General features: G+C 43.8%; 1 protein-coding gene across 6 annotated transcripts; it reads left to right on the top strand.

Annotated features, from left to right (window-relative positions):
• Nucleotides 1-46,106: 46,106 nt before the first annotated feature.
• Nucleotides 46,107-284,678, top strand: ETV6 (ETS variant transcription factor 6). 6 transcript variants are annotated; one of them, XM_057701538.1, is made up of 10 exons: nucleotides 46,107-46,345; nucleotides 105,946-106,067; nucleotides 107,633-107,795; nucleotides 145,380-145,509; nucleotides 236,258-236,422; nucleotides 248,572-248,706; nucleotides 265,024-265,569; nucleotides 277,967-278,109; nucleotides 280,007-280,107; nucleotides 284,029-284,678. In XM_057701538.1, the coding sequence occupies exons 3-10, from the start codon at nucleotides 107,709-107,711 to the stop codon at nucleotides 284,132-284,134; spliced, it is 1,413 nt and encodes a 470-aa protein (XP_057557521.1). In that variant the 5' UTR covers nucleotides 46,107-46,345; nucleotides 105,946-106,067; nucleotides 107,633-107,708; the 3' UTR covers nucleotides 284,135-284,678. The 6 variants fall into 6 exon arrangements, with proteins under 6 accessions (XP_057557521.1, XP_057557524.1, XP_057557523.1 ...); XM_057701541.1 differs by lacking the exons at nucleotides 105,946-106,067; nucleotides 107,633-107,795 and adding an exon at nucleotides 123,264-123,389; XM_057701542.1 differs by lacking the exons at nucleotides 46,107-46,345; nucleotides 105,946-106,067 and adding an exon at nucleotides 123,264-123,389 and having other exon boundaries at nucleotides 107,700-107,795.
• The last annotated feature ends 3,680 nt before the right edge of the window (nucleotides 284,679-288,358 follow it).

The following is a 288,358-nucleotide window of genomic DNA, read 5'->3' as shown; positions in this document are numbered from 1 at the left end:
TTTTCAAAAGCCTCTACAAAGAAAATGTACTATTACTGAATGAAGAAAAATCCCCTCCCTGCCTTCCAAAAAATTCTGAGTGGATAACATCTAAAAATTTGGTTTATTTGATCTGTTGTGGTAGAAATATGAAAGTTTTGATCCCCTCAACTCAAATCATTATCAAGATGATCTCAAGGAAATTAGACTATTCAGAAGAGCACAAATCTAGACTCTTAGAAGTAGAACTTGGAGGACACAGTTCCAGTAGTAGCAGTGGCTTTTATAACCCTCCCTTGGGCAGAGGTGAACTTTTATTGTTGTTACTTGACAATAAGTAATCAAGTATGGTTAGGAGATTTTAAATTGATTTAGTTATTGATTATTTTATTACCAATTTCCTTGACCAAAAGAACAGAAACCAACTCAGCTCAGATTTTTTTTTTTTAAGTTGGTTTACTTTTAAGGACAGAGAGAACTCATGTAAACACCACCCAATCCAGCTCATGGGAGCTGAGGATAACTGGTAAGCTGTCAGCCTGGGAGTCATGCTCTGTAAATCCTGGAGCCCCATGGCTGCTCTTCTTCCCTTTTTCCTGAATATCTGCCCCCATTCTTATCTTTGCAGACAGATCCCTTCACTTATTCAATATTTCTGCTTTTCTATGACATTCACCTGCACATGGTTTTTTGTAGCTCATAAAACTGACCCCAAACGTGATGCTATATAACAGATAGGCTCCCCTCAGCTAACACAATCTCTCAGAGAGCCAGTTCTACATTGGTGCCAAGAGAAGCGGCTGATTGTCTCAGCTTGGGTGAGGTGTACATACATCCCTGTTCTAATCTGCCATGAAAGAGGAATCAGGACACACTGTATCAACATGGCCCCCTAGGCTCACCTCTTCCACAGAGGATTTTCTGGCGGGTCATTTCCAAAGAAAAAGACTTTGTGCTAAAATGTACCCAAATATATTTATTATGTTTTGCTAAACAACTTTGGATGAATCATTATATTTAATAATGGGATGAAAATGTTACTGTGTAGTTCTTTCTTGCCTCTCCCAACCTAATCACCAAGTAGCCCATTATTCTTTTCTTTGGCTGCAAAGAGCCTCAATCCCAGGCTTTTCCTCACAAGTAATAACCCAACTCCAAAAGCATCTGCATTCTTTCTCCCTATCCACAGTCTTATTCTGATTTCAGCCTGCTCTTTCTTGGCTGGAACACAACTAATTCATACTAAAGTATTTATGACTGATAAAGTAACTTTAGAGCAAGCCATTCATCTTCTCAGTGACTTCATTTACTTAATGATCTCTAAAGTGACAGAGCTTGGATTAATTGACTCAAGTAGTTTTCTAGTACAAGTTTCTAACTTCCAAAGATAAAAGTTGATCACACCTCCAAGGCTATTTGCATTTTAAAAGAGCATTATAAATAACAAAAATAGTTAACATCCATTTAGTGTTTATTATATGCCAGACACTCTTCTAAGAGCTTTACATAAAATAATAATTTCTTTAATCCTTACAACCCAAGTAAAAGAGTGTGTTAATTAGGAGTATATTAATGGTGGTAACAAACAAAAGCTGAAAATACATACCTTAAACAAAATTGAAGCTTATTTCTCTCTCACAGCACAAGCCATTATGGGTGTTACTGATCTGTGAATGGCTTTCTCCCATTTGATTCAGGAAACCAGGCTCCCCCCCACCCCCACCCCTTTTGGCTTTGACATCTCCTAGATCCCACTGTCATCTGCTTTCAGCTATGAAAGGAAAAAGATTATGGACAAGGCACCCACATCTTAAAGAGTCTGGCCCAGAGGTAACATGCCTCATTTCCACTCATACTTTATTGGTGAGAACTAGTCTCAAGGCAACAGCAAGATGCAAAGAAGATTAGGAAATATTGTCTCAAATGGGACAGTCAGTTCTCAAAAATATTTTTCATCACTCCTAATCTGCACATGTTTTTCACACTTTAACATCTCTTTGATAGGAATGCATTGTTCAATCAAGGACAAGTATTCAATGTAAATTCATATTTAGTTGGAAGCATTTTTTTCTATCTTAGTAGTATATAAAATTGTGTATTTGACAACCAATGAAATCTTAGGTTAGATGAAATTCAGTGTATAATATGGAATAAGAAGCTGCTATTTTGGTCTTTCCTCAGTCTGCCATTCTTTTCACCAAATATTCTTGCATACCCATCTTTTCTTACTCTAAGAACACATACAGTCCAATCCAGTTCAAGCATACAGCTCAAACTCCAGTATCTTTGGGTGATGTGAAGTCTTCCCATCTAAAGCTCTTCTCAGTATAATAATAAACAAACATATAGAGAAGTTATCTGTACTTCTCATTATATGATGATAAAACAGAGACAAGATAATCATAATAAATACTATTAAGAAAGAGAAGAATTGGGAATGTATAGTAGTCACAGGTCCCTTGTAGTAAAGGATTCTGCTTTGTAAATTATCATAGACATAGTTTTAAAATGCTTGGCCAATGTACAACATGGATCTCCATCTTTCCAGCACTGAACATCTGTTTCTCCACTATCTGCTGCCCAGTGTTCAGCCAAATACACTTACTTTAGGTTTTTCTTGCAACAGCATCTCCTTTAAAGTACCAGTTCCTATATTAATTAGGGTAATGTTAGTGGCAGTAAATTACAGACCCCAAAATATGTGGCATATACATAATCGAGGTTTATTTCTCATTCATTTAACCACCTACAGTAAGTGTTCCCAGTTGGTTGGCACCTTTCCTCCATGCTGTAATTCAGGGATCCAGTCTCCTTTAATCTTGTGGTTCAGTCTTCTCCTAGGGCTTCATCTTTAAATGCATCCATCTGGTGGAAGGAAAAAGATGATAAAGTACACCTCCTTCTTAAATCATGACCTTAAAATGCCACATATCACTTCTGCTCACATTCCACCAGTTAACATTAGAAGGGAAGCTATGCCAGGTACAGGAGAAAAAGGGAAATATAATCTTTGTCTGGGTAGCTACTTCCAGTGACAACTCAAATTCTCTGAAGGGCAAGCACAAATTTTGACAGTTTTTTTTTGATACAAGAAGATGATAATTCAATCTCAAATAACAGAAGTTTATTAGCAGGGGAGAAATTTAAATTTATTAAAGAATTGCTCAAAGGGTGCCTCAGATCATAACATTATCACTAACCACCAATTCTGTCTCCTAAGTGTGCTTGTGTGTTATTTTGAAATAGTAGATGAAATATCTATGGACACACACAGACTGAAAATGAAGAGATGGAAAAATATATTCCATACAAAAGGAAACCAAAGAAAGCTAGAGTAGCTGTACTTATATCAGACAAAATAGACTTTAAAACAAAGACTGTTGCCAATGAAGCAATTGACAAAAGATTAATCTCCAAGATATACAAACAGCTCATGCAGCTTAATACCAAAAAAGCAAATAACCCAATCCACAAATGGGCGGAAGACCTAAATAGACATTTCTCCAAAGAAGACATGCAGATGGCTAACAAACACATGAAAAGATGCTCAATATCACTAATCATTAGAGAAATGAAAGTCAAAGCCACAATGAGGTATCAGCTCACACTGGTCAGAATGGCCATCATCAAAAAATCTAGAAACAATAAATGCTGGAGAGGGTGCAGAGAAAAGGGAACCCTCCTGCACTGTTGGTGGGAATGTAAATTGGTACAGCCACTATGGAAAACAGTATGGAGGTTCCTTTAAAAACTAAAAATAGAACTACCATATGACCCAGCAATCCCACTACTGGGCAAATACCCTGAGAAAACCATAATCCAAAAAGACACATGTACCCCAATGTTCATTGCAGCACTATTCACAATAGCCAGGACATGGAAGCAACCTAAATGCCCATCAACAGATGAATGGATAAAGAAGATGTGGCACATGTATACAATGGAATATTACTCAGCCATAAAAAGGAATGAAATTATTTGTAATGAGGTGAATGGACCTGGAGTCTGTCATACAGAGCGAAGTAAGCCAGGAAGAGAAAACCAAATACCGTATGCTAACTCATAAATATGGAATCTAAAAAAATGGTACAGATGAACCCAGTGACAGGGCAAGAATAAAGATGCAGATGTAAAGAACAGACTTGAAGACACGAGGTGGGGGGAGAGGGTAAGCTGGGATGAAGTGGAGAGTAGCATTGACATACACACACTAGCTAATGTAAAATAGCTAGTGAGAAGCTTCTGCATAACACAAGGAGATCAACTCGATGATGGATGATGACTTAGAGGAGTGGGATAGGGAGGGTGGGAAGGAGTTGCAGGAGGGAGGGGATATGGGGATATATATATAAATACAGCTGATTCACTTTGTTGTACAGCAAAAACTGGCACAACACTGTAAAGCAATTATACTCCAATAAAGAGCTTAAAAAAATAAAAAATAAAACAAAGGCTGTAATAAGAGACAAGTGCATTACATATTGGTAAAGGGGTTAATGCAACAAGAGGATATAACATTTGTAAATATTTATGCACCCAACATGGGATCAGCTAAATATATAAAGCAAATATTAACAACCTAAAGGGAGAAATAGACAGTAACACAATGATAATAGGGGATGTTAATACCCTACTTGACATCAATGGACAGATCATCCAGGCAGAAAATCAACAAGGAAACATTGGCCTTAAAGAACACATTAGACCAGATGGACTTAACAGATGTTTACAGAACATTCCATCCAAAAGTAAGAGAATACACATTCTTCTCAAACGTACATGAAACATTTTGCAAGATAGACCATATGTTAGGCCATGTAGCAAGCCTTAATAAATTTAAGAGGATCGAAACCACATCAAGCATCTTTCCAAACCACAATTGTATGAAACTAGAAATGAATTACATAATAAAAACTGGAAACTTCACAAATATGTGAAGACTTAACAACATGCTGTTGAACAATCAGTGAGTCAAAGGAAAAAATCAAAAGAAAAATCAAAATATACCTTGAGACATATGAAAATTGAAATGTAACATACCAAGATGTATGGGCTGCAGCAAAGGCAGTTCTAAGAGAAAATTTCATAGTGATAAATGTCTACCTCAAGAAACAAAAAAAGTCTCAAATAAATACTTGTACATCTCAGGGAACTAGAAAAAGAACAAATGAAGCCCAAAGTTAATAAAGGAAGGAAATAACAAAGATTAGAGCTGAAATAAAGGAAATAGAGACTAAAAAGAAAATAGAAAGATCAGTGAAACTAAGAACTGCTTCTTTTTAAAGATAAACAAAATTAACAAACCTTTAGCTAGACCCACCTAAGAAAAAAGAGAGGACTCAAATAAAATCAGAAATTAAAAGAGGAGATATTCTAACTGCTACCACAGAAATACAACAGATGACAAGAGACTACTATAGACAGTTATATGCCAACAAATTGGACAACCTAGAAGAAATGGCTAAATTCCTAGTAGCATACAACCTACAAAGACTGAATCATGGTGAAAATAAAAAATCTGAACAGACTGATTACTAGTAAGGAGATTGAATCAATAATCAAAAACCTTCCAAGAAACAAAAGTCCAGGACCAGATGGCTTCACTGTGAATTCTACCAAACATTCAAAGAAGAATTAATATCAGTCTTTCTCAAATTCTCCCCCAAAATAAAACTCCTCAAAACTCATTTTACAAGGCTATCATTACCCCGATACCAAAATCAGACAAGGATGCCACCAAAAAAAAAAAAAGAAAGAAAAGAAAAGAAATTACAGTGAATGAACATAAAGCAAAATCCCCATGAATATAAATGCAAAAATCCTCAACAAAATACTAGTACACCAAATTCTGAATTCAACAATACATTAAAAGGTCAACAGATGGGTTCACGGGCAAATTCTATCAAACATTTCGAGAAGAGCTAACACCTATCCTTCTCAAACTCTTCCAAAACTTTGCAGAAGGTGGAACACTCCCAAACTCATTCTACCAGGCTACCATCACCCTGATACCAAAACCAGGCTAAGATGTCACAAAAAAAGAAAACTACAGACCAATATCACTGATGAATATAGATGCAAAAATCCTCAACAAAATACTAGCTAACAGACTCCAACAGCACATTAAAAAAATCATACACCATGATCAAGTGGGGTTTATCCCTGGGATGCAAGGATTCTTCAATATACGCAAATCAATCAACGTGATACATCATATCAACAATTTGAAGGATAAAAACCATATGATCATTTCAATAGATGCAGAAAAAGCTTTTGACAAAGTTCAACATCCATTTATGATAAAAGCTCTCCAGAAAATGGGCACAGAAGGAAATGACCTCAACATAATAAAAGCCATATATGAAAAACCAAAAGCCAACATCGTTCTCAATGGGGAAAAACTGGAAGAATTTCCTCTAAGAACAGGAACAAGACAAGGGTGTCCACTCACACCACTATTATTCAACATAGTTTTGGAAGTTTTAGCCAGAGCAATCAGAGAAGAAAAAGAAATCAAAGGAATCCAAATTGGAAAAGAAGAAGTAAAATTATCACTCTTTGCAGATGACATGATATTATATATAGAAAACCCTAAAGACTCTACCAGAAAACTGCTAGCACTCATTGATGAGTTTAGTAAAGTAGCAGGATACAAAATGAATGCACAGAAATCTCTTGCATTCCTATACACTAACAATGGAAGAACAGAAAGAGAAATTAAGGAAACTCTCCCATTCACCATTGCAACCAAAAGAATAAAATACCTAGGAATAAACCTGCCTAAAGAGGCAAAAGATCTGTATGCAGAAAACTTTAAGACATTGATGAAAGAAATCAAAGACGACACAAACAGATGGAGGGACATCCCATGTTCCTGGATTGGAAGAATCAACATCGTGAAAATGACTGTACTACCCAAAGCAATTTACAGATTCAATGCAATCCCGATCAAATTACCAATGGCATTTTTCACAGAACTAGAGCAAGAAATCTTACGATTTGTATGGAAACGCAAAAGACCCCGAATAGCCAAAGCAATCTTGAGAAGGAAAAATGGAGTTGGTGGAATCAGGCTTCCTGACTTCAAACTATCCTATAAGGCCATAGTGATCAAGACAGTATGGTACTGGCACAAAAATAGAAAGGAAGATCAATGGAATAGAATCGAGAACTCAGAAGTAAGCCCAAACACATATGGGCACCTTATCTTTGACAAAGGAGGCACGAGTATACAATGGAAAAAAGACAGCCTCTTCAATAAGTGGTGCTGGGAAAATTGGACAGCAACATGTAAAGAATGAAATTAGAACACTTCCTAACACCATACACAAAAATAAACTCCAAATGGATTAAAGACCTACATGTAAGGCCAGACACTATCAAACTCCTAGAGGAAAACATAGGCAGAACACTCTATGACATCCATCAAAGCAAGATCCTTTTTGACCCACCTCCTAGAATCATGGAAATAAAATCAAGAATAAACAAATGGGACCTCATGAAACTTAAAAGCTTTTGCATAGTGAAAGAAACCATAAACAAGACTAAAAGGCAACCCTCAGAATGGGAAAAAATAATTGCCTATGAAACAATGGACAAAGGATTAACCTCCAAAATATACAAGCAGCTCATGCAGCTTAATACCAAAAAAGCAAATAACCCAATCCACAAATGGGCAGAAGACCTAAATAGACATTTCTCCAAAGAAGACATACAGATGGCCAACAAACACATGAAAAGATGCTCAACATCATGAATCATCAGAGAAATGCAAGTCAAAGCCACAATGAGGTATCACCTCACACCAGTCAGAATGGCCATCATCACAAAATCTGGAAACCACAAATGTTGGAGAGGGTGTGGAGAAAAGGGAACTCTCCTGCACTGTTGGTGGGAATGTAAGTTGTACAGCCACTATGGAAAACAATTTGGAGGTTCCTTAAAAAACTACAAATAGAACTTCCATATGATCCAGTAATCCCACTCCTGGGCATATACCCAAAGAAAACCATAATCCCAAAAGAAACTTGTACCATACTGTTTATTGCAGCACTATTTACAATAGCCAGGACATGGAAGCAACCGAAATGCCCATCAACAAATGAATGGATACAGAAGATGTGGCATATATATACAATGGAATATTACTCAGCTATAAAAAGGGATGAGATGGAGCTATATGTAATGAGGTGTATAGAACTACAATCTGTCATACAGAGTGAAGTAAGTCAGAAGGAGAAGGACAAATATTGTATGCTAACTCACATATACGGAATCTAAAAATGGTACTGATGAACTCAGTGACAAGAACAAGGACGCAGATACAGAGAATGGACTGGAGAACTCGGGGTATGGAAGGGGGCGGGGGGTGAAGGGGAAACTGAGACAAAGCGAGAGAGTAGCACAGACATATATATACTACCAACTGTAAAATAGTGGGAAGTTGTTGTGTAACAAAGGGAGTCCAACTCGAGGATGGAAGATGCCTTAGAGGACTGGGGCGGGGAGGGTGGGGGGGATTTGAGAGGGGGGGAGTCAAGGAAGGGAGGGAATACGGGGATATGTGTATAAAAACAGATGATTGAACCTGGTGTACCCCCCCAAAAAAAAAAAAAAAAAACCAATACATTAAAAGGTCAACAATACATTAAAAGCATCATACACTATAATCAAGTGGGATTTATTCCAGGGATGAAAGGATGGTTCAACACCCAAAATCTGTCAGTGTGATACACCACATTAACAAAAGGAGGAATAAAAATCAATCATCTCAATAGATGCAATAAATGCATATGACAAAATTCAACAACCACTTACAAAACCTCAGCAAAGTGCATAGAGAGGGAATACACCTCAGCATAATAAGGCCATGTATAACAAACACACAGCTAACATCATACTCAGTGGTGAAAAGCTTTTCCTCTAAGATCAGGAACAAGACAAGGATGCCCACTCACCCCTTTTATCCAAGATAGTATTGGAATTCCTAGCCACAGCAATTAGGCAAGAAAAAGAAATAAAAGACATTTAACTAGAAAGGGAGAAATAAAACTGTCATTATCTGCAGGTGACATATTGTATATAGAAAATCCTAAAGAAGCCATTAAAAAAACTGTTAGAAATGATAAATTCAGTAAAGTTGCAGGATATAAAAATCAATACACAAAAATCTGTTGCATTTTTTTACACTAATAACAAACTATCAGAGAAATTAAGAAAACAATCCCATTTACAATTGCATCTAAAAGAATAAAATAGGAATAAAGTTACCACAGAGGCGAAAGACCTTATATTGAAAACTGTAAGGCATTAATAAAAGAATTTGAAGGAGACAAAAATAAGTGAAAAGATAGTCTGTGTTCATGGATTGGAAGAATTAATATTCTTAAAATGTCCATACTACCCAAAGCAATATACAGACTCACTGCAACCCCTATTAAAATTCCAGTAGTATTTTTCACAGAAATAGAATACACAATCCTAGAATTTGTATGGGACCACAAAAGACCCCAAATAACCAAAGCAATCTTGAGAAAGAAGAACAAAGCTGGAGGCATCACATGCCCTGATTTCAAACTATATTACAAAGCAATAGTAATTTAAACAGTATAGTATTGGTATAACAACAGACATATAGATCAATGGGCCAGAATACAGAGCCTGTACATATACCCACACATCTATGGTTAATTAATTTGCAATGAAGTAAATAAGAATATACAGTGGGGAAAGGACAGTGTCTTCAATAAATAGTAATTTGGAAAACTGGACAGTCACATGTGAAAGAATGAAACTGGACTACTATCTTAAACTGTACACAAATATTAGCTCAAAAATGGATTAAGGTCTGAATGTAAGACCTGAAACCATAAAACTCTGAGAAGAAAACATAGGTGGTAATCCTCTTAGCATAGGTGTTGGTGATAACTTTTTGAATCTTACACCAAAAAGAAAGGCAAAAAAAGTAAAAATGAACAATTTGGGCTACATCAAACTAAAAAGCTTCTGCACAGCAAAAGAAACCATCAACAAAATGAAAAGGCAACCTACTGAATGGGAGAATATATTTGTAAATCATATATTTAATAAGGGGTTACTATCCAAAATATATAAAGAATTCATACAACTCAATAGCAAACAAACAAACAATTTGATTAAAAAATGGGCAGAGGATCTGAGTAGACATTTTTCCAAAGAAGACATAGAGACAGCCAACAGATACATGAAAAGATGCCCAACATCATTAATCTTCAGGGAAATACAAATCAAAACCACAATGAGATATCACCCCACACCTGTTAGAATGGCAACTATAAAAAAGACAAGAAATAACAAGTGTTGGTGAGGAGCTGGACAAAAGGAACCCCTTGTGCAGTGTTGGTGGGAATGTAAATTGGTGCAGCCACTATGGAAAACAATATGGAGGTTCCTCAAAAAATTAAAAATAGAACTGCTGTATGATTCAGCTATTAAACTTCTGGGTATTTATTTGAATAAAACAAAATACTAACTCAAAAAGATATATGCACCCCCATGTTCTTTGCAGCATTATTTGTAATACCCATGGTATGGAAATGACCTAAGTGTCCACTGATGGATGAATGGATAAAGAAAGTATGGTATATATACATTATGTTTAGTGAAATAAGTCAGAGAAAGACAAATACCATATGATCTCTCTCATATGTGGAATATAAAAACAAAAACAGGGACTTCCCTGGTGGTCCAGTGGTTAAGACTCTGCACTTCCACTGCAAGGGGTACGGGTTCGATCCCTGCATGCCATGCAGCATGGCCAAAAATAAATAAATAAATAAAAACAAAAACGAACAAACCACACCAAGCACATAGATACAGATTGGTGGTTGCCAGAGGCAGGGGTGAGGGAGGCTTGGGAGAAATGAATGAACTGTTTGGTTTGGTTTTTTGTTGTTGTTGTTTTAGTATAGTTTAAAAAATTGAATTTTAAATTTAAAAATTTTTAAAAGCTAGGCTTTGTGGGAGGAAAGAATTGGTGGAAGATTTTTTTTTCACCCAGAATGAGATAGATAGATGATAGATAGATAGATAGATAGATAGATAGATAGATAGATAGATAGAGATAGATGATAGACAGATAATATAATTGAGTTCATCAGATGGTGACTCAGATCATAATATATCACTAACCACTGACCCCGTCTTCTAAGTCTGTGCCTGTGTATTAATTTTGAAATCTTAGGTGAAACATCTATGATAAAAATAAAATCAAGAGCAAGAATAGATGGTATAATTTTTTTTAAGTAGTCAGCAATAGTAATAATAACCACATAGTAGTAATCAGCTTTTTTTTTTTAGTGGTTCTATATGCCAGACACAGTGTTGAGTACTTTTCAAGCATATTTTAAATCAACAGGTGTTTAACCTCCCTAAGCTTCTACACCCAACATAGTTAAACACCTGCTGAGTTATATAAAACACCTAGACATGCCTCATTCCAAGGCCTAGTTCCTATCCATTCACCAATTATTTTTCCATCTTATAATTCACAAAGTCTTAAGATTTCTTGAAGAAATACCTGAGAAATACTGAATTAGAAGTTAACAATGGGACTTCCCTGGTGGTTAAGGTGGTTAAGAATCCACCTGCCAATGCAGGGGACATGGGTACAATCCCTGGTCCAGGAAGATCCCACATGCCGCGGAGCAACTAAGCCCATGCACCACAACTACAGAGCCTGTGCAATAGAGCCCGTGAGCCACAACTATTGAGTCCATGTGCCACAACTACTGAAGCCCACGTACCTGAGCCCGTGCTCTGCAACAAGAGAAGCCACCACAGTGAGAAGCCCAAGCACCACAACGAAGAGTAGCCCCTGCTCACTGCAACTAGGGAAAGCCCACGCAGCAGTGAAGACCCAATGCAGCCGATAAATAAAAATAAATAAATAAATTTATTTTTTAAAAAAAGAAGTTAGTGATGATAGTTGGTAAAATACAATCATAAACTTAAATATAAATGAATTACCTGAATCTACATGCCAATTCTTGGTTAAAAGGGTATCAGATGATTCAGCACATACTTTTTAAACCATATTACATATGTTTTATGTAATCAAAAATTTAGAAATTAAAGATACTTATAGAGAACTTGCAGTTTGAGAAATATTTCCCAATTGTATAATGTGTGGATTCCTAACTTTAGCAGCAATACTTTCTGCTGCTGTTTCACAGAAACTCTAACTTGCTAAGAGGAGTTTTCTTCTTGTTAATATCATTGGCCCTTGAGCCTTGTTTTCTTTCTAATCTTGTGGGTCATTTAAAGCATCATAGTTGCTTCCACTGAAGCATCAAAAGTGAAGATTCTCAAGGGCCAGCTACAGGGAGGATATAGTGGGTCCTACTCTTGAGTGACCAAGGGGGAGAAGAGAAAGAATGCCAGCCAGCCTGGATTTTACTAGAAAAAAACGTGACAGTTCTTGGATGTAAGACAGAGAAGAACTCTGACGGAGAGTCCCAGTCCAGGGAAGGCTGGCCTGCAGGGACCGGCCTTTGCAGAAAATCTTCAAGGAATATATGAAGTAGGGTAAGGCAGGATCTCGTGAATATTGTTCAGCTCTGACATCTTGAGGCAATGTCTCCACTTTTTACTGTTAGCTTCCATTCCTTTCCTGGGCTTCTGAACCTCAAGTCTTTCATGATTGTCTGGCTTCCTCCTAGTTAGACTGGTCTGTAATATTACACTACATAGGATATATGGAAGGACTAAAATGTTGCCTCAAGACAAAGGTACGGAGGCTGCCTACCCCAGGATCAATCTGCACACCACAGTCAGCTGTCGTAGGACAGCACACGGGCTCAGCTGATTCTGATGTGAAACGTTTGGGAGCAAAACATGTGGTTACGTTACACTAGAGGCAGAGGAAGAAGTTGTACCTTCTTACAACAAACCCCAGAGTGTTCACTTCGGAGACTAATAGTCGTATAACCAAACACAAATGGCAAGGAAACAATTTAGGAATCTCCCAGAGAGATATAGTTTGTTTTTAAAACATATTGCTGAAGAGTCATTAAATTTTAGACTTGCAAGGAACTTAAAGATTCCATCTCACCTGAAGGTCAAAAACTGACAGTCTAGGGCCAAATCTAGCCCACAAATGGAATGTATTTTATTTGGTTCATAATTTGAATTAGTTGTCAACATTTAAAATAAGGAGAGTTTACATTAAAAAAAACAACCTAGGTTTGAAAATTCTGGCATCATGATTGGCCAGCATTTCCCCATGGCTGTGAATAGAGCTCGCAGCAGTTACGCCCTTGAGACACTATGTGTACTCCCCAGCTTCCCACAGCCCTGCTTCCATTTGTCTACACATCTTACCTGGACTCTACTAGCAGTTTTGAGTTTGCAACACTTGCTAGACTAACCTGTTCGTTTCCTATAGCTGGGGAAGTGAGGCCAGGAGAAGCCAAGCAACTCATCCATCCACCCCACTTTTTCTAATATAACACATGGTTGGTGATGTTTCCAGGCACTCCTTTCTCCATCCACATGGTTTTTCCCAAAGAGATTTGGGAAAGCACACAGTCTGAGGAAGTGACAAAGATGCTATCAGCCAGAGGGTAAGTTAGAGGCTCACTAAATGGAACTCAAGAGACATCAAAAAGAAATGATTAATGGGGGGAAGAGAAGGAACAGAGAGATGATATGTTGAATAAGAGCAAACAAGAGAAGTGTACCTGAAGAGGTAAGGTAATGTGAGGAGAAAGAGCAAAGGAGGCAACGAATTGACCTGCTCCCCTAGAGATGTTGACATTCCCAGAAAGCAGCAGCTGACAGAATGGAGGAGGCTGCCGAAAGCACACTCCGAAGTCCAAACTGATCAGAAAAAAATAATTAGCAATTGTAAGAGATTTCTTCTTCAGATTTATTTTGTGAAGAAAAACAGAGGAGGCTTCTCATGGTTGCCTGAGAAATTATTAACAGAAGGAGGGCAAAATAATTATCTGAAAGAATAAAACTCTGCCAGAAAAAAAAAAGTTGATGTTTAAGGGTTCAGCAAAAGTTTTTCTTGAAAGAAAAATGAACCAAGATTTAACAAGAAATAATAGGATATGTGTGTAATTAGCACACGGACGTGGTGCTGGTCTTGGTTCTGCCACTAATGGACTGGGTCACTTTGGGCCAAACCCTTCAATCGTCTAGGGCTCAGTTTCGCCTGCTGTGAAGTGAGGGCCTTGGGCTGATTCTCAAAGTGCTATCCCTAGATCAGCAGCAGCAGCAGCATGGGAGAACTTGTTAGAAATACAAATTCTTAGGTCTCATCCCAGAGTAACCGAGGCTCTGCCACCTGTTGTAACAAGCCCACTGGCTGAGGAACCTGTAAAGTTTGAGAACCACTGAGAAAGCCACCAGCCAAGTGATCTCTATGTTCCTTATAGCTGTAAACACTCTAATTCTAAGCAAAAGAGGAAAGAGAGCTGTGTTACCCTAGTAGCTGGCATGAAAGATCTTTGAAAAGATATTCAGTGGGACAGGACATGATTATTTGTTTCGAATGATGTAAGTGTTTGCTTAACCATTCAATTTTATGAGATGTGACAACACCATGCACAGGTAAGGAGCTTTGCAACAATGAAATGAAGTGAGCTGAAGCAAAGTTAGGGACCACAGGTGGCAAGACAAGGACCATCACACGTGCATCAGCAGTACTCTCCATACGAGAATACATACACGTACACACAGGCTCAGTGTTCGGACAACAAAGTGAGGAAGGGCCCCTCCCTTTCAGTGTTGAAATTCTACATAAATAAAACAAAACAAAACAATACACTTGAACTACCTTATAATGAGCTTCTTTACATTAACGGTGCTTACGTTTACAAAAATAAAATCTTCAAGGCTCATTGGAAGTTTTAGTGGTGTCATAGGGCTCAAAGGTTTTGAGCGATAATACCAAAAAGCAAAGCAAAACAAAACACACACTCAAAGAAGCAAAAATAAACAAGAAAAACCACCCCGCTAATCAACTTCTCTCTGTCCAGCACAGTTGAAGGTGAACAAGACTGCAGAACTGAGAGTTCAGCTCACTTTGCATAGCATCCCCTTTAGGTTGTCCCTCTTTGCTTTCAGGGACCTGCTCTTTAATTTCTTTTCCTTATCAATCATTCATGTTAGTTAATTCATTGACTCTTAACACTTAAGTATGAATAAACTTCATCATGTGCTATGTCAACCAGGCATTTTCATTGTGTTTTTGATAATGAATTCTAGAATAAAAGATTCTGTCATCTGTGAAAGAAGCTACAGGTGTCACCTAATAGGTAGGGAAATTTCTGAATGGAGCAGAAAAGCCTCCAAGGTCAGTAAGGAGAGTTCTGAAAGTCGATCTGATTTAGTGATCATCTTAGTGTAATTGGGAGCAGTGTTAGTAGGGGAGGTAGAGTAACAGGGGAGGTGGAGTAGGAGGGGAGGTGTAGTAGCAGGGGAAGTAAGCAGGAGGGGGGCGTGGAGTAGCAGGGCAGTGGAGTAGGAGGGGGAGTGGAGTAACAGGGGAGGTGGAGTAGCAGGGGAGATGGAGTAGCAGGGGAGGTGGAGTAGCAGGGGAGGTGGAGTAGCAGAGAAGGTGGAGTAGGAGGGTTACTGTAACTTTGTAGTACAGCCTGAAGACTGGGAGGGTGATACCTCCTGCTTCGGTCTTTTTTTCTCAAGATTGCTTTGGCAATTCAGGATCTTTCGTGGTTCCATGTAAATTTTAGGATTATTTGTTCTAGTCATGGGTATTTTGATAGGGATTGCATTAGATATGTAGATTGTTTTGGGTAGTATGGCCATTTTAACAATATTAATTCTTCCAATCCAAGAACACAGGATATCTTTCCATTTTTTGGCAGTCTTCAATTTCCTTCCTCAATGTTTTATAGTTTTCAGAATATAGGTCTTTTACCTTCTTGGTTAAGTTTATTCCTAGGTATTTTATTCTTTTCTATGCAATTTTAAATGAGATTGTATTTTTACTTCTCTTTCTAATTGTTCATTATTAGTGTATAGAAAAGCAACAGATTAGTGTATATTAATCTTGTATCCTGCAACTTTGCTGAATTAATGTGTTAGTGCTAATAGTTTTGGGGTTATTTTAAGGTTTTCTATATAAGGTATCATGTCATCTACAAATAGTGACAGTATTACTTCTTCCCTTCCAATTTGGAATCCTTTTATTTCTTTTTTTTGTCTGTTGCAGCTTGGACTTCCAGTACTATGTTAAATAGAAGTAGGGTGAGTGGGCATCCTTGTCTTGTTCCTGAATTTTAAAAAAAGGTTTTCAGCTTTTCACCATTGAATATAATGTTAGCTGTGAATTTGTGATAAATAGCTTTATTTTGTTGAGGTATGTTTCCTCTGTACCCACTTTGATGAAAGTTTTTTTCATGAATGGATGTTGAATTTTATCTAATGCTTTTTGTTTTCTGTTGAGAGGATTATGTGATTTTTACCTTTTGTTTTGTTAATGTGGTGTATTATATTTATTGATTTACAAATATTAAACCAACCTTGGGTCCCTGGAATAAATCCAACTTGATCATCGTATATGATCATTTTTATATATTGTTAAATTTGGGTTGTTAATATTTTGTTGAGGATTTTTGCATCTATAGTCATCAAAGATATTGGCCTGTAATTCTCTTTTTTAATAGTTTCTATGCCTGGTTTTGATATTGGGGTAATGGTGGCCTCATAGAATGAATTTGGAAGTGTTACATGCTATTCAATTTTTTGGATTAGCTTGAGAAGGATAGGTGTTAGTTCTTCCTTATATGTTTGGTAGAATTCCCCTGTGAAGCTGTCTGGTCCTGGTCTTTTGTTTGCTGGGAATTTCTTTAATTAAAATTCAGTTTCACTATTAGTGGTCACTCTGTTCAAATTGTCTGTTTCTTCTTGATTCAGTGTTGGTAGATTGCATGTTTCTAGAAATTTGTCCATTTCATTTTTTTGTATCTCTGTGGTCTTGGTTGTTGTTTATCCTGTTTTCATTTCTTATTTTGTTTGGCTCGTCTCTCTTCTTGGTCAGCCTGGCTAAAAGTTTATCAATTTTGTTTATCCTTTCAAAAAACTAGCTCTTGATTTCACTGATCTTTTCTATTTTCTTGATTTCTATTTTATGTATTTCCTCTCTGATCTTTTTTTTTTGCCTTCCTTCTGCTAACTTTAGACTTTGTTCTTTTTCTAATTCCTTTAGGTGGTAGGTTGGGTTGTTTATCTCAGATTTTTCTAGTTTCTTGAGGAAGGCTTGATTGCTATAAACTTCTTCTTAGAACTGCTTTTGTTGCATACCAAGATTTTGGAGTGTTGTGTTTCCATTTTCATTTGTCTCAAAGTATTTTCTGATTTCCTCATTCACCCATTGGTTTTTCAGTAGCATGCTGTTTAGTCTCCACGTGTTTGTATTTTTCCTATTTTTATTTCTGTAATTGATTTCCAGTTTCATATCATGGTCAGAAAAAATATTTTATGTAATTCCTATCCTCTTAAATTTGTTGAGACTTCCTTGTGGCCTACCATGTGACCTACACTAGAGAAATTTCCCTGTGAACTTGAAAAGAATGTGTATACTGCTGTTTGGGGGTATAATGTCCTGTAGACAGCTATTAAGTCCAGCTAGTCTGTTGTGTCACTGAAGACCACTGTTGCCATATTAATTTTCTGTCTGTATGATTTGTCCATTGATATAAGTGGAGTGTTAAACTATTATTGTATTGTTGTCAATTTCTCCTTTTATGTCTGTTAGTATTTGCGTTATATATTTAGATACTCCTATATTGGGTGCTTATCTGTTAACGAGTATAATATCCTCTTCTTGTATTGATCCCTTTATCACTACATAATACCCGTTTTTGTATTTTGTTATAGTCTTTGTTTTAGGGTCTATTTTGTCTACTATGAGTATTGCTGTGCCAGCTTTCTCGTCATTTGCATTTGCATGAAATATCTTTTCCATCCCCTCACTTTCAGTTTGTATGTGTCTTTAGTTCTGAAGTGAGTCTCTTGCAGTAGCATATAGAAGGGTCTTATTTGTTTATCTAATCAGCTACCTTATGTCTTTTATCAGAGCATTTAGTCCATTGACATTTAAAGTAGTTATTGATAGGTATGTACTTATTGCTGTTTTATTACTTGTTTTCCAGTTGTCTTTGTTGTTCTTCTCTACTTATTTCTTCTTTTTGTTTCTTCCTTTGTGGTTTGATGATTATCTTTAGTAGTATGTTTATGTTTTCTTTCTTTTCAGTTTTTGTGTATCAGTTGTAGGTTTCTGATTTGTGGTTACTGTGGGGTTCATATATGTTGACCTATAACTGTATCTACTTATTTTAAACTGGTAGCCATTTAAGTTCAAACACATTCTGCACTTTTTACCCACCTCCACCCCATGTTGTGTTTTTGATGTCATATTTTACATCTGTGTGCTTATCCCTTAACTCTTTATTGTAGTTACAGTTGCTTTTACAACTTTTTGTCTTTTAATCTTTGTACTGGCTTATTTAAATGGTTGATCTTCAGTCCTTATTATGTATTTGCCTTTCCTAGTGGGATTTTCCCTTTCCTATAGATTCTTACTTCTTTTCCACTTCAAAAAGATCTTTTAACATTTCTTTCAGTATGATATATCAATGAACTCCTTTAGTTTTTGCTTATTTACGATGTTCCTTATCTCTCCTATTCTAAATGTTAATCTTGCTTGGTGGAGTATCACATAGGTTGCAGATTTTACCCTTTCAGCACTTTGAATATATCATGCCCCTCCCTTCTGGCCTGCAATGTTTCTGCAGAGAAATTAACTGATAGCTTTATGAGGATTCTCTTATACATGACTTTTTGTTTTTCTCTTGCTGCCTTTAGAATTCTCTCTTTATTTTAAAATTTTACCATTTTAATTATGATATGTCTTGGTATGGGTCTGTTTGAGTTCATCTATTTTGGTAGCCTCTGTGCTTCCTGTACCTGGATATCTGTTTCCTTCCTCAGGTTTGGGAATTTTTTAGGCACAACTTCCTCAAATATATTTTTGACCTCCTTCTCTCTATCTTCTCCTACCGAGACTCCTATAATGCAAATGTTGGTACACAACATTTTTCAGAGACCTCTTAAATTGTTTCCATTTTTTTAAATTTGTATATCTTTTTTCTGATTGGGTGATTTCCATTATTCTATCTTCCAGATCACTTATGCATTCTTCTATGTCACCTAGTCTGATATTTATTCTTTCTTAGTGTGCTTTTTATTTCAACTATTGTATTCTACATTTTTGATTGGGTCTTTTTTATGTTTTCTAGTACCTTGTTAAAGTGTTCACTGTGTGTATCAATTCTTTTCCGTAGTTCATTTAACATTTTTATTATGAATGCTTTGAATTCTTATATGGTAAATTATTTATTTCTGCTTTATAATTTTTTTCAGGTGTTGCTCTTGCTCTTTCAATCAAAAGTAGTTCCTCTGTCTTTTAATTTTGCTTAACTTTCTCTGCCTCTATGAATTTAGGTGAAACAGTTACCTGTTGTGGTCTTGACAGTTGATTTTATGTGGGAACATCCCTATTCAGACTGTGTGTGCCCAGTGCCTTTAGTGGGAGAGCTAGATTTGATGTGAAGACAAGTCATGTTTTTCCTCAACGTGTGCTTGCAGCTCTCACCTTGGTAGGGAGTGGGGCTGGAGATGGAAGGGCTTGAGCTGGTGCTGGGTGCGAGGCAGGACTTTCCCTCTTCTCACTGGCCATCACTGCCCTCTTGGGAGTGGGGTCTAATCCCAAGTTGCTGGAGCAAAAACCCTGAAGTTTGTTATTTTTTGTATCTTTTTAAAATTTTATTGCAATATAGTTGATTATCAGTCTTGTGTTAATTTCTGCTGTACAGCGAAGTGATTCAGTTACACATACTTATTTTCTTTTTCAAATTCTTTTCCATTATGGTTTATCACAGGATATTGAATGTAGTTCCCTGTACCATACAATAAGACCTTGTTTATCCATCCTATACTTAATAGTATGCATCTGCTAATCCTAAACCCCCATTCCTTCCCTCTCCCACCCACGTCCCTCTTGGCAACCACAAGTCTGTTCTCTATATCTGTGTGTTTGTTTCTGTTTCATAGATATGTTCATTTGTGTTGTATTTTAGATTCCACATGTAAGTGATATCACATGGTATTTGTCTTTCTCTGTCTGACTTACTTCACTTAGTATGATAATCTCTAGGTCCATCCATGTTGCTGCAAATGGCATTATTTTATTCTTTTTAATGGCTGAGTAATATTCTGTTATGTGTGTGTGTGTGTGTGTGTGTGTGTGTGTGTGTATGCCACATATATGTATATATATGCCACATCTTCTTTATCCATTCATCTGTCAATGGACATTTAGGTTGTTTCCATGTCTTGGCTATTGTAAGTTGTGCTGCTATGAACATGGGGTGCATGTTTCTTTTCAAATTATAGTTTGTGTGGGTATATGCCTAGGAGTGGGATTTCTAGATCTTATGGCAACTCTATTTTTAGTTATTTGAGGAAACTCCATACTCTTTTCCATAATGGCTGCACCAACTTACATTCCCACCAACAGTTATTATAAGAGGGTTCCTTTTCTCCACATCCTCTCCAGTGTTTATTATTTTGATGATGGCCATTCTGATAAGTGTGAGGTGTTACCTCATTGTAGTTTTGATTTGCATTTCTCTAATAATTAGAGATGATGAGCATCTTTTCATGTGCCTTTTGGCCATTTGTTTGTCTTCTTTAAAGAAATGTCTGTTTAGGTCTTCTGCCCATTTTTTGATTGGGTTTTTTGCTTTTTTGTTACTGAATTGTATGAGCTGTTTGTATATTTTGGAAATTAAGCCCTTGTTGGTGGCATCACTTGCAGATATTCTCTCCAAGTCCATAGGTTGTATTTTCATTTTGTTTATGGTTTCCTTTGCTGTGCAAAAGCTTATAAGTTTGATTAGTTTCCATTTGTTTATTTTTTCTTTGATTTCTATTGCCTTGGGAAACTGACCTAAGAAAACATTGGTACAATTTATTTCAAGAATATTTTGCCTATGTTCTCTTCTAGGAGTTGTATAGTGTCATGTCTTTTTTGTTTTGTTTTGTCTTTTTTTTTTCTTTCTTTTTTTAAAAATAAATAAATAAATAATAAAATAAATCTTTATTTAAGAACTTTTATTGAGATAGAGTTAACATACAATAAACTGCATATATTTAGAGTGTACAATTTGGTATCCCAATCTCCCTATTCATTCCTCCCCAACTGTTTTGTCTTAAATATTTATTTATTTATATTTATTTATTTATCTATTTATCTGTTTGTTTATTTATTTTGGCCACGCCAGATCTTCATTGCAGCATGCAAACTCTTAGTTGTGGCACGCGAGCACTTAGTTGTGACATGCATGTGGGATCTAGTTCCCTGACAAGGAATTGAACCCAGGCCCCCTGCATTGGGAGCACAGAGTCTTACCCACTGGACCACCAGGGAAGTGCCTGTGGTGTCATGTCTTATATTTAAGTCTTTAAGTCACTTTGAGTTTATTTTTGTGTATGTTGTGAGGGTATGTTCTAGCTTCATTGATTTGCACGTGGCTGTCCAACTTTCCCAGCATCACTTTCTGAAGAGACTGTCTTTTCTTTGTTGTATATTCTTGCCTCTGTTGTTGAAGATTAATTGACCATAGGCGTGTAGGTTTATTTTTGGGCTCTCAATTCTGTTCCATTGATCCACATGTCTGTTTTTGTACCAGTACCATGCTGTTTTGATTACTGTAGCTTTGTAGTATTGTGTGAAGTCTGGGTGGGTTATGCTTCCTGCCCTGTTCTTTTTCCTCAGGATTGCTTTGGCAATTATGGGTCTTTTATGGTTCCATATAAATTTTATGATTATTTGTTCTAGTTCTGTGAAAAATGTCATGTGTAATTTGATAGGGATCACATTAAATATGTAGATTGCTTTGGGTAGTATGGTCATTTTAACAATATTAATTTTTCTAACCCAAAAGCATGGATATCTTCCCATTTCTTTGAATTATCTTCAATTTCCTTTATTAATGTTTTGTAATTCTCAGCATGTCTTTCACCTTCTTAGTGTGGTTTATTCATAAGTATTTTATTTTATTTTTTGATATGATTTTAAAGGGGACTGTTTGTTTACATTCCCTTCCTGATATTTCATTTTTAGTGTGAAGAAATGCAACCAGTTTCTGTACATTAATCATGTATCCTGCTACCTTGTTGAATTCATTTATCAGTTCTTGTAGTTTTTGTGTGGAGTCTTTAGAGCAGAAACCCTGAAGTTTGGACTGAGCTGGCTCTGATCCCTGTAAGTGTATTTTTTCCCTCTCCCCATACCTGGATCTTTGCCCCAGAGGGAAAGCGTGCAAGTGAGGCCCGTGTGGGCTCTCAGCTCCTGTTGGTCACAGACAGAGGTCTGGTGCACTGCCTGTGCAGGTGCCCGTGGCTCTGCTCAAATGTAGCCTCAGGTGCAAGTCTCCTTTGTCTCTCACAGCTGATCACTGCCCCTAGCCTCCACCCCCTGCGCAGTGGTGGAATCACTTCACAGAGCTGGCGCAGCCCACATGGACTCTCAGCATGTATTGGGAGGTGAGCTGTGGCAGAGGGGCCATTGTCAGAGATCTGGGCTGCTTCTCAGGCTCTGCTTGAGTAAGAGCCAACAGTGGGTGCTGCCACCCCACCCCAGGTCCTCCCCAAGACCAGGTTACCTCTGCGTCCCACAGTTGAATCTTCTCCCCAGTACCCTAGATCAAGTGCTGCGCTGTGACATAGAATGAGTGGGGACAGAGCTTTCGCTCAGCTGGGGCTCAGGTCTGCTGATAGGGGTCACGGGAAGCCCAGCAGCCACTAGAGCAGACCTGTCTCCACCCTGCTTTGGGTGTAGGCACTCCTTGCAAGTGGAGTCCAGGCTTCTTACAGCCTTTTGTTAACCTCAGTTGTCCTCCAATCAGACAAGGGGGCTTGTCTTCCCTCCCTGGGACCCCATGACTGTGCTGTCCAATCTGGCTCAGACCACTCGCTCCCTGGAGTGGGTGTCCTCGCATGCAATCTCCCTTTTCCTCTCAGTTCCCTCCCAGGGGCACGGGTCCTGGCCTGATTTCTTCTCTTCCCTTCCTACGTGATTATGTATGCATCTTTCTTACAGCCTTGGTTGTACAGGAGTCCTTCTGCCAGCTTCCAGTTAGTTTCGTTCCACATATAGATGTATTTTTGATGTGTTCATGGGGGATGGTAAGTCCCACATCCTCTTACTCTGCCATCTTGATCTGAACCCCCTATTTATATGTTTTAAGGTAAAACACATGTTTAAGAAATATGTGTGCTATTTTAATCAATTTTCCCAATTAATCAAACATCAACCAATACCCCATCCAGATCATGTCATATAAGAAGGCTCCTGTAGAATTTTATTTAGTGCCTAATGTGATTTGTGTGTGGTAGCTCTTCACCCTTTGAGATGGCCTTCTGTGAAACTTTAAGTATATTGTACTATATCTGTTTTTGCTTACAGTATTTTAATCTTTTTAACATTTTTTAAATTTGTTAAGTATTTTTGACAACACAACAATTATGTATCACATGAGAAAAGAGTCATCCTTGGGACTTCCCTGGCAGTCCAGTGCTTAAGACTCTGCGCTTCCATTGCAAGAGGCCGTGGATTCCATCCCTGGTCAGGGAACTAAGATCCTGTATGCCACGTGGCACAAAAAAAAATAGAGTCACCCTCAATAACAGCCATACAGTCACATCTATACCAATTTGAAATATAAAAAGTGTTCTTTTGAATCTGATTTGGGTTTATGAAATATACTTTACTACAGATTAGAACATGACACACATTCTATCTATCTGGCAACCACAAATCAATATTTGGCACCTCTGCTGGGAATTTTGTAAAAATTGCCCTTTAGGTTCAAACTGACTAAAAGGCAGCTGGGTATTACAAACTCAGAACTTTCTTAGAAAGGATTATTTAATGTGAGGTTAATTCTTCACTAAGGGAGGAAGGAAGAAGGCTGGAAAATAAGTTTTGTTTCATCATTTCCCAACCATTTGGAATAAAAGAATTGTGCAGTTTGGAACTGAGGAAAAACTTAGAGGCCAGTAGGTTATGCTTTTATCTAGTGGCAGAAATTTCTTCTTCAGATCAGATGGTCCCCATTCTGTTTTATTACCATCAAAAATGAGGTGTTCCCCATACTGGAAAGGAATATGCTTCATTATTGAAAAACTCGATTTAGAAAATTCTTTCTTATTGTGAGTTTTACTCTGTCATTTTACCACGTCATCTTTTGGATATTAGTTCTGCAATTTGATCCTTGCATATTTTGAGAGAACTGGGTGTATTTATCCTGAGAAAACAAAATGTGTGTGTGTGTGTCTGTGTGTGTGTGTGTGTGTGTACCCGAGATACAGGTAAGAGGAGTGATAAGCCTCTCAGTACAGAGAAAAATTACCTATGTGTTAGTTTAGACAATTAAGCAATGTGGAGGCATGCCTTAAAAAGTAGTAAACTCATTTGTTCCAAAAGAGAGCAGTGATTATCTACTGGGAAGTCTTCAGGATGGGATTCTTATATTGGATTGAAGGGCAAGATAAGAGGCCTCTAAAATTCCTTCTAAAATTCTGAAAGTCCTTAATATACTTGACATCGTCCATGACTTTCTACTCCATAACATACTTGGTTCCTTCAAATATCCTTCATATGCTATAGCTTCCAAATCCTTACACTGTTTTAAGTTGATCTACTATGAAAGCATGTTGAGGTAATACATATCCTTGAAATTTTGTGTCCAAAATTAAAATTTGTATTTGGCAAATATGATGCTGAAATTGGGTCATCAGGAGATGGCCTCCATTTTGTGACCTTGATATTGCTACTAAAAACCAATATGAGCGAACTCCCTGGCAGTCCAGTTAGGACTGCTTAGGACTCCACGCTTTCACTGCCATGGCCCAGGTTCGATCCCTGGTCAGGGAACTAACATCACACATGCCACGTGGCACAGCCAAAAAAACAAACAAAATTCATTGTTGCTAAAGAGCCTTGGAAAACAGTATTTCTACCTAAAATGGCCAGAATTTACTCTTAGAACTAGAATGCCACTAACAAAACAATAAGTTAATTGATTACTTTGTAGCCTATTTAAAGAAATATGAATTGAGAATCTCTTATTTGTAATTCCAGAAAACCATGAAAAACAAATTTTTAGTAACTAATTTGGTGGCAGAATCTGATGTGAACTACTGGACACTACTTGATTATTTGTATTTATCCTACTTATTCTGAATATTCACATGTTTGGCTGCTGAATTAAGTGTTTGATTCAGAGGTATACCATATTACCTTTCTAAATCCAAAAGATCTGAATTCAGAAACACATCTGACCAAAGAATTTTGGCTTAGGGGATATGAGCCTGTCATGTGTGACAGGAGATTGATGGTGGGCATCTGTGTAAATGCAAGAAAAAGGAGGTGATTCTACTTGCAGTGTGATGCTCCAGACACTCTGAAGTATCCTGCAATATAAATAAAAACAATTAGATCCTGAATAAAACATACTTTTAATGCCATGCTGGGCTACCAAGCAGTAATGGAAAATCTCCAACACCACCACACCCCCATATACACACATAAATACAAAATAAATAGAAAGAGACCAAATATATTTCAAAACAAGGGAGAAATTGGAAAGAGGAAAAAATAAACACAATCATTGCAAAGATTTTTAAATGCCATATTAGTCACAATAGCTACTTTATGCTATGATGATAAATCAACTTCAGTCTCACTGACATAACACAAATGAAATTGACTTCTCTCTCTTACTACACAGCAATGCAGGTTGGAAGGAGACCCTGCTCTATAGTTACGGAAGGGCCTGATGGATGAAGGCTTTGCCATCCGGCATGTTGTAGGTTGTTGCAACAGGATAAAAGAACACATGGAAAAGTGACCCTTTCCAGCTTTGGATGGCAGGTGATACATCACTTTCATTCCTGTTGCTCAGGATGACTCACGTTGCCTCACCTAAAAGTAAGCGTTCATATAGGGCAGTGCAAGGAATGTTTGCTGATCGCGACCATCTCTGCCATGAAAGGAGAAAACAGAAACAGAGAAAAAGTGGGACAAATAGAAACTTAAAATAACATGCTATAGACAACTCCAAAGAAATCTGTAATTACAATACACGAATGGACTATACTCGTAAGTAAAAAAGCAGGTAATGTCAGAAGAGATTTTTCAAATCTACTTTTTTTTATTTTTTATTTTTTGGGGGGTACACCAAGTTCAATCCTCTGTTTTTATACACATATCCCCGTATTCCCTCCCTTCCTTGACTCCTCACCCTCGAGTCCCCCCCACCCTCCCCGCCCCAGTCCTCTAAGGCATCTTCCATCCTCGAGTTGGACTCCCTTTGTTATACAACAACTTCCCACTGACTATCTGTTTTACAGTTGGTAGTATATATATGTCTGTGCTACTCTCTCGCTACGTCTCAGTTTCCCCTTCACCCCCCCGCCCCCTCCCATACCTCGAGTTCTCCAGTCCATTCTCTGTATCTGCGTCCTTGTTCTTGTCACTGAGTTCATCAGTACCATTTTTAGATTCCGTATATGTGAGTTAGCATACAATATTTGTCCTTCTCCTTCTGACTTACTTCACTCTGTATGACAGATTGTAGTTCTATACACCTCATTACATATAGCTCCATCTCATCCCTTTTTATAGCTGAGTAATATTCCATTGTGTATATATGCCACATCTTCTTTATCCATTCATTTGTTGATGGGCATTTCGGTTGCTTCCATGTCCTGGCTATTGTAAATAGTGCTGCAATAAACATTATGCTACACATTTCTTTTGGGATTATGGTTTTCTTTGGGTATATGCCCAGGAGTGGGATTACTGGATCATATGGAAGTTCTATTTGTAGTTTTTTAAGGAACCTCCAAATTGTTTTCCATTGTGGCTGTACCAACTTACATTCCCACCAACAGTGCAGGAGAGTTCCCTTTTCTCCACACTCTCTCCAACATTTGTGGTTTCCAGATTTTGTGATGATGGCCATTCTGATCGGTGTGAGGTGATACCTCATTGTGGCTTTGACTTGCATTTCTCTGATGATTCATGATGTTGAGCATCTTTTCATGTGTGTGTTGGCCATCTGTATGTCTTCTTTGGAGAAATGTGTATTTAGGTCCTCTGCCCATTTGTGGATTGGGTTATTTGCTTTTTTGGTATTAAGCTGCATGAGCTGCTTGTATATTTTGGAGGTTAATCCTTTGTCCGTTGTTTCATAGGCAATTATTTTTTCCCATTCTGAGGGTTGCCTTTTAGTCTTGTTTATGGTTTCTTTCACTATGCAAAAGCTTTTAAGTTTCATGAGGTCCCATTTGTTTATTCTTGATTTTATTTCCATGATTCTAGGAGGTGGGTCAAAAAGGATCTTGCTTTGATGGATGTCATAGAGTGTTCTGCCTATGTTTTCCTCTAGGAGTTTGATAGTGTCTGGCCTTACATGTAGGTCTTTAATCCATTTGGAGTTTATTTTTGTGTATGGTGTTAGGAAGTGTTCTAATTTCATTCTTTTACATGTTGCTGTCCAGTTTTCCCAGCACCACTTATTGAAGAGGCTGTCTTTTTTCCATTGTATACTCATGCCTCCTTTGTCAAAGATAAGGTGCCCATATGTGTTTGGGCTTACTTCTGAGTTCTCGATTCTATTCCATTGATCTTCCTTTCTATTTTTGTGCCAGTACCATACTGTCTTGATCACTATGGCCTTATAGGATAGTTTGAAGTCAGGAAGCCTGATTCCACCAACTCCATTTTTCCTTCTCAAGATTGCTTTGGCTATTCGGGGTCTTTTGCGTTTCCATACAAATCGTAAGATTTCTTGCTCTAGTTCTGTGAAAAATGCCATTGGTAATTTGATCGGGATTGCATTGAATCTGTAAATTGCTTTGGGTAGTACAGTCATTTTCACGATGTTGATTCTTCCAATCCAGGAACATGGGATGTCCCTCCATCTGTTTGTGTCGTCTTTGATTTCTTTCATCAATGTCTTAAAGTTTTCTGCATACAGATCTTTTGCCTCCTTAGGCAGGTTTATTCCTAGGTATTTTATTCTTTTGGTTGCAATGGTGAATGGGAGAGTTTCCTTAATTTCTCTTTCTGTTCTTCCGTTGTTAGTGTATAGGAATGCAAGAGATTTCTGTGCATTCATTTTGTATCCTGCTACTTTACTAAACTCATCAATTAGTGCTAGCAGTTTTCTGATAGAGTTTTTAGGGTTTTCTATATATCATATCATGTCATCTGCAAAGAGTGACAGCTTTACTTCTTCTTTTCCAATTTGTATTCCTTTGATTTCTTTTTCTTCTCGGATTGCTGTGGCTAACACTTCCAAAACTGTGTTGAATAATAGTGGTGAGAGTGGACACCCTTGTCTTTTTCCTGTTCTTAGAGGGAATTCTTCCAGTTTTTCCCCATTGAGAACAATGTTGGCTTTTGGTTTTTCATATATGGCTTTTATTATGTTGACGTCATTTCCTTCTGTGCCCATTTTCTGGAGAGCTTTTATCATAAATGGATGTTGAACTTTGTCAAAAGCTTTTTCTGCATCTATTGAAATGATCATATGGTTTTTATCTTTCAAGTTGTTGATATGATGTATCACGTTGATTGATTTGCGTATATTGAAGAATCCTTGCATCCCAGGGATAAACCCCACTTGATCATGGTGTATGATTTTTTTAATGTGCTGTTGGAGTCTGTTAGCTAGTATTTTGTTGAGGATTTTTGCATCTATATTCATCAGTGATATTGTTCTGTAATTTTCTTTTTTTGTGACATCTTTGCCTGGTTTTGGTATCAGGGTGATGGTAGCCTCGTAGAATGAGTTTGGGAGTGTTCCACCTTCTGCAAAGTTTTGGAAGAGTTTGAGAAGGATAGGTGTTAGCTCTTCTCTAAATGTTTGATAGAATTCGCCCGTGAACCCATCTGGTCTTGGGCTTTTGTGTGTTGGGAGATTTTTAATCACTGCCTCAATTTCCATACTTGTGATTGGTCTGTTCATGGTTTCTATTTCTTCCTGGTTCAGTCTTGGAAGATTGTATTTTTCTAAGAATGTATCCATTTCTTCCAGGTTATCCAATTGATTGGCATATAGTTGCTTGTAGTAGTCTCTCATGATCTTTTGTATTTCTGAGGTGTCTGTTGTTACTTCTCCTTTTTCATTTCTAATTCTGTTGATGTGCATCTTCTCCCTTTTTTTCTTGATGAGTCTGGCTAATGGTTTATCAATTTTGTTAATCTTCTCAAAGAACCAGCTTTTAGTTTTATTTATCTTTGCTATGGTTTCCTTCCTTTCTTTTTCATTTATTTCTGCTCTGATCTTTATGATTTCGTTCCTTCTGCTCACTTTGGGATTTCTTTGTTCTTCTTTCTCTAGTTGTTTTAGGTGTAAGGTTAGGTTGTTTATTCGATCATTTTCTTGTTTCTTAAGGTAGGACTGTATTGCTATAAACTTCCCTCTTAGAACTGCTTTTGATGTGTCCCATAGGTTTTGGGTTGTTGTGTTTTCATTGTCGTTTGTTTCTAGATATTTTTTGATTTCCTCTTTGATTTCTGTAGTGATTCCTTGGTTGTTTAAGAGTGAATTGTTTAGCCTCCATGTGTTTGTATTTTTTGCAGTTTTTTTTCCTGTAATTGATATCTAGTCTCATGGCATTGTGGTCTGAGAAGATGCTTGATATGATTTCAATTTTCTTGAATTTGTTGAGGTTTGATTTGTGACCCAAGATGTGATCTATCCTGGAAAATGTTCCGTGTGCACTTGAGAAGAAAGTGTAGTCTGTCGTTTTTGGATGGAGTGTCCTATAAATATCAATTAAGTCGAGATGGTCTAATGTGTCATTTAAAGCTTGTGTGTCTTTATTTATTTTCTGTGTGGATGATCTGTCCATTGATGTAAGTGGGGTGTTCAAGTCTCCCACTATAATTGTGTTACTGTCGATGTCCCCTTTTATAGCTGTTAACATTTGCCTTATGTATTGAGGTGCTCCTATATTGGGGGCATAGATATTTACCATTGTGATATGTTCTTCTTGGATGGATCCCTTGATCATTATGTAGTGCCCTTCCTTGTCTCTTTTAATAGTCTTTACTTTCAAGTCTAATTTGTCTGATATGAGTATTGCTACGGCAGCTTTCTTTTGACTTCCATTTGCATGGAATATCTTTTTCCATCCCTTCACTTTCAGTCTATATGTATCCCTTGGTCTGAAGTGGGTTTCTTGTAGGCAGCATATAGAAGGGTCTTGTTTTTGTATCCATTCAGCCAGTCTGTGTCTTTTGGTTGGAGCATTTAATCCATTTACATTTAAGTTGATTATTGACATGTGTGTTCCAATTACCATTTTCTTAATTGTTTTGGGTTTGTATTTGTAGGTGTTTTCCTTTTCTTGTGTTTCCTACTTAGAGAAGTTCCTTTAGCACTTGTTGTAAGGCTGGTTTGGTGGTGCTGAATTCTCTTAACTTTTGCTTGTCTGGAAAGCTTTTGATTTCTCCCTCAAATCTGAATGAGATTCTTGCTGGGTGGAGTATTCTTGGCTGTAGGTTTCTCTCTTTCAGGACTTTCAGTATATCCTGCCATTCCCTTCTGGCCTGCAGAGTTTCTGTAGAAAGGTCAGCTGTTATCCTTATGGGTTTTCCCTTATATGTTATTTGTTGCTTTTCTCTTGCTGCTTTTAATATTTTTTCTTTGTGTTTAATTGTCGTTAGTTTGATTAATATGTGTCTTGGTGTATTTCTCCTTGGGTTTATTCTGTATGGGACTCTCTGTTCTTTTTGGACTTGGTGAATTATTTCCTTTCCCATGTTGGGGAAGTTTTCCACTAGAACCTCTTCAGATATTTTCTCAGACCCTTTCTTTTTTTCTTCTTCTTCTGGGATGCCTATGATTCGAATGTTGGTACGCTTAATGTTATCACTGAGGTCTCTGAGACTGTCTTCTATTCTTTTTATTCTTTTTTCTTTTTCCTGCTCTGTGGCATTTATTTCCCCCATTCTATCTTCCAGCTCACTTATTCGTTCTTCTGCCTCAGTCATTCTGCTGGTTATAGCATCTAGAGTATTTTTAATTTCAGTTATTTTGTTATCCATTGCTGTTTGTTTTTCTGAGTTCTTATGAACTGTTTCTTGTACTTTCTCTATTTTGTTATCGAGATTTTGTATCATTTTTACTATCATTACTCTAAATTCTTTTTCAGGCCTTTTTCCTATTTCCTCCTCATTTATTTGGTCTTGTGGGTTTTTTTCCTGCTTCTTTGCCTGCATGGTGTTTCTTTGTTTCCTCATGGTTGTCCAAATTTTTGGGGTTGCTTGTCCTGGTGATAGAGGTGTTTATAGAAGACTGTCCAAGCCTCAGACTAATGTCCAAGTATTGGATTAAACAAATATTAAGTCTAGGAAACACATACATTTATAAGACACACAATTACTGAATCCATTAGGACATAAGGCTCTAGAAAGACCTGTCAGAACCCCAGTGTGCTATCAGATATTCAAAGAGAAACCCAACAGAAATTGACAACTGAAACAGAAGAAATCAGAGACAAAAGCAAAAACAAACAAACAAACAAATAACACCTTACACATACAGACATTAATCCAAGGAGATTTTGTAAGCTAGGATCAAATATAGAAAAGAGCCAGAGTACCACCAGAGAGAATGGAGATTCTCAGAATGTAATTAGACAACTGTACTAAGAACTAAGATAAAGACAAAAGCCTAATATTAAATACCAAGGCAGTGCATCATCTGGAGAATAGAGCAAGGAGTCTGAGCAGACCTATAGTGTTGCTTATAAGTATGATAAGATAAAATAAACTTAAAAAGGCTGGAAGAAGGGGGAACAGAAGAGCGTAATGTGGTTGGAAATATGCAAATAAAAAGAAAGGAATAGAAATGTATAAAAGATAGGGATGAAAGGAAAGTATGAGAGATATATTGTCCGTACTACCAAAAACTTAGCTAGATATAGAAGTATATAAAAAGGCAAAAAAAAAAAAAAAGAATAAAAAATATCATTAAAAAATTATGTTATAAAACTTGTAGATCCCTTAGGGCTAAGATCGTATTTAATAAAGAAAAAAATAAAAAAGAGAGAGAGAAAAAGAAAAAAAAAAAATCCAGAACTGATCCCAGAATGGACCAGTTCAATAGGTATGATACTACTATTTCTGTTTCCTTAGCGTCTCAGATGTAAGTGTCCTTCTCCTTGCCTTGGGTTTTGTTTTGCGTTATTCTGTGACCGGCAGAGGTTCCTTTATTGTTCATCTGTAAGCGTGGGTGTGTGGGGAGGGAGAGGGTACAATAGTGGCTCCTTCTCCTGGGAGTGAGTGAGCAGTGGCGCACTGTTGTTTCAGTCGGGCTTGGAGGTGCCTGTTGCAGAGGGACGCTGGTGGCTCAGGCATAAACAGAAAGTCTTAGAGTTGGGCCTCTCTCGGGGGTTTTTTTTTTGTTGTTGCTGTTGTTTTTTTTTTTTCTCTCTCGGCAGCCTCCCTGCTGCTGGCGTTGCAAGGGGTTTTAATCTAGCCCCGCCCTAGTGCCTGAGAGTGCTTGTTATCCCTGAGTGCCTTAGGTGGCCCACGGGCGTCTCTCCACTGCCTGTTGCAGAGGCGCCGAAAGAGAGAGAGAGGCTATGTGTGCGGCTCTCAGGGACTGGCACTCCTCGCCGCGGACCTCCTCCCTCCTGTCCTCTCGGTCCGTCACCCTACCGGCAACAATGTGTCTCACCCTGAACCAGCTCTCCGGTTCCCACGCTCCTGCTCCCGGACCCTCCGTTCAGCTGTGAATCGACATCTCGGTCCGGGAACGCTGAGCTGCGCTGCAGACCCTCCGTATGTTTCTCACTCCCTCCCGTCTGCCACAGCTCCGCTGCTTCACCCTCTTTGAGCTGTCGTAGATGCCTCCCTACCGGCTATGTCGGGCTCCCCGTGGTCCTTTCTGGTGTCCGAGGCCGTCTGCTGGTGTTCAGCTGGTTCTCTGTGGGAATTACTGCGTCCTTCCATGCATTCCCAATGCATCTGTGGAGAGGGATGCACTCCACATCCGTCTACTTCGCCGCCATCTTTTTTCCCTCAAATCTACTTATATGATGTTCAGAAGAGATCCATCAAAAATGTTGGAACAAATAAAGCTTAAAAATAAAAAGGCAGGGACTTCTCTGGTGGTGCAGTGGTTAAGAATCCGCCCGGCAATACAGGGGACACGGGTTCAATCCCTGGTCTGGGAAGATCCCACATGCCGCGGAGCAACTAAGCCCATGCGCTACAATTACTGAGCCTGCGCTCTAGAGCCCGCTAGCCACAACTGCTGAGCCCAAGTGCCACAACTACTGAAGCCCGAGTGCCTAGAGCCCATGCTCTGCAACAAGAGAAGCCACTGCACTGAGAAGCCCATGCACTGCAACAGAGTAGCCCTCTCTCACCACAACTAGAGAAAAAGCCCGTGTGCAGCAATGAAGACTCAAAGCAGCAAATAAATAAAATTATAAGAAAATAAAAAATAAATAAAAAAATAAAAAGGCAAAAAAGGATAAAATAGGCAAATGTTAAACAAAAGAAAGCTGATATTTTATTAGAAATAATAATTGTTATGATTAAAAAATTATTAAGTATAAAGGGGGACTCTCATAATAGTTTTTTAAAAGCCCAGTTCACTAGGAAGACATAAAAATTCTAAACTTATGTGCATCTAATAAAATAGCATCAGATTACATAAAGTAAAACTTGACAAGGTGAAGAGAGAATATGGCTCACAAAGCTTAAAGTATTTACTATCTAGGTTTTTATAGAAAACGTTTGCGCCACAGTACATGGACATAAAGCATCTCAACAAATTTCAAAATATCGGTATCAAGGCACAACCACCTTTGAACTGAAATTCAATTAAGATATTAATGAAAAATAAAATAAGTGAAAAAATTCCACGCTCTTGAAAATTCAAAAGGAAGCCATACTTTTCAATAATGCCTGTGTGAAAGGAAAAATAATAATGGAAATTTTAGAATACTATGTAGTAAATGGTAATGAAACTGTTATATATTAGAACTTGGTAGATGGCCAAGGATGAACAATTAGGACCTCACTAAGGGCACTAATTTCAGCTCATTACAACAGGCCAAATATGTTTAAATCCATAATTTTAGACACTTGGGGAAAAAGCTAGTAGGTCACCCTGGGAAGATGATAGAGAACCACTCCTTATGTTGAGAACAGGTCAATAAAGAGGAAAAAAATCAAGCATTTATCACACCTTTCCTGCGTGGACTATACCAGTAAGCAGTCAATAACCAGTCAGCTGGAAACACCGGCACAGCTGGACAAGTTGAAGCTTGCAGGGAAACCCAAGAAGCCAATCGTATCCAGATGCCCAAACGAGCCTCTAAAAGGGAGCTTGTGGAGATGTCTGAGGTAAGCTGTTGCCTCTGTGCGTGGATCATGGAACCTAAGAGCGAGGACAAGCTGGGATCCAGTGGTGACCTCCGAATCCAATCATCACCATGTCTGAACACACTTCTGAGAGCAGTGGCCACTACTTCAATTCTACTGTCCAGATCTCATGCAGGCTTTCCTACAGCCGACCCTAACTCAGAGCTGTAAGGGAAAGGGAATTCTCGAAAACAGCAGCATAATTTAGAGCAGTCCACCGCCTCTCAGTTTGGCAAATATACCTCTTCTTTTAACCACTTCTAAATACGGATAACAAAAAAAACCATGTTTCCACTTAAGAGGTAATGACCCCTTATACAACCAAGAAGCCACTGATCGTCTCCCCAGAACGACCCACATATGAGATCCATTTTTCAATGATGCCATTTGTCCTGCAGCTGGATCTCACTCGTCCCTTAATATCCTGTAACTTAAATGCTAATGTATAAAGTTAATGTTTTATGTTAGATGGTAGAGGAGTGGGAGAGGAAAAAAAAAATGTGTGTGTGTGTATGTGTGTTGCAGACAGAGGCAACAGCTGCCCCACCCCCCCCCCCCCCCCGCGCCCGCACACATTCATGTCAAAGAGAAAATGCACTCAATACTACTACCATTCTCAGTTCTGCAATTGCTTACCTGATCATGGTTAGTATTTATTAACCTCCTTTTCCCATAATCCAGTTAGTATTCTCTGCTCTTAGGAAGAACCTTGGCTTTCCTGGGGGGTTTCTCAAACCTTCATTCCCAAAGAATCTGTGGCATTTGCAATCCTGCTGTATTGGGTTGTTGTAGTTCTCTGCCTACTTTTTTCATAGTACATAGAAATATGAAGAGGTGTCCCCAGAGGATCTGTTGAATTCCAGAGTTACTCCACCCTGCTCTCCTCCTGTGTAGTAGCAACCCTATTTCCCCTTGAGGATCAGAATCAGTCACAGTAGCTAATAAATTAAGCTGCCCCCCCCCCTTTTTTTTTTTTTTGCTGGTTGGTTTAGTTGGATGAGAAGCTCAAAATGTCCAGGTTACAGTCTTAGCTTCCACTTTGGTAGAAACATTGTTGTGTCCCTGGTAAAAACACTCTTCCTTTGGGAACTAAGACCTCTAAGCCAACAGAGCACACAGTTCAGAGGACAGGGAGCATAATTTTTTTAATAATTAAAAAAAAACTTTTGGCTGCGTTGGGTCTTTGTTGCTGCATGTGGGCTTTTCTCTAGTTGTGGTGAGCAGGGGCTTCTCTTCATTGCGGTGGGCAGGCTTCTCAGTGCAGTGGCTTCTCTTGTTGCGGAGCACCTGCTGTAGGCGTGCAGGCTTCAGTAGTTGTGGCACATGGGCCCAGTAGTTGTGGTGCACGGGCTTAGTTGCTCAGTACCATGTGGGATCTTCCTGGACCAGGGATCAAACCCGTGTCCCCTGCATTGGCTGGTGGGTTCTTAACCATTGAGCCACCAGGGAAGTCCCAGGAAGCATCATTTTTATTAGCGAACCATTGGAGTTTGGAATGAGAGCAGCCAATACCATTTCCACCCCTTGATAATTGGAAATGAGAGAAGCAGCACCATATGGCAGCTGCTTGCTCAGTGCATTTATTGCATCCTGGAAGAATGTACTCCAGCCTTGCAAAGAGTTGCCACCCAGCTGGCACCACAACTGAGACTTCAAAGGGCCATCCGCCTACCCTATCAAGCCAACTGCTTCAAAATGATGGGGAACATAATAAGCTCAGTGAATTCCATAAGTGTGAGCCCACTGCTGTCATTTACTTGGTATAAAATCAATTTCCTCTTCAGAAGTGATGCTGTATGGAATACCCTGAGGATAAATAGGGCATTTTGTAAGTCCCCAAATGGTGGTTTTTCCAGAGGCACTGCAGACAAAAAAGACAAATCCATATCCAGTTCTGACCACTGGAGGGATTTTTCATAACCACTGTCTTTTAGAGCCACTCCTGAGTGGGGCAGTATTGCCACAGTTGTCCACTTTCACGTGGTGCCAGTGTGGTGCCCGAAAAAACATCTGCAATCAGGCCTGAATTTTTTCTTCCTTAGCATAGTGGACATAGAGAACTTCTCATGAGGCCATGGGTGTGGGCTGAGAGAGAGGAGGCAATTTAACAGGAGTAAGAGCCATAGGAGCCTGAGCCAGTGGTTCAGGCAACTTCCTTGTGCCTTCAGAACCTGCTTGTGGCCAAACTTGTATATATTACTTCCACTCATGTTGGAGCACTGCTGTGCGTGCCCAGCATAGCGGCTTCCTGGGTCAAACTACACCTCATTCAAAACAGGCAGTTCAGGTTCTGTGAAAACGTGGCAGTCCAAAGTCAAGCATTCCGTCCCTTCTAGGGTCTAGTAGCAAACCAAAAGCTATTTCTTAAAAGGAGAATGTTTATCTTTAGAAGATGGCATAGCTTTGCTCCAAAATCCTAAAGGTCTGCAATGTAATTCACATAATCCTGCCAAGGGCCCCATATAATATTCCCATCTGTCATGGGCATTTCAGATCTCAGGGGGTCACCTGGATTGAAGGGCTCAAGGGGCAGAGGAGCAGTCACATGCCTTGGACCTGTTGCAGAGTCTTCTCTTACGTGGGGTCCTATTGAAAACTGGAGGCCCTCTAGAAGTCGTGCTTCTTTCTCTGGAGTGGGAAGGGCTAGATCCAGCAACTTATTCTTCACCCAAATAGAGATATCTTAACCATGCCCCAGATCAGAGGAGGCAGTGACTAAGGTGGAAAGTCCCTAAGCTTTTGTGAAATTTATCCTCACCCTCTGGATAGTTGCTACTTTCTGCTCATCAGGTCCAGTCAACATGCTATCATTACTGTAAGGGACCAAAACAATATTTTGTGGAATGGAGGGGCAATCAAGGTCTTTTCAGACTAGATGATGATAGAAGGCTGTAGAGGTGATAAAGGCTTGAGATAGGACAGTGAAGTGTATTGCCATCCCTACCAGTTGATAACTGCTTTTTATAGTCTTTACTATGAGAATTAAGAGAAAACGTGTTTGCCAGATCAAGAGCTGCATACTAGGTACTAAGGTTTGTGTTGATGTGCTCCAGCAAAGTAACCTCATTTGGAATACCAGATGCATTTAGAATCATGACCTAATCAAATTCACCATAACTCACCATCATTCTCCAAGACCTATCTCTTATTCGTAGGCCAATAGGTGAAATGAATGGGAATGTAGTAGAAATCACCACTTCTCCATTCTTTAAGATGTTTATGGTGGCACTAATCTCTGTAATTCCGCCAAGAATGCTATATCCTTTGGTTTACTATTTTGGCAAGTAAAAGCCATTCTAGGAACTCCTTTCTGGCCTTTCTATCAAAAATCCCTCACTTCATAATTTGGGGAAGAATTAGGGGATTTTGCCATTTGATGATTATATAAATTCCAACTCTGCATTTCAGAACTGGGAAAATAATCATGGGGTAGGTTTGGGTATCCACCAAGCCCACTATGAATTGAGCTCAAGCCCAAACTCCACCTATTGGGTTTCTAGGAATCAGTGTTAATTCGGAGCCAGCGTGTAGTAAAACTGCCCTCAATTCTGGTTGTTTCCCGTTCCCTGATGCACAACCATACTGGTAAGTGGCCCATAGGTGCCTTTGGGGGAGGGTAGGTAGAAGATTTACAGCCCATTTTTGGCAGTGTAGCAGGTTTCTTCCTCAAGGAGACCAGCCTCCTATTAATTTAATGGGCTCTGCATCTACATCTGGACTGAATCAAGTCTGGGAATCAGTTGAGGATCCAGCACCGCCTGTTACTGGGGCTCAAATCAGAATTTTTGACTTTAGACTTGGAGCTTTTCTTGTGTGTATACTTTAATCCAGTAAAACTTTAACAGGATGTCTATTTCAGTCCTGGAGAGATCACAATAAGGTAACCAACGCCAAAAATCAACCTATTCTGATGATCACTTTAACACTGCTATCCATTATGACAACCACGCTCTCTTATCTCTGGTAGTTAAGATAGTTAAGTGATGTGACTTGACTTAACTCCAGTGTCCCACCATCCCCGATGAATTCAGGGAGCCCCGTCTAATGGCAGCATTAATGACTTACAGAGAACGACTCCTAAAGGACTCTACAAGGACGCTGATGTTTGCTTCAACAATGCACTACTTTAAGCCTTGTTGAAGGGAGTGTCTTCTGAACCCTCCCAGGTCATAATTAGGGGGCAGCTGCACAGTTCTTACATAATAAATCCACTCCAGCATTCCAGTTCCTTATCTTTTGGATACTTTCCATTTATATAGTGTGAGATGGATTTATGAAAGAGGTGATTTTCAGGTACTACTTGACAGAAAACAGTTCCATAGTTGGTGTGTGTGGGTGGAGTTCTGAGTAATATGGAACAAGCCCTGAAGATAGAAATGGGAGTAATGAACTAAGAGATCTGAGCAGAGATACAAGATGCAGTAGTGATTATAGATGAACTATAGAAGTTTGGTGGGAAAAGGGACGTGGCAATAACCCAAACTGACGAGTTGCTACTTCTGGAAAGATAAAGGAGAATCTGTAAATGAAACAGAAAGATTTGGGAAGAGGCAATATTTATGGCATAAAAGAGAGCAGCATGTCAGAAATTATTTTGAGGTTCATTAACTTGGAGGTTGATGATATGGTGGCATTAGTAAGAGAGATGAGGACGCCATAGGGAGAAGGCATATGGAGTACAATAGTTTGAAGGTTAGATGGGGAAAGATGCGACAGAGAACTGAAAAGTTCTAAAAAATATAATGGCTGGAGGGCGCTATGGGAAGCTGATTATTTTGTGTAGTGACTTTGTAATGCAACAACTTGACTAGGTTGAACTACATCCCCAGAATTCCCTTCTCTGTATGTTTGCAGTTAGGCTGGGCCACAGGAGAGAGTCTGGCATGATTTGAAAGGTAGAAATGAAGCAGCAGACCTTTTGTAGCTCACAAATGTTGTCATCATCTGTTGCCTCGCCTCACTGGTGTGTGGCATGCCTGAGGCAGTGACTGCTCCACCTTCACCGTGATCCTCCTTCAGCTTCTGCAACTCCTGAGCCAGGTGTGTGGGTGTGTGTGTTTAGTTCCATGACAAAGGGCCCCAGCTTGTGCAGGACACTCAGGACATCAAGGTCAGAGGCAAAGAGAATTGACATGAGTTTCAGTCCATCTCCATGGGCTCTACTCATGCTTTTGAGTTCTAGGCTTTTTCTTGATTTCACCCACTTCTTATCCATCTGCTCTTCCCAACTGCCTGCTCTATATATGTATATTTCCTTTACTATATCAGTCAGCATGCAATCAGAGATACAGAATCACTATATATATACACACACACATATATACACCCCCCCCCCCAAAAAAAAACACATGCAGAGGTGATTCTGCCTATCTGATTGCACCCTGACTGATATAATAAAGAAAATATATAGTTTAAGGCAGTGACTCTTAAGATTTAAAAACCCATGTCTTATTTGGATAAGCATAAACATTTCTCTTCTTTTTTCCCACCCCACCAGTTATGACAGATCCCCTTTATAGAAGCATGCCCATTAGGTTAAGGAATTCTGGTGTAGCAGAGATATGTGGATTGTGTTTCTTTTTGTAGTTTATATATTTTAAATGTTACTATTTTCATTGTAAAATCACATTATACTACAATAATGGCTATGTTTTTTTAAATAAGCACATCCTCTTCCACATGTTCTCAACTGTTGATTCTTTGCCTCTTATTGCCCCTCCTCATCACTCCTTTGGAGAATAAAGACTAGACATTCAGGCTCTTCTTTCAGTTTGTATGTAGAAAGTCACGAGAGACCATAATTCATTCCCTAACACCCAAAACAAACCAGATAATCTACACAATTATAATTTTAAAAAACTGTCAGAGGGATGAGAGCACAAAGAAACCTAAGTGAATTAAATTTCAGGAAATGACAATCCTTCAAATGAAAGAAAAGATCCATAGTGGTTCTCACCTCTGACTGAAGTATAGAGAAGAGGACTCCACATAGATGATGGCAAGGAGACATCAGCCTAACCTAACAAAATTTAATGGTAGTGTGTGGGCTGATATGACAGATTAGCATCCAGAGGAATCACAGGCACAGAGTGAAACTATACTACCTACAATTCTTTCCCCCTGATATTCACTAACTACTGCGACAGGACCACAAACAGAAGGTCAGTGAAGAAGAGCTGAGAGACACTCTCAGAGACACACTGGGCTTTTCAGTTAAGAAAGACTTGAATAGGGTGGGAGAGCTGAGAGAAAAACCATGGCACTCCAGGCCTTCAGCTAAGAAAAATTGAGGGTCAGAGCAGGAGAGAAAGAGAGCCTACCTGAAGGCTTAATAGCTAATGAAGACATTAAGAAAGGCAGAACAGCTGAGATAACAGCTCTAAGACAGTATTTGCTTACAGGAAAAGCTCTGATCTTGCCTTCAAAATATTTGAAGCCCATGGTGAATTGAATCAAACTGAAAAATTACAACAAAGCCCATATCTAGCTCAACTATAGATCATATCAACTCAGCCCCAATTCTAGTGGCCTTATAGGAGAATGTGTGTGGCCCTTTTTGGAGGGAAGTATCATTTATTTCATTGACTACTGTATTTTTACATAAAATCTATGTATTTTAACATAAAATGTCCAGCACACAGTAAAAAATATCAAGACACACACACAAAAGAGTAAGAAAATATAACCCATGGTCAAGAAAGGAAACCAATCAAAGTTAACCAAGAAAACCGCATATTTGAGAATTATCACAGTATAACAAAAATGCTAAAGGACTTGTAAAAAAAAAAGGTAGAACCCACATATAAAAATATGGGCGGGCTTCCTAGGTGGCGCAGTGGTTAATAATCCACCTGCCAATGCAGAGATCACGGGTTCGATCCCAGCTCCAGGAAGATCCCACATGCCGCGGAGCAACTAAGCCCGTGTGCCAAAAAAAAAAAAAAAAAAAAAAAGGGCAACCTCAGAAAAGTGATGGATAATATTAAAAAAGGAAATGCTAATAATAAAAAATACAGTATCAGAAGTAAAGAACTAGATAGGCTTATCAGTAAGTTGGACAGTAAGTTCCAAGGAAAAAAACTTGAAAAAGAGATAAATAGAAAGCATCCAGATTGAAAGTCAAAGAGAAAAAAAAGATAAATAGAACAGTGTTGGGGTCTATGGAACAATGTCACATGGTCTAATGCTTGTATCATTGGAGTAAAAAAAAAAAAACGGAGAGGAGAGGAGAAAGAATGGGCAGAAAGAATGTTCAAAAAGACAATAGATGAGAATTTTCCAAAACTGATGAAGGATACCAACCTATAGGTCCAAGAACTGTAGCCAACATTAAGAAGACAGACAAAACAAACAAAAAGCCCCCACATGTAGACATATCCTAGTCACAATTTTGAAAACCAAATTTAGAGAGCAGATCTTAAAGGCAGCCAGAGAAAAAAAGACATTACACACAGGGAGCTAAAATATGAACTACAAATGGCTCAATCAAAAATAATGGAGACAGAGATGGAATGACATGTTTAAAGTGCCAAAAGGGGGAAAAAAATCTTTCAACCTAAAATTTTATATATAGTTGAAAATTATCCTTCAAAAACGAATGTGAAATAAAGACATTCTGATGTAGACAAAGCTGACAGATTTTATCTCCAACAAGAAATGCCAAAGAAGTTCTTGAGGCCAAAGAGAAATGATACTAGATCTGTAAGGAGGAATAAAAAAGTACCAGAAAGGATAAATAGCTAGGCAGATTAAAAGGAAACAAATATTTTCGTACCTTCATTATACACATATATTTACAGTTAAAATATATATATATATCAAAACCCCCCACAATGTATGGTGAGTTTCATAACATACAAAGAAATAAAATATAGAATATGATAAAGAATGGGGGAGGGATAAATGAAATTATACTGTTATAAGTTTCTTATGTATTCATAAGATAGAACAATGTTATTTGAAGATAAGACTGTGGTAGTTAAAGGTGCAAGTTGTAATTTCTAGAGCAACCACTATATTTAACATAAAAAAGAAACAGTAGAGGACTTCCCTGGTGGCATACTGGTTAAGAATTCTCCTGGTCCGAGAAGATTCCACATGCCACAGAGCAACTAAGCCCATGCGTCACGACTACTGAGCCTGTGCTCTAGAGCCCGAGAGCCCCATCTACTGAGCTCATGTGCTACAACTACTGAAGCCCTAGCGCCTAAAGCCCATGCTCTGCAACAAGAGAAGCCACCGCACTGAGAAGCCTGCACACTGCAACAGAGTAGCCCCCACTTGCTGCAACTTTAGAAGGCTCCTCGGGCAGCAACGAAGACCCAACACAGCCATAAAACAAACAAACAAACAAACAAAAACACTAGAAAGACCATCTAGGAATTAAAATGGAATATGAAAAAAAACCCAGTTACCCCAAAGAAGTCAGGAAACAAGGAATAGAGAAACACTTGACAAATGGGAATGAACGGATGAAAAGAACTTCCCTCAACCACTATTACTGAGTGGTTTTGGAAATTAGTTTTGCTACAGACTTCATAATGTTTTTCATGAATTTAACCTAAAACTACAAGGCAAAATATAGCTGTATGTGAAGCTTATACTGTGTCATTTTGAATCACAAATAATATCAAGCTGCTTTATACACTTCCTAGGCTGTCAAAAGTTAAAACAAGAGGCAAGGTCTCCATTCTAACACAAATTTGCAGCAGTTCTGTTTTTCTGAAATCAAACTACAGTTCCAACAGTGGCTTTTGGATTTTGATGCAAAATCCTTTTTGAAAAGGAGATTTTCAGATGTAAAATCCACTTCACTGTGCAATTGAGGCAATGCCACCTAACTTTCAATTGGAAGTGATTAATCTGCAATGTACGCAAGGGGAAATATCAAGAGAATTTATAGAATTCCAATAAAATTGTATAAATGCCTTATAAGCAATAAATATACTCAAGTAAAACCATATGCTCATAAATTGATATATTTGGCAGTATCCTATCTGGGTGAAAAGATATTTCCAAATGAAATATGTAAAAATCTCATGACAGATCAGCATTAACAGGTAAACATTTGCAATCAATAGTGATGACAGAGGACATTTAGTTGAAACTGGGGTTTAACTAAGTGAAATGTTATTCCCCTAAAAGAGAGTTCATTCCTCTCGTTAGACCTATATTACAACTTTTATCATTACACATATTTTGTCAATTAAAAATTGTGGATGTTTGTTTTCTCTATTGTTACGTAAGTATCTACATATTGTTCCCAATTTTGCTTCTTGGGGCACAAAGTCTAAAATATTTACTATCCGGCCCTTTACATAAAGAGATCACCAACCCCTGGCTAAAGGCAACGTTTGCCACAGCTGCTACTGTGTATTCTGCTTTGGAACCACTGCACTCCAATTTAAACGACCACTTTTGTGAGTCACCTGAAGAAGGTAAAGAGGAGACAGAACGAAGTCGAGAGTTTATTGGGTCCTGAGGTGAAATAATTGTAGCTAGAGTTAATAGAGCACATAAAGCATGTAGCAAGCACTCAGATTTAATCACTTTGTATATATTTGCTCATTTAATACTCACAGGAATCTTATGAGATAGGTACTATTCCCCACTGCCGCCCACTCTATTTTACCAAAGCTGAGAGAGGAGTTGCCAAAGATCAAACTAAGTAAGGGATGTAGAGGTTTATAGGACTTAACCCAACAATGGGACATCAGAACCAATGCCTGCAACAAGCAGTCGAGGGATCAAAGGCAGATACGTGTGTGGGTTGGGATGGGAGGGCAGCAGGTGGTTGAAGGCAGAGGAGCTGGTGTGGACATGAGCTGTCTCGGGAAGGATAGGACTACCAGGTGACTGCTGAGGTCCTGGGAGACTCACCAAATCCCATTATTCCCACCAGCCCAGCAACAGGACCCTTACCATTCCAACCCCTTTAATACATTCTGGTTCAGACTGTTCTTCCAACAAGCGTGTGAAAAAATCTGAACACAATTTATTATGTGGGGAGATGAAGGGAAGTGGGTAGGAAATATCCGCAGGATGGGGAAGATCTGGGAAATCTGTCCTGGTTTATCTGCATATACTATATACACACATTATACATACGTATTTATATATTTCTAATTTAATACACATCCATACATTAAAGCCGTACGTATTAGCAGGGTTGACTTTAAGCCTAACTATAATGCTCTCAGCCTGCTGCAGTGGACACTTCAGAGCATTTTCAGAGACTATAAATAACAATAAAAATAACAGAGGGACCAGACTACACGTACTCAAGGCTCGCCCCTTCAGCCTGACCGGCTTTAACCTCCGCTCAATTGTTCTTCCAACCAAATATCCCTCCCCCGGCAGGAATCCCGGGGTCGTCCCACCCGCCAATGACGGTCTCAGAGAAGCGGTCCCGGGGAGGGGTATTATCTCCAGGAACACGTCCTGTCAACTTTGTAGTCGAGTCACCTATTTCGGTTGGTAGCGGCCGCTATTGCTTTAAAAGGACAGCGGATTTCGAAACTGGGCGGGGGGGGGATGGTAGTGTCAGGAAAAGGAACTCAACCGCCTCTGATAACTGCCCAGCAGCCTTCCCTCCTCCAGCACGCGTGCTCGGCGGGGGCAGCGCCCGCATCCCCGGCCGGCCGGCCGCGCGCGCCGCCTCTCCTCAGCGCGCCCCCCGGCGCGGGGAATCCCCCGCGGCCGGGCCGGGCAGGCGCGGGCGGCCGCCCCGCTTTGTCTCCGGCGTCGCGCTCCGCCGCTCGCTCGCCCCTTTTCCCCGGTGCGGGCTGTAACCCGATCTCCCATTTCCTGGTGGATTCTCTTAAAGAGGCCGCGGGCGAGAAGCAGAACAAAGGCTATTGTTTTATTTCCTCCTTCGGAGGCCGCGTCCTTACCGGAATGTCCCTTCCTATATAATTATTTTCATTGCGTCGGCGCTCGGCAGGGGGGAGGAAGAAAAAAACCCCACAAAACAAAACCCTGCGCCTTTCGATGTATCCAAGAGACGCAACCGGGGAAGGGGAAGCGTTTGATAAAACCTGTGCTGAGGTGTCTGGGGCCCCGATGGAACGTTTCTCGGCGCGTCCTCCGCGAGCCAGGCGGCGGCCCAGCGGAGCCTAGGAAGCCCCGCGCCGCCCGCCTCGTCAGCAGCCGCGGCCTCGCGTGGCCCCGCTCCCCGGGATCCTCCGCCCGCGCCCCCGCCGCCGCCGCCCCTCCCCCGCGCGGCTTTTATTTCCCCGATGCCGGGCTGTAACCCGAGCTTTTATTTCCTGGTGGCTCCTTTAAGAGGCAGAGCTCAGTGCTGGGAATTCACGTCAGTTTCTGCCCTGAAACTCTCAAGATCAATGAGCAAAGCGCCTTCTCAGTTCTGCCTTTCAGTTTCTCTCTTCCAGGAAGGAAAACATTCGAGAGGGGGAGAGAGAGAGCGCGAGCGCGCGCGAGGGAGAGCGGCGGGGGGCGGGGGCGCCGGCCCGGGTGGGAGGAGAGAGCCGGAGGCCGGCCGGGCTGCGCCCCGGGTCGCCGCGCCGCGCCGCGCCCCGCAGACCCCGCCGCCGCCGCCGCCGCCGCCGCCGCCGCCGCGCCGCCCGGCTCCCACGCCCCCGCCGCCCCGCGCGGCGACTCCGCCGGCGCCCGCCCCGCCCCGCCCCGCGCGCTCGCGGCCCCCCGGGGCGGCCGCCGGGAGAGATGCTGCAAGAAACTTCTTAAATGACCGCGTCCGGCTGGCCGTGGAGCGTTTCTGGGTTGGGGAGAGGAAAGGAAAGTGGAAAAAAACTGAGAACTTCCTGATCTCTCTCGCTGTGAGACATGTCTGAGACTCCTGCTCAGTGTAGCATTAAGGTAAAGATCTTCTCCCCCTCCCTCTCCGGGGTGGAAACCCTTGAGCTGCACCGGCCCGGCCAGTCGCACTGGGCTCTTCAGCTCCGAGGGGGCTGCTGCCGTCGTTCTGCGCGCAGGAAATTCTTTGCGGCGCCGGGGAAGGAGATGCAGCTGGCGGCGGCTGCGTACCCTTTCGCGTAACCTTGCTGCGCCCCCCGCTCCCCCCGAGCCCCCTGCCGGCTCCTGCGCCCCCACCCCACCCCCCTGCTTTTTGACAATGAAATGCCCGTCACTGTCGACCGGGGGGAACCCGAGTGTTCTCCAGGACTGTAAAACACCCCCGTGATTAGTGCACTTTAAAAAAAAACAAACCCTGCTCCCTACCCCTACTCCCAACATGTGACCGAAATGTAACTTTTGTTCCCGAGGGGTGGTCTCCATAGAAAAAAAGTTCTCCGGCTCCATTGGGATTGGGAATCATTTCTTTTTTTTTAAGGGCTCCCTGAGTCTGAGCAGACAGATTCCACCCCCCCACCTCCCCCCCCCCCCCCAGTGTAATTGCAAGGGCTTGTCGGAGAGACAGTCGTGGTGTCAGCTTTTCCTGGGCATTGCACAATGAATTTTTTCCTCTTCTTTCTTTTTTCTTTTTCTTTTTTTTTTCAGACCAAGGTGACTAAAGTTGCTGAATGGTTATTTTACTCTGATGCATATGAACGTTGAGCAGTCCCAAAGTAGAAACCTCCTGTGTTGCAGGGAGAGAGAATTATCTAAGTGACCAGGCAAAATGACCTTCCCAGTTTGACAGTACAGAGAGGGTAGTTAAGAGTAGAAATCTCCCAGCTTTCTGGCCGTGGTTTTCAGTATTGTAAATGCAGGATGGTGGAGGATGTTTGCAAACGCAGTATTTACCTTCCACGTAGTTTTGTGTGTGTGCATTTATACGTACGTGTGTGTGTCTGTAAAGGCTAGTGGTGCTGCGGTTTGTTGCTTCTAAAAGTTGTCGTGAAGTTTGCCACCGTGAGGAGGCAGACTGATTTGTCCATCTCCCCCAATTATTTTGCCCATCCCTGCATTTGGTGTGCACTTTCATTTCACTGTTCCATCAGTACCCAGATGGAAAAGCCTTCTGCTTCTGTGAGAGGCTGAAGCTGCTGAAGTTTGTTTGTTTGTGGCTTGGCCCATTTAATATGTTCATTGAAGGGACCCTGCAGAGACAATGAACCAGTTTTCTTCATCTGTGGGGAATTCGAGAAACCTTTCCTGTTTTAACACGGCTTCTTCTCCCTAGGATCTGTGTAGAGGAAACAGTATTTTATCATATTTGCTTCTTAGGTTTTCATAATTATCCTCAGGTGTTAGTGTTTCTTATCAGGAAAGATTCTCATGGGGTTTGAATTAGGGCTAATGTGAACTGAAAAGGTGGGTTTGGTTTCTTTGGTTTTGCCCCGCAAAAAAGGACGCCTGATGGAACTGTCAAGTTTCTGTGTTTGTACCTACTTCGGGATAGCAGGTATCTGTGATGGAGGGGATGTCGGAGTAAAGAACTTAGGTAGGTTGATACTTTAAATCCAATTTCTTTTGTTGTATAAATTCGATTCTACGAATTCAGGAAAATCCTACGGTATGCCTAATCTAATTTATATACTTCATAACACAAACAGAGGTAACTGAATAATAGGGTATTAAATCAGTAAATTGCATTTAGCTCGATGGCAATAAATCTGACCTCAGGAGAACCTGGACCAACTATGAGACCGTGATTTTAGGGTGAAAACAACAAAAAGCAGGCCTTTCTGTGACTTTTCCTGATAGCTCTTCTAAAGAGACTACATACGCCCGCTGTTCTGAGGGGCTTATGCTTGGGTGCTGCAGGCCAGTGGCTTATCTTGTTGTACCCCAGTGGGAGGCTACAGCAGCCCTTTCCTTACACACTTGGATGGAACCAATCGCAGACCTAGACAGCATGTTCTATTAAATGTGACATAAAAATTCCAGCCATAATTTGTGTATCATTTTTTTTTTTTCTTACCGTTTACCCTCTCAGTTCTTTTCCGAAGCCTCTTTCCCTCACTTTGTATTTATCTGTAATTAGAATCGATTTAATGGTCTTCACCAGTAATGAAAGTAACACTTTTATTTTGGATTGTTCTTTATGGAACCAGCATATGACTGTTTGCTTGGACTGTGCCTTTGTTTAAATGCACATATGTGAAGTGCGTTTTTCCCCGGAGTTTGTTTAGTTTGCAGTGTTCCAGTAAGAAGCGCTGGAGATCAAGGACTAGGATTCTTCTAGCTCATCTGAAAATGCTCTGGTGATGTGTGCGGTGTTTCCCTTAGTCCTTGGGATGTGGTACAGTGACTGCATAATGAAAAATGTTTGCTGGGAACCCACAAGTACTGGGATTTTTTTCTAGAGTCCAGTAAACAATAAAGTTTTTGGTGGAGCAGAGAATGAATGTCAGGAGCTTTCAAGGATGAGCCGATGGCTCTGATGTCCTGAGGACATGTGACACGGAAGGCTCTCTGTGTGGGGAGATTTCCCTGACTTCTCCTGTCCACTCCTGAAACCTTCCTCCCTGGCTCTCATTCCTTACAGGCAGCTGGTCAGCAGGCAGTAAATTCCTCAGTAGCTGGTGTGATGGAGCACAGAGGAGCCTCACCAGAGGCAGCCACAGAGGGAAGTACTCTGTTTACTTCTGAGCAGTGTCAGTTCTGCTAGAGATTACGATTTCGGTGGAATTTCCAGGGTGAAAGTTTCTGAATCAGTCAGTCAGTGACACCTTTGTGTGTATCGCTTTTGTGGTGATGGTTGCCCACGAATGCCTGATATTGGCTTTTATATTTCTTTTGCACTTTATAAGCATGTTCCCGGCACCGCAGGGCAGTTAATATCAGACGTGTTTACAGCAGAAGACAGGTTGACCAGCCCAAGGTCACCCAAACTGTGGCTGTGCCCCATTGTTTGTCTGCACTGGTCACTCTCATCATGAGAGATTAAATGCTTCCATTCCTGACCATTTGGGGTTGTTTAAATGTAAGGACAGGGTCACCTAACTCTGTAAAAAGTCAAATTATTTTTTTCAGAGGATCGTGTGGCTGACTGCTGGGTATGGGAGGAAGGAAGAGGCTGTCTTTTCCATCATCAGCCTTCACCTTCAAGTCACCTGTTCAGTTTTAAGTTCAGCCAGGTTGCAGCGGAAAGTAATTATGGCCCAGCAGACACAGCCCTTCGGAAGGCTAGGACTACCTAGGATGCTCCAGAAAATAGTCGCCTAACTTCCCTGCCCCCCCACGCCCCACCCCTTTCTCTGTCCTCTGTACTGGTTGGCTTTTTTAGCGGGATGAAATCTCTCTTTATTTTGATGGTTTCTGGGAGACTCTGGGTTTCCCCTCCTGGGCTCTGAGTTCCTTGAGTTTAGTGGTGATTATCTTTGTGACCTGGTGCCCACCTTGGCACCTGGCTCAGAAATGTGTGTCAGTAATGTTTGCTGATTTGCAGTGAGGCATGAAAGGAGGTCAGTACCCTTTCTTCTCTGTCCTGTGTGCTCGGAGTGACTTAACACTTCACCCACAGGCTTGCATAGAGTGGTTACTAGGGCCACTCTGCTGTCACAGGGAGGCCTGACACCTAGACACCTCCCTTGGGTGTCTTCTCAGAAGTTATTACTGGTAGAATTTTGGCCTAGTAATAATGTTTTCTTATTTTGATAACATTTTTCAAAAACTGCTTTTGTGTCTCAACAGACAACAAGATGGAACTGTGTAAAATATAAGGAAGGGGCTTGAGGAATCACTGGAGAAGGTTCAGATTAGTAGGGTTCTAAGTTGTCTCCAGGTTCTTTAGCAATTGCATCCCCTGATGCAACTCTGAGACTCTCAGAGCTGACAGACTATAAAGATCACCTGGGCCAATGTCTGATTTTTATGGAGAGGAGGTCCACAAGGCTAAATGGTTTGCTTCAGCTGGTGGGTATCCGAGCCAGGTTTAGAGCCACGCAGGCCTCCTGATTCTCAGCCCCTGTCCCGCGCTGGCTGGGTGCACGGTGCATCCCTATAAAAGGCCAAGGAAATTCGATACAATGGGCTGCACTCTCTGGCACTTCCTAGCTTGGTCCATTTTAATCGCAAGCCAGCTGGTATGAGGGCTCAGAGGTACGTGCCAAGGAAGACGGTGTGTGGGGGAGCCCTGGGTGGAGAGGGTACATTGTTAGATGTTAGAAGAAGGAGTAGGAGTGGGGGATGAGGGAAGAAGGGCTTCCTGGACTTGTATTTGTACCACCAACTACAGCAATAATTTTTTTGTATTCTGGTAAAAAGCATGTAACATTAGATGTAGCATCTTAACCATTTTTAAGGGTTTCGTCATGTTAAGTCTGTTCATATTGTTGTGCAACTGATCTCTAGAACTTTTTCATCTTGCGGCACTGAAACTCTATACCCACTAAACACAAATTTATCCTCTCCCCTCCTCCCAGCCCTCAGTAACCACCTTCCTATTTTCTGTTTCTATAATTTTAACTGCTTTAAATAGTTCACATGAGTGGAATCATACTATCTTTATTTCACTTAGCATAATGGCCTGGAGGCTCATCCATGTTATAGTATGTGACAGGATTTCCTCCCTATTTTTCAAGGCTGTGTAATATTCCATTTTATGTATATGCTGTATTTTCTTTATTTGTTCATCTGTTGATAGACGTCTGGGTTACTTTCATCTCACAGCTGTTGTGAACAATGCCACAGTGAACATAGGTGTGCAAATGCCTCTTTGAGATCCTGCTTTGAGTTCTTTGGATTTATCCCCAAAGATGGGATGGTGGGGTGCAGCAGTACTTTGTTATAGCATGTGAGGGACTGGTACTTCTGCTTTGGGCTGAAGGCTCTGGACCTGTTGGCAGGGCCTGTTCTGAGGAATCCTTGAGGGGGCCCTAGGCTCAAACATACACCTTAACTTATATGTAGAAGGCTCCATGTTCCAAACCACATCAGCTAAAAACATGGCAGCTGGTCCTAGAGAAGTAGCTTACCTCTTTAGCATAGGTAAGTGAAGGGAAAAAAACACCCCAAATGTGGGCACCAAAGGAAGGCAGAACTAAAATCCCGTGTAGCTGAGTTGAGCTGCCTTTACTCACACTGAGGCAGGCTGGGGGCAGGTGGAGAAGGGGGTGTTTGGAACCAACTTGAAGGGCAGGTGCATTCTGTTACGGATGTTGAAAAGTTGCCCTTTGGTGTGCATCTCCCGGCCGAGAGAATCAGTGTCAGACGAAGCCCCCTAGGGTGTGAGATTATACAAATGCCCTGTTTGTCTCTGTGAATGCTACTTTAGGGAAAGCCCTGGCGTTTTTTCTGGCAGAGTCCTTCACTGCCGTATTTGTCGTGAGACGTGTGTAAGAAACCAATCTCTGTGTGGATTTGTTGAATAGAATGAGTGTAAGTCGATACAAGGTTCCCACGCCAGAAGGCACCCAGCTTAGACTGTTTGCTGCCAAACCTAGTATTTGGGGAGAGACAGAGAAGTTAGAATGATAAGCCTATTAAAAAACACATTTTCACTGATTTCTGAACATACGGGAACCAGCCTAATAGAGTGTGACTTTCTGGGATGTCTCAGGCTGAGCCTCCGTGAACAGGCAGGTGTCCACACCATCATTGGTTAGAAATGAGGGCTGCTGTGTGCTCGAGACTGTGCCTTCTGCATCAGAATAATACCGTCACTATATTATTAGTTCTGTTAATTTGTTTGAACACCTTTTTTTTCTTAGATAGTAAAAGTATACAGTTCAGCTTTGTCTTTGTCTAAATGACCTGGAATTTAGGGAGTGTCGGGGGGTGGCAAGGAAGGTATTAGCCCGTGTTTGTTAGCTGTGGACCCACAGGTGAGCTAACTGCTCACTCAGGCCTGTGGATAAGCTTGTGGGAAACTGTGGAACACCTGCGTTTGGGGAGCTTTGTAAAATCTAGGTAATGAGAGGGGTTTGTGTGCTGCATTGGTGGCATCCTCCTGCATTTCTTCCTCCTCCTCCTCCATCCTCACTGCCATCGATTATTGGATGCTGCCATGTGCTGGTCCTTGAGCTAAGCGTTTTATCTACATTATCTCGTTAGCTTTTTACAACTCTCTTCTGGATGCAGGTTTTCTCCCTATTTTACAAAGGAGGAGCCTGAAGCCTGGACCTGTTAAGTGGTGTCTTGGCCTAAGATCTCCCATGCTGTACTCTGGCCCGAGCTTCACTAAGTCTACATCTTGGGACTACAGTTCCAAAGCACTTTCCCTCCTGACCCTAGTCTCCAGGACAGGCACCTTTATGAAGAAAGTTAGGAAATCAAAAGTATTGGGGCAATGGTGGAGCTTCCCACAGGCCAAGACAAGAGGCAGGCGTAGAGCCAGCAGCGATGCTCCTTCCGTCTCTGGGTGGGTGGTTCCTAACCGGCCCTCTCGGGGTGGGGTAGCTAGATGGTCATGTCGGAGCACCTACCTTGGAATGGATGTCCATATCTCCCACTTGTCCACCAATCCCTGATGTTCTCTAGTGATGCTTTGTCTTTGAGTGGGTTCATTTGGGCCCTTTTCATGTTTTTCTCAGAAACCTTTTCCCTCTCTGCCTGTCTCTGCTTTCCCCCAGTGTCTCCTTATGCCGTCATCAGGTGATCAGGTAGGTGACAGGCCGGGGCCATGTCCTCTCATCCTGCCCACCCTCGGAGCTATGGTCACACCCTGGTCAGTCTGTCTCCTTCCGCTGCCTTTTTTTTCTTTTTCTCAATTTAAAACTTTTTTTTTACGCAATCCACAAATGCAATGCTTTTTAAAAATCATGCCTCACGTCCATCTGAAGATATTGTGTAGGGGAGTTCCCTGGTGGTCCAGTGGTTAGGACTCCACCCTTTCACTGCCAAGGGCCTGGGTTCAGTCCCTGGATGGGGAACTAAGATCCCAAAAGCTGCACAGCCAAAAAAAATTAAATCAAATTAAAAAAAAGAAAATAGAAAAGAAAAAGTAAAGATACTGTGTCATTTCTAGGAGTCTATTTGATGTGTTTCCTGGCATTCCCTGATTTCCCCCACCATCAAAGGAATCATCTTTTTTCTTTTCCTCTCTCCTGATAGCCTGACCCTACTGGCCTTGTTCTAATTTCCTGGAATGAAGAGAGAGTTTGGGCCTCTCTGACTTTATACATTTCTGGATTATGAGCAGCTTTAATGAAGCCTGTGTCTTCAGAGCAGATACAGGGAAGGAAGCAGACAGAGATACTGGCAAAGTAGAGGGAGTTAAGGGATTAAGACAGCCTAAGCCCCAATTCTCATGAAACAGATGAGGAAACTGACTCCCTGCAGCATTTAAATAGCCTGCCTGCCATCACAGTGCTCTTTGTAGCTGAGCCAGAGTCAGAATCAGGTGTTCTATCCCAGGGCCACGTCCTACAAACACCAGGAAAATTGCAGAAAGCATAGCTTCATTGTGAAGACTAGTATCTAGAGCGTGAAGCCCCTTTGTCTGGCACTGCACAGTGGCTGACGGTATTAATGATCATCGTTATGGCCTGGTCCACGTTAAAGACAGACTTTACACTCTGAGATTTACAAAGTGAGGAAATAGTGTCATGCGTTTTGGAAAGCTATTCAGTGAAAATGGTTGGCATAGAAATAATGTTAGGTTTTAACAAGGCCACACTGTGGCTATCTGGACAAATGACTTATGAAAATAATACCTTATTCCCCAGTGAAGACAGGAAAGAGCTACCCAATAAATCTGCACGCTCACCGGACCTCGTGTGTTCCTCGGGGGTATTTTCCCTTTGTGTGTGGGAGTCAGACACACGGAAAACGATCTCATTTCCTGAACGACCTGAAAAGGGCCTGCGGCCCGGCTGGTGTGAGTGCCCTGGGTACGTGTGCTCAGTGTGAGTGTTGCCACCGTGCAGTTCCAATCAGCGCTGCTTCGGAGTGTGATTTGCATTTTATTCTGCCTGATGCTGTTCACTGGTTCTTCTCTGTAACACTGGTTTCCTTTAAGGGGATTGTAAGTTCCTGAGAAGAGGGGACCAGTCATTGCCATACCGTGAAGAGCTTCTAGGGGAAGGACAGACCCTGGAGTAGACAGACCTGAGTGTGAATCCTGCATCTTGAACTTAGTCATCTTAGACTTGAACCTGTTAGGTCATCTGAAGTTGTAATAAAAAATACCTATCTTTGGGGGTATTTTACAAGGCAGTGCCTTACGCTGTTTAAAAAAACCCAAAACTTAGTTCTTTTCCTCTTTATATATCCTCCCGTCATAGGGATCTAGACGCGGGGAGAGATTGTCTAGTCCTGTGTCCACATTATACCGTTGAGAAAACGGAGGTCAGAGATGTTATGGTCTTGCTCGAGCTCCCGTGGCTGGTTTGTGGCAGCTCCTGAGCTAAACTCCAGGCCTCCCAGGTTGGCCGACTCCCAGCCTGGTCTCTTGTCACCATCCCCATGAGTTTCTCCCACGGCTGGGGTCACTCAGTCAGTGCTCAGCAAAGCCCCGATTTTGACTTTCATTGAATACAAGCCTCAACAACAGGAGAGACAGCCAACTGCAATTACATGGTAGAAACAGATGCCTCTTGCATCTTAAAATTGTGAGGGAAGAGCTAGTAGGGTTCTGAATAAGTTTCCAGAGATGAAAGGAAAGGAAAAAACCCGAAGCCTGGAAGTACTGTACAGTGCCTCTGACGGGCGTTATTACTCAGCCCTCAAGTATTTGAACCTATTCAGGGATCCGCTTGTTCATACAGTTGCTTATTATTTGCGAGCGGGGTGAGACTCGAGAGGGAGCGTCCATTCTTCAGTCTGCTTTTGTGTGGCAGGCAGCCCTGTGTCTGTCTGACCACAGAGCAGACACTGTTTGCTGTGGGTGGTGAATTTCCAGTTCCAAGAGTCAGGAGTAGAGGGCTCTTCGCCGAGGTTTAGATGGCAGAGTTTGAAGAGGCCAAATTTGTAACTTTGGGGCATGAGGGAAACTTCATTTTTAGTAGATGCCAAGGGGCTGAGTATTATCAGCATCTGTAATTCCTTTTGCTGTGGGCTTATAGTGCGTTCCTGAGTTTTCCATAGATATCCATGTTAAGTGAGAAGATGAAACGGAGCCTGGAAAATGGCCCTTTTTGAGCAATAGTGGAGAGAATGTTCGCGGCCTCTGCCGCCAACCCCAGGAAGCAGATGTGGGCACTTTTAGGCCATTGAGGAAAGGGCTTAGGTCTGGAGAGCAAGCGTTCCTCTCCCCTCGCTGTGAAAAACACAAGTGAAAGTTGGTGATTTTCTGCTCAGCTGTCTTGTACCCTGCCCAGTGCGTTATGACGGGGCCAGGTGATTTTATCTTTCTGAAGACTGCTCTGTATTATGTCAGTAATTCCTGATTCTGTCATGCCCCTTATACGTGAGGAAGCAGCAACCAAAGATGAGATGCTGACTTAAGTATTTCTTGGAAGAAATGAGCTACAGATAGAAATCAGCATTGTAATTAAAAAAAAAAACCCCAAAGAGCAACCTATCTCTGAAGTCACCCATGTCCGCAGAACTTCTCTGGAGCCCTGTGGGTCTAGGTGGGCAGCGGTGTTCTCACATGTGCCTGCCTGGCTGTGGTGTGGCCAGAACAGTGCTGGGGTCCCTGATGAAGGCTCAAGGTCAAGAGACAGTTTGGGACCAGTATTTGTCTGAAGCCTAATAATTAGTACTTGGATAAATCTGCCACTGGCATGGACAAGAGGAACTGTACCCAAGACTTTATAAAAGAGGAGCGGGCATTTGCTGAGCGCTTTTCTGGACAGCTTTGGGGAAGCACAGACAAGGGATTGCAACTTCTTTTCCGTGTGACTTCCTTCCTTCATTGTTCTAGACCATATATCTTTCCCAGACACTATCCTTGACCATTGCATCCATGTCCTGCCAGAGCAAACCACATGGTAGTGTCTCCTGACTCAGCCATCTGGTCCAGCTCTGTCTTTCCGTGTGTAGGTTTGTGATCACAGGCTGGGCACCCGAAGGGACTGAAGTGAGTCCTCTTCTCTTTGGGCCACTGTGTGTGGTCTCGGAGTTGGCACACCTGGTTTGGGGAGATGGGCAGTCTGAAGGATTGGACCCGTGGTAGCTGTCGTGTCCTCCTTTAGACTTGAAATCTGGGAGATTTAAAAAATCCAGTCATGAGTTCACTTAACTGGTGCTTTGCTCTGTTGAAACCATGGCTCTCCTCATGGTCTTGACAGTCATGGCCAGTGATGGGTAGGGACATCGGGTCAAGGTCACTCTCATTCCGTGCCTCGTGATCTGGCCTGTCTCCGAAGTGAGGTGAACTGGGTGGGAGAGCTGTCATTTGGGGGTGAAACCTGAGTGATGTAGGTGCCCAGTCTGGGTAAGTCTCTTCTCCCGGATGCGGAGACCTCAACGACCCGATTTGGCTGACGACATCTCAAATCCCCTGGAAGGGTGCCAGCTCCATATCTGACTTTGTGCCCCTGAGTCCTGCCCTGGGTCTGCTGACTCGAATACTTCAGGGTGAGGTGGAAGGAGAGACCGTACCCGTTGGAAAGGCAAGAGTCTTTGTCCTCAGACCCAGAGAGACAAAGGCTTGCTTTCTGGAGTTGGCATGGAGTTGGCATTCTGCTCTTTTGTGTCTCTGAGGCTCTGTGCTCCTGGCCGTGCGTGAGTGGTGAGGGCGCGCTCCTCGGCAGCAGAAGCCAGCTGCCGGTCAGACACAGTTTTTGAACACGATGGAATTCAGGGGGAATGCTGGCGAGCACAGGAAGGCTGGAGTGATGATCCTCTAATCTTTTTCAGCATGCTGTAAGGGGATCTTTAACCTTCACCCAGATGGGAGGGAGAGGGGCACAGGGACCTAGGTATTGGGTTACATCGCAAGTAGGGCACCTAGTAGTATACCCGTCTTACATGCTCCCACCCTCCCTGGCACCTTGGCTTTTCTAAGCTCCCTACCCTAGAAAATGAATAAAGAACCACTGACATCAGCAGCAGGAGATTTGTTTCTCATTTTCGGGGTACAAGGCCATGGGCTCTGCTTGAAGATATGTGGGACGAGGCCTCGGAGGGAAAAGAACCTTAAAAATGCAAGAAGGAAAAAGGGCAGAAAGCCACACAGACCCTGCTGAAAGGCCATGTTATTCCAGCAAAGGGACGAGGTGGGCCCTGGGGCACAAGTCACTGTGAACCTTAGTCAGCTCTTCTGAGAATTTGTTTGTCTTGAAAAATTTGGTGAAATGGCCACATGGAGCTTCTGTAAGGTAGGGGGAATGCCTGTGTGTGCTTTTGTGGTTAGCCATGGTGTTGAACAGTCCCATTTAAGGGAAAGATGGTTCTGTGTACATTTCCATTTCAACTGTGGTATTTAAAGGTTTACCATGGAGAGGGTATGGGTGGATGGGAGTATAGTCCACTTGGTTAATTTTATCTAGGTTATAGGTGAAAACGAGTTCACAGCACCTGTTTCTTATTTGGGTCCATTTTAGGATGACCTGCAGAGCCTAGTTTGGGCAAATCTTGTTATCCTACCCGATGCTTGTGTCTGTGGACTGCCAGGCTACATGCCAAATGGGTTATGAGAAAGAATCCACATCACAGCTCTGACCCCCAGATTGGTGTCTGTGATTCTTCGTGGGGTCTTGTATACTTAAGGTGCTCTTCTCTCTTAATCCTTCTGGGACTCCACGTGGGGCTGTGCTGACAAGGTTGTGCCACTTTGGGGACGTTTTGGCCGCACGCTTCCCCAGGCACAAGTGTTGGTCCAGCTGGCTGCCCCCTTGGGCAGTTGACGGTACTTAGCACTTCAGGGGTTTCCATTTGCCAGAAAGGTAATCTCTCAGCTGGTCCTAGTGTCCCCAGGGCACATCTGTTAGGCTTTGAGGGAAAATTCACAATTTCAGGTTCACTCTTCGTTTGCATCTTGTATACATTAATGGCCTCATAATTGAAGTGCATTGAACGATTGTTCCACAATCCAAAGCCTAGAAAGTAGCTTCTTTGGGTCAGGGAAAGGTTCCTAGGTAAAGTTATTGAAAGCTCAAGCTTAAAAATCAACACTGGAGGTTAGAAGTAGCGTGTTCTAGAGGGAACAGTGTGAGGGTAGCTGACACAAGGCCTTTTTGCACTATTTTTAGTTCTAGTTGGGACAGTATGGGGTGGCTTGTGCTTCCTTGGGCATCATTCTGCTTTTATTCCAGGGTTTATTCTTGTGGCTCTGTTTGTATATAGGCACATGTGTTGCCTACTCATAGGATCATATGTCCCAGAAATTATGGCATAATCTGTTTTCTAGCTTACAGAGTGAAAGATTGCATGAAACCCAGCCTTGTGGCAAAGAAACCTCACATGTAGATATAAAATACATCTCCTTGGAGGGCTGGCTTTCTGACGGGCTATAAACGGATTGTGAAACAGCAATGTGAGGGGCTGTTAACAAGCTGCTTCTAAGAGCATCTCCCTGGTCTGATCTGAAAAGGTAATGTGTGTATATTGCAGCTATGAAACAGTTTGCCTGTGGTGCTTATATGTTGGTAGATTGTGTGTGTGTGTGTGTGTGTGTGTAATTTTTAGTGGTGAATGAACTGAAAAGATAATTTTTTTAAATTGAAGTATAGTTGATTTACAATACTGTATTAGTTTCAGGTGTATAGCAAAGTGATTTGGTTATACATGTATATGTATATATCTATATTTTTTCCAATTCTTTTCCATTATAGTGTATTACAAGGTATTGAATATAGTTCCCTGTTCTATACAGTAGAACGTTATTGTTTATTTATATCTAATAATGTGTATCTGTTAATCCCGTACTCCTAATTTATCCCTCCCCCTTCCCCTTTGGGAACCATGTTTGTTTTATGTCTGTGAGTCTGTTTCTGTTTTGTTAATAAGTTTGTATTATTTTTTAGATTCCACATATAAGTAATAGCATATAATATTTGTCTTTCTCTGTTTGACTTAGTACGATAATCTCTAGGTCCGTCCATGTTGCTGCAAATGTTATTTCATTCTTTTTTATGGCTGAGTAATATTCCATTGTGTATATGTACCACATCTTCATCCATTCATCTGCCAGTGGACACTTAGGTTGTTTCCATGTCTTGGCTATTGTAAATAGTGCTGCTGTGAACACTGGGGTGCATGTATCATAAAAGATAATTTGAAATATTGTCTATTTGCTCCTATGTCAGTGTCCACTTTCTCCATTGGACTGTGTTCTGGTCGTTTTTTAAGCTGGTTTAAGTGAAGAGATGTTTGGTCAGCACAGGGTATGAATCAAGCAAACTTCAAAAAGCTTTAGTATGTTTATGATAACACCCTAAGTGTATAATAGCTGCTTTAAGGATTTAGACTACTTGGGTAAATAGGTAAATCACCTCCGCATAAGCAAACCAACATTCAGGTTCCAAGTTCAGCGAAGCAGAGTTCCTCTTAGGTGTCTAATCTTATTGAAGTTCTTTTCACATTCAGGTGATAGAGCTGAAAATTGGTCTGTGCCAGTTTCTGCTATTCTTGGATTTTAGTGAGAACTCTTTCTTGTTACCAAGATGCCATGCTTCTACTGTGTTCGCAGCTGCTGTGTTGAGAAACAGGTGTCTCTTATAATCCCCTGCCTGGATGGGTTTCCTAGCCTGGCAGAGCCTTATTATTATTGTTTTTTAGTTATTTATTTTTGTCCCACGTAGGTCAGATAACTGCCAGGAGGTGTTGGTGAGCAGGATTAATGGGAGAGAAGATGGCAGCTTTTCTGGGTGAAGGTTTCTGTTAAGAGAATCTAAGATTCTCAGGGTATAAAGACAGAGGGAAAGAAAACTGTTCAGGATATGAATCACAGGGGACAAGAGCCAGAAGGAGATAGTAGTAATAGTTCTGCCAGGTCACCTCTCTCTCACTCTTCAAAGGCCATTGTGGCCACAAAAGCCATCCAAGATGAGGGCAGTGAGTGATGGCCGTTCTTTGGTCTGCGGGGCGCTAACGGACTCATCCACGGTTGCTTCACCAGGCTTTTGGATCCTGTGTGGTTTACACCCCGTCTCTCTCACGCTGTCCTTTATTCTCCATCCTTATTAGCACTGTCTTCCCCCTGGCCTCTGACTCTTCAGCTGTCTCCCATCTGAGCTTCCTTCCTCCACTCCCTGCTCCTTCCCATCCAGCCCAGAATGAGTCTTGGCAAGTAAGAAATTGATCACACCAGGCCCTTTCTGACACCGTAGCTCAGGATGAAACTCAGCTCTTTATCACGGCATCAAGGTCCTGGACAGGCTGCCTTTCTAAAATCATCTCCACCCTCCTGCTCCACATTGTATTCCAACCAATACCTGCCCTTCTCCCAAACCATGTTATGAACTTTGATGCCTAGAATCTTGCCCTGATCCTTCTTCTGCCTGGTAACCAACTTGTCACCTGAAGCCCATTTCTTAAGCCTTCCCTGGTGCTGTCAGGCCAGCATCCTACAAACTCATTGAACTTGTCTCTGTTGCTGGCAATGGTCCTGTTATAGTTTGTGTATCATGCTCTAGCTGGAGTGAAAACTCACTGAGAGCAGGTGGTTGATGGATGGATTCATTTTATATTTCCAGTGTCCAGTGCAGTGCCTGGCATAGAGAAGGTCCAGTGTCCTTTAGTTGAATTGAAATTTTTATTTATTTAAAAGAATTTTCTTAAACAACAATTTTTCTTTAAAGGAATACATTTTTTAAAAATTTATTTTTATTTATTTATTTTTAGCTGTGATGGGTCTTCATTGCTGCTTGTGGGCTTTCTCTAGTTGCGGTGTGTGGGAGGTATTTGTTGCGGTGCTCCGGCCTCTCAGTGCGGTGGCTTCTCTTGTTGCGGAGCACAGGCCCTAGAGTGCTCAGGCTCAGTAGTTGTGGCTCACGGGCTCTAGAGCGCAGGCTTAGTAGTTGTGGCGCACCTGCTTAGTTGCTCCCAGGCATGTGGGATCTTCCTGGACCAGGGATCAAACCCATGTCCCCTGCAGTGGCAGGCAGATTCTTAATCATTGTGCCACCAGGGAAGTCCCTTGCATTGAATTTTTAAAATCAGCAAGTATTTATTAAGCTTCTGTTTGGGCTTGGTGGGTGCTAGGCCCAGTGCTACGTAAGAGAAGCGTAAGTTGAAAACCTTGCACAGTTGAAGTCCTGAGCAAATACCTCTTGAAGGTGGAGGAAGGAAGGAAGGGAGAGACCTCACTTCTGTTGCAATGTCAGGACCGAGTGGAAGGGCCACCCCAATACCTAAGTGTCCTCATGAAACCCAGGCCCTGAACCGACACGTACACACACAGCACCTGCTAGATCTTTCCACCTTGATCGCCCGTCTGCCAGAGAGGAACATAGGCAGCTGGAGACGAGGCTTGAGAACCATTAGGCTGGTTGTGCAGGATGAAGCACGGACAGCCCCACATGAGTGAACCTGTCAGTGGTCCATCCTCTTTTCTCGGCTCAGGATGCCTCCCGGGTCCGGGAGAGAGAACTGGGGGCTGTTTGTTGTCGCCTGTGCAGTCCTGACATTGCTGGCTGTGATCCTCTGGGAACGAGGGGTCTGTCACCACGGTGTGGGGTCGCCAGTCGCCCCGACCTTACCTGTCGGCTCGCGGAGATGACCCGAGAGCAGGGCAGCTTCCGAGCTTTCTGCTAAGGCTGGGGATTGCCCTCTCAGGAAAAGCCTTCTCCTCCACATCCTCAGCCTTCTCCTCCACATCCCTGTTCTCTGCTACACTTATCTGGGGGATGATCGCTCTGCAGCTCCATTTCACTCCCAGTGGGTTGCCCTGGGGGCTAAAGCGGTGAGAAAACGGAGGGTACCACGGGACTAGAAAACCAGCCCAGGTCCTGTCTTGTGGATGGTATGACAGCTTCGACATTTCCGTTTACAGTGGAGAACTCAGTGCTGTGTGCTTAAAGATGAGGCTGTTAGGAGAGTGTGTTAGAGTTAGGAACAGTCTGACGACTCTGAGATGGACCAGTTTGGAGAAGCCGGGTGTTTTCAGGTACAAGCAGACACACCTGGGCCTTCCACAGGGGCTCCTTTTCTCCCCACGCTTGTTGCCACTGACAGGCAGCTGGGATTCGGGGCATCAGGGTAGGTGAAAACTTGCAACTTCCTGAACCCAACCAGACCCCAGCCAGGGTTCTTTCACAGCTCCCCCCCCCCCCCCCCCCCCCCCCCCGGTTGTCACGTGCCGGCAGCTTTCTTTCCAAGAGCCGCCCTGCAGCTGCCCGCCAGCCCTCCTGGCCTTGGGCTCTTCTTGGCTGCAGGTGGGGCTGTCTCCACACTGCTTGACCCCAGGCCCTTCTGTCCTTGCGGGACATCCTAGGTTTCCCTTGCCTCCCAGACAGCCTCCACAAGGGGTTGTGGCAAGTTGGGAGCTGTTATAGGGATGTTCCTCTAAGCCACATTGAGGAGCAGCAAAGCATAGGTCCATGGTGCCCAGTGAAGAGACACATTTATGAAGCTGCTGAGGTGGGGGTGGCCTCAAAGGGTGTGCCTTCTTCAGAACACTCAGCTCATACACTGCATACTTGGACAAACCGGTGCTGTCAGGTTTCCTCCCACCATTACTCCCCTGACCCAATGTCTCCACTGCCAAGGCTGTTGATGGAGGGCGCATTTCCTTCTCGTCCACTTCCTCTCTCGTCCACTTCCTCTCTCTTCACCCCTGCCTTACCAGACCTAGCGGTAAGCTTACTCTTTGGAAACACAGGCACCTGGGCTTAGCACTGGTGGGAGCTGGGTTCCTGCGAATTAGTACAGTCAATCTAATCTTGGGACTCTCCCCCTTTTAGTCCTGCAAGGAACTACGGTCCTAGTTCTAGCAACCTGTTTAAGAACAAACTTTCCAACCTCTGAGACTATATGAGGGCCATCAGTCATTGTTTTCATTTGAAGTTGCTTAAAAATTGACCTGCCTAGGAGGAGAATTTCAGGACGTGTTCCTTAATGAGCTGCTGAACTGGAAAGAGGAGTGAAGTAACCAGTGCCCACGACGTTGTGTGGGTGCGGCATCCCCCATCCCCCAGCAGGAGTTATTGTATTTTCCAAACCTGAAATTGTGGCATGTGATCTGATGGAGGACGCCTCAGTATTGTTCATTGATGCGGCAAGGCTCACAGAAGGGTGTGCTGTTATATTTTAGCAACTTAGCTCTCGTCAAAAATAAAATCGTGTGAGATCAGGCCTGTTGAGGAATAGGCTTCCTGCCAGCCAGCCTTCCACCGTGGCCAAGGTGACCGTCAGTGACCAAAGACACCACACCGCAGGTATCCTCTGTACTTCCTTCATTTTTTACGACCCTTGGCTGGTATTGAGAAGGACTCGTAAGGCCGTTTGTCTTTCTTCTGGATAAAAGTTGCAAGGACACTTAAGCCTTCTGCTTCAGGGCAGAATCCGATCACACGCCGAGATCAGGAAGAAGTTTCCCCCTGTGGTATCAGATTGCACAGTTGCCCAGCCAGGTGTGCTCCCTCTGTTAAACACACACACCTACTTACTGGCCATCTTCAGAGCAGGATGTTGGACTCCTTGGCCAGCAGCCTGATTCCTTTGGCACGTCCTGTACTCTTAAGATGGCAGGCAGCTGCCCCGGGTGCTCTTGGACTTGGCTTTGCTCCAGTTGTGCTGGCTGACCTCAGGGCCGTGTCTTCAGACCCCCATAACTCTTTGCAACTCTCACTTTGTAGGAGATTTGAAATTGGGTCTAAGATACACACACCCACTCATATGTGCGCGCGCACGCACGCACACACACATTCATCTTTAAAGAGTTTAGCAAAAAAGAAGAAGAGTTTTGTATAGATTCACTTCCCCTTTCCTGGACGTTACTTCGGTTCCGACACCGCATGAAACCCACATGCATTCCCAGAACATCAAAAAGCTGTTCACAGCTAACAGTCGAATTCTTTAAGGGCTGCAGGGGCCGATCTCAAGCTTGTGTCATAAGTGACTTTGTAGGCGATCTAAAAGAAATTGAGGGGTGGGGAGAGATGGACTTTTTCTGTTCTTTGGTCAGGCCCCAGCCGTACAACATCTTGTGCAACAGGATAATTACCCTTGATTCCCAGGCTGGCCGGCCTGCATTTTCTTCCTTTGCGTCTCTATCTCCTGGGGCGCAGTACTTCCTTGTCTCTATTATTAGCCGACTTAGCTTTCCCGTTCAGTCCCCCGGTTCCCTGCTCATCTTCCCTCAGTCTGTCTTTTCCCTGTAAAGTTATTTTGAGGAGCATTTCCCGTGTTCTAGTCAGATGTGAACCTTCTTTTTCTTTATTAAAATTTTAATAAATTCACTTATTAATTGAATTTCTTTCTTTCATCACACATTCATTCATATTCCCAGAATAGAAATCCTCACCCTCTGGCGACCTCCAGCCACTCTGTCTGGTTTGTGAGCCTTTAAAACAGGATGTGCTGACATGAGTTCTCCAAAAACAGGTTTGCTCCATCCCAGGACTGGGGGCTCCGATACCCCTGGTGGCCACTTGCTCACCTTGACACTCTCTTGCCCTTCTCTTTGTTCTTTGATGGTTCTGCCCCAATCATGTTCCTTCCCCAAATTACTGTTTTATTTATTTTATTATTTTAAAAAATTGAAGTATAGTTGGTATACAATGTTATGTAAGTTACAGGTGTACAGTATAGTGATTCACAATTTTTAAAGGTTATACTCCATTTATAGTTATTGTAAAATGGCTATATTCCCCATGTTGTACAGTATATCCTGGTAGCTTGTTTTACAGCTAACAGCTTATACCCTTACCCTTAAATTGCACCTCGCCCTTCCCCGTCTCCACTGGTAACTGCTAATTTGTTCTCTATATCTGAGAATCTGCTGCTTTTTTGTTATGTTTACTAGTTTCTTGTATTTTTTAGATTTGTTATTCTTTTTAGATTTTACATACAAGTGATATCACACAGTATTTGTCTTTCTCTGACTTATTTCACTAAGCACAATGCCCTCCAAATCCATCCATGTTGCTGCAGATGGCAACAGTTCATTCTTTTATGGCTGAATAATATTCCATTGTGTATATACACATCTTCTTTATCCATTCATCAGTTCATGGACACTTGGGTTGCTTCCACATCTTGCCAATTATAAATAATGCTGGTGGGAACATTGGAGTACATGTCTTTTTGAGTTAATAATGTTTTCAGTTTTTTTTTCAGATATATACCCAGGAGTGGGATTGCTGGGTCATATGGTAGTTCTATTTTTAGTTTTTTGAGATACCTCCATCACTGTTTTCCATAGTGGCTGCATCAATGTACATTCCCACCAACAGTGTACAAAGGTTCCCTTTTCTCCACATCCTTGCCAGCATTTGTTATTTGTGTTCTTTTTTTTTTAACAACTTTTATTGAGATACAGTTGACATGCAATAAACTGCATATATTTAGAGTGTACAATTTGGTATTTTTTTTCTTATTAGTAATGTATATATGGCATTCCCAGTCTCCCAATTCATTCCTCCCCAACCCTCCCCGATTTCCCCACTTGGTTTCCATGTGTTTGTTCTCTACATCTGTGTCTATTTCTGCCTTGCAAACTGGTTGATTTGTACCATTTTTCTATATTCTGCATATATGTGTTAATATACGATATTTGTTTTTCTTTCTGACTCATTTCACTCTGTATGACAGTCTCTAGGTCCATCCATGTTTCTACAAATGTCCCAATTTCATTCCTTTTTACAGCTGAGTAATATTCCATTGTATATATGTACCACTTCTTTTTTATCCATTCATCTGTTGATGGACATTTAGGTTGCTTCCATGCCCTGGCTGTTGTAAATAGTGCTGCAGTGAACATCGGAGTGCATGTGTCTTTTTGAGTTATGGTGTTCTCTGGGTATATGTTTGTGTTCTTTTTGATGATAGGTATTTTGACAGCCGTGAGGTGATAGCCATTGTCCCAAATTACTGTTTTAGTACCTACTTGTTCATCTTGGTTTGTTCATTTTGTATTGAATAGTTTGTTTCCTTTTTACCTTTGTTTCTCTTATTCTTTGGGGTACACTAGTATTCCCTCCTGCTAGTCAGAGATTACTATACCAGTTTTCATTACCTAAATTTGCTAAACGGACATAATAGTATTTGGTACTTATATCAAGCATACCCTTTGAAAATAGGGGAAGAAAAGTAGATTTTTGGCAGCTTTTGGTATAGTGATAATTCCAAATTTATAATAATTGAGAAATAGTTCATGTGATTCTTACAGAGTGGGAGCTTGAAAGTTACTCTTTTTGTAATTTATGTGGATCTGATTCAGTTTGGGTAAGACACCTAGTTTAAATGTACGAGTTGTTCAAATAATGGCCTTAGAAATTATTACAATTATGGCTTTAATTTCAGCAACTAATAATTAACTTCTGAATGTTAAGAGTTTTAATGTTGGTGATATATTACTGTAGGGTATTAGCCTATTGGGAATGATAATTTCTCATTTTATAGTAGAGTTTATAGTGTGTGATATACTGCATATAAGTAGTGAAACTGCATTTTCTTAAAAAGACCTTCCTAGTCAGACTTTTACTGAAGTAGCCATGTTTTTTGACATTTTATTACTGCCCATTTGTAAGATTTTTCGGTATAAGGGTAGTTTCAAAATACCCTGTTCTGGGAATAGAGGGAAAGAGTTGAGGGAATTCTGTTTGAGTCATACCACACCAAAGAGCAACCTCATTTTTGGAATGAAAGCAGAGAAGTTCTCACTCTTCTAAAAATAGTGGGGAGAAGATTTAGGGAGGTGGCTTATAGGATCAGTCTTAAGACCAGGCCAGTTATACATACTAATTTCCCTCTTTGTCAATGAAAAGTAAAGCTTGAAAATGGTTTGGTGTGTAGGTGAAATTTCCTTCCACCTAAAGCATGACACTGCCATAAGTATTACACTTTGAAACTTGCCTTGTAGGGTTTAAAAATGTTCTTTGCAGTATTTTCATAATTTCTAATAAAGCTGCTGGCATTTTATTAAAACCATGCATACTTTTTGGAGAGGGATAGGTGAGGAAGTAGGAATTGTGGACTGTTTTTGCTTTTCCTTGTCTGTCTTGCTCCTAGGAAGTGATGGAAATGGAGTAACCAAAACCTTAAAGATTTATTGTGAGTTTCTCCTTCTCAGGACTGGGGATTCCTTGCCCCGCCCACAAACTTGCATCTCAGTGGTCCTTAAAAGGGGGAAAGGCGAAACCGGATGGTTTTTTTAGAACTTGATTTTAGCCTCAGCTGCGACTCCAAAACAATGAAGACTCACCAACTCAGACTTGGGAGTCTGTGGGGTAGAAAATTGGGATTCTGGCTCAAGATTCTGCTATATGGCCTGAGAGGTGTTTAGGAGGGCGTGAGTCAGAAGCCTTGTTGCTTTGACTCTTTTGTTGCACCCAGGCTTGCTGTTCAGAGCTTGGGTCTCCTGTCACGGTGATAAAAGATGGGAAAAGCAGCATCGTGATGTCTGTCCAATCAGTTCTGACTGCTGAGCACTTGTCATTCAGAAGATAGTCATTAGAATTAGAGTTTAGACACTTAGAGCTGCGGCTTTGAGGAGTTTCAGACAAGGCTCAAACTAGAACCCAGGTCTTTTGACTCCCTGCCAGCTTACTGATTTCTAACTCAGTATTCTAACTCAGTAGTTGCTTTTATTTTAGGTGTTTTTTGTTTGTTTTGTTTTTGTTATTTTTTGTTGTTGTTTTTTTTGGCTGCACTGCTAGGCTTGTGAGATCTTAGTTCCCCGACCAGGGATTGAACCTGCAACCCCCTGCAGTGGAAGCATGGAGTCAACCACTGGACCACCAGGGAAGTCCCTTAGATGTATTTTTAAAATAACAGATTAGTTCAAGTCAAATCACTCTACTTAGTAGGAAAAAATTTTAAATCAACCAGGTAAACATGTGTCCTTCTCATTTGGGTGTTTTTGGTCATGTGAAGAAAACCACAAACTCAGGAGGTCTTCATGTTTGGATTTAAAAAAAAAAAACTCAAAATGATTAAGGATGGTGGAGTGGAAAATGGACCTTATACACAGCACACCATCTGCTCCCCTTGTCCAACTGCCTGCCCTCCTATTGGGTGTTTCGGGGCTTATCTTAAGGTAAGAGGTTGGTTCTGGCCCTCTGACCACCCAGTTTCCTTCCGCTAAAAAAACTGTGATTGTGAGTTTTTAATTTTACAATGTACTTTGACTGTGATAAGAAACCAACTCCCAGCCCAAACTGAATTGCCTCTGAGATCCTATTAGGCATCCAGTGCTCTGAACACCACTCTTTGAAAATGCTTTTCTAGGATGAGCTCAAAGCATTGCATCCTCCAAATAAAATCTATCTGCTCGCACTTAGATTGTTCAAAGGCAGATGGTAGGCAATTGAAACAGAGAGGCAAGCTGGCAAAAGGAAAAATAAAACCACAAATATCTGTACATGAAGGTGATCTACGCTCTTGCCAACCCCCTCCTAACTTCGTTAACACAGCAGTGTAGCAATTAAATAACACGGGAACTCAGACTCATGTGGCTAATACAGTTGTCCTCTGTTAATGGGGTGAAACAAAGCTTGCATATGATATACAGTGCTATTCACCGAAAGGCAGAGCTGAAGGAGAGTTTGAGGGAATCAGCAAAAGAGCCCACGAACCATGCTACCCGTGGCAGACGGCTACCTTACTGAAACCTCAGTGACCCTTAGCCACATGTCATTGGGGTCCCTGGTATGAAATGTTCGCTCTTCAGAGTTGTGACGTCTTAAGGAAAGGGACCACCCAGCAATACTGAGCTTTGAATCGGAGTGAGGGACGGAATGTGCTGAGAGATTCGCTCAGAACATCAGAAGCCCTCACCGTAGTTGCCTTGCAGGAAACCCTGGATTCGCTCGGGAAGGATGCTCTTGCCATCTCACTGCCTGGGAAGATTGCATGATGATAAGAAAGCCCTTTGCGAATCCCTCAGCCTTTTCGATGACTAGAGGACATTCCAAGCTCTAAAACCTGGCCCTCCTCACTAACCTTGAACTTGAACATTCAGTGACAGAAGGGAAGGGAGAACATCTCAGCTGCTGGAGCTGGTACTTGTGAGTGGCTCTCCTGTGGCCCTGGTGGCTCCAGGCCTGAGTGTTCGGAGGGCAATGGGAACAGGAGGGATGGGCCAGGGCTGCGAGGGAGCAGCACTCTGAGCTGGTGGGAGGACTGAGGGAGGACGGGGTGTAGGAAGGGGCAGGATACGGGAGGAGTTTTCTCTGCGAGAAACAGTCTGGGGACGTCGGTGAGGAGGAGAACTAGATGGCTCTGGGGAGTGGGCTGATGCAGGAGGGAAGAGGTCATAGTGCAGGCAGAATAAGAAAGGCTCTCTTAGCATCCAGAGGAATCCACTCTCAGGACATTAAACCTTTCGCTGCCTGAGTAACTGAGGGACGACTCCGAAGAGCTCTACCTGTGAAAAGGCAGCAAAACCAAGTCTAAACCTTGAACTTCTTAGTCATGCAAAGTTCACACAGGAGGTGTCTGAGAAGCAGTGGTGTGGATAAAAGAATGCATTTCTTCACAAATCAGTGTTTTGTCCTCCCCAGCCCTGCACGTTTTACAGTTGTCTCATTTTATTGCTGGGTTCCATTTTCAGTTGTTTTGGTGCTTAATGGTCCCGTGTTTGATCCTGGCCAGAAATTGCCAGCAGCTGCTGTTTAGAATGACCTTTCCTCTTGCACCCCCCACCCCTCCAGCCCGGTCAGACTCTGGCCCGTGGTCTCCAACCTGGGTTTGGTGCTCAGTTTAGTCATAAAGCTCAGGAATGGAACGGCCAGATCATGGAATTTGGTTGGAGCAGGTGTCATTTTTATCCCTCTGCCAATGCAAATGTATCCCAGACACTTTCCCTTTACTCAGAAAGAATGGTCTCCGTACCCCCTTCGTCTAAAAGGTACAAGGCAACCGTAAGGCACGTGTGAGGCGCTGTCTGGCGTTTACCTTGGGGACCGTAGCCACCTCTTCCCTGCCCCCCCCCCCCGCCCCCCCCCCACCAAGCCAGGACAATGTGCGGAATCCAGCAAACAATAAAGGGCCTGAGCTCGCGTGGCCAGATCGTTAGCTTCCTTCCTTTCTCGCCTGGAATTTTGGGAAGTCCTTGCTTGTAAGTTGCACAGGCCGTAGGGCAGAGTGATGTGACATGCCAAAGGATGTGCACATGGGTGTGTGGAGGAAGAGGGAAAGCGGGAATTCTGGGCCAGAGAGCAGATGGCCGGCCAGTGACCCAAGAAGGGAAGCTCAGGCTTTTAAAGTGGGGGGGGAAAAAAAAAAGATACTTTCTTTCATGAGTGATATTCATTCAAGCAGCACTGTAGCTCCATGGTAGAGAATTCCAAAAGCGGTCAGTCATACCCTGCCTGTCCTCAAGGGTTTACAATCCAAAGAGGTAACAGTGTTTTTCGTGTCATGAAAGATGTGCAGCAAACAGAGAAAATGGAAACACCCTTGGCTTGACACCATCTGTGGCCCTGCTGAAATGTGTCCTGTGGCTCAGGACTTAGGGGATTTTGAGGGGTTTGTGTCTGATGTTTTCCCCACGGCGACCCGGTTGTGCAGCCTTGCACTTGGAAGCCAGCTGCTTCCTGCTCCTCTTTTCCAGGAGAGCGTGAATGCCCGTCTCCTGGCCTGATGATGGAGGCGAGGCGTGGGGGGGGCTGGGGAGGTAGCTCACCCTCTGCTCTCTCACGGCTGCCCTGGCCATCAGGATCCAGGAACGGGGCCCTGGGGCTCAGGAGGCTGGGAGCCGTGTCCTCGCCTTGCCGAGGGTCACAGGGAGCCTGGCGGTGATGTGATGAGGGCCACAGCCCTCCTAATGTTGGAGGGAAGCAGCAGCCCCTCGGTCAACACATACTGAAGGCACTGAACGCATCCCAACCTGTGTAGGCTGTGTAGGTCCACCCTCCTCCAGCTCCCGGGGCAGTCCTCTCCCTGTGCACCTATTTATTTATACTTACAGACCTAGCAGTAGCCAGAGAGGTGAGTCTAGTTCTCCAACCCACACAAGTTTATTACTACAAGGAACAAGAACACAGGAATGTATCCTGTTGCCCGAAGCACCTGTAGCTCCTGGGTGTTTTTGCCTCCATCTCAGAATTACCCAGAAAGCATTCAGCAAGGACCTCATAGAGATTGCCATTTGTACTTCTGCTACAAAGGGCAAAAATAAAGCAAACGATCCAACAACAAAAACAGAAAACCCTTGGAAGTCCTTTAGTGGTGGTCATATATATTTGAAAACTATTGGGTTGCCCAAAAAGTTCGTTCGTTTTAAGTAAAAATAAAAGACACGTTTTTCATTTTCACCAAGAACCGTATTGAACAATGTATTCATTAACCGAACGAGCCTTTTGGCCAACCCCATGTTGTATGTCACCAAGCAGAGGCATCTATACAGTTCAGTCCTTTGGAAAATGAACTCTCCCAAGCTTCATGGTACAGCCCTTTAAAGTCAATGCATAGTGTACATTCAAAGGAAATGTCAATTTGATGTTCAGAATGGGCTTTTTTACCCCCTAGAAAAAAGTAGTTAAAGAGGAGCTAAGTGTACCTAGAAATTGGTAAAGGAAATAACACTGTAAAGAAAAAGCCACTGAAGGCGAGTTGAAGGTTCCTATCTCATTCATCACCCTGTGTTTCTGGCCACTGTCTGTGGCCACCTCTTGCTTCACGTCACTCACTTTCCTCGTTAGTTTGGAAGGGACCCAGGCTGGGCGATGGCTCTGGAGATGATGGCAAACGGTCACTGGGGCTGGGAGCTGCCAAGGAAGGCGGAGTGACGGAGACACAAGCGTTATGCTTTTTCTTGATCTGCGACGCCCACCTGTATGGTCCGGCCCTGCCCGCCTCTCGGGCCCCGCGCCTCACCTCTTTTCTGAGACTCTACTCACACCAGCTCCCGAGGATTCTACGCAGGTACCACCCTCTCCTCTCCCGGCCTTCGCACATGCCATTCATCTCCTGGAAACACTCCTCCCGTCTTTCTTTTCTCTACTGACTGCTCCTCATCTTCAGGTCTCACCTCCTGGAGACTCCTCCTGGCCCCCCGAGTCTGGATGAGATGTCCTGCTTAGGTACTCTCAGTGCACCCATTTTGAAACATATATCACCTGGTCTTGGAATTGCCTGTTTATGTCCATCACTTAACAGTAAGCCCATTAAGTCAGGGTCCAGTCTGGTTTTGTGTCTGTGACCACAGTGTTGGGCACAGAGTTGGTGCCCCATAAATACTTGTTGACTGACGGGACGTGTAGCAAACAGAATATGGCCTTGGATTAATTCTGTTTGCGGTTCAGTGCCTGATGCTCTGTGGATCCTAGTCCTTCCTGTCATCAGGCTCTGCAGGACTCTTGGCCAAGCGGATCTGCAGTTTTGTCAGATGTAGTCAGGCCGTTGCAAGTTTGCTTATGCAGAGGACAACATGGAGTTTTTTACTTTTAGTTGTGAATTCAGAATCTTGAGTTATACATGAGCTGCAGTGGTTTCTTTAGATGGACTTTCTGCTTACTGTTAAATAGAAACCAAATCACCTAAAGGAAGGTTTCCCTTATCATTTGCTCCTTCCTGCAAAGACACTGCGGTTCTCTAGATGTTCCTGTAAGACAGGAAGAGCCCTCACAGATCAATTCTAGTTGCTGCCTCTGGAAAAGGAGAGGAAGATAGATGGGTCTGGCTTTTGAGGAAAGTTTCCTCTCTCTCCTGAATCCCCCTCCCCCCACTAATTATAAAGCTGAACAGGACTCCTGCTGAGACTCCAAGTTCTTTTCTGACTCTGAATAAGAGAATATAGGTAGCACACGCATCCAGACTCTTTGAAAATATACATACACATATGCACACAATATATACATGCACACACACGCATACACACACACATACATGCATACATGTGTGTACACGCGCGTGCACACACACATTCTCACACTGCCTTTCGCCTGAAATGATGGCCCTACATGAAGACCTGTTTCTTGTTTCCAAAGCAGTTGGCCATCTATGTTATGCTTATCTGAATCTTTCTTGGTTGGTTTATGGGGATGTAGCTAAAATAACATGAGAGATGGAGTCCAGCGACATGGATTAATGGAACAAATCCTAACTGAGCACCTGTGATGTCCAGGATACTATTGGAATTGCCGTGGTGAAGAAGAAGACAGACCTCTGATTCAACAGCCTGGCTGTGTAATGGGGTCAAGCTAGTGCCACTTTCTAACTTTAGGGGACGAATCATTTATCCTCTTTAAACTTCCTGTTTTTTTCACTAAAAATGAGGGTAGTAGCACCTACCTAGGGGTGTGTGAGGAGAGTAGCACCTGCTTTATAGGGCTGCTAACAGCATCTGCTATGTTAACGTTTGTCACATCCCACCTGACAGACCCCTGTTCATCCTTGACGTCTTGGGCCCTCCGCCCTCCTGTGGCAGAGCTTTGTGCCCCAGCTCTCCCTGGTCCCTTGTGCAGGTGGCTGTGGCACTTGGCCCCTTGCTGTGGCATCCTTTGCTTTGGTGCCTGCACCTGGGCCAGACTCTTCTTGTACCCATCTCTGTAATCCAGGGCCTGCAGGGTGTCTAGTATACGGCACTTTAAAAAATTTTTTATTTTATTAAAGTAGAGTTGATTTACAATATTGTGTTAATTTCAGGTGTACAGCAAAGTGATTCAGTTATACATGTACACATATTCATTCTTTTTTAGATTCTTTTCTCATATGGGTTATCCCAGGATATTGAGTAGAGTTCCCTGTGCTATACAGTAGGTCCTTGTTGGTTATCTCTCTTATATATAGTAGTGTGTGTATGTTATATATGTACATTCTTTTTCATATTTTCCATTATGGTTTACCACAGGATATTGAATATAGTTCCCTGTGCTGTACAGTAGGGCCTTATTGTTTATCTAGTCTATATATGCTAGTTTGCATCTACTAACTCCAAACTCCCAATCCATCCTTCCCACCCCCCTTGGCAACCACAAGTCTGTTTACTTTGTGAGTCTGTTTCTGTTCATTCTCTGTCTTTCTATAGATAAGTTCATTTGTGTCATATTTTAGATTCCACATATAATTGATATCATATGGTATTTGTCTTTCTCTTTCTGACTTAGTATGATAATCTCTAGGTCCATCCATGTTGCTGCAAATGGCGGTATTTCATTCTTACAGCTGAATAATATTCCATTGTGTATATATATATATATACCACATCTTTATTCATCTGTCAGCGGACATTTAGGTTGTTTCCATGTCTTGGCTATTGTAAATAGTAGCACGTGGTACTTCATGTGTGTTTGCTGTTGAATAAATTAAAGAATAAGGCTTATGAATGACCAAGTACCACAAATATCATATTATGATCATAAGAACTTTGGGCAAGAAAATAGAACAAAAAGGGAGAGTGCTTTGAGGCCCTGGAGAGTTGAAGGAGAGCCTGGCATACCCACTGTTATTACAAGGTTGTAACTATGTGATGCTTTCTACCATGGATGCCAATATTTGATCAGACATCACGGTAAAGAAACCCCCTGAGGTCAGACAGGAAGTGTACTGAGTGTTTAATCTGGAGGTTAGCGCATGGCTTCAGTAGCTAACGAGACTCGCGAATCTAGGTGGTTGACAAAGAGAGGCTTATATTGGTCTTTTTGTGCCGTGGTCTCCACAAGTCATGTGCCGGCACCATCTTCCTCCAGTTTCCTCTCATCTCGCAGAAAGAAGTGTTTCTCTTCTCAGCGTCGCCTTTCTTCTGCTCTGACCATACCTCTCCTCTTTTTTGTTGTTGTCCACATGAGCCAGAGTGTTAATATGAGTTGTTAATAACATTTGAGTTGTCCGTTGTGGGGGGTGTGTGTGTGTGTGTGTGTGTATAAAATCTTCAGCATAGTCTGAATGTGCGGGAAATAAAGGGGTAAGAACATTTGGGAAAAGGTCGTGTCTTGAAAGATTATTTTTTCTCTCTATTCACCTCTTTGGCTCTAAGCATTGAAATCATAGTACAGTCAGGAGGTTGTGTGAAAAGAACAGCCAATCAGCAGTGTTCTTGGTAGAGTAAGTTCTTAGCAGTGGATTGATGGACGTGTTTTTAAGAACATTGCTTCTTGAGTAAAGCTTGGTAATTCTCCCCAGAGCCTCCTTCCGTCCCGGTTTCCGCAAACTGGGGTCATCGAATGATCTCCTTTCACTCTTTGCAGGGCTGCCGCAAAGTTCACTTAAGGGATGTTAAATGATCTTGATGTCTCTCCAGTTTATAAATAAATCTTTTTTTAAATGGGGCCATCACGGAATTTGACTGTATTTATGTCACTCTCCTGTTTTCCTCTCCTCTCATGGGGAACTGGCACATTTAGGAAGAATTTCCCTCATTGGTAACATTCAGTGATTTGTGTCTTTCGTAGACCATTGTCTCTCTCTGGGTATCAGAGCCAGAGGAACGGGCAGTGCTTTACTTTCAGGCATGCTTGTTCTAGGGTCCATGAGCCGTCCAGGGGAGGGACCACTCCCACTGGCATCCATCATTGTGACATCCTCCGGGTCGCACACAGCGTCTCATCATATTACTCTTCTCGAGTTTACAAATCTCTTAGTTGATTTCATTTTCGTTTGCCGTCACGATGTAGTGGGACTAGCAGGTGGCTGGGAATTAGGACCAGCTATGTCTTTGGGCCGGACACTCAACGTTTCTGGTTGGTAGTTTTCTGTAGAAGCTGAGACATCCAACTTGATAATTCTCTGGCTCTAAGGGTATTTTGACCTCTAAATGCTGAAAAGATACAGGTGGAATTTCAATCTTTTCATATCTTGTGCTTTCTGGGAGCATTTTGCTCCGCCGTGTGAGTGATTGAAAAGAATCTGTGTTCCCATGAGAAACAAAGGGAACTACACTGGCCCCTTCAGGTGGTAGCTGCTAAAAATAAAAACCCTACAGTTGTTGGGGGCAATGGGTGTATTCCAGCTCTGTTGATAAAAATCTAGAAACCAAATTGCAGAGTTGACCCCTGCCTATTATTTAACATCATGAATGTTTACATTTTTCCTATTTCTAAACGACTTCTGATGGTGGAGTATTTTGCGTCCTTTGTTTGTGATTGCAAACCCCTCTGCCCCTTAGGCGATGATGCTGTAGCTGACCTCATCCCAAAAGGTCCGTAGTCAAATGTCCAGCTGGACACCGGGACTTCATCAGGGCAAGCACCTCGCCTATAATTTGACTCATCTGAACCCATTGATTTTCTTGAAGCTGGGGATTAACTCCCTCCATGGAAGACTCACGTGAGGGGAAGAACAGATAGCAAAGTGTTTGTTAAAATGATGGACTGTCCTTATTTCGCCTTCCGGCAGCAAAGCGATCTGCCTGGAAACTAATTAGAGCATTTCCCCAATGGTGTTGGTGATCTACTTCTCCTCCTGGCTGTAATTTGAACACTCCCAGGGTCTCCTAGACAGTCCTGCCTGTGTTAGGACCCAGCTGTCGAGCAAGTGCCCACCTCTCCATCTTTCAGCCTGTCTCCCCTTGAGGAGAAGGCCGAGAGAGGCCTGTTCCTTCAAGTGACTCTCAGACCTTTTATTTCAGGCTTGTTGTTGAAGAATATTTTTCTCTCCTCTGTGGTGCTCCTTACTTTCTGCATCTTTCCTTTTGGATCGCAGGGTGGGAAAGGAAAATGTGCATCATCTTTGATATCATATGTAGGTAGTTAGGAAGTTTCAGGGTCCTCTGGTTCTGTTCCACACTTCTTGGTGACACAAGAGTGAGCCGAACTTTTCTCGGGAAGCCCACCGGGTCAGCCTCTCTTCTCTGCATCCCACTGAGTCTAGAGTTCATTTCTTTGTAATGTGGCCGGCGTGCTTTCCCCATGGGTGGAGGATAAGGGCAAGCTTTGTCACGGCGAGGCAGCTCTAAGCCATGTGCATCTGGGTTCATAGCAGCTGAAGCACCGTCAATTCTGTTGGGTTTCTTTGTTTTTCAGGATAATTTTTATTTGGCTCATGTACTGAGTAGCAGACACAGCCCCCCCCCCCCCCCCCCCCCGCTTTTTTTTTCCTCTTACCGTGTGCTGAAGATTTGGGTTCTGGGCCTTAGATAGTCATTTACGTAGTTAAAGTTAGCTGTTAACACTTTTTAGCCAACTTTATGCCCCTTTCTGGTAATTTTTTTGTTTTCATACATCATAAACCACAAAGGCCAGTGACTTGCATGGGTTAATGCTGAAAATCAAGAGGTAAGACTGAAGTTAGGAATGAAGTTCCTGACTATACTGTGATGTTCATTCTCACCACTGGCTGGAGGCTTCAGACCACAGTTCACACACACACACATCTATATATAGAGATAGATATAGATTGATTGTCAAGGCTATCACTTTTATTTTAAAGATTCTGCTTTGATTTGATTCAGTTTACTAGACATAAACTCATGAAATTTGTTTTAATTTCTGCTGGACCGTTTTCATTTTCACATTTCACAGATAACACACAGACTTAGCCACACTTTTCATACTGATGCCTCCATTATAAATAAGATATGTAAATTATAATGCAACTAAAGTAAAATAAAAATGTAAAAGGAACTCTAATAAATGAATTTACTCATCCTTTCTCAACAAATTCATTTATTAGGTCATTTATTGATCTATTTTTAGCCATGTTGTATATATCGCTAGACTATATCACTGTCTACTTTATGTGTAGGTTCAGAATACTAAGAATGGAAAGAGGAAAGGGGATGAACTTTCCCTTCAGACTTCTTAAGTCTGGCTCTTCCTTTCTGTAACTCTCATGTCTCAAGGAACTGAGGGCAAAATGTGAACCTGAGTTTAAAGTTTGTTTTCCTGAAAGTGTCACCAGAATGTAAACTCAGAAACAGACTGCCCAAAGAAAAATTCCCTCAAGAATTGTTGTTACTTTTTTCCTGATGTCACCGGTTTTCTTGTGGGATTCCATACAATAGAATGTACTTTGTAAAGTTGCCTCTCAAACTTCCGTGTTTAGTTCCTCATATGGAAGAGGCATTTCATTCATTACTGTGCAAATGTGGGCATAAAGAAAGCCTGACCTTCCTAAACACTGTGTTGAAAAATTAATTGATAATTAATTCCTCAGATGTATATTGCCACATGGACAGAGAATAAGGATGGTCATTTGTCATGGACATTGACAGCTGAGTCAGAGTGATTCAAGAGGGTTGGCATGACCAGTTAATTTCGCTTATTTTCCTTTTAGTGTTTGCCCAAGATGAATGTAAACATCATGTGTATATCTAAAAGTTCTTTCAGTAAGTACAAAATAATTGTAAGTGATAAAATGGGTTTTTTCTTTTTCTTAGTGGTAGATAAATAAGTGCGTCATAGGTGGATTCTTACCTGTGACTTGTGTTGACTCATTGCTAATTTGATAAACTAAATGAGCATCTAATTTTATTTAGCTTTAAAAAAAATTCTTTGTGGTTTTTTTTTTTCCTTTGATATTTTACTTAGGCTTTCTCTACCCTAAGATCAAATAAGTATTCAGTTAAATAGGTGGAAGACTACCTGTTTCATTTTTCCATTTAAATTTAAGACTTTATTAGAGAAATTTCACACATATTCCAAAGTAAAGAGAACAGGATAATGAACTGTATGTGCTCATCGCTCAGTTTCAGGCCTGATCAATACATGACTAACCTTGTTCTTTGTATAACCTACAGCCACCCTTCTCACCTCTTCCCCACCCTGTTATTTTGAAATAAAAATCTTCCCGTAATGTCACCTGTAAATACTTAAATGTGCGTCTTTAACAGACTTTTTTTTTAAAACCAATGTCATTCTCACACCTAACAAAGCTAACAGTAATTCCTTCACGTTATCTAGTTAATATCTAGAATTCAACTACGATACCTAGTGTTTTATGCACTGAGCATACAGCCCATAAAGGGAAGGCCTAGAAGGCTTTACTGTCCGTGAGCCAATATTCTAGTATGAGATAGACACAAAATGAGTCAAATAAAAACAGATCATTTCTGTGAATGCTGAGTGCTGGGTAATAGGACAGAGAATAGTCCCGATGGAGGGCGGGGCAGCTCCAGGTGTGCTGGTCCGGCGGGGGGGGGTGGTGGTCAGGGGAGCCCTGGGCAGGCGTCCGGGGAGCCGAGAGCGATGGGGTGCGGGAGCTGGGACAGCTTCCGGGCAGGGGCATGTGTCAGTCAGCGCGCCGAGAGTTTGGTGGGTCGTGGCGTGTTGTCCAACCGAGCAGACTTTTCACCGTTAATACTGGCTTCAGTTATCATCCCCTGTAGCTCTTCAGAGTTTCCCTTCTTGGCAAGGTAAATGGAAGGAACCATCCAGACATCACCGATTGGAACTTTGTGATAATTTTTGGCTGATTTGTTTGCCAGTTATGCTTTATTGCCGCTGGAGTTCCCAAAAAAAAAGAAACTGAAAATTCAGGCTGCTTAAAGACCCTGTGAAATATATAAGCTCCTCAGGGCTCGAATCCTTCTCTCTCTATAATAATAGAGCCCTAATTTCTGCAGGGCAGGTTCCCTCTTGAGATTTGGGGTACTTCCTGATTCTGGGTAAAAGAAAAGTGACATTTTTTTCTTCTGACTTCTTAATACTTCCCCTTCTTCTCTGAGTAAAAACCAGGAAGTGGGAAATGAATGGATAGAAACCAACACCACACACACACACACACGTGTGTGTATTTTCATGTACAAATAAATATATACATGGGTAAGACAGAGGAGGGAAAGGATGCAAAGAGAAAGATGGTCTTTGTCAAATTTGATTTAAATGTAATAACAAATTAGGGTACATTCTTGTCTTAATCATTTCTGTAATAAAGATAAAATGGGGTATCATGTTCATATGATTGAACAAAAGTGAATGATTCTAGCGTTTTTGTTCTCAACCGTTAAAAGAAGACTTGGAAAGAAACACTCTTTACATATACACACAGAGTTTGTCGGCCTTTCTTCAAACACAGTCAGCCACAGTCAGACTAAACATTGGTAGACATTTCATTTAGTCCACAGAGGAGATATTTGTTGATTCACATATTTTCTTTGTACAAGAAAAGCTTCAAGGTTAGTATTCGTCACTGAATATAACCCAAAGTAGAATTCCATTGTGTTGTAAAACAGCTTAAAATGTTATCCTTGATTTAATCTAGACAATTCTATCACCTTCACTCTTGAAAAAGTTTTGGTATTTTAGGTTTAACCATCAGCTGCATTCACATCTGTGGGTAGTTTTGCAATATATGAAGTTATTACTCATCCTAATTTATCTTCTTCATCTGCCAGACGCCAGTGCCCTTGGGTTCCCCAGGGCCTAACTATTGGATTTTTCTTCCCAGGAGGTGGGGTACCCGTAGGTGGGTTAGAGAGTTTATGGTAGATTCAGTTTGTCTTTATTTACTTGACCACTCTTCCAGAGCCTGGAGCTGTCAAAAGCAAACCAGGAAATTATTGTTTACATCTGTCAGGAATTCCCCATTCTCTCTTTTTATGAGCTTTCACGCCCTTCAGAGACCATCCTGCACACCTTGATTGTCAGGAGGGGTTCGGGATGTATTTGGAGTGGCACCGAGATCGCATATCAACAACTTCGTCTGCTAGGATTCTCAATGCTCTGTTGTATGTTTTCTTAAAATTTAAGTTTGCTTGGCAACTTTTTTAAAATGAGAAATTGGATAGACACATCTCTGGGAGTTCAACACTCAGTCAAGTTCATAGAGTATGAGAAATCAACAGTAAGTGAGCTAATGCATGTGAAGGACTTAGTATGGTTCTAGCCAAAGTCGGGCTATGAGTGTATTGTTAAATAGCCAGCATTTATCGTGATCCTGCATTTAAGACACTCTCAAACATCGTAGGGGAAGAAAAGCACTTGAGCTGCAGTCTTTACTTTCAGGGAACTTGTAGCCTAATGGAGATAAGCTGTATGCATAGGAAGATAAATAACATCAAAGAGCAGTATGTAACCAATGCCAATTGCGACCGTGTGCTAAAGGGGTTTGAAAGAGGGAGAGAGTTCATTTCTGTAGAACTAGGATTTTGATAATAATGACAGCAGGCAGCATTTATTGAGTGCTTACTGTGTACTCAGTACTGTTTGAGGATTTTACAGGCATTCACTCAGTCTTCACGTCCGCCGTGTGAGATGGGCATTTCTATTGTTATTCCTGTTTTACAGATCAGGAAACTGAGGCATATTTGCTAAATGGCTCAGGGTCACAGGTCAAGGAAATGGTGGGGCCCCTGTTAGATTCTGGGCTGCTTGAATTCAGAGCCACAGTCTTATCCACACCAGGGTGGTCTAGGGACACCTGAGTGAAGGGAGCACTTTTCGGGCAAAGAAAGCAGATCATCTCACAGAAGCAGCTGGTGTAGACAGGGAAAGAGTGAAAGGTGAAGTTTCAGGGACATATTTAAAAGGCCTTCAGTGCGTGTGAAAGGCATCTGGATCTGATCAGAGAAGCAGTTGGAGAACCAATGAATGAATTTATCAAGAAAATCACATGCTCACCCAGCACCCTGGGAGGAGGGCTCTCACAGTGAAAACTGGGTGTGTTGCAGGGCAACTACTGTGGTTTGAGTCCGGCTTTCTGATCATTTCTTCTTCAGTCTTGTGACTATCCAGTGGTTTGTTTGGTTTTCCTTTAGCCCTTTCTCCCTTGGCCTTGTGGGATCAATAACTACCAAATCTCGGTCATCAGGCCCTGTGAGCTCAGTGTCCCACTCGTCTTCCCAACAGCTTGCACAGGGGCTAAGTGCTGGAGGGTCACCTCCTTACCTGGCAGAAGCGAAAGCCCCAGGTGGTATCACTCCCCCTCTGGGATCCCTTGACTCTTCTCTGGATTTTGGGCCAAAGAATGCAAAGCCACGTTTCAGAGCAAGTTTAGCAACTCAGGAGGATGGTGGGGGCGCATGGAGAGCCTTCCAGAATAACTGCAGCCCCAGCTCCTCCTCCAGGCCTGGTTCTGGGTCTCCAGCGGCTAATTAGAAGAATCCTTTGTGATCACTTGCCCAGGACTGCGTACATTTAGAGAGCAAGATTACGGGGAGTAGCCACAATTTTCTCCTCCAAGCTGCTTAATCTAGGATTTAAACTCGGGCTCCAAAATAAAGTCAAAGTAGGGGTAGCTCAAAGAAGCAAATCAAGCTTCACATTAGATGTCGTGGGGCCCCTGGAAATGTGGGAAGGACTGGGAACAAAGGTTACTTTCTCCGTCTATAACTTTTTAGACAAAGAAAATATGTGATTAAGAAATGTTTTGGCAAGATCTCGCCGAGATTATTTACTGGAAGGAGGCCCAGGACTCAGCCAGGCAGGGAAATGTGGGGTGTTTGCTGGGGGTGTGGAAGAACATTCTAAAGTGTGGAAGTAGTATGAACTTCTATGTCTGGAGGGCAAGGAGTACCATAGTACAGCTTTGTGCTGTTAAAGGATCCCCCCACCAAAAGCCAAAATAAATAGAGGAAGGGACCTGCTTGAAATTTAGGGAATGGACTGCAGTAGTAGGGGTGGGGGACAGTTAGCCATGCTTTGAATATTTAGGGCACAGCACAGTACATTTACTTTCTTGTTTTATTTTCTTTTAAACCATGGTTACCTCCTCTCCCGTCTCCTCCAGGAAGAAAACTTGATTGTTTGCTGTCATCCTGGCATGGAAATGTCCACAGTTAAGCTAACCGGCAGGCTTAGGTGAGCAGAGGAGATTTGCCTTCCTGGTTCCAGTGTTTTACTGCCTAGCGTTTTATAAAAGAACAGAATAAACTGCTAGCAACTGAAATTTCAGGTTAGGGGCTTCGGTGGAGGGAGTTTGAAGCAGCAGGCATTCCTTGCCATGTTTTTTGTGGACATCGGATGCGTATCAGGCTGACCACATTTCCCCCTGGGGTGCGTCCTCTCCAGAGTCATTTGTCTCCCACTGGGAGACTCTTCCCTCCCTCCTCTGTCTGTTTCTCAGACATCTGCTGCACCCTTTCTCCAGGGCATATGGTCCAAACCATTCCGAGAGCTTTGTCTGCTTAGTATAAACTTCTGCAAGAAGATAGAACATTGATTTTCATGCACAAATACAGTGATGTTCTTGCCAGAAGCTCCACGTACTCAGTGTCACAAACATGAATTTATGATGCAATTGGAAAAGGGTCAGAATATTCAAAGATGAGAGTAACGCTGGTCCATGAGTGCTGTGTGGTGCCGAGGTAACCCAAGTGTATCTGATGTTCTCTAGAGCTTGAGTTCCTCCTGCAAATGCCAAGAGGAAAAAGAGGGCTCTGTGGATTGACAGTGGGACGTGCGGATGCAGATTTCTTGCCTCTTTTCGATTGGTAACCTAGACACAGGCTGGCTGGAGGAAGTCAGTGCAGAACGGGGCATGAGCTGGCTTGTCTGTGCCCTCCACACCCCCTTACAGGACACCTGTGCATTTTGCATAGATTCAGGCACCATGTTACGATATTCCTGTAACTTCACTTTTTGTTCTGTTAATGGACTTTATGTGCAAAGAATTGGATTAATCGCAGTCCATATTTCATGACACATTACCTTTATACTTTAACTTATTTAAATTAAAATAATAAGTAACCACAAACCCATCTCCCGAAACAAAAGTTAGGCTCTTGAAAATAACCTCCACGTGACTGGATAATGGTCCTCCCCACGTCTTAGTCCCCTTCCTTCTGCTCCCAGGTAATCCATCACCTGAGTCCCATGTGCATCCTTTCCTTACTTTCCTTTCTATATAGTCTCTTTCATCTATATGAGTCCTAAAAGGGACTACATGGGACATCTAAAAGGTATGTATCAATACAGATGTGTATTTCATTTTAGCTGTCTGTTAACTCGATAAAAAGGGTATCAGACTATATATATAATCTTTGGAGACTTTTTTACTGAATGTTTTTTGCTGCTGTTGTTCATCTGCTTGCTGCATGTCACTGTAGGTCATTGCTTTGTCGGCTCTAGAATGCTCCGTCGTGTGATGATACACCATTTAGTCATTCACTCTCCCATTAATGGTCACACAGGTTGGTGCTGGGATTTTGGCTACTGTGAGCATGTTTGCTGTAAATATTCTTGTACATGTAATCAGTTGTCCCTGTGCAAGGGATTACTTTGTGTATCTGACTTCATATTTTTTGAAACCAACAGTACTATGAGCTGGAGGACCATTTGTGGGAAGAGAAATCCCCAGTGATTTTTATTTCAGTTGAATGTGAATCGGTAGCACGTAAACTCTGCATGAGACAAGACACCATCCTATTTCTGCACTGTTCCTCCGACCATCCTCCCGGTCCCACCTGATGCTTGGAATGACTCTGGCTACCCAGCAGGTGCTTTCTTTACGTGTGGCTGCGATGCGGTCGGTGCTTGCTGACTTTGTCTTCTTTTAAACTCTTTGAAGGTAAAAGCGTGTCCCTCTGAGACCAGTCTTTTTGGTGCTTCCATGTGTCCACTCAGGTCAGTTCTTTGCACTGTTTTATTTTGCACCTACCACGAACCAGGCAGGCGCCATCTTAATAAGGCACAGTTCTCGCCCTTAAAGAACTTCCTATCTGGTGGGGAGAGGATGTGTCCAAACTGAGCATTTTAAGGCATTATGACACGTGCTGTGACACTTAGGTCACAGAGGAAGGGGCCTTACCCCTCTGGGGGAGAGAAGGCTGCTGGGGCGGGAGGGGGAGAACGTGTTGAATCTGATATTTGGAGAATGAGCAAGAGTTCACAGGATACACTAGGGAGGAGGGTGGGGTGGACTCTTTGGGGGAAGTTTGCACACTCAGGCCCTGGCAAGTGGTTGGTTTTGACTAGGACATGCACAGTGTGCAGTTAAGTGGAGGCAGGTGAGAAATCAGACTTGCTCATGTTTGGGGAGCGTCTTCAGTTTCGAAAATTGCAGGTAGACCCAAGTCATTTCCACTCATGCCCAGGCTCCACCCCCGCCCAGGTCAGTTCGGTCTTTGCTACGTAGTGACGTCCATCACCTTTCCCCTCATGGTGTTTCCAGTCAGCTAAGAGGGCAGGCCTGGGCGTGTGCCCAGAGGAGGGGGAGGATCCCAGTGACCTCTGGTCCTGCTCAGCCTGTTTGCTTGGACAGCAGTTCACTCATGCTAACATTCAGACCAGTCTGGGGTCACAGAGTAGTGTTTTTCTCTCCAGGGATTAGACCAAGATAACTCCATTGTAGGGGTAACAACAAAGGCACATGCTGGGGAGTCAGTCAACTACTTCCCGTATCTTTTAGCCCCGGGACTCTCTCTCTGCCCTATCTCTGCCCCCAGCTGCTTTCACATACTGCTTTCTAGTGATGAAGCACTGGGCTTACTCACGGCCATCCCTGACCATCTGTTCTTGGAGTCTCTGGCGAGCAGGAGTGGTGATTTGGGGGAAGAAAGAGTGCCAGAGGGGACTGATGGACAGCAGGGGTCTCTTCTCGGAGAAAACAGCTAGTCCTCTGTAACCAATTCTCCCTCTAGAGAGATTATCCAGCCACAGCGTACGCATACTCGCATACTTGGGGAGAGCGGACGGGTAGAGTTGTACCAAATAAAATTTTTTTTTGGATAGTGGTAGAGAAACACTTTTTATTATGCCATGGCATAATATAGTGTTATAATTTGGATGATTTGGGGGAAGTCTTTATCTTAGGTTCGCCTTATTAGAGATCTGATTTCTTTGTATTTTGTACTTACCTAGCACAGTGGTGAAAAACACAGATTTTAAAGTTTGATGGACTGTGTTTGAACTCTGTCTTTGCTACTTTTTAGCTCTGTGACCTTTGGTGTATTATTTAACCTCCGAGGCTCAGTTTCCTCAGCTGCAAAATGAGCCACTAATATGTGACTCCTACACTGGGTTATTGTGAGGGTTATATGATGCAAAATGTATTACAGTGATTTCTTTATGGAATGATTTGAATTCTGGACCCATATGTTGCTTTGGAAGGCAGCTGTGCTAGCCACTATGCCACCAACGCCTCGGCCCATATCTTGCTCTAATAAGAAGACTCAGTCCATCCTTTAAGCTGTGCCAGTCAGATGCCCATCTTGAAACCAAGTGGACTGTTTTCTGTAATGTTTAATATATTTTTAATATCATTCAGTGCTGAGGTTAAAAAGGAGGGTGGTTATATACAGACAGAGTGGGCACATCTGCCTAAACGTGGCTCTCCCTCAATTTCAAAACAGTGCTTGAAAAATCTCCCCCCCCCCAGGGAACTTTTCCCAGTGAGCACTCTTTTCCCACCTGGTTATTGTCTCTGTGTTTGTTACAGCCTTCTCTCTGCTCTGATATATTTAGCTCCGCAAAGTCATGATCATTTATCCACATGTACTTTGGTGTGTGTTTGTCCCATCTCTCTCTTTAGAAGATATATTCCTGCTGGTCCACGGAATAAGATGTTCTCTTCCTTCCCCGTGGAAATGCTATTTTCCCTCTGCTCCAGGAACCAGGAGACAGTTGTGCTCGACACTCATTTTGTGTCTGTATCGCTGTGCTTTTCTTCCCTTAGATCGCCAAGTGATTAAAAAAGTAAAATAGGGGAAGCGGTCAGGTAAGGACAGTGTACGGCCCATAGTGTATGGCATCTGTAACTTCTGTATTGGATTTCACTGAAATCTGCCAAAAGATACGCAAGACAGGCCCGTTTGAGATGTCACTTTCTGGCATTTTCCTGCATGTCAAACTTATGTGCTGTCCTTTCTTTTCAGGACGTTACCAAATCTAGCCCCAATTCAACTGTGATTCGAACAGATTCTAATAAATTGAAATACAGATTTCTTGACCTTATGGGGGTTAAATATCAAAGTGGCAGATATGGACCAGCAGGGACAGAGCACTGTGGAGAAAGGAGGCCAAGGGACAGTGATGAGAGGAGGGAGAGAACAGCGGCCACAGGGGCCATGCTTTCAAGTGATCGGGTCTCTTTCGTGGGATGTTAGAACTCTTCCTGCTGGATGCTCAAGTTGCCCTGGGTTCTCTCTGGTGTCAGAAGCACATTTTGGTTAGAGGCAGAGCTAGGACCAGACCTGGGCTTCTGGAATCCTCATGCAGGGCCATTTCCATTAAATGATGCCCTCTTCCCTTCCCCTTTGCAATGGCAGATGTGAAGAACCCCTCTAAAGATTTTAACCAATGAATCTCAAGCCTCCATAAGAATAGAAGTTTCTGTGAAAACCCACTTAAAAAAAATGATTATAATGTTGCTTTACAATGTTGTGTTAGTTTCAGGTGTAGAGCAAAGTGATTCGGTCATGTGTGTGTGTGTGTATATATATGATGTATATACACATTTATATGTATATATTCTTTTCAGGTTCTTTCCCCATATAGGTTACTACAAAATATTAAGTAGAGTTCCCTGTGCTATACAGTAGGTCCTTGTTTGTTACCTATTTTATGTACAGTGGTGTGTATGTGTTAATCCCAACCTCTTGATCTATCCCTCCCCCATTTCGCCTTTGGTAACCATAAGTTTGTTTTCTATGTCTGTGGGTCTGTTTCTGTTTTGTATACAAGTTTATTTGTATCTTTTTTTTTTTTAGATTCCACATGAAAACCCACTTTTAAGTCAGTTTTTTCCTTAAGGGCACGTTACTTTTATAATCAGGAAAGAAAAAAAAAGCACTTTAAAGGAGCTGAGTAAGGGGAGGTCAGAGCTGCTCTCCCTAGCCCTTTTTGCCCTGCATGTGGTGATGGGCGTACGCGTAGGGGTGCAGCACAGCCGCCGGCCTGCATCCTCACTCTGCTGCTTGGGGACCCCCTCAGGTCTCTGCTGAAACCCTTCCGGGCCACCTTTTTAAAATAGCACCTGCCCAGCCCCCTCCACACACCCTTTAGTTCCCCTTACCTGCTTCGCTTTTCTCTTTAGCACCTGTCACTCTCTGACATTGATTCTAATGATTTTTTACTTAACATTTTTCTCCTTGCACCAGTATGTAAACTTCACAGGAACAGGGATTTTCATCTCTTTTGGTCCCTGCTGTATTCACTGCACCCAGAGCGGTGCATAGAACACAGTAGGCAAATATTTGTGAAAACAATGAATGTGTGAACTTTAGGCAAGTAACTCAACCTTCCATGCCTTTTTTTTTTTTTTTTTTTTTTTGGTAAACCAATTAGGGATTAAAAACAAAGGCTACCTCATCAAATTGCAGTGAACATTAAGGAAGTTCATCCACCTAAACACTTAGAACCAGCCTGGCACCTAGTAAACACTCAATAAAGGGTCTCTATTATCATAATAATTGCTAAATAGTTGACTTCTTTGGGAGACTGCAAACTCCCTGAAGGCAGAGACTATTGCTTATGACATCTTTTCATTCCTGGTAGTGGTGTGGCGAACACATGATTGATATTCAGTGTTTGTTAGATAAATAAATTATAGAGAAATCCTAGGCAGTACCTCTGTTAAATGTTTATCACATTTGAGTGAATAGGTTTCTTTGCTGTCTTTTCCCCCGAGCTGCACTTGGTGAATCCGCGTGGATGGAGTGTGATTATGATCTACTGTAGCTCATCACTTAAGCAGTGGAGCCAATAATTTATTTTTGTTGCCGTGACTTGGCTGAAATTTCTTGGGCATTGACAGCAATGGCAGAAACTTGGTGGGTGATGAATGTCACCCCAGCCTGTTAGATCCCCAGCAGTTACTTGAGATCTTGTCCATTCATAGTTGGTACTTCACAGAAATGCTTCCCTGGCAAGGGGGTTGCCTAGCAGAGGCTTGCAGGCATCTGAACAGACAGATGCAGGAGAGATGAAAGGGAAGGTCAAGGGAGAAACGAACTCCTCCTCCCTGTTTTCAAGAGAGTTTAAAGTTTGTCACAAAGACTCTGCTTTTAAACTTGAGTCAGTCATTTGAATTCCATGAGCCTCACAGTTTTTCCAGTAAAATTAGAGAACAGGACTAGGTGATCTCCAAGGAACCATCTTACTTGTTAAATTTCCTGATTCTGTGCAGAATGTTTCAAAAGGCTCCAGACTGGTTAAGAATTTAAGGTCAGAGGCTTTAGTTAATAAGAATGTATCATTATTGGCTCATTAATCATAACAAATGTACCATAACAAGGTAATATGTTAATAGTACGGGAAAAAACTGTGCAAGAGGGTATATGGGAACTCTGTACTATCTTTCTCAATTTTTCTGTAATTCTAAAACTGTTCCAAAATAAATGTAATTAACAAAGAGAAAAATAATTAAAAAAAGAATTTAAGGTCAGAGGTTTAAATGGAGATACTGATAAAACAGAAGGGGTTGCTTCTCTAGGGGCATCAGGCAAGTAGCAAGGGTCAGGTCGTGTCCTTTTGCTGGAGGAACTGCAAAATTACAGTATTTAACTAGAAAATGAATCAGAACCCACATCTTAACAGAAGGCTTTTCTGATCTCCTGGTTTGGGCCCATTTACTTAACGTGAACTAAGTTGCGTGTTGGCTGTCCAATCTGGGCGTCTGATCTGTGGGCCTTTCCCATAACGAAGTCCCCAGAGATTCCAATCATGCCCATAAGGTAATGCAATCTGGCAAGAGAATTTGGGCCTTGACAAAATCTCTTGCCCAATTTGGTTTCCAGAAAGGCTAACTTACCTAATTTGAAAATAAATTGAAAACAAAATCTTTGGTTTTTACTTGTTTGGTGAAATGCCACAGAAAACTGTAATTTTTTTCCCCATACCCCATCACTGTGGAGAAGATTATTTCCGTTCGCTCCTAAATATCTTGGTTTACTGTCCTTTCCTGCCATAGTGTTCCAATAAGCTAAATCACTGCAGCAGTGATATGAAATGATAGGAGTCCTTGTGTGTGTGTGTGTGTTGTACTGTGTGTATCTGCCAGCATTCCTAATCTCCGCATTAATATTAGTTTTCCATTGTTGCATAGTACATCACCACAAACTTAGTGGTTTAAAACAGCACATATTTACTATCTCACAGTTTCTCTGGGTCAGGAATCTGGACATAGCTTATCTGAATTGTCTGCTTAGGATCTCACAAGGCTGCAATCCATGTGTCAGCCAGGGCTGTGGTCTCATCTGAGGCTTGACTAGGGAAGAATCTGCCTTTGTCGGCAGGTTAGTACCTTGTGGTTATAGGACAGAGGGTGTCAAGTTTCTTGTTAGCTGTTGGCTGGAGGTTGCCCTCAGCTTCTTATCACGTGGGCCTCCCAACACAGGCACCACACACACGGCAACTTGTACCTTCAAAACTAGCAAGGGATTTATTTTCCTATATTTTAAATTTCATTACAGATGTAACCTCAGTTTCCCTCCTGTTATCCTTATAAGGGAAAGTAGGAGTAGGGAGGACAAAGAAGCTCCAAAAATTTGCAAGGCCGCCAGTGGTTGCATTGGAGTAAGAATACAATTTGATTAATAACAAAAACTAACATTTACTACACACCAGATATATGCTAAGAGCTTTACCCCACTACAGGCTCGTTCAGTTCTCAGCACAACCTTCTGAGTTAGATATTACTGTTAGTGAACTATTTAACAGGTGGGGAAATTGAGTATTACAGATTATATAACCTGCCCAAGGTTCACAGACAGAAAGTGCCCAGGTAGGAACATAGGAAGATTCCAGAAGCCACCACCATCCTACTGTGAAGATCTTTCCATTTAGAACACAATGCTACTCGCGTTCAGAATTCTTCCTTTCCTTTATCAGATACTTAAATCACTACAGTATTGCAAAGGGATACTTGTAATAGGGTGTTTCTTTAAAAATGCATTAATAAAGTGGAGGGACAATGTTCTTTTTTTCCTGCTTGAACCAGGGTTTCTCATTTTCCTGAAGACGTACAGGACAAATTGAAGGAAACCAGAGTTTAGTGGGATTTGCATGTATTAATAACACTTTCACTGCATGCACGTTCAGAAAACCAAACTTACAAACGCCTCGAAGTTGATAGACTACAGCTTGTTCATATTAATTCATTTAAAACATTCATTTTAATTCAGCATTTTGCACTTTATTATTCCATAAAACACCAATAATCTGGAAAAGGCAGAATAGGTCCACTTCTTCACCCTATAAAACCATTTATGTAGATGGATCTTGTTGGGAGATGGGCAAGATTTCATTGCAGTATTAGCCAGTGAAATTGTAGAGTAAAAATATCTAGTTGTGTGTATGTAGTCTATATTTCTGGAAACAGAGAGAGTTATCCTGCAAGATACTGTAAAATCTGTACATACCAGGGGGAAGTGAAATACAGAGAAGGTTTGTTGATTATTGAGCTTTTTCCGTGAGTGGCAGAATAGAGCAGCTGCAGATAGAGGTCAAGAGGAGAGAAGAATGTCATACTGGGTCAGATCTATCTGAACATGCAAAGTGTTGTGGCCACCCTCATGTCATATAGCATGTATTATATATTGTAATATATATATATATCATGCATTGTATACTATAATGTGTGTGTGTGTATTCTATAGCATGAAGATGGCAGAGTCCTTCAGCTGGAAGGACTTGGAGCATACTGAGTGCCCCCTCTTCACTTGCTGGTGGGGATGCAAAGGTGTAAAGGGACCAGGGTCAGCATCCAACTTCCTTCATGAAATGCTTATGAAGTTGACTTCCCTGAACTCTTGTTGGAAACCTTCCTTGAACCGCCTGGTATCCTTTCTCCTAGACTACATTTGTATTTCCTTTTATAAACCTCAATCCAAGTCAGCCCAGTGCTGTCGTTATTTGAGTAGATGTCTCATTCTTCCTGGGATGCCCTAGGCTCTTTTTAATCAGCTTGGGTATCTTTCAGTGCCTACCTAGCATGAGGCCTGGAACATTGGAGGCGCTCAAAATGTATTGATTGAATTGAGTGAAAGGTATTGAGTACATTCCGAATACTCTTACTGTGAAACCCAGGGCTTCCAACCATTACTTCTAAAACTTACGTTTGAGGGCTCTGAGGGGGATACCCTCATGCCTGGAATCTAAGTTTGTGAACAGATTCACAGCTACGGTGTCTACTGTCTTTCACGTGCTTGTGGGTTTGTTTTTTTTTTTTTTTTTGACATACAATAAACTGCATATACTTAAAGTGTACAATTTGATTTTTTTTTCTTATTAGTAATATATATATGGCAATCCCAGTCTCCCAATTCATCCCCCTCCATGTGCTTATGTTTTTTACATTTTAATTGTCTTGGCTCTCAGCCATTGTCTCTGCCCTGCCCGCCCCCACCTCCCCCCCCCACCCCTGCTTAAAAAGTATGGTAAAATATACTTAGCATAAAATTTACCATTTTAACCATTTTTATGTGTACAACTCAGTGTCACTAGCTACATTCACATTGTTATACAACAGTCTCCACTACCTCCAGAACTTTTTCATCTTCTCCAGCAGAAACTTGGTGCCAGTTAAACAAGAATGCCCCTTCCTTATATACATACAATGGAATACTACTCAGCCATAAAAAGAATGAAATAATGCCATTTGCAGCAACATGGATGAACCTAGAGATTATCATACTAAGTGAAGTAGGTCAGACAGAGAAAGACAAAAACCATATGATAGCACTTATATGTGGAATCTAAATTATGACACAAATGAACTTATCTGTGAAACAGAAAGACTTACAGACATAGAAAAACTTATGGTCATCAAAGGGGAAAGGGTGTCAGGAAGGGGTAAATGAAGAGTTTGGGAGAAGCGGATACAAACTACTGTATATAAAATAAACAGCAAGGTCCTACTGTATAGCACAGGGGACTACATTCAGTATCCGGCAGTAAACCATGATGGAAAAGAATATGAAAAAGCATATATAAAAAGTATAAAGAATATATAAAATACATATATCTAAAACTGAATCAGTTTGCTGTACATCAGAAACGAACACAACATTGTAAATCAACTATACGTCAATAAAAAATCAAAAAATAAAAAGAACATCCCCTTCCTCCCTCCCTCCGGTCCCTGGTAGCCACCATTCTACCTTCTGTCTCTATGGTTTTGACTGTTCTAGGTGCCTCATATAAGTGGAATCATACAATATTTGTCCTTTTGTGACTGACTTATTTCACTTAGCATCATTTCAGGGTTCACCCATGTTGTAGCATGTATCAGAATTTCATTCCTTTAAGTCAGCCATGGTCTTTTAAGACTCAAGGGTTTCAGTGTTGTTAGTTTTTGTAGCCAGAGGCGGATTTTTCTTCCAGATCTGTCCTTGGCCTTTTACTGGAATGGCGTTTCCAAGGGCATGCCCTGTTCTTCCTGAATGATATTCTTCTGGGGAGCTGAGTGACAAAACTGAGGCAATTAATGTCAGTGTAACAAATGAGCACCTACTGTGTGTTGGAGGCTCTACTTCTGACCAGAGATTTTCTTTTTAAGACTTTTTGATGTGGACCATTTTTATAGTCTTTTATTGGATTTGTTAGACTATTGCTTCTGTTTTACATTTTGGTTTTTTGGCTCTGAGACATGTGGGATCCTAGCTCCCCCACCAGGGATTGAATCCACACCCACTGCATTGGAAGGCGAAGTCTTAACCACTGGACCGCCTGGGACATCCCCTGACCAGAGGTTGATTGCACAGTCTTCTGGAGGGGACAGCTGTCTACTCTACTAACTATAGTATCATGTGCTAAGTGCTAGAAAAGGGACCAGAAGGGATCTGCTCATCTGCTGAGGACTGTGAGCGAAATTTAAGAAAGGTTCAAAGAAGGGGTCATATTTCAAATGGGCCTTGAGGGATGAATAGGTGTTCAAGGCAGAGAAAGAAGGGATGGCATTCCATGAACATCCTGAACCACAGCAAGTCAAAACACATGGTTTGTTGGAAGAATAGCGAAGGGCTGTGGATGTAGAAAGCTGGGGGGGGGGGGGGGGGGGATGGTGGGGGCCTTAGAGGAGCTCAAACACCATGCTGAGGAGTTCAGTTCGAGGGAACAGATCACTGGGCGACTTCATGCAGTTAAACTGACCCGATTCGATCGTGAGTTGACAAGGTGATGGGTGGATCTGAGTAGGAGAGATGGGGATTTGGAGAGCAGTGTGTATGGGGCAGGGAGAGTTGGGTGGCAAGGTGGTTGCAACATTTTAGGCAAGGGATGCTGAGGGCCTGGACCAAGGCAGCTACAGACAAGAGTTTGCTCATGGTCAGTAGTATTGGGTTTGTTGATGTAAGAGTTCATTGGCCCACCCCCACCTAGCTAGCCATTTTTAATATTCTGAAATTCTTATCATTTCAGCGCCAATTTAGAGTTTTGTTTTTGTTAAATTTCCATTAGACCTCTTATTGTAAACAGAGTGGCAAGAAGGGATTGATTTATAAAAGACAACTGGACAGGTTCCTGCCTCCAGGCTTTCAGCTCAGTAATGCACTTTTGGGGGTAGTTTTAATAGTCTTGCACATGCTAAGTGATGTGGGATCTAACACCTAGAAAGATATGGTCGTTAAGATTGTATGTAATACACATAGAATAGTTGGAATGTAACCAGAATTAGAACAGATCAACCAGGCTACATCAGGAGTGCTCTCTGCGCACCCCGTGATCTCCTGGTAACTGAAGAACTCACACCTTCTTATGAGTGAATGAGCTGAAACTTTGAAGAAGAAAGCTCAGAAATCATTGGCACAGCCATCAGAGCTTCTCTAACGGTCTGCAAAAAACTCAGCTCTTCACGAAGTACTTTGAAAGCCAGCCTAACAGGAAAAGACATAGCCCCTGTCCATATGCAGTTTATATTCTAAGTCTTAAAATGATAGCAGTTACTCTGGAAAATTAGAAAAACTTAAATTCAGTCAGTACTCTTAAAGAGTGATATGTCAGGAGGGCCCCAAAGGTTCACATGCAGAAAGGGAGAATACTACTTTGTACAAGTATTGAAAGAAAATACCCACAGTTGTTAGCTGACTAAATGCTGATTGAGGAAAAAGTGCTGAAATATACTAAAAATAAGATGAGTTTCAAAGAAAATGACCCTTTTGCGAACCTTTGCATTAGTCAGTTCCTTATTAGAATATTTTTTTCCTGTTTTAGTCACTGCTTTAAAAATGTGTATAAATATAGAAGATCAAGAGGAGTGAGATTAAAGTAATTTAAGGTGTAGGACATGGGTTTTAAAAGAAAAGGTTAGAGAAATTTGGGGAATTAAAATGGGCTGACTTAGTTATCTTCAGTATAAGAAAAGTAAAAGATTATTTACAGGCAAACCAGTGTGAATGATACAAGGAAGTTTAAACCACACACTCTTCCTTCAGGAGGGTTTAATCCAGTGGCCAGGTTTTCACTGTGCAGTTGACTAATCAAAAATTTTTTTTTTACGTTCTGAAGAAGCACTAAGTGAAAGGAAATGGCACGTGAAGTTGAGAATTATTCTGAATGAGCCACAGAGCCTAGCAGAACGCCTTGTAACCACCCATTGGGAGGTGAGGAGTTTCCTTCCTGGAGGCTAAGAGGGCTGAGCTAGAGAGCTTCCTGAGGGATTTGGACTGAAGGATCTCAATTATGTAATTTCTTTCCATTTTAAGATTAGAAGGAGCATTTAGGCAGAGGTAGGTCATTGACTATGCAGTGCCTGTAAGAGTCAGCACCCAAAATAAATGTATATTTCTAAGGTTTTAAACATAAAAAAAGAAAAGCTGTCTTGGTCATCCCAAAGGATATTCAGATTCTCCTTCTGTAGTTTTTAAAAAATTTTTATTTTATATTGAAATATAGTTGATTTACAATGTTGTGTTAGTTTCAGGTGTACAGCAAAGTGATTCAGTTATACATGTACATATATCCACTCTTCTTCAGATTCTTTTCACATATTGGTGATTACAGAATGTTGAGTAGAGTTCCCTGTGCTATACAGTAGGTCCTTGTTGATTATTTTATATATAGTAGTATGTATATGTTAATCCCAACTCCTAAATTATCCCCCCCACGGCCACCTTTCCCCTTTGATAACCATAAGCTGTAAATCTGTTTCTCTTTTGTAAATTATTTCATTTGTATCCTTCTGTATTTTTTCATCTCACTCTTGTTTGTGTACTTCTTAACAATGATTACAACTTGCAAATATTCCTTTTCTCCCCCATTCTTTTGTCTATCTTGCCCTTATAAGATAAGCACCAGAAGGACAGGGACCATGTCTGTTTTGTTTTTTACTGTTTTTCTAGCATCAAGAACAATGTTGACACATAGTAGGTACTCAAGAATAGTGGTTGACTAAATGGGAAAAGAATTTGAAAAAGAATAGATACATGTATATGTATAACTGAATCACTTTGCTGTACACCTGAAACTAGCACATTATTAATCAACTATGCTTCAGTATAAAATAAAAATTAAAAAAAAATAGTGGTTGAACGAATGAACGAGTGAGGCTGTGCTCCAGGGAGAAAAGGGTTGACAAGGGGAAAAAAGTGCTACAAAGACCAGTCAGTGGGTAATGGTCTCCTAGAAGGGATACTCACCTGGGGTTAAAGAGAAGGGAGAAGGGGGTGAGAGTGGAAGGAAGGGGGAAGGAGAGTGAATTCACAAGGTCTTTTCTCCTGTTGTTGCCTCTGCTTTAGGTAAGAATGTGTAAAAATGGGAGACCTGTAGTGTCGTAAAAAAACAGGAGACAGCATGGGCTAGTGCGCAGACACTAGCTCTGGGCAGCCGTTCATGATGACGTGCCACTGAGTAAAGTCTGTAGATTTTTTCTAAAACAGCCAAAGGCTCTCTAAAAACCTAGTTTTCCTGGTTTGTAAGTCATCTGGGAGTGTGTGTGTGTGTGTGTGTGTGTGTGTGTGTGTGTGTGTGTGTGTTTCAAGCATCTGACTCCTGTATTTATATTTTCTGCCCCTGGCCTTCAGATGTTTTCTGAATGACTCTAGATTAGATTATCTGCATTGAGCTAATGGAGCAGTTTTGCGGTGAACTGCCTCTGTGCTTTTGGACTATTCAACTCTTCTTGTCCTGAGTAGCCAAAAAAATATCTTGATTTGGTCTGGTCTGGTCTGGTCTGTTTTAGTCTAACTTAAGGACATGAAGTCCCAGATCTTAGGATGCTCACTTAAAACGACGTATTAACAAAGGACAAAACAAAATAAAATTAAACAAAACAAGGGGGAAAAAGTCACCTCTTCCCAAACAAAGAGTCCCACCCACACCCAAATAATTCACCTTACAAACCGTCCCGTGCTGATGGAGCTTTCCAGGGAAATTTTTTTGAAGCACTGGACTCTCTTCTAGCCAGAGGAGGATTCCAAGGGGAAGAGCAGAGGGCCACAGAGACAATTCTAACCCCGGTCAGCCCACCACACTCTTGCCACCTCTACTCTCTTCACCATGAGAAAGCAGGCTGAGAGTCTCTTCAGCTGCCCTCATTTAAGTGCTTTAAAGAAAAAAAGAGTTTTTTAAATTTAAGTATAGTTGATTTACAATATTGTGTTAGTTTCAGATTTATAGCTTTAAATTCTTTTCCATTATAGGTTATTAGAAGATTCTGAGTATAGTTTCCAGTGCTATACAGTAAATCCTTGTTGTTTATTATATATATAGTGTGTGTATCTGTTAATCCCATACTCCTAATTTATCCCTCCCCCACCCTTCCCCTTTGGTAACCATAAGTTTGTTTCCTATGTCTGTGAGCCTGTTTCTGTTTTGTAAATAAGTTGATTCGTATTATTTTTTTAAATTCTACATATAAGTGATATCATACAATATTTGTCTTTGACTTATTTCACTTAGTATGATAATCTCTAGGTCCATCCATGTTGCTGCAAATGGTAATATTTCATTCTTTTTTATGGAGTAATATTCCATTATGTGTATATGTGTATGTATCTGTGTGCCACATCTTCTTTATCCATTCATCTGTCAGTGGACGTTTAGGTGGCTTCCATATCCTGGCCGTTGTAAATAGTGCTGCAGTGAACATTAGGGTGCATGTGTCTTTTTGAATTAGAGTTTTCGTCTTGTCCAGATATATGCCCAGGAATGGGATTGCTGGATCTTGTGGTAGCTCTGTTTTTAGTTTTTTTTAATGACCCTCCATACTGTTTTCCATAGTGGCTGCACCAATTTACATTCCCACCATCAGCGTAGGAGGGTTGCCTTTTCTCCACACCCTCTCCAGCATTTATTATTTGTAGACTTTTGGGTGATGGCCACCTGACCTGTGTTTTTAAGAAGTGCTTTTAGTAACCACAGAAACACAGAGAAATGCAGTGAGAGCCTTGAGCCTATGGGTTTTTCCAGAATCATTTTGAGAAACTTATTGTAGCAGTGGGGCCCCCATGTTTGGAAGCCATCCCTGATCTTCCGTTTACACATCTTTGGAGGGCCTTGGGCTGTAGTGGCTCAGAGGTCCCCTGCCAAGACCTCTTTAGAACAGGGACGATAAGGAGCAAATGTTCCTTCTGCCGATGCGCCCGTGTCTGAGCCCTTGGAATGAGAATAACAGCGCCTTTCATTTGTCAAGCCGCTTCTAAAATATTTGCTTTTGTTATCTGGTTCCATCCTGATAATAACCGTGTGAGAAAAGCAGGGTGGCATTCTTCTTGTCCTTGTACACACTCAGGGAAGCTGATGCACAAAGAGGTTAAGTAGCCCGGTTGGGTAAAGGGCAGAGCAGGGACCAGACTCCACGTCTTTTTGTCGTGAAAGCAGATGCAGTGCAAGGTGGGCTCTTGTGAAGCAGTCCCGAAGACAAGTAACAAAGCGTAGAGAGCCTGATGCTGTGAACTTGAGCTTTTAGAGGCGAACGGGTATTCATTCTTCCTCATTAGTAACATAGGGAATCCGTGTCCTCTGGGCCTCGGTGGTGGAGAGGCCTCACCTAGACGGGCACTGTTTTCTAGTGACCTAGAATTTAAGTGCTAGAGAAACAGCAGGGTCTTTTGAGAGCAGGACAGAGAAGAGAGTGAGTCTGAGGTGGACTAAGCTCAGAGGAGTTCTTACATCGACAGGTGGCGAGGGTGGCAGAGTCCCTGTCAGGCTTGCCTCCTGCAGCCCAGCTGCCCTTCCAGGCCCAGACTGCTAGGAGCCGGGTGTTTCCAGGACAGCTGCGTCCAGGGCTGTACGTCTTTGCTTTCTGAGGTACCTCTTTACCTTTCGAGTTCTAGAAATGGCATCGGGGTGTCATCTTGACCCCATTGGACACAGGGCCTGCGAGTTGGTGAGCCCTCTGCTCCCCAGCGAACACTTTGTACAGTCAGGTAGGCCTCTCCGCCAAGGGACCAACTCCTGCGTGTTTGAGAAGGAAGACAAACCTGTATTTTGTAGAAAGGGCCTATTGTTCCCAGGGAGTGCTTGTGGCCAACTTCTCGGGCTCCTTTGGCTGACTCTGAAGAGGGAACTGAGGTCAGAATGCTAACCAGCAACTTGCGAGACATCAACAATCAAACCTCAGGGAACTCGTAAGAAAGTAAACAAAAGTGCTCAATTTCAGATTCCAGAAGAAGGGCCATGGTGTCAGAGAGGCTGGAGACGAAAAAAAAATGTGCTGCTGAGGAAAAACAAAAATTCTCACCCCCTGCTTCTTCAAAGGGTAGCCTTGAGCAAAATAAAGAAATCCTGCAGTGGGGGCTGGTTCTCCGCTTGGGGGTTGCTGTGGCGGGTGGCTCACCCTCGGAGAGGTGGTCTCCTGAGCCCAGAGCTGGCATACCTGTGGGGATCACGCCCTCTCTGAGCTGCAGGATTTGCCGGTGGGATCTGGACACAGACTGTGGTTCCAGTTGCGCACTGCGCATCCGACCGTTCATTTCATGCCCTCGCTTTTCCATCTAGTTCCAGGCAGCAGGCTGAAGGAGCGTTTTCTTCTAAATATGAGAAATGTGGGGGTCATTGGACCCCGCGTGTCGGTCCCATAGGTGGGTCCACGAAATGGGCTCAGTTTGGGTTAACCCCTGACGATGTCCCTTCTCTTAGTGTCAGCAGAGAACTCTTTGCCCCTCAATGACTGCCCTTCAGTCTCCTTCATATAGATTTGTGTATTCTAATCTGGACTTTTTTTTTGATTCAGTGCCAGCTTAGACAAACGCCAAGTCCTATACATGGCAGGTGGCCAAAATGATCTATCCTTGAGTCCAGCATGGTGGAAAGTGCATTGACCGTGGAGTGGAGGGACCTGGTTCTGGTTCTTATGCTGCCAGTGACCTGACGTGTCACCAAGCTGGTTGTGTCACTCCACAGGGCCACCTTTGCCTGTTAATTGATGAGGCCGGGCTAGACCATGGCTGTGGGAATTTTAATCTCAGCCTTCTCTCCATCTAAATTATAGCATATTAAGTGACCTTTGAACAGGATCCACTTACAAGCTATCTGAAGTCTACCCATTCCTCTGCAGCCTCTCTGCTTACGATTCTCCCAGCCTGATCCCCTCGAGTTTGGCGAGTAGAGAAGTCATCCCCACCCAGCTCTGTGGCAAGCACACACCAAAAGCTCTACTTCTTCTCCAGGCTGACATTTGGTTTCAGCGAGAGAGAGCGTTCACCACCACACACAGCCTTGATCTCCTTTGTCCAAAATTGGAATAAGCCAGAGCTGGGGTTCATGGGACAAATGGGAGCAGCTTAAGTTCAGGGTTTTGGAGTCCTGATGAGAAATATTAACAGTGTATGGACTAGGGATTGAAGCCATGTAAAGCGCTCCTACTGTTGACTCTTTGGGGAGTCCTGTTGCCTCCTAGCCACTGGCTGGACTAGGCAGGAAGCTTGCTGAAAGATCGGAAATTTGCTTGGGGACTTGGCTAGAAGCGCTGTGGTGCTGTAGTATATTTCTAAGGACCCTCGGGGCTGAGGTTCCGCACCCCTGGGAGGTGTTTCCCACTGGTCTCTCCCAATCTGGACGTCTCGGAGGTCCTGGGCACCCACCTGTCTTGTGTGCATCCCTTCTACAAGCCTTGCTGTGTTATCCTTATTAACATGGGTACCTTTTATGGTACACCACCACGTGAGACGGGCATTGTTTCATCCTAGGCTTGTAAAAATCATGCATGTGACCCTGCCTGGCTTCTGGTCCTTCCAGCCAACTTTTGGAGCTGTGAGTGCCTTCCATACAGCTGAAACCCGGCGCCACTCAAGCAGCTCTGCTGTTCCGCTGGTGTACTTTTGTTACCCTTGCCCCCACCTACCTTGTTTTTCAGCCTCCAGTGAGTTTTTATCGAGTCACTCAGACATTCAGCCAGACTGCATGGGGGAATAAAAAAATGTTGTAAGAAACTGCTCCAGAACTTCAGGGACTTAGAGTCCATGTGAAAAGGAAAGGGCTCAGTGCATGAAGAGTCGTCTAGCAACATCAGCCCATGGATGGAGGAGACAAAATGATCAGAGAAGGCAAGAGTCCTGCTCAGGAGGGGTCGGGAGGCTGGATCCAGGTGGCAGTCCTGTGCCATGGCCTGAAGGCTTGGCTTTTCTCCCTTTCTCTTATATGTAACATTTGATATTGTACACAAGAAGGCATGCGAGTTACAAAGCATAGTGATAAAATGAACCTCCCTGCCTTCCCACCCGAGTTAGCCATCATCTTTAATTTGGTGGGTTTTATTCCTGCCCTTTATTTTAAAAAAATATTTATTTTATTTACTTATTGGCTGCGTTGGGTCTTTGTTGCTGTGCGCGGGCTTTCTCTAGTTGCGGCGAGCAGGGGCTACTCTTCGTTGTGGTGCACGGGCTTCTCATTGAGGTGATTTCCCTTGCTGTGGAGCTCGGGCTCTAGGCGTGCGGGCTTCAGTAGTTGTGGCTTGTGGGCTCTAGAGTGCAGGCTCAGTAGTTGTGGTGCACGGCCTTAGTTGCTCCATGGTATGTGGGATCTTCCCAGACCTGGGCTCAAACCTGTGTCCCCTGCATTGGCAGGCAGATTCTTAACCACTGAGCCACCAGGAAAGTCCTGATTCCTGCCCTTTTTTGGGAAAAAAAAAAACTTTTTTGGAAGTCTTTGTAGAATTCATATGTTTTCATTGGAGATCTAATTTTCTGTGACATGGAATTTCTGAACAAGGGCATACGTGATGGTTAATATTATGTGTCAACTTGGCTGGGCCACGCTGCTCAGATATGTGGTTAAAGATTATTCTAGATGTTCCTGTGAAGGTGTTAACAGATGAGATTAACATTTAAATTGATAGACTTTGAGTAAAGCAGGTTGCTCTTCATAATGTGGGTGGGCCTCATCTAATCAGTTGAAGGTCTGAACAGACCAACAGACTAAGCTCCTCCAAGGAGGAGGGGATACAGCAGACAGCCTTTGAACTTGAACTCTAGCATAGGCTCCTGCCTGGGTCTCTGCAGATTTTGGACTTGCCAGCCTCTATGAACGTATGAACCAATTCCTTAAATCTCTTCCTATGTATATACATGCATGCCATTGGTTTTCTTTCTCTGGACAGGCTTGACTAACACAACACATCACACTTCTCCACCTGCCACGTAGGTAGCCTTACAGAATTGAAGAGCAGAGTATTCTTACGTCAGGAGAGCAGTGGTCTATTAGTCACATGCTGGGAAAGCATTTGGCTCATTCTGGCCCAGGCCATGGAAGAGAAACCTTGATTTTAGAGTACTCTTTTCTCCTCTTTAGCTTTTTTTTTTTTGCACGGCATGTGGGATCTTAGTTTCCAGACCAGGGATCGAACCCATGCCCCCTACAGTGGAAGCGTGGAATCTTAACCACTGGACCACCAAGGAAGTCCCTTTTCTCCTCTTTAGTGCGCTATCCCCTTCTAAAGTCCTCTGGTCACTCAGATACCCTCTCCTACTCCCCGCCCCCCCCCCCCCCCCCCCCCCCCAACAAATACATCCTTCCTCTCCCAGCACACATGCAGACCATACCTGCATGTTTCCATACCTTCTATGTGGAACCTTGTCCTGCTTGTCACCAGAACAGACACCTAGGTTCTCTGAGCCCACCTCCTCACCTGCCCGAGGATTGGGGGCCGTGGTCCATCTGTGTTTATGATGTGTCGCCATGTACCGGATACTGATCAACATGCTTGTTTACCTGTTTCGCCTGCATTTTCTTCCCAGCAGCAGGCCCGAGTGGTAGGTGCTGTTATCCTGCTCACTCTGCAGTGGGAAGACGGCAAGACAGTCGCAGAAGTGGGGTCTGGATCCAGGCCAGCTGACCTCAGAGGTCCCGCTCCTAACACCTTCTAAACACATTATAAACTGGGAAGTGCTCTGCAAATGTAAGCTAGAGCTGTTGTTAAAATACACCCACTGCACTGGGTCCCTGTGCTCTGTAAGTTGGTGGACATTTGAGGAGCTGATCCAAGCCAGTGAGTTCGTTGGTGGGAATATATTGCCCTTCCTGGAAAGCTCTGGTTCTTTGATAGCAGCCTCTCATGGCCATAATTCCTGAGCCCCCACGAGAAGTTCTGTAGGGGCCTTTGGGATGGTTAGGGGTGAGTGGGGTCTTGAGCCTCCCCTGAGGTCACACCAAGAAAGCCACTCCGACTTTGTGTTTAAACAGATCCCGAGACTACAGTGTGGCCTCTCGAGACTAGGCGACCCCACACTTGGCTCAGGTCAGGGCCCCTTAGCTCGGAGGGTCCAAGACCGCTGCCAGGCCTGGCAAATATTTAGCACTTCCTCTCCCGCCCAGGACCATGGCAACTGTTGCTAATAACCACGGCACTCTTCAGGATAACCCGTGCTAACCGACTGAGTTGGGCAAGTCGCATGAAGGGTCTGCACATCCTACAGGGGATCTGGCTGTACTTGGAAAAAGGAGCCTGGCTTTGGTCTTGCCTCTTCTTTCTCTTGTTCCCAGCTATATCCTCCAGGTTTCCCACACTGGCTCCACCTATTATTCTTGTTTCCTCAGTGTTTTTAGCTCTTTTTCCTGTCTGATAAGAAGTGAAATGGTCCAACACAGCTCAATTTCTAAAACTGGTTCTAAAGGAGTGAGTTCCATCCTTTCGTGGAGACTCATTCAGTTTTTGAGCGATGGCAGTGCCTTGAGAGGAGGACATCACCCACCAGGGAGTCCTAGGAGTCTCTCTACCTGCGAGGTTCGTTTCTCCATCCTAATTGCGGAAAGAGCAGAAGTTACTGCATTTAAGTGTAGAAATATTTTTTTTTAATAACTGTATACAGTATTGTTTTATTTGGGAACTTTATTTTTTTTTTTTTGCTGTATATTTGCACAAGTTTATTTTTTTAATTAACTTTTATTGGAGTCTAGTTGATTTACAGTGTTGTGTTTCTGCTATACAGCAAAGTGAATCAGTTGTACATACACATATATCCATTCTTTTTTAGGTTCTTTTCCCATATAGGTCATTACAGAGTAATGAGTATAGTTCCCTGTGCTATACAGTAGGTTCTTATTAATAGTTATCTATTTTATATATAGTAGAGTGTATATGTCAGAAATATTCTTTTTAAAATACCTCCCTTCTTTTTCCTTCATATATCCTGGTTCACTCTCTCCTGGACTCTCACAGAGACACTGGTATGTAGAGATACTGTTTCTGATCCCAAATTCCTTTTCTGAAGGAGAGAGAATATTTGTGGATGCCGTGTTTTCTGAGGGACATCCTTGCTGCACGCTTGACTTTCCAAACATTTCTCCCTAAAGCATTTTCAAAACATCAGTCATACAAGGTAACAGTGGTTTCTGGGTCCTTTTCGGGGCATGCTCATAATTAGTAAAAAAAATAGAGGAATACTCATCTGAAGTCGTGATTTATATGTCATTTCCTTGTTTTCTTCAAGATCATTATTTTTGAACCAGTGAGTATTTTGATCAACATTTTTTGAAGCATAATTGTGCAGTATTTCCCAACCTTCCTACCCCCGTGGGTGGAATTGCATCAGCGAATCATTTTTCTCTATTTTTTTCCGCTGTCTCCTGTTTTGTCAAGGCTCCAGCAAACCCCAGCCCCTTTTCGGTGTTTTTCAGTCCAGAAATTTTAGCGTGGCATCTGTGGTTGTGTTAATTTCCCATCATTATTTTCCAGCCCATCAAGGAAGCCTCCTAAAAACAAAGCACTTTGATTAATCCTCAGGTGAAGGTTTAAACCGTGGTAAGCAGGGACCCTCTGTCTCACATTTTAGCAATCGCAGAAGTTAGAAGGACAGTGATCTTATCAGCTGTAGGCAAAGCGAAGTGCTTTCCTTATATTCGCCTTTGCTTTATTCTCTGTTTCATCTACCCAATCTGTTTTAAGGGATAAAAATGCTATTAAAAACATTTTACGTATGGTCAGAGTTGCAGCATTTTAACCTGGCCTGAGACTTAAGATGAAATGCCAGCTATACAAGTGGTCTGTGTGGGGTAAAGGACCTGGACCCCAGTCTCAGTCCATCATTTCCTAGAAGTGTGACCGCGGGAAGCCTCTCAGAGATGTACCACCTCATCCTAAATGGGGATGATGTTACTGGCTGTGCCATCTCTATCAGTCAGGAGTCTCCAGAGAAACAGACCAGTAGGCTGTGTGTATAAGTATGGAGAGAGAAAGAGAGACAGACAGACAGACAGACTGAGTTATTTTAAGGAATTGGCCCACAGAGTGGTGGAGGCTGGCTAGTCCGAAATCTCTAGGACCAGCCCCAGGGAAGAGTTGATGCTGCAGCTCCAAAGGCAGTAAGGAGGCTGATTTCCCTCTTCCTGGAGGACCTCAGTCTGTTTTAAATTAAGGGCTTCAACTGATTGGATAGACCCACCCACATGAAAGAGGATAATCTGCCTTACTCGAAGTCCACTGATTTAAACATTCATCTCATCTAAAAGGTAACCTTCACGGCAACATCTAGACTGGTATTTGACCACATATCTGGCTTCCATGGCCTGGCCACGTCGACACGTAAAATTCACCCTCACACCAGCTCTCAGGGCTTTTATGAGGATCAACTGTGAGTAGTCAGGAGCTGAAGGCGTGTAGGGAGGAGGCAGCTGTCCTTTCATGCTTCTCTCTCTCCGCCTCCTTTACCTCCTGACTTTTTCTTCTCTCACTTTTACCCCTTCCCTCCTGCTTCTGGCCTGTGCCCTCTTCTCCCACCCTGTCTGCCCGAGGTGGGGACACGTTGTGAAGTGAGGTGAAGGAAAGCAACCCAGTGTGGGATGAATTTATCGTGGAAAGAGAGCAGACCTTGAGGTCATTCAGACTGGAGTTAATCTCACCCTTATATGATCATGGGCAAGTGAACATGCCTCTCTGAGCCTGTGGTCACTTATCTCTAAAATGGGGATAATAATCTTTATCGGATACAATTCTTGTGTTGTGCATTTCCCTTGCTTCCAAATATTTGCCCATCTCAGAGTCTTTTGTAGATTTAAAACATTATTCATTTTGAACTCCTTCAGGTCTTATGTGCCTAGACTTCCCATTAAGAGAAGATTAACTGTTTTACAATGATTGTAAATCATTGTTTCAGTGAAGTCTCCTAGTGACTGTTCTCATGTGTTAGTCTCCTTTGCTGTTTCTGAAACGTGCCAACCACACTCTGACCTCAGGGCTTTTGCACGTGCCGTTTCCTCTACATGCAGCTCTTCCTTAGACAATGGCATGGCTGATTCTTACACATTTTCCAGGTATCTGCTCACATGTCACCTTCTCAGAAAGGTGTTTGCCTGATCACCTTACATAATAATATAATCTCTCACTTTCAGTTGTACTTTCCTTGCTTTTTTCCCTGTCACAGTGCTATCGGAAATGAATATTTTCTGTCTGTACCCTTCACTGGTGGTTCTCAGCCTTGGGTGTCCATGGTAATCACCATGGGAGTTTTTTACAGCCCTGAGGCATGCTAGAGCAGTTAACTCGGGAACGCTGGGGACGAAGCCCAGGCGTCAGTACTTTATGAAACTTTCCAGGTGATTTCTGTGGGCAGTCGAGGCTGAGAACCATGGCTCTCGTCTAGAGCCTTTCTACAGAGAATGTGGACTGGTGGCGTCGGCAGCACCCAGCTTATTAGAAATGCAGGTGCTTGAGCCCCGCCCCACACCCTCTGAGTCCTGTTTTGCTGTTTGGCAGGATCCCCAGATAATTCAGATGACGCCAAAGTTGGAGATGCACTGTCCTGCGGTGTAGGCTAGTGGCCTCATTTTGTGGCATTCCTAGTGCCCGCACAGTGCCTCGCACATAGTAGCACTCACTAAATACTTATTGAGTGAATGATGGATTCAGGTTAGAGCTCAGAGGAAGAAGGAGGTGATAAGGGAAAGAGGACAGAGAAAGAGAGGGAAGGGAAGACAGAGAAGAAAGCTCTGCCCGCGCATGTTTCCTGGGCACAGGTATCAGCAGGGCTGCTCTTCCCTGTTCTCTGCTCCCAATGAAAACGTAACCAGCCTCTCGCTTGCCGTCTCATGGGCCTGCCTCCAGCTCGCTGTGCTTTCCAAGGTGATGGCTGACTAATCAAAGATGCTGTGATAATAAATTGCCTAACCACCCAGCCCTGTTGCTTCTCTTCAAGCATAGATTCGATTAGGAGCCTGCTGAAACCAATTAACCAATTAAGTAATAATTCCGTAAGACTTTATGGACTACCTACTACATGCATGGCTTGACATGGCGCAGGAGGCTAAGAACCAAAGATGGAAAAGACACAGCTTCCAGTCCAGCAATAGAGACAGGCCTTGAGGTGAGTAATTACAACTTGAGGCTAAAATGGTCAGTGCTGTAAGACACTTGTAGATAGAATATTGTGGGAGATCAGGAGGAAGTGATTATTTCAGATTAGGGAATCGCAACAGAATTCCTAGTGGAGAAGACGGGACGTTTGCATTGGGAATGTGAGTGGCTGAAACACAGGGTAAGGGAGATGTGCTCCTGAGGTTGGGCTACAGTGATGGCAGCTGGAAGGCAGAGAAGGTGTTGGAACACGGATGGCTGTGGACCTGATTGGAGGAAGGAGACTATGGTGGCCTCAGAACCAGGGCAGAGATGTTTACAGATACGCTCCAAGTTACGTGCCAAGGCCCTGATCTTGGGCAGTGGCAGGAGGACATAAAAGGTAGAGATAGTTTTGAGAGGCTTTTCGAAGGTGGAAGATGATGTCTGTCTTTGTTATTTAATGCAAGCCAGTAGGAATTCTTGGGGTGACAAAATCTGATAATTTTCTGAGTGTGTACTTTGAAGACTCTACAGCATTAGATAATTATAAGTCGTTTCTGTCATTGGCCAAGATAGACTGGATCAGATAGAGTTGAACCACCCTCCTCGTCTTAGAGCTTCCAGTCAAGATAGATCTTAGCCATTGTTTATTTTGAAGATAAAGAGGATGCGACCGAGCTATAAGGTGACCATCAGAGCCAGGGCTGGAGCTCACCTCCCTGTTCTTGGACGTATTTTGAGTACCAGGCGGTCTGTAGACACCCTGTCTGCCTTTGCTACTTCCATCCTCAAAACAATGCTATGAAGTACGTGATGCTATTTTCCTTTTATTGACGTTTTTATTTTTTAATTGAGATGAAATTGACATATAACATTATTGTATTCGTTTGAGGCATACAACATAATGATTTGGTGCATGTAGATGTTGCAAAATGATCGCCACCATAAGTTTAGTTAACAGCCATCACCACACGTAATTACAAACTTTTTTTCTTGGGATGAGAGCGTTTAAGATCCACTCTCTCAGCAACTCTCAGTACAGTACAGTATTGTGGACAGTAGTCACCGTGCTATGCCCGGTACACCCCGGTACACCCCTGGGACTTATTTATCTTATAACAGGAAGTTTGTGCTTTTCACCACCCTCACCCATTTCTCCCTCTATCCTCACCCCGCTACTGCTACCTCTGACAGTAATCAATTTGTTCTCTGTACGTACGAGTTGTGGTTTTTTTTAGAGTCCACATATAAGTGAGACCATACAGTATTTGTCTTTCCCTGTCTGACTTATTTCACTTGTTTTCATGTTAAAGATGAGAAAGCCAAGACTCAGAGGTTAACTCAGTCACCCCAGTGAGTTAAGTGGCCCAGTGGTTAACTCACAGCTCGTAAGTGGCACACCTGGGATTTGGAGGTCGGTCTGTCCCATCTCGGCTGTGTTCTTTACTGCTGTGGCCCGCCGGCTACTGAGTCAGCTCTCTTTCCCACTCCTGACGAGGAGTTGATCTTTTAAAGGAAGGTCAGACATTGTTCTCCTTATTTTTGGACAAAGGTTTGTTCTCTCTGATTATCATGAATTGGAGGTTTGTGACAGCTGATTCTGTGACTTTGCTCACAGTTACACAACGTGACCTTTGGAAGTACTAAAGGCTTTGAGTTCCTTAAAAACTGTCAAGTGTAAGAGGGGAGAACGAACCCAAATCAGAAAATCGCTATCGGGTTTCTCTATTAGGCTTCTTCTAATAATAAATATTCAGCAGTTCTTTCTTCACATAAATAGGAGAGCCCAGGGAAGAACAGTGACCCTTGACCTTGCTGTATCAAGCCTGCAATCTTGGTAAAAGAGAATTTGCTGAGCATTCTGGGTCTGATACTGAGAAGTTGAAGAAAGCAACAGCTTGCTTTTTACCCTTGTGTTTAAGGCCATTTGGACCCAGTTAGGTGGAGAGCAGGGAATTCAGGGCTGTGATCTGGTGACTGGCACTGCTTTGTGCCACCCAGACAGGTTGCCCTGAATGAGTAGGCTCTATGCAGACAGACTGCTTTAGCTTCTGCAATGGCATTTATATTAGTGTTGGGTGGAAGTTGGTCCATTCGGGGCTGAAATTAGTAGACGTGGGCAGAGCAGAACTGGTTTCTCTCTTTTGTGCTCTGTTGTGGGCCTGCTCCAAGGAGGCTCAGGACGACTCACGGTGTCAGCTTACCTGCCTGCCACATCCCCTTTCTCTCTCTACCTGGGAAATAATGGACCCAGTCAGGAGGATCACTCTTTTCCCTTCCAGCTCTAAAATTCTTGGATCTTTCTTTTACGCAGTTGAGTGAACTAGCCACCTGAGCGGCTGTGTTAGGTTTTGCTTCTTTCTTCCCGTATTGAGTAATTTGACACCTGTCCGTGTCGTCCGGTTCTGAGAACACCTTGGTGGCTTTCAAGCAGTGGTACAAAGTCCATAAAGTGCTCAGCCCCTGAGCCCCGTCTTATGCCTAGGTGCACATTCTTTATCTCTTCTGTCTAGAATAATTCTGTGGATTTTGATGAAAGGGCCGGCGTGGCTCTCCACAAGCTCTTATCCGAGCAGGTGTTTCAGACGGTGGCGTGGGCGCTTCCGGCCTTCAGTGTACACAGGTGAGGGCTTCCCCTGGGCCTCAGGGAAAAACCTTTATTTTGCCTGTCTCTTCTCTTCCCATCTTCTGCATGTTAACATTCCTCTGGTCCAAATGTAGCAGCATCTGCTCAACGTCATTTTCTTCCTTTTGCCAAGAAGCAGGCACCCAGCTCTGCTTTCCAGAGAGAGGACAGACCCGGAGCCCAGGGTACCCCACGTCCAGTCTCGATGGCAGTGGCTCAGGGTCCCTACGCTCATCGCCGATTAGGACAAGCCGGCAGCGCTGCGTGACATGCAGCCCGTAAAACACACCTACTTCCTCCCGATCTCACGGTTCAGGAGGAGAGGCCGTGCAAGAGGGTGGAGACAGACTGGAGTGATAGGTGGGGTGCTCTGGAATACTTGCTCCTACTGTCCTTTTGAAAAGCTGCTGTCCCCTGTAGTGTAGCACTGTAATGCGATGGGGGTGTGTGTGTGTGTGTGTTGAGTAGGAAACACCCGTCTGTCTCTTGCTGTCGTGTTCGAGAACATTAATAAAAGGCTTCACCTCATGTGACGGCAGGGGATCACAAGACAGCTGTGGAAGCATTCACAGAAGCAGTGGCTTTGTCTCCTGGCTCCTTTTGAAAAAATTTGGGAAAGTGAGCCGAAGGCCACTGCTCAGAGGGTACCTGGGGACAGCTCCCCTCCCGTAGTTTTATGCTGTTGATGATCGTTGGGGAGTTTGCGCCCAGACAGACCGGGTCGTCCTGGTCGCGGTGGGGTCCGACCCTGCATGACTTACTGCCACTACCGGCTCTGTAGCTGACAGAGTCTGGACTTGCAGCTGAGGATGAACAGCCTGGAAGTGGAGTTCTCTCCATCCCACCGGCCCTCATCTCTTGCACATTTCTCTCCAGCTGAGGAGAAAAGAACAAACCCGTGGAAGGCCAACTTTTAAAGCCAGCTTCTTCTCTAAAACACCGGGCAAAAGTCAGACTTGGTAGAAATTAGAGAGTGAGAAAATGAGGCCCATAATCAAAGATTTGAGATGGATTGGGAGAGTTCCCAAAAAAATAGTGCTCTAAAGCAAGCAATACTTGGTGTGTGTGTTTGAGAAGCTCTTTCTGGTGCCGCCGTTGCTGGTGGTGTCGTCCCCTCCTCGGCACCCTGTGCTCTCTCCTCCCTGTAGGGCGGTCATCCTTCAAGCTCATCCCTGCCAGCCTGAAGCCTCACTCACCCCCTGCTTGGCCACATCCTACTTCCACTGGCACAGCTTCCCAGACTTACTAGGTGTTTAGCAGTGACTCTTTGACTGAAGTTAAAGTGCTTGGAGGGACTGGCTACTTACTACTTACCTTGTGAGGCCCAGGGCAAAAGGAACATGCAAGGTCCCTTGTTCAAAAGTTGTGAAGGATTTCAGGATGGCCTCAGCGGAGCCTCCACGCGGGCACGGGCAGGCCCAGACAAGCACAGGTGCTCTGGAACGAACTGCACATGGGAAGGAGGCCAGCCTCGTGCTCAGGATTGTCGTTTGGAATTAGCAGTCATTGCTCTGGGGGCTACCTGACTCTCCAGCCCTGTGACTGTGAGGGCCCTTGGCCGATCCTTGCCCTGTGATTCAGAAAGAGTCATTCCGACAGGAACTGCCCGGGGTCTGTGCTCCCCTCTCTTTCCTGCAGTGGTTGACACTGGGCAGGGTGCATTTGTTTAGTGTTTCATCCAGCCTGGTAGGGCAGTCATGTGGTTCCTCTGGCATCTCCAGACCTGGCAGCAGACCAGGATGAACTCAAGGATGTTGAAGCTTCCCAAGGGCTGGCCATGCTGCCGCCCTGTCACTGGGCCCACGGGGAGAGGAAGCTGAGCCGGGGCCACGGGGACCCACTTCCCTGGAGTCTGGGATCCATTTGCTCCAGGCAGGAGGCCTGCATAGAAAATTAAGAGGCCCTGCCTGGGTGTCCAGCATCATCTGGATGTCCTTTGGTGAAGAAAATAGGGTCCTTGCCCCAAATTATTTTACAATCTCTTTGGGTAATGTAACACATATAAAAATCCCGACAAACTTGAGACCCGTGAAAGATACTGATCTTCTAGGACTAGAATATGCTGGAAACACTGAGTGCTGTGGACAGGGGAGGACAGAGCTTTTCTTTCCTGAAGGACCAGCTTTTGTAACGTCTCCTGCACTGAGGGTAAGTCACTCACCAGGGAAGGCAAGGAAGGAGCAGAGGCCCAGTGATGAATAAGCCCATTTGCGAGTTTACAGGATGCTGAAGAAAGGTGAATTTCTCCCTGACTAATACCCAGAGGCCTCAGTGCTTCTCCCAGTGAGAGACTTGAGGTGCCATGGGTCTTTGGGGGCGCTGGGGCAGAGTTGCAGGGGGCAGCCTGGCCGGTGAGGCTTGGGGAGGAGAAAGGCAAGTTCAGGCACTGAAATCCAGCGGGGGTGGGGTGGGCACTGGGACAGGAGCAGGCAGGGAGGTGTGGAAGACAGGGATTGAGACCGTGAACCGAGTCTCTTCCCTGTTTCTCCCTTCTGCCTTCACATTGGACCGTTCAAGTCCTTCCCTCCCTGAAATGGAAAGCGGCCAGGTGGTGACACGGAGGGCATGGCTTTGGCTGCGTGGGCACTCTGGCACACTTGCCAGCCCCGAGTCATCCGGGAAGTGAAGGCGTCTCTTCCGACCTCCGCTCCCACCATGACCTCAGGCTTCTGCTGTGCAGGAAACGCCTGCTTTGCCACCAGTGTGAAGCTATGAATGAGACCAGTGGCCGTCTGGACAGATTGGGTAGAGGGGTGGAAGTGGATTTATTAGAGCTGATGGAAGGGGAAAGGTAGGTATCTGATATGAAGGGCTTCTGAGGATGCTATGGGCACATTCAGGTACAGCCTTCGTCTTTCAGAGTCACAAAGAGCAATTAGCACAATCATCCCCCAAAGGTGCGTTGAAAACACTGCCCCAGAGAGACTTCTGTGTGGATGTAAAAAACCTTATCAGTGAGCCTGACTTTTTTTTTTTTAAATTGAAGTATAGTTTATTTACAGTGTTGTATTCATTTCAGGTGCAAAGTGATTCAGCTACATGTATATGTAGAATCTGAAAAATTATATATATGTAATTTTTCAGATTCTTTTCCATTATCGGTTATTACAAGATTGCATAGAGTTCCCTGTGCTGTACAGTAGGTGTTTGGGAATTACCAGGGGCTGACTTGTATAGTGGAAAGAGCATAGGTTTTGGGGGCGAGGAAGACAGCTCTGTGTTCAAATCTTAGCTCTGGCACTTACTAACTCTGGGGCTTAAAGTCTCTGAGCCTCGGTTTTCCCTATAAAATCAGGATAAAAATTTCTTGCCGAGTTGTTTTAGAATTAAGCGGTGATGTTTCTAAGGTAGCCAGCTGAGGGTCCCGCACCCTAGTATATATATAGTAGGTGTCTAATCCATGTTAGCTTTCTTGTTTTCTTATGAGCATGAAGATGAATATTCAGTGAGGTCAGGGAAAGTTAGGAAGTTAATAGTTGATTAGAAAAGTCAACTATTAAAAATGAAAATGGGATCGTCACCTCTGAGCTTTTTCTGGCTGTCATCAAAATTGTCCGTGACCGTAGCATTTTTAAGAGCTGTAATTTAAAGCAGGAATATATCACAGGCTGCCTCTGTATAAATTCTAGAATTTGAACGTTACACTTCTGTGTGCTTGTCGATGGGCTAACACTGTAAAGTTAGGCTGGCCTGACCGTGTGTGGTAATCAGGAGGTGGGGGTGGGGGTGGGGGGGAGGCATGGAAAATTGGAGCCTGTAGATCATCCCTGGGTCTCATTTTAGCCAATAACAATTCTCCTCCCACCAAGTCTTCACCAGAACTGCTAACAAGGAGAAAAATTGACCGGCTTGGGTTTCCTCACCTTTCATTCTCCCCTGCTTATCCTCAGCAGAGGTGCTAATGAACAGTGAAATGGCCAAAAGGTGGGCTGCTCCAGGGACCAGAAGCAAAAGGCTTAAATAATCCACCCACAGGACAATCGGTTTGAATTGCTGAATTAACTCTCTGGGAAAAGAACCGACAACTCCACCTGCAGTGCGTTGTCCGAAGCTAAATTAACACATTAGAGACAAAGCTTTCAAGTTCCCTTTTTAATCCAATGGTAGATATTTCTGGACACCACTCACTGGTGGTGGGTTGCTGTGAAGGAGTTAAAACCATCCTAAGAGTACCCAGGGCTTCTCACCCCTTCCTAGCCTCTTTACGTCACAGGATGGAGTCAGAAAAACCAAATCGACTTCTCTGAAAATAAGGACCACTGAGATGGCTCTCCCAAGCCCTCACCCGAGGCTACTCCCTAAATGGAGAGAAATGGATAATCCAAGTATTTTGACCTTCGCACATGGCCGGGCCAGGCCAGTCCCAGTGAGGAAGAGGTGTTTTATTATCCGCCTAATTTAGCCACCATGTGGAGAAGCACTGTACCGTAATGCGTGGCTGGCGTGGTGCTCACACTTTGATGTTCACCACCGTCACCTAGAGGCCCCTTAAAAACCGTCTGCTGGGCCCTTCCCCTAGAGTTTCTGCTTTACAGGGTCTGCTTGGGACCAAGAATTTGCCAATCTAAAACGTTCCCAGGTTCCAGGGACCACACCTTGAGAACCATGGGTGTCACGGAGGAGAAGATGAACCTGGGAATCAGACACCTGGGTCTGACCCCCCCGCAACTCTCGCCTGATGGTTGTGTGACTGGGTGGTTGGAGTTGACATAAGTGCTCACTATCTATGCTTCCTCTTGTATAAAATACGAATACTGTTATCAGCTGGAGCATTAAAGGAATTAACACACGGTAAGACCTGAGATTATTGCCTGCTGTATCATACGTGTTCGTTGTAGCCTAGCCTGACACAGTTACAGGTCCCTATAACAATGAATATAATGGCCAACATTTATTGAGCACTTACTGTATGCCAGAGACTGACTAAGCACTTTACAAGGATTATCCCATTTAATACACACAAGCCTCTCCTCCTCTTCTCCCTTCCTGCCTCTCTTCCTTCCATTATCCCTTCCCCCCACCTGCCTCCTGTTCTCTCTTGCTCTCCATAATCAGTACTGTAACAACATTAATAAAATCCTCAAGAAAAAAGAAAATACACATTTACTGTCATCAAGTGTGACCTCCAAGAGTCTGGCTATTTGAGGACCCACCCCCTTCTTTGTCTTGGTGTCCCAGGGGGGTACCAGGCGCGCAGGAGGAGTTCGGTGAGCATTTATTACGTGAATCCTGTCATCCTTACAAATCCATCAGGGTTCCTTTCTGGGCCTTCATCCTGTCCTGCTTCTCCTTGACCAACACATTGGTGAGTTTAGCCTCTGCCCTTTCTTCCCCCAAGTGCAGGCACCCACACGCCCAGGCAATGTTACCACATTGCACATCAAGCGTTCCTTTCACTTGGCTGCTACCTGGAGCGAAATGAAACTCTTTCAAACAGGTTTTCCCTGGGACGAGGCCAGATATCCTTGAGAGCCTCCAGGAAGCATGTGGGACCCCAGGTGGAGGGGTGGGGAGCCCACACTCCCCAGAGTCCCTGGAGTGAGAGCTGGTCATCTGAAGTCACCCTGTGCTGTCTCACCCAGCGGAGTTGGTGCTCGCCTACAGCAGCTGCCCCTCCCCCCCGCTACACGTCCGCCACGAGTCAGCCTGGCTCTTGGTCGTGTAGGTAAGTGAGTTGCCAGGTATCACCCAGTTACAGTTGGTTTAAACTCGCCACTAACCTGGGACCACCTCCAGATCGCAAACAGGTCAGCTGCCTGGGTCTCCTGTTACTCCTGCAGCTCAGGTTTCCCTCAGGCAGGTCCTGATGGGGGCTGGTTTTGCACAGAGCTTACCGCCGGCTTTACGTTTTCAGCGTACAGCCTTCTTCACAGGCAGCTCCTAAAGAGGGAGTGCGTCCTGAGGGATGGGAAGGAAATTTCCTTCCACGCAAGGCGTGTTCACGGATCTTCAGTGTTTGGAGCCGATTGTGTGGAGTGGACCCGTACCAGTCAGCGTCGGGGGAAGATCCCCCCGGGGGAGAGTCTGTAAACGCTGTGATGTCTAAGGGTTCATTTTCTCATTGTTTCACTCTTCTTGACCCATGACTGGGTGTTCTAGAAAATGAATTGAGAGGCTACCGTGTGCCATGCCCTCTGCTACGTCCTAGTGGGGGTGGGGAGGAGGATACAGAGATGGACAGGACCTGCCCTTCAGGAGGCCTTGATTTCTGCTCTGTGTGTCAGCAGAGGGTTGAGCTGATACAAGAACCGAGTTGGGGAGGGGGGCCTGAGAAATAATAAGCCTCAGAGAAGTAGGAAGCAAGTCTTCACTGTTCAGACAGTTCACTAAGGCGTTTGTCGCAGATGTGTAGCTAGTCGTGGGACCTGTCTGGCTGTGGGGTCCACGCACCAGACCTTTGCAGCGTTCCCACACTGCCTGTGACTGGCGCTCTGCATTAGCGTGAATCTGGCTGCAGAAGACCCTCCTGATCATGTGACACCAAGGTTTCAGGTGGGGCTACTCCAGCGTCCACACGGATGGGCCTTGTCCTCCTGCTTTGGGTTCTCCAGCTTTCCATCTGGGAAGACTGGAGTCTTATGACCATGCGTGTCTTCTATCAGGAGCTGGCTCCCACCTGCTTCCTGCTCATTTTCCCCGTCAGGTTCACCTTCTGTTAGGGCGTATCTTTTCTCCAGGATCCATTCCCTGCCTGGAATCGGCAGAGAGATTTTAGGACTTAATGTTTCTTTCTTTTCCTTTTTTTTTTTTTTTAAACTCAGTACCTAGTCTGGTGCTAAACACTTACATTTCGTGCTGTGCATATGTGTGGAATAGATTGGACAGAATTCCAAGTTTGAGTTGCAGGAAAATTCTTTTGTTTTGCACTGCACATTGCCTAACATGGGAGAAGGTACTGACAAGGACTTGGCGATCCTCAGAGTTTCTCTGGACTGACATTTGCCTTAATAAGTTTTGTAACAGACCAGGATGGGGTTTCCCTTTTACCTCCTATTTCAACAAAGTTACATGCATTAAAGATCCATCTCAAAGGCAGTATATATGTTTAAAATTTCGGAGACGTGTTCGCAGCCTGAGTTACAGCTTCCTCCTCTTGGTCCCACAGGACTCACAGATACACGCTTCTCTTAGTGTCTGGTTCACTGTGTTATTTTGAGCATGTGTTATCTTCCCGTATGAGTCCCTTCAGTGGCCTCAGGGGCAGGCAGGAATCATGTCTTACCATTTCCATGTGCCACTGTGGATCCACAGTGCCTCTCGTTGGCACACAGTGTGTACCCAGGAAATGTGTATGGGCTCACTGAGTGTACTCGAGAGAAATGCACTCAGAAAGTGATCAGGTGAATGGATGACATGGCTTGTGAGAGCTCTTAAGGGCATTCCGGGTGGCAGAGGTGTGTTAGAAGCAGGGGCGTGAGGGGCTGATGGGACGGGGGGAGATCAGCTGGATCCAGAGCTCACGGTAGTTTCCTCTGGAAACATCATCAGCCATTCCTGGATGTGGGGAAACAATCCACTTGTTCAGTACCCTGGGCCGCAGATGTCAGGTTGGACACCCACCGTGCACACGGCTCGGGCCGTAGGTAGGAACGGGGAAGATGACGTGATTCTTCACGACCTAAGTGGGGACATCATGTAGAAACACAACATAATTGAAAAGTACAGATCAGTTCAGGCTAGAGACAGGAAGGCAAACACCTCCTGTGTGCCAGACCTTGTGTAATTCTGAGGTGGGAGACACACACACACACACGGGACTTCATTTACTCCGCACAGCCTTTCCAGATCGGCATCTATATCTCCAGTTTACAGATGTGGAAACAGATTCAGGGGCCAGGTCACTTGGCCAAGTCACTTGGCTCGTAAATCTCAGTGCCGAGATTTGAACTTGTGGTCGGGGAAGAGGAAGACTCTGATATATGGAGGGTAGGCGGACGATGCATGGTTAGGGGGAGAAGGACGCCAAGCAGAGCCCTGAGGAGGCAGCCTGCCCTGGCGAGTGAGTAAACATCACCGGCATGACAAGCTGTTGAACGTGGAGTTTGTCTGACTCTCCCAACAGGGAGCATCATACAGAAGGAACCTCGTATGACGCAGATGTGCCCGCATCCCGTGCACCCACCCTTTAGGGCCCTCTCCCTGTAGAGGCAGTGTAGCTGAGGGCTTGCTCTTCTACTTGTGGTGTCCGCGTTCCCTTCGATCATTTTACATTGGTGTTCCTCATCCCCCTCATCTGTGTCACGCATGAAGTCACTTGAAAGCAATAGTAATTCTAAAGACTCAGAGAACAAATAAGGGATAAGAAGAGCCAAGAAAGTAGAGCCTCCAGCACACGTGCAGCTGGCTTTCCAGTTATGAGGCTTGATTAAAAGCCTGGGGAACGCACCTGATTTACATCGTTATAAAAAGTGAAGGAAATGGTGTCTCGAATGTTCTCTAGAGGTTGCATCACACGTGTGGGGAAGAAGCCCACGGGCCTGGTAGTCCCCCGGGTGTGTGCAGGGTGCCCCTCAGATGCGCCCCAGGAGCTGACCCTGGTGGGAGAAGGTGGCTCTATTTCCAGTTATGAGCCTTGGTGAGCTGTAAGTCAGTAAATGGGGCTTGTGTAAAGGCTTCTGTTGCCCGTTTACTCCTCCTTCCAGCTGGATGTTCACTCAGCACAGAGAAGCAAATTTAGGATGGACTTTATATTTGCAAGCACTAGTATGTGTCACAAGAGAGTAGTCTACACCTTACAAAATTGGATTCCCTATACTTTGTGGTGATAAAGGAGATGGGGCTTGTTTTGAGACTACCTGGAGATGCCTTTCCAAATTATGATTATGACACTAGTTTTACTGTTGAATTGGATCATAGACATTTATAATGAAAGCAAATCATTTAAACTTACTGTTTTTTGTTTTTTTATAAGTTTATTTCTTTATTCATTTTTGGCTGCATTGGGTCTTCATTGCTGCTCTTGGGCTTTCTCTAGTTGTGGCAAGTGGGGGCTACTCTTTGTTGCAGTGCGTGGGCTTTTCATTGTTGTGACTTCTCTTGTTGTGGAGCACAGGCTCTAGATGCGTGGACTTCAGTAGTTGTGGCTTCTAGGCTCTAGAGCGCAGGCTCAGTAGTTGTGGTGCACGGGCTTAGTTGCTCTACAGCATGTGGTATCTTCCGGACCAGGGCTTGAACCCATGTCTCCTGCACTGGTAGGCAGATTCTTAACCACTGCGCCACCAGGGAAGTCCCTAAACTTACTTACTGTTTGTTAAACATTTGAACCACTTTAAAAGATTTTTGAAATGGAGCCTTTTTACATAGTAACCAGTACACATTCCCTACCTCTTCAGGTCATCAGCCCTACACTCACCTAGTTGTTCCATAGTTGTTATCGATGTTTATTTACAATTTAATATTCTACTTTTAGCATTGTTGAATATCAAGATAGTAATAATATGTAGTGTTGTATGTAGGGCTTTATAGTTTACAAAACACTTTGCATGCATTATCTCTGTGATTTTTTTTGACTCTCTGACATTCCGTGGAACTGATCGGCAGCAGTTTACGGTTCTGTTTCTAGACTGAGTTCTGCTCAAGTGTGAGAAACCGTAACGATCAGCATGAACTAGCTCTAGCCTTATCTCTGTTTCCTGCTCAGGCAGGTAAGATCTGCTAAAGGAAGGAACAGTTGCCAAGTGGCCAGGTGTGCCAGTTCGTGGCCTAGAAGGGGCAGCTGTCAGTTGAACTTTGCCCATGTTTTCCGGATTTTATCTGATCTCTGGGTGTACTCCTGTGGGTGGGAGGATTAGGATCAAAGACCTGTTCAAAGGCTTTGTGCCTTTAACCGCAGACTCTTTCCGCCATCATGGAACAGGTGGGGATCGGGTTGTGGAGTGGTAGGTTTGGGTTCATGCCTAAAAAATGGACTCTCCCAGAATCTAAGAGGGTTGCTCCGGGGCAACCTTCACTATGAATGGAAAGGAGATGTAATAGCAGTAGCTAGTTTCCCATTCCTATTTGGTGAGATTACTTGCAGTTTGTGGATTCTCTGCTTAACCTTGAGGCACTCTCAACAGGACTTGACTCATACCATGGGTTAGATAGTGGCCTTGGAACTCTTGGTTCCTACAATCTTGACCTTGGTGAGATATCATCTTGACCTCTGGAAAGAACTGTGCCCTGGGCTACTGATTTATTGATTCTCCTTTCCACAAAATAACTAGTGTCTTTCAAGATTATTTTCTTGTACCTTACACGCCTGAGGTTGAAGGTCATTTCTTTCACAGTGAAAAAAATAACCATTGCCCTGTGGTGTGCCAGAGGGGAGGGTCAAGGCAGGAAGACTAGCCATCCTGGGTTCTAGCTCTAGGGGTTTTTTTGCTGATTCACAAAGGCATTTAATTTCTTTTGCCCACTTTCTCTAGATCTGCAAAATAGAGAGGGAAGTTCATGAACATTTATATGCTATGGGGGGATCTTTCTGTGCAAACGAGAATGAGTATTGATGCAACCGCAGGACTGGCTGCCAGCTTCGAGGGGTGCATTTTACCCTCTCTGGAAAGAGACCAGCAGTGGTGATAGAAAGCGGGTTTGATTCTGAGCTTACTTTTGACGACGCTTCCCTTACCATCCTTAAAATCACACTCCACCATTTAAGGGAGCAGCAGCAGGCTTTTGGCGAAGCCTGTGGCTTACACACGCTTTTGTAGGCCTTTGGGATGGTGGTGAGAAAACCCTATCCCTCTCTTGCTTCCTGATACCTTGGCATTTGGGAGGTGTCTGGAAGGAAAAGTGTCAGAAAAGCAGCATAACCGGCTCGACAAGTCTTGTATAAACAGAGGAGGTCCAGTAAGGCTCCTGGTCTGGAATTGCTAAACTCAGAGAGGCTGATTGTACTGTGTACAAAGGTACAAGTCACTAAGCCCCCCGGGAGCTCCCAGGAGGCCTGCATGCAGGCAGGACCCAGAGTTCTAGGGACCGAAGGTCCCTCGCAGGCCAGGGGGAGAGCTGAGTTCAGTGACTGTGGACCCTTTGGTGAGGTGGCATTGTTACCCTGGTGGACCGAGTTGCTGGGTGGACATCTGACAGTGCTCGGGCTCTGCTTCCCATGACCCTCCACATCAGGTTCTCCAGACTCCATCCTGCAGGTGCAGATACTGGTGTCGGCAGCTCTCTCCACTCAAGAACATGGCGGGATTTGTGTGTTTGGTTCCATTCCCCCCCTTCTGCTTTGGAGGGTACAGTAATCAACCCATTAGAGTGGAAGTGGATGGAGAGAAAGCCTTTCCCAAGGGTCCTCAGTGGGCTACCATTTACCCTTTCCTAGAAAATTACTTTATATTCAAATCGTGCTCCTAGGAGATTGGAGGAGGTGGGAGAATGCCTTTCTCAAATGTGAGTAAAGGGCAGCTTTAAGCTGTCCTTGTGAGTAGGGGAACCCGTTGACATGCTCCCTGGTGTAATCCCCTCCTTGACTCACATCCTTTCTACTCCATTCTAGGCCGAGTGCCTCCCGTGTATTTGGGGACCCAGGAAAGGGGAAAGTGAGGCTGCCTTTTGGGGCACTCGTCTTTGTGACTGGGAAGAACTGCCCAGGAGAAATGATTTAAATGTGAGGCTTTATGTTAGGGTGGCTCTGTTTCTCCATTGCAATAAGAAGAATCAAGATTAAGTCCAAAACCCAGTTTTTGTTCTTCAGGTATCTGTGATAAATAAAATGAAAATATATTCTCCTTATTCAGTGTTGTATTCTCAGCACCTGTCAGAGTGTTTAACGACCACAGAAACTCTGTTATTGAAAATACAACTAGATGGCTGAATGCATGGGTGCTACTTAGGTGCAAGTATTTTTCTTTTCTAATCATATGGTTTTCTACTTGTCCAAAATTATACATATAAAGAGTTTAGGATGCTTATGGAGAAAAAAATGAGGGCTATTTGTTTCTCCACGATATTTCTATGTGACAGCAAGAGCTGGCTAAACTTCAGAAGTCTTTGCAGGTTTTGAAATTCCCTACTGTTATTCTTAAGAGAGAACAGTTTTTTTTTTTTTCTATCGGCCAATAAGGAAAAGCAAATTTCAGAAAAACATGGGACGGAACAGGAAGTGTTTAGAGGTTTAGTCATACTTGTTAGGTATGAAAAAGCCCCACTGCATTCTCATATTGTTTCTTTTATGGACTTAACACTTCCTACTTTGAGAATACCTTCCTCCGCCAGGGCTCAAAGCTCTCTACAGTCATTAATCTTCATTCTGCTTCTTTTCGTAAAAACCTGAAATGTTAACTACCACCTAGCTGGTGTCATACCAGCTAAAACGTCCAGCTAAGTGCATCACTGGCTTGGTTCTCTACTTAAGGCAGTAGGGGGACTAGTTTGTCCTGGTTTCTCTGGGACTTTCCTGGTTTTAGCCCTGAAATCCCACATCCCAGGAATCGCCTCAACCCCAAGTCAACCAGGATGGTCCGTCATCCAAGAAAGCAGCCATGAGGGTCGCCCTACGTAAAGAGACATCCTTCGGCCTTGCAGTCCTAACCTTCAGCCTGGCCAGGTGCCTTAGAAATGACCCAGAGGGTACTGTGTGAGCAGTGCAGTGCACACCTTCAATGCTACTTGGTAGAAGATTCAAAGCACACAGCCATGAAAGCAGGGAAATTCAAGATAAGTAGGGATATCTTTGTGTCTACAAGTTAAAAATTCTGGTTTCTTGGTTTTGTGTGTGTGTGTGTTTTCTTTCTACCCTTTTTCTCTTTGCGAGAGAATATAGTGAAAAACGAAAACAAGAACTGATCACTACCTGGTTTCTGAAACAAGAAGTGTGATTGCAGATACGTCTGTTGGTCTCAGATTTTCCATCTGAAAAATGAGGATGCTGGTCTTGATTTCTAGGGCCCCTTTCTGCTGAAACTTACTGTGAGGAAAGAAGCAGGAAGTCGAAGGCCAGAGAAGCCAGAAAGAAAATGGACTCCATCTCCTTCACTCAGCTCTGCTCACAAGGAGGACAGTTTCCTTTAAGTATGAAATCTCTCCACTTACGTAGGGCATTTTTACCTGTCATTTTGCACCCCTTCTTCTTCTTCACCTGTTGTTTGAATGTGCTGCTTTTTCAGTGCTGGGGCAGATGTGGGCAGCTGCCCTGGTTCTCTGGGTGTACCTGACACACAGACATCCCTTCCCCTTTCTGCCCCTGGAGGACCTAAAGCAACCCTTGCTCTGAGAACGTCCTGACACTGGGCCTAAGTACATTATCCAAGATGTCAGAATATGCTCTTTTCTATTTAAATTGCCCAACTCTGAGTTTGCAATCACCTTGTGAGACACTAGAACTTTCAAAAACTTTCTAATCTATGTTTTACTGTCTTCCATGAGTCCATGGTACCACTTTTTATTTTGTCAAAGATCCTTACTCCTCATCTTGGGGGAGAAAATGTAGAATCATGGCTTTGGAATCTGACCTACCTTGGTTCAAAGTCTAGCTCCACTTGTTGTGTGACATTGGAAAAACAAATTCTTTTATTTTTTTTTTATTATAAATTAACAAAAAAAAATTTTTGGCTGTGTTGGGTCTTCGTTGCACATGGGCTTTCTCTAGTCGTGGTGAGTAAGAGCTGTTCTTCATTCTAGTGTGCAGGCTTCTCATTGCGGTGGCTTTTCTTGTTGCGGAGCACGGGCTCTAGATGCAGGGGCTTCAGTAGTTGCAGCACGCAGGCTCAGTAGTTGTGGCACACGGGCCCTAGAGCATGTGGGCTTCAGCAGTTGCGGCTTGTGGGCTTCAGGAGTTGTGGCTCACGGGCTCTAGAGCACAGGCTCAGTAGTTGTGGCGCACGGGCTTGGTTGCTCTGCAGCATGTGGGATCTTCCTAGACCAGGGACCAAACTCGTGTCCCTTGCATTGGCAGGTGGATTCTTAACCACTACGCCACCAGGGAAGTCCCTGGAAAAACAAGTTCTTTTAGCTCACTGAGACTTGGTCTCTTCATTTAAGAAACAGAAGGATATCATAGCTTCAGTATCTGGCTCCTCGAAGGTGCTGATTGACCTCTTCATTTTCCCTCAGCCCCTCCCCCTGCACCATGCTCCCTGACACATCACCGTGTTTCCATTCATTCCCTTCTGTTTAATTTCAGAGGTTACAGTAAAGGTGTGTGTTACAGGTGAAGAAGAGCGAGTGCATGGGGAGTGTGTGCTGATTGAGTAAGTACATCAGGCCCTTCTCCTGACAACTCATACTGGGCTACGCTGCCCCGGAATGTTTACGGAACCAAGTGGGAAAGAGGTGTCATTAGCAAGAACCAGTTACCTCCGTGCAAGGAATGAAATGTGCTCCTTGTTCGAGCAAGGCGGGCACTTCCCACGCCACCTGCCCCCGTGCTCTGTGGTAATGAGGAGTTGATCAGTAAACGCAGGTGCAGCTGACGCGGAGGGACGGCCCTCTGCGCTGACCCTTGTAGCAGAGAGCAGGGAGACCTCTCCCCAGCAGACCGCTTGGCGCTCCAGCTGGAGCCACTCATGTGTTCATCCAAGGAAGCAAAGGCGTGTTTTCTCTTTGGGCAGAGCATGGGTAATAGTGTTACGGAGAGTACCGTGAGATCTCTCTCCTCGAGTGTCTACCCAATCCAGAGAGATGGATGGTCTGATCGTTTTTGGACACGCAGACCTAGCAGTGGCCTCTTCTGCGTATTGCAGCACCTTTCTCGGAATTCAGTCTTTTGATTTCCTTTTTCCCCTATTTTTTTCCTGCTTGAAAACAGATGATTTTAAGCTCTCCAATGGATAATAGTTTTACATGACCGTTATGTCTTGTATCACACAGTCCTCCGTGTAATTATGTGATATCTTGAGCCTACCACAGATGGAGCCACCAAGCCATCTCAGAAGTGACCATCTGTGTATGTGTGCATATCTACCCACCCTGAACATTTACCACCACACCAGCATATGTACTTGTCATTGATGCTTGTTAAGCTTTTTATGTGCTAGGCCCTGTGCTGAGTTCTAGTGGATTATCTCCTTCGTAACCTTTGGACATAGATAGAACCAGTGTTATCATTATCCCATTTTATAGACAAAGAAACTGAGGTTTAGGGAGTTTAAATAACGTGTCCAGAGTCATACAATAAGTGCAGGAGCCAAGATTCAAAACAAGCTTGAGTATCTCCAAGCTATAGCTCTTTACTACCACTCTCTATGCTCAAGAATCTTTTTAGAACTGAATGGAGAAATCTAAGGGAAATGAAAGCATGGTCCTTAGATTTTAATGTCTTTTGTGATAACCATACAAAACCTTTCATCTCTTTCAAATGTCATTGAAATGAAACTTGAAAGGCTCCATTTTTCATCTTCTACTTAGAATGGGCAAATGTCTTGGTCGTTTATGGAGTGTGTCCCAAAGGTGGTCCCTTTTAGTGACACTAGCTCCTGTTTCCGAGCCTCCTCCTCCCTTCCAGCTCCCTGTGGACCCGTGTTTTTCTGCTGCCTAGTCTGCCCATCGCTCTGTGGCCATTTGTAGGCCCACCAACATTCATACAGCCACTAACAGAACCTTCAGCCCAACATGGCCACAGATCGGGGGTCACGGACCTCCAATTGAATAAGCCTTAGGCTTCTTGATGCCTGTGTGAGCTAGGGTTAAGGGAGATGGTCTTTGGGATACTTCTTAGTGAGATCAGAGTTGGTGGGTCACCTAACGTGCTTTCTAGACTAATACAGATGGAGTAAGGCTAAAAAAGAGTAGACCGTACCAGCACCCAGATAAACAGGTATATGTGTCTCTTTCAGAGTTTCAAAAGTAGTCACTTAAAAGACAAAACATTTCCTTGAATTGTACACCCATTGCTTGGCATCAAGGAAGAAAGGACTTAGGTTTTGCTGTCTGTAGGCTCTGGGTTCAAAGAGTGGTTTGTAACTTATTAACATTATGTAAGTTATGCAACGTTGCTGAATCCCATTTTTTTTTTTAGTCTTTTAAAATGGGAATTTAAATGTCATGCTTATTTGATTACTGGGAAATTTAAGTGAAATGATATATGTGTCCATTACAAAAGGGTTGACAGTAATACTTTCTTTTCCTTTCCTCTTATTTTTTTCTCCTTTAGACTTTAGGCTCCTTAAAGAAGACAGATTTTTTTTTCTTACTCATCTCCATATTCTCAGCATCAAGCAGTACCAGGCATGTATTTGTTGAATCAAAGGCAAATCTTTCAGAAAGGTGTTCAGCTCATTTGTTCATTCACTCACCAGTTATTAGTTGTGCATCTGCAGTGTACCAGGCACTGTGCTTGGTGGGATGCAGTCAGCAGCACGAACACAGTCTGTGTCCCCACTCTTTTCTAGTCTAGCTGGGAGAGAAACATTTCGCAGAGAATTAGAGTAATGAACAACTTTGGTCCTTGAGGTGGGAGTTAAATTTTGGACATAACTGCAGTCATTTGGCATCAAGTCCAATGAGTAAGGCTTCCGAGCTATACTTGAAGCTGTTCTTGGTCAGATCCAAGAAACAGCAATAAACTGGTACCTGTAGTTGATTCTGAAAGTCCCGAAAGAGGTGTCTTTAAAGTGTTTTTGAGGAATGATGGCAGCATTGGGATTTATTAAGTCTCTCTTGAGGCAGCAGAGTTGATGAGATGGGATCCTTGTAGGGAAGGTCTTCCAGGAACGTGGACCGGCCTGGAATAAGGCCTAAGAACAAGTTACGTTAACTGGGTAATAAGGCAGTGAGCATGTCTCCTGGAGAGGAGAAGTAAAAGGAGAAGGGCAGTGCTGGCAGCTTGTAGCAGGATTTTTTATGCAGACAGTTGGACTTAAAACAGTGTCCAAAAGTCACTAGATGGCCCTAGGGGAAAACACAGGACAAGAGATGAGATTGTGTTGGCATCGAGAAATGCGCTCATTCATTCATTCGGTAAATCCATAACGAGGGCTGCTGTGAACCAGCGGGCACTGCTCTGGGTGCAGTGGTGGTGAGCAGGACAGGTGAGGCCTCCTGCTCAGGCCAAGTTTTTTGCCAATGACAACCTTCCCTTCTGGGTGAGAGGGAGGGCCTGGGGCTCCAGTGTGGTTTGGGGTTCTGAGAGGCATGTGAAGGTGAGATAGACTCCCACCCGTGGACGTGGACGTGGACTCAGGAAAATGGAAGTCCAAGCTCCAGCAAATCAGTGACCTCAGAACAAGGAACTGTGAAGGAGGAGACCCAGATCCAAAGTCAAGGGCAAGGTCTACTGAGGACATCAGGTGAACACGAGCTGGAGAGACTTGACCTGGGACAAGGCAAGATGGGAAGCCCCCAAGGGGGTCACAGCTGAGTCCCCAGAGTGGGAGGAAATGCTAAAAGTGCTGGGTCAGGACGATAGAGTTAAAAACCTGCAGTCAGTTTCTAAACACCCTTCTTGAACTAGAAAGTGTGTGTTGCGGGAGTTTTGTGTGCGGGAGTTTTGTTCAGGTCTTAGGATACTCGGGCCATGCAGAGATTCCCACCTCCTCCGTGTTTGTCCTGTAACCTGGGTGTAGCTTGAGGCCAGCCTCTGGAAATTAGACTGACATTGTTTTCTAGTCTGAGCTGAGGAAAATTCTACCCATTCTTCTCTTCTCAACGATCTCGTGTCTGCTGTTCATGCATAGAAGCGTGTGATGCGTGAGACAGTGCATGTTAATCTTTTTTCGCTCCGGATGACAGGAGTGGGGAAGCCAATCAGCGTGAGTTTCTGGACCTTGGTCTCAAAGCTCTGGAAACCATTGCGTAACAATCATGTCACATTGGCATGGCTTTTCTTTACCCATTTTATTAATTCAGTCGATTTACTCAGAACCTCATCAATGAGTGAGCACAGTTGTCTCCATTTTATGGCTGAGAAAACAGACTCAAATCTGTGCCTCCCCCATCCCCCCCTTTTTTTTAGCTCTTTATTGGAATATAATTGTTTTACACTCTTCTCCCCCTTTTTTGTGTTTGCACTTTGTAGGGTTTTTTAAAACATTTTTTTCCTCGTCTTTTTTTTTTTTTAATTTTTATTTTATATTGGAATGTAGTTTTAACAATGTTGTGTTAGTTTTAGGTGTACAGCAAAATGATTTAGTTATGCATATACATGTATCTATTTTTTTCAAATTCTTTTCCCATTTAGGTTATTACAGAATATTGAGTAGAGTTCCCTGTGCTATACAGTAGGTCCTTACTGGTTATCTGTTTTAAATATAGCAGTGTGTACATGTCAATCCCAAACTCCCAATCTCTCCCTCCCCCTGGCCCTTCCCCTCTGGTAACCATATGTTCGTTCTCTAAGTCTGTGAGTCTGTTTCTGTTTTGTAAATAAGTTCATTTGTATCTTTTTTTTTCTTTTTAGGTTCTGCAAATAAGTGATATCATATGATACTTGTCTTTCTCTGACTTAGTATGATAATCTCCAGGTCCATCCATGTTGCTGCAAATGGCAGTATTTCATTCTTTTTAATGGCTGAGTAATATTCCATTGTATACACGTACCACACCTTCTTTATCCATTTTTACCTATTTTAATTCAGTCGATTTACTCAGGACCTCATCAATCCGTGAGGACAGTTGTCTCCATTTTGTAGGTGAGGAAACTGAGACTCAAGTCTGCCCTTCCCCGCTTTTTATAGTTTTTGTAGTTTTAGAGGGAAGAATCAGTGTGGAGGATATGAAGTGTTTGTTAGGGTTCTACTTATGTTATTTTCTAGTCTTGTGAGTAGGAGAAAGCAGATAAGAATGGTTAGCATTGGTAAAGGATACACAGAAGTTCCGTTAAAACTGTAAGGTTAGTCTTAGTAAGAGGCTGAGTATTTGGGGGAAGGGGATGTGCCTTATCAAAGGTCCTTATGCAGCATTCTTCCTTTCAAGAGTGTCCTTCAGGTGGAATGTCAGTCACAGCCCAGGGAACCCGTGTTCCTTTTCAGCAACTGCTGTACCTGCTGCGTGGAGTCATGTCAGGCAGGTGAGGGCGGGTCTGACCCAGACTTGCTCTCAAGGGATGTTGAATCATGTCTTTTACTCTGTATGGAGCTTTCCTTCTGTTTTAATTCTGTTTTCTCCTAATTAGATACGTCTTTCCTCTGATGAGGGCAAAGTATCTTTTGAGAAGTCTAAACCTCTATTTTATGGCTCAGAATTCTAGATGGTAGAAATAATTAGTATTAAACCACGTGCCCCAGAGCTTTAGGAGTTGCAGCTGGCTTATATTTCTGGATATCTCCTAAGAATTCTGACCAAGGAATGACCCAAATGAGGAAAGGTTGCAATGCACAGTGACAATTCATGTTGGGGAGGAGAGCTGAAACTCTGCAGAGTGGCGTCCTGCACGAACTTGTTTTTCAACACCTAGGGAAATTGGTTAGGTAGTTAAAGGGAGAAAGAGAGAGGGAGACAGACAGACAGACAGACATATTGATAGAGAGGAAGAAAGTAAAAGACTTGACCTGATGGAGCCTAAACTCCTCTGTATTTTTGCTGAGTGCTGAGAGCCCATCGTCTCTGAGTACAGGGGCAGGAAGGACCTCTAGCCCCTTCGTCCTCCTCTATAAATAGCTGTCAGTCTGGAGGATTCTAATGACCGACTATTGCAATTGGAGAAATGAAGGACGAGGAACACGAGTCATCTATAGACATTGTCCATCCAGAGTTTAGGATGTTTCTGAAGGGATGTGTGATCGCGCCCCACCTCAGCCTCCACTCATCTCTGCGAGGTGCCCGCTGCCCCAGATCTAACCCACGGTGTAAAATGTGGTCACCAGCAGCTCCATGAGGCTGTGAGCTCTGGAAGTGGCTAGTGTGGTAGAGAAACTGAATTCTTAACCTATTTAATATTAATCCATTTGAATTTTAAAATGTACTTGATTCAGTTATTAAAAATCTATAAACATATGTTTGAAACACCGTTGGGTATGCGAATTTACCTTTTCAGCTGTAAATTCTATGAACTATAAAGACAGATCAGGTATTTCCAGTGAAAATTGTGTGTCTGATTTACACTGTAATGTAAACTAGACAGTACATTTCAAGGACTTAGTGTGAAAAAAAAAAGTAATATATCTCAATAACTATATACTGACTGTATGTTGAAAGAACAGCTTGGATATGTTGGGTTAAATGTAATATATTATTTAAACTAATTTTACCTGTCTCTTCTGCATCAACTGGAAAACATTAAATTACACATTCGGTTGGCATCATATTTCCGTCAAACGTGCTTGCCTAGATAATGCCTTATGGGATCCGTCGGAGGTGTGATTAGAACTTCCTAGGGGAAGTTGCTGGATTTCAAAAGTTAGTGTTACTATGGTCATTTATATGGATGGGTTTATGACAGTTGAGGGTTGGAAAACAGGTTTTAATAAGAGTGAGTTCATTGAGAAGATAGTAGTTTTTCTTATGTTCATCAGAATGATTTTCATATGCTTTTTCACCCACTCAGAAACCATGGATTCTCGTGAGAATAAAGAACTATATACTACATCAGCGCTTTGTCATTTGTATCTGCCTGGTTCATTCACCTTTTCTTCAGGCAGAAATCTTGCTGACTGTCAGCATAGATTTGATTGGCTTGTGGGAAGGAGTATGAAGTAATACAATTAGAGAGGAATTCCACAGCAGTAAAGGAAATATTAGCCCTTTTCTAAGCTGTGGTTTCAACCCTATAAGCTCCAAGTAATTCGTAGAGTCCCCATTTCTTTTTCTTTAATTGACAAACAATAAACTGCATATATTTAAAGTGTACATTTTGATATTTTTTTCTTATTAATATTGTATGTATGGTAATCCCAGTCTCCCAGTTCATCCCACCCCAACCCCCCCCTCGCCCCCCCCCCCCCCCCCCACTTTCCCCGCTTGGTCTCCATATGTTTGTTCTCTGTATCTGTCTGTAGAGTCCCTATTTCAACTTTTTGGTTAAACTTTCCAGATTTTCCTATTGATAGATTTTAGTTGTTGGCAGCTCCACGTTAGAACTGTTGACACACTGGTGAGGTTCGACTAGTGATGCCATAGCAGGCTTTCACAGCATAGCTTGCAGGTTACTTCCTAAAGATGCAGAGAATTACTACCTACCCTAGGACTTGCAACCCCTGAGTGAATTTCAGATGCTGAAGCCATCTTCATGCCATAATTCTATCACTGTTTTAGAATTGTATTTTGCTTAAAGGAAGAAGAGATAAAATACTAATAACATCAAGATGATTGGAAACTGTTGAAAATTTTGTTTTATTGAAGGACTTCAGTTTCCAGTGGCTTCTTTGGAGAATGTTTTCATCAAGGAATGAATAAGTAAATCAGCTAGGTTCTTAAGTGAGCTACCCTTCCCTTTAAGAACCACTTTATATACAGACTTTATCATGATGACCAAGTGTTTAAACAACAGAAGGTAACTTGGGAGAAAGATGACATCTTTGGGTTGAAGACTCCACTCCCTCCAGGGAAGTTACGGGATTCATTCAAGAATCTCGTCAACCCTTCCACCTCAGTTCCTACATCTGTCAAGTAGGCTTTGTGCTCATTCTGGTGACACGGCTCCTAGGGGTGTTAGGAGGACATAGCATCATGTCATGGAAGGACTTTCCACTATCTTGGTGAAGACCTTAGGGGCCCAAGATTTCTACTAGTTTAGGGTTCCAAGGTTTTATTAAGTCAGTTGCTTGGCATCTGGACTCAGGAGAGTTATTGTGAAAGGGGTAATAAAACCTGAATTCAAAAAAAAAAAAAAAGTCAGCTGCTTGGAGGTCAAGACCTTTCTCCAGGTTATAGTCCGTTGACAGTTCATGTGCAGAAATAAAGACCTAATCACTAGTAACGAGGTTATTTTGGGGAAAAGATATGTCCCACTCGACGTTTTAGAGTGGCACACAGGCAGCCCTCACCTGCGGAAAGAGGCTCCCCAGACTCCAAGCTGTTGGATGTGGGTTCATTCTGGAGCTGGAGAAAGGGGGTCTGGGGCCTGAGCACCTGAGGTCAGACAGACCCTTCTGGGTAGGAAGGGGAGGGGAAGGAGGGCAAGCCGGAAGTGGGATGGGTTTTCGTTCCCATGTGCTCCTCGGTCATCACCACTGTCTTGATCCTGCTGCACACGTCAAGTGCAGCCGGTGCTGAGAACACCGGCTCCGGGTGGAGCTCCAGAAAGTGAAGCTGAGCAGCCTGCCTGGGGGTGGGGCTGGGGGAACTCCAGAGGCAGTTGGGAGGGAAGAGGAACCACGGCAGACACACCTGTCTGGGGCACTTGTTCCTATGTGGGTCAGCTAGTCATCAGGCAGGAACTTCCTGTATTACATCGATAATCTATTTTATGGTTAAAGGCAGAACAATAGCAATTTACTCAGGAGGGAAGGACAGTTAGCAAATGGGTTAATAAGGTTTCTAAACTATTGAGAAAGATAATGGTTCAGCGTATGTCTGGATTTACTCTACTTATTTATGTCTTGATTAAAGGTACTGACTCTCAGCCTTACCTCTCTGCATATTGGAATCCCATGAAGAGCTTTAAAAATATTGATACCTGGCAGATTGACTTGGATACTGGGAATTTTTTTTTGGGGGGGGGGCAATTAAAGACAACCTTTTTATTTTTTTTTAATGTTCTTTTTCATATTCTTTTCCATTATGGTTTATCACGGGATATTGAATATAGTTCCCTGCACTATACAGTGGGACCTTGTTTATCCATCCTATATATAATATCAGTAGTTTGCCTCTGCTAATTGATACTGGGATTTGTTTTTTAAAGCTTCTCCAGATGATTCTTGTGCAGCCAAGATTCAGAATACCTGATTTAAAACGTGTTTCCCAAATGATTAGATGATCCTGAGTCCCTGAAGAATGTGGAAACGCAAGCATATTTTTCATGTACTATTGAGCACAATAGTTTTAATGAACGCACAGGATCTTATGCAAAATAAATGATTAATTAGTCTTAACGACAGGGCTACAAGAGTGCAGAGCATGAGTTTATTATTTCAAGCCGCTTAATATTCTGTTAATCACCGTGGTCATCACGTGCACGTGCACACGCTTCTATTTTTCACTCTCATTCCTGTCCTTAAGTTTTTAGAACGCTACTAGTGCTGATAGCATTTTTCATAATAATATTCACCTTGTCGGCAGAACTTGTCTTCAGTCATCAGTTGTCAAAAAAAAACCCAAACCAAAAAACCCCCCAAACTCCCAGATCTTTCTAACTGTGACCACAATGAATGGGAAGATGCCTTTTCTGAGTTCTTATAAGGAGTTGTGTGTCTAAAAATCAGGGAATGTCTGTGCTTTCTGACAAAGTATATAAGAAATTATTTGCCAAGATGGCCATTACTTCTGGAAAAGTTTTTCTAAAAGAGGAGCTGCAGGTGCGTTACTTTTAATCAATGTTCGAGGTTGTGTATAGGTTACTTGTGAGTTACAGAGGCTGTGGGGTGGGGGTTGGGGGCGATAAATTCTGCCCTGATTTCTCAATCAGTCATGTAGTGAGGTCATCGTCCATCTTCAGCTGTGGTTTCAATTAAGTTAATTTCCTACTTTACAACATGAAGACAGGTTTAATTCTTACAGCATACTTGAAAAGTAATGCTTTATTTGGGACTTTTCAAATTTCTCATTGTAATAATGCCTTGCATTTATGGAGAGCCTTTGTTTCAAGAAACGCATACTATTTCATAAGCTTCCTCTCACTTACCTTTAAAATAACTATGTAGCGGTAAAGGTTGGGTATTGAAATAACAATTCCTCAGACAGCATACACGGAAGAGATGTTCACTTGTTTCTTTTATGTTGCTTTTTAAGTGTAGTGTTCTTCTGGGTTTTGTTGAAAATTATTTTGGTAGGAAACATTTTCCAGAGACATAAATCTTTTCCAAACCTCATTTGCACTGGTTACCCTAGGTATAGTTTACAGGGCTTTTTCTATTTCTATTTCTTTCTCAGCCCCAAACAACCCAGGAATTATCTACGTAGAGCAAGGGAATTTGTTCACTTTGATCCTGACGGTGGTTGTAACCTAGCCTTCTCCCTTCCTGATTGAGGCGTGGTGGGAGGTGGGGGGTGTCTCCTGGTTCATTGGAAATGGGCTGCATCCAGTTGGGATCTTGCAGGACTTCATGCCAACTTCAGTGGGGCTGTTATTTTAGAGACTTTCTTCAGCATTTCTCTGAACTACCCTCATTTGAACTAGAATACAAATCTTGCTCTGGTATCCCGTCTTTAAAACCTAATGTTTCTCATTAAGCGTGTGGTCCATTTAAGCTGTCGACATTTGGTAAAGATTCATAACAGGGCAAAAAATCTTTTCAATTGTAAAGGAGGTCTAAGTTGCCTCGCCTCCGACCACCCCCAGCAACCAGCTAAGGGTGTGAGTTTTAAGCTGTAGCTTCTCTTTCTCTCTTTTCCTTTTATAAGACTTTCAGGTACAGTCATTCACAAAAGAAAAGAAGACGGGCTAAGCCCAGAGTGACATTGTAACAGAAAGAGGAAAGCTGCTTGGGGACGGGGAGAAGGTTTCTGAGGCACGAGAAGGCAGGTGGAAAGGAGGGAGGAATCAGTGGTTAATGTACGGGTTTGGTGCATCCCTTTGGGGCTGCTTCTGCCTCCCGTCTCTGCAGAAGCCAGACCCTCATCCTTTCCTCTGTCCCGATCTTAAGGTCCCATGAGTCCCCCGGGAGTGCGTATCCAGGGGCACTCTGAGTGCGGTAGGAGAGCAGCCCTGTTGCCACAGCAGGTAGAACATGCCTGGAAGGTCTCTCTCCTTTGTAGGGAGAAATTGAGAAACTCTCTCTAATGGCGCCCTTGATAAAACTAAATAGTAACACTCGCAGCTCATTACTTGTTAGCCCCAGGCAGGGACACTGCAGATTAGCTAATTCTAATAGCCGAATCATTAGAGGGAATAGCATTAATGGAGGAGAAAGCAGCTAATCAAGAGCTGAACTTAGCCACACTTTGTTGTGCCCAGGATGTAAGCTGCTGTTCACTTAAGCACCTGTTTCTTCTGCTATTAGAATTAGTTAGGAAGAAGGCTTCTGTGACCCTCTTTCAAAAGGTGGATCAAAAGCTTAGGGGCATTTGTGGATAAATTCCACAGCAAGACGGTATTTTTTCCAAAGGTGTCACCAGCTGGTTCTGTATGAAGTCACACCACCTTTCTGTTTTTCTTTTTCTTTTTCTTTTTTTTTAAAGCTTTTTATTGGAGTATAATTGCTTTACACTCTTGTGCTAGTTTCTACTGTCTAGTAGATACTGTTGTGTATCTACTGATACACAACAAAGTGTATCAGCTGTGTTTATACATATATCCCCATATCCCCTTCCTCCCGCGACTCCTTCCCACCCTCCCTATCCCACCCCTCTAAGTCATCACCCATCATCCAGTTGATCTCCGTGTGTTATGCAGCAGCTTCCCGCTAGCTATCTGTTTTACATTCCACACCACCTTTCATGCATTGAAGTGACCCACTATCAGTAGGACATGTGCTTCTGGGGTTTCCAGGAGTGGTGATGTGTGATGCTCACCTAATCTCCCCCTTAAAAGCAGTCATCTACATCCCAGCAGGAATCAGGGGTGTAATTTGGGCCATGGGGTGGCGTGCATTCCATTTTCCCTTCCAGGTCTAAAGCCCATGACCTTGCCTGCGTCAGTGCTGGGTTCCAGCCAAATGAGCTGAGCATTCTTCAAGCACAGACCTCCCTGGAAACCACAACCTGGCATGAAAAGGAATCACAGCTTGAGATTCTGCTTACTATTCATGTCAGAAATATTTAAGAAATTCAGAGGAAAAAAAAAATTCATAGCATCTCAGGGTTGGAAAGGATCTTAATTAAAATGTTTTAAAATTAGAACAATAAAGAAATCTATTTGAGTTTTTGGCGTTCGTGCTTGTCTTCGAAAGGGTTGCACCAAACTGTAGATACTGGTGCTTTTTCTAATTACATTGGGCAGACCCCTCAGGTCGCGTGAGGGGCCTCTGGGGACTAGTTGATGGAGAAGGGGATGGTGGTCTTCCTGTTTAGTTTGGGTCTGTTCTGCCCACAATATAATTAATAAGCATTGACTCGCCAGGAGATGTAAGATCAGGTAGAAGCAGCATCATGGAGTTAGTTACAAGGCACCTTCAAGTTCTACTTGAGTTCATTCCCAGCGCAGCGACCACTTTGAGTCTCCTCTCAGCCTCGTCTTAAATCGGCTTTAAGGGGAGCAGTAATCAGGCACACATTCCTAGTGCACAGGTGTGTGTGGCCGGCCTTGCCCTCAGAGGAGCTAGGGGAAGCCTTCACTCTGTCTTATACTAGCCCTTCCGTATGTGAAGACGTCTGTTTGGCTCCTTTCAATCTTTTCCCCCCACAGTCCCCCTTAGTGCCTCCCTCCCTTCCTCATTTGCAAGAAGGAGAGGGTGCATCTTCAGACCCCTGGACCAGCCTCGTTGGACAGCAGCCACTGTGATTTCTAGAGGCAGACTCGGCTCCTCCCCCGTACACAGCTCTGCCGATCAACAGGCCCCGAATAATGTTGACAGGGCCTTTCCTCCTCGCTGCTCCTGTTCATCTCACCTGTACCTTTAGATTTGCTGCTCTTGGATAAATGGAAAGGCGCTGAGTAAGGGAAATGGTTTTGTGGTTGGCGAAGAAAATGTTAGAGAGGAAAAGGAACATAGTTTCATTCAAAAATCCCCTAAGATGAGCCTTTGGTATGAGGTGAAATCCTCAGGCACCAGCAATCTGTAAATTCCCTGATGGCCCTGCTGATGGAGTCCCACGGGTAACACGCGTCCCTGGATGGATTCTAGCCGCTACACCCGGCTTAAGAAAGTTAGCGCCCTGGCTCAGGGGCCTCTGTGGAGTGACCCTTGGAGACCCCACTGGAATCCTGTGAGGAGCAAGGGCACAAAGCAGTGAAATATTCCACAGCTGCAGCTGTTCTTACACGCTTGAACTTACCTCATGGGATTCCCCCATCCGTTGTGAAGCCATTGTTCTATGTAATTTCTTATTTCTCCTCTTTTTTTACCAGCCAGACCATCTCCTGAGCTGGTGACGTAAACAGATTGCTTCCCCCCTGCGATCTTCAGGTCAGGTTCCTCAAGGGTCACGATGCCTTCCTTGCAGGGTTATTGTGAGTCTGAATAAAATAAAGCCTTCATGGGAAGCATATTCCAAGCGCTCTCTTCATGCCAGCTTCCCTCCCTGGTTATTCCAATGACTGTATTTTCCAATCAAGATTGGGACATATGTTCTGAGGAGTAGAAGTATTTATGTATGAGTACCCATATGTATTTATGGGTAAAGTGATACAGCACATTTTAACTTTTATTGGAGTCTAGTTGATTTACAATGTAGTGTTAGTTTATGCTGTACAGCAGAGTGAATCAGTTATGCATGCATATATCCAATCTTTTTTAGATTCTATTCTGATATAGGTCATTACAGGGTATTGAGCAGAGTTCCCTGTGCTATACAGCAGGTTCTCATTAGTTATCTACTTTATATATAGTAGCATGTATATGTCAATCCCAGTCTCTCAATTTATCTCTCCCCTCCTTGCCCCTTGGTATCCATAAGTTTATTTTCTACATCCGTGACTCTATTTCTGTTTTGTAAATAGGTTCATTTGTACCATTTTTCTTAGATTCTACACATAAGCGATATTGTATGATATTTGTCTTTCTCTGTCTGACTTCACTCAGTATGATAATCTCTGGGTCCATCCATGTTGCTGCAAATGGCATTATTTTGTTCTTTTTTATGGCTGAGTAGTATTCCACTGTATGTATGTACCACATCTTCTTTATCCATCTTTCTGTCAGTGGACATTAGGTTGCTTCCATGTCCTGGACCGAATTTTTAATATTGCAGCCATCTTAGACATTCTAGGACTTGACGGTGGCAGAATTCATAATGCCTGGTACAGGCCTTGTCTCCTAGTGGATGCTTGGTGAATGCTGAAAGATTTCATAACAATCACAGGGAGAACGAAACCTTAATGACCTTTTACAGCGGTGCTTGATCGCAGGGCCTGTTACTAATGCTTCTTTTTATTCATCCGATTCTTCATCGAAAACTTAGTTCTGGGCAAAAGAAAGACTTAAGGTGCTTTGACTGAATTATATCTGTTTGACAAACACAGTACAGTGTCTTCTGATTGAGGAAGTAGTTGGCCAGGAAGGGGAGGAAAGGGACTGTCTATTTCAGTTTTAAGTATGTAGGATCTACATAGTTCAGGTCCCGAACCATCTTCTTCAATGTCCAGAGCAAGAGCACTCCTTAAATAGGTGAAGCCGGGCTCCTAGGAAGATCCCCCGCATCAGTGTGAGTGCGGATTGTGGGGCGCACACTTGGGCGTCTGGGTGACCAAGGGAGATCGCTCCAGAGACCAGGAGTGGAGTTCCTGCCCATCCTGTTTTCACGGGGTACTCCCATTTTTATTTCTGGGAATGACTACAAGCATGTTAAAAGCTAAAGACCAACTGGGGTATAAAAAGTCTGATGACTCAGGGACTTCCCTGGTGGTGCAGTGGTTAAGAATCCATCTGCCAAGGCAGGGGACACAAGTTCGAGCCTTGGTCCGGGAAGATTCCCACATGCCGCGGAGCAACTAAGCCCGTTTGCCACAACTACTGAGCCTGCGCTCTAGAGCCCGTGAGCCACAACTATTGAGGCTGCATGCCACAACTACTGAAGCCCGTGCGCTTAGAGCCTGTGCTACGCAAAAAGAGAAGCCAGTGCAATGAGGAGCCGGCACACCGTGACAAAGAGTAGCCCCCGCTTGCCGCAAGTAGAGAAAGCCCACGCAGCAACAAAGATCCGATGCAGCCAATAAATTAATTAATTAATTTTTTAAAAAGTCTGATGACTCAGCACCCAGAGGGATGTTTCTCTCAGGAGAGGAGCTGGGCACTACAAGGAGAGTCGACTCAGGTCACTTGTTTAGACATCTTCTGGAGCCTCTGTGGGATGGAAAGATAGCATCACAGCCTCAGTGTGATTTATTGGACCTGGTTTTCTACTTCACAATTCTTATTTGAATCCCTCACATCCTAAGGTATACTGTTCTCACTCCAGATCCTAAAGTACACCGTTTCTTCCTCAAAAGGTGCCAAAGGTATTGTGGACTGTGGCTGTGTGTATCATTTAGCAAAGAGTGACGTTTGCATCTTTTCTCAAGTCCTTTAAGTTGATCTTGCTAAATTTGGGGGTGAACAAAATATTCAGTGTAGTTTTACAAGTGAAAGAACTTGGCATTCAAGAGTGTGTTAGTTTAGGTTCTTGTGTATGCTGTTTGCACCCCTGGCACCCAAAACCTGGAAAACTATGCAGCTCAAAATTCAGTCCTGTTCAGTTTTTGGTGATACGTCGCTTTCGCTTATTAATGAAAGCTTGTTTGATGAAAGCCAAAGCCACCACTTTGAATTATTTTGCAGCCAGAAGGGTGTAGTTAAATAATTATGTATTCAGATTTCAGTTTAGTAAATCTCAGTGAATAGCTTCCCATAGGAGAGATTGCTTCTTTTTAGCCAATAGAAGATGACTGTAGTATAAGCGTCAGCTTTCCTGAAAATCTGCTGGGTGGAAAAGAGATCCTTCCCTCAAAATATTGAATATTACCAGCATGGCCAGTGTATCTCTGGTGCCTGCTGTTTCCTCTCTTGTCTGGGTTGCCAGTTTTCAGTGCAGTGAAGGGACACCTAAGTGTAGCAGGATGAAAAGTGCGCCTGCAGCAATTTCACCATATTTCCTTGGGAAGTGATCCATGGGCACCACTGTTTCCATGACACTCTGTCCTCAAGACTTTACACAGGCTTCAGAAACCACCATTGGGGTACTCCTGGAATTCCTAATGGGGGTGGGGGCTATTTCTGGAAAAAGTTCCTAAATCAAAGGCATCTCAGCTCTATGGTTGAAGAATGTTTGAAATTAGCTCTAAACCATCTTTTTGCAAGTACTCTTGTCCCTTGGTATCTGCAGAGGGGTTTGGTTCCAGGACCCCTAAGGATACCAAAATCCACAGATGCTTAAGTTATAGTATTTGCATATAATCTACACACATCCTCCTATATACTCTCATCTCTCACTTACTTATAATACCATTTACAGTGTAAATACTATGTAAATAGCTGCTCTCACGTGGCAAATTCAAGTTTTGCATGTTGGAACGTTCTGAAATTTTTTTTCCCCTTAATGTTTTCACTCAGTGGTTGGTTGAATCCTCAGATTTGGGGGGTGGACTGTACAGCCAAACTTTATTTGTTTTTCTCAATTTCAGAAATGCTGTATCTTTATTTCCAGAAGGTTAATATTTAGTGGTCAATAAACTCTAAGTTTCTCAGCCTTTCAGCTTTTTCAAAGAGTGATGTAAAACAAATGCATAAATGCTCTAGGGGGATTCCCATGATTTATAGAAGCTCTATATTAAATAATTTTGAAAAGGAAAGCCTTTTTTTGGTTATAATATTCAGTTTTTAACTTTTGTAGTCTGTAAAATGCAGCCATGGCGTGGGGGTGGGGGGAAGAGAAATGCCACTCTCCTACTGAACACAAGACGTATGAGCTTGGTTTATACGATAGTCACAGGTTCTAAGCAGTTGGTTTAAAAATGCGCAGAATTATTAATTATTAGAGAAATGCAAATCAAAACTACAATGAAGTACCACCTCACACTGGTCAGAATGGCCATCATTTAAAAATCTACAAATAACAAATGCTAGAGAGGGTGTGGAGAGAAGGGAACCCTCCTACACTGTTGGTGGGAATGTAAATTGGTGCAGCCACTATGAAGAACAGTATGGAGGTGATTCAAAAAACTAAAAATACAGTTGCCATATGATCCAGCAATGCCACTCCTGGGCATATGCTCCTGGACAAAACTGTAATTCAAAAAGATACATGCACCTCTATGTTCATAGCAGCACTATTCACAATAACCAAAACTTGAAGCAACCTAAATGTCCATTGACAGGTAAGTAGATAAAGGTGTGGTACATATATATGATGGAATACTATTCAGCCATAAAAAAGAATGAAATAATGCCATTTGCAGCAACATATATGCAACTAGAGATTATCATACCAAGTGAAATAAGTCAGAAAGATAAGTGCCATATGATACCACTTATGTGTGGAATCTAAAATATGACACACATGAACTTATTTATGAAACAGAAACAGAATCACAGATATAGAGAACAGACTCGTGGTTACTAAGGCAGAGGGGGGTGGGGGAGGGATGGATTAGGAGTTTGGGATTAGCAGTTGCAAGAACTATTATTATAGAGATGTATAAACAACAAGGTCCTACTGTATAACACAGGCAGCTGTGTTCAATGTCCTCTGCTAAACCATGATGGAAAAAAATATGAAAAAGAATTATATATAACTGAATCACTTTGCTCTACAGCAGGAATTAACACTGTAGATCAACGATACTTTAATAAGATAAATATTGTTTAAAATGAGCAGAATTAGATGGGTGCCTTGTGACCCCTCGTGGTCGGGGAGGAGTGAGGAGAGGAGGGATAGAGCTCACCTTGGTTTCGATAGTGTGCTTGCAGCAACCTTAGCTCCATATTCCATTTAATTTTTTTTAAGCTTTCTATAGTGGTTAGTATCATTTACATTTCATCCTTTGCCTAAAACTATTTTTAGCCTTATTTTCCCTTTCCAGAGCTTTGTGCTGTTCCTCCAACCCCCCTCCTCAGAGGTGTTACAGTTGGCCTTAGAAATGGCACGGCTCCCTTTTGTTCTGCACGTCGGTTTCATAGGTTGTGTCTGCACATTTGAGAGCAGCATGTTTTCCTTGTTCAGCATCTAAACAATAATGCAACCACATCACGACATTTTTAGTCACATTGTTGACCTCCACCGGCAGTGTATCCCCCTCCAACACTTGAATGCATTAATATCACTGTGTGCAGCATTTTAATTTAATTAGAGCAGTGGTTATAGTCCTCCTGGGGAAATCATTATTCCCCTCTGTAATGTTAAAATAAAACACCTCTGGTTTTCATCCGACTGGCAATTTGCTCTCGAGTTGAACGCGCTGTAAGCGGGTACTCCCCTTCCCTTCCTTGGGGTTGGACCAGAGAAGCAGTTCTGAGAATAAAGAGGTTTCCTTTATTTGGGGAATCGGATGTTAGTCTCTTTAAGCCCCTCTGCCTGAATGTCTCCATCAGAGATGGTGGTATTTGTTTCATATTTCTAACTGCTGATAGTCTGCTGATTGTGCGTGGTTGGAGTAACAGATTTAAAAATGAGGACCACATCAGTCATCCTAGAGATTAACTAAAAGAGAGACAAAGGAGATTACTCTGTGCTGTGGGATGCCCAGGTGTGTGTTTTGTTCTCCTCGGAAAGGAGCCCGTACACGGGGCAGCATCCTTTCTGGGGTCCCCTGAGTGCTATACTGGCCGCCGAGCCCAGGGTCACAGTAGGTGTGTAATGGCCACTAGCAAATTGCTCAAGGCCATAGAAGCACATTTTGCTTTTCCCCTCTTAGTCAAGGTACCTACCCTTTCTTTTGTTACTGACAAATCTCTTCAGTGAACCTTTGGAAAAGAGCTTCTCATCCCAGGCTTAGGGTGTCACAATATTGCTTAGTGGAAACCATCGTCAGGAGTAAGAGGCATTCAAGGTCCACAGTCACTCAGTCTTTGGCCTTCTTTTTATAGGTTTCAAAATGAAATAGCAAGGTTGTCTTCCTCTAGAGTTGTTTGGACATGGGGGCTGGCATAAAATCCAAGGTCAAGCTCTGAAGTGTGGCATTCAGTGTAGCAGTAAGGACGGGGAACCATGCACAAATGCAAACACACGGGGCTGCCGCCAAAGAAAGTACAGTGAAAAGAAGGTACAACGCAATAATGTAGCAAGCCAGAATATACACATTTTAAAGGTGATACCTAATTTGACTCTTTTATCAGCAGGCTGGAGGTATATTTTCCCAAGAAATAAAGTAAAATCTGCCTTGAGGGCTGGGTTTCTGCCTTCTCATCCTTGATGGAGTTGGTGAGGGTGAGGGAGTGGGGATGAGGTGGCCTCTCTCGCATGTGGATTAGTTGTAGGATCTTGTTTCTCCTTGTTTTAAGAGAAAGTCGCCGTCTTATGAAATGTCATCTTTTTTTCTCGCACTCATGTCATGCCATTTGAAAGCTCTCTGGCTGCACAGTGTTTTCTTCATCAACAGTTTCACTTCTGCAAAAACCCTAACAAAACAGAAAGCTATTTCTGGGAATAAAGTAACGGTAGATAAGATATCAAGATGTATATTGGGACTGGGGTGGGGGTGGGGGGTTATTCAAGGGTTGAAGTGTATGGAGAATTTGTTAAACTAGAAAAACAGATTATGTTTAAAATGTTTAAAAAGCCTATCTCACCTTGAAAAAACCCTAAACAGATTTCTTATGTTTCCCATATGTGTTTGTCTTTGCCTCTTTCACCTCAAAAACCCCAAACCAGACACCAAAAATATAACTCATCCTTAAGTTAGAGTTGCTCAGAATATGTGTGATGTTTGGTAAAGTTCAAGAAAAGTGAAGTTGAAGGTTTGCCTCTGGGTGACCTTTCACAGGACATCTCGATCCAGAAATGAAATCTAGGTATGCATCTGCCCTTAATTAAGAAATGGACCAGGAAACTTCAGGATGTATGTTTAAACAGAACTATTCCAAAGACCCTAGTTGCTGGTAGAGGATGCCTCAGGGAAGGTATTGCGATTCCATTCGGAAATTACAAAAATATGTATCTATTCACTTAAAATCGAAACTTCCTACCACAACCGCCAAACTTTCCGGGTTATGAGCAGCAGAGAAGCTTCAATTTGGTTACAGGGCTGGGGGACTCCCCTGCTTCCCTTTGCATATTTGATGGAGTATAAAATGTTAGAGGACTCTTTCCAAAACATAAACACCTCCTTCGCTTTTTCTTAACCTGTGATTTTTCTTTTGCTCTTGACTTTTGTTTTCACAATGGCATCTTACCGATCTCCCCCCACCCCAACTTATTTTTGGACCATGTGTGTCCCACTTTACTTTGCCCAGTTAAACCACAGAAACTAACGGAAGTTGTGTTTACGTATGGACTGTAAGTCAAACTAGCTGGCATGTCAATTTAAGATGCAAATGGCACTGCTCTCCCCGCTATACACCATAGTTGGTTTCTTGCCGTTATTTGCCACGTTTTTAACGTAAAACGAATCCTTCCCATCCCATCCAGTTGTTTTAATTAATCCAACAAATGCCTGTTTGAATTTAAGCAGTGGATGTGCTGACTCCTCCGCTCCCCCACTTCCCTTGTCAGTTGAGTAAGAATCTTCAATTAAACCATGCTTCCTTAAATACAGATTATTCTTTGAAGGAGCCCTGAACTGCTTCAGAAGGAAAGGAATTATTGATTCTAAGATGGAGCATGAGGGACAAGGAGATAACTGTTGATGTGGCATAATGCCCTGCTAGGAAGGGATACATGAAACACTAGAGATTTTTGGTGGTGGTGCTTGTATAACGAGATAGGTAGGGGACAGACGAATCTTGCTCGTAGATTTATTAACTACAATCTCGAATTTATAAGCCATCACTTTGGGCTCACGTCTCATTGGATTTGAATATGGAATCCTACTTTGACTAGAAGCCGGGGATATTGCCAGAGAAGAGGGAATGTGGTTTTAATGTATTGGTGACATTAATTATGTGAGTGGGAAGAGTAATTTTTGAGAGAGGGCATACACGACATATGGTTTCATTCCTCTTGGTCTTGCCTTGGTTTGTCCCTCTTTACTGGAACAAACCACTAGTACAGAGAGGGGAAAAAAAATGGATACCTATTTACCCGAGTGCAAAGGAAAAGCCCGATTTTAAAGCTTTCCAGCCTTTTGTTATAAATCCCCAGTGCTGGCTCTCTGAAAGACAGCTGCACAGAGTGTCTAGAGAGGGAACCAGCGCCCAGACGCCCCCCCCCACCTGCTCCCTCGCGGATGTCACCCCTTATTAGTTCCAGGGTTTCATTGTCTTTTTCCCCTTCCCCTTTTGCCGCCCTTCTTTTTAACAGCAGGAACGTATTTCATATACACCCCCCGAGAGCCCGGTGCCCAGTTACGCTTCCTCGACGCCGCTTCATGTGCCAGTGCCCCGAGCGCTCAGGATGGAGGAAGACTCGATCCGCCTGCCCGCGCATCTGCGTGAGTGTTCGCGCGTCGGGGATGGATGGGGGATGGGTGTGACTAATGGATGGACGGACAGAAGGATCCAGCACGTGGGGCCGGGGAGGCGGGGCTGCACACCCGGCAGGGGCGCGCTCGGAGATGGTTTTCCCACGACTTCGACTTCGAGAAGCTGCTTTGGCATCGTTCGCGCCTACCCACCTGCAAATGGTTTTGAAAAGCGTGAGATTCCTGGCCCTTGCTTCTCTGTGTTCATGGGCTCTGACCGTGACAGGTTACGCCCCAACCCCAACCCCGCCCCCCGCCGCCCCTCCCAGATCCAGACATGGGCACTATAGGTTCGACTGCTTCTCCCAAGAGGCGAGGTTGAACTTTGACGGAAAGTTTGTCTTCCTAAATTCACGTGTCCTCCCCTTCGATATTTTCATTGCCCCTGAATTTTGTTCAGTTTGTGTCAGACTCCCTTCCTGCTTTGCTTTCTGCTGTGTGCTTGTCCTTTCTTTGGGGGGCCCTGCCGTCTTCTTCCGCACTGGCTGTTCTGTTCCTTCATCTTATGCCTACGTAGGGCCTTTCTCCTTCCCTCCTCTCTTCTCTGTCCTTCTCTTGTGCCTGCATTGCCTCTGCAGCTCCCATCACTTTGTAGTATTTCTTCCTTTCTCTCCCGAGTCACTTCTGCCCTTTTCTCTGCCACCTCCCCTGTCTGAATCCTCAGCTGCAGCTCGGCAGGGTGTCGGGGCATCCACACTTCACTTGTGCTGCTGCGGCCAGGCTCCAAAGCACCCAACACCTGTCCTTTCCTTTTTGTCTTTCTTTCCTGAGCTGCCACCCAGCCCTGGTGATCCAATGCCCTGGGCACAGCTGGGGAGAATGAATCACTAAGAAAATGCCAGGTTCTCCGGCTTGACTGGTACCCTCAGGACACAGATCCAGGTTATGAAGGACGGGGGTGGGGGGTCACCTTGGTCCTTCCGTAGTTGATTCCTCATGGCTTGAAAGGTGGCCCAGTTGTACTTGTTGTTTCTTTTTGTCATGATCGTGCTTCCCCAGGTTTTTCTGCTCCTCCTGGTCCATTCCTTCTCAGAAAGCAGAAGATTGCCTGCTGAGAGTGGGGAACAGCAGGAGAGGATGCAGGCTTCTCTTTCCTCTCTCTGTGCCTATTCAGCAGATCAGATGATCGTGATGCTGGGAGGTACTCGGGGTACATTGCTGGCATATCTCTTCTCCCCAACAGTGAGGATGGTGGCTTGGATCCTTGCAGGGAGCTGGGGGCCATGAGAATCCTTCCCCTCCTCCAGCTTGCTTCGTCCATCAGTGTTTACAAAGTTGGTATATACTATGGTCAGCACACTCCAGCTTCATGTACCGTCTTCTCCACAATGAACTTTTAAGGACAAGATTGGGCCTGTAAAGGTGCCAAGGTCATGACTGCAGGCACGGTTGTCCTCAGTAAACGGGAGCGTTGTGGCACAGTGAGTGCTGTGAGCAGACAGACTGGGAGAGAGACCACAGCCAGATAATAGCCTCTTCTCCTCCAGAAGCTGTTCTGTGACCAAAACATTTGCTTCAGGACTGTTCACTTCGGGATGGAACATACTCAGGCCATGCAGGCAAAGCACTCCTACTGCCTAATCTCACTCATTTATTCGTTCGACAGATAGATACTGATTACCTGCACTGTGCCAGGCACTCTTTTGGATGCCAGGATGCAGAAATGAACAAAGCAGACCCAGCTCCTTGTCTTTATGGAGCTTGAAGTCTCTGTAAAGAGAGGAAAAGAAATGATGAACTCCTGTCCCAAACAGGCTGAGGTTTCTTTCATGGCTTGATGCATCCGCCTCCAAGAAGGCCCTAACCCTTTGGATGATTTCACAAATGTAAGCTCTTTTACCATAGAGCTGCCTCACCATGAAAAGTTATCATGGTAGAACGAACTAACACAACGAACTGGCAGTCAGGAGATCGTAATTCGTAACTAGTTCTGCTGTTAAACTAGCTGTTTGACTGTGAGTCAGTCATCGTAACACTCAGTTTTCCTACCATACAAAATTGTGATTGGACAGGAGGATGTTTAACAGCCCTTGAAAATATTATGATCTCACCTAAGACATCATTTTCCCTACTTGGAACTGTTTCTTCCGCACCAACACTTTAATTTTGTTCTTGAGTAGACAGTTTCCTCATTGAGTCACAGCTGTGCCGCTTACCAGTGTTTTGCCAGGCCCTGCCGTGTGCCTGGCCCACAATCATAATAGCTAATATTTATTGTAGGATGACTCTGTACCAGACACTGTGCAAAATCCTTTATGGAAATTATTTCCTTTAATTCTCACAGTGATACTTGGAGATATTCTTTTTATATCCATGTCACACATAAGGAATTTAGGGCTTAGAGAAATTTAAGTAAACTTCCAAGGTCACACAGTCAGTAGGAGATAGAGTCAGGGTTCAAACTCAGCTCTGTCTGACTCCAGAGCCTGGGCTCTTATCTATTCAGCCACCATGTAAGTGTGTTCAGTAGGTGCTTTTTGGATGGATGGATGAATTCAGGGTTGACAGCCAGTATTCTCTGATGTGGCCAGAGGGTTGGTGTCTGACTGGAATCTGTTGTAACTGGTGGATCAGTTGTTGAATACTCTGTGTATCTCTCTTGGATGGATGGACGGATGGATGGATACCCACGTAGAGAATTATGAGATATAGAACTGTAGCACATTACTGCCGGCCTTAGATTACAATCAGTTGTTAGGTTCTGCATTCAGGTGATGGTGATGATTTTGCCTGAATGCTCCTCTCTGGCAGCCTGACTTTAGAGCCCTCCTTGGAATCTGCATCAGCTCTATTGTAACACCATTGGTTCCCACATCTGGAATGAATCCTCTGAAAGTGGAGGTTCCCAGGCTCTTGGTGTTTGTCCTCAGCTGGGACTTTCCATGGGAGGCTGAGCTGCCCTCCTCCCTCTCCTGTTCCAGGACTCAGCTGCCCATCATGCTGTTTGAGAAACATCTCCTGGAGCCCCAGGATGGCTGAGGCTGTGTTGTACACTTGAGGATGCATCCCAGCTGGGTTTCCAAACCAAAAAGAAAATAAATATTCTAACAAGGGAATTGGATTATTGCTGTTTGAATCTGGGATTCCAGACAATTCCCAGTGGAATGCTCATGGAAAGTACGGGGAAGAATCCGAAAGCCAAGACAGCAGCAGGACATTTATGGTATTGCTGGGTTGAAAGCATTTTTAGCTGCTTGTTTTAAAGAGATACTCACCAGACTGGTATGCCTCCAAGTGGCTTCTTTTCACCCTTTATCCTCATCGATCTCCAGATAAACCCTCTCTCTCTTAACCCTTTCTTTTTCTTCTTTCATTCTTAAATCAGTAGAGAGCCTTTCCTGGTTAGGGGGGAAGGTGGGGATCATATTTAAGGTTTTAGTACTGTGGGTTTCTCACCATTTTGTTCTGCAAACACAGGGCAAACTGAAGACACAGTGTGACAAATAAGGAAGCTATTGAGAAGTGGAAAGTAATGCTTTTTCCTCTTACTTGCCTGTGATAAAAAAACAAAGTGATAACTGGGGCAACACGATAAGTGGTGATTCTAGAGGACTTGAAAGAGACAGGCAGGGGCAGCCTGAGCCGAGGAGAGGAGGGGGTGCCAAGAGGAGAATGGCCAGCCCCATGCCATCCTGGTCTGGCCAACTCACTCCTCCTCCTTCCACCCCCCACCCCTGTGCCAGGAGTCCAGCTTCCTGGAACTGCCCTGTGGCACAGGAGAGCAAACAAGTTTGTTTATTGAGAAGATAGAAAGGTCTTTTCTACCCCCTTCCTTCCATATAGGGTACTAAATTTTTTTTTAAAGCTTGAGGCTAGAAGAGCCAAAGTGTGACAATTACAACAGGTAGGTGAAAACGAAAAGCTCCATTCCTTTAATTAATTAATTTATTTATTTATTTTTGGCTGCCCGGCACGTGGGGTCTTAGTTCCCCGACCAGGGATCGAACCTGCACCCCCTGCATTGGAAGCACGGAATCCTAACCACTGGACTGCCAGGGAAGTCCCCCAAAGTTCCATTCTTTCAAGGGAACATGGACCTTTCACGGTACCTTGAAAACGCTGACAGGACCATGCAGCCCCAAGAGTGCCTGGAGAAGACCGCTCTTGATGCTCTGAGCGGTGAAGGGCCTCACTGGACTCATGGTGTGAAGGAAGAGCCTTTTTCTAGTTTGTCTGCCCAGGGACCACTTTTTCTAAATTCATGGCTGGTGGGTGCCAAGGGGGCAGCAAAACGTACCTTATGAGCTGATGCCACCCCTGTGAAATAGCCTCAAATCGCAGTGTCCAGGGCTGCCCATGTGATCACAATGAGTATATTTCAGATGTATGGAGCAGAATTTAAATCACTAAATGCCTTTTCCTTATTAAATTCCTTTTAACATAATCATCTTGCATTTAGTCAACATAATCGCTTCTAATCACAGGCTGACGTGATGCTGTCTGCCCAAAGCCTTTGCTGTTTGCAGTGCCAGTTTGCTCTTCTAAAATTCCCATGAATTGATATTAAAAAATTGGAACCCAGGACTCATTCATCACATTTAATAGGGTTACAGATTATGACATTGTGGGTTAATAAATAGCCATAATAGCTGCTTAGAGTTTTCTAGAGTGGGAACACCAGAAATAGTCCCCTGGCTCTCCTTCCTTTCCTTGTGAATCTTTCAGAATTCTTACATTAGTACTCCTACTTGTGTGTGTTTAATAATTTAATGTAATGTCTTCCTTTGGAAATGTTACCTCACTGCTCACCCCCTTTGGCGATTTTGCACTCTCAGCAGAGTGACTGAGTGTAAGACAGTCACATGACAAGCAAAAGCTCGGTTAGAGTTGAGAGAGTGAAAAGAGATGCAGTGCCTCTCTTTGCTATTGAGCGGAACAGTTAACAGTTTTATATACGTTCAAGTTCCTTCTGTTCCCAAAGAAGAGGCAAAAAATGGAATTAAGTATAATCTTAGTTAGTGTTCTGTATTATTGTAAGTAACAAAATATGTTCATATTTATGGTCTCATTTAATCATGCAGCAGTCCTAGGTGTTACTGATCCTAGATGACCATGGCTCAGACAGTTACAGTGACTTGTCCACATTTACGTGGCACATGAAGAATCTAATGTGATTTCTATTTCAGAAGTCACCATTTAGTCTTCTTAGGAGGAAAGATGATGAGAGTCTCACGGACTTGAAAGCAGAGGCAGTGCTGACTGTTGGCGTCAGGGCAGCCGCGGGCGCGGGGCCTGGGAGCAGCTAGGGCTCCAGTAATGCACTTAACCGTTCTTTTGTGCTGAACCTCCAACAGGCTGGCTTCGGTCTGGAACGGGCGCCTGTTTCGATGGATGATCATTTCGGTTTTGCTCACCCATTTCTCCCACTCTTCCTTCTTTACTCTCGTCTGAGCTGAGGTGGGAATCCACTGCCTCTCTGCCACCAGAAGGACAGCACTGGCCACAAAGGGCTCGCCCAAGTCCCCACGTTCCCTGGCATTTCATCAGGAATGACCTCTTGGGAACAGGGCCCACTGCTCTTTCAGAGTTTCTCAGTGAAAAAGCACAGCAATATAACCGACCTGAGTTCAGACAGACCTGAGTGGGCTGGCATCCCAGGGCTGCCTCTATTAGAGAAATGAGTTCACCTCTCTGAGACTCAAATTTCATAAAACACCTATTGATGAGGGTTTCTTTCTTTTTTTTTTTTTAACCTTTATCAGTAAATGTTTCTGTGTGTTTTTCTAAGAACAAGGATATTGTCTTACATAATCACAATATGATTATCAAAATCTGGAAAATCTTTTTGAAATAAGGTTGAAATATATTAATTTCAGATGTACAACATAACAATTCAATATATGTATATATTGCGAAATGATCATCATAATAAATCTAGTTACGATCCATCATCACACGTAGTTACAGGTTTTGCTCTTGTGATGAGAACTTTTAAGATCTACTTTCTTAGCAACTTTCTTTTTCTTTTGGTCTGTTTTGTTTTGTTTGTGGGTTGTTTTTTTGTTGTTGTTGTTTTTTTAATTTTATTGAAGTGTAGATGATGAGGATTTCTGTAAGTATCAGAGCTAATTTGTGTGTGGTACCTAGCACAGTGCCTGGCAGACAGTAGCCAGGGACTCACAAGGGCTCTATTTCAGTTTTCACAGCTGGTAAATCCCGTGTTTAGGAAGTGCATCCTCCCTTTCAAGGGCTGCGAGAAGCATGGATGTGCTTGCTTGTTTCATCAGAGAAGGGCCTGGGGTTCTGTCCATATCAAGACTGATTTCCATAAGTCACAATGGAAATAAGCTTTATTTTCTGACTCTGATTTCCCGGAGCTTAGTTTTGCTCTGGGGTACTCCATCCCAGGGCCTTACCTCCCACACAGCACCTGTACCTCAGTCTGGAATTACTTTCTTCCCTGTCCTTGCCTGAATTTGTCATCTCCTTCGTCAACCCTCCCTGCCCTCCTCTTCAGACCTGGCAGTTGCTCCCCATCCTCAGCCATTGTCAGGGCTCCCCAAATGCTACCCCCGCCCCCCCCCGCCCCACACACACACAGCTGCCTGTGACTTGCTGTGACATCACCAGCAGAGTTGAGGCAAGGACACGGGGAAGGAGATTTCCTTCTCAGTATCTTGACAAAGCAGTCATGACTTCTAACAACAGTGGCAGTCACCAGCATTTTCTGTTTTGTTCCCCACAAGCCTTCCTTAGGGGGCCTTCACTTTTGACTTTCAAAATGCTCGAAGGCTTTCTGCTTTTTCAGCCACACAGGGCCCTGGGTAGCTGCTTCAAAGAGCTCAAAGAGAAAAAACAGGCCACAACAGAACAGCCAGGATGCTTTGGAAGGGAAATTTCCTTTTTGGGTTTGCTGTCTGCAAGAATTTCCGATGCAGGCAGACATTAATTCCTAGCTCCATGCTTCCTGATAAGGAAGCAGCTTCAATAAATGTGGCTATTTATAGATGTCTTTTTTTTTTTTTTTTTAAAGAAAAAGAAATATATAACCAGTGGTCTATTGACCTTTTCTTTCATTTTGCATTTCATGCCATGCGCTCCGTGTACATGTAAGGCAGATCCTCTGGCAGTTGCTCTGACAAAGTGGCGCTGGTCCTGCCGGGGGTGGGGTGGAGGGTGGAGGTCCGCACGCTCCTTGGAATCCCGAGGTGGACGATTGGAAGCCACTGGCTAGGGGTTGTCCCTGCCTGGTGCTGTGGGATATTTGCATGAGCCTGGAGATACCCAGCTCCATCCTACGCCCAGTGCTGTAATTTTATGACAGATTCAGCGAGAGAGGCATTTAAAAAGAAAAGCCGATGGGAATCAGTCTGTTCTAGGAATAGACTTGAGCAAAAGGAGATAAATGATATTTCCATTTCTTCTGTGTCCTCTCTCCTGTCTCCCCTTGGATCTTCCCCACCATGGGGACCGCTGTGGCCTTTCTCTTGGTGTATTAGGGGTTCTACAGATTGGGGGGCTCCCAGGCCATCAGTGCTGTGGCCGGCCTCACGTGTATCTCCGTAACACTCGCTGGTTGGTGTGATATTCAACATGATGTTGGTTCAAACTGTGCTTCCCTGGGTTCCTCCCCACCTCCTGTCCGTCATCACAAAACATAATGATTGATTCGAGTCTGTACAAATGTGAGCCAGTTTCCATCCTCAAATAACAGGTATTTTCTCCTGTTTTGCTTCATGCCTGAGTTCAAAGTAGCTCAGACTCTTGGAGTTTCTGACAGGCATGACTTTGCCCACTTCATCTTGATGTGTTTCCGGAAGTCAGTGTTACCAAGAACTTTAGGGTGTTGCTGTTTTCACTGTTGCCATTAAAAGATTCTGATTCAGTCGCCTGAACCATCCATGTGTGTTTTGGGAAGGGCTGATTTTTCTGGTCTCTTCAAAAGCGAGGTAGGGCAGGATTTGAGAGATTTAAATGGTTCCTGTCTCTGACCACATGCTGACTGAAAATTCCCCGCCTTGATATTTACTGCTTCCATCTTGGGTAGGGGGACTAAACCCCATTCTTCTGAAACTAGTCTCTATTTCTATTTCATCTAGATCATGGATAGAAATAGCCTCAGCTGGGGCACTAAGATTTCAGTAATAGAAATGCAGACTGCAGGTGTAGACCCCGGATAAAGAGCTCTGGATGTGTGGTGGGTGCAGATGGGATGCCTGGGAGGAAAATTCTTACCCGTGCAGGGAACACATTGTTTCACTGATTCAGCTGGGGTTGAATTCTCTGCTCTGGGGTGGGGGCTTTCACTAAAGTGGTTTGCTTTAAAGAGGAGGGGGAAGGTTTGCAAAGAGATAGGTAGCAATCACTTCTTTTTTAAAAAAGGTACACTAGGTGAATGTTGAGGGGTGTTGAATAGCACGATCTTAAGGAATATTACAGGGCTCTAGGCATTTATGTAGCTCCACTTTAGAAGTAACAGTGTTAGGGTTTATCCATTTGTTTTCTAAGAGTGGCTTACCTTTGCAAGTCAGTTTCTTTTTTGGTCATCGTACCCTACCTTCCAGTTTATAGAAGCTTTGTTTTTCCTAAGAGCCGTTTTGAGGTCCACAGTGTATAAGAGGCCACTCTAGGGAATCTCCGTTGCAATAGTGTGTGGAGTAAGAAATCATTGTCGCTTCTGTTTATTGAGCACTTTCTCAGTGCCAGGAATTTTATACATATATATATATATAAATATATGTAATACATTATTATATATTATTATCAATATAAATTATATATATTATTGATATATAAATATATGTAATAATTATATATATTATTCTGAATGATCACTGACACAGCAAGGTACATATTCTATCTGGTTTATAGCAGAGGCTCCCAGTGGGAGATCACTTGCCAGAGGTTACACAGAGAGAAAGTTGGAGGAGCTTCGATTTGAATCGAGATCTAATTCCAAAACCCAGACTTGTATTCACTTCACCATGTTGCTTCCTAAAAGTATTAGGAACTATTGAAAGTCATTTCCCTCTAGCTGTGGGTTAGAAGGAGAAAATGCAAGTTAACAGGTTGATTTTTTTTTTTTTTTAATTTAAGCAAAACTTATGTAAACTACAAACAAGAAAGGCCAAAGGGATAAAATCAGAGACATACAGTAGATCATCTTTTGAATTTAGAGGGAGATAAATTTTCAGATTCAATCCTCTTTGTAGACTGATATCTGCAACTTATTTTCAGGTATCTATAAATGCCGGAGTGTTAGAAACAAAATAAAATGAAGTGAAAAGAGGTTCCTGTTGTCCACGATTTTCCATCTTTTTAAAAGAGATAATCTACCTCCCGGATTATTATTAAACAGCAGGAAAGGTGATGTGTTCGAGTGTTGATTGTGTTATTGGGTTCACAGATTAAAACATTTCACTTCCGAATGCTTTTTGTTCATCTGATATGCTTCTTCAGAAAAATTGTGGGACGTGTTGCTGCCTTGGTTTACCCACCTGACGTGTTCCGGGAATCTCTGCTGCAGGGTCACAGAGCAGGGGACGCCCTGGTCTGGGGTCAGTCCTCAGAGCCTTGGCCCAGCGTGGTCCGTCGTGGGTGGGGTCATCTCAGACACCTTGTTCTTCCTCCCAGGGTTCTGGTTTTCTCGCCTATGAAGCAGAGCGGCCTGAGTGTGTGACTCCCCCAAGCTCTTGCAGCGCAGACATTGTTTTGTTCTCTGACTCCAGAAGGGAGGTACGAGGCGCCTCAGGAGTGGGGCGTGATCTGTAAATGCTGAGGGCCGTGATTATCCACTTGATTTCTAGCGCTCACGGTCACATTTTAGTGCAGATGGTGGTATTTCAGTGACGCAGGAAATTGTCCTCGACTTTAGCTATGATTGTTTTGTGAGGATGCCCTCCTGCAAGGAAATATGGACATTCAATGCCCTGACGCCGTCGGGTGTCTCCTACGGCTGCTCGTGATTGAGATCAGTTAATGCTTTTGTGGGTCGAGCCAGCTCCTCGGCCTTGCAGGTCTCCTGAGGGCTGCCTCGGCCACTCGCATCTTCCGCGGGTTCCCGGGACCTCCCAGCAGAACTGCAGGCCTGCTTCCCTGTCCTCCAAGCCCCCCTCCTGGCCTGAGATTGGTCTGTGAGTTTGGCTCCTTGCCCAGTGCATTACACACAGGTGTGACTTCTGGTAACTACCTCCTTGACCCCAACTGTGTGATTTGTGGGAATCCCCTCAGCAGCTTGGGGCTTGTCTGCCTTTCCTGTAACCTGTAAAAACGACAGTCTGCATTTTGCTCCCCCTCTCGGTGGTGTGCACTGGGTTTTGGGCTTTACAGAACCAGCTGATCTGCATGGATAGGCCACCCTCCCCTCCTTCCACCGGCCCCATAGCACATGCACAATTAATACTACATGAATTAATGATGGGGGGGAAAAAGCCCAGTTGGCAAGGCAGTGAAGGCGTTCTGCTTCTAAAGTGAAAGCTTTGATGCTGAGCTTTAAAGTACATTTCCATCCACGCAGCCAGCGGAGAGAATCCGTGACACTTACACCATCCCCTGGGCAGGAAAGCTCACACCCAAGAAACTGTTTCTAAATAGAGGCCCTGGACTAGTTACTCGAATCATCTACTCATTGCCACGGGCAACGACAAGGGGGTGTAGGATTAAGGAGAAAAGAATCGCCCAAAGCAGCAGTGATTGGTGAACAAAGCTGATGAGGGGTTTTATTTTGCCTCCTTAAGTAGCTCTCGGGTCACCGACGTCAGGAGCTCTCTGGAGGGGAACAAGTATGAGCCAGTGATTCGGTGCCAGCGCTCTTGGGGAAATGAAATGACTTGCTCCTCATGGGCCTGACTTCAGGAAGCAGCCCTACGGCCAGGCGGCTTCACAAGCCTGTTATTCTCATGGGTTGGAGGGTTTCTCTGTCTTGGGTGTCGTTTCCTATTAGATGTCAACAAAGCGGGGGAGAAACTTCTTCCCTTTCTTTCTCACTCTGATTCCTTCCACACCACTGTTCTCACAGCTCTGAATTCTCACACTTACTCTTTTCACTTCTGCGAAGTGGTGGTGACGCTGCCTCACGAAATCCCCACCCTGGACAGACGGTTGCTTCGTTCCCTTATTTGCAATTCCGTCAAGTGTGGTGTGGGCCTCTTGCCGATCTTACAATCTGGCCCTGATTCAACTATTCACCCAGATATTTGGGGTTTTACTTAGAGGTCTCTTTAGGAACACAAAAGTAGAAATTCCCTGAGAGAGATTGTCCCCACTTGAGAGTCATGGGTTACAAACGCCCTTTTAAACTGTCCTGTGGTTCTCTGATCGTGCTGAAAGGAACTTCAGAGACCCACAGAAATCCAAACAGAGATGAAATGTGTTTGGACCTTATAAAAGATGATTTTTTTTCTTTTGATACCTGGGCAAAGAAAAACTTTACTTCGGATGAATCCAAAGGAGTGTGCATGTGTGTTTGAGTGTGTGTAAGACGGGGAATTTGGTTGGGACTGTCTCAGAGCTATTATTCCAGACATTTGCTTCTTGTTCTGTGATGACTCCTGCCACCCAGAGTGATCCAGGGAACGAAGTTGAGGAAGTACAACTGGGTATTGTAGAGCTGGCGTTGTACATTCAGCTGTGTAGCCATCTCTCGTCTGGTGCTTCTTTGTTTGGCAAAGGAGTATTGAGATTCAGAAAGTGGCTGGCTTCTACATTGTATTGTCCAGACACCACTACTCTGGGTCCGGGACAGAGGGCTTATCATTGTCCATGAACAGGGCCCATGTTATGCTTCAACAGAGTGGTGTGGTCACCCAGCTGCAGTGATACAAAAGTGCCCCGAACTTGCATATCTCCCATGATGAACGCCTGTGGTACCTGAAATTCTTCTCAGGTATATTCCTCTTGGATCAGGCATCGTTTCCACCTAGCTCTACTTTTAAAAGTAAACAGTTGTGATAGCAGATGGTACCTTGGATAGAGATAATTAATACCTTACGTCCCTGATGTCTTAATGAATATTAGTTTATCAAATTTCTTGAATCGTTTGAATTAGAACATCCGTGGTCAGCATGGAAGATCAAGGGAGGGGGCTGAGTTGGAAATGAACTCCATGATTTTGCTGGGGGCTGGCCTTCCCCTTGGAGGAGACAGACACAAGATTAGATGGAAAATCCAGACCCCTTGATGTAGACAAAACATTGTGAACCTGGACCTGTGAGACCAAGACGAATAATCTGAAACCTACTATGCCTGGCTGTTGGTCTCAAGACGTTGCCAGAATCCGTCTTGGCCGGACAACGTTGGACCTCTCTAGCTCGCTGTCAGCTTGAGAAGGTGTAAGTCATCTGCATTTTCCTGAGAGGAGTAGTGACCTTGGGGGTATAAATCTGAATCCTTTAGCCTTTCAACTATTCTTACCAAAATGTCTCTACCTTGGGAATGACTAAATGATTGATTGCACATGTATAAGGGAGCTGTTTAATCCAAGTCTCAAGTTGAAGTGGCCAGGAACATCTTGGCTTGCGTGGAAACTGAAGGAGCTGGCCGGGGTGGGTGGCTTCTATGAGGAGTGGGCGTGTGGATTTGGGAGAAGGATTCTTCAGAGCTCTCCGCGTGGAGCAGTAACTTCCATTTATTGAGTGCTTCTGGTAGGCACTTTTCACATGCATTATATCCTTTAATCCCACGACAGACCTGTGAACTGAGTTTTATTATCCTCACTTTACTGATGAAAGGTCAGGTTTAAAGAGGTTAAGGAAGTTGGCCAAAGTCACAGAGCTGGTAGGTGGCTGAGCAGGTCAGACCCTCCACTCTACACCTTTCCTCCCAGCCTGAGCCAAAGACCTAGTCCCTAGACTATTCTCTTTAAGAACCTGAAAAACAGTGTAGGATCCCCCTCTGCGATCCAACTGTGGTTAAAACCTCATAAATTTTAGAAAAACAGAATAACTCACTAAACTAAAATCGTAAATCCACTTCATAGAAAACATCCACCACAACCCCAGACCTCAGGGTTAATATATTCAGATTTCAGTGGGCTATAGGAGTCTTGCTAGTCTCTTAAATATCTCTCTGTTTCCTGGTAAATAATATCCCTTACTGAGTCCTGGCAGACGAAGAGTGTAATAAGATCAGACCCCACGGCTCTGCCCTTCAAGTTCAGTCTTAAGTACAGGGTGAAAGTCCAGGGCCACCTTAGTTCCTCATCTGTCCGTGTCTCTCTTTGTCACATCGCTCGTGATAGTTTGTGAAGTTCAGTATCACTCCCTTGTTTTGTGCTTTAAGTCTCTGTGTCGTGTCCTTTTCACAGCTTTTTTTTTTTAATGAAGTGATTTGAAATGGAAAATTAAAAACTTAACTGTGAGTCTGGCAGTTTTCTGCTAATGCCTCTGTACTAAGAAGCTTCATAAAATATTATATATTATTCTTCACTTCAGCACAGCTGCTCTGGGCTCTCACCCACTTAGTCATTCACAGTATGTCTGAGAGATTAATTTTTATAAGGCGGTGGTTTGGGATATTTTCTGCCCCCCTCCATGTTTTACTTCAAATCCTCACCAGGAACGTTTGTGTGGAAAAAACCCACCACCCTTGATAAAAGGTCATTAGGCAATATGCGTGCTTTAGGAACTGTAATTGGCTGTTTTATTTTTGTGCACTCTCTTCATTTGAAATACTGCAGTCTTTCTACCAGAAGTCTCAAGTGTGTGTGGGCTTGAGGACAAGAATGGGTGCTTTGTGTTGAAGTGCCCGTAATGTATATGATGTAGATATGTCTTCAGATGCCTATTTCTTCTCTTTCCTTTTTTTTTTTTTTCTTTTTTTGAGTTTGCACTTTTTGGAAGAAGGGGATCAATACATACAGTTACATCAAAATTCTACTTTCAACAGTCCTGTATAAACAGTGCAAGTTCTGTTCCCTCTTCAGAGTAGCTCCCTTCTATTAATTTAAAAATTTAAATCAGCATTATGCATGTACAGAGTTTAAGAAGTTAAACAATTCTGCAAAACTTACAATCAAAAATAATCAAGGGTGCTGTATTTCTTGATGAAAGTCGCAGGTACGGATTCCCTCTTGGCGAGTTAAAGCTCAGGATGGTGGGGGGGGGGGTTAGGGGGGAGGAGGGGAGGGCACAAGGGCTAAGGAGAATGAGGAAGAGGGGGGCCAGGGTCCAAGAGGGGTCCCCATCCCGGGTGGGGAGGAGGGAGTCGCACCATTTATCCCAGCATCCCCGCCGCAGCCAGCAAGCCGGGGGTGTTTTCAGGACTCAGCTGCCCAAGTTTCTTGAAACAGCTCTGCTCAAAGGCATATGCTGGGCTCACTTCTGAGGGAAATTTCCTTTTTGGGGAAGTTGAAGCAAAGGAATTTCCTGTGTGGGCAGACAGAGCTTCCTGACTGGAAGGCTTCTTGGAAGGGAAACAGTTTCATAATGAAATGACAAATTAAAGACATACCAGCCGGGTTCACTTCAAAACAGCTATTGAGAGTGCAGGCAAAGCCCTATTATACTCCCTCACAGAACAAAAATAAATCCCATCCTGACAGGTTTCTGTACGCTGGAGTGTATCCGTCCCCCCACACCTTCCCGCGCAGTCCTCTGCAGCTCCCTTCCTCCCAGCCCTGCCATTAGCCGCCACCGTCTCTAACTTTAACAGCTCTCTGAGCGGCCGGCAGGGAGGCTGGGAGCATCTCTCGCTGTCTTTCTTTGTGGCTCTGCCCAGGCCTGACCTCCGTGGCGGCCGTATAGGTTCTGTGAGAGCCCCGTGCTGCCAAGACCCACAGAAATGACCTCTTTCCTTCCCCCTTTGACACAAAGCAATGACTGAAGATATCTTCAGCAATGGGATAAAAAAAAAAAAAAGGCAGCCATTTCCTCAGGCTGACCTTTAAAATCTCGTAGGCAATAAATATAAGTGCTCTTTGGGTCTTGGGAGCTGGGTCTGAAGTCTGGATTGTTGGAGAATATAAGGTCTCCATTGGGCAGGTGATGTTCTTATCCCCGAACATATAATTTTATGTAGTTTAGTCGGCCTGAATTTTTAAAAATTGACACGAAAATGCCTTATGAATTAAATTTCTTTTTTATGGAGCAGACCAGGAGAAGGAATGATGACATTGTTATTTGGGGTCCGTGTTAATTAGGCTTAAGCTAATGAAGTAAAAAAGGCACAGGTTTTGGAATCAAATGTCTCAATTCAAATACCAGCTCTAACAATACACAACTAGCAGTGTCACCTTAGACGAGTCACTTAACTTCTCAGCCTTGGTTTCCTTATCTCTAAAATGGGTACAGCAATAACTGTTTCACATTGTCATGAGGAGGTGAAATTATGATTTCAAAAACACGTCATGCACTCCTCTAAAGCCTTGGCCAAATAACACTTGTTCTTTAGTCACTATTGGGACCTTTGGGGATTGAAATACAGTATTAGGTTGAAACAGCAGAACTGTAGAATTTGTAGGTCAATTTGGCAGATGTTTATTAGAGGTTTTCTATGTGCGCAGCATGCTTGCGCTCTGTGAGGGAAAATAAACAAAGTGTGAGGTGTAGAGAGGTCACATGGTGTAGCAGAAAGAATCTTGGACTTGGGGTCAGGAGGCCAGGGTTCAATCCTGGCTGTCATTCAGTAGCTCTGTAGATCAGGGTGAGCTATTTAACCTTTATAAGCCTCAGTTGCTCATCTGTAAAATTGGGGGAAGTCAAACTCTATGGCTTTAATAAGTTCTGTTCAACTCTGACATTGTATAATCAATTTTAAGAGGTCCCTGCCTTTCGCTTATTGGATTTATTCTGAAGAGTAAGGAAGAAATATTCCCTGTATAGCAGTTTGTCTGATGAAGAAATGTGCACCAAAAAGCTAGATACTTTTACTCAGTAAATCTGATGTAAACAGGAAAAAATTGGTGCTTGCCAGGTATGTCAGCAATAGCAATTTGTTTTGGGGTATTTCTGAGTGAATGCTGACTTGAAAATAACTAGGGTCATGGGTTGAGCGTGGCAGTTTCCTTAAGAGAACTTGTCCCAGGATTTTGGTTCACCTTCTTCCAGGGGATACTCAGTATGTTTCCAAGTGGTTGTTTGTTTAAGCCGTTCCCATCATGGATATCCTTGTCCAGATAGGCTTCCAGGATATAGGACATGGTGCTGACTAGTCCTGCCAGTTAGGTTTTATTATGTGCTGATGTGTAATTTTAGGGCAGCCATGTTATTCTTCTCCTCATCGTCTGTTTGTGTGAGTGAAGGACTATTACTGATTTTGCCTCAAAACAGTCTTCTCAGCACCCATTTTTGATTTGACAAAACCAAAGCACTAGAAAAATTAGATACCATGTAGAAGATCATAGTTGCAAAATGGTGACAAGTCCAGCCTTGAGTCAAAACAGCTGATGTTTTGTTTTGTTTTTGATGTGGACCATTTTTAAAGTCTTTATTGAATTTGTTATAGTATTGCTTCTGTTTTATGTTTCGGTTTTTTGGCTGAGAGGCATGTGGGATCTTAGCTACCTGACCAAGGATCGAACCCACACCCCCTGCATTGGAAGGCGAGGTCTTAACCACTGGACCACCGGGGACGTCCCCAAAACAGCTGATGTTTATTGGGTGTGTACTGTGTATTACTGGTGCTTTAATACATCATCTCATTAATGTTTTTCTCCCAACAAGTCTGAGAGGTAGGTGATACTGGCTTCACTTTACAGATACAGAAAGTAGGGCTTTGAAACATTAAGTAATTGGCTCCAGGCCACAGAACTGGTTGGTGGTAGAGTCAGAATTTGAAAACAGGTCTGTCTGCTCCCAAACCTGTGTTCTTCTGTGCATCTCACCTGTGTTGTCTATTGTTATGAAATTGACGTCAGTGCCTAGAAGTGGAGTCAAACCTATACCAGGTCCCTAAAAAGAAACAAAACTAACCTCATAGTCAACATGCTCTTGTAATGGCAGAAAAGCCTGCAGCTTTCCAGTGTGGAAAATCCTATAGCTGGGCATAAACTGAGCAAACGTAGCCCCGCCCTTGCCTCTGGAAGAGAACCTGTTTGGGTTCATCCTGGGGCCAAATTGGCCTAGAACCTCATTGGCCAGCTCTGGCCACACCTTGCGATATAGGACAGAAATCTGCTGGCCGTATTTCAGGTGGGTAAGAACCAGTGCTCTGTGCCAGATTGCGTCCTTTTCCTTGTGAAATTCCTTGCAAATATTGTTTGTGGCTCTCTGGGCTTGTTCAGAGGAAAACTCAAGTCTGGTTCTATTCTAGAAGCATTGATTTGAAGAAGCACCATGCTCAGTGCTAGGAATACAAAGATGAACAAGGTAGGAACTCAGTCTAAGAAAGCAAAACCTTGGGTAGTCATTCAACAAAACCCGTAATTACTGAGCTCCTGCTGTGCCAGTAAACGGTAATTATGAGATAAATAAATATCTAAAAAACTTCCATCCAAAGACATGTTTTAAATCTCTACAGAAAGAACATTTTTTTTGTCTTGATTCTGCTTGACTTTATTAACTTTCCTCTGTATGAGTAAGCTTTTTAGTGTGTGCCCTATTGTTTAAAGCCTAATGTTTTATTATTTTTTACTTGTTTGACTATTATGAAAATAGCTCTGGAATATTTCCTGCTCACTCCCACTGTTCATCTCACTTTGCTTCCCCAAAGAATATAGACTTTCAAAATTATTTTTCAATGAAAGCCACAATATTTTTTAACAATTCACTTATATTTAAAACACAGATAACATCCTGGAGAAAACCTGAGAAAAACATAAGATTTTGATGGTACCTAATTATAAAAGACTCACAGTACTCAGCTATTCTTTGGCAAATGTAGCAAAACACTATGTTGGTATCATTTTGAGTTCATAGTAAGGGGAGACATGGTGTCATTTCTCCTGCAGAGAAATGTGATCTCTCATTTTAATCTTTCATTGGCCTCTGAGCTGCCAGTGGGCTTTTTCAAAAAAAAATTCCTTTTCTTTATTACTCTATATTCCCCATTTGGGCTGAAGGTGGGAAAAAAGAAAGTACTGTTGAAATGCTGTGACCAAATCTACACTTTAATATGCTCCTTTGCTCCTCTGGTGAGGAAGTGGGGGGTTGTGGAAGAGACTGATTGATTATTTATTTTGTTTAGATGTGAGAAGCGGGGAGGCGGGGCAGGTTTAGGGTAAGAGCTGATGTGCGCTCTCCTGCATCCCAGTCCCTTGGATGGAATGATTCCTTGGATGTTTTTCTTACCTGGCAGCATCACAAGGGGAGAATACATTAGGAGGAAGATCACATTGATGGAGGAGTTGCAGGAGCTGAAGAGGTGCTACAGGGAGCAGAATGACTGACAGGTGGATGAAATTCAATATCCTTTCCGTTCAAAATTTTAAAAAAGGAAGTTGCTAATTAATAAGTTTGAGTTATATCTTCTGTTTACTATTCCCTGCTCTTCAGATCAGCAAAATGTCAGTGGGAGAAAGAACCGAATCCACTGGGCCTTGAGATCCCTAAGTGGACCTCCAGGCCTTGGATGTTGATAGTTGACAGTGTCTAACCAAGTGCTTAACAGTCTCACTGACCATTAAGTCCCCAAGGGACCGAGGCAGTAGCCCAGTTCAACTCTGGCTGTGCGGAGCAAGGCAGCTCCACCTCCTTTGTTCATCTCACACTGCTGGGAGCTGGAGTTGCCTCTGCCCATCACAAAGGAGACCAGAGAACTTCATGTCTCCATGTGGTCCAGGCCCAGCTTGAAGCCTGAGCTTCTGAACATGAGCCTGGCAGTGCCAGCCTCCCTTCCGTGACTCCTGGGAGTCCTAACACGGAGGTCATATCTGTCCGCTGTCAACCTGATGGACCACAGCCCCTCCTCCCCTGCCTGCCCACCAGTAACCTTAAGATTTAGGGGAAATTGAAATTGACCTTCCTCTAGAAAGGTATTGAGGTCTCAGGCACAAATGTAGCTTTTTCTTTGACACTAGAGAAAGAAAGCCTTTTTGACTTCTGTGAATAAAGAATAAGTAATGATTCTGTGCCTTCCTGTTGGTTGTCTGGGGCACTTGCACGAGACCCAGAGCGATTCTGACAGGCTTTGATGACAAACATCAAGTCTGTTTGGCTTTACAGTAGAGACCGATTGTGACAGCATTGCCATTGACCTGCGCCATCTAGGAGAGCACTCCAGTTTCTGAAAATGTAGGGATTAACTCCCAGTAATGCTTTAAGGGTTCACAGCTCACAGTAAGCTAGGTAGTGTGTAAACAGTGCACTGGCGGTGATCAGTAAGTGTCAGGTGGGAATTCCAGTGGTGTCCTCCCGCACATGATGCTTTTGGTTCCTTGTCAAGTAATGTAATAACTGAGTCCATAACTCCAATGTAGGGAGCAGTTGCTGTGTGTGAACTGTATTGTCTTAAAATCTTGAGACACCCTTTCCTTAGTTTACATCTTGTCTCCGAGTATTTATACTTTTAAGGACATCTAAAAGTCAATCTCCAAAACTTTAGAGCTAAATCCTAGCAGAGACGAACTTTACACTGGTGAAAGTCAGGGGTAGAATAATCCTTCTGGGAGTCAGAATGAGACACTCGTGTGTCTGGACTGGTGGCAGGTTTGTATGTTACCAGAGGGATCTCCATGGTAACAGATCAACATGGCGCCAGTGGCAGCTCTACACTCAGAGCTTAAGGTTCCCATGAGAAAGTGGATCCTCACAGCAAAGAGAGGGGAAGAAATCAAGAAACAGGGATGGACATCCCCTTCCTAGCAGAGTTCTGATCATGCAGTTTCAGTTCAGTGACATGTCCTATTTAACCACTTGGGTTCCTCTGAGTAAACCAAGACTCTTCAGAGAATGCATGGCATTCTCTTGAATTTCAACTAAACTTACATAAGGTTTAAACAGGCTTTCACAGCAAAGAACTATGTTGCGGTGGAATGAGAATATGACCTGGAGTCAGGAAGCCTGGCCTCCAGACCCAGCTCTGACTTTATCCTTACTTTCTGGATTCTTGAATTCTCACCGGTTCTAATAGTCAATCATCCAGCTATACTGAAAGCCCCTAGTATGATATATTGACAGTCAAAAAAGATAGCCAATTAATATAATACAGTGTGCTATCCCCACCACCATCAAAGCTGTGATGATGTTGGGATGATATCCGTGGAAACTTTCAAACACCTGAAAAGTAGGAAGTGGGATTCATCTCTATTAAACATTCATCTCTGAAACTAACAAGCAAAATCTGCAGGCTGGGCAGCCAATAGAAGAGTTTATTTTTCTGGAGCCTTGGTTATAAAAGGTTATGAGTTTGAGGGAAGAATCAGCACTCACTCACTTGTCTTAAACCACAAGAGAACCCTTGTGAATTCGGAAGAACAATTATGTAATTCGATAACTCCACGAGCCTCTTCCCCGGGGAATCTTATGACTCAGTGATCAAAGGCGGCAGAGCTGTGAAGATAGTTCTCTGTGGTCAGGTCTGTGTCCATGGCTGGGCTTGGGTACACTATGAAGTGAGATTCTTTGTGGCCAAGACTACAGAACAGTTGGGTGTTGGGTGATTTGGGTGATGGTTTTTGTTCTTTACATTTAAAGGGGACCACTTTTTCCCCCAAAGGGAAATTTCTAAGGAATTTATTCCTAGAGCTGTGGGGGAATTACACCCACTGTGAGTCAAGGAAGCAAGTGCTTATTTCCTTTGTAAGACAGCTAATGAACTTGATATTAACCAAAGCAAACCGGCAGCTCCCTTCTAGCACCAAATCAGAATAGTTCTTTACCATACCTTGCAAGGTTAAAAAGAATAACTAATAATGGTAGTGCTCGGTTCAAACTTGTCTTTTGATTCTCTCTGGGCTATCTTTAACCAACAAATGTCTAAAATTTTTATTTTAGATTCATAATGTTGGAAGAGCTATAGATTATCCACATTGTAACGGTACTTCCAAGATTGGTTTTAGGAAGGTCCGTGATCAGGATTTAAGTATAAATAATCTTGATCTTATCATTTCCCTTGTCACTAATTTGTTTTAAGTTTACTTTGTTGACATAAGAACAATTTTTATTTAGTTCAGCAAGAGCTAAAAGAGCCGTGTGTGTGTGTATGTATATGTACATTAGTAAAGGTCTTTTTGCCAGAGACTCAACTGTGCTGAGTCTGATCTGTTGAAAATGGAAAAATTCTTTTTTTTTTTTACACATATGTACATTCTTTTTAAAATATTCTTTTCCATTATGGTTTTTCCCAGGAGGTTGGATACAGTTCCCTGTGCTATACAGTAGGACCTTGTTGTTTATCCATTCTACATGTAATAGTTTGCATCTACCAACCCCAAATTCCCAGTCCTTCACTCTCCATCTCCCCCTTCCCCTTGGCAACCACAAGGCTGTTCTCTATGTGTGTGTCTTTCTGTTTTGTAGATAAGTTCATTTGTGCCATATTTTAGATCCACATATAAGTGATATCATATGGTATTTGTCTTTCTCTCTCTTTCTGACTTGCTTCACTTAGTGAGATAATCTCCAGGTCTATCCATGTTGCTGCAGATGGTATTATTTTATTCTTTTTTATGGCTGAGTAGTATTCGAAAATGGAAACATTCTTGAAGTGATATCAGAATGAACGGGATAGAGAGTTAGAATTTTAGAGCACGGTTTCTTTATCATACAATTCTTATTCTAGAACTGTCCTGTTCTAGCTGTCACTGTTCAAATGTAAATCTGCGTTATTTTATCGATATCCGCTAGTTCATATTTTTGATTCTGCTTAGAGATATTTGAGAGCCATGATCCCTTTTGAAGGAGACTTTCTACATAGATCCATCCAGCTAAGCTGATATTCAAAGCACCTTTCATAAGCTCTGGCTACTAGGGCTTTCAGAAGAAAAGGTTCTAATAGAAAAAAGGAGGGCAGTTGAGGAAAACAGAGCATGTATTTATAAGGAGAGCATACTTCGTTCCCTCAAAAGAACAAATAAATAAAGAAGCAAACCCCAGATTCTCAAGCCCAGATGTGGGAAGGGAATCCCGTCAGGTAAGATTTCTCTGGAGCACCCTCCCCCAAGGCTTATGGTGCAAACACTCCTGTTTCTGGGGGTGCAGCAAGATGTATTTGACCTGAAAGCTGGGAAAGGGAGTGGCCTGCTGCTATGTTGATGTGTGTCCTCCTCCATCTTCTGGTGCTGCCACTGAGAACGAGAGAGGAAGTGAAGAAAGCAGGGATGGGTGGCTGCTGTCACAAGAATGGGGCAGGTCTGGAGCCCCAATGGCAGAGGGCAAGGAAGGGCTTTGGGAGCAGGACCCAACGGCTTTGGGAGCAGGACCCAACTGCAAGGCTGATAGAAGAAGAACGGGAAGGAAAAGGAGAGGTGTTTTGGTTGGTTGTTTTTGCTTTTAATGAAAGAGGGAGAGTTGAAAAGTTCTGGGCAGGTTCATGTCCAGGGTTAAGTGATGTTCTTCCTAGTCAGCAGACTTTCTGGATTTTATAGGTGCCTGAAGTACAGCCCACCACCTGGGTAACTGCATTATCTTGCGTTTTAATTACCCAAGAGAGTTTACGATCACAACACGGGGACTCGTGCAGATGGAACTCAGAAAGTTAAGGCTGAATTTGATCGAAGAGACTGTGGACTCTCTGTATCATCAGAGTGTCCTGCACACCTGCCTAGGTGTCCTGCACACCTGTCCCAGCCCTTCGGGGATAGGAAATCACAGGGTCGATCTGCATCTTAGAATGTGTTTCCCCAACGTTTATTGGCATCTGGAGCACGTCCCCTCACCACGATAAATAAATAAATAAATAAATGTAAATAAATGGTGTTCAGATGTCCATTTAGCTCAGAAAAGCCCATATAACTCTAAAATATAATACTGGTAAGACCTGTTTCAACAAACCACCTTTTCTAGCACAATTTATCTGGCAAAATACATGCCCAGATGCCAACAATTGTACACCAAGGAGCACATCATAACCATCGCCCTGCCCCTCAAAGGAACTCGGGGGGAAAATGAACAACTAGTAACTTGTTAAGTAGCCTCTGTCTGAGAGAAGGTGCTGCTTTAGGCAGCTCCCAGGAATTCTGGATTATGCAGTAGAGGACAGTGGCCCACAGGGTAGGCTGGGGACTTAGACCTCTCTCTTCCTACGTGTGGGTCTCTTCTGAGTGTCTCTGATTAGCAACTCAATGGTTAGGTGCCTTCCTTGTGTGCTGTGTCCCTAATTCTCTACCTGTGTATGGTCATGTCACCTTGCACCTGAGGGTAATTTGTTTTCTCTGGTCAAAACTGTGGTTTGAGAGCTTGGCTATTACTGATTGAGAGTCAAGGAAGATGTTGGGATCTGGAAGAGTAAGGCCGATGTTCCCGGGACTATGAACCTTGGAAGGTGGCAGCAGAAATGATGGCAGAAGCAGGGAGACTGAGTGTGCGATGGTCTCCCTCGAGCAGGTTCTAATCCCCCCGCAAAGTGATCATAGAAGAAAGCTTAGCCATTCACAGCAAACATTTACCAGACTTCTTTTGCGGCAGGCCCCGTGATGAGGGCTGAGGTTATCCTATGGATAAAATGCAGACCCTCCTCTCTTTATTACTTATTAAAATGTCTTTCTGAAAGTTTGTGTTCACAAATATTAACCGAGCACCTCACGTGCCAGGCAGATGCTACGCACTGCAGAAACCATGCTGAACAAGAGCAGATGGTTTTCCCTGTTAATCCGTGGAATTTACAACCCAGAGGGGAGACACCCACCCCACCAAGTGTGAATGGAAAACACCCTTGCCGCCCTAGTTATGTGTCCTTGTCAGTCTCTCCCCGTGTTGAGTCTTTCTACGTTTATAAACATTCCTGCTGTGGGAGTCACTGGAGGGCCAGAGGCACCTGAAAAACCACCACACGAGCATCACATCCAAGAAATGGTCAGTGAGCCACCAGCGGGGCAACAGGAGTTCCCTGCACCAATCGTTGTGGTCTTACCATGCCCACGTCAGTATGTTATGACAGCTTTATTGTGCTGATCTGTTTCTGTTTCTTGTCATTCTTCAGGTCTGTCCAAACTAGTCTGATCTGTTTTCAGCTGATATTTCTAGAGTTTGGGGAATTGTTTAATCCACTCTCTGCCCCATCTTCCACAGTGCAGGGCACCAAACCTGCGAACCATGCTTGACAGTGATGCTGAAGGGAATGATAATCGCCAGCACTGGGTGTGCAGACCAATTTACCAGTGATGGAGTTGTCCGGGCTCAGCCCGGGAGCTCGGAGTGATGTGGAAGGAGGAGCTCAGGACCACACCCAGGGAATTATGGGGTGATGGGAATTGATTTCCTCTTTGAAAGTGAATCTCCAGTGAGGTGGAGATGGGCATGCCAGGGCTAAGTCCTTGCATCATAGTGGCATTAAAAAGTCCCACTGTGGGGACCTGACTTCTACCTTAGATTGAGCATTAAAAGAAGTTTTTAACTGCTTAAGCTCATTTATTAGAACATTTTTTTTTAGTGGTATAGTTGTTGTACAGTAAGTTTCAGGTGTACAACACAGTTATTCACGATTTTTGAAGATTATACCCCATTTATAGTTATTACAAAATAATGGCTATATTTCCCTGTGCTGTGCAGTGTATCCTTGTTTCTTATCTATTTTATACACAATAGTTTGTACCTCTTAATCCCATACCCCTATCTTGCCCCTCCCGACTTCCCTCTCCCCACTGGTAACCATTAATTGGTTCTCTATATCTGTGAGTCTGTTTCTTTTTTGTTATATTTACTAGTTTTACTTTTTGTTTCCACATATAAGTGATATCATATGGAATTTGTCTTTGCCTTATTTCACTTAGCATAATACTGTCCAAGTGCATTTATATCGTTGCAAATAGCAAAATTTCATTCTTTTTTATGGTTGAGGAGTACTCCATTGTGTGTGTGTGTTTGTGTGTATACGTCCCATCTTCTTGATCCAGCCATCTGTTGATGGGCACTTGGGTTGCTTCCATACCTTGGCAATTGTAAATAACGCTGCTGGGAACGTTGGGGTACATGTATCTTTTCATATTAGTGTTTTCACTTTTTTCCGGATATATACCCAGGAGTGGAATGGCTGGGTCGTATGGTAGTTCTGTGTTTAGTTTTTCTTAGAAACCTCCATACTGTTTTCCATGGTGCCTGCACCAACGTACATTCCCACCAACAGCGCACGAGGGCTCCCTTTTCTCCACACCCCTGCCAACATTTGTTATTTGTGTTCAGTTTGATGATAGCCATTCTGACAGGTGTGAGGTGCTAGCTCATTGTGGTTTTAATTTGCATTTCTCTGATGATGAACGATGTTGAGCATCTTTTTTACGTGATTGAGCACTAAGATTGAATAACTCACCAAAAAATAAATAGCAACACATATACTAGAAATAATAAAGTACAAATTTGTATTTTTTTTTTAAACTGGCAGGATTTTTTAAAAAATGTTAATTCTCAATTCAGATGGAGTTGTGGGGAAACAGAGACATTATTTGTACCTGACACGCCTGGTTACTCCAGACTTTCAGCAGCTCACACAAGAGGCCTCCACATACAAGTGAAACGAAAAAACACCAGCAGTGATAATGAGAACAGAAATATAGTTCAGGGAGCGTAACCTTTGTAGAAACACTTTGACCCTATGGATACAGAACCTTTAAACAGTTTTACTCATTGGCTCAATAATTCTTTTCTAAAAACCCATCACTAGGAAACAAGCTCAGATGCTGATAAGGATTGTTACATGTGGGTGATGACCAGAGCAGCAGATGCCAACAACAAGGAATGTCTTCAATAAATTACGGCAGGTCATGAGGCTGGAATATTATATAGCAGTTAAAAATCAGGTTTTTGAAATGCTCATCTAAGGTATTTGAAAAGGCAGGATACAGATCTTTCTCCTGAAAATAACGCCCCCGCCCTTTTTTAATCTATAAAAATAGACCAAAGGAAATGCAGGGAAATAGTTGCTGTGGTTATCTCTAGGTAAAAGGATTGTGGGAAGAATTTTTTTCTCCTCCCTTACTACAGTTTTTTCTAGCATAGTCTAGCATGATTGCCACAGGGGCCTGTGACATAGCGGTCACTTCTGTGTCCAGCTGGCCTCTTTGCACCTAGATTAATTGTGTTAAAATGCAAAGCTGGGCTTGTGTTCTTGAGCGGCCCTCTCCGGGCCGTCCTGCTGCATGTGGCGTGGGTGCTGCAGCCCGCCAGTCCCTGCAGGCTCTGGGTCCCCCTCGCCTCTTGGCTTTCTCCCCAGCCACACGGGGCCTCTTCCTGCTTCCTGTACAGATCACGTGCTCTCTCCTCTTCCTTCTGGCTACCACACTCTTCTCTACACTGAACCCTTCCCCTGTGCCACCACCGACCCCTAACTTAGCAAGACAAATTCAGTAACATTCCAGTAGGTCCTTTGGGCCTCAGCTTAGGCCACTTACTCAGGCCGGGCTTCGCTGAGGGCTCGCCAGCACCCCCACTGTGCTTCCAGCATGCTCTCAGCTTCCCTGCTTAGAACACGGGTGCTCAGCCTGTCCTCCCATCTGAACCCGAAGGTCCATGATGGCTGGAACTGCACCACCTGGGTCACCCCTGCTTTCCCTATAGTACAGCAAGGACTCAGCCCCCCGTAGATGCTTCTTAAGGATGGATGAGTGGTTGGATCTCCTCTGGTCGGACTGGAACTTCTGTTCTCGGGGAGCCATGCCCAGTAGAGGCTTTGGAGCCCTACAGACAGGAATGTCACAGGGTCGCATTTTCCCACCCCTAAGAGAAGGATCTCAGTGCCTGTCGGATGCAGGGGTTGTGAGCTTATGGGGGGTCGTTGTCCAGTGCGTGGCAGGTGCTCAGAAAATGATCCTGTCATCCTGGGCAGCAGGTCTGGTGCACAGATGGTTTTGATATGACCTTGTCTATTATAAGTCACTTGAGGAGAGGTTTCCCCAGGAGAAATTTTTTTCCCAGAAATGAGGTCTGGTCAGTGCTCCTGAACCCTCAGGCCACGTTAGATTTCTGGGGTGCAGCCCAGTGCCTGATACCCAGTGTGTATTTGGGCTGAATTGACAGAACCAACTGAAGCTCTGAGTGACACCTTCATGACCACCTGCCACCTTCTCATGGATGCAAATCTCTCTGCTCTCAGCCTGCAACTGCTCGACCCCTGCTTGGAAGAAAAGAAAAGAGAGCTCCCCTCAGGCGCCCAAGAACTCTTATTTTTTCCTTTCCGAAAATCACTCTTCTTTCAAACACCATTCAGCCAGCCCCGTTGTGTCCACTGGATTTGAATTGCACGGTAGAAAAGCCAAGTTCTTTCTCTGAGGTTGGAGCCCTATACGTGGGTCATTTCAGGTCAAACGTCTTAGAGGCTCAGACATATCATTCTTTTATAAAACTGATTGTTCACGCCACACAGCCCTAGGGCTGTCGTTTATTGTAGCTTCTTGAACGTTGCCAAACTGTCAGACTGGGGCTGGTAGTTATTTTATCTTGCAAACAACCAGAACCAGATTTATGTCGGAAGTAGATATTAGTGTGGTTTTTGTCCTTCCTGTAGCTGGGCCCCAAATAGTTCAGAACTGGATACAGTACTTTGCTGTGTATTTTCACAGATTTAGGCTTCAAGCAAACCTGGAAACGGGCATGTCAACTCCCTTCTGTGTAGCTGCACACACGTGTTGCTGCATTGGACCGTGCATGCTTTCCTAAATAGGTCCTTCTTCAAAACTTAACTTTTTATCACTTGGGAAATGATTTGCTATTTTGCAGCTTGTACTTTTCCTGATTCTTGGAGGATCATTGCAACAGAAAGCTAGCACACAAACCCTTCCCCAGAACTGGGGACCAAATCTGCTGAATTTACATCTTAAAACCTTAAAACTCCTTTGACTTTTCCCGTGATGTGCTCATTTCTGATCTAAAACTGTACTTGAAAGCTCGTCTTGGTAATCATTCACATCAAGAAAGGAACGAATTTCTCAAAAAAGAAATCAGGTGCTAAGAATAGCTCCCACACGAAGGCCCGCTTTCTTTTCTACCTCGGGAACCAAGACAGAAACATTTCCAGGATGGAAATGGCATAGTTCAAGTGATGCAACCATTGGCCTGCCTGCTGTTTTTTTTTTCTTTTCTGCCAGAAGGAAAATATATAATATCATGTTGAAGAATTTCCCCAGAGTTGGTAAAATAATCACTGAAACAACCTTGGGTGCTTTTTAGCATGATACCCTGAGATCTTGGAGCTTTAGCATGGTTCACGTCTCAAATTTTCCAGAGAGCCAGGTTTTTGCTCAAAACCTGGTTGCACAGCCGTTCTCACGGTTACAGGTCAGTACCTTATGAGAATCCGTCATGGAGGTAAAATGTGTAAAGAGAATTGCAGAGTGACCAGTTATCTTTTGTGTTTGCCGAGTGTGCTGGATAATTAAATGAGTGGATAAAGTCTATACAAAATAAAGTCTTAGGCAGTATCTGAACAAATGGCATGACTTTTTCAAAGGTTTTGCCCATGTTATTTTTTTTCTGTGTCTATAACATTACAAATGTTCTACCTTCAGCCTTCTCTGCTTGTACTTACACAGAGGCCCCAAAACAAAAGGGTTCATTAGGAATCACTCCTTTTATCTCTTCCTGGCATAGAGAAGGCTTTCGATAAATACGTGCCAAATGAATGAACCAGTGGGCGAGTCATCATTTATCACTGTTGACTAATGGAAGTGTAATTGTTATCTACTATAATTTAATGATGCAGTGATTTGTTTTTTTTTAAGTTGGGATTTTCTTTGTCACCAGGATGCCGGCTTTTGAAAAGAACAAACATCTGCGTTTATGTTAGAGGTGGTTTTTAGGTTTAGTAGCCTCTATCCTTTCTTACTACACAGGGACAAGGGTAAATATTCAGCCAGCCTCATTCTATGATAGAACACTGTTAGAAGTATTCTTACATGCAAATCACAACAACAACAAAAATTATGTATAACCTCATCAGAAAAATTTTTATTGGAAAGATATTAGGTAAGCCATTGGCGCAACTGAAAAAAAAAAAAGTGTCAGAAACCAAGGTAGGCTTAGTGGCCAGGAGCTCAGACAAGATCATGTCCCAGGGACAGTCCCCTTAGAATGCCACCATGCCTGGCTGCCAGCGGACACATGGATTTATGAGGCTGATGGCACTGCCGTGAGTACTCCCTCGCCATCCTGGGGAATCAGTCACTCCCTGCAGATTCAAACATCGAGGCAAGTGCCTCTGATTGGCCCAGGCTGTGTTCCAGGGAACAGGTAAGAAAGCCCTGGCAATCTTAGGATTCCCCCAAACAGAAGGGGGTTGTGCACATGGAGCAGGTGAAAGTGTAGAAGTCTAATATAAGACTGTAAATGAGTGTGTAGCAGAGTAAATCTGTTATACACATACATATATCCACTCTTTTTTAGCTTATTTTCCCATATAGGCCATTACAGTAGAGTTGAGTTGAGTTCCCTGTGCTATATAGTAGGTCCTTATTAGTTATCTATTTTATGTATAGTAATGTGTGTATGTCAGTCGCAAGCTTCCAATTTATCCCTCCCAGCCCTTACCCTCTGGTAACCATAAATTTATTCTACATATTTAACTCTATTTCTGTTTTGTAGATAAGTTCATTTGTAGCCATTTTTTAGATTCCACATGTAAGTGATATCATATGATACTTGTCTTTCTCTGTCTGACTTACTTCACTCTTTGCTGTACACCTGAAGCTAACACAAGATGGTAAATCAACAATATCCCGCTGAAAATTTAAAAAAATAAATAAATAAAAATCCACACAGAATGAAATCACAGTCTCAGAATTTGAAAAAATAAAAATAAATGAGTGCATAGCAGTGGGCTTCATCTTGTTTCACATTCTGTGGACTCTTTATTCACGGCAAAGTTAAGGGGGTCCACGTTTGCATTCCCCGGGTCAGCACACAGACCGTCAGTGGATTGTCTTCTTTGTCGGCTTTTCTCCGCTTTCATGTATGAGGCGTTAGCAGATTTTGTTTCCGCCTCCCCTGGTGTGCTGAGAAGCTGGCCTCTACCAGGAAACAATGGCAGAACCCAACTGCAGGAAAAAGATGGGCCTGGCTCAACACGGGCAACTCTGTGGAAGTGTTTATTCACTTTTTAAAAAATGTCTTTTAGCAATTTCTGATACGTACCAATGAGTCTAAGAGCTGTAAAGGGCCTCAGAGATGACATTTTTTTCAACTTGTCAAGTCATGAATGTCTCTCCAGGATCCCAGGTAGAGCAGGACGCTCACTTTCTACCTGGATGTTCAGCGAGGTACACATCCCCACCCCTTTCCCATCATGTTGTTGGAGGTCTCTAGATGGGACAAGGCTTTTCTGCAATTCCCCTCACTGTCGCTTTGCTCTTTGGTGCTGGTTTCGTCATGTGGGACCAAATGCGACATGTTCCATCTGCATTAATTCTAGAAACAGACAAAACTTTAGAATCAGATATGGACTCAGTTCCCCCCTTTGCCATTTACTAGCTGCCTGAATTTTAGGCAGATACGTAATCTTTTTTTTTCTTTTTAAAATTTTGTTGGAGTATTGTTAACTTACAATCTTGTATTAGTTTCAGGGGTACAGCAAAGTGATTCAGTTATACATATATATATGTATTCATTCTTTTTCAGATACTTTTCCCATGTAGGTTATTATAGAATATTGAGTAGAGTTCCCTGTGCAATACAGTTGGTCTTTACTGGTTATCTGTTTTATATATAGTCGTGTGTATTAATTCCAAGCTCTTAATTTATCCCTCCCCTCCCCCAACATTTCCCTTTTGGTAACCATAAGTTTGTTTTCAAAATCTGTGAGTCTGTTTAAGTATTATAAATAAGTTCATTTGTATCATTTTAAAAAATTAGATTCCACATATGAGTGATATCATATGGTATTTGTCTTTGTCTGACTTACTTTACTTAGTATGATCATCTCTAGGTCCATCCATGTTGCTGCAAATGGCATTATTTCATTCTTTTTTATGGCTGAGTAAAATTCCATTGTACATATGCACCACATCTTCTTTATCCATTCCTCTGTTGATGGACATTTAAGTTGCTTCCATGTCTTGGCTATTGTAAATAGTGCTGCAATGAACACTGGGGTGCATGTATCCTTTTGAGTTACAGCCTTTTTTCTGGATATATGCCCAGGAGTGGGATTGCAGGATCACGTGGTAGTTCTGTGTTTAGTTTTCTAAGAAACCTCCGTACTGTTCTCCATACAGTCTCTTCAATAAATAGTGCTGGGATGGGACTTCCCTGGCGGACCAATGGTTAAGACTTCATCTAACAATGTGGGGGGTGCGGGTTCGATCCCTGGTCGGGGAGCTGGGATCCCACGAGCTTCATGGCCAAAAAACCAGAACATAAAACAGGCAATATTGTAACAAATTCAATAAAGACTTTAAATGTGGTCCACATCAAAAAAAAAAAAAAAAAAAAGTGGTGCTGGGAAAACCGGACAGCTACATGTAAAAGAATGAAATTAGAACATTCTCTAGGACATACACAAAAATAAACTAAAAATGTAATCTTTTTTGAAATGCTGTTTTCTCATTGGTAAAATGAGAAACGTAATACTAACTTTGCAGGGATTAAAATATAATAGAGAGGACCTTACCCTGTGCCTGGCCCTTAGCAGATCCTTGATAAATGCTAACCGTTCTCCTTATTATTGATCATACATTTGAAGGTGATTCTCCACCCCTTCAGGCTTCTGTTTTCTGTGTTAAATCTCCTCTCACGTGAGATGAACCCTCCTGAGCAACCTACCATTCTCGTCTTCCTCCCAATCTCCCTTCAGTCCCTGTCCTCCCAGTTTTATTAATGTTTGTGTGATGCTGGAATCTGTACTCTCACTGGGCTGAAGGAATGGGACTGTTGCTTCCTCTGTCAGTATTTTTCTTCCAGTAGGTGCACACTAATTGTTGAATGAATAAATAGGCAATTATTTTATCAACGTGACATAAAGTTACGTGAGCACTTTAGTATCTGTGTTGTACTCATGTTGAACATTTTTGTTTGGACTATAGCCAAAGTCAGAGTTCTCCTCCCTTATGCTTTTGTGGATTTTTTTTTTTTTTTTTTGTAAGGTAAACATATGCCTTTACATTTAATCCTGTTAAATTTCATTTAAATTGGCTGAGGTAATTTTGATCTTATGTTTTCCTCCCTCTCTAGAATTACTTCTTTTCTACTCTGGATCATCCAGTTTAGATAAGTATTCCCTATAGGTCTTTATGTTAATTGTTTGGAAGTAGAAAGATTGAACGGGTTAGGATCAGTGAAAGAGTCCTGTGGCATCCCACTAGAAACTGCCTTCCGGGTAGGCACTGGTGATCTTTATAATTAACAAGTATGTTGTGGTTATATAGTGGTTTGTGGCATATACATCTGTTTGTATGCCATGTACCATACCATAAATGACACATTGTCATTTTTGTAAATAGGTACAATGGTACTACATTCCAGTTTAACCCATGAGAAAATGTCAGGACAGGTTGGCAAATTATTTGCTAAAGTCAAGATGTACTCCTTGCTCTCCTGAAAAATCTTTCCCAACTACCCCCTTTTGCTTTGCTAATCTACTCATTGTGAACCTAAAACCTTATAGTTAGGCTTACAGAAAAAAATCTTTTTGGGTCAGTGGTAATAAACATACAGTTAATCAATTTATATATTCTCTGTGCTTTCAAGAAAGAAAAAGAAGAATTTTAGTTTTGTGTGAGAGGAGTTTTTAAACTGGCAAAACAGCTAAAACATAACTGAAATCTATTGAGCGAAAGTATCTTTTATTCTTTAGCTTATGACCATGTGTATATTTGTGTTTTCTCCCATCAAACACTTATGAGCTTTTATATTTTACTTTTCACCCTAAAATTGACTCTGTGGAATATTGACTAATGTTATGGAAAAACAGAGGGATTTGAGGATCACTGGGAAAGGCTTGGAAACAATACATTTTGTAGATGTTTATGGTAACAAGTTCAGAAGAAGACAGCTGCCCTTGCTTCTGCGCTGTTTCTCTCTAAATATCTTTTCAGAAAATTCTCCAAAAATTAACTTACAACTATAACACCAAGAGAATATGCCACCTTGATTTGTATGTGTATAAAATGTTGTACAGGGGCTTCCCTGGTGGCTCAGTGGTTAAGAATCCGCCTGTCAATGCAGGGGATGTGGGTTCTATCCCTGGTCCAGGAAGATCCCACATGCTGCGAAGCAACTAAGTCCGTGTGCCACAACTACTGAGCCTGTGCTCTAGAGCCTGTGAGTCACAACTACTGAGCCCACATGCCGCAACTACTGAAGCCCACGCACCTAGAGCCCATGCTCTGCAACAAGAGAAGCCACCGCAATAAGCACACACACTGCAGTGAAGAGTAGCCTCCTCTTGCCACAACTGGAGAAAGCCCACGCACAGCAATGAAGACCCAATGCAACCAAAAATAAATAAATCTTAAAAAAAAATTATCCAGAAAGCTTTGTGGCTTAAAAAAAATGTTGTATAGGATCACCTCAGGTGTGTTGATACAAGAAATTCAATTAAATTATTTCCATGTGTAAGAAAAATATGGGGAGTATACATATATGTAAACAATAACTACAGATCTATTGACTGACCAAAGAAGGAGGTAGGAGCTATTTTTTGAGAGGCTAAGGGTGTGGCATGCTAAGGAGTTTAGATTTTATGCTGAAAGTCATAGGATACCATTCAGGGAGTTTAAAGACGGGAGAGGAATGACCAGATTTGTGTTTAAAAGCTTTCAAAGGCAGTAACACAGAGGATGGGATGAGGAAAAGGCTGTGGCAGTGACCCAGGTGAGAAAAAATGCAAGTCCAAACTAAGGCAGCGTGGGGAGGGGGATGCCGTGAATGGGAAATATGCAGGTGATATTAAGTGTGTTCAGTGAGCCAGGTTTAGTGACAGATCAGATGGGGAGAGTAAGAGAAGGAAGCAGAAAAGGTGACTCTTTGGGGAGCCCATTATCTCGGGTGGCGAGATATGAAGGAAGATGCTATCAAAAGGGGCTGCCCCAGGAGGTGGGAGGGAAATCATGGAGAGACCAAAGAAAGAATTTCAGGAGGGGAAAAAATGATCCCATGGAAACATATGCTGTGGAGAAGTCTGGTAAAATGAGGACCTAAGATGTCCTTGGCTTTTCCAAGTAGGGAGGTCATCAGTGACCCAGGCAAGACAATTTTTGAAGAAGGGAGAGGTGGGTAGAAACCTTATTGCTGTGGTTAATGTGGAAAAACGTGATTATAGGTGTCTCTTTGATGGACCATGGATTGAAATTCATAAGAGAAGCCAGAAGGCAGCAGTGGGTACAGGGAGTGTTTTGTTTGATGTTTTCTTTTTAAAAAAAATTTTATTGAAGTATAGTTTATTTACAATGTTGTGTTAGTTGCAGGTGTACAGCAAAGTGAGTCAATTATGCATATACATATATCCACTCTTTCTAATATTCTTTTCCCATATAGGTCATTACAGAGTATTGAGTAGAGTCCCCTGTGCTATACAGTAGGTCTTTATTAGTTATTTTATATATAGTAGTGTGTATATGTCCATCCCAGTCTCGCAATGTACCCCCCCCACCCCTGCTTACCCCCTGGTAACCGTAAGTTTGTTTTCTACACCTGTAACTCTATTTCTGTTTTGTAGGGAAGTTTGTTTGTAGCCTTTTTTTTTAGATTCCACATAAGCAATATCATATGATACTTGTCTTTCTCTCTCTGACGTATTTCATTCAGTATGACAATCTCTAGGTCCATCCATGTTGCCGCAAATGGCATTATTTCGTTCTTTTTTATAGCTGAGTAATATCCCATTGTATATATGTGCTACATCTTCTTTATCTACTCATCTGTCCGTGGACACTCAGGTTGCTTCCATGTCTTGGCTACTGTAAATAGTGCTGCAATGAACATTGGGGTGCATGTATCTTTTCAAATTATGGTTTCCTCTGGATATATGCCAAGGAGTGGGATTGCTGGATCGTATAGTAGTTCTATTTTTAGTTTTTTAAGGAACCTCCATACTGTTCTCCATAGTGGCTGTACCAGTTTACATTCCCACCAGCAGTGCAGGAGGGTTCCCTTGCTGTTTTCTTTGTTTAATGGAAGATATTTGGCTGTGAAGAATTGTTGGTGAGAGTTGAGAGTTGAAAACATAGGAGAGATAAGGGGTGATTTATGGAACCGGGTCTTGCAGAAGTGGGAAAAAAAAACAAGATACAAAATAAAAATGGAGGTAGGTATTCTTTAGTGTTCAATAGGCGGATGGCTATTCATTCCTCTGGAACTAGAAGAAAAGCAGGTATAAATATAGGATAATTGTTTGAATGAGAGCAGGCTTAATAATTGATGGGAATTCCCCACAAGAATTCCATTTTTTTTTTTTTTCCTGAGAAGATTTAGATGGAGGGGATGGTAGTGAAGGAAGTGGGAGAGTGGCTGATGGAGCCAGAGAAAGATGGCTTGGCAGGTCAGGGTCCTGGAATTGCCTCCCAGTGGGAGACCGTGGCTCTGTGTTGGTACCAATCAGTCTGTCTGTGTGGTCTTCCCTGTGCTGTTCAACACCATGGTGTTGGAGGGGAGGCAGGACATGGTGATACTCATTCTCTCAGTAAGTACTGAGCACCTGCCCTATGAGAGTTAGCAGTTACCAGTACAGAGAGGTGAGGGAGTGCACCACGTGCTTTCCGGGGTAAATGCGTTCCCAGCACAGAGAGCGGTAAAGGCCTTGAGGAGGGACTACATTTGGTATATTGAAAGGAACACAAGGAAGCAAGTGTGTCTGAAGTGATGTGTGGCAGGTGAGGGACACCTGAGCTTGGAAGGAGAACTGGGAGCAGGAGGATGTGGGAGGACCCTCTAGGCCATTGTAATGGGTTTGGCTTTTAATTTGCCAATGAGAATTTTAAGCAGAGAAATGACATATTCTGACTTTGAGTTTTAAAGTCTTATCTCTAGCTGCCATAGGGATAAGAGCAGGGAAAGTAGAGCGAGGAAGGGAGGGAGGGGTGTGAAAGCAGAGAAGCCCATTAGGAGCTGGTTAGCAGTAAGTCTGACAAGACATGATGAAAAGTCAGACCAAGCGTGTTCCTACCTCAGGGCCTTTGCACTTTCTGTTTTCTGTGTCTGGGCTGCTCATCTCTCAGATAGTCCCATGGTCCACACCCTCCCCTCCTTCAGATATCTGCTTAAATGTTAGGCCTTCATAGCAGCCCTCAGCCCCTCACCCCACATAGCCAATACCACCTCCAGCATTATAATTAGTAGGGATAATGGCAGTGCTAATATTATTTTTTCCTTTCTGTGGCTCTCTTTTTTGGAAAGACCTGATACATTGAGCTTCACATATCTTCTTCTGCAGAGTAGAAGAATGCCACGAAGCCATGGGGCTGGTTTCTTGGCTCCTCGTGTAGCAAACAGGCTTGCCTTTGGCTGGTGCCAGTCTTTGCATCTTTTTTTAGTCCCGTCGCTCACACTCTTCAGAATCCTCCAGCTTAAACTCTTGAGTAACTCTGGACATTGGAGTTAGCTGGGAACTTGAGAACCAGATGAAGGATACTGCCAATAGCATGCCTTATGTGCTTGGCATCTAATTTTGGCACTTGTTTTAGCAGGTTTGATTGCATAATTCAGCCATTGGCTACAAAAAGTGACCACATATCCAGGGGGGAAAGGAGGATTTGGAAGCACAGGATGAAAGCTGTTCTAGGGATTCAGAGGATGGACTAGGGTCCTTGCGTTTAAACATGTACCTCCATTTCCAGTACTCTTGGGATTATTCCAGGCCTTACACACTGACCGTCACTTCCTTTGGGGAGTATGGTATGATGTTATTGTTTGTGGTCCTTTCTACTAAGTCTCCATTTGTATTATATCTTTTGTGCCTGAATCCCATGTTTTGCAATAGTTTCTCTCCTACAAAATCTGTATCAATTAAGTACAACTTAATTTGTTTTCCCACTTTTTCCTAATTAAGGACATGCTGTATAAACTACTATTCAGAACTTCTGATAAGTATGAAATAACTGAAAATAGCACATGTAATTGACCCATCCCAAAATAAAGCAAAGAATCTGTAGATTTAGTCCTTACACTCTCATTGTGCATCAGTAATAGGATTTCTGATATATATATATATATATATATATATATATATATATATATATATATGTTTTATTTTGTTTTTTTGGTGGGGGGATACTATTTTCACGATTTATTTTACTTTCATTTACATTTCACCATTAAATACTGAGCATAAGTATATGCTGGCCCTATGTTCAGATTTTTGAAGAAAAGATCAACGGATAGCTTTAAAGCAGTGCTGTATTAAACATGGTACAATATGTAAAAGAAGTAGATTATCTAGGGTGTGGTATAACTCTGTATACCTTTACACATTTAGTAGCACAAGTAAACTATAGGGGCAAGATAAGCAATTGGAGGAAAAACCCATTCAGGACTGAACTGAGAGCCCTTGGTTGCTGACAGAATCTCCCCTGGACTTCAGACTTGAGACAAACTAAGGAGTCTGTCGTGTACAGAAACCACTGGACTCCTGTTGGCAGGGCGAACAGTAGCATCAGGAGAGATGCCAAGGAGCTGGCTCATGCCAGTTAGGGTTGTAGGGGCCAGTCCGAGGCAAGCAGGGTGGGCAGGAGGCTGGAAGTCGCGTCGAATGTTGCAGCTCTCGTCCAGGAGCTGTAGATCAGAACCGCAGGCTGGAAACTCAGTGTAGAGGTAGAATGGTTAGTGCATTCTTCAAAAGTCCTGTTTTCCAAACAGGTATTCCTAGGATGCTTTCCTAAAAGAGGGGGATTTCTATGTTTTGGAATGTACACATATGATGCTTCTTGAGACCCCTCAGCTCATTTCTAGAGGCAAGATCTTACAGTTGCATGTTTTGTGTTTAATGTGTGGAATTTAAGTTGTAGGTGAAAAGAGCGTTGTATCAAGAGTCAGGACAGTCGCTCTAGCCCTGAACAAGTATGTGATCTTGGACAAGTCTCTTGGAGAAGAGAGATGCATGGAGAGCATTGAACTACGGGATTTCTAAAGACTCTTCCACCACGGAAGTACAGGAATTCTTTGCGTGCATCATGAATGCCTCTGGTTTCCCTTTGTAGCATCCGGGGTTGATGAGAGCTGTGAGGAGCACTGTGACCTTAGAGAACTGGCTCATATCACGAGAGCAGATGCCAGCCCCCTCCAAGCTCTCCCCAGGCAGATGACCCGCTCCCTATTAAAACCCCTGAATATTTATGGCACTGGTCCTGCGCCTGCATAATTGGTGCTGTTGCCAGTGATCAAACACCGAAATTAACAAAGGGTATTGCTGGAGGAGACCCTAAGGTATTACATTATCTAGTCCAGTTATGGCCCCCAGACCAAAGAATCTGAAAAGAGTAATGGGGGTATGTCCGTGAGTCAATTTTAATATCCCACATGCCCCATGGTAATTCTGTATTTGACGACAATATTGTGAAGTTAGTCAAGCCAGGGAAGCACAAGATTGCTCTGCTTTTGGCTGGAGTTACAAACGTGAGAGTAAATCAGTTATTCCTTGTAACGGCTCTTGAGTAAGCAAACTCTTTCAAAAACAGTGCCTGTAGCTATGACATGCAGAACAGTTAGCCACTGGCCACATATGGCTGTCACGCACCTGAAACATGGCTAATCCTTCTTGAGCTCTGCTCTAAGTGTCAATGCACTCCAGACTTCTGAAACTCAGCATAAAAACCTGAAATATCGCATTACTTTTTATACTGGTTATATGTTTAACTGATAATATTTTACATATATATAGGGTTAAATGAAATATTTTATTAAAAGTAATGTCAACTATTTCTTCTTTTTACCGTGGGGACTAAAACATTGAAAATTACATCATGTGGTTCGCATTGTATTTCTATCAGAAGCTCTGATCGATAGTGAGAGATTTCTGAGTGGTGACAATGCCGGGACACGTTCTTTCTTCTGCCCCCATGCAAAGTGAGATCAGAGAGGTTAGACCCCTTGTTCAAGATCACAGAGTGAGTTGGTAGCTAAGCTAGGATTAGGCCAGTATGTTTTCCATTACCGAAAACAGCCTAAGGGATCCCAGTGATTTGTTTTACCTGGAGTCTGTAAAATTACTGCTTTGAGTAAAAGCCAAGGCTCTTATATAGATTATTAGCAGTTTTCCAAACTCGAGACCTAAATGGTATCCCTCCAGTATCAAATCCAACCAAAAATGAACTAAAGAGAAAAGAAGAAAGAAGAAAAGGAAAAAGAAAAACCTCCCCTTAAAGGACCCAGTGAGAAATCCCAGTTTTCTTTCTTGAGCAGATTTCTTTCACCCCAGCACCCTGGTGTGAAACATTAATTGCTGAAGAAAACCACAATAAGAAAACATTTACAAGGAGTCCAGCCTTCATTCATCATGCTTTTCCCTTCAACACAGCAAGGATCCCTTCAACCAATACCCATTAAGAGATTAAGGCTGACCAAGAATAAATTGTTTTGGAACCCAGGCGGTTCATTTGACATCATTTCCTAGGGATTAGGGACTCCAACAATATGTGTTTAGCATGAGGCTGTGTTAATACTACATAGTGTTACTCTGAGAAGTTTTTAAATAATTTTTTAAAATATTGAACTAATAAAGCTTTAATGTGATTAATAATCTTAGTAATATTTCACCCACAAATGGGTTTTTTTCCCCTCCATGGTGTGTAACCAAACCCAATAATTCGATCACTAAAAAAAATTTGTAAAAAGTGGTCTATGAAGTATAGCAACATCATGGGCACTTGAGGAATTGTCATTGGAGGAAAAGGAAACATAGCATCTTATCTGATTGGTTTTGGGTCCCTTCTTGCCAGAGCCGTCATTTCTCCTCTGATAACTTTATTTTTCTGGTTATCAGTATTTTTATGTAAACAGCTAACAATTCTACACGGTTAGTTACAAAAATCTTCCACGCCCCCACTTCACTGTTCCCACATGATTTCCTGCTCACCGGGGACAAATACTGGCAAGTGTTTTAACTGATTCTTTTGTCATTTACCTCCAGTTCTTAGATCACATGCCCGTGTTGCTATTTATTTTTCACTTCTAGACATTTTCTAATGTTATCCCATCGTGGAAGATGACAGTTTATCCTTTTTGTCCCCTACCCCACCCCTTACTATGGAAGCATCACAATAATCATAATTTCAGATAGATCAGTATTTAGTGTTTACATCTTATGATTATATAAATGCCATTTGCATCTGACTCATACTCTGTTAAGATTACTTTTCCTATGACTTTTGGTTTCCCCTGGGGTAAATAACTATGGTGTTTTTACTGTGTACTCACTGTTTAGTGTAGGTACTACTTAGTTTTTTATGTGCTTGTTGCTAATTGAAACTCTCTGCCTCGCCTCTCTCTTAGTAATTCGGATGCAGTAGGTGTTACAGATCCTGCAGCAGAGCCTTCCACCTGCTCTGGTCTTAGCTTAGTTTGGTGTCCAGCTGCCACCCGGACTTTTCTTCACTTTACTTCTTCTTTGAGTTTGCTTTTGTTTCCTCAGTGCCATGCTTTCCCCCGTTTTAGTTTATTCCCTGTTTTAATGGAGGACCATCTCCAGCAGCTTCTTGGAAGTGGAGGTGGCCAGTAAATTTTTTTGAGACCTTGCCTGTCTGAAAATATCTTTATTTTTTTCCTTATCCTTGATCATTTGAGTATATAGTTCCAGGCAGGAAATAATTTTCCCCCAGAATTTTGAAGGCGTTGCTCCATTGTATGGCCCTTCAGTGCTACTGTTGAGAAGAACATGCCATTCTGATTCTTAGTCCTTTGTGTGTAACTATTTTTGTTTGCCTGTTTGTCCTCTGGGAACATTTTTATCCTCTGAGTTCTAGAATTTCCCTGTCATGTGCCTTGGTGTGGGTCTGTGTTAATCCGTTCATGTCATTTCAAGCTGCATGTTCATTTCCTTCAATTCTGGGAAATTTCCTCTTCTGTTCTCTTAGTTCTCTCCCTGGAACTCCCATTATTAGGATGTTGGTCCCGTAATTTTCTCATCTTTTTTATTTTCCACCTGCTTATATTTTGAGCTCCTCTTTGGGAGATCCCGCTGCTTTATTTCACAGTACTTCTATTGAATTTTTATTCCTGACATCACACCTTTAATATACAGGTTGTTCTGGACATGTTCCTCATTATAGCATCTTGTTCTTGTTTCAGAGTTGCAATATCTTCTCTTATTGAAGCATAATAATTATTCTACTTTTTTTTCCTCTTTCCTGCATTGTCTCTGTTTTCTCCATGTTGCCTTTTTTTGTTTGTTGGCTGGTTGGTTTTGTTTTGCTCTCTGCCTTTTATGCTCAAACATCTGGTGATCTCTGCTTGTCTGCTCATATTGAAGAGTTGATGGTACACTGGTTGGAAATTCTATATCCATGGGGGGGGCTTGTCCCCGAGAGGAACCAGCCTGGGCATTTCCTTGAGATACCTTTGGTGTGGATATCTCCAGATTCCCCAGAGATGGACGTTGCTTCGGTAGCCATCCTAGAGAGTATGAGTTCAGCTGCCAACATCCTGGGAGTGCAGCGGGAGAAGGGCTGAGGGGAGGTCTCAATGGTCAGCATACACACATTCTTTTAATCCTCCATATATAAACTTCCAGTTAATTCCACTCAGTCATTTTGGTGTCAACTCTTTTGGATGTGTTGTATTTTACTGACTCCAGTGCATGAACTTGTAATCTTCTGCCAGGATAGGGGAGGAGCAGTAACATGACAGCCCAGGATTTCAGATATACCCAGTGCCTCCAATTCCAAGATTCTGCCCTGTACGTCTGATTATTTCATAGTTTTCCCTACTGTGAGTTTAGAATTCCACTTTCTTGGCTCTTCTAAGTAAATTACAATTGGTTCATCTGCTTTCAAGTTTCTGGCTTGTTTTTCTGTTTTATTCTCCACCCCTTGCCTCCCTTTCCTTCTTGCTTTTATTTCCTCTTCCTGGTGTCTTTGTCCTTCTGCCTTTTTTAAAGATCTCTCTGCTCTTATTTTAGAGGAGTTTGGGGAAAGAGAGAAGAGATAAAATTAACTTCTTCAAGTTCTGATAAATCCTGACAATCTCTTTGCCATAGGGAGATTGTCTAAAATATATGTGTTCTTGTATATATCACACTAAACCTTCTCAGGAAGAAAGGTCACTGTCAGTTGAAATTAGTATTACTGTTGATAATTTTTTTTTAAACCTTAACAAGTACAACTTGTATCACAGATGTTGCTTGTGTAGAATTTTTGTAAGGTGTTACTTAAGGACCAGGTAGTTTGTCTCTTTGTCTTCCTGTGTCCAGGTAATGGAAACAAATTGTTACATCTCCTTTGTTATAAACAAATTAAAGGAATAATCTGGATAAAACGCAGTTAGATTTTTTTTCTGTTTTTACACCAGCACCCTTTAATTCAATAAAGAAATTAATATACATATTAATAATAAAGTAGTGGGCATATGTAAAGCTCTTAGAACCACATCTAGCAGATAGCACCATGTAAGTGTTAATTTCTTCTGTTATTTTTAAGCACTTTTATAATACTTTTACATTTTCCAGTAGTTACAGCCAATGATCCTCAAATCTAGCTGCACAACAGATTCCCCTGATGATCTTTTTAAAAAGATTCTGCCTCTCACCTCAGACCTACCTAATCAGCATCTTCAGGTGTGAGTTCTGAGTACATAACAAAATAGAACTCCAGTTTCCTGGGGAAGAGAGAAGTGAGGCATTTCAAGAACCACTCTGGGGGAAAGGAAGAGTTAGCACATATCGATGGCACTTATCACATGGAGGGTAGTTTAAGAAGACAGCAAAGGAGCCAGTTCTGAGAGCTGAGATGGGAAGCAAAGTATGTATACATAGCAAATACGTAGATTTATACAACAAATAAATGTGTATATGTAGGTGTGTGTGTATATGGTATATGCATACACACATCCACACAGAGCTTAGAAACCAAAGTCTTGTGCCTGGCCCTGCTTCTGTACAGAACATTTAGGTCGTGTGTTGGCCCCATCTTTATGCTGTTTCGACCCTTGGTTTAAATCAGATTTTACCTGGAAAGAATTAGTAGAAGAGGTTATTGTGGATAGATGTGCATTGATTCCTGCTCTTCCAGTGGCAGACAGTTTTGAAGTGTTGGCCAGAGTCAGCTAAGCATTTACTTTAGACAAAATCCACACTCCTGAGGGGATCCAAGTGATTCTGATGGATTACGTTTAAATTAATCCCTGTTCAGATTCAGGTCTCATCTACTAATGGGGTTCCATTTTCATTCATCTACTGTAAAACCAAATAACCCTTATTTGTGGCCAAGGGAGAGAAAAGGGAGGAAATTAAAAAGCATTAGGTTTTATTTGCATCTAAGTGACTCAGAAAGCTCTAAACGGTTATTTTATTTGAGAATTAATAGCGACCCTTTGTTTAACGAAAGCAGTCAGTGTTGGAAGAATAATTTATAGAATAATAAATAGAATTATAGAATTCTATATTGTATAATTATAGAATAGTTAATAGAAATCATAGTTGGGGGCTGGGGGGGCGGGGGGGGCAAAACTGCAGAATAACCAAATTCACATCCACTAATTTTTTTACATTATAAAAATTTTAATGTTTGACTCTAAGGAGTGTTCCTTTAAAAATCTATTTAAAAATGTATCTTGAAATTCTGTATTCTAATGTTGGAACTGTGAAGAATGTCAGAGCTTTTGGTGGGTAGAATAATGATAGCCAACACTCTATGCTGGCTACATGCCAGGCACTACCCTGAGTACTGTGTCTGCTCACCTGTTGGATCCTCTTTGGGTACCACTTTGCTATACTGATGTGGGCTGCTCACCCCAGGTGCCTGGCCCAGAGGACGTTGTGCTCCAGACTGGGATGGGCAGGGCTGGGCTGTAGAAGGTGTTTTAGAAAAAGCCAAGGAAGCCAGCTGATGCCTGCTCTTCCTTCCACATGCCATCTCATTCAAAAGCAGCTGTCACTCTCTTAAGGGACTGTTAGGACAGGTGACCTCGGAGAACTCAAGGACATTACTCAAGGTCACACAGATGGACTGAATCCTGGCGGCCGCCGTCCAAGTTGGATTCCAAAGCCAGTGGCGTGCCTCCCTGCCTCTGTCAATACCTTTTGCTCCCTTTTCCCTCTCAGGAGCCCGGAAAGAAAGCCAGGGATGAGTAGCTACCTTGATTCGCAGTTACCCTGTGTAGCGCTGTATGACTCTTCAGCTGATTTCCCAGGTATCAACCTGGCCGCACGGTAAATAAAGCACAGGGAGGAAAGCACCGTCCTCCTTTTGTGTCTAGAAGAAAGAATCCTTTTTTGCAGTGGCTTCAGAGAACTGTGCCCACCAACTCTGGTTTTTCCTTCTCCCCTTTTCTTTTTTGCTTTATCAAAAAAGATGTGAATGCTGAGATCATCCCAGAGAAATCTAGAATAAATACCACGAGAAAATGGTCCCTCTGGGAGGCATTTTGTTCTCCTGCTGTTTGTGATTGTGAAAAGCTCAGCAACTGGGCAGCTGGATGGGGATAAATATAGCCCGCAGCACTGACGCCCGCTGAATCCTGCTTTCTTAGAAGCACAATGGGAGCCCACGGAAGTCGGGGAAGGAGCAGTAAAGCCCAGTCAATCAGCCAGCCTCCCTCCCTCCCTCCTTTTCTCTCTCCATCCTGGACCTCTGTGTGGGTGTGCGGATAGAAGCAGCTCCAAGGTGCACTTAAAATAACTCTGGACCTGCACGCTGGCCAAGCTCAAAGACAGGGGAGATACTACCTCTAAAACCAGCCCCCATCTGACCCTTAAGCTCAGGATGATTTTGACCATTCTGGTCCAGGGATCTCAGAAGCACGTTCTTTCTCCACTGCTTGGGTGCAAGCAAGTTTTATAATGTGAGCTTCAGGCGTTTGGCACCTCACTACTGCCTGGTTATTTAGATATCTTATCCTAACCAGACTCAGCTGTCTAAAGCCCAGGGATTAAAAATAGCCTCCCGGTGCTAGCTGTGGAATTGAAGGAGAAGATACTCAGTGAGCAGAGAGGTCAGTGTTACTTAAGGCACCTGCCTCTCATACCTGTGGGTTTCACTGTACCTACGTGTTTAATCTCTTGAGATTAGTTTTATGTGAACCATTGCCCATTTGTTGGGGCTTCTCAAGATAAAACAGTCATCTTAGATTTGTGGGCGTCATATCATTAGGAGTCTGGATTTTGGCAGGAGAGAGCCACTGTTTTACTTGGTGGTTCCCAGAAACAAATGGTGCCTCGTTATCTCCCCATGCAGACGTCAGTGGTATTGCTATTAATGCATATATTTGTTTTCTCTTTCCCATTTGGCGATGAATACTTGAAAGGAAAGAACCACGTTCCCTACGTTCAGTGTAACTGCCCACAGAACTTAATCATCTTACACATCTTAACATGTTTTGTGACTGTTGAATTGACCAAAGCAACCTTTCTTTTATGTCCATGACACTCCTCTAGAAAATGGCATAAATACTATATCGTTTGCCTAACCTTCCATTGTTTGAGGTTCTGTGTTCACAAGCCCTCTGAGAGTAAATCAGCACGTGTGTATGTGTGTCTGTGTGTTTCTTTGAATATGACTTGCATCAGTGCTTTATTTTTCCCCTTCATTTCTACGATTGCTTCCTTCACATTGAACCTCAGAGGGTAATATTTGTAAAAATAAAGCAGGAGTAGTTAAAGCAGAATATGTTTTTAAAAGATAAACATGGATTAAGTTGGAGGCGGCCCTGAAATTGAAGAGCAGGGCCTCTGTCCATCCGCTGGTGGCCGGCGTGCCCCAGGGCAGGACCTGCCTCACAAAATCCTCCTGCCGGCAATTCCCTGTCCTTGGAACCAGAGCCCTGTCAGCAGAAGAGCACCAGCTGTTCTGGCCTTGGTCGTGACTCATGGAGGAGGGGCACTCTCCAAGGAAATCAGGCCACCACATGGGGACTTCTTAGAGCCAAAGTGAACATCTTGAGTTACAATCAGGAGCCGTTGCAGGTTATACAGAGTTGATTTCCTAAAAACCATTCACTTAGTACAGTGCCTGGCATATAGTGGGGACCCAATAAATGTTGGCCTAAGACACAAAGAAGCCCCCGCCCTTATCTGTTAGCTCGACTTCAGAAAGCCCAGGAAGATAACGTGGTGAACTTGATCTGAGTGGCCACAGCAAGTCCATCCTCTCAACTGATGATGCTGAGATGACCTCAGCCACATTCTTTAGATTTTTCCTTTTGCCTCTGAATGAAGACTCCTCATGCAGACACCTCATCCTCCAGCTCAGCCACTGTCCTGTAAAGAAGGAAAGATGTTGCACGTGAAACTCACACGAAAAGGACTAGTTATGATACATTCAAGACAAGAGGGTAGATTGAGTTTGAGGCTTTTCTGCAGAGAACACGAAGGAAGGGAGAAAAGCACATTGACTAAATCATCTTCTGCTGCTTGGCCGAGGTTCACATGCACCTGTTATGTACTGCATTCATCTTCGCCCTGTTATGCGCCAGCCCCGTGATATTTGTCATTTTCCTCACAACCACCCGCAGGCTGGGTGGCATTATCCACAGTCTACAGATGAGGAAACTGAGACTTGGTGAACAAGGTAGATGACTTGTCTGGGGTCGTCAAGCTAGTATATGGCAAAATGAGGATTTGAACCCAGACTTTCTGATTCCCAGCCCAATGAGGTAGGAATAAAAGAGTGGAGACAACTGTCTACGCCTCCCAGAGTGATCACAGGCACATTAAATGTTCTGATTGTCTTAAAATCGGCACCGATTCTTATCCATCACTTACCTCTTTTTTTTTCCTATGTAAAAAGAGAGGAAAGTCAGGCATAATTTTTTAATTTTTCTGCCTCAGTAAATGCCATTGTTAGATACATCCCCTAATGAAGTCCGTAGCAACCCCGTAAATTACCATTAGATTAATAACATCCGTGTGACCTCAGCTTTGATCCCTAACGTGGTGATAACTGAGAAGCACTGTGCGTAAGACCTGCTGGAGACGCCCACAGTCAAGGCTGATGGCGTTGGAGACCTGCAGTTAGACACAGTGGGCTTACTCTCTTATAACAGCTTTATGGACAAACCATGCAATTCACCTATTTAGAGCGTGCAGTGCAGTGGCGTTTAGTATTTTCACAGAGTTGCATCACTTACCATTGAAACAGAGCTCTCAGCGTGGACGGTCTGTGCCTGGAACCCAGCAAGGACACCGAGGCTGTGCATTGACAGGTTTTCTCTCTACAAACCTCCTTTTCCTCTTTCTTTTGTTTTAAGGAATTGAAGAGCACTGAGGGATAATTCCTTAAAGTAGGGCTTTTATCTCCTTCTTCCTGAGAAGCATTTAGACCTCCTTTCTTTAGTGAAACTCTCTCTCCTGTAAGAACCTGGAAATTGTTCGTTGGTCATTCACTGTGTTGTTTCCACCACATCCAACTCTTGCCATACATAAAGCTTAGTTTTTGAGACCCCGTTCATTCTTTCAGACACTAGTATTTTTATTCATACAAATGCCTAGCACTCGTCCAGGCACTGGGAATGTAGAAATGAAAAGATATTCTATTTCAGAAATTCAGTTTCCAAACCTCAGCTGTGCCCACAGAGTCACGGCAATTGGGGAAGTTTCAGTATCAATGGGAGGAAGGCCGGCCCGACAGTCGTTGGTGAGTGTGGTAGACAGGCCAGCTGTTGGAAGCTGGGAGCAGGGGTCTAGCATTAACTTTGGAAACGGGCTCCCGGAGCAGATAGCAGAAACTCAGCTGTAGAAACTGGGATTCAGTCATAGCACTCTGTTCTGGAGAAGGAGTAGAATATAAAGCTCGGTGGGACACCCATATGAAGGACGCCATTACAGGAAAGACTTTTCTCTGGGTGACAGCAAAGCCCCATAAAGTGAGCAGTTAGGGTGCTGATACCTTCAACTGCTGGGCCCAAGCTTCCTCTTGATAAAGGACAGGTTTGGGCCTGGAATCTGGGTGGAGCTGAACTTACAGAGGGAAGATTCAGTCAGCCCAGCTGGAAGGGTTTTAGGGCCATGAGGGGCAGACCGCCAACCATCTCACTACAGCTGAAACCCAAGTGACATAAACAGGACTGATGTTACGCGCGGGAGAAAGTGGACATTCCGAGAGTGCATGACTTGAAGGAAAGGAGTTCCGTTCTGTGGATCTCATAGACTAAAATACAAGATTTTTAAATACGTATGACACAAGATAGTTTTGTATGGTCTGTTCGTTTGTAGTAGAAACAAAAGAACACTCCCCCTAGTTTTTCTTACCACACAAGGGTAAGATGTCAGGTTATCTTTCTAACAAATACCTATCACCTGTTACGGGTCAGGCACAGCCCTTTGTACGGTGATTCCAAAAACAAGGTAGTTCTTGCCCTCAAAGAACTTGTCTCTGTGGAAGACCAATGACTAACCAACAAATTAGAATATAGGGTGACTGGGAGTACATCTCATGTTATTGGCCCACAGGGAAGCAGCAAGTGACTTAAGAAAGGAGAACGTGCTTAAGGTGGGGTCATGATGGAACATAAAGGTGGAAGGCAAACAGAAGTGAAGATGCGTGGCGGGCTCTGGAAACTACCAGAAGCTGGTGGCTGGAGGGAAGGGGACTGGTAGAAAACAAAACTGGGAAGACAGGCCAAAAGGGCCTGCAGTGCTTAGTGGGAGAATTAAATTTGACCCCAAAACCTGTGGGCCACCATTGAAGGATTTTAGGCGGAGAAGTGATGTGCTCCTTTTGTGTGTTTAGAAAGAATACTTTGGGAACTATGTGAAGGGTGATGAATTATAAGACAGCTGTCAGAATGGCCAGTTAGGAGGGAAAACGCTGATAATTCTCAAGGGCACGCATTTTTCTCTTCACTACCTACTGTAGCTTCCCAAAGTGTGGCCTCAGCTACAGAGAAGCAAGACACGTGAAATAATGGCTTGTGAGCCACTCAGGAAAGGGCAGACTGGGGCCTTAGAAGTGGGGGAGATTGGAAGGATTCTGAAATGAGGAACTAAGGTATATTAGGGCACATATGTAAGGAAATTGCAAAAATGTTTAAAATCTAAATCACTTTGTAGCCATGCTAATTATAAGGACCCAAATTGTACCCGAGTAAAATTTTGCAAAGTGCTTTGAAGCTGGTCCCCTCACCTCCCACCGCACAGAAGGCAGCATACCTTCACTCGGAGCTGCAAATTAAAATTCAGAGGGTGCATAGCTGTGGGAGTGGTATTTACATTCTCACGCATCAGATCTCTTGAGTCCATTTTGCTAGTTATTTGTTTTCCTTTGAGATAGGAGTTCATTCAGTCACACTTTCTTCTCCTGACAATAACTGCTTTTTTTTTTTTTTTCCTGAGGTAGCTTTCCCTCCAACCGTTTCTTGTTGTTCTTACCCAAGACCTAGTATCTGCCAAAACAAATGTATGTGAGTGATAAACGCTGAGAGGAATGTCTGTTGGACCACAGGAAATTTCCTGTTCAGGAAGAGATCTTGGGAACTTCCTGTGGAGAAGTGCATTGTGGGACTCTTGGCCGCAGGCCCTTGACCACAGCTGCAATTAACTAAAGGGGGGGGGGGGCGGGCGGAGGGAGGGAGAGGAAGAAGAGGAGACAGCTACCCACAGACATTTTTATCCACGTAGCCTGAGAAGAGAATGGGCGAATATAGCTTTAAAACTTTCCAAGAGAACACTCATCTTTCATAGCATCCCGGATGCTTCCTAAGGGTTCCCCCAAACAAGCACTGTCCCCTTATCCATGTGTGTCCTCCTGGGCGCCCGTCCCTGGTAGGCCTGCATGAAGTGTCTACCTCCTCTTGAGCCCCACCAACTAATTGGAATCCCCTCATCAGCCGCAGGGCCCCCTCATGGCTACGGGTGTCCAAGCTTTGGAGCTGGTGGTGTTTGTTCATCCTGAGTATTGGAAGAGAGAAGGAGAGAGACGTGGCTCTTGGGCTTACCTCTATTTGACTCAGAAAACCTTAATGAAATGTCACAGAATTATAATGAGAGACTGGATTAATAAATGCAGTTTATCAGTGCAGTGAAAACCAACAAGAGAATCCTGTGTTTTGGTCGGTTCACTCAGGTATGGAGTTCTGAGGAACGCCTCGTGGCCAGACGTCCCAGCCCCCTGCGTGGGCTGCAGGGCAGGACTAGATCCCACTGGCAGGGACGTTTCTGTGGCGCTGCAGAGGTAGGGCAGGCCTTGCTGTGACTAGCTCCCTAGCCCCTACCTGTAAAAACTTCATCTCTCTGGATTGCAGCTTCTCTGTCTAACCTGGGGAATTAAAAAAAAAAAAAATCCCCCGCTCTCAGGATTGGTGTGAGACTTACATCTTGGATAGAAGAGTGCCTGACCCAAAGCAGATATGGAGAGGCTTAGACAGATTCTTCCCGCAAGTTCTCTCATCATTACACGTTGGAAATTACTCAGGTGTGGTTCTGGCCCGCGTCAGAGGAAAGGCTTTGAGGGGCCTCACACCCTCAGCTCTGGTGATTTGCGTTTAAGGAAGGTTTTCCTAGAGCTTCTGCTTTGCGTCCAAGTGCCTGTTATTTCTTTACAGCCTCCACTCACCGCTGTGTGGTGTCCATCTCTGAAGGGCAGGGCTATGTTCGAGTTTCAGAATCCAAGTCACAGCCTGCGGGCGGGTTATGTCCTTGGGGAGCTGCAGCCGGGGTGGGGGTGTGACCATCTAAGGACTGAAAAGTGGCCCAGGCTGTTTTCTGGGTCACGTAGAAGTGTCCTGTCCTCTGTGCATCACCTTTTCGCCGTCCATCCCTCTCACTCTGTCCTGACGTGCACCGCCTCTGTTCCTGTCCAGGGCTGGCCGCTGGACAGGAACTTATTATTGTACTCTCTTAGTGGTGTGTCCACATCACCTGCTGGAGCGTGACTCCTCGAGGACAGGGGCCACGTCTGCCACGTGGTTTGTGCTCAGTGAAGGCTTGGGAAGTGGAATCCACTCAATTTTAGGGGAAGGGTCCAGAGAGGCCTTAATGATGGGGCTTAAACAAAAGACACTTGTGATGACACGTCATACAATACCATGCCAACCAGGCTCAGTGTCCTTTGTTGTTATTAAAAATATGTCTTGTCCTTCACTGACTATATGTGCTGTCCTCTCTTGTTCTTTGACCTACAAGCTCCATTGTCGCATTTTTAGTTTCTATTTCAATCCACCTTTCTTCTGAAATTGTCTTCTCTCTCTCTCTGTCTCTCTCTTTTTTTGGGGGGGTTCCCCTCTTTTGTACTATAGAGGCTTGAAATGCAGGCCTGTTTTTGCAGCAGGTCTGTAAACAAAAGGCAATGGTATTGACCCTTGACAGAATAAGCCCCAGAATTACCTTGAAACATGAGGTTCTAGTTTTAAAATGTTCTTCAAGAGGATGTGGCCAGATGTTCACCAGAAAGAACTAAAAAGCTAGAGTATTGCATGGCAAACATTGTCTGAGTGTTGTCTGCCCTCTGAAGTAGTACAAGTATATCATGGTTTTTAAAATAAAAGCAAAAATCTAGACAACCAAAGAAATGAGCCATTATATCCTCCTCGTGTGGGATGAGTGATTTTGTTTTACATTGTCCTGAGGAGACTCCCCACATCAGAATGGCAAATATGGGGCCAGAGAAACATGATTAACTGGAAGAGCAACATAGACCTCTCAACTGACCTTTCTTTTTAAAACTCTGACCTTGGCCTTTAGAAGAAAAAGGCAAAATTTTTCTACAAAGTTAGCTGATTTAGTTCAAGAGGCCACTCTCTGATTGGCCTAGAGCAATTAGGCCAATTTCCTACATTTTGAAAATGTTCCTTACAGTTGGAAACATAAAAGCTCACTTACTGACTCTTGGTGTCACCCAGACATTCAGGTGTCTCATCAGAATGCTCCCTTTCCGCAGCGGGTGCTCTCTTTCCTTCCCATGGCCTTGACAGAGACTGGCTAACAGCATGGTCATCTCAGGGAGAGACCTTGCTCATCTGCGGATGACATGCTACCATCCAGGCATTTGCTGTAGTGAAGATATTGTTATGGTGAAGCTAATACTATTTTATATTTATATGATAGCTCGTAGTTGACCAATATTAATGTATGGATTAAACTATCTCATTTAATCAGCACAATGCCCCTTGCTGTACAGATGGGGAAATAGACTCAGAGGTTAAGGATGGAGGTCGACCAGCAGAACCTTCACTCTTCTTCGGTCTTTTCTCTCCAAGTTCAGTCTGGCCAGGAGTGAAGCTGCTGGCCAGGAGGTGAAAGCCAACGTGTGCCACTTAGTTAGCAGTCTTCTGACAATCTCAAGGCCAAAGGAAGTAAAAGCACGTCTTCGTCCCCCTCCATTTCTTCCCGTGCTGTCGGCCCCTCAACCCCCGCCACCTTCCCCCCCCCCCCGTTCACACCCATCCCCCGTCTGCCCACACTGCCTCAGCTGCCTCTGCAGGTTCTGGGGGCCCGCAGGGCCGGGGGGATGTTGAAGAACTCTTTGTTTGTGCAGTAAGGGCTTCCTCACAGGAAATTTCCTGCGATGGAAACTCTGGGGAAACTTCCTGTTGGTTAGGACACTGCAGGGGTCTGATAACACAAACCACTTAAACCTCCAAACCTCAGCTGCCCAGGAGGCTGGGAAGGTCCGTCCCTACTTTCTCAAAGTCTGAGAGGGCAAGAAAGTGCACGTGTAGAGAATCCTTGAGAGTCTTACTTGGGCAGCATTTTCCAGAAGCTAAGGCTTGTGACCCGCACATTCTCCGAGAAGGTCAGCCGTCACAGTTAAATGGATTGCTTAGATTTCTAAAGACTGGTAGCTGCAGGGACCTTCAGTCAGGAAGCATTGAGAGGGCTCTGGAATGTGTCTCAGGGTTCTGCATCTGATTCTTTCTAATCATGTTAAAACATATTCTTATGACTCTTCAGTGTTATGGGTTCACGAGGACTGCAGACACTTCTCTCCGGCCATCACATATGGACTGGGCATTTGAATTCATCCTTAACACCCAGTGTGGGTCGTCTGGGGGTGCAAACCGCACGATGGCCAACCTTGAGCCGTAGCACAACATTCTCCAGTGGGTTTTACATCCATTCGATCTGCTCTGGATCCCTGGTGGATTATGTTGTTGTTTGCTGTCATTTGGGCACAGTTAATTATGCCTAACTCATCCCGTGGGGTTGAACTGAACTGTGAATATCTCCAATGCTGAGAATTCTGTAGGTTCCCTCAGCAGCTCTCATAGATTAAAAGCCTGGTCTCCTAATTAGCCTGAATTTTCCCTGGTGACCCGTAGCCTCATTACTACTTGCCCTGCCCTTGTCATATAATAAAAATAATTGATCCCCTGTCCTCTTTCTAGCTATTTCCGTATAGTTAGACAGTTACTGGAAGGGTGTTTTTTAATCACTTGATTTGCCCTAAACCAAGTTCATTTCCCAACAAGTTTCTTAATAAATGTTATTTCCTGGTTTAGCGGGTATTGGTGGCTTCCTTTCTAAAATGTCCTAGATTCAGTGGAAGCTTCTGTGAGTCCCAGCTCCCCAAACTTCTACCACAAGCTGGGTTCCTTTCTTGCGTTCTTTATAGGAAATGATCATTCCAGCATCAGAATAAATCAATGAACTGGACTATTTATAGGTGGGGTTTTGTGGTTATATTCTTGTTCCACATTGCAAATTAGAGAAGCATGAAAGTAATCACAATTAACCAGCAAGAAATTTGTTGGCTGATAAGAAGTCCGCCTGTTAGAAGACGGAGACCACTGTTTATCTTTGTATACATGATGTTTTTCATTTTTTGGCATATAGTTTCGGTACATGTTTGTCGAATGAATGAATCATAAAAGTTAAAAGGGAGCAGGGTTTTGGACTTAGCTTGTTTCTAGAATGCATAAAAGTTGTGAATTTTTTCAACCTATTTGTAAGGATAAGCTGTCCTCATGAAGTGAGTCTTGATTTTCAACATGGTGAATTATCAATGATGAGTGACGCTGTATGTGATATACTTACAAAGACGAGGAAACATATCTTTGTAAAAATGCCTTGGGGTATGCTTTAAATATGGAAATGCAAAACAGTAATTTAGTCTGGGGCACTTGGGAAAAGAAGAAGGATAGGGCCTGTTTGCAATATAACTTACTGTTGGTTTTATGTTTGATTTCATATTATAGACTGGGATTAACTGGAATGTTATAAATAGATACTGTTGTTGTAAACAGTAATTAGCACAATTTGTCTGCATAAGAATAATTGCCATTTTCAATGTGTTCTTACTTTAAAATAGATCACAGTGATGTCATAATAGCTATAGACTGAACCAAGATATTACTCTTATGTCATGGTCTTTATCAGAATTGTATTAAAGTACCACAGGACTGTCTGCTAGGTAGCCTTATCATTTCTGGAAGTCTAATTAGTGTATTAGAAGGACCACAGGCTTTGGATTCTCAGAACTAATTTTAGTTCTACTTTTGCTGTTTTCTTCATTCTTTCAGCAGATAATTTCTCGGGTGACTGCTGTCTCCTATGAGGTGCTAGGTGTATATCAGTGACCAAGGCAGATATGGCCCCTGCCTTCATGTTGCTTACAGTGTAGCGGGGGAGACTAATGCCTCCCCCGGAATTAACACCAGCCATGTAGTCCATGTCCCGCCCAGCGATCAGAGTAATCTGCTGTAAAAGAGAAATCAAATTGTGCCACTTCACTGCTGCAAAACCTCCACTGGGTTCCAGTTACACTTAGAAACATTCGGAGTATGAACCGCCAGGCCCTGTGTGATCTGGCCCCAATAAACCCTGCAAACCTCTCCAGTCTCATTCCATGATCACCTTTTGTACTGCTCATTCCTCTTCAGCCATACTGGTCTTCTTGCTCTTCTTAGAGCACTGCCCGTCCTCCCACCTCAGGGCCTTTGCACTTGCCATCTGTCTGCCTGTAAGTCTGTTCCTCCAGTTATTTCCATGGCATAGTCTCTGCTCACATATCACCTCCTTAGGGAAGTTTCCCTGACAGCTTTATCCAAGATGACATCCCCCCTTGCTCCCCATCCCTTTTCCCTGCACTATTTTCCTTCCTAGCACTTTTCACCATTTGATTTGTCTTTTTTTTTTTTTTGAAACTGGGTAGTGACTTAGGTGTCTATTCAAAAAGGGATTGGCAGTTCTCTGTGTGCAGGTGAGGCTTGATGCCTGGTGAGTCCAGCTGTGGTGGTCCAGTTGGACGGGAATCTGGCTGTCTCACGGGAGACTCCAGAAGTCTTTGGGGCAAGGGAGTTTGTCTCCCAGAGGAATCCTGTGGTCTCTTGCTTGTAAGAAGACACACTGGGGAGGGGCTTAAGCTTTTATCACTCATTGTGCAATTCCCACTGGATTCCCCTGGGTTCTCAGCCTTGCTCTCTCCTGGACCTTCTCATCCTCTGACTCAACCTGATTCCAGCCAGCAAACATTCTGTCATCTACCAGGAGGAGCAGCTGCTGGGCTGGCGGGTGGGGAGGGGATGGAGTACAGACACCCACAGCGCCTCCCCTGCTCCCTCCTGCCTTCAGGGGCACTTGGAACCTCTCGTTTCTGAGGTTTTGGGGAGTTCTGTCAGGAAAACCAGCTTGTGTCTTGCTGGCATCTCCCCTCGCAGGCAGGTAGGTTTCCATTGTCCTACTCCGCTGAGTCGGATACCAATCGTCCATCTATGTCCCGTCCTCTAAAATTTTGTGTATCCCTCTCAGCTGCCATTGCTGCTTCTCCCGTTGTGTCTCTTCGTGGAATTTTTTCCTTTTCTGTTCCTCTCCTGAAGTTCAGTGGGACCTTGGACGGGCAGAGATGGACACAGGTACGACTCAGATAGTCACACTCGAGGGTGAGTGTGTTGATGTGGCCGTACAGGAAGCTGTGAAAGCAGAAGGCGTGGAAACTCGGCCTCGTCCGTGGTGTAGGTAGGAGACTTAAAAGCTTAGCAGGAGTTAATCGGGTAAAGAGGAGGCAGGATTATTTCTGGTAAGGGGAAGAGGGTGTGTGAAAGCCCTGAGCCCAGAAGAGGATTTGGTCTTCAAGGAATAGAAAGACCAATCAACTGACTTTTAGTGAATTTGCTGTGGAAAACCAGAGCAACACGTTGTAGAACTGCAAGGGGTGAGGATGGTGAGGTAGAGGGAGGCAAAGTCATGTTGAGGATTTTGGTCTTTGCCCTAAAAGCAGTGAGTAGCCATGACTGTATTACCTGAGTAACCTTGGACCTCACAAAGTCTTGGTTCTTCTTTTGTGTAAAGCAGACACCGTAATCTTTACCTCATAGAGTTGTGAGCGTTAAATGCTGTCGTGTATTTACTGTTCTGCTGGGGGCTGTGGTGATCTTTTGGGACAATGACAGGTCACTGCAGCCCCTCAGTAGAACAGTATAATCAAGGTGTCGAGTTGAGGAATAATCTTTGAAGTCAAGTAAGTGAATGGTATAAAGTGAGAAACAATTGAGAGGCATCATCCTGGGGCCCACAAGTCTGATAAAAAGGAAGTTTCTGTTGTCCATACCTCAGACCAAGGTAGACTTGGAAGATGGTGGAAAGGTTAAGGGTAAGAATTTGATAGTATTCCAGTTATATTGCAGAACAGACACTGCAGGAAGATTGATTAAGAAGCTTACCAATTAAAGAGAAAGATACCATATGATGTCACTTATATGGGGAATCTAAAATAAAATCACAAATGAACTTATCTACGAAACAGAAACAGACTCACAGACAGCGAGAACAGACTTGTGGTTGCCAAGGAGGAGGGTGGGTGGGGGAGGGACGGACTGGGGATTTGGGATTAGCAGTTGCACACTATTATATAGAGAATGGATAAACAACAAGGTCCTGCTATATAGCACAGGGAACTATATTCAATATCCTGCGGTAAACCATATGGAAAAGAATATGAAAAAGAATGTCTACATTCTTTTCTATATAACTGAGTCACTTTGCTGTACAGCAGAAAATTAACACAATGTTGTAAATCACTATACGTCAATAAAATACATTTAAGAAAAAAAAAGAAGCTTATCAGTTAGTAGTTGTGAACTATAGAGGAAGCAGACACCAAAGCAAAATGGGTGGCTCTGTACCCCTTTGTCCTGTGTAGTCAATGTAAGTTGATAATGAAGCAGTCATCCTAGGTTTTCATGTAAAAAAGTTTCCTGACCGTGTGCCTGGCAATGTGCTGAACGCTATAGACAATAGACAGTTGAATATTAAAGAGGAGACTCTTGTCCTCAAAGAACTTTTAAGCTTTAATATATTTTCATTTGAGTTGTAACATATTTGCTGTTTTCAAGAATTAGCCAGAAAGTTGCACCGTCAGTGCAGGGATAAATTGGCAAGTTTCAGGCCTCTGAACCTCACAGCATGCGTACATGGTGTTCATCCTGCCGGCACCAAAGAAGCTGATGAGCTCTACTCCGAGCTCATCCTTTGAGCCCAGGAATCAGCCTTCACCCAAGTCCCAACATTTCTGAACACGCTGAATATTCCTTAAAGGAAAGCAGTGACTTTTAATAGGCACTTGGTGGGTGTCCCTCCCCAGTCAAGTCAACAAGCAGAGTTGTCACATCGGTGAATGGTCTTGGTTTTCTAGAATTCATTCTGGGTTTTAAAGTTGCAGGCAGAGTCTGAGGCCCACCAATTTTAAATCTCCAGGTAAGCTTCGGCTGTAAAATTATCTATAAATAGGCAGTCTGGTTCTCATGCAACTGCTGTAATTGTATGGCTTTTTACTGCTCAGTAGAAATTACTTGCTGTTGTAAATTGTAGTAGGAACAGGCATCTACTTAATTTTGATCTTAAAGAATTTCAAAGAAAATAAATGCACACTAGGGAGTAGGTGGAATTTGAAAGCACGTTGCAAACGTCATTTATTATGAAGCACATGCAGAAATGTGTAGTAGTAGGGAAAATTGGTAGAGTGAAGAAAAGTACAGATTCACAGGGGCTTTCAATGAACACGTGTGTGGCCAGGCATCCACTTAGGACACGGTGGCTCTGGACTGGGGGTCTTACGTTTGCAGGGCTCATTAGTCATGAGCAGGTTAGGTTGACAGCTGTGCTGTGAAACCTCAGAAATGAAAGTTTTTTCGTTTCTGAGCCTGCTGAACGGTAGATGAGAAAGAAAAAAAATAGTCTCATAATAAAATAATATGTAAAGACTAACCAAATAACCCACTTTAGGTTTTACTCGCTGCCAGACAGGAACACATATGTAAAGAGGGGAGGCTTTACCTACATGTAAACTAACCACCTTCCCGGTGAAACATGGTGCACCTGGCCAGAGGTGTCTTTTGTTACTAGAGCAGTGGCTGTTTGATTGGACTCACAGATTTTATTTCCTTTTTGGAACAGAAGAATGATAGGTGGTATCCAGTCACCTTTACCCTTGCCCCAAGAAGTTTTGCAAAAATAGGAATTACTTCTTGAACCAGTTATTTGACCAAAGGTAGCTTAGCACATGCTTAAGTAATAGGAGCATATATTTTTCTCTTTCCCACCCTGTAGCACGCTTCCCCAGTGATATCAGCAGTATACCCACCCATAAATCAATGAAAGCATCATGAAAGAGAAACGTAAAGTCCACTTGAAAAAGAATACCTACAAGGCATTCCTAGAATTTTCAGGATCAATCATTTTTTTTTGGTCAGCCGAGTTGATTGCCCTTGCAATCAAATGTCTGAAAACAGTGTACACAGTTCAGTCCAAAACCTCAGCTATGAGATTGGGCCCCACAAACTGTTGTTGCCATGTGAGCAACTCTAGCTTTAGTGTGAATTTTGTATTTTTCTTCACAGTTGTGGCCGCATCACCTCCATCCATCCACCACCCATTTCCCCCGTAGAATACAAGAAGAAAAAAGCACCTGACAAGATATCCTAGAAAACTACGTTGAAGGGGATAATACCAGGTCACAAAGCACTAAGAGGAAAATAGTAGAAGAGAGTAGGTGTGATATTGTGATTTATAAAAAGATATAAATATTTGGTCTTCATCCCCATTTCTTGCACAGACCTAAAACCCTTGGAATTTCCTAAGTGCCAAGAGTGGTACAGTTGTCTTTTGTTATGTTTTGTTATGTTAATGTTTTGGGGGCACGTGAGGATGCAGGTTGGTTGCCAGGGGAACCAGTCATGTGATTAGAGGGTTGAAACCTTCAGTCCCACGCCCCTGACACCCGGGGAGGGGAGAGGGGCTGCAGGTTGAATTACTCACCCATGGCCAATGATTGAATCAGTTGTTCCTATGTAATAAAGCCTCCATAAAAATCCAGGAGGACTGGAATCAGAGAGGGTTCTAGGATGGGGACCATGTGAAGGTGCTGGGAGAGAGGTGTGCTGGGAGAGGACTTGGGAGCTCCCGCCCTGTGCCCACACCTTGCCCTCTGCATCTCTTCCATCTGGCTGTTCCTGAGTTATATCCTTTTATAATAAACCAGTGATCGAGTGAGTAAAATGTTTCTTGAGTTCTGTGAGCTGCTATAGCATATTAATCAAACCCAAGGAAGGAGGAGGTGGTGGGAACTTCTGCTTTATAGGGTGTTGGTTAGACACACAGGTGATAATTTGGACTTGTGACTGGTTGTGGGGGAGGGGACAGTCCTGTAAGACTGAGCCCTCAACCTGTGGAGTCGGATGCTTTCTCCAGGTAGATAGTGTCAGTGTCCTACAATTCAACAATTTGGAGTCTGAGAATTACTTGGTGTTGTGTGGGAAGTCCCCCAGCCTGGTGCCCACAAAACAAAACAAGACAAAAAAAACCCTATACAATGGAATTGGGTCAGGGAACCAAAAAGGAAATCCAGGAAAAATAAAGGAGTGCTTGGGAGAGGAAGGGTGAGTAGAGAAATATGACTGCAAGGAGTCATGGATACCTGGATGACCTATGTATGATCATAGGAAGTGGGAGGAAGGGAAGGATAAGAAGGAGAAAAAAGTATAGTAAAGTGCAAAGGACAGACACAATGAATGTAGGAAAGAACCTGAGGAGATGTGAAAGACAAGGAGAAAAGAAGATGTAGGGAGGGCAGGAATAAAAATAAATGAGTAAAATAGGAAAAGCATATACTCAACTATTGACTTTCTATTCTAAGAAGAGGAGAATGATACGGATAATCCAAATTAATGGGTCATCTCCGAACCATCATTATGTTTTGAGTCAGTGCACATTTTTATAATTTAATTGAACTACGTATTTGTCTCTGTATGTATTGCTTTAAACGCTTTTAATAAAATAGAGAAGCCACACGATGCATAGCTGATGGACTAGTACCAGCTCCTTATCTTCAGTTTAGTTCCTTCCTGCAGCCTCCTTCGGGAGGGATCAGTATCTACAGATGTCCCTTAATCTATCATGAGGCCATGTCCCCACCCACCCTCCATACAACTCTGATCTCGGTGATTGCTTGGAACGGGATGGGGGGTACATAGCAGTTTACTTAAAGATGTCTATGAGCTGACCCTGACTGTGGGTCCTGAACCCCAACCCCCTTTTCTCCTGAGTTCTTCTGGACCATGATGTTCCAGAGTGAGAATTCACAGAGGGGTTGAGAGGGCCACAGTGGCACCATGCTTCAAATAGAAAACTGCTGAATACAAACCCATGCGGAAAACCATGTCTTTACTCCAGAAAGAGCGCAGAAGACTAATAATTCAAAGGCATCTTTGAAGACCTAGAAAGACCTAGAAAGAGCTGGGTGTGGGCACGGGCATGGGTGTGGGGGGGCTAGGTACGGGGGGTGGGGTGAAGAGGTGCATGTGTATCTGTGTCTTTGTCAGTGGCCCTACAGCTCAGAACCAAGCGTCTGTGTGCCGTAATTCATGGTTTCTTTAAAAATTTAAGTATGAATTAGTATAAGAGGAGCAGTCACACTAGAACAGAAATACCTGTTGTGTCTTTTTTTTTTTTAAATAATTTATTTTTATTTATTGGCTGCATTGAGTCTTTGTGCGTGGGCTTTCTGTAGTTATAGGGAGCGGAGGCTACTCGTCGTTGCTGTGCGTGGGCTTCTCATTGCATTGCAGTGGCTTCTGTTGTTGCAGAGCACAGGCTCTAGGCACGCGGGCTTCAGTAATTGTGGCTCGAGGGCTCTAGAACACAGGCTCAGTAGTTGTGGCGCACAGGCTTAGTTGCTCCTCGGCATGTGGGATCTTCCCGGACCAGGAATCGAACCCGTGTCCCCTGCCTTTGTAGTCGGATTCTTAACCACTGTGCTACCAGGGAAGCCCCACTTGTTGTGTCTTGAGGTTCTAGTTGGCAAGAGCCAATCTAAAACACGGATGACTATCACCATTAGCAAGATCCACATGTCAGAGTTTACTCTGTTTCTGATTAGAATTAACCTGGAAAGTTGGATTGGGTCTTTAATAAAAACCTGCACCTTCTGGAAGATTCAAACTTACTGTTTTCTTTTTTTCTTTGCCGCTGCTTTGATAGCTTTAGAGTAGGAGTCCTGGGCTTAGATGGACATTCCAGGTCGTCTGGTCCACCCCTGCCCAGTATGGGTATTCCACCTGTGTCTTCACTGGGTGATAACCATCCACCTTCTGCCTGGACACTTCTGAGAGTGGGACCTCAGTGTCTCACAGGCAGTCTTACCATTTTGAAACAATGCCAACTGTCAGAAATTTCTTCAAACTCTTAGTTGCATGACATTTATTAAAGCAAAGCCTCATACGGTAGCAGTGGTACAGCAAATAATTTGTCCTCTGTGGTACAGCAAATAATTTGTCCTCTGTGTTTTTTTCTTCTCTGTTCATCACCCAGATATTGTTTATAATAGGATCGCAACCTCAACCAATCTTTTACTTCACACTCTGGTGGTATCTGGATTACGGGATTCATTTAGAATCTAACTAAAAATGAGAAATCCTCTGTTTACATAAATATAACGCTTGGCAGTCAATAGGAAAAGGAAAGACGGTTTAGCAAAGGCTGGTGATAATTCCAAGAAGCAGTGTCTTTTGGAATATTCCGTGGTGACCCTGCCATTGTAGGTATTTGCTTCTCTGTCTGCTTTCAGAGTTTCCAGAAAAGACTTGCTGCCTTCAGAACACTTCCTGGCCCTTCCTTTAGTGCCTGGATGTCTACTCTTGGCATTTTACCCCTTGAACATGGATTTTTGTTTAAAAAAGCCCATAGACCCGGGAGATGGCTCATTAAGCGCTGGGTGGTCATTTCATGAGAACATTAATCATTTTTAGATCTCTTCCTGGAATCGTGTCTTAATGGATGGGGGGATGTGTAGATCACTAGACACAGGTTTTGGGGAGGGGGTGGAAAGGGAGGAAAGAAGAAAAAAAAAAAAAGGCAATATTTCTGAGTACCTGCTGAAGACCCAGCACTTTCACACGTGTAATTTGCTCAGCAATCTCTGAGTTGAGATCTACTATTTCAGATGAGGAAATGAAGACAGGAGATGAAGTGTCCTGCCCAGGTCATAGGCTGGTCAGGGACAGGGCTGCTTGACTCAAAGCCTGTGTTGCTTCTTATTGCGTGATACCTTGTGCCGTCACCGAAGGGAAAAGGGCAAAGAACTGGAGAGCCGAGATGGAATTTGCCTGCCTCAGAGTTTTGCATAAGGCTGACCTTGTCTAAAAGCATCGCTTTGAAATCAGATGCACGTGGCCGTAAAAATGTCCGAATGCAGACTGATTCCAAGCCTTGGCTTTACCTAAAATTTATGCAACGCTTAAAACGTTTTATGTGGGATGAGGTATTTGCTCGTCAGGAACCTTTCTCCACTAGGTCAGAGCACTTTTTATCATTTCCTTATTCATTATAATAGCTAGTCGTCCCCCTGCCCCTTTTGGAGACATGAACAGTATTCTCACTCTTCGTGTGAATCTTGCACAGATCTTGCCTGATCACCAGAAGGCTGGTGACAGTCAGCTCTGAGGTCCTCTCCACCTCTATTTCCTCGCAGTGTTTTGGCTATGTGCTGTCAGACTCGGTCACAGTAAGCAGACTGCCGATTTTCTGCACAGATCCCTTAGGGGAGGATATAAGAATAATTCTCAGGTACCCCCCACATTAGTCACAGACAGCAATGCCGCAAACCTCCTTTAACTCCCCTCTTACCGTCACTCACTCATTCAAGGTCATTTAATGCTTGTCTGCGATTATTTTGTGCCTCTCGCTCCGGCACTTCTGGGAGAGCACTGGGGAGATACAGTCTCTGCTCCCTGTTTCCCTGACACAGGCCACCATCAGGCTTTGGGAGGCAGGTCTGTTCCACTCCCCCTGGGTATTCTTTCACAGCAACCACAAAACCACGCTTTCCCTATTAAGTACACATTCCTAGGACTATAACAAAAGGCTTCTGTGAGCCCGAGAGCAGCAGGGGAGGGTACCAGGCGAAGGGCTGAAGATTTAAAGGGTTTCATTTCTTCCTTGCTGGAGACCGTATTGTGTTTGAATGCAGTTTGGAATCTGCTTCTCCACCACAAGGGGAAATAGAAATCTGCCCTAAAGCTGCACAGGGACCCCGACTGGTCTTTATCCTCATAGCTTAGTGATTTCCTGCCACGCGATTGAGCAGAGGGGCTCCCTGACATTCACGAGGCCCCAGGAAGCCCGGGGTGAATGTCCTCCCTTTGCTGAGTGGCTACCCAGCCAGGCCAGTTCTGTCCAGCCAAAGCCACAGCCACAGCCACAGCTAAGCTGCCCTCCCGGGATGGCGGGGTTCAGTGTTTTAGAAGATACAGGAAATAAGAAATTTCTATCCTCCCCAATCCGGGAGAATTGAATTCTACAGAGAAAGTGGCGAGTGTGGAAAAGAAAGTGTCCTCCCTCCCCTTCTCTCGGTAACCCACCCCCAGGGTACCCCATCCCACTGTCCTGAATTTGGGGGAGACCTTCCCTGCCTGGTGGTGCTGGACACTGTGGCCGTGGGCTTGGCTGTGCTGCCGTGCTCTTGCTTTTTCAGCAGCAGAGCTAATGTGGCCATGACTCAGAATGATGAGACCCCAGATGCTACGGAAGTGAACTCACTTCTTTTCGGCTCACGGCAGACTCGTAGGCAACAAAGTAGGTTTCGTGTTCTAATGAAACAGCACAGAAACTCTGTCCTTGGTGGCTAAGTGGTGTGTTGCGTGACTCTGACTCTCTCTCCCCCTCCCTCTCTCTCTCCTTCATTGCCTCTTCTCTCTCTCTTTCTTCAAGTCAGAGCTGAGAACTCTAATTCCAGCCCAAATTCCTTGAAGTAAAGGGTCCTTATGAACATGACCTTAAAAGATTTTTTCTTGTGATATGCCCATCCCGAGCTGCATGATGTTCCTTGGATTTAGGAAAGGCTGGAGAAATCTTCCACTCCATTTAAGGAGCGCCTGTATGGTTAGTGGATAGGGCCTCGGGCACAGAATGAGTAACTTAGAATTATATAGCACCTTTCTTCTGGGGAGTACCAAGCACTTCCTTGTAAATCCTGTCGTATTCTCACAGAGTATGAGTTATTTCCTAGAAGTGATTTAGGCTCTTTTGGAAAATGCATTGATTCTTTTAACCATCATGAACCCAGTTACAGTAAAACCTCTATTAACCTGCTCTTCTGTGACTTTGTAAAGCTATTATTAACTGGTGCATTATATATTTCACCAGTACAGTGACAGCTGATGTTTATAATAGTGACCCTGAACTTCTGTAAGATCCTGCCTTACCCACTCAGGAATCAAAGAAAGATGAAACTGTATTCAATAGAGTTTATTATGTTGTATCTATTTTATTATAGTCAAATATTTTATAATATTTGAATTCCACCATGACTTCCCAGAGTAGTACCAATTTTAAATATTTGATCCTTTCCTGGCATGGTACACCAGACCTTCTTAAAAAAAAAAAAGAAGATTTCAATATTTTGGGTCCAAACTACAGATGATGACAGCTCAAACCTGACCAGGAAACAAAATTTCTTTTTCAGAGCAGGTAAGCAGATATGAAATATCATAAATATGGTCACCCAAGTATGGGACAGATCACCCTAAACAGTCTCCACCGTTACTCTCTGAGATCTTGGCCCGCCTCTGCTAAGTGTCCTGAGCCGTGCCAGGGTTTGACACCATCATTCGGAGTCTAACAGTAGTTTAGCCTCCTCGTCACAGTGGCTCAGATCCATGGCCATGCGTGAGCTCTGCACCTCTCTCTCAGACTTTGCTGTGAGATGTGGTTTGTATCATTTTCCTTGAAGGAATCCTTATATAAAAAGACAAATGCAGTAAACAATGAGGAGACGTTAAGAAATTTGTATTCTGCAAGCATCTAAGAAAGGGGTTAATAACGACAAAAGGCACCCCAGGGAAAGAGATGTGAGAGAACGCCCCTCCCCCACTGCCTCTGCCTTGCATGGAGTGTGATGGCAGCTGCCACTAGGGTAGCCCTGGCACAGGGACAGGGACCTAGGTGCTGCTTCTGCAGGTTCAGCTCAGAAAGCCAAGAGCCAGTGCCCAAACAAGAGCCAAGGGAGACGGAAACAGAGCCCCTAAAACAACAGAAAAGGATGTACCCCAGTCTCCTGTGGTCCATCAGTTCACACACTTGGCTAGAGAAATCGAAGTATACCGCAAATAGGGTATCTGCTTATCGCTGAATGCTGCTGTGTTGTAATGTCAAAGAACCTTCATGTCCGTTGCCTCCTGTGATCTCACAACAGCCCTGCGAGGCGGCTGTGATAGAAAGTCCCTCCCATGTTGCAGAGGAGAAAACAGCCTCAAAGACACTGATGTCTTAGCTAAGTCCTATCCAAGCAAGGCAGGTGATAAAGCTGTGACCAAAGCACAAGGCTTCTGAGTCCTTATCCATGATTCCCTGATGCCCATAATCCCCTGATGGAATACGGTCACCCTTTAAGGTGACTGGTCCCCCAGGGCCTGGTTGTAAACAGTACCTTTGAGGACACTGACCCACGGGGCCACCTCCACTTTCAGAGTTTAGTGTATTAGACAAACCCCGGGCCAAGAGCCAGATACGTTACTTTTCATCCTGGCCCTACCTCAGTGCTTGGCTGGAAATAAGAACAACTGACCCACCTGGCTGTTGTGAAGGCCAAATGAGGTGTAGCCTTTGAAAGTCGTTTGTTGCCAGCTATAAGCTCACATCTCCATTTCCCATGATTTGGTTCAGAGGAAAAGGACATCCAGGTAAAGGATGTGATGGCTTAGGTATGGGTATTTGTGGACAGGACACAACAAACAAATGCATTTGACTAGGGGCAGAGAACGGTATGCTGGGTATAGTAGAAATGCCTGGAACCCGCAATCATTATAGGATTCGAAACTCAAAAATGATGCAGCAGGCAGTTCCATCACAGGTTTTTGTTTTATGCACTATTCACCACCTCTGAGGATGACACGACACATGTCTAATCCTTCCTGGGGTGGTAATTTATAAAAGACATCAAGAAGGTAACCCTTGAGAAATCTTCGTATATTCTGAAGCGTGCATGGCTCGCTGGACCAAAAACAAAAGCAGCCCATCTCAGGCAGAGAGGGTGGCCTGTGCAAAGGCCAGAGAACGCAGAGCCTCTGGGAATTGCAAGCATGTCCTTGTGGCTGGAGCCAGGGCAGCCAGAGGGCGACATGGTGAGTTGGGCAGGGGCTGAGGAGGCCCTGGGAAGCTTCTGAAAACGTTTCAGCAAAGCAGTAACACAGCTCTGTGTTTTATAAAGATCAGTGTCTCAAACGCAGTGCTCACCTACCTGACCTTTTTAGTTTTTATTGGTTAGAGGACAGATCCAAGGTGTGCACAGACTAAGGGAATCTGAAGTCCTCCTGGCTTCCCTGGCCCTTCCCTCCGTGAGCCCACTCTCAGCCATCTTCCTCTGTCTAAGCCAAAGGAGGCAGGGGTGCCAGGGAGCCCAGAGCTCAGTAAGAAAGGGTGGGAAAAGTCGGCTGAAGGGTCCACACTGCAGTTCATAATTTGCTAGCATTAAGTCACTTGGATTAAACCATCTCCTGCTTTTCCTTGATATTTCTCTGGAGCAAATGGAAACTTTAATCAGACACTATCTTCTTTCCATCCTTCCATTGGACTCACAGCCCACCCAGAATTCAGATGATCAAAGTTCCCGGCCACAGATAGCGTGTGCCATTGGGGGGAGGGTGCGGGGAAGGGGTTATATTCTCCAGGCTTTAGAACCACCTAGTGCTGTGCTGTGAACAGGGGGCGCAGGGATCTGACTTCTGGAGTCAGGCGGTCTGGGCTGTGAGTCCTGGTCCCACCACTCATTGGGCATAGAATCTTTGTAAGTCATTTAACCACTCTGCCCATGTCTGCATTTTCTCATCTGAAAAAATGAGAACAGTAACATCCACCTTCCAGAACTGCAGTAAGGATCAAGCAGGTAGAATCTCCAAAGCACCAGGTATACAGTAAAATCTCAGTTTATGTTTTTTCCCTTTAGACACTAGAAGTTTTCAGTAATTATTCTCTTAGAAGCAAACAGAAGAGACCCTGCATGTGTGTGATGCTCCTACCTCTGCTGCGTTGTGTTATGGAGGTTGAAGAAATAGGAGTTAATGATGAAGTACATCAGAAAGGAAACTGTCTCTAAGATGCCAAGCAAGGAAAACTCAGGAAGGAAGAAGAACCAATGAATAAATCAACTGACTAGGGCCCAAAATGTCCTATACACTGGCCTAATATTATAACCCCCAGATCTAATTTCTAGCCCAGTGCCTACCCAACCAATAGTAAGCTTTTCTAGCCAGAAAGACAACACTCATAGGGTATATTCAGTTTTCATACACACATCATTACTTGTCAGAAAGCCTTCTTGCTCTTTCCGTGGCCACGAACAGCACACCTCAGCCTGGCACCCTGCCAAGTCAAGTGTGTGAACGCAACCAGGGTGGGTTCTATTGGGGGGGGGGGGGTACCACGTTGAACACAAGTAAGCTTGCATTCAGAGCTTATTGCCCAGCAGGGAAGAAGCACAAGCACGGATAAACCTACTTTAACACAGCTTCTGGAAGCCCTGTCTACAGCTTCAGAGTGCTCTGGAAGCAAAAAAACAGGAGAAATGACATTTTTGGAAGAAGGCATGAGGGAAAGAGTGACTTGAGTGCCAGGCCTTAAAGGAGAGGTGAGTTCCAGCAGACAAAGCAGAGTCTGGTCGGAAGCAGCAAGCCCATGAGCGGAGGGTTGCAGGGAGGGGCTGGACCAGGGCAGGTAGGAGGGAATGTCAGGTGAAAGGTCTCAGGTGGGGGTCACATTAGAGTGCTGAGTGCCTCTGTAAAGAGAGTGATTTTCTTCTGTATGTACTTGATGCGGAGCCTTGAAGGTGTTTTTTTTTTTTTTAAACAGAGACATGGAGACAAAGTTTATTTGCCTTATTAATTCTCATCTTTGATAGCATCAGAGGAGCAATGGGGATGGTCCTTGAGGAGGACTTCTCTGGGAACGCTGTATAGTCTCACGGCGTATTTGTCATGGTTTTGGTTTTATACCAATTGCAGTCTGGAGCTTAGTGTCTCTGAGCCTACATTCTGCATTTCCAGAAGAGAATGGGTTGGTGTGTTTCCTCCATTAGACACTGCTCTTCCAGCCTTAGAGTGTCCCCAGTCAGCACTCTCCCGTTCCCTGCAGCTGATACGAAGTCAGGCCCCACGCTTCCTAACCTACAATCCCTCCTCCCCCACCTCCCCTCCCCCTCTTCCAGCTCCCCTCCCCCACCTCCCCCCTCTTCTCCCACCTCCCCCCTTTTTCTCCCCCTCTCCCCCCCGCCCCCCCCAGCTAGTTTGCACTCAGGCCCAGCTCACTGCTGCCTCCAGTCACAGCATGCGAGGTCTCCCCTGGCTGCACGCAGGACACTCTCCCCTGAGCTCAGCCCCTGTGCCCCAGCCTCTCCAGTTGGTCACCCTCTCCCTTCTCTGCTCTCAGCCTCTTTCTCATTTGCATCTCATTCTCTTCCATCTTGAAAGAAACTGCCAGGATTCAACACAACTCTTCACTACCACCCCACTCTTTTTTTTCTCCTCCCAGCCAAGTTTTTGAAAGAATTATCCACACACTCTCCTTGTTTCCTCACCTCCCATGAATGTCCCAACCCACCATGAGCTGGTTTCCACCCCCACTGCACCTCCACTCTGGTAGAATCACCAGATGCTAAATCTGCTGGACATGACTTGGCCCTCCTTATCCTGCCTTTTATGATGAGTCTAACTGCCTCCTGAGACTCCCTCTGTCTTGGCCTACAAGGTACCACTCTCCTCTGGTTTGTCTCCTGCTGCCCTTTCCTTCAAGGATACAGCTTTTTAAAACAGTTTATTCCTTAAACATTTTCCTTAAATCTCATCTACTCCAGTAGCTGCAAGAATCACCAGTATGAAAAAATCAGAAAAAAAAAAAAAGAATCACCAGTATGATGATGACTCCCAAATATCTTTTATATCTTGCCTAGATTTTTCTCTCAAGTACCAGATGCATGTATACAGTTGCGTGGTACTGGACCTCCCCACCTTGCTGGCCCACAGTCACCTCACATGAAACAAAATGAAACATACTTTCTCCCCATCAGTCCTCTGCGGACTGGGATGGATGGGCACCACTGTCTGGCGGCAGCAATAAGAAGCCTGGATTTCGTCATTGACTGCTTCCTTCACTCTGAGTTCATCTCCAGGTTCTGACAGTTCTACCTCCATGATATCCTGAGCCCATTCTTTCTCCATTCTTTCTGCTTTGGTTCAGGCTAACAATATCTGTCATCTCCATTTCAACAACAGCCTTCAGACTGATCTTGTACCAGTCTGGCCCTGTTCTAATTCATCCTCCACTCTGCAGCTGGAGTGACCGTTGGAAAACAAGATCTGATTATGTTACTCCCTTGTTTAAAATCCTTCAATGACTCCAAGTAGCCTTAGGATAAAGTCTAAAACCTTAGTACAACAGACAGGGCCCTTTCTAATAATGGCTAACATTTATCAAGGGCCTCATCAATGCCAGGCAGTGTTCTAAGAGCATTCCACACATCTCAACATTTTGAGCGCTCACAACTCCCTGATGTGGGTCCTGTTACTATCCCACTTTTACCGTTGAGGAAACTGTGTGGTTTTGCCCAAGATCACACAGTTAGTAAGTTGGGGAGCTAAGATTTAAATGCACATTGTGATACACCATCTTTTCCTCACAGGGCCTAGATTCTCATTCATTCAAAAATATTTATTGAGCACCTGCAGTGTGCCAGAAACTGCTTGAAGCTTCAGGGATAGAGCAGTAATTAGAACAGTTCTTTCACTGCTATCTTAGATTCTTGTAACTAATTACAATCAAGATCAAAATACGTTTAATCAGGGGTCTACCTTGAAGTCATAACAAAGGATTTTTGCAAGTACATTCAGAGACTGGATGTCAGGATAAAATAACTTTAATGATAGTCATGTTTGCTTCATTTACATAGTTTTCTAGAGTATAAATTGCATTTAAAAAATTTTAAATGTTCATAGTCTTCAATCCAGTGAATGCCCAAAAGATAAATAACAAAGCAAGTGAAAAAAAAAAATCTGTTTACATTCTAGTGAGTAAAATGAAGAGTAAACAAGATAAATAGTAAAAATATATAGATTTGATAGTGATAAATGCTACAGAAAAAATAAAGCAGGAAAGAAGATAAGGAAGAGTCAGAGAACAGAGACTGGTAGTTTTATATGGAATGTCTAGGGAAAACGAGAGGGAAGTGAGGATGTCTGGGAGAAGAATACTCCAGCTAGAGGCACAGCAAGTACAAAGGCCCTGAGGTAGGAATGTGCCTGTTATGTGTGAGGAACAGCAAAGGGGTCAGGGTGGCTAGAGCAGAATGAGGGAGGGAAGGATGCAAAGAAGTGGGTTCAGACAGGGGTTAGATCATGTGGGGCCCAAAGCTCATTTTAAGGACTTTGACCTTAACTCTGAGTGAGAGGGAGGCCAGGCACGAGGGGATTTCAAGCAGAGGAGTGACATGTTTCAAACGGATCCTTCTAGCTGGTGTATTGAGAATAGCTTGTAGGGGACCGAGGGTGGAAGCTGGGGGACCAGTAACAATAATCCAGATGAGAGGTGATGGTGGGTGGGACTGAAGTGGCAGCAGCAGAGGTGACAAGAGTGGTCAGATTCTGGATACGTTTTTGAAAAAATATTTATTTATTTATTTATTTGGACGTGCCGGGTCTTAGTTGTGGCATGCGGGATCTAGCTCCCTGACCAGGGATCGAACCCAGGCCCCCTGCATTGGGAACGTGGCGTCTTAAGCACTGGACAACCAGGGAAGTCCCAGATTCTCAGTACATTTTGAAGGCAGCGCCAACGGCAAGGTGGATGACTGCAAGGTGTAGGGCATTGGCAACAGGAAGAATGGACTTGGCATTCTCTGAGATGCAAAAGACTGGGGACAGCAGCTTGGGATGGGGGACAGCCGGAGGCCCGTTTGGGACCTGTGAAGTCGAGCGTGCCAGGAAGCATCAACACGGAGCTGCCTTATCGCCCCCTCCCCTCATTTACACACACGTTCACGAACATCTGGTGTTTGGTCCCACTGAACTACTCAGTTTCCCAAACTGGCTTTGCTCTTTCACGTGTCCGGGTTCTTGTGTCCGCCATTCCCTCTGCCAGGAAAGCTGTCACCCCATCCTTCGGTTCAGAAAGTCTTCCCCGGTCCTGCACTAATACACAGACGTGTCAGTGTCTCTTTACATTCCTTTCTTCCCTACCAGCATCCGTGCATCGTTCACCTCCGTGTGCCCTGCACCTGCCACAAGATGCAGTGCGTGGGGGGTGGGGGGGGCCTAATTGGTTAGATGGCTGGGTGAGTGGGGGAGTAGAGGGGCAGATGGGCCGAGGAGCCCTCAGCATGGTTAGACAAACTCTGTTTTGTTGGTAGTGCTGGGAATTCCCCTGGAACAGCGCCAGGTGACATGATCGCCCCAGACTGAAATGAAAGAAACAGCAGATGTCAGGAAGTTTCTGTGTTAATCCTGACGTCTGCGTTAGCACACTCTAGCGTGGGTCCCTCTTTCCTGCACTCTTCCCACCCTCCTGCCCCGGTCCTGGGTCCCAGTCTTATTAATCGCAAGCCTCAGTGAACGTATACCCTCTGCTTTACACATCCAGGTCTGTAGGGGAGATTTTGTTATGAAACCGGAAGAATGTCTAACCTAACGATGGGCTGTGAGCCTGCTTCCCGCAGGCCCCCGGCTCTGCCAAAGTGATCAGGCCTCATTATTTAGGAAGCGGCCTCGGCCAGGCATTACTAATTTGGGCATCACTAATTCGGATGCCTGTTCAGGCAAATGAGCAATGACTGCAAAGTGCTTTTGTCAGTGAATTGCAAGTGGAGAGAAGGGGGTGAAGTCAAGGGAAGGGGCTAGATCGTCTGAGCTTTGTTTCCTTTCCAGAAAGGATAGTCATTGCTTCCTGGAAGCAGCACTTGGCAACAGGCATGGAGAATGGGAAAGATTTATTCCCCTTTGCCAAAGCGCAGTCATTCAGCTTGAGTATCTCAAATCGATACATTTCTTGCAAAGTTTCCAAGGGCTGCATTAAAAAAAGCCATTTTAAAAAATGATCATTCTGTGGCCGCAGCCTCTGATGAGACCAGCCTGTCAGGGTTGAGTCGGGTCTTCCAAACCGACCAAACCCAAATGAGAAAGGAGGCTTTGAAAAAGCAGGAAAGCTAAGTTAGAGCTGGTGGCAAACCGGCCACACCTGCAGAGCCTCTGGCATCCCACACCTGGTGGTTGTGTGGGGCTGCTTTTGAGAGGAGCAGCTGCCTCGCTGCTCCTCGGGCTTCTGTGGGAATCTGTGACGAACACGAGACTCCACCTCTCTTTGAGATGCAGTTTGTCACTGAACTGGGGAACGACTCATTTGGGGAGATCGTCACCGTGATCTAGGCCTTCTGAGATGTCTAGCCTGCAGGCTGAGTCACACAGATCTTTGTGAATTTTTAAAAATTTCTGCAGCTTTTGACATCTGGCAGCCTTGACTTTTTCGTGAAAGGAGATGTGGAAAGACAGTGAAAGGTCAGCTGTCTGTATCATTGTTGTTGCTATTGTCTTAATCCCCACCAGAAATTCCTTCCCTTTGGAAGTTTTATCTTCACTAAAATAGTTCCTTAGTCCTTTCAGTAAAAGAAGCAGTGTGTTCCCTGCCTTGATGTCCGATGCCCGTTGAGGCTCACGGACATTTTATAGTGTGTCTTCCCCCGGTGTTGTATCTGTGCTTCCTGCACTTGGGGATATCACCCCCTTTGGTGTGGTCGAGACCGCTGACATTTTTTAAAAAATTTTATTGGAGTCTAGGTGACTTACAATATTGTATTAGTTTCAGGTGTATAGCAGAGTGAATCAGTTATACATACACATGTATCCACTTTCTTAGATTCTGTTCCCATGTAGGCCATTACAGAGTATTGAGTAGAGTTCCCTGTGCTATACGTAGGTCCTTATTATTTATCTATTTTATATATAGTAGTTGTGTATATGTCCATCCCAATCTCTCAGTGTATCCCCCCCTTTCCCCCTTGGTAACCATAATTTATTTTCTACATCTGTAATTCTATTTTTGTTTTAGAGGTAAGTTCATTTGTACCCTTTTTTTAGATTCCACATATAAGCAATATCATATGATATTTGTCTGTCTGACTTACTTCACTCAGTATAACAATCTCTAGGTCCATCCATGTTGCTGCAAATGGCATTATCTCATTCCTTTTTATGGCTGAGTAATATTCCATTGTATATAGGTACCACATCTTCTTTATCCATTCCTCTGTTGATGGACATTTAAGTTGCTTCCATGCCCTACCTATTGTAAATAGTGCTGCAGTGAACATTGGATTGCATATATCTTTTTGAATTATGGTTTTCTCCAGATATATGCTCAGGAGTGGGATTGCTGAATCACATGGTAGTTCTATTTTTAGGTTTTTAAGAAACCTCCATACTGTTCTCCATAGTGGCTGTACCAATTTACAATCCCACCAACAGTGTAGGAGGGTCCCCTTTTCTCCAAACCCTCTCCAGCATTTATTGTTTGTAGATTTTCTGATGATGGCCATTCTGACTGGTGTGAGGTGATACCTCATTGTAGTTTTGATTTGCATTTCTCTAATAATTAGTGACGTTGAGCATCTTTTCATGTGCTTTTTAGCCATCTGTATGAGAGACCCCTCACATTAATTATCACACTTTGCACTTACTGTTACAAAACCCAGCAACAGTTCACCGAGAGACACAAGGTAGGTGCTCTTTTTTATGAGACACCAGAGGGATGCTGTCCTTGACAATAGGAAGTACTCTGGGACAGAGTCTGGAAAGACAGCATGGGCAACAGCATAGTTTTTAATCTCTTAGAACCTCCAGGTAAGAGCAGAGCAACTCCATAGCAACACTTCAAACTCATGAACAGTTGCAAAGTGAGGTGACAAGGTATCCCCAATATACAAGGGTACTTTTGGATGTTAGAACAGGAAAAGCCCCAAATAGTGAGTACAGGAAAGTATAGAGTGTCAGTCTTAGAGCAATAGCTGAACATGGGATTCCTTTTACTGATTCTAAAAGTGATGAGTACAGGTAGCCTGCAGGGAGGTCTAAAGGATCTAGAGCTTTCCAGCCACTGTGAGCTCTGGAAGTAACCAACCAAGTCCTCTTCCAGGATGACCTTACACTTAGAAGCTGCCCGGAGCGGAATCAGGGTAGGAACAACAGAGACTTAGGAAAAAGGTCCCTGTAAGGGAACAGAATCAGGAAATTTCAGCAGTCATATGTTTTAACACGACATGAACGTAATAGAAGAGAGAGCTTTGTGAGGTTAGAATGACACCATGTTCTAAAAGTTCAGGAAAACTAATTTCACATGGAAATAAGCAATAGAAAAGCAGTGAGGTCAAATCCCATACAAAGTTTTTATAAGATAAAAGGAAGTAAGGAGCAGAATAGCATTTCTAAAGAAAGCTTGCCAAAAAGAACAATTCAGAATTGTGACCTATGTCCAAATGAGCTGAAAGACATTAAGAAAATGATATAACACATGGGGGAAAAAAATAACATGAATCAGAATTAGGAAAATTTGGAAATGAGATGACAGAACTCAGGAAAGAATTTTAAATGAAAAAAATGAAGAGTAAACTAGTAAGAGTCCAAGATGAACATATACAAAAGGTAATTTCTAAGGGAAGTGGAAAGAGAAAACGAGAACATTTTCAAAGTGAAAAAGATAAATTTCAAGAGAAAGTGACAACTATTGAAGAGAGGCAAAGGAATTTCATTATGTGGACAATAGGAGCCTGTGAGAAAGGACAGAGCAGGCTTGGGTCTGCGCCTCTCCGATCTCAGCCTCTGTCCTCATGTGGCTGTCTCCTCTTCTGTGTCTCTCCTCCATGTTCTGTCATGAGGACACTTGTCATTGGATTTAAGGCCCCCAGTAATCCAGGATGATCTCATCTCAAGATCCTGAATTACATCTGCAAAGGTCTTTTTTCAAATAAGGCCACATTCACAGGTTCCAGGGCTTAGAACATAGACATGTCTTTTGGGGACCACCTTTCAACCCTCTATGGCTGCTGAGCTAGCAGGTCCCAGAAACAGGATTTGAATCCCATTTCATAAAAAAGTAGCAAAAGGAAAATTTTAATATTTCCAGCAAATGAGCAATTCCTGCCAAGAAACAAAAGTAGGCAGCACGCTTTATAAATAGCAAGATAGTAGTGGGTCAGCCTGTGAGCACCCGGAGACCTCACCCTGGCTCCTGCTTTGCCCAGCCTCTCAGAAGCACATGTGCACCTTGGGAGTAAACATTCCTAGTGCCACACGTGAGGTGCCATTCATTCTGTTCGCAGGAGAGATACAAGCCTCTCTCTGCCGTCCAGAATGCTCACATCTCTATTGTAGCATCACACCTTGTTCAGTGCAGAACTGAAAGCTCCCTTAAGAGTCAGAAGCCATAACCAAAAAAGTGTGCAAGTCTCCTTCCTTTTGGTGCCTGTAGCGTCCTACCTCCGTGCTGTGGCGACCCCTGTCAGCCTTAAAACTTGAGGGTTCAGGGCTTCCCTGGTGGCACAGTGGTTAAGAATCCGCCTGCCAATGCAGGCGACACGCGTTCGATCCCTGGTCTGGGAAGATCCCACATGCCACAGAGCAACTAAGCCCGTGCGCCACAACTATTGAGCCTGCAAGGCACGACGACGAAGCCCACGCACCTAGAGCTGGTGCTGCACAACAGGAGAAGCCACCACAATAAGAAGCCTGAGCACCACAACAAAAAGTAGGCCCCTCTCTCTGCAACCAGAGGAAGCCCATGTGCAGCAACAGAGACCCAGCGCGGTCAATAAATAAATAAATACATAAATTCGGTTAAAAAAAAAAAACCAACCTTGAGGGTTGCTCACTCATGCCTTCTGACTCCTTTATCCGACTACCTAACGAAGCTACCGTGTGAACAATTGTATTGACTCGATGTGTTCCTTTTACCAGCGTCCCCCCCCACAGAGGTCTCCGTGCCTTCATGCAAGGGAGTGAATCATATATAACTTCAGATGGGATGACAGAGCCAAAGAGAAAGATATTTTGTGGCCAGGGAGGGTCCCTCATGCCCCTTTGGCCCCTGAGCTACCCAGGAAGGGCCTGCTTTGGCTCCTGAGTCGGCCCAGCCACCCCACCTCCCAGCAGCTGGAGTCTCAGCTCAGCCCGGAGGTAAAGCAGCAGGTGTGTGTCGCTGCCTCTGGCTGCGTGTCTGCTGCTCTTTTAGGCGGCAAGCGCTTGGTTTGGTTTGGTTTTTAAATTTTCCTGACTCCAAGTGATCATCTTAAGCCTGGACATCTGGGGATTGGTAACCTTCACAACTCTGATACTGAGAAATATAACGGGTGAGGAAAAGAAGACTATGACTTTTTAAATGAATACATCTCTGAAAGTTGATTCACATTTCCCTATGAATCCTCTCGGTAAAGGACCAAGGGGATGAGGAGTGGCGAGGAATCTTGACACACACGCACACTCACCCGCACAATTGTCTTTAAACAGAAGTTGCTTCTCCAGGTGTGATGTTTTTCGTTTCACGAGGCCACCGCATCACCATCGAAGTGATTTCATCCTGCCTGTGTTCACAGTTCACCTGCCCCATGTCCCGCGGAATCAGCATCTGCTCAGGCAGCCTCGGGACCTTCGAAAACACTGGAGTCCCTCCCCAAAGAAGGAGGGTGTGTGTGTGTGTGTGTGTGTGTGTGTGTGTGTGTGTGTGTGTGTGTGTGTGTGTGTGTGTGTGTGTGTGTGTGTGTGTGTGTGTGTGTGTGTGTGTGTGTGTGTGTGTGTGTGTGTCAGAGTCTCCTTCAAAGAAGACGTTTTCCAGAAAAGCATTGTTTTACAAGTGTGTTACGTTGCTTGAACCCCTGGTGCAATCTGCCTTTTGGGTCCTAGACATGTCTGCTGAGGTCTGTGGCGTTGGCAGTGTGAAAGGTAAACGCTTCTTAGAGTCTCCCCTCCACCCCCAGCCTCCTGGTCTCCTCAGAGGATGCAGTGATCATAGGCACTCAGCATCCTGAGAAAAGGCAGCCCGCTTTTGAAAGTTTCCTTGGAATAAAGAGAACCCCAGAGGGAAGGGACCAGGCGCAGCTGAATCACACACGGGAGAGCCCCTGCCCTGACAGTGACAGGGTACATCAGCCCACCCAGAACAAGAATGAGTTCTGCTCTTGTTACACTTTGCAAAGGAATGTTCTGCAGACTGGGTGGCACGCGAGATGATCCTGTGTGGTTTAAAAGGGCAAAAGGGACCAGAAAGGATACTCATGCTCCTTTATACAGACACCTGTAGTAGATTCTCTGTGTTCTGTGTATCCTGCAAATCAACAAGATCTTTACATTCTCTGTACCCCATCCATTTCCATGGAGGATTAAAAAACCTTCTTGCACCAGCTTTCCACAACCGGTTTCGATTTGCTTGCTAAATCTATTTGAGGAACATTTCAACTCTCTTCATATCTATTTTCTTACGTATTTATATCTTCTTAAAATTGGGCCTTTTTTTTGGTGTGCATAAATATCAGTAAAGTTGAAAATAAAAACGTATCTCTCTGCCCTGCAATACGAGAAATTCTGCCCTTAATTGCCTCCTTCCTTTAGAAATTTGTCTTTCAAAGATCTCTCGCTACACCAGCGCAGTTGCCTCACATTCATAAATTAAGATAATTTGCAGTGATTAACCTTCACCAGTATGACTAAAAGCTTGCAATATGTTAGCAATTCTAAAATACCTGAAGAGGGGACATTTCGTATGTAAGGTCAGGTGTATGCATTTCACAAGGAAATGACACCCAGGTTGGCTTTCATCATTTCATTGCCTGTGCCACCGGCCCCCCATTCCCCCCCAAATTTCAGAGTGAGAGAAGGGTAGCCTGCCTGCCTCTCTCTGCTCTTCTCTTCCCCAGCATATCAAGAGAGAGAGGGGTGTGTGTGTGTGTGTGTGTGTCTCCTCAAACCTAATTTGGTTTTTGCATTATATCTCTACACCGTATCATCAGACCTACTTGCATGCACTAGGCTAACAAGTTCTAAACTGGTTCTCCAAGCGTTCATAGACAAACTTGAGCTAGTCCACAGACTTGGAAATCGCAGGTGAATATTGCTGTGTGTGGGGCTATGCATTTCCAGTGAGGGTCGGTAGCTCTCACTGAATTCTGAAAGGGGTCTGTTACCTCCTGATCTTAAGAAGTCCTGCTCTAATCTGTTCTCGTCTCCTTTATCACGACACCATCCCCATCATCTCTCTTTTCAATATAACTTTAGGTAAAATGTTGATATTTTGTTCATCATGAATTTTTGCATTTATTTTGATCTTAATGCATTCAACTATCATTATTGTTTGTGATTCCTGAGTTTTCTGGCATTACCTCTTTTATATACATATATAGATTTATTTATTTTTGGCTGTGTTGGGTCTTCATTGCTGTGCACAGGCTTTCTCTAGTCGCAGCAAATGAGGGCTACTCTTCGTTGCAGTGCGCGGGCTTCTCATTGCAGTGGCTTCTCTTGTTGCGGAGCAAGGGGTGTAGGCGCACGGGCTTCAGTATTTGTAGCACGTGGGCTCAGTCGTTGTGGTGCATGGGCTTAGTTGCTCCATGGCATGTGTGATCTTCCCCACCCAGGGCTCAAACCCGTGTCCCCTGCATCAGCAGGCAGATTCTTAACCACTGCGCCACCAGGGAAGTCCTCTGGTGCTACCTTAAATTCTGCACCCAAAGTGAGTGCCTCACTTGCCTCACCCTAATCCCAGACCTGAGTGGGCTCCTAACCCAGCCTTCCTTTCTCCAGCCTCTCGCCTGCTCCCGGCCTTTCTCTACATCTCCTCCTGAGCCATCTCCCCAGCCTGCACATGGACAGTGCCAGCCCCCTCCTGAAAGCCCTGTGCTGGGCTCTTAGCTCCTGCCAGACCCTTCACACGGCTCACAAGAACCCTTGCCCCAGCTTCTGAGGCGCCAGTGAGCTGCAGAAAGTATTTCAGTCTCCTGGAGATATGTGACAAAGCAGGACAAATCTCCTCTGGGGTCTTGCCCTACCCAACCCCCCAAAATGCATTGAGCACTTCCTGTGTACCAGGCATGGTACAGAGTCTTTATACGGGTTATCTCACTTCATATTTAAATTTGCCTTAGGAAGTAAGTACTATTCTTGGCCCCATTTTACTGCTGGAGAAAGTGAGGTCCAGAGATATAACCACGCAAAGGCTACTGAGCAGGTGGCAGAACCAGTGTTTGAACTCAGGACAATCTGACTCCAAAACCCAGATTTTTGTCTAAAATATTCCCCTCTCTCCACGTTGGGCTTGCTGCCCAAAGGCAGATAGGAGGCGGAATCTTCTAACTCATGTTTGTGAGAATGAGTAGTTTTGCTGTCATCCTGGCCAGTTTTGCTGTCAACAGGTTTGTCGATAAAAACCCGTTTGTGGCTAAAACTGAGTGAAAGCCAGAAAAATCCACAAAATGAAGTTTATAAGGAAAAATTTTTCCAGGGAACAGAATAGAACTTTGGATCTAAACATGAATGTGTAGTATTCTTGCTCTTGGGGTTCTAGACACCAGTATAACCTTCTACCCTCCACTTGGAAACTGCGTGCTGAGATACAGGGTAACCTGCAGGACAAAAATAGGACATGTTTTGAAACTTCCCATCCCCTAGTGACCGAACTTGTGTGTGGAGAGCAGTTTTGAGCAAATAGCACATCCGAGGTTAGAGGCAGAGCCAGAGAAACGGGAACGCGGAAGCTTGTCAGAATCCACCCAGGACTGGGGCGGGGATGGGGGCCCAGCAGGACTCAGCCTGTGGGGAAAGGAAACCAGTCAGAAAAGACCCCTGGAAAGCGCTCTGGGAAGCAGCAGCTTAACAGGCTCTGATGATACTTTGTTTTTTTTTTTTGGAGGGTTTATTTATCCTCAGAAACCCTGCCCACTGCACCCCCTTTGCAGAGGTCATAAAGAGCTTGGAGTTCTGGATCTGCAGCTAAACCAGACCTGCAACTCAACCTGCCACTATTGAGTTTATGATTTATTATTCCTAGTTCTTTTGCATTCTTACAGTGCATTTTATAGTGCATTAAAGTGCAAGGGGCTTTTATAACCCTTATTTCCTTTGACTGAGAGGAAGTTCACTGGACACATACAGAAGACCAGGAGCTGGAGTTCTGGTCTGAAGCCCATTGTGACCTTGGGAAAATCCCTCAGCCTCCCTGAGCTTCAATTTCTTCTGCAAATAAATATAGTTGTGCCAACCTTAACTCCCTCCAGAATAGTTGCTGGGATGACATGGATGTGGAAGTGTTACCCACCAGGGTTCTTGGCCTCCTTAATCAATAGAAATTGATAAGAGACCAGACAAGAAATCCAGGCAAGGCTTTCCTGGGGCCCCTGCTGCAGAATGGGGGCAGCGAAAACAAGGAACAGGTTCCCTTGCTGGCCCTCCGAGCTGGTTCCTTACATGGGGTGAGGGTAGGGGTGTGTCCAGGGGGTTGGGCCAGAGGGGTGGCTTAGGTGGTTTGCCCATCCCTTTGTGGTGTTGAGTGCAGGGGGCCTGTGCAGGACCCTGCTTTTGCTCCTGACCCTCTGCTTTTGCTCCTGGCTCTTCAGAAGTGGCAGGTGGGCTTTTTGGTCTTTTTGTATCTTATTGCATATAATTTGTCCCAACTGTGCACGCCCGCAGTTACCTTTAGTCCCTGATAGTTTCTTTGTATTTTGTTGCTCAAGGAGACCGCTTCTCCAGGTATAAGCACTGCAACAATGGGTCCCAGGTCCCAACCTGTCTCAGAAGCATCTGGTAATGGCAGTGAATTGCACAGATCAGAAGTGTCCCACCTGGTGAGCATGGTGGTAGGAGAGGGTGGCAGTGACAGGCTGCAGAGCTGGCTCAAGGTGGGTACTGGTATTGAGGTGCTTTGGCCATACAGTCTGGCATTACCAGGGGACTGTCCTTTGCCGAGCACGATGTGAGAATTGCTGAGCAATTGCCTTCAGCTACATGCATGAGCATTTTAACTCAACATATGTACCTGCCAATTAGCAATTTGATCTCCCAGAAGGTAGAAGCAGCAATGAGGGGCACTACTAATTTGGACCCAAGTCTGACAGATGAGGAGGAATTGGTTGGCAAAGTAGAAATGATGGGAAATTTCAGTGAGAATGAAAACATCATCTTGGAATTGGAGAAGGGAATTGAAAGACACAAGCAGATGTATTTTCTTGACTTGAAGAAGGCAAATGACTTAAATTGAGGGGAAAACTACCTTTGGACCCGTGATCTGAAAGGGGCTAAAACCAAGTCTAGAGAATCAGGGTGCTCTTGAAAATGAAATTCTGACATATCAACTGCACTGGGCGTGAGAAGGGAGGAGGACAACTAAAGGATCTGATGAGGCTGATGAGGCGACATTCTCTGATGACCTCAATTTTTAAGTAGATCTTTTTAAATATAAAAGTAAGAAGCTTAGTGGAGAGAATTGGGAAATAAAAAATGAAAAGGAGATAGTAAACATCACCTGTAATTATGTTGAGTGACAGTTGCTGTTAATATTTTTATGTTGCATTCTTATATTTTTCTGTAAGTTATTTGAGATTATAATATATATGCACACATACTGTTTGGTGATTTTCCATATGAATAGGTACTCTTTATAAATATTATGTTATTAGCTGCATAATTTTCTACCAGAGATATTGTTTATAGTTTACTCACCTATTTCCTTATTGATGTTCCCAGTTTTTCACTATTAAAAATAACACTGCAATGAACATCTTTGTGAATGAACGATTTCTCTGTATCCTAAATTATTTTCTTGAGATAGATTATCAGAAGTTAACATTTACAGGGCTCTTAAAGTATCACCAAGTTATTTATCAAAAAGATGATGCCAGTTTATCTTCCCCCTGTTTTCTGTGTGCCAATCTAATGAGCTCAAATTTTTGAAAAGATGCATATAGTTGATGAAAGAACAACTTACTAAAAATAAAAATAAAAATTTAATACAAAAAATGAAAATTTGCCATTTGCAACAGCATGAATGTACCTGGAGGGCCTTATGCTAAGTGAAACAAGTCAGACAGAGATATCACTTATGTGTAATCTAAAAAATACAACAAACTAGTAAATATAACAAAAAAGAAGCAGACTCAAAGATATAGAGAACAAACCAGTGGTTGCCAGAGGGGAGAGGGTAAAGATAAGGGTATGGGAAGAAGTGGTACAAACTACTATGTGTAAAATAGATAAGCTACAAGGATATATTGTATAGTATTGTATAGCACAGGAAATAGAGCCAGTATTTTATAATAACTATAAGTGGAGTATAATCTTTAAAAATTGTGAATTACTGTACACCTATAACTTATTATACATGAACTGTACCTCAACAAAAGATATTTTAATATATAAAGGAGGGATTTTTAGATCTAGAATGTTAAAACTAGTGAGCTAAAAACTGGGAGATGCTTAAGAAAACTGTGTTTGGAGGGGCATGAAAAGAATAAGTATGGCAACAGCATGCAGATTGGGTTGGATGGCAAATTGACAACAAAACTGGGCAACTTCTCTCTCTCTTGCCTCTCTTCCATCAAGGAGGGCAATTGTCAGACTGAAACAGGTAGTACAAACTGACATAAAGGAATTGAAGCCCAAGATGGGTGACTTGATCGTGAAAGTGAATCTAGGTTGTTCTAAGTAAACTCAAGGCTCCTGGCCCAGACAAATGACATCCCAGAATAGAGAACTTACAAGGGTGAAAGGCCACTGACAGTGATCCCTAAGAGTTGCAGGAAATGGAAGAGGTACTAAAAGAAAGAATATGAGCCATTGTTTACCTGACATTGAGTAGAAAAGGAAAAAAGAATGTATGTACAAACTAAAGACGGCTCACCTGATGTAACTTTTAGATGAAATTCAGGAGAGATTATGTTATGAGTGCTTAGGAGGAAAAAGTTATCCCTTAGGAACCAGTCACCTGCTTCTTCTCTTCATCTTCTTCAATAAAGTTGCTATAAATTTTGTAGTTATTGTATTTCTGGACATCAAGAAAGCATTTTATTTGAACTTTGGATGGTTCCTTTTATGGCTGAGCTGGAAAGATGTAGTCCAAATATCAGAGTATTTACATGGGTTGATAATTGAACACCTGTACCCAAACAGAGCCAATAACTTGATCAGTCTCCATCCGAAAGGAGGTGGCTGGTGTGTCACCAGAGTGCTGTCATCCAGCCCTCACCTAACCAGCACTTTGTCAATAATCTGTTGAGGTGACGTGTGCTTATTAAAGCCGCAGATGACATGAAGCTACAAAGTACTGATGATACTAGAGATAGGTCTGAATCTGGAGGGACTGCTGTAGGCTGGAATGATGATGGAAAATAGCAAGGTGAAATCTAGTACTGATTAATATCCATTCTTACAGTTGGGTTCCAGACGGCAGCTATATATGCACAGGGTAGGGAGGTTATAAAGATGATAATGGTAAATAACTACTAAGTGCTTGCTCTCTGTGCCAAATACTGTCCTTGTATTTTGTATCATCACCAATTGTATCTGTACATGCAGATTTGACAAGCATGTCATCTGTGATGCAGTGGCACTCGCTTCACAAATTGAAAGTTGTCCCCATTCTCCAGTGGAGGCAAGTGAGACACAGAGAGGTTAAGAAGTTCGTCAGAGATCACACAGCTGGGAAATAGAGTATCTGTGCTGGTCTCTGTGCCTACGTGCTTAACCACTGTGAAAGTTCACACAGTCACTGAAACTTTTCTCTCTGTCTCTGTCTCTCTCTTTCTGTTTCTCTGTCTCCCTCTCTGTCTCTTTCTGTCTCTCTCTGTCTCTATCTCTCTCTCTGTCTCTCTCTGCCTGTCTCTCTCTCTCTCTGTCTGTCTCTCTGTCTTTCTCTGTCTCTGTGTCTCTGTCTCTCTCTGCTTCTGTCTCTCTCTTTTTTTATCATGAATTTAACTTGATGTCCTGCCAAAACACCAAATAAGCTTAGACAGAGAGGCAAAGCGTTAATAAATATGGACCTTGGGCTAGACCAACTGGATTCAAATGTTGGCTCTTTCACTGGGTGTGTGACTTTGGCTGCATCACTTAACTTCTCGGTGCTCCAGTTTTCTCCTCTTGTAAATAAGGATGGTGAATGTTTCTATTGTACAGGATTGCTATGGGGATTGAATGAATTACATACAGAAGGCATTTAGAACAGTGCCTGGCACACAGTAAATGCTGGTGTTTGCTGTTACAGACATCCCTGGGTACCCACATGGGGGCAGTGGTTCCAGGACCCCCTCAGATACCAAAATCCACTATACTCGTGTAGTATTTGCATATACCCTGTGTGCATCCTCCCATGTACTTTAAATCCTCTCTAGATTACTTATAATACCTCACACAATGTAAATGCTATGCAATGCGTTGTGAGTACAATGTAAACACGATGTAAATAGTTGCCAGCACACAGCAAATTCGTTTTGCTTTGGGGAACTTTCTAGAATTTTTTTTTCCTGAATATTTTTGATCTGCAGTTGGTTGGATGCAGAACCTCGATACAAAGGGCAGCTGGAGAATCCATGTGGTGGGCTGTTAAGAGCTGAGGCCTGGTTTTCAATCCCAGCACCACGATTTCCATTTTTTGTGTGTGGCAGTTTTTTCCTCCACAAAACGAGAAGAATTGTTGTCGTGAACACTCATGTAAATGCTCAATAATTGTTAGCTATTATTACGAATAAAACCATTGTCCAGAGTCAGAAAGGTTCTGGTCCTGCTTCCCGTACTACGTTTCGGAATGAGAGCCACATGTCTCCGGAGGAGGCAGGCAGCCTGGTGAGGCTCTAAGAAAGGCAGCACAGAACTTCTGTTTGGACCAATGAAGGATGTTTGATCTGAAGACAAGATGACTAAGCAAGGAAGTGATAACTTTCCTCACTGTGTCAAGGGTTGTGGAATTGTTCAGTGTCATCACATCCCATTATGAGACAACATGGGAGGTTGAAAGAGTCAGGGGACCTGGGGCAGCTTGATCCTGGTTCAAGCTCTTAACTTTTCCCAGCTTCAGTTTCCTAGTGAGTAAGATGGGATGGGGGTTGTCTTCTGTCTTTTATGATTCTGTCTTCTAAGCCACAGAGTCTGTGGCTAATTCCTGTGTATATAGATCGTTTAGGATAAAGGGTGTTTTTGATGAATGTTTATACTACAGCAAAAGAGCTTGAATTGAGTATTATGCAAACGGGCAACATCCTCTGATGACTGTGAGCCCCTATTTCCTCATCTGTTCGATCGAAATGAGACTACGATGGGTTTCACAGGGCTTTTTGGAGAAGGACCGGAGGTCACACATGTGAAAGCACCTTCTTAAAATGTTGTGTTTGTTATCGCCATTACTGGGTTATAACTTTCCCAAGAATTAGAATATAATACTCTTAAGCACCAAGCCCTATTTAAAGTAACCTAATCTGTTTTCCGTGATTCAAAGGAGCCTTCAGGGAGTTACACAGTCTCAGGGTCATCATCGTGAGCGTGGAGCAGCTCTGTAGAGAAAGGGTCCTGGCTGCTTGTGTTATTTGGGTTTTAGGATTCAAGTTAAATGGGAATGTATTGACCGTATTAAACCCAGAAGAGAAGAGGGAGCACGTACTCTCAGCTCCTCGTTTTACAGATGAAGCCACTGAACCAAAGAGAAACTGAGTGGCCGGCCCAGAATCACATATTAATTCGTTGGCAGATCTGGGGGTAAAATCCAGGCTCCTACCTCCCAGCACGCGTTCCATCGTTAGTTTAAACGTAACTCAGAAAGTCTGAAACGAGGCTGAGAGTGTACTGATGAATGTGGCTGCTCCTTTGAACATGGAATTGGAGAACTATCAGAAGGAACTTTAAGGGCCTGGGCATGTCCTTGAAGCCCCATGAACTTGACTTGACCCACTTGGGAAAAAAAAATCTGGTGGGACTCTTTCTTAGTAATTTTCTTAATCATAGCAGTTCATTTCTTCTGTACAAAATCCTTCTCAGCTATGCTCTCAAATTAATTGGCATTAAAAATGCGGGTCTTAGGGTGGCTTTCACAGGCTTGTTATGTGCACAGGGAGTGGTGTAAGGTAGGTACGGAATGTAGGTACAGAATAATGGTCTTTTCTTTTTACTAATGATCATTAACATGTATATTCTCCAACTCTGTTGAGTTAATGTTGCAAGAGGTAACTGTCAAAAAGTTACACGTGATGTGTTCCTCCCAGGTCTTGCCCTTATTCTGTTACACTAGCAGCTGTGAGCCCGGAGCCTCGAGCCTCCGGATCAGTGTCTACACAGCAAGTGCCTGTGAGCAAGTAGCTGGTGACGGCAGAGCCTTATTCCTGGATGCGTTAAAAGCAGAGTCTCGCCTACACCTCCCTCCTCTTCCCATGTAGAAATGTATTTCTCCTGGGACCCGCAGGGGGTTTTTTGCTCTATTTTTAGTCTGTTGATAACTTGAGAAACCTCCCAGGATTGAAGTCTTGGATGGGGAGGATTCAGTTCACTCAGTCTTTTCCGAATTGCTTATAGATGTTGAAAATCCGCATCTGAATGGGAAATACATGGGTTAGCAGAATGTGGTGGGTGAGGGCACAGACTTGGAAACCAGATGCCCTGGGTTTGAATCTCAGCTCCTCTTGTTTTTGGTCACTGTGGTCATGTGCGTTTGGGCAAATCACTTACATGCACTGGGCCTCAGTTTCTTTTCCTCAGCTGGAACCCTATCTCATAGGTTGCTGTGAGCATACAAGCAAGTGAACTGACGTTTATAAAGTGCTCAAAACGGTGCTGTGTGATAGAAGTATTTAACAGGTGACTGTGAAGTGAATTAAATGGTCCTGGTTCGATGGGAGTGGCCTCTGGATCCAAGGCTGTAACACCCAGGCCTCAGGCCCTGCAGTTTGAGGAAAGGGGGCTTCTTTTTCCACAATTAGAATGGCAAAACGCATCCTACACCAGGACCTTTTTATTCTGTTGAATTAAAAAGGATATAGCAGTGAGACTTCACTTTGAACACCAAAGTTTATCAAACCTCTTTCCGGCTCAGTGAACGTGTCCACATTCTCTCTTTGGAAGAGCAGTGCTTCTTATCAGTTTGCTGCCTAGCCTCCAGCGGGTCGCTGGGTCCCTCAGGGTCACTTTGGTAAAACTGCTCGGATTGCATGGTGTTCCCTGGACAGACTGACTTGCCGGGTCCCCTTAGCCTGCAAGCATTCAGTCGGTCCCTGGTGAGGGGGTTTCCACGTAATGACTCTGCGCGCTTCAGGGGCTGGGCTGTGGGAGAGATTAATGGGAAGTGAAAAGAGAAACAGTTGTTCTTAACCGGCAGGGCTGTGTGGAGTGTGTGACTCTTCTTGTATTTAGGGAAAAGATTACTCATGAGTATTTTCTTCCATAGAATATAAAGAACCTCAAATTACTACTTGCATCCCCACCCCCTTCTCACCCGCCTCCCTTGTTTCAGTGTCTCCTCTGCAGAAACTTCAGCATTTTACTCTCATTTCCCCTCCCGAGTGGGATTCGGTTCTGTATTTGCTTTGGCACTCGCACTTCCAATAAGCTACCCTGTCCTTTTTCCTGTTTCTGACCAAGCATCTTCTGCTCTGTGGCCCTCTTGCCACAAGGCGCTTCCTCAGGCCACGCTTGGCTGGTCCTCACATGTGTCCCCTAAGGGCTGGCTGTGCTCTTGCCCCTCGTGTGAAGGGAGAAGAAGGGAAAAGTCCCTAGTCACTAATCACTCTGCTGTTCCTGTTCAAAGGTGACACCATCGACGGTAGGAAGTAGGTTCTAAGTTGGTTTTTTCTTTTTCACCAGTTCAAAAGTTGAGGTTTTGCCAAGCCATTTTCACACCCACCCACCCCCCACACACCTCACTGTGACCCCAGATGTGCATTTTCAAGGTCATTGGGAAGAGTTGAGATACCGCCTATATCCAAGGATCATTTTTTAAAACGTTTAAAAAATACAGTTCTTAAAGGTGACGTTTATTACCGAATAGTGGCTGTAGTCCCCATGTTGTACAATACATCCCTGAGCCTGTCTTACACCCTGTACTTCGTACCTCCCACCCGTCCCCAACCCCTGTATTGCCCCTCCCCCACCAACTGGTAACCGCTAGTTTGTTCTCTGTATCTGTGAGTCTGCTTCTTTTTTGTTATATTCACTCGTTTGTTATATTTTTCAGATTCCACATATGTTATATCATTCTGTATTTGTCTTTCTTTAACTTATTTTACTTAGCATAAGGCCCTCCAAGTCCATCCATGTCCCAAGGGCCATTTTTAATAGGCATTGCTTCTTGGCCCAGTCAAGGAGTCCAAAACAAAGCCTTGAATTCTTTAGTGGCTGTGTTTATTCTTAAGATCATAGAGCAGTAACATACTACATGTTATTATTTTACAAGGCCCCTTTTCTTTTCCATGTGAAAAAAAAAATCTTAAAACTTAAAAACCAAGGAAAAAACTCTATAAATGCCCATTTCTGTCAGTGCCCACAGTTCTTTATTGGTGCCCTACATGGTAGACCAGTTTCAAAGGGACTTCCCCAGAGTTCAAGGAAGCCAGCTGCCATTCTTTAGACTTTGCAAAGAAGCCACCTGGAAGACAGAGCCAATGGCCATGCCCAGAGGCCCACCTTCTTGAGGGCATCTGAGCCATTCCACTCCCCGGTCCACCCAGGAAGAAAAGCATCCCATCCAAATAGACCAGACAGTTCTTTGTGATACCTGACATAAGGCCGAAAGGTGCTTCTTTCCAGGATCAAACTGAAGGACACTCAGAGCACACCTGTGGAGTCTCCTTAGCAAGTTAACTAAATAGAGAGATTGAAGCTCCTCTTAGCAAACACTGATTCTGTTGTATTTGAACTATTAATTCATACAGTATTTTAGAGAATAAAGCCCTCTTGAGCATCTAGCTTCTTCTAACTCATCAGTTCTCAAACAGTTTGGTCTCAGGATTTCTTTCGATTTTTTAAAATTATTGAAGATCTCAATAATTTGCTCGTGACTTATACCTATATTTATATTATTAGAAATTAAAACTTAAAATTTTAAATGTCTATTATATAAAAATATTAATTCACTGAAAAGTAAGCCAAGTTTATGTTAACATAAATGTATATTTATGAATATATTTTCCAAAACCAAAAAAAACTGAGTGAAAGAGTGGCATTGTTTTACATTTTTGCAAGTCTCTTTATGTCTAGCTTCATAGAAAATGGCTGGATTTTCATGTCTGCTGTAATATCACATGCTGTGTAGCCTCTAGAAAATTCCACTGTATGCTCATGAAAGAATGAGATTAGAAAAAGGCAAATAACGTCTTAATATTGTAATGAAAAGAGTTTTGACTTCATAGACACCCTAAAAAGGTCTTGGGAACCCTGAAGGGTCCTTGGATCACACTTTGAGAACCACTGTTCTAAACCACTTGAATGATGTGTCCAAGATTTCCCACAACGGCAAAATAAAATAAAAACCTAGACTCACAGTCAGGCTTTCAGACAGAGACCCAGCCTGAACCATCCTCTCAGCCTCAGTGGGCGCCCTCTCTTTAACCCAATCCTGATTCTACTCAGAGTTCAAGTACCGCCTCCACCAGGAAGTTCTGACATCAGCAAGTACAATAAACAGGCAAAAGACCTTTTATCCTTACCTTGCCCTCTCATTCCCAGAGGCTAGCCTGATAGCTTCCCAGAGGCAAGTGAGTTGCTTTTCCTGGAAGACGTTTCAGGGAACACTTCATTCTTTGGCATCTCTGGAAGGTCAAGCCCCTCTGGAACATTTTCACTTTGAAAGGTTGCTGGGCTACAATCATATCAGCTCTGATTCTAATGTCGCCTCCAAAGCATGTTGACATTTGTTGTGACTGAGCCCCCTCGGGTGCTTCAGGCCACCATAGAGCTGCACCTTCAGGGCAGACTGGAAATTGAGACATCCCTGGACCTAGAGCCAGGCAGGAAAGGACAGGGCTGAGACCTATGGTTCCTTAAAGACATAAAAAGGATTTTTTCCCCCATTTTGTCTCTAAATAAAAAGTTCATTTGATATCACGCTTTGGCACTCTTGAAGCTTGAGTTTTACCTGGGATTCAGAGTGGAGCCTAAGGGCTCTTCAGATACAAAGACACAACTTTGTTAACTATTTGGAAATCTTTTCCCTTTATTTCAGCTGTCTAACTGACCAAACCTTTTTTTTTCCCCCTCTTTTTCTTTCTGCCTTATTCTCTCTCCAACAGGCTTGCAGCCAATGTACTGGAGCAGAGATGACGTAGCCCAGTGGCTCAAGTGGGCTGAAAATGAGTTTTCTCTGAGGCCAATTGACAGTAACACATTTGAGATGAATGGCAAAGCTCTCCTGCTCCTGACCAAAGAGGACTTTCGCTACCGGTCTCCTCATTCAGGTGAGAGTCTGGACTCTGGACACGGGCTCAGCCTGGGAAGTCTGGTAGCCAGAGCTGGCCTTTGTCACCACTCACCCTCCCAAGAGATCTGCGTATCAGGTCACCATGAACGCAAGGACAATGACCCAGCTTAGCAGAGGAGAGATCCTGCTGATGTAGGCCAGTTTGAGGGGAGAAGAGGAAGAATTTCCAGGTCCAGGGGAAACTTTTAAGGTTAGGAGAAGTAACCCAGTTCGGCCCTATAGACCCGGGAACTTAAGGGATCTCATTGCACCACCAAATAAGGAAGAAAATGCATTCTGGCCCTCTCTCTCTGCCTTGCTTCTGATTCTGAAGACTTTTAGAAGAGATGCTTGAGCGTGAGTGTAGACCGCGAACTGCTCAGTTTAAAACAGAGACAGGAAGACTTCCCTGGTGGTCGACTGGTTAAGACTCTGTGCTCCCAATGCAGGGGATGCAAGTTCGATCCCTGGTCGGGGAACTAAGATCCCACATGCCACATGGTGTGGCCAAAGAAACCAGAAACCAAAAAAAGAAAAAAAGAAAAAACACTACACAAAGACAGGAGAGGCCAGGCCATGAGCAGTGCTAAGGTAGGAGAAGCAGAAAGGAAAGAAGAAAGGAGGGAACAGGAGAGAAGGGCTGGGAAAGGTGGAGAGCCTAGTAGCCTGGGTGAGTTTAGAACTAAATTCAAAGGGCTTCAGGTGGTTTCCTTTGGATGTACTGAATTCTTTGAAATAATACATCCTGTAGCTTGTAGAACCCCTGAAAAATACTAAGTGACAGTTTCCTCCTGCTCATCTACCTAGAAAGATTTATCAAAATAAGGGCTCCTAAAACCACATGGGAAGGTTTCATTCCATGAGGAGCTTTTGTACCTGCAAAACGTATTGCTAATGTGGATAAGATTTCAAATATATTTTCCAATTTCGTCTCTCACACTGGATGGATATTTTGAAGTAGAGATTTGGGAACTCCATATCAAGGAGAACTTTGGTCTCAGGTTTCTCTCTCTTGAGAGCAGTTATTCAAGGACAAATGGGCCCTCCCTCCGTCAAGTCTCCCTGCCACCCCCACTTTGATGTAACTTGTCTGGCAGAGACTGTCTTCCTGGACCCAGGGCAGAGACCCTGCAGAAGGCCTTGGCATGGTCCCCAACTGTGTTCACCCTTATTTATTCCTGGAGGCCGGCCAGGAGTTAATGAACTAGCTAACTGTCACGAGGAAACATCCCCATCACAGAGGGTGAGATAAGGATATGTATGGAGCAGTATCTCCCCGGCTTTTCCCAATTGCAGCAGAACCGTTTATATGAGGAAATGGTAAAGGGGAAGTTTCCCCCAGAAGTATAGACCTTAATGGAAACTTGAAAGCGTAGATGGCTGACAACCAGATCATTGTTAAGATTTTATAAGGGACACAGACATACCTGAAACATTTGGTCTTCCATCATTGATTCTTTCTGTAGCTTCAGAATAAGAAAACTGTAAAAGAATGATATAAACAAATAAACTACCCTAAAAGGAACCTCAATAGTTCCTTTTAATTTAATGTAAAAACACTTCCCTTTTCTGTTCCAGTGGAAACTCCAAGATTATACTTAAAGGAGCAAAGTTACCTATCTGGAGGAAAAGAGCTCTAACTCTTTAGTGTTCCAAAGAAATCATTCATGTCTGGCAAACAGAGGAAAACACAGTGATGTGTTTTAACTTGATTTGACTTAGACCTTAGGCATGCTTTCTTGCCAGAGTCTTTGTAAATCTGCCTCCCACTCCCCCCATATCCCAGGTGTTCCTTTTTATTGCTCACTTATTTTTCTCTCTGGTGACCTCACAACCTTCCTTACGAAAAATAGGCTCTCTCTGCTCAAAGCTGGGAGCAAAGATACACAAAACCTTGTTAGTATGTCCTTGGTACTTTGTTGAGTCTTTGCCAGATGGGCCACGTGGGAGACTGGACAGTAGCCTGCTGCCCAGTTGGAGGCAGGATGGCACTGAACCTGAAGGCACAGGGAGCTGGGGACGGAGAGAGCAGAGTCGGAGGGGTCTCAGGAAAGCAGGAGTGGAGTTGGTCTGGGATGTGAAGGATGGAACTAAGCGGGTGGGTCACTGGAGCAGGGTTAACTTAGTGTGTTTGGGTGGCGGTGAGGAAGCCCCCCTGCAGATAGAAGAGGCACCATGAGGCTGGCACTCTAGTCGGGACATGGTGCTGTAGCCACGGTTACGAGGGGGCAGAAGAAATTCATGCCGTGTCCCTGGGCAGCTTCGTGCCAGGGGACAGAATTGCGGGCTAAGGGAGTTGAGGGACAGAGGCGATTTCAGCTGGGTGGTTAAATGAGGCTCAGTGGTGCAGTAGCAGAGCCGGGCTTTGAAGGCTTTGAAAGGTGAGCGGCGGGGGCGGGGTAAGGAAAGGTGTTGGGGAGGAGGTGAGGCCAGTTCATATGGAGGAGGAGCTCAGAGAGGAAGCACAGGAGCTGGAGCCTCCCCTTGAAACACTGTTCATCGTCACTCATCACCGCCACCCTCACTTGTCTGCTTGCCTCTTCCTATTTCAGGTTCTGCTACTTTCTCCAGGAACGCTTTCCCTGACTCCCTTCCCTGCATCCCTGATTCCACCCCGCCTTCCTTTCCTCCACCTCTCCCTGCCTCAGTCTGGGTCAGGTGCTGGTCCTCTTTATCTCAGAGCATTTCTGAGTTCTGTCATGGCCCCCGACGCACACACACACAGTTTGGGCAGGGCTGCGTCCTGTTAAGCCACCACGTCTCCAGCACGCAGCACAGGGCATGGCCTTCAGGCAGCACTCAGTAAATATTGGTTGAATTACGACCCAACCTGAGAGTACCTTAAAGCCCCTGTTAAGGAGTTTGGATGTTATTTTGAAGGCAATGGGAAACCACTGAAAGGTTTTGATCAGGAGTGATATGATTGGAGCTCTCCCTTTGGTATAGACACTTGCCATCAGTCCATTTTATTGGGTCACTAAAAGCAGGGAAGCTAAGTACAGCGCTACTGCTACAGTCCTAATACAAAACGCTGAAGTCCAGAATGGGATCAGTGACACCAAAATAATAGTACTTCCAGCATTTTGGCTGAGCAACGCCAGGACATCCAGGAAGATGTGTCCTGTTTTGCAGAAATCTGAGACAAGAGCCAGGCCAAGCTGGGAATAATAGATCTGAGTATCATCCCATTACATCAAGCTGAGAATAAAGATACATTTACACCGTAGGTAATTTCATTAAGGCATCAACTAGAAAGCCACGGACAGAATATCAAGGTGATACCTGCCAGTAGGGGCTATAAGAAAACTTACCACAAGCAGAGGAGAATTGTCAAAGGGATTGGAAGACAGAACTAAGTAGAAGTTGAGAAGACCCTTCCCATGAAGTAGCCAGCCAGCAGCGTGACAAGGGCATGATATACCTGCTCAGATTCTCCTTAGGTAGAGACAAAGTATAAATAGAAAACCTTGTTTCTCTCTCAGGTGTTAACATTTGGCACTGCTTCTTCTGATGTGGGCTTTGCTTTTGCATTTGGTATAGATGTTGCAAGGCCCAGGTTCTATACGTGGCTCTTCCACAGATCACATCACCTCATTTGCTTTTATTTTCCACATCCATAAAGTGGGATTTTCAACCTGGGAATCCTACGCTCCCTTCAACGCTGAACAGTTCAACCCAGCTTCAACCACTGAAAGTGTTAAGCTTTGAGTAAACATTACCACTTCCCACTGACAGGCAGTAAATAAATACTTTGGTCTCCTTGATCTATATACCTTGTAAAACCTAGACATCACCCAATTTTTTCCTGTCTTTCCTCGGATCTTTTTTGCTGCCTAAGACAAAGCAGCAGCAGCTTCTCACTAGAATGAAACAAAGGTACCTAGTGGCCCATCACCAGGAATGGATGTTTACAGCTTCCTTCTGGCCACATTTCCTGCCTGGCCTCACCCAGACTTATGCTCTCTGTATATGGAAATAACATTCCTTGACACAACTCATTCCAAATGTAGAGAGGAGAGAACAGGAGCTTAATAAATTATAATTACTTGAAATATTAAGATACCTTAAGTCAAATATGGTAGCCTCTCTGAATTCCACATTCTCTGACCAATTTAACAAACTGCCTTTACCCTGCCCACTTCCAGAACAAAGGTCCTCCCTTTTCAGCCACTAGAATAAAACAGGGAATGTACTAGAATGTACTTTAAAATATCATCTCCAAACAGAAGATGTCATGGTTGAATATAAATGGGATCTTTTCTTTGAAATAATCTCCCAATCTGAGGATACAACAGGGATGACAAATTTATAACATGCGCAAAGTGAAAGAAAAAATACAAAGGAAACTCGATTTTATAAAACCTCACCCGGACAGGATAATTCTACCTAGTCCTTGAGCGACTGGGTAGTTCCCACATTAAATGGTCTGGGATGATTTAAATTCAAAGAAATTTCATTGAATTTTATGAATTCAATGACTATCTTGCAACAAATAACTCTAATGTGTTACTTGACCAGTTTGAGACTCTGAGAAGACACATTAATAAGAAGGAACAGACAAGTTAGCATTGATATTAACTTTTATTTAGAGTTATTCAGGTGGAATGTATTTATGTATCCATTATTTAAATGAACAAAAGTTATTAATTCATGTTAGACTTTCTATCAGTGCTAAAAAAAAAAAAGCAAGAGCAAAACAAACGTATTTTCGAAGTTCCTTCAGGTCAATTCAGCAAAAAAATGAATTGGGGTTTTACTAAGTAAATCAATTTTTACCTTACTGGGGTGTGATGTTACAAAGTATTTCTTCCCTCTCCAACCCACCAGACCTTTGACTTTGAAAATGTGCTTCGCTTTTGACCTTCAAATATAGTAAAAATTTCTTTGAAAGGTTAAACGGAAAATACTGGTCTTTATCTACATGTAGTTCCTTGGAAACCAACTTGCCTGTTAACGTCTATTAAGCAATGGCAGGTGGTTTGCTGGATTGGGTGGCTGTGTCAACCGGCTATTTTAGACTCAAGTCACAGGGTCTGAGGGCATGGGTCACAGAGGGGAATTTTAGCCCTGAAGTGTGGGAGTTGCAGCAGACATGACCCCTGACTGAAGACACCCAGAGTGGCCTCTTTCCTCTCTTGCTGTGTCTTTGAGCAAAACAAGCCAGAAACATGTGTATTGCCCATCGGAGAAATGCTTAGATAAGTCAGTTACGGGAAAGTCACTGGATTTCTTAGCACTTAGCTTATCCCATCAGTGAAGTGGTGGTGATAACTGATCTCTCTGCTGTACAGAGTCATATGGTAACATGTAAGACATACAGCACTTCCTTTAACAGTGCATACTTAAGTCACAATATTTTTATTTTCTCACGAGCTCGTTCTTGGGTTTATCTTACTTTATATTTCTGTATCCAGGTAAAAGCAGTTGTCTTACTAGATGTCTTTTCTAACAATTTATTCTCCTCTTAAATATAATATCCAAATTTTCCCACAGCCTGCTCCCTTTTTTTTTCCCCAGGATCTCTGTGTCCAAGACATAGATATCAACTAAATTTCAAATATTTATTCCTAAGTAAAAGAGTAGTTTATTTTTATGGTCACAAGGCACTCCGTATTAAATTAAAAGGTTTGTAATTCAATCAGCCTACAAAAATGGATTGAATGGAATGCTTGGAAAGTAAGAGAGAGCAGAGTTGGAAAGCCACGCCGTCCCATGATGGGAATGTTTCTTAGGCCACCAGTGGGATCCCCCTAGACCTCTGTCTGCATTGGTGTTTTCACTGTTGAATTTATGATGAAACTGAAGGGACCGAGGCCCCGGACTTCATTTTGAACCTGTCACAGGCAGAGAGGGCCGGCAGAGAAAGTTTTCTGACATCTGAAAAGTATCCCTCCTACACTATGCATGCTTTTATTTATTTATTTTTTTTAAAGAATTGGTCAGAAGGAAACTAAAATCTCTGAATAAAAACAGAAGCGAGAAAGAGAAAAGAGAACAGTTTGCAAGTGTAAGAATGTATTACTTTAATCTTCAGAGGAGAAGGTGTACATAGCAAATCATCACCTGAAAAATGCAAATTTTCAATAATGTGACAATTCTGCTTTAAACCTACTGAACCCAAAAAGTTAAACGCTGTGAAACTCCTGGGGGAGAGGCTCTGGGCAGCCTGTAGATGACACTCTGCATTGGTCCCAGTCTTCTGGAGAACAAACAATGTATAATAAGAACTTTAAAACTAATCATACCCTTTCACTGATAACACCATTTTATGAAACTATCCCAAGGAAACAGTCCAATAGGGGGACAACAAAGATGACCTTAGCAATTCTATTTATAATGGTAAAAACTGGAAACGCCCAAGCCACCCCCAGCAGGGCACTTGCTAAAAAAATCGTGGAGCTTGTAAATATAGAGAAATACACTGTAGCTATGGCCATTCACTGAGTCACTTATTATTTCTTCAGTAGATCATACAGGGCCTTGCAGATCATGTTCAGCACTTTACATGTTATTTTAAAGACAGGTAGAGGCCATTCAGGGTCTGAAGCAGAGGTTGGCATGATGAAGTGCAGAGCTCAGAAGTAAGATGCAGGGCTGTCGGCTCGGCTGGCATGTAGCACAATGGCAGTGACTTAAACTCTCTGGTGATTCAAGAAATATTTACAAGGCAGAGTCTATAAGTCTTGGTGGACTGATTCGATGTTGGATGAGAGGGAGAGAGGCGTTAAGGAGGAGTTTTCTGGCCCAATCAGCTGGGCGTTTACTGAACTAGGAAACACCATGTGAGCCGGAAAGCCGTTTCTGTCAAACACGTAAGACGTGCAGTGCCTGGGTGACATGCAAGAGGACGTACCTAGGAGGTAACTGAAGGTTCTGGAGTTGAGATAGGTCTGCTGGAGTAGATTTAGCGTAAACAAGCTGACTGCAGCCATGGGGCGGGGGGCTTGGTGAGAGCCCAGGGAGAGAGACGTTGAGAGTCCTGGGAGCCTTAAAGTGTGGGGAAGGAGGGAGAGCAGAAAACCAGGAGACAGAGGAATGTGTGACGCAGGAGCGGGGCGGTTCTAAGGGGGGAGGGACAGTGACTCGTGGGGATGGTGTTGCTGAGAGGCAGCAAGTCCCCAGGTGCTGTTGCCCTTTGGGTTGACGACAGGCAGGCGACCTCAGCAAGAGCGCTTTGGAGAGGGTTGGAGGGCCCTGAGGAGTGGACCGAGACAGGTGTGGCGGTAACAGAGTCGGACGGCTCCTCAGGGGGTGTGGCTGCGATGGGAGGGGAGAACAGGAGCAGCCCCTGGAAGGGATAATGAGGACAGAGGAGGTGTGTGTGTGTGTGTGTGTATAGAAGACAGGAAACACTTGACACTGCTTAAATGCTAGAGAGAAGAAACCCATCGAAAAGTTGAAGATAAACTGTGAACTAGTAGGAAAGAGAAAGAAATCGTGAACTAGAAATATCTGTATGAAATGATGTCAACTGGAAGAAGAATTCCATTCTTATGAATGTGACTTTATGAAACTTATGCATGTCCTTTAAAGACAAAAAGTATTGACGCAGAGCAAATAGTTTCCAGATTTTTTGGAGACATGCCTGTTAATACTTTTGGTAGTCACAAGGGGTACCATCTCCTGAGTGCACAGGAGAGCAGGCGCGGGGCTGGCGCTGGTTCACACCATCTCATTTAATCCTCCTAACAGCCCTGCCGAGTCTGGGCTTTTTTCTCATTTGAGACAAAAGAATATTTAACTACGCCTTGAACTAAGGCTGAAAGAGAAAAAATAGTTCGCCTCAGGGCATGCAGCTGATGAATAGAGGAACCAGGATTCAAACCTGGGACTTCCTCGCTACAGAGCCCAAGCTCTTTCTTCTAAAAGTAAAGAAACAGACACATTTAACCCCCTAAACAGCATCTTTATGTTTGTGGTCTTCAGACGCTGGTAAAACTGCTAAGGCAACTTGCAGCATTTTTTTCACTCTCTCCACTGTTCATTTGAAACAAATTGCAAATAAAATAATAGAATTTAGGATTCTCGAAGTAGTTGCCTGGCTTTTCCCATCAAGATCACAGATACAAAATTGCATGTGTGTTTAGTTTGTGGGTTTCTGTGTGTGTGTACATGTGTGCGTGCACCTAGGAGTATAACAAGGGTTTATGGGACCCGAAGTTTATAATTTGAGGACACGTAGTTCTAGGGCTCCTCCCATGGGACTGTGCAAATGAAGGTCCCTGAAACTCACTAGCTTCAAGTCAGATCCACTTCTGCACAAGCATGTGGGTACATGAACCATGTGCATATGCCTGAGGATATAAGGAGGAACCAATAACAAAAGCTATTGTCCCTTAAAACAATAGCCTTGGTTCCATTGCTTAGTACAATAGAAGCATCTTTTTTGGTTAGTACTAGTTATTTCTTTTCTGGGAAGACAGAGAAGATTTGTCAAGAATTGAATAGGCCAAGAGTTTTTTGAACAGTGCCTTTGAATTCAGGCCAGTGGTCATTACTTAGAGATGTAGTGCTACGGTTCGTGCTCTTTGTACAGCAAGCAAATAAATATGACTTCTTTTTAAATCTCTTCTTTACCCTGGAGATCTTTTTGTTAATATCACTTTTGAGATGTGATCACCTGTGTATATGAAGATTTTAAGAATGTAGCAAGAGGACAGACTGGGTGCTAGAGGAATTGGGGGCCAGTGGAGTTGGAAGTGGATGGAGGGGGACATCTTTATTTAGGAAACTGTCGTAGACAGGACACACATTCTGTGCTCCTCCAGAAGCCGAAACTAAGGACCAAGGTACATGAGATTGCAGGGGAGGCCAGATTCCAACTCAACAGAAGAACTTTCTAGCGACTAGAGCTGTCCAAAAATGGTTTGCTTATGTTGTGGCCGGCTGCCCATCACAGAAGTACTCAGCCAAAGCTACTTCTTGGCAGGGGAAGGGGAGGCAGGGGACTTTTACTGAACACAAGCTCAAGTCCATCTAAGAAAGCTATAGAATTCTCTCTAAGTCTAAGATTCCAAGCCATTACCAGGCACACGCTATACCTGCCAGTCATACACACAGGGCACGCGTGGTGGGTCGGTTTTCTCCCCCACAGTAGTGATGCGTTTTGCTAAGCCAGCCACATTCCCCGACTGAGTTCCTGGTTGCCAAGGAAACATGTCTGTGGATGGACTGGTCCAACTGTGGCCGTATTCTGTGGTCTTAGAATTAAGTTTTTTCCTGGTCTGCAACCTGGGACCTTGGGCCCAGGCTCCCGCCCGTCAGCCAGCTGTCACAGGTGGCACTTACGAAGGTTCCCTTACTAGTTCTTGCAGTTGAGGGAAGGAACTGGCAGAGCGCTGCCTGCCCCTCCCCCGCTCTCTCCTGCTCACTCAGAGAGGAGCCTTCTCTGCCCGGCTCCCTTTGCCAGCTTTGGGATGAGAGGCTGGGGAGAGGCAGCCCAGAAGGCCTGGGAAAGTATGGGGCAGAACACGTGTTGGCCCCACCATGGGCTTAGCCCACCAGGCCACGGTGAGATGTCCAGAGAGGCCAAGGATGGGCGAGTGGCCTCAGGCCACCTTGCCCTTTCTGAAGGGGGAAGTAACACTGACCACGACCCAGACACTCCTCCTTTGTTCTCCTTCTGAGACCTTCGGGGTCTACAGGTCTGTGCTAAACCACTTTAATGATATCCATAACAATAGTGGAGATAGTGCTGGTCACACAACAGCTGGTGTGTGCCGAGTTCTCACTGTTTGCCCAGCATCCAGCACCGTTACGCGTTTATCACACGATTACCTCATCAGGTCCTCACAGGCATCCTGGGAGGTAGATGCAGCTAATACTGCCATTTTCCAGATGAGGAACTGAGGCCTGGAGAAGTTAAAGGGCATCTGCTTTGTTGCCTTACTTTCCCTGTGCGTGTGGAGAAGCGGAAACGGAAAAGAAGGTGACCTGCCCACGCTCCAGCCGCCACACCCAGGGCTCCTGCAGGCCCCGCAGGGACCTCCGAGGAGGGGCCGCGTGTGACGTGCACCAGCCCCCGCTTCACGACGCCCTCTTCTGAGGGAGAGGTTTGCGTTTCACGGAGACGTCCAGGGACCCGCTCAAGGTCGCCTGGTGCAGGGGAGCTGGCGCTGCGGCCGGGGCCGCGGGGCCCTCCCCACGCACCAGCCCGCCTCCAGAGCTGCAGAGCCCAACACGCGCACACACACTACATCTGTATTTCCTGGCCTCCCCTTCCAAAGTGGGCACACTAATTACCGACCGTTTTTCTTAGTGCCGGTAATCATCGGGAACGTTTTTCCAGTGTTTTCGTGTTCTCTTCGGCTACTACCGAAATAAGGCATGGCTCAAACCCACAGCGTAGAACCCAGCGGCGTGAGGCCGTGTCCATTCGCAAAAGTTCAGGAAGACATTTACACGAAACCAAAAGAAACAAAGTGTTGATTAGGGACTTATTTTTGTAAGCGATTAAAATATGAATCATTAAAATAGGACTGTATTTCAGGCTCTGTATCCTTGTCTCATCAGAGACACAGCATCACCATGACTACTGGGTTTGAATTAGATGAGCTCCGAAGCCTTCCCAGCTCCAAATGCAGTCGTGTGTCACGGCTCTGCCTTACACAGGACGTTTTTAAGTCTGGTTCAGAACACCTCTACAGCTCTCGCCCGTTTCACTAAAAGGAAATACCCAAGTGATATGGGGTCTTCAGTTCTTAAAAGTCTTTTGCTCTGTTTGATCACGGTAGTAAACAGTGGCAGTAAGTTATGTTAATAACGACCAACATTCAAAGGCAGAGGAAGGAACAAAATCAAAGCAAAGACACCAGGGCATCTCAGGAATCACTTAGGACGGGGTATCATGGAACTTTATTTGGCACAAATAGAAAAGATGCAGAAGTTTGCAGAAACAAAGGAATTCACTTGGGGTGTTTCTCAGGTTCAGGCTGAGTTGAAGAGAAAAAAAAAAATAGTTTAGCAATAGCCCAAGATATGCAGTGAAATTAAGTTGTTAATTAAAGTATCTGTTAAAAGTGGCTAAAATTAGAGACAAAAGCCCATTGTTTGGTACAATTGTTGACTGCATATCTGTATGTAGAAGGGCGTAGGGGGATAGTCAGAAAAGCCTGTGGTATTTTAAAGATTAATCACCTACCCCAAGGGGTTTTGAGGCACCCACCTGCATTTTTGGATTTGGATCTAAGTCAAAGGGGAGGGACAAGACCATGACAGCTTTTTTTGCTAATTAACTACTCAGTGGATACTTCAAATACCAAATAGAACAGAAGGCCCCCAGTTCAGACCAGCCCCTACCGTCCTCTGCGAGGCACTGACATCTTAAGGTGATTTTCTAGAGATTGTGGAACCTTGGAGCAATGCCTGTGTGTATCTTTAGAAGGAAGCATCCCAGAATATGCCAGTTCCTTATAGGGTATCTTAATAGTTAGCACCTCTGACTGGACTTGTGAATTTTTTTTTCGTATTTATTCTTTTCCTGCCTGGGATTGGGGAAGATTAGAAAAGCACATTTTGCTCTATTGGTAAGATTTCTGTGAAGAATCCATGAGTTGTAATTGAAACATTAAAACTTTTCATCTTTAATGACTTTGTAATTCTTTGAATCTGAAATGCAAATAAAGACAGATGTGAGGAGGATTTTTTTTATAAAAACAGTAGCAATAAATTGGGACAATTTTAAGTTTCAAAAAAAGTCTGGTACGTCCCTGTGACGGCTTGTTATAATACAGTTACTAAAGCAGTTAAATGATGTGGAGGGGAAAAGAGAGATACTAAACTATGATAAGCCTGATTCTAATTCTATAACTATATAATACTTAGTATTAACAGGGCTCGTGTCTCTTAGGGATAGGATTATAGGTGATTTTTGTTTTCTTCCTACCTTCCTGCATTTTTTATACTTTTTTTGTATATGACTTCCATAATCAAAAAAGTTGAAAAAAAAAAAAACCTGCATGGCTCTGACCTTCTTGAGTTTCAGTGCCACATCCTGTCCCCTATAAGCTCCACATGGATAGGTGGCAGACCTGCCTTCCTCACCATTGTGTCCTTAAGGACAGCGCCAGGCGCAAAGTCAAAGCTCAGCAAATAGTTGTTGAACAAAACATTCCCATTTCCCTCTTTCTCTTTCCTTTTTCTTTCCAGGTGATGTGCTCTATGAACTCCTTCAGCATATTCTGAAGCAGAGAAAACCTCGGATTCTTTTCTCACCGTTCTTCCACCCCGGAAACTCCATACACACACAGCCGGAAGTCATCCTGCACCAGAACCACGAAGAAGGTACCCAGGAGGCTTCTCTCTCCTTGCCTGAGATGTAGCCAAATCCCAGAGGTTCCACTATTCCTTTGATAAGTCATTCTTATTCATGTGATTCATTTTTCATTCAACAAACATTTGTTGGGTGCTATGTTTGAGACCCCGAGGGAAATGCTGAGATGAATAAGATCTAACCTAGGGTCTCTGCAACTCACAGTCTTGGGGAGGAGATGGGATAGATACACATGTGAGTAACAAAGACTAACTATAACAGGCGCCGTGCAGAGACAGTGGAAGGGGAGGTTATAGCCAGCTGCGGGCAGCAGGGCTCAGCTTCACGAAGGAGGTGCCTCTGCAGGATTCCTTGAAGGTCTGATAAATAGGAGTGAAGTGCAGCACATTCCAGGAGGACCCAGGGTGGAGTGAGTCCTGGGGATAGAGAGCACTCAGATGACTTGAACTGTAGAGCTTATCTTTCTTTCCCCCGACCTTTGATTATGAAAAATTTCGAACAGACCCCAAGTAGAGAGAATAAACTGACTAAAGCCCTGTGAGCCATCCCCCTACTTCAACAGTGGTCCACATTTTGCTGTCGCAAAACTAGTCCAAGGAGGTAAGATTAGAATCAGGCGTGGAGGACTTTGATTTCTGGGCTATGGAGGAAAATAGTGAGAAGTCATTGAAGATTTTTGAGCAAAGGGTAACATAAACTGGAGGAAGAAAACAAATCCAAACCCTGTGAACTCTGAAGGGGACCAGAGGTCTCGTCTACATACACCAGAGGTGGTGTCTTGCAGTATGATCACTGAGAGTGCTTAGTTCAGGTGGGCCAGGTGCTGTTCTGCTCTGGCAAGTTACGGTGGTCCTAATCAAATCGCTGGTAGAAAACAGAACCAAGACCAGAAACGAACTGTGGCCCCGGACATAGTTCTGCAGCAGGTGTGTGGATATAGAAATAGGGTATAAAAAATTGTACTTTGCTCCCTGTTCTACTGAGCTGTGATGCACCGTTCTACAGGGAGCATCTCATCCACAGCTTTCTGTCCAGATTGGGGATGCAAAGTAATTCTTTAAAACCTGTCCTTCAGACCAGATTATGAGGAGCCTAAAACCCTGGGTTCTTTTTTCAGGGGCATTTCCTGAAACCGATTGAGCATCCCCCAGAGCAGGACTATTTTTGTTTTGTTGTTGGCAAATTAAAAAATGAGAAGTTATGTGTTTCCTTAATTAACACTTCACAAAACAGAGCCTGACTCCGGGCGACCGAGTGGCATCTCTTCCCTGTGCCAAGCGTTTCACAGCGGGTCCTCTCGCCTCCGTGATGGAGAATAAACGAGCTCCCTGCCTGTGCCTCTCATCCTGTCTTCCTCTAGCTTTACCTCTTTTGCGTTTAGCAGCTGCCCCCCGACCCCAATTTGGTTTCTCTGTTCTTTTACTCTTCCTGCCCTGTGCATTTCCGGGCTGCGTAATAGCCAACAGCGACTCCAGAGAAGAGGAGGTGGGTTTACAGAAGCTTTAGGATTACAGCAGGAATTAGATTGTCTAGCCTGCCTCTTCAAATACAAAAGCTGTGTGATGGGCTGCTTTGTTTTGTTTTGTTTTGTTTCTCTTTCTCTCGCTTTTTCTCATTATTTAAAAAAAAAAAAATCCCATTTGGAATTTCTGTTCTCCCTTTTATTCTCACCTGTGATTGGAGGCTGATGGTCTCACCTCATGACACTCCTTCTTTCTCTCCCCTAGTCCTGATTTGACTCCTGAGCAGGTGTGTTTATTGTTGTCCTCACGGGCAGGAGGGACTCAGCAGAGCACGCTGGCCACTCTCAGAGCCCCTCTCCCACCGAGGAAATACGCATGCGCCACTGCAAACGCCCTACTGAGCTGTGCTCTCAAGCGCTGTGTCGTGGGCAGTGGTGAGCTCAGTAGGTAAAAGGATGGAGCTAATGAGGCCAAGGTCAAGGGCTGCATCGCCCTGTGGACCAGGTAGCTCTGCTTCAGATCTGCTCTTAAAAGTAGCGCATTCTCAGAGACGGTTCCTTCAAGCTGTCATCCTGGTGTGTGCCCAGCTCCTCTGCCCACTCTCACGTGAGCAGGCGGACACACAGAAAGGAGAGCAGGTCTTTGTCAGGTGGGATCACGTGAGGAGAGCTGTACTGCGCACGGAGGTGATATGAAGAGGCTGCCGGCCCCCAGACCTCCAGATATATGGGTGCCTTTGGTGTACGAGGTCCCCACACCCAACCACCTTTCCCTTCTCCTCCATCAAAAAGAAAATGTATCCAGCTTAACATGAATTGTCTCTAGGATCAATACAAAATGGTAACATATTAATATGGGCATTTGTTAACATACAGAAAGATCTGATCCTGGAAAAAAAAAAAAGTTTGTGAAGTGAAATCATAAGCACCCATTACGACATCCCCAGTGGTTTATGTTACGTAATTGGGGATACAGCACAATGTAAAAGGATGTTGCTATTGACTTGGCACAGAGCTCAGAATGGAGGGAGAACAGGCCATCCCAGAGAGGGCCGGCTCAGCCGCTCAGCGGGCTGGCACTGCGAGGTGTGCAGAGTGACGTGCAAACACAAAGCTTCATTCAGCCCCCCCGTGACTTCACCTCATCACTGCCACCGACGTGACCAATTCAGACGTTCATAACTTCACAATGGGAATTTATATCACAGGACAAACGTATCTTGTTTAATCCAGCAACAGTTCCCCACAAATATCCCCTGTGCGTATAGTACATTGAAATCTCGTCCTCTGTACTAGCAGCCATGTGGCAGTGCCAGAAGCTTGGAGGTCGGTGTTAGCGCAGAGGCTCCCTTCCACGCTCTGATGGGAGAGAAGGGTGATCATACTAATTCAAACCCTTTATTTTTATTTATTTATGTATGTATTTATTTATGGTCACGTTGGGTCTTCGTTGCGGCACACTCTAGTGGCGAGCAGGGGCCACTCTTCATTGTGGTGCACAAGCTTCTCGGTGCAGTGGCTTCTCCTGTTGCAGAGCTCAGGCTCTAGGCACGGGCTTTAGTAGTTGCAGCACAAGGGCTCAGTAGCTGTGGCACACAGGCTTAGTTGCTCTGAGGCATGTGGGATCTTCCCAGAGCAGAGATCAAACTCATGTCCCTTGCACTGGCAGGCAGATTCTTAACCACTGCGCCACCAGGGAAGTCCCTTAAACCCTTCATTTTGTAAACATTTGTTATCTCTGTGATGTACACTGTTCTAAAAGTATGTCATGCCTTGGGTGAAGCCATACTCAGATTACCACCTAGGTCTAGGAGAACCAGCATTTCTGCTCTTCCCTTACTTAGTTATGGGAGGGAAAGGTAATATTATATAATTAAGTTAACCTTATAACATGTCATCCACAGCCAGACACTTATGCGAGTGAAATGGGACTCTAATAAGTAAGCTAGGACAACAGGCCTAAACCAGGACCATCGCTGACAAACTGGGACACGTGATCAGCTTAGATAAAAAGTTTTAAAGAATGGGATCTAGACATCAGGAAGCCAGGTGCTAATCCTGTCTTCTGCCAGTAGTCATAAGGGCTCTGTGTCTCATTTCTCTGGCCCTTAGTCACCCCAGTTATAAGACAGGAAATTCGGCCAGATGGCCTCAGGTCTTAGAGCTCTCGGATCCTAAGGACTGAGTCTCCCTCGGTGGTATGAAGATGAATAAGACATATTCTCTACCTTCAGGGTCGTGGGCAACTAAAATCCAGAAAAGCATAGTAGCCGTCCTGTGTAGTGATGCTCAGAAAGGTTGAACATCTATTCTTGTTTCTCTCACCTTATCAAGAACTGCTGATAACATCACCCCTCTTAGTAGTCAGACCAAGAGTAGCATCATTCACTTGTTTCACAGTGAAAATCTCATTTTAAATAGATTCCTTTTTTTTGATTGCTGGTGACCCATTTTATCTGCATGAATTAGTTAGGTATAAGGTAGACAGCTATGTAGGAAGGAGACTGTTTCTTTCACCAAAACCAGGAGGCAAAACATCTTTAGGAATTTCAGACCAGCAAATGGTTATAAAATAAATTTATTTTGTCACACGCAGTCGTGATATCAACTTCTTTTGATCCTTTGGGTTCCAAAATCAGTGACGTTGGGCTCCCCGGTGGAATATTTAAGAAGAAAAGCTTTGTTCCAAAGTATATATTCGATTGCCACTGGTCTTTTAGTGTGAGACCTACTTGAATGAGTGATTCCTGAAAAGCTCATTGAGCGATGAAAATATGCTTCTGGTGCGGGCTGTTCTCTGAATAGGGTCAGCTCTGCAGAGTTACCCGTCAGACTGGATGTGCACAAGTCTTCAGGGAGGAGAAACAGGATCTGTGTTGCTTAAATGTTCTTATCCCATCACCTCTTTGAGGGACCCTCCTATAATTTCAACCCTTCCGTCCCACCCTCTCCCATGCCTCCATCTAAGAGACTGGGAGGTGATTTTTTTTTTTTTTTGGCCATGCTGCATGGCTTGTAGGATCTTAGCTCCCCCATCAGGGATCAGACCTGGGCCCTGGCAGTGAAAGTGCTGAGTCCTAACCACTGGAACGCCAGGGAATTGGGAGGCGATTTTTAAGCACTTGAATTTGAAGCTGTTCGCCCATGCTGTGCTGTGCTTGTTACTGCAGCAGTAGACGCGATTCTACGGTGAACGTTCAGCTCTGGGGCAGCTCTCTATCACCAGGTAGATATGGACATTGGAAGTGGGGATGAGAGATCTCAGGTATCCAAATACTGTTGTTCTCCGTTCTCCTTACAACTAGCCCGTGGTCATGGCCCAGAAAGTGGAGAAAAATCATTTCTTCATGGAGGGTGGGGAGGGTGGCCTGTATGCTGGGATGGCCCGCAGAAATTTTATTTATATGATTGCTTTACTGAGGGAAATGTTACCCCTTCTCCCTCCCCCCGCCCACCAAATCCAAGTGCCCAAAGACTGCTTTGGAGGAAGGAAATCTTATATAATTTGTTTTACATAAGAATTTAGAGAGAATGTGTTAAATTAACAAAGATCACAGTATACTGATTAAGAGAATAATTAGCTAAGGAAGAAGAGTAAAGACAGAGGCTCATACGTCACCGAATTGGGGAAGCACCTCCATCCAGATCCAAGCAGTGCTGGCAAGTCCCGCGTGACAGCAGTCTGGAGCCCCAGTTGGGAAGGGTCCCGGGCAGTGCATCCACTCCATGGGTGAGACTTCAGGTTGGAGTTCTGGGGGCTCCTGCTTATAATTCCAGGCTGCAAATTGGTAGCACCTGTTTGCGTGTAAAAATGCAGCTCTGGATTTCCTTTAACAATGTTGTTGGTTTCATCATGTGAGTCACAAGATTCTCCAGACCCCGGGGGACTGGCCAGGTCCCCAGGGCTCAAGAAATTCCAAGACCCGCTCCCTTTCTTACCGTAAGCGCTGTTTGACTTGCTGGCAGCAGTTGTTAGGTGTGTGAGCAAGTGCACAGTCCAGGCAAGGTCACAGGTCAGTCAGAGGCCTGTTTCTGTCTCTGAGGCCTGAACAAGACTACTCTAGTAGTTTCCCCAACATTTGGCCCTTATGCTGAAGAGCATAAGAATAAGGCAATATAACATGAGTGGTTTTTCGAATACGAACAATTCCAAATAGTAGTGATTGGGAGCAATACAAGCAAAGACATAAGCCGTGGGTTAAATAATGTGAAGGACAATTTTCGAGCCTTGGGGGATTGAGTAAAGAAAAAGTCCCACCAAGAACGAGAGGTATGCTTTTGTACATTAATTCCCACATCCGTTAATTTGTTAGCTGCAATAATAGTAACAATAGAGTGTTCTTACATAATTTTAACGAGATAATTAAAGGAGATGAGGTATGTGAATCTACTTTATAATGACAAAATAATAGGTGACATTTATTGGGTCCTTCTTGTGTGCCAGGCTCCGTTCTAAGCTTTTACATGTTTATATCATTTAATCTTCACAACCTCCCCGTAAGGAAGGCAATATTATTTCCACTTTATAGATGAGGAAATGGAGGCTAAGAGCAGTAAAGTAGCCTGCCTCCAAATCACATAACTACGAAGCAAAGCTAAGACTTAACCCCAGGTCCACTTGGTTCCAATGCCTGTGTTCATTGCACTGCAGCATGAATGAGCCAACCGAAATAACGTTTTTATTAATTTTGTGTGTTTAAAAGCACCCTGAAAATAGGGCAGATGATTCAATGGTGAGTAGAAGAATCATGGAGACTAGGATGCCAAGACAGGTCCAATATACTGTATGTTGTACTGGGGTCCAATGTACTGGCAGGTCCCAGCTATTATTATAATGTTTCTGCTTCATAGTACAGATCTTCCCAAACTAGGATGGGGATATATAGCCCAATAAACCCATCGTAAATTGAAAATATATTTCATACCCCTAATCGACTGCATAGCATAGCTTAGCCTAGCCTACCTTAAACGTGCTCAGAACATTAGCCTGCAGCTGGGCAAAATCATCTAATGCAAAGCCTATTTTATAATAAAGTGTTGAGTATCTCATGTAATTTAGTGAATACTGTACTGCAAGTGAAAAACAGAATGGTTGTCTGGATACAGGATGGTACAGTTGTTCACCCTTGAGGTCGAGTGGCTGACTGGGAGCTGTACTCACCGCCCAGCATCGCGAGGAGTATCGTCCTGCGTGTCGCCAGTCCCAGGGAGAGATCAAAATTCAAAATTTGAAGTATCATTTCTACCTAATGTGTTTCACCCCCCTCCCCCTTGTAAAGTCAAAAAATCGCTAAGTTGAACCATCATAAGTTGGGGACCATCTGTACTTGAAACTGTCAAATGTAAACCAAAAAAAGTCAGAGATAACTTTTGAGACGCCAGTGTATGTCTTCAGTGAATGATATTAAAAACTCATATGAAATCGAACAGAATTAACCCCTTTGGATCATTGACTGTCAGGCACTGGTCTCTGAGAGCAGAAGCGCTGGCCCTCGTCCCCCAGGACCAGCCCCTCGTGCGGTGGCTCCTTGAGAGCCGGCCCCCAGGACAGCTGCTGAGCAGGCTCCGGGGTAGATGAGGCTTTCAGCTGCTCAGGCCACATCCTATTACTAGTTGTTGTAAAAACCACCCCGATTTTCTAGTCTTGCTGGAATCGTGTCCATGACTGAAGTGTCAAGGAGCCATTGGCCTGGGTTTGACGTCTTTGTTACGTGTGTTAACCGTGTAACCATGTAGCACGTGGTAGAGCCAGATAGTGTGATGGTGCGTGTGCGGATCAGGACCACCTGGGTTCGAATCCCAGCTTGGGCTCCCCAGTTCACCAGCTGTGTGGCTTGAGGCAAGTTCCTTAGCTTCCTTGTGCCTCTGTTTTCATCTGTAAAAGAAGGAAAAGAGCGGTACCTATTGAATATGATAGGTGTAAGAAAGGGTCAAGTTCATATGGGAAATGCCCTCAGAGCAGCGTCTGTCACGTAGCAAGCGCTTGATAAATGCTATTCATTATTATTATTTGCCCTTTCTTACCACTATTTGGTTGGGGCTTTTTCTTCTTTAAACTTAAAAAAAGTTGAATTGTGATAAAATACACATAACATTTAACATCTTAACCATTTGTAGGTGTACAATTCAGTAGCGTTAGGTATATTCACATCTTTGTGCAATGGTCGTTTTTTCCCTTACCTCCAATTCTGATTTTTTTTAATTATTTTTTTATTGAAGTGTAGTTGATATACCATGTTGTGTTAGTTTCAGGTGTTCTGCAAAGTGATTCAGCTTTATAAATAAATATACATATATATATTCTTTTCAACATTCTTTTTCTTTTATAGGTTATTACAAAATATTGAATATAGTTCCCCCTGCTATTCCAGTTCCGATTTTCTTAACCACTCCCGTTATTGCAACGGCATGTACTCTGTGCCAACACCAGATTTCTGCATCCAGACATAGGAAAGGCCTGCTGGCCACGCACGCCATTATCCTAGAACTTCTTCACGGGTGATCGGGCACCCTCTGTAGCATTATTTCTATGGGAGAATACATTTAAAGTGGCAACCTTAATTCAGGACACATCCTGAAAATAAGCAGTGCCTATACTTTGTGTACCTGGTACGTGATAGGTCTCCATGACCCTTTGGAACCTTTCTATTAACCTGGCCGTAAGAACTCTAAGATTAAACTTATTGTGGCCCTTTCGCCCGTGTGACTCTTGAATCTGGCAGAGGTAACGAGGCCCCACCAGAACGTCCTGCTGTCCCCAGCGTCAGAGTGTCGGAGCCTCCGAGAGCCAGTTGACACCCTCCCCCTCCCCGCCCCCCCCACGTTGGCCTCATTCCCCTCTTCCTTACTCTCCTCTCCTCTCCTCTCCAGGGCCTCTACTTCCTGTTTTGCCTCCTGTATGTCCTGGTCCAGGGCAGCATGACCTTTCATCCTCTGACCTGGTCCCCGATGCAGCATTAGATTGTGATGGGACCGCATGGAGGCCCTGGGCGGCACGCAGAGCTGCTTTTCATCTGTCTGGATCAGGACCCGTGCACCTTCCCTGCCTCCAGGGGTGTGGAGGCTGCCCTTCACCCAGGGGCTGGCTTGCTCTATGGAGCTAAAAGTTTTAGGGGCAAGAGATCCTCAATATGTATGAATAATTCTCCCAAGGTAACCAAGTCTTCAAGAGACTTCCTCTCACCCCTCAGGAAATGCCACCTGATTCCTTTGAGATAAGGGGGCTGCGGGCGCCTGGGTTCACCTCCAGCGAAGGAAGCCCTCCGCTCTTTCCCCTCCCGCATTCCAGCCTTACCCTTGTGCTGCCCTGGCCCACTCCCTATAAATGAGTCACAGGGTTTACCTCCAAAAGGTGAATTGGCTCACCTGCAGCCTGATCCCTTCGTTTCTTTCTTTCTTTCTTTTTTAAAATTTTTATTTATTTATTTATTTTGGCTGCATTGGGTCTTCGTTGCTTCAAGCGGGCTTTCTCTAGTTGCAGCGAGCAGGGGCTACTCTCTGTTGTGGTGCGAGGGCTTCTCATTGCGGTGGCTTCTCTTGTTGCAGAGCACGGGGTCTAGGCATGCAGGCTTCAGTAGTTGTGGCGCATGGGCTTAGTTGCTTCTCGGCATGTGGGGTCTTCCCGGACCAGGGCTAGAACCCCATGTCCCCTGCATTGGCAGGCGGATTCTTAACCACTGTGCCACCAGAGAAGTCCCGGGATCCCTTGATTTCTGCATTCACTTCTTTTGTGGGGCTTTCTTGAGACTGAGGGAGACTCCTCTACACCACCTGGGAAAAGCAAAGCCAGTGTCCAGCCAGAAGCACACAGCCTCCTCTACGGCTGGTGTAGACTTGCTCACACTGCACTGAACCACCGGCAGAGGTGGCCTGTTGGAGGCTGTCCTGCCCACAGTGATGAAGATGAAGCCTCAGAGTCCTGCAGGCTACCTGTTTTGTTTCCTTGAGCCCCTTTCACCCATTGTTTATAAAATTCTAGATGCTTCCATAGGATTTATTGTTTATGACCTCAGACTTCTGTGAATCCTACATTCCAAGCTAGGGCAGTTTTCTTCTCAGGCCCTACAAGGGAATTCAGCACCAACCGAATGTGACAAGGGAGTTGAGTGAGGTGGAAACACTGAGATGGCAGGGAAAGGGTGGGTGGAAAGTCTTGATTGACAATCTCGGCTGAACCTCTTGGGGAGGTGGTAGTAGAGGTGGTTTCTAGGGCTGCCACAGACCGGGCGGCTTAAACAACAGAAATGTATTGTCTCACAGTTCTGGAGGCTGGAAGTGCAAGATCAAGGTCTGGGCAGGGTGGGTTCCTTCTGAGGCTGCAAGGGAAAATCTGTGCTGTGTCTCTCTCCCAGCTTCTGGTGGTTTGCTGGCAATCTTTGGAGATCCTTGGCTTTTAGATTTTGCATGGCTTACCCCTGTGTGCCTTGATGCTTAATTCAGCACCTGTAGCCTTTTGTTGTTTTGATATGTCTGCCTTCTCCAGTAGACTATGATGCCCTTGAGATCAAAGACCGTGTTTCTTTACTCTTTGCATATTCTGCTTCTGAGACACTACTTTGCATATGGTTGGCATCGCTGAAAGTTCTTTGCTTCAATTCATATTGTAAGGACTGTGTGGCAAAACACTCCCCTCCCATTGTGCAGCGTGTGCATGTCTGTGTGTCCAAGTTCCCATGTTCAGAAGGGCGCCAGTCATATCAGAAAAGGGGCCCACCCTGCTCCACTATGACCTTATCTTACCTAATTATATCTGCAATGATCCTTTTCCCAAGAAAGAACACATTCTGAAGTACTGGGGGTTGGGACTTCAGTATATGAATTTGGAGGCTGGGGGGCACATAAGTCAACTCCTAACAGGGGGAGTTGTATGAAATCTGAATATATATATGAAATCTATTTTGGATTCCATCTCAAGACCTAGAGCCTTTACTTTTTGTATAGATCTTTATATCATTCATGATTCCTACTAATATTTTACAAAATCATGCTGGGAAATGATGTTTTCGGGGGGGAAAATGTGGATCACAGTGTACTAAGGATGATGAGAGTTACCTGCTGGGCCTATTGAATTGGACCTCACTCTCTTATTATCATCATGGCCTTAGGGAAAGCATGATGGGGAAGTGTGATCCTGGTGTGTGCATCGTAAGCTTGATCTTAGCCTTTGCTCTGCCCTGGAAATTTCCTAGTCAGAAACCAAGACTTTGTAACCAAAGGCAGAGTCTTACTTTGTCTTTTAGGTCTACTAGTTATTCATTATATGACATGATTTAATGGGGTTGAATTTTGAGAATTTTAAGTAGAGAAACTTTTCTAATAAGTAAAAGGAAAGAGGATGAGAAAAGAAATCAGACTTTTTTGCGATCATCACATTGGAAGTCTTAATTTACTGGGGTCTGTTTGGTAGTGAGAAGGGATTATTTGTGTCTAAAAGAGGTCTACAAAGAGAAAGGTTTGGGATCAGAAAGTACTTTCAACCAGAATGAGGTCCCTACCAGTCCTGGGTACCTTCCCTGCCTCCACTCCTACTAAGCCCACACTGAGCAATTACATGTCGCTTTTCCTCTCCCTTCCTCGTACGTTTCCCTCCCGTATCAAGACCTTCAGACCAAGGGCAATGGGGATAATTTCTCAGTTTTCCAGCTGGGCAATTCACCAAGAACAAACCCAGACATCAAGGCCAGACCAAAAAAACATCTTCTTGTTTTAGACAGAGGACTCCTACATCTGGGGGATTTAATGCACCCACTGTCCGCTTAGTGCATTTCCTGTGTCCGGAGCTTCTCTGCCTGCCGGCTCTGGTCTCATAAGTTTCCATACCCTGCTGCCAACTTATAATAACAGAGGCAGCAGGGTAGCAACGTCAGAGCCCACTCCATACGTGGGCGCGTGCTTTGCAAACTGAAACAAAGCTTGGAAGGGCAGACCTTTCAGCCTTGACAGTGGTTGTGCCCAGACCACCAGGAGCCTGGAATTAAATACCCTCAGTTCCAGTTCTCTACCATTAATGTTATCAACTTCATCAAGTACTTCCTCTTTCTGTGGTGTCTGCAGAGAAATAAATAAATCAGGCCCATCCAAGTCCTGTTCCTGCCCAGATCCTGGGTCAAAAGTAAAATCGGAGTTGGATTATCCAGAGCACTGTCTCCCTCCTTCATTGTTCCCCAAATCTGGGCAGGAACAGAGAGTGAAATCTCTCCAGGACATTACATCAGTTCCTCTTTTACCCTTGGCACGAAAGTTCTTCCCCTCCTAGTCCTCCCAGACTTCCTAAGGCTCGCCCTGAGTGCACACCCATCCACTGAGCCTTGACGCCCAGGACATCAAAGAAAACCTGCAGGTAACCAGGCTACTGGCCAACGCCTGTGTCCGTTTTGAAATTTGTAAGACGGGAAATGGATTCAGGAAATAGGATTTCTCAGTACATGGTCTTCATCATCCTGAAGTATTTTTAAACCTTAATAAGCTTTTAAGGAAAGGGAGACATTCTGTAAATGGCATTTGGAAGAAAATGTATGAAACTTCAAAATGCGACTATCTTACGTACTGCTTACCGGGATCATATATTCTGTGACATATGAGAAGTGAACCATGGACAAAAGATAAATTCCTTGTTAATTATGGATGGCAGAATTGAGATCCGTATTAGCTAAACCTTGCTTCATCCCCCCAAAATTGTAGATCTTTTCTCTCGTACTAATAATTTCAGCCATTAATGTTAACCCCACAGGCCTTATCAGTATCCTGTAAGCATTTATTTGCATTGAGGTTAAAGTGAGGAAGACTTGTCATCCCAACCTGTATCCTTACAAGGTTGATTAGGCACTTTAATTCTGTTTATAAACTCATAATCACAGAGCCATCACATCACCTGAAAACTAATAGTTCCTCAGTATCATCATATGATATTTTATTACTGTTTACATTTTCCAACTATCTCGTAAATGGTTCTTTTTTGTTTTTTAATATTTTTTTGGCTGCATTGGGTCTTCGTTGCTATACGGGGGCTTTCTCTAGTTGTGGTGAGTGGGGGCTACTCTTCACTGCAGTGCGTGGGCTCCTCATTGCAGTGGCTTCTCTTGTTGCAGAGCACAGGCTCCAGGCGCACAGGCTTCAGTAGTTACAGCACATGGGCTCAGTAGTTGTGGCATATGGGCTTAGTTGCTCCTCAGCATGTGGGATCTTCCCAGACCAGGGATCAAACCCATGTCCCCTGCATTGGCAGGCGGATTCTTAACCACTGTGCCACCAGGGAAGTCCCCTCATAAGTGTTTTTACAGTTTGTTTGAATCATAATCCAAGCAAGGGTCTGTCTCTGCTTTGCAAATGGTTGATGTGTCCCTTCAGTCTCCTTCAGTCTATAGGTCTCCATTCATATCTTTCTCAAGCACATGCTTCCACACTTCCTAGGTATTTAAAAAAGAAGTTAGCCATAATTAGTATCACTGTTCCCTTGTATGTGGTGTAACTTTTTTTTCCCTTCTGGTTGCTCTCGAGATTTTCTCTTTATTTTCGGTTTTCAGCAGTTTGACCATGTGCCTGGGTGTAGCTTTTATTGTATTTATCCTGCTTGGAATTTGCTGAGCTTCTTCCATTTTTAAGTTTGTATACTGTTGTTGTTGTTAACAAATTTGAGGACAATTTGGCCATTATTTCTTCAGGTTTTTTTCTCCCATTCTTTGTTTTCTCTGGTTTGACAATGTTACTGTGACTGTGCAGGAAAATCATCTTATTTTCTTAGATGAGCACACAGGTATTTAGGGCGGGATATCACAATCTCTAATTTGCTTTAAAATAATTCAGTTTTTTAAATTGTCTGTTGAGGGTGGCAGGGGGTGAAATAAAAACCCTCCTCCTTTAAAAAAAAAGTTTTCACCTTCTCGAACTCCAATTACATTTCCTTTAGACCATTTAATATTGTTCCACAGGTCACTGAAGATCTGTTTCTTTGTTTTTAATTTTTATTGATCTGTTTTCAAGTTTACTAACCCTTTCTTCTGTCATCTCCAATCTGCTGTTAAGTCTATCCAGTCCAGTATTTCAAGTACTGTATTTTTCAGTTCAAAAACCTTTTTTGATAGTTTCCATTTCTCTTCTGTCTCCATCTGTTATCACTCATTATGACCATCATTTTCTGTGAGTGCTTGAACTTATTTATAATAGCTACTTGAAATTTCTTTTTTGCTCATTCCAACACCTAGATTATCTCTGAGTCGACTTCTGTTGACTGCCATCCCTCTTGAATAGGGATCTCTTCACATGTCTAGGAAATCTTTTTTGGATGCTGAATATTATAGATAACATATTGTAGAGACTGTGTTATATTCCTCTGAACAGTGTTGGTTTTCCTGCTAGCAGGCAGTTAAATAACTTGCCAGTCACTTTGAATTTGTGGAGGTTTGGTTGGTCTTATATTTGGTTAGGGAAGATCTGTTTCAGTTTTGCCTTTAACCTTGTCCTAGAGCATAGTCCTTACTCCCAAGGTGTGGCCATTCTGGGATAATAAACAGCCTGAGGTATTTTCAGAGCCTTGATAGAACTCCAGCTCTGAACTCTGTCTCCAGTACTGTGGCCAGCAGCTGAGATTTCTGCTCATATCTTTGAACCATATGGCTGTTGCCTTTCACTGAGCTCCTTGGAGTTTCCCCTGCACATTGCTGTTCAGAAGCACATGTTGAGGATTTGAGGCAATTTTATGTGCCAATTAGTGGCTACTCTCTTTGTGGCTCCCTCCTTTATGGAACTCATTTTCTTTTTTTTTTTTTTTTCTTTTTTTTTTTTTGCCCTTCTGGCAGCTTCATACTCTACTCTCCCTGACATCTCAAGCAACTTTCTGTTCCTTTTCTAGCTGCCTCACGCTACGTGGACTGGGAAGGCCCTTCTAAGTGAAAGCTGTATAAATTTGGGTCCCACTCTGGGCAGTTCCTTTCTTGCAAGAATAAAATCCCCGTCAGTTTTCTCCAGTACCCTCAATAACTTTTTTTTTTTTAATATTTTATTTATTTATTTGGTTGCGTCTTAGTTGTGGCATGTGGGATGTAGTTCCCTGATCAGGGATTGAACCCAGGCCCCCTGCATTGGGAGCTTGGAGTCTCAACTGCTGCACCACCAGGGAAGTCCCCCTCAATAACTTTTATAAATATATTTTATCCAGATTCTATCATTTCTATAGGGAGAAAAGTTAGTCTGATACAAGCCACTGTGCCATTGTTGACACTGGAATCCCCTTCTCCTTTATGAGAAAGATGGTAGCAAACCATAAATACTTCACCTTGCTTTGCCCATCTAACCATAGAGCCTGGAGACCAGTCCTTAGCAAACTATTACTGAGTTATTCCTCATTCCATTTTATAGCTGCATAGTCCTCCATCATTTAGAGATATACTGTCATGTGTTAAACCAGTCTTCTGTTGATAGCTGTTCCAGTGATTAAGTACTTTTAAATTCATGGCAGCGTGTTATACAGTGGTTACAAAATAAGCCCTTGGCCTTCGGGCAGGTGATCTTTTAATGATCACGACAGTATTTCTTTTGTTCACTGCCTCATGATTTGTGAGATCTAGTGGAGTCCCCATTTGCCTGTTAACCCTATGGAAAACTTTAAGAAACCACCACCTTTGTCTCTGTGCACTAACCCTGTCAGATTCCCAGATCCCATTATGTGTTCTTCATGTAGGTGTTGTTGAAATGGATAAAGGAGGCATCTTTGACTTGCTTTACTTAGAACCATGGACAAGTCTTTGACTAGAACAGGGACCTGCAAGGATGCACATCCTTTTGGTGAGATGGCTCTGGGAACAGATGTGGCCAGAGAAACCACATTAAGATGAGTATGGAGCCCTGGAGAAAGCTCCATTTTTGTAGGCAGATTTCTGTTCTTTCAACCCTCAGCAGGACTCCTAAAGCCACGTATGTGCTGGTCCCTCCCTCAACCCAGCCCCTGGGGCTACTTCTGCTGCTGAGCTCGGTACACGTCTCATGTTGTCCTTGCTCAGATGTCTCCAGCTTGAAAGTTCAGGTGGGATGAGGTGGAGGTATTTATTGTCAGGAATCCATCCCTCCGTCTTCTTACTTAACGCTGTGTATCTGACCATCTGTAGGGACTGTGCACGCAGAAACAAAATGATCCTCAGTGTTCTCTCAAGTACAGGAGTGTCCTTCTGTAAGTTAGACCCACAGTGACTGTTCAGAGCAGGTTTTGGTGTGACTCCCCCCCCCCCCCCCCCCGTCCCAGTTTCTACGTAGCAAAGAGGCAGACATTCTAATGGGTACATAGGGTTCTAGAATCTGGCTGGAGTCTAACTGGCTTGGGTGACCTTGGGTAACTTGCTTAACTTCTTTATGCCTCCATTTTTACTGTCTTGTCAAATGGGAGTAATGGTAGTTAGTATCTTCTGCTTAGGTGGGTTGTAAATTTTAAATAGTATAATCCAGTACATAGGATGTATAGTAATTGCTTTATCCTCACCATTATCCTTAATACCGACAACTCCTGGAGGTGGAGAATATGAAAACTGGGCTATGAACATGTCAGTCAGTGAAAGCACCTAGAGAAAAACCCTTAAGGGCCCTGAAAGCCACACAACGTGAAGAGTCAAGTAACAAAAAGATAAAGAATGAATGTGTGGCTTCCTCGTGTTTATAAGCCACTAGTAGGTGATTAATGGAATGTCTGTAGACATTCTTTGCTTGCTCAGCGGCAGGAAAAGAATTTCAAGTATGTGCACTTTAATTTTTTTTTAAGTGGTGAAAAAGACCCTGCATCCCGGGAAGAAAGGTACACCCTGCACCACCTTTAGGACCGCGGCGAGGTCCCTCTCCTGACCACCCATCGGGGTCTCTGATTGTCCTTCCCTCTGCTCCACAGATAACTGTGTCCAGAGGACCCCGAGGCCGTCCGTGGAGAATGTACACCACAACCCTCCCACCATTGAACTGTTGCACCGTTCCAGGTCACCTATCACGACGAACCACCGGCCTTCTCCCGACCCCGAGCAGCGGCCCCTCCGGTCCCCCCTGGACAACATGATCCGCCGCCTCTCCCCGGCCGAGAGGGCCCAGGGGCCGAGGCTCCACCAGGAGAACAACCACCAGGAGTCCTACCCCCTGTCAGTGTCTCCCATGGAGAATAATCACTGCCCGCCGTCCTCTGAGCCCCACCAGAAGCCCTCCAGCCCCCGGCAGGAGAGCACGCGGGTGATCCAGCTGATGCCCAGTCCCATCATGCACCCTCTGATCCTGAACCCCCGGCACTCCGTGGATTTCAAGCAGTCCCGGCTCTCCGAGGACGGGCTGCACCGGGAAGGGAAACCCATCAACCTCTCCCATCGGGAAGACCTGGCGTACATGAACCACATCATGGTCTCCGTCTCCCCGCCCGAGGAGCACGCCATGCCCATCGGGAGGATAGCAGGTAAGTGAGTGCTGCCCTCGCCGCGCCCTGGCCCCTTGCTCTCCTTGGAGCCTCACACCATCCCAATTAGGTGCCCTCCGGGGCTCTGGGAGGCCAAGTGGAGGCTTCTGCCTGCAGGAGGCGAGATCCCTAATGGGCTAGTTAATGAGCCGCTGGGCTGGAGGAGTTAATGAGCCTCAGCAATGTTAAGAAACAAACGTCCTCCGTTCAGCTTACAAGGAGAGTCACATCAGAGTCGTGGCGGAGCAAAAACATTTAAAATCAGAGGTTTATGAGCATGTTAATGGCCCTGTCCTGAAGTTTCCAGCAGCTAATTAATAAGCAGGAGCAGCATAAAGAACCTTTGTCTCAGATTCAAGCCTGTAATTCCATCCTCTGGGCAGTAACTCCACGGAGCCTTCACCTTGGGAGGGGGTAGGAGAGAAAAGCAGGGTTAGGTGTTGGAGGCAGGTGTTGCTGGGTCATTTGGACAGAGGAAACCACTCCCGAATTCTTTTCCTTTTATGATGACAAGCCCAAATTTGCTTCCTTAGGACGAGAAACCAGTGGAAACCAGTGGAAACCAGTGGGGGGGAAAATCACATTGTATTTGTGCTGGTCTGCCCATAATTTACATGAAGTCATTCTCCAGAAGCTTGTAATCCTCTAACCTTTTGGCAAAGCTAGCTCTTTTCCCAGAGCTTCTCTCCATTCACAAGACATTTTTTGAGCACCTACTGTGCACAGATATAAACGCATTAGGATGTAGGGGACATGGAGCTGGTTTAATACAATTATTTCCTCAAGGGATTTAAAATTTACTGGGAGAGACAGATGTGAAAACCGCTAAGCTATAAGGCAGAAGGAAATAAGCTCTCTCTGCCCCATTCAGTCAATGCACAAGCATTTATTGAGTGCTTACTGTATGCTAGGATAATTCAGTGCTGTGGAGGTAATGCAGAGAGAAGGAACATTTTGACTGGAGGAACTGAGGAAGGGCAGTAGCTCGATGCTGAAGGTGATTAAGGGCCCAGTAATGGAGGGAGACATGGAGATAGGAGAGAGGTCAGCACTGTTCAGGGGAAGGTGAGGTGTGCCCCTTCCTCCTCGAGCTGATGGCCCAGGACTGATGTCCAGCTAAAGCTCAGGATGGAGCAGTGCTCAGGGCACTGTGATGACACGGGTCCTCAGGCTACTTTAACTTCCTCTACCTTGACTCCGTGTCCCTTTTTTATTGAAGTCATTTGCTTCTAAATTTTTCTCTGGCCCCAAGGGCACCTCCAGTGTCGCCTCAATTTTATCATTATAAATAATTTACATCAGGAATGTTGAATCAAGAAAATCAAATGGCCAAGAACTATGGCGTATGTGTTTCAAAAAAACTGTGAAAAAATGAAATGATCTAGGCTTGGAATGCGATTCAAAAGCATCGCACAGGATTGGGAGTGAGGAATGTGGGGGGTGTACAGAAAATAAGGTTAGTCATGAGCTGATGGGTGTATGGCTGGGTGTTGGGTACACAAGGGTTTCTATTATTGTTCTTTCTACCTTTACATAAAGTTTTTTTAATAATGGAGAAAAGAAACTATGAAAACAAAGAATAGGGGATAAAGTAGCAAAGAGCTTATTATTAGGCAAAGCATGTGAATTTCACCAGCTCATTGGAGAAAGAGGATGGGGTCAGTATTCTTGTGAATAATATAAATGACCTGTCTTGGGCTTGCCAGGCTTTCCTTCTTATGTGTATATGCCCTGCTTGTCTTGTTTGTTGCATGGTCTGTACAGGAGTTCTAGACATCCTGTGGATATTTCCACTTGTTTATAATCCTCAGGACAGCTCTTCGAGGTAGCTTATCGTTGCTATGTTCATTTTATATGAAAGGGTCATTTACAGGGGAAACCTCAGAGGAAACTGAGCGCCAGAGAAGCAGAGGTCGCATAGGAGCTGGGGGTGGGGCTACAGGACAGAGCTTGCTGTCGCATTGGCTACTGTCTCTGGGCTGCCCTTACCACTCCTGCCTTCCTCATCACCATCTGCTGGTCCACTTCCTCTGTGACACTGTCCTCGCCACAGATTTCTTAGGAATCCAAGATAAGCCCCCTGTATCAAGTTAAATTGTTTAGGCTTAGAACTGTTTTTCCCTTGTTTAGTAGATCTGTAAATTTTTTAACATGGGTTTCAAAAATTGTGCTACTCTCTTGGTATATTCAGAAGTTTTATAATCTCCATATGTCTGTAGTCACTAATTTAACCAAATCCAGGATTAGCTAATGTAACTGAAAGGCACTGTTTTTCTCAAGGGTGAAACTAGAGGGAAGTCTGTGATCTAACATTTCGTCTTGATCCTGTGACCCTCTGAGCAGAGCTCCTCACAATTCCAGGCTTCTTTGTTTCTCATTTGTGGTATCCCTGTCTCTCCACTCCTACCCTTTTGGTGTTTCTTTGGACTAAGAATTCCTCATAGAACTGACTCATTTATTGGAGTTCAAATTCATTGTGTGATCCGATGTAAAGCTCATTACTGAACAGCCACAGATGTCCTTCAGAGCTCTATAAAGCAGCTTTTAGACGGGAAAACTTAGTTCCTTATGCTGTTCAAATGAGCCCAGAGGGCACAGAAGGTGCTGCTGGGTGTCACGCTGACGAATACTATAGCTGGAGGATATGGAAAAGAACACTACTTTTTATAAACTTATTAATTTTTGGCTGCATTGGGTCTTCATTGCTGCATGCAGGCTTTCTCTAGTTGCGGGGAGCAGCGGCTACTCTTCACTGTGCTGCGCGGGCTTCTCAGTGCGGTGGCTTCTCTTGTTGCGGAGAGTGGGCCCTAGGCTCGCGGGCTTCAGTAGTTGTAGCATGGGGGCTCAATAGTTGTGGCACATGAGCTTAGTTGCTCCGTGGCATGTGGGATCTTCCTGGATGAGGGCTTGCACCTGTGTGCCCTGCATTGGCAGGTGGATTCTGAACAACTGTGCCGCCAGGGAAGTCCAAGAACACTACTTATGAATGTGGATCAAAAAGTAAACCATCCATTCAGATAGCATTTGCTCAGGTATTCCTGGGTGTACGCCTTTGGGCACCTTCTGATTTATAGCACTGCTCTGCATGCATGGGGGTGGGGCATTCGAGGAGCTGAAAGACACAATCTTTGTCACGAAAGAGCTGGGGACAGTTATCTGCAAGTGCAGCTCGTGGTGTCTTCCAAGAACTCCAAATAAGTGCTGTAGGACATTACAGCAGAGTTGTCAGCAAGGCTTCATGGAGAGGCTGCCTTTTAACTGGGCTTAGATGAATGCTTAGAATACAGACAGGTGGAGACTGGAGAAAAAGAGGCCGTTCCAGATGGAGAAATCGCCAAAACAAAGATAAAGGCCCAGGATATTTGTTCTATTTCAGACAGGAAAGTAAACTCAGGAATCCAGGTTCATTAAGAATCCATCATATCTCATCAGTTCTTTTTTTGTTTCACGTTTTAATCTCCCTGAAATTGGGATACATCATACAATTAAGAGACTCCCATGCAAAGTTATGATAGTTTACATAGGTATTTACCTGGTGGAAAAACTAAAATATTCAATAAAGGAAATCCAAGAGGTAGTTGATAGTTTAAATACAAACCACAAATTAGATCGACTGAAACAGAAACACGTAGCTTGTTTTGAAAGGTGTTGCTTATTTTTCAAAAAACAAGGACTGTTATTGACTTGAACAAGTTGGAATGGCTGGCATTTGTAGGAGAGAGTTTTAACATAGGACAGAGTGAGAGAAGATTCTTAGGTTCCATTTTTTTTAATTGAAGAGCCAGTGGTATGTGCAGCACTGAGTGAGTTGCTTCTTTCTGTGCTATTTTCTATTTATTATCCTCAGGAAAGAATTGCTTGGTGGCAGGGGGATAGGGGGGCATCTGTCACCTAACATTTTCTTAGCCCACAAATGTTTTACTGGCCTGTGTCTCACCAGCGTGTTTCATAGCCAAAGAGTGGTACTGGCAGTGAGCAAGGGTGATGCTTTGTTTTCAGTATATATTAAAAATCATTCTTAGAACTCAGCGATTTCAAAGGGTCTTTTACAGATGAAGAAGCTGAGCTGCATCCAGTGTTCTTTCCAACACACGTTTCCTTGGGACCCGGGACTGGAAATGCCAGCCTGTGGGTCAAATCAGCCGCCGCCTGTTTTCTTAAAGCAAGTTTTATTGGCAAATGGCCACAGCCATTCACTTAGTATTGTCTCTGGCTGCTTTGGCAGGGTTGAGGAATTATAGCAGAGATCGGACGGCCAGCAAAGCCTAAAATATTTACCGATTGGCCTTTTACAGGACGAGTCCGCTGCTCCCTGTTCTACAGAACTGTCTGCTTGTATATTCAGGATGCTTTGGAATCATAGGGTGTAACGGAGGATGCAGGGGGTAGAAAACACCGACCCTGCTCTCAAGGAATTACTCGCACCTCAGATAGTGAGGCATGCCTAAGACATGTGGAAGGAACAATGGCAAGTGATGTAAGGAAGGAGATAAGTTCTAGATGGCAGACTGATTGCTGAGCAGTTACAATAACATTGTTAACATACATAAAATACAGCTGAGGAAGAGGAAGTGTAGCTCTACATACTTAAACTATGTACATTCATTCATTCAAAAATTATCATGTATCTCTTTGTGCCCAGCATTTTGCTAGGTGATGGGGTGCAGCATCTCTAAATGCCAAATGCTGTGTCTTTGCTGGCATAAGGCAATAAAATGCCTCTTACTTCATGCTATCAGACAAACGAAGCTCCCTGCTTTTTTTGTTTGTTTTGGGGGAGGTTTTTGTGGCCACAGCAAGCGGGTGCTACTCTTCATTGCGGTACTCGGGCTTCTCATTGCAGTGGCTTCTGATGTTGCGGAGCATAGGCTCTAGGACACAGGCTCTAGAGCGCGGGCTCCGTAGTTGTGGCGCACGGGCTTAGTTGCTCCTCAGCATGTGGGATCTTCCCGGACCAGGGATCAAACCCGTGTCCCCTGTGTTGGTTTTAACTATATAGACAGCTCATTTTTAAAAGAAAAAGCTGAAGTCATTTTGGCTTTCTCTTAAAATTCTTCACTTCCATTAAAATCTGAATTACCAGACTTCCTGTCTGCTTGTCCCTTCCTTGGCCTTAATCCAGAAATCTGCTAAGAAAGCAAACGTCATGGGCAACCTGGTTTATCATCCATTCGTAGCCGTTCATCTACTGTACAAAAGTGGGGGCTTTAAGAGGTCTGTACAGATGTGGTTGTTCACAGTCCACGGACCATCCAAATGGAGAACGTTTCTCTTGTGTTTATCTCACAGCTTTTGATTGTTTCTCAGTTTTCTGTGCAAACATGAACTTCTTCATGGTCTGTGAGGATGTGATTGGGGAGTTGATGCTACGGAAGATAAGACAGAGACTCTGCTCTTCCCTTCCAGCCCTCTGATGATGCTTGGCCTGGCCATCTTTCAGATCCTCAAAGGGACTTATTGAAAAATAAGTATTCTCTCTCAAGGTTACATTTTTAACAGAAACAAAAGGATTCTCATCAAGGAGACATCAAGTCTCCTGTATGGCTTGTCACCTGTACTCTCTTGATTTGGTTTTATTGAGTGGGTGGGTTCTGTGTCCACAGAAATTCAATCCTGGGAGCCTCTAATCTGACACCAGATGAAGGCACCTAAGCCTGAGACTCCAGGGCCAGCAGCGGGGGGCTCGTCCTCAGGGCTCCCAGGGCCGGGGGAAGTCACGCTGCACCGGGCCCTCTTGTTTCCATTTCTGCTTCCTCCCCAGTGGTATCTGGTGGTGAGATTGTTTCCAATGAGGCACATGCACTTTTATTTTCTTTTACAAGTGAGCCTGGGGAGCAGCCCTGAAGGGAAAAAGACATCATAAAAGAGAAGCCTAAGTGGATTGTGTAAAGAAGGCAGTCCCATCCCTAGGCCTTTCCCATAAGGTGTGGCAGTGTGCCTATACATATGCACCTTTGCGCACACACATGTGTGTTTGGAAGAAAGGACAGGGTCATGGAATGTCTTCATAAGCCAAGGGGGCTCGGGGGTTTAGTACTGGCTGGAAGAGCTGTGTCCTCCTGCGTGATCTCAGGCAGATGAACCCTCTGCAGACTCTGAGCGCAAAACCCTCTATGGCTTCCGGCCCAGGGCTTCCATCCACAGCTGGTGGGAGGGCTCCTGGGGAAGCAGGGTAGGCCTTTGGGGAGGCTTGGACTCTGGAGTCAGCAGGATTAGAATCCAGCCCTTGTCTCTCAAACAGAGGTCTTCAGGTCCCTAAAGCTTGGTTTCCTTATCCATAATAATGAAAATACTAATACCCATTGTTGGGCACCTTTGAGCGCTAAAGAGACAACATGCAAATACTAGCACAAGCAGGTTAATTTCTAAGTGTTAGTGTCCTTCCTCTGCTCCATTTCTCTTTGCTCTACTCCAGGGCGGCAGAGAGGAGAGAGCAGTGGTTACGGCCAGCACCACAGCCCACTGGGGCGGGCGTGGGGCCTTGACTCAGAAGGCCTGTGTCTGGGTGTTTGTTCTAAGCGTTGTTGGCCTGCAAAGTGCACCCTTCAAGGAACCCTGATTTCCTTATTTCCTTGGAGATGAACTCCTTCACTCCCTCTCACCTCCCCTGAGGCTTTACCCACTGTCCGTGTTTGGAGGAGATGGAGGAGACAGGAACATCCCAAGTCATCCGACGTCTCACACTCTGGCTGAGTCACAGCACTTAATTTTCATTGTGAGCCCCTGAGAAATAAAAAAGAGAAGGAAAGTTTCAGGACAGCCTTTTTAAAAGATAAAACAGTGCCAGCACAGTAACTGGGTAGAAAATAATAGAAGGGGATTGAGGAGACTGGACATTCCAGCTTGTTTAAAGGCGTGCATTCCTGTAACAGCTTCCCTGTGTCCCAGCAGTCCCTGCGTGCAAACTCCCAGGCTGCCTCCACGCCGGAGGGAGGAGGGGTGTGTCTCACCGGGTTTCAGCTGGGGGCTTGAGCTCAGGGGCCTGATGGCAGATCTGTTTCCCGGCCTCACTCCACGCCTCCTGCATCCAAAGGTGAAAAAGTTTAGTGGTGTTTGCAGCTGCGGTCCCTCTGCCTCGATGAAGCCAGGAAGCACAGATCTGTATTCTCTGCCTCAGTTTCTCCCTTTCCCGGCTTGCTGCTGTGCACATACAGCTTCTGTTGTCCTAAGCCACAGCAGAGCACAAGCAATCATAAACACACCCATTGTAGACACACCTCTGCATATGAACACAGGGTTGACTGCACTAGATTTATCAGCTTTCTGCTTCTAGGTAGTGGCCAATCTAGAATTGAGGAGAAATAAATAAATAAACAAACAAGCTGCAGATAGCACCCCTACATGTTGTAAAAAAAAAAAAAAAAAAAAAAAAAACCCATGCTTCTATAAGCAGGATTTCTCAAGCTTGGTGCTCTTGATATTTTTTGGGCCAATGTTGAGGGGCAGGGGAAGGGTTTTTTGTTTTTTTTGTTTTTTTTGGTTTTTATTTATTTATTGGCTGTTTTGGGTCTTTGTTGCTGCACACGGGCTTTCTGTAGTTTCAGAGAGCTGGGGCTACTCTTCGTTGCGGTGCTCAGGCTTCTCATTGCAGTGGCTTCTCTTGTTGCAGAGCACAGGCTTTAGGCGCACAGGCTTCAGTAGTTATGGCTCGCAGGCTCTAGAGCACAGGCTCAGTATTTGTGGCTCATGGGCTTAGTTGCTCCATGGCATGTGGGATCTTCCCAGCCCAGGGATCAAACCCGTGTCCCCTGCATTGGCAGGTGGATTCTTAACCGCTGTGCTACCAGGGAAGCCCAATGTTTTGCGCATTATAAGATTTTTAGCAGCATCCCTGGCCTCTACCCACTAGATGCTAATAGCATCCTCCACCCCAGCTGTGACAACCAAAATCGTCTCCAAACATTATCAAATACCCACCCCTCCAGAAAGCAAAACTGCTCCTAGTTTTGAACCACTGTTATAAAGCAGAGAAGCAACTTTTTATTTTGTGTTACTTACCTGTTTTGTTGCTGAACCTGAAATAAATTTATTAGTTTTTCATAATATATTTAAAGCAGTGAAATTAGGGACGCTAGGCCTTTCCTTGTTGGTGATTATGTCCACAGAACTCCAGTTTACAGACCCTCATTTAAAATTCCATTTGGGCAGTTAAAACAACATAAAATTACTTTCTTAGATACTTTCCCGACATTTGAATTAACCACCATCATTAAACATTCCATTGTCAATAACTTGACTTGCCCACTCAGATTTTTTAAACATCAGTTTTGTCTAGCATGGTTTTTTGGCTTTTTTTTCTCTCATTAGAAACTATGTTGGTTATGTGTGAATTACCCATCTTTTTACAATCTCTGCTCAATAAGCTTGTACAATGAGTCTCTGGTAAGAGACGGGCGTGGGAGGGAAAATATTTCTCCCTAACCACAGGAAGGGATTTTTTTTTTTTTTTTTTTACTGTGCCTTTTAACTGTGGATATCCAGGGTACCTCACCCAGCAGGAAAGAGAGAGAACTCTCTTTCTGCAATTGGAAAATAACACTTCACTCCAGCTAAACCCTTTCATAAGCTTCCTCTCATGAAAGAGACAATCCAAATCATGGACATTTGTTTAAAATTCCCACATGCCTTGGAAGAAAAGGCCCTTTAAGAGAAATGCACCTAAAATTAGTCAAGACCTTGTGATATAAGATTATTTTTCACATGCATGTTCAAGTGTTTTTGTCATGGGATGAACTTTGTTTTTAGAGTTTGGTGCATTTTATTATATAATATTAAGCATTTTTATCAGTGATCAGAAAACACTATATCTGTGCAGACAGTGATGGATTTTGACAAAGCTTAAAAACTGCTGGTGGGCCATGGCAAAAGCCTCCAGAGGACCTAGGAACTAAAAAGGATCTCCCTTTTACAAAAATAACTCAGACGGCTTGAACTTTGATTGTAAAAGAAAAAAAGAAAAAAAAGAGTTGTGTGGTCAGGCAGTTATTTTTTCATCTGGCATAATTTTTAACTAAAGAAACAAAAGAATCAATAGTGTTATAAAAGCCACTTATACTCTGAGCTGGAAACAACTGCTTTATGCCACAAAATTCCTGTTGCTACCTCTGTTAGTGACTGAGTAATTCAATATGTCTTGAATGTCAACGTATTTTTATTACTCAGCTAAAGTTGGCTTTGCTGGATTAAATGTCATTTAAAAATGATCAATTGGCAGCTTGTTTGGGGTTATTTTCACATTTATGAAAAGGAAAAGTTTGCAAGATACAAATGTTTTTGCAACTCATAGGTAAAGTCTGTTCTCTGGTAAGCCCTGCCCTTCATTTACCAACCAAACACAGATCACATTCTAGATCTTTTTCAGTAAATGATTTACAAACTGAGATATTCGCTGCCTCTGAAGAACCAGCATGGTAAAGTACCCAGCAATGGTTAAGCCCTTACTTTGAGAAATGGTCTGGTTCGCGCCTCACCATTTTATGAGAAATAGAATGTACGGGCAGTAAAAGAGAAGCCACAGAAGCAATGAAAGTGAAAATCCTTGAGCAGATGGTGTTGAGACAAGATTCACTTTACATTTTAGCTCCGGGAAGCCCTAGAGGTGAGGCGCCTGCCAGTATAGCGCTCACCTTCATGTGGGCACAGTTTCTTTCTACCAAACTGCCAAAGACAACCATATCTCTTTTTTTTTTAATTATTAAGTTTTATTAAAATGATTCACTCTAGAGAATCACATTTCCAGTCCAGATGCATCCAAAAGGTGCCATCAAGCCTTCTGGTGGTAAAAATGATTGTACATTGAGAAGCTATTCACAAACCACCTTCGTTCCTCCTAGCAGACTGGCATTTTGTGTGATAATATTTGGTTTTGTCAGATGGTTTCCACTTGGAAGAGCTTGTGGGAAATTACAACGCATCCGCCATTTGATGGTAAGACAAAACTGGACAATTAAACCTCAACTCAGTTCTCTATTTTTCCACCTATAATAAAAGTGATGTAAGACAAGGAGGTGGCAGAGGGGGAGAAGGACACTGCCTACTTCACTGCTTTGCCTAGAGTCACCCTCTTGCAAGTGCCTTAAAAAGGAGCTCGGTTATTCTCAGTCTGCGATGGTGTGGCACTCACCTCTTAAGGTACTTCCTGACGCTGGGATAGGTCCCCTTGCTGTCTCCCTGCTCCTCAGTGCCCCCTTCTGGCAACCAAGAGCACAGCGGCAGGCAGGGGTGGTAATAGGTTCGCTGGCCAGCTTCTGTTACTGTGGCGTTCAAACTCCAGGAGGCATCTTCTAAGAACACCCCAGGTCCTTTTCTGAAACACAAGAAATCACACATCACATTAACTTTTAGACACAGATCAGTCAGGGGAAAAAAAGGATACAGTAAGGGATCCTAAAGATGTATGGTCATTTTAAGTTTCATGATAGTTCCTTAAAAGATTAAGCCTCCTGGGAGATGCCACATTGTATGCCAGTTCCTTCTGGTGTTCAGAGAGAAAGCTGGATTTCACAAAGGACACACTCAGAGTTAAAGCATGCTCGGAAAAGTCCTAAAACGTATCTAATAGATACCTGTCAACCAGCTTCTCTGAGAATAGACATCTCAGCACATCGTGTGGCACAGCACGGGCTCCAGATTCCAACATGCGTCACTCACGAGCTGTGCCTTGGAGCCAATGACCAAACCCTCTAAGCCCCAGCTTCCTCGGCCATAAAATAGGAATAGCAACAGCGCCGGCCTCATCAGGTGTCCTAAGGGTCAGAGGCAAGCTGGTTGGTAGAACACAAGCCCAGTGCCTGCAAATAGCACCCAGTCATCACTGCTGTTGTTTGCCTTTCTTCTTCACTCACATCATCGTTCATACAGTAATCCCGGAAAGAGTCAATGTTGTCCTTCCCCTTTCGTACAGGAGAAAATGGAACTTTGGGGAGATTTAAGAAACTTGCCCAAGGTGACCTGACTCGATTCCTCTTGTAAATATGCGCCAGAGGAGGGTGTGTTTCATTCTCTGGGAGGTGAATGTTTGGCTCTGAGATAGTCCAGGTTGGGAGTGGACATTCCCCGCCCAGGTGTGCCAGGCCTCACCCAACATAAGGAAGTAAGGACGTCTGCACCTTGCGGTGCAGAAGTCCCAGAGTTCGAATCCCAGTGACCTCGGGCATGAGAGGATTAGAAAGGATGTAGCATGTAAAGTAAGGATTAGAAATAATGCTTATAAAGTGCAGAACACATACAAAGTGTTCAACAATTAATCATTTACGACCAGCCGTGCTGGCCAGTGCCCATCAAAGCTCCCAGAAGCAACAGTGCACACCTGGGAACGCAGGTCTCTTACACTCATCTGGAGGCCAGTCCTGCATCACCTAGACTCAGGTGGATGGGGGCAGATGTGGACTTTCTATCAAGGCTGTGCTGGGGGCAAGCCACATCCTGCTCTGGCACTAATCCAGAAAGCACTAGAACAAGGCAAAGGTGTGCACCCTGCGTCTTCTCTTTGAATTTGCCAACCCACAGCTAAAAGCCAAGGCCTAGCCAGCACCAGGCCTGTACTGAGAAAGATCTGTTGCCTGACCAAGATTAGTTCTGCACGTGGAGAAAGGGATTTTTTGCACCGGGTTTCCTTCTACTCTGATTCCATTATAATAAAACAATTTTTAAAACCTCCGAAGTAGCTGTGATGAGACTATCTGTATTCTTTTTAAAGACCATGCTGGCCACGGTTTTCACAGTCATAGTCCCCACACCACGTGGGTTTTCTTCTCCCACAGCTTTTCACACCATTTTCAGCCGACCTCAATCATCACATCTTTATCCCTTCACTCTCACCCTCCCAAGTAACCTTTAGCCCCACTATGGACACCACACTGCCCTCTCTGGAACATGAGGACACAGTCTGCCCTTTTACCTGCCAGCCTGTCTTCAGCCCCTTTTCAGAACCAATTCATTTGCAGTTAGAGCTTGTTCTGTCTCTCATGTGAACTCTGCTCAAGTTCAAGTCATTGGTCATGACCATGGACCACTCACTTCCTCTCTCTAGGTCGCTGTGTCCTCATCTGAGGAGGGAGGTTCTGGGCCTAGACTGTCTCGAAGGCCTCCACAGGTCAAAGGTCGCCATCTCACAGGTCTCTCTTTGCCTTGATCTCCTCACTATAAAACAAGGAAGTGTTTTTGTTTTTGTTTTGGCCACATGGCCTATTTCCCTCACTAGGGATGAAACCCAGCCTTTGGCAGTGAAAGCACCAAGTCCTAACCCCTGGACCACCAGGAAATTCCCAAAATGAGGAAGTTAGACAATCAACCCAAAGTAGGCAGAAGCGGTTACTCAATTATGTTCTGATTCTTGCTCTTAGTACTTCAACAAGCAACCTTGTCAGCGGTGTTTTCTCGCCCTTTTCTTCTGTAGACTGTAGACTGCTTTGGGATTACGTCTATCAGTTGCTTTCTGACAGCCGGTACGAAAACTTCATCCGATGGGAGGACAAAGAATCCAAAATATTCCGGATAGTGGATCCCAATGGACTGGCTCGACTGTGGGGAAACCATAAGGTAAAAGAGTATCAGGTATTCATTCTGTAAACTAGGGCCAAAATCCAGTCTTCATCCCTGGGTTGGAGGAGAATTGTCTGTCTTCTGCCTCCTAAGTCTGCCCGTAATTATTTAGTTTATTCCTGACTGGAAAAATAATCAGTTGCAAAGGGGAGGAAATAATTAAAGATGCCGCTTTCCACTTGTTCCTCGTGCCAGGTGCCATTAACTCAGCATCTCCCAGTCTGATAGGCCTCATTACGAGTAACCATCACTCCCCTGGCTTGGCCTGGCCCTGCTGCCCACGCCATCATTAAGAACTGGGTACCAGGGATGCACTGCGGCACTTTGTGACTCACAAGGGGGCTTTGGGAAGTGTCAGTTCTGTTCTGCTCAGTTAGAAACTCCCATGGTCGCAAAAGCTCAGTTCTACACAGAAAATGCTTATCCTCTGACTTTAAAATATTTCCTTGAAAAGCAAACAGTGCAAGAAGTCTGATTGCCCCACAGTTTTCCACCTTGCGAAGAGGGAATCACATGTAAAAGATAGTCTTTTATAGTTAAGAAAACCCTTAAAGTGCATAGATGTAAAAAGTGGGTAAAACAACCTCAGCATCCACTGATGGATGAATGGATAAAGAAACCGTGCTATATGCACACAATGGGATATTATTCAGCCTTAAAAAGAGATTCTGCAGCACGGGGCAACACAGATGAACCTTGAGGACATGATGCTGAAAGAAACCAGCCACAGAAAGACAAATACTGCCTGACTCCACTTAACATGAAGTTAGATCTAAAATAGGCAAATTCAGTGAGTTCAGGAGTGGACTGGTGTTGCCAGGGGTTGGGGAAAGGGAGGAAGTGGGGAGTGACTCTTCAGTGGGCATAAAGTTTCCATTAAACAAGATGAGTAAGTTCTGGAGACCTGCTGTATGACACTGTACCTGTAGTTAACACTGTATTAAGTGCTGTAGTTAACACCGTATTAAGTGCTGTATTATGCACTTAAACATTTTAGAGGGTAGATCTCATGGTCAGTGTTCTTCCACAGTAAAATAAAGTAAATAGAGCAAAGAGTTCTCCTGCCAAAAAAAAATAAAATAAAATAAGGTACGTTTTTTTTTTTAAAGTAGGAATACAAAAAAGTAAGTCACCAGGATCCAGGCCTGACCACAGACAGGTAGCTGTGGGGCAGAGCTGGCAAGTCACCATGAAGGCCCAGCTCCAGATCAGCCTAAGGAGAGGCCGCAGGGCAGCTGCCCCGGCTGCAGCCTTGGTGGAAGGCAGCCCATGCTCTGGCCCTGCTGAGGAGGACCTACCAGAGGCCGCAACCAAATATGGCCCGGCCCCACTGACACCCTCCACCCCATGAGTCACTGAGAAAAATCGCTCTGCAGCTCCCACAGGGCGCCCTCACCCCAGGACTCGGAACCACTGTATTCTTGCTTCCACAACAGGAATTTAAACCAAAAAAAAAAAAAAACTCTTCCTTAAAATGACAAACCAGAAACAAGCTTGAGAAAGGGCACTGTTTTTATTAAAAAAAAAAAAAAAGGAAAAAAGGAAGAGAAGTTCTCTGTGGGTCAGAAGGTGAAGGATGACCCCCAGATAGGAGGACCTGCAGGAAATTTCTCAGGCACAGCAGAGCGGGGTCCTGGGAGAGGAAGTCAGGGAGGCCTTTGCAGGATGTGCTTTATTAGCTAGGCTCACCTTAGGAGAAATCTCGGTGAGGACGTCTGTGAAAAAGCCCAGGGGTGGGCCTGGCAGGGAGCAGATTAGCAGGTGGCTTTCCCAACTGGCAGGGCCACAGGAGCAGCTGAAGAGCTGGATTGGAAGAGCTCCTCCAGCACCTTTTCTGAGGTTCATTTCATTGTGTCTTTGTGATTTTTTCTCTCTTCCTCCTCTGAACAAACAGAACAGAACAAACATGACCTATGAGAAAATGTCCAGAGCCCTGCGCCACTACTACAAACTAAACATTATCAGGAAGGAGCCAGGACAAAGGCTTTTGTTCAGGTAGCACTTCCTTTTTCTCCTTTCCTTCTTCTGGGAGGATATTGTTTTCTTCAAATAAGAGGGAGGAGGGAGACTGTTAAGATCTTTACCTGCCTATCTGATCCTCAAAGCCATCGCTGCTACACATTGGAAACCAGGGGTTGGTTGGTTAGAATTTAAGAAAAAAAATTTTTTTTCACTTATGTCTGTTCTAGAGTAAAGCCAAAACTAAAAAAACACAATCTGACTCACCTTTTAAATAATGCAATGATCAAATAGTATTACCTGGCATCTATATCCACTGTAGCTCAAGGGACCAATCGGAGTAACTAATGGCAAAGCAAGGAGCTAAACAAACCTAGACCTCCAGGTTGCCAGTCCTGGACCATGTCTGTCCTGACCCGTTAGTGAATCATGAGATAGATTTAATGAATCAGTCCTTTTTTTTTTTTAATGAAATAGAACAGAATTGAATAGGAAAGGACAGAGTTGAAAATATCAGACTGTATCACATGAATTAAGAGTGACTGTTGATTCATGAAAATTGTGGGGTGGGGTGTGTGTGTGTGTACACGCACGTTTGATGAGTCATCAGTCATGATGTAAAATATATTTGTGACAGTGCATTGTAAAAGTCTGAAAGCTGCTGCACTAGACATTCTTCTTTGCAGAATTCCTCCCAGCTAATGAGTTCAAACCATTTAACCTACCACATAGATTGTGATTCCAAGTTCTATGGAAGAGAGGAGAAAGAGCTAGAGGAGGAAGAAGAAGGGAGCTAAAGGACCAGTCAGGAGAGGTAGACATAGCCCTCTGACACTGGTGGTAACTGACGTGGTGAGATCAAGTGACACTTGGGAGAAGGTGGGATTGACAGACATGACCGTAGGTTCTGGGTTTTGGCTGGCGGGACAGAAGAGAGTTACAGATGGGGCTAGAGATGTGGATTTGGGTAGAAAATGACAAAATGACACTGTGTATGAGCAGACGAGCTCACTGGAAAGAGCAGAGAACCTGGGCCTTAGCACTGGGAAGGTGTAGTAACTTAGGAGCAGCCAAAACAATTGCCATCTTCAAAAGGAGAAGGCTTTTCAAGAGCTGGAAACAGAATGGAATAAAGTGGAGCAAGAACCCTCCTTTTTCTGGCTCTGCTGATGCCTTCTCTTCAGCCTTCACCCTAAACTTAGTCCTTGGCTTCTGTTCTTCCCACTCTATACTTTTTCCCTGGATGAATGGATCCCATTACACAGCTTCAGTTATCACCTCCGTGGTTGGGCTCTCAAATCTCTACATGCAGGTATAAACTCTCCCTGAAATTCCAAATCTTAATTTCCAAGAGCTTCTTATAGGACATGTCCACTTAAACATCACAGTAGTATCTCAGACATGAAATGTTCAAGACAGGCCTTCTTCCCAATCTACCCACCCCCACAACTTGTGTTACATCAACAGCAGCATCACCATTGTTTAAGCAACCAACCTCGACGCTAGAGTCATCCTTGATTCTTGCTACATCCGAGTCATCGTTGTGCTGGACTGTCCACTGGCTCTTCAGCACCATTCCCACTGCAGTCTATGTTGCAGGGTTTGGAAGCCTGGGAATCACACTTCCCAAGATTTCTTACCAGCAGGTTCCAGCTTGGAATCTACCAATGGCAAGTACTCTCATGAGACCCGGAAGATGAAAGCAAGGCAGAGGCACTGTTATTGCTTCCCTGGCAGTGGAGGCTGATGTCTAGACTTCATGATTGACACCTAGAGTAATTCAGCAAACTCTGCCTTTGGTCCATTCTCCTGCCTCCCAAATTCGTAATACACACTGCCAGCTGCCCTCCAGCACTAATGGGGTTCCCTATGCCAGAAACGTGTATCACTTTAACTTCTGTTTTTAAAACAATTTTTACTATCATTTTTTTGGCCACACTGCACAGCACACAGGATCTTCCCTGACCAGGGATCAAACCCGCACCCCCTGCAGTGGAAGCATGGACTCTTAACCACTGGACCACCAGGGAAGTCCCCTGCTTTTTTAACATATATACCCCCAGGTCTACCTCAAGTCTACTACTCTTTATGAGACCTTCTTCAGCTGCTCAGACACACACAGATATCTTCTTCCATCATCTCTTGGGTTTCCTTGGTCCTAAGCCACATTGTGACTCACGGTTTTCAGAGTTGTGTATGTGAAGCCCTTCTCCCCACAAGTGGGTCATAAGCCCCTAGAAGTTAGAGGGTTACATTTTACATACATACAGTTCTGTTTTATACCTTATGGAGGCTTTCAATAAATGTTTCTGGACAAGCTTGGCGTGGAATACCAGAAACTTAATTTGGAAAAGCCATCAAAAGAAGACAGGGGTAGGGCCAAAGACAGCACATCTGTGGACTCGGCCTGGAGGGGATTATTAGTGACTTCAGATGTTGAGGGAGAAGTTTTAGCTCCAGGATGAAAGTAGAAGACAGGATGCAGATGCTACATATCAGATTGCTTGAAAAGATCAGCACTAATGGGCAGAAAAGAAAAATCGTTGTGGGTGGAAGGTTCACAAGCTTCCAGTAGCGATTGCAACAAGATACGAAGAAAGAAGAGTGCAATTCGTGAGGAGAGGTTAGTCACTTTTGAGGAAATGAATGTCGGAAGCCAGACTCACCCCAAAATGAAGGCTTCTCGGTACAAAACCCAGTGCATAATCAAATGAAGTATTAAATTGGAGATTTCGGTTTGGACAGGCTCTTTGATGATCAGACAGAGCTCAGAGAGTGAGTAGGGCTCAGACAGTGGAAGGAGTCGAGAGGGTTCCAAATAAGGGCAAGGCTAAAGGTTTGGAGGATGGCATGAGCTGTGGTTCATGTAAGAAAAAAGAACTGGTGAGACTGGAATGGAGAGTTCGTGCTAGAATACAGTGGAAAACAAGAGTTTCCTGGGTTGGGATGACAGAGGGGCCCGAGGGGCAGGCTGAAGAGTGGCTCCTTGACTTGATAAGTGGTTGTCATAGGTTGTTTTTTTTTTTTAATTTTTGGCCACATTACAAGGCGTGTGGGATCTTAGTTCCCCAGCCAGGGATCAAATCCATGGTCCCTGCATTGGAAGCACGGAGTCTTAACCACTGGACCACCAAGGAAGTCCCTCATCATAGGCTTTTGAACCTGAAGTGATGAGAGAAAATTCATGTTTTAAGACAGGTCATGTGGTACCGAGCAGAGTATATGGGAAGGGAACGGTATGTAGGCTGTGGAAAGGGCCCTCCCACCATAAGGACAGAACACTTGCAGCCAGGCTCCCTTCCTAAACCGTGTAAACCATGGTCAAAACATGGCACTGATGTAATTTCCAAATGAACCCAGAGCCCGAGAAGATGAGGCTTGCTGTATGCACCCAGCTGCAAAGGAAGACAGAATAAGGGGACAAATGGCTAGCATTTGGGGTGGAGCAGTGATAACACTGAAAAAGGTTCTTTCTTTTGGCCTAATTTCCGACAGCTCCACTATCTTGCCCTGTTCCCCAGATTTTCCACCCACTGTTTAATTGTATCCTTCGAGTTAGATTCAAGTTTTGAATACCATTCCTTGGGCTCACAGTCTGGGATGGAAATGGATATACAGCTCTCTTGGGTCTTTGTGAAATCTAACCCTCAGAAAATCAGAAACGCAGAGAAGTGAGCTTTCGCAGGGTCCCCTCATATAGTCACGCAGGAATGCGCTACACAGCTCCATCTTCCTCACAGGCATCCTAGACTTTTTTATTGTTATTTTGCCAACTTTCAGGCAGTCAGAGGAAGGGGTGTCTTTTTCTAATTTGTGCTAAGTTAGCATAAACAACCAGGTTCAGTAGCTATCCAGCTGTGTGAAGGTGATGGGGCCTCTCTTTTTAGTTTGGAGTTCAAGGTGAAGACAACTGTAGGAAATTGTAACCGCTTCACGCCACCATTTCCTCTCCCAAAGGTTTATGAAAACCCCGGATGAAATCATGAGTGGCCGAACAGACCGTCTGGAGCACCTTGAGTCCCAGGAGCTGGATGAACAAATATACCAAGAAGATGAGTGTTGAAGGGACCAGTCCCCGGTCCAGCGGGCCCATAGCCAAGGGCGCCCTGCCCTTCAGCATGGCTGGGGCGTGATGGAGCGGAAGGGAAGAGACCCGGACATGGCAGTGACACTTCTCTTGCCCCACGTGAGGGACCCCGGAGCACCTTAGACAAACCACTCGGCAAAGGCGGCGCTGGAATTCTGGCTGAGGGCACCAGCCTGGGACTCAAGTTCATGGTTCCTTCTCGTTTGGAATCTCCATCTGTAATTCCTCCCCCTTCCCCTCCTCCACCTATTGTTAGTTTCACGGTGTTTTTGTTTTTCTTTTTTAAGTCCATGCAGTTTGACTTTTCATCATTCATATAGGGGAAGACATCCGAGGTTGTTTTCCTATGGAAATATATATCTATTATATATATATATATTTTTTTTTTTTTTTTTTTCTTGCAAATCTCACAAAGTGCAGAAGCCCAGCTGGTCAGGAGAGAGAGCACTTGCAAAAGGGTTCAGGTTCCTCTTGATCCTGCCACGTGGATCAGGTTTGTTCCTGTGGGTCTCGGCTGGAAGAAAAAAGAAAAAAAGATGCTTTTAAAAAAGATAAAGTGAAAAGGAGGGCTCTCTTCTCTCTCTGGCTCTCTTTCCCTTCCTGCCCCCACCCCCTCTGTCCTCCCTCCTTGCCTGCTGTTGAACTTCAGATGCCTTTCAGCAGAGTTCAGCCTCTTCGGGGAGTCTTGGGAATTGTTGGCACCTAAACGGAATAAGTGGTCTGGGTGCTTTATAGCCAGCACCACAAAAATCAAACCCACATCCCAGCATTTGGCTACCCATCGGAAGAAGGCCAAAAACATCACAGAGGCTGCTGCCTTCCGGAAAGATAAACGCGAGTCCAGCAAGCTGCCCCCGACACGGCTGCGAGAACCGCGAGGCTTCTGTAAGATAAGCCTGGAAGGCTGTTCAGGTTCTTTGGAAGCCCCAGCATCTTGGGATTAGTTTGCAAGTGCTGCCAAGTGGGGGGGAATGAAAAAAAAAAAACAAACCCACACAGGCCTGATGGTCCAGAAACTAGGTGACAGATCTTCTGCAGTGGGGATGTGAATTATTCCAAAGCAGGGTATGGAGGGGCTTCTCTGCTCTGTCCCAAAGGCCATCTTGCAGTCAGTTTCATACCCTCCCCTTAATTTTTTTTTTCAATTCCTAAAGTTTCCTGATCCCCGCAAGACACAGGGCATGTGAGAGGGAGGATCCCAGAGTGTGTAGTCTCCGTTGCTACTGGTGTTTGCCAGGCCTGGGCAGACAGGAAATTCCTCAGATACCTTGCTTTTTCCCTCTTCCCTTCTTTCCTAGCTGTGTTTCAGAATGGACCCATGCGTGGCTCTTTTTCACCTCAAAATAAGGTCAATAGTATCTTATAAAATGAGGAAGGTGCCACCCCTTAGTACTTTCGATGATAACAAGATATTTTTAGAAAGCTGTTGTTTTTTTTTTTTTTCCTCTTTTCTAGCCATCTAAATAGACTCTTCTAATACAGGCTCGGAATCCACTATTAGGAGTACAGTCCTTTTTACTCAAAAAGATTACACCTGCCTTACAAAGCACCCCCTCCTCATTTCTCTCCACTTCCTCTACTCAGCTGGGTGAGCATCTCATGGTCCCCCAGGGTACGTGTCTGCACTGTCAGCAGCATTTCCACATGAAGCCGCCAGACCCCTGGGCATGTCCTCGAGCCATTTCTGATTGAGTCAGGCAGGCAGTGGTTGTGGGCACACAGGCAGAAGGAATTCTCCACCCCCTGCCTCACGGACAAGGACACCAGCCTGCGGGGAAGGAGGGACAAAGAGATTGACTGTCATTCAAGGACACTGGAAAAGTTCCTGCCTCTTACCCTGTCACAGAGAGATGCGTAGACGTGGCGAGCCTCCTCCCACCGTCACACACTCCCCCCACTCAACCTTCCAGAATGTTGGGCTTGCGGTGAGGTCAGGGACCTTCTGTGTGAGGTGGGAGGGTCCCCCGATGAGGGGTTTGGGCTCGGTCTGCTCGAATGGGGATGGAATCCAGCTGGATCCCAGCATGCTACAGATGTCTTTCAAGAGCATTCCACAGCACGCAGTGATACTCTTCCAGCCTCTAAGATGACTGATGTTGGCTCTCAGATGGAGCGATTAAGCCAAATACCTGGTGTGTTGTGAAGCCCTTGGGTTGAAGGGCTGGAGAGAAAAAGGGTGGGTCTTTACTGAGGCTCTTTGTGTGACGTGGAATCAGAGACCCAGGTGTGATGCTGCTCTTCCCTAAGGTTAGAGCATCTCATTCCGTTCACCCAGGTTTAAGGACTCGGGCTCTTATGGTCCAAAGAATCTTACGGTTAAATTGTGGATGGGAAATTCCTCTTTGCCCCTCGGATTTCTGTATTGAAAGCAGTATCCTCTAAGTCTGTAAGACTTAGGCTGACACCTTCAACCACTTGAAGAAAGACAAGGTGTCCATTCCAATGCAGTCTTTATCTTCCACCCAGATATTACCATTATTGGTTTTCTGTTCATTCCCTTGATGGCAAAAGTTCTTATTGGTTCTCTGAGCAGATACCTGAGCGATGCTGACAGCAGGGATGCAGCATTTACATACTGCAGGCCCAAAAGAGTTCAGGTTCAATTTAGCCAACTTTGATAGAGCACCTGCGAGACACCGCAAGAGATTCCCAAGAATCGGGCACAATCCTTGCCCTCCCAGAGCTTATCTCCTACCTGCAGAATCTATCTATCTAGCCTGAACTTTCTTACTTCAACACTAAGCACTAGGGGTGATGAAAATTTCACCTGGGACCAAATTAAAAGTATGCCCATGATCTGAATAGTTGCCCTTTCCCTGCCGCCATCATGGGAGTTTTTGGCTTGCAAAATGAGAAGCTGGGAAAGGGAAACACAGAAGAACGCTGCAGGGGAGCAGACCTGCCTCCAGCTGTGTCCAAGGCAGACACTCTAGCTTGTATCTTGAAATTCTCTAGCATCTTCTCTTCCCTGCACCTTGAGGTAGCCAGGGTGCCTCCTCTCCATCAGAAGAAAGCAGTGGCAATTGGCTGGACTGGCTATGTGGAAGTAATGTTATCGCTAAGAACTTTCTGTCCCGAGGTAACTTTGTCTTACCCAAGGTAGCACCACCGATGTTCCAAATCCTTTGGGGGGCGGGGCTGTCCCCACAGGAAAAGAGTAACAGCTGATGGATTTTCCTCCTTTCAACAGTATGTTTGGAACCCTCTGCTCCACTGTCTTCTTACACTGATACCTTGTCCAAATGAAGAATGTAGATGTAGCTGAAACTTAAATGGCTATGGCAGGATATACCAACATGCCTAAGTAACCACCACCTCCACCATTCACTGCCTAGGATCCAACTCTGAATACGTATTTGAAACAGTCGTTCCCCTTTTGAGGAAGGGAAATCTGAGTATCAGAGAGGTTATGTGACTTGTCCTAGCAGCAGGTGGCATGCCAGGGACAGAGTTAGGATTGGGATCCAGCCCGGCCATACCCCCATTTGACCCATTCCCACCCAGGACACTGAAGATAAAAATTTGGGGAAATACACAAAGAACAAAGGGCAGTTTCTTCGCCCAAGCATTTGGTGCTAGTTAGTTTTCACCCATTCGGCCTGTTTCTCTTCTGGGCAGTAACAAAGGGAGCGATCAAAGGAGCCATGGGGGTGGGGGGTGAAAAGGAGGGGTGACAGTGACCCCTGCCTGCCTAAAAACCACAGAAGACTAACCCGATACTCTTGGCCCCATCTGCATCAACACTAAACAATGACAAACTCCCCGAATCTTTCACACATGCCAAGTGAACATTCTTCAAGATTTCTCTTTGTGACTGCAACCACCTGCAAACCAGAACGAGTCCAGAATTTTTTTTTTAATTTCTAATCTTGTTGTTTATGAGGTGTGGGGTTTATAAGGGACTGAATCAAATGAATGTAACAAAAAGAAAAAAAAAAAAGCCTTTTCTCAGGGCCAGTGAGTTGCAAATAATTTTTAAAGAAAAGCCTATAATTGCATCATCTCAATAAATTTTTTATAAAAAAAAAAAATCAAGTCTCTGTTTTCAATAATGTGAAATGGAGTCAGACAGGCAAGGTGGTCCAATGAGGTAAACCCTGTCTCCACTCAATTATGGTATAAAGTGCAGTCACTGGCAGGAAGTCTGTGTCACAGAGCGGTCTGCAGGCAGTCTTTAGACAAGCGGCTGCAGAAAGGTCA

Source organism: Hippopotamus amphibius, chromosome 12 (genome assembly GCF_030028045.1).
Source record: "Hippopotamus amphibius kiboko isolate mHipAmp2 chromosome 12, mHipAmp2.hap2, whole genome shotgun sequence".
NCBI lineage: Eukaryota > Metazoa > Chordata > Mammalia > Artiodactyla > Hippopotamidae > Hippopotamus > Hippopotamus amphibius.
Note: the sequence above shows the minus strand (reverse complement) of the source record. Positions and strands in the feature narration are given on the sequence as shown.

What these genes read in the sequence shown, in the direction of transcription:
- ETV6 (XM_057701538.1), top strand. Translation starts at nt 107,709, where the DNA reads ATGCATGGCTTGACATGGCGCAGGAGGCTAAGAACCAAAGATGGAAAA. An exon ending in CCGCCTGCCCGCGCATCTGC is followed by an intron (nt 145,510 to 236,257) that starts GTGAGTGTTCGC and finishes TCTCTCCAACAG; the next exon opens with GCTTGCAGCCAATGTACTGG. An exon ending in GGACAAAGGCTTTTGTTCAG is followed by an intron (nt 280,108 to 284,028) that starts GTAGCACTTCCT and finishes CCTCTCCCAAAG; the next exon opens with GTTTATGAAAACCCCGGATG.